At 42.8% G+C, this 288,358-nt stretch overlaps 3 protein-coding genes across 4 annotated transcripts; 1 reads left to right on the forward strand and 2 right to left on the reverse strand.

Annotated features, from left to right (window-relative positions):
* The first annotated feature begins 795 nt into the window (after window positions 1-795).
* Window positions 796-9,981, forward strand: AIFM2 (apoptosis inducing factor mitochondria associated 2). Its single transcript, XM_063133019.1, has 9 exons — window positions 796-970; window positions 1,337-1,551; window positions 1,944-2,059; window positions 2,218-2,337; window positions 4,353-4,445; window positions 5,655-5,763; window positions 7,068-7,220; window positions 8,622-8,822; window positions 9,415-9,981. Exons 2-9 carry the CDS (start codon window positions 1,377-1,379, stop codon window positions 9,567-9,569), a joined length of 1,122 nt encoding a protein of 373 aa, XP_062989089.1. The 5' UTR covers window positions 796-970; window positions 1,337-1,376; the 3' UTR covers window positions 9,570-9,981.
* Window positions 9,982-10,593: 612 nt separating this feature from the next.
* On the reverse strand, window positions 10,594-31,167 carry LOC134403009 (core histone macro-H2A.2). 2 transcript variants are annotated; one of them, XM_063133021.1, is made up of 9 exons: window positions 31,043-31,167; window positions 26,400-26,639; window positions 23,301-23,407; window positions 21,857-22,054; window positions 19,319-19,429; window positions 15,608-15,707; window positions 14,634-14,723; window positions 12,508-12,682; window positions 10,594-11,321 (listed from the first exon to the last, which is right to left on the reverse strand). In XM_063133021.1, exons 2-9 carry the CDS (start codon window positions 26,569-26,571, stop codon window positions 11,156-11,158), a joined length of 1,119 nt encoding a protein of 372 aa, XP_062989091.1. In that variant the 5' UTR covers window positions 26,572-26,639; window positions 31,043-31,167; the 3' UTR covers window positions 10,594-11,155. The 2 variants fall into 2 exon arrangements, with proteins under 2 accessions (XP_062989091.1, XP_062989090.1); XM_063133020.1 differs by having other exon boundaries at window positions 31,039-31,167.
* A 15,047-nt stretch (window positions 31,168-46,214) lies between these two features.
* COL13A1 (collagen type XIII alpha 1 chain) lies at window positions 46,215-167,733 on the reverse strand. Its single transcript, XM_063133018.1, has 36 exons — window positions 167,710-167,733; window positions 155,929-155,979; window positions 144,960-144,995; window positions 144,392-144,418; window positions 143,791-143,817; window positions 139,583-139,609; window positions 138,841-138,867; window positions 134,872-134,928; window positions 128,427-128,516; window positions 128,002-128,043; window positions 126,767-126,793; window positions 125,817-125,852; window positions 122,117-122,179; window positions 119,635-119,661; window positions 109,416-109,448; window positions 108,697-108,723; window positions 106,028-106,081; window positions 103,557-103,610; window positions 100,389-100,475; window positions 97,505-97,549; window positions 96,553-96,621; window positions 94,089-94,112; window positions 91,881-91,934; window positions 87,748-87,792; window positions 87,289-87,378; window positions 86,525-86,569; window positions 85,767-85,808; window positions 82,789-82,815; window positions 81,574-81,654; window positions 73,376-73,411; window positions 69,096-69,149; window positions 65,691-65,744; window positions 63,792-63,827; window positions 53,908-53,994; window positions 48,513-48,551; window positions 46,215-46,766 (listed from the first exon to the last, which is right to left on the reverse strand). Exons 1-36 carry the CDS (start codon window positions 167,728-167,730, stop codon window positions 46,764-46,766), a joined length of 1,644 nt encoding a protein of 547 aa, XP_062989088.1. The 5' UTR covers window positions 167,731-167,733; the 3' UTR covers window positions 46,215-46,763.
* Window positions 167,734-288,358: the final 120,625 nt, after the last annotated feature.

Genomic DNA, 288,358 nt, shown 5'->3' on the forward strand with positions numbered 1-288,358 from the left:
TACAATTCCCACAATGTCTGGCTGGGGAATGTTGGGAGTTGCATGAGTTTTTTCTCTGTTCCAACAGGCATAGGACTGCGCCCTCAATAAATTAGAGGGACTTACTTCCAAGTACACAGGCACGGGCTGAGTAGGGTGACCATATGAAAAGGAGGACAAGCCTCCTGTATCTTTAACAGTTGCATAGAAAAGGGAATTTCAGCAGGTGTCATTTGTATATATGGAGAACCTGGTGAAATTTCCTCTTCGTCACAACAGTTAAAGCTGCAGGTGCCCTGCCCTCTTTTAAATCTGGGCACTCTAGTATAGCTCCTGCAGCTTTCACTGTTGTGATGAAGAGGGAATTTCACCAGGTTCCCCATATATACAAATAACACCTGCTGAAATTCCCTTTTCTATGCAACTGTTAAAGATACAGGAGCCCTGTCCTCCTTTTCATATGGTCACCTAGGGCTGAGACGATAAGATTGCAGCCTTACAGTACGACACTAGACACACTTTATATGGGTGTAAATCCCATTAGAAATTACTTCTGAGTAAGCATGGAGAGCTAGCATTATTGCGCAATCAATTAAAAAGAAACGCAGTGGTCAGTGGTTTCTCCGCCTCCTTTAGGATGCCACGCAGCCCTTTTCAAAGGAAGGCTTTCCACTCAAGCCTTCTGCAATAACGTCCGGTTGCGGATTTCCCCCACGCCCAGCTAGGTGGCAGCGCAGCGCCCCAGCGACAAATCACTTAAAGCACCAGTCACCAATTAATCTGGTTCTAGCTCCTTCCGGGAGATAGTCCCCGAGGGTTTGGCGTGCCGAGTCCTGCCTTGGCACACGCACCATCAAAACTTGCGCAGGCTGCTTATCATCTGCCCCCATGGAAATAAATAAGGCTAAAAACTCCAGCCTTCCTTCGGCCATTTGCAGAAGCCGCATTTTGTAGCTGTTCCATCGCCGACCAATCGCCAGCGCCTTAGCAGGTAAAAGGGCCCGGGGGAGGGGGCGACTTCAGGGGTTTCTTTTGGGGCCGGTTCGTAAACTCCTTCTCTCCGCTTCCCCAGAGTTTCAGATTTTAGAAAAATCAGACTCTTTCGTAGCAAAGCGAAGCCTGGCTCGGATCGAGGCTGTGGCTGTTATTTTTATTTATTTCTGTGTTATTACAGAAGTATTATCGTCCTTCGGCATAGCGTCCAGCGCAGTTTCCCTCCACCCCCAAGAGAAAGTTAGCAACTAAAGAAGTCCTGCTCTTAATCCCATGCTATATATGTCCTGTGCCTAGTGAGGTAGGCGACAATGAAGAGTTTAAACAGTAATCGCATTGACACTACCCCCCACTCTCTCCTTAGTGTTCTCTGCCGAAGACGTTTTGGTTTGGCAAGCCGTGTGATGGGCTCCAGGCTCTCCGTGGATGATTCGGTGCGCGTGGTCATCGTCGGAGGGGGCTTCGGTGGGATTGAAGCCGCCCTCCAGCTCCGGCGTTGGGGGGTCCCCTTCGTTCTCGTGGACATGAGAGACGCTTTCCACCACAACGTGGCTGCCCTGCGCGCCTCCGTCCAGAGCGGTAACGTCGCCTTTGGGGTTTTCTTCATTTCTTCAGAACATCCTTCCCCAGCCTGCTGGCTGGAGTTGATGGGACCTGTAGTCCTAAAAGGTCTGGCGGCCGCCTCGTTGGGGAAGGGTGCTCTAGACTCTATCCAGCTGCCTGGTCTCTGTCTCTATTTGGTCAGCACGGAGGTTCTCCAACTTGGGGTGAAGAAGACGGACCTAAAGCGGTGGCGGACAAGCATTTTATCGCATGCTGGTTACTGGCCACTCACGGTTTTTTGGCGGGTTCTTTTGCTGCACAGATAGACCAGACCTTTGCATATATATTAAAATCTCTGCTTGTAACTTCCTGGATTCCTGCTCTCTAAGTGCCATTAATTGCTTAAATATTCTGTCTCTAATTTGCAGGCTTTGCCAAGAAAACCTTCATCTCCTTTGCCGTGACCTTTAAAGATAATTTCCGGCAGGGCAAGGTGGTTGGAATTGACTTGGAAAAACGGTGCGTCCTGTTGAACGATGAGGAAGTGAGTGAAACTAGATTAAAATCTGTGGCGGTTTGTAAGCTCTAATGGTGTGAGAGGCTAATCCTCTTTTTGTATTTCTGTACACCGCCCTGAGATCCTAGTGATATAGGGCAGGATACAAATGTTTTAATAAATAAATAAATAAATTTATTTTTTAGGAACTCTTCTTTTCTCACCTGATCATTGCCACAGGAAGTGACGGACCTTTCCCTGGGAAATTTAACAAACTCATTGACATGCAGGCTGCTATTCAGACCTATGAGGACATGGTTAAGGAGGTGAGGTTAAATTCCTTCCAGTGGGAAAGGGGTATTCTTTGGCTTGGCTGCCTTTTCATGTTGTATAGGTGGTTCTAGACTTCCTCAGCAATGGGCTGAGGAAGGCCACTTAATGGTGGTGGGATGATTCCAAGTTGATGTTCTGATGCCGTGTACAAGTTGTCATTTGGGAAAGCTCTGGTTCAAATCATGCTACAGCCATGACTTGAACTAGGTGGCCTTTGGCAAGCTGCTATTCTCTCAGGCATAGACCACTCACCATCCTATTTGCTATACGTGGGCAATAATTTTGGCCTGGTTTTTTTTTATTGTTACATTTAAATCTTGCCTTTTCCTCCAAGGATCCCAAGGCAGCATACATGATCTTCCTCCTCTCCATTTCATCCTCACAATAGCCATGTAAGGTAGGTTAGAATCATAGAATAGTGGAGTTGGAAGGGGCCCACAAGGCCATCGAGTCCAAAGCCCTGCTTATTGCAGGAATCTACCTTAAAGCATACCTGATAGATAGCTGTCCAGCTGCCTCTTGAATGGCAGTGTGGGAGAGGCCACGACCTCCCTTAGTAATCGGTCCCATTGTCATGCTGAGAGGTTAAGCTGATTGTCAGTGACTGGCCCAAAGTCACCCGGTGAAGTTCATAGCCAAATGGGGACTTGAACCCAGGTCTCCCCAAGTCCACTAACCACTACACCACACTGGCTCTGTTACAGAATGGTTGTAAGAATTGATGAGACACTATCACTATTAATTAAAAGAACTTATTTAACCTGCTGACCCCAGCACTCTGGTATTTGCCTATGTGTTTGCAAAATATTTGTGGTTACATGCCCCCCATAAAGCTCTCTTATACATCCTGTGAAAATGGCCTTTTTTTGGCATCCATAAAAGAAGGGAGTTGTATTTATTTTGATTTATAGCATGGATGATCTATCCATGCTATAAATTGGCTGTGGCTCTTAAACAGACCCACAGCCAACTAGGGGAAGAAAAGTGCTAAAAATAATGAATGTCATAATCTTGCTTGACCTCCAATAACAAAGGCTAGCAAAATTAACAGCATAATCCTATGCATGGTTTTTGGGAAATAAATTCCAATGACCTCACTGTTGTGGCTTATTTTGTAGTAGGAGTGTTCAGAGTTGCAGCATAAAGATGTTTGTGCTTACTACCAAAAATTGTCAGTGTGGTATGGTCCTTGGGGTGTTGGACTTAAATCCCCCCTCAGACATGAAAATGCACCAAGGCTGCAGTTCTATACTCTCTTGCATGGGAGTATACTGACCTCAGTGGGGCTTACTTCTGATAAGACATGTATAGTGTAAGATTGTGCTGTGAGTGACTTTGGGCTAGTTGCTTTCTTGTGACCTAATCTACCATACAGGGTTGGGGTTCTAAACAGAAAAAATGTGTTTGTGTGCAGAGGGGCATCATGTAGCCAGTGTATCCTAACAAAGCATAGAAGAGTTATGGGATCACCCAAACCACTTGGGATTTTCTCTCTCTGTACGCATAAATCCTCCTTTAAGATGATCAAGCACAATGCTTCTTGTATAGGGGAGATGGCTCCTGCCTGAATTGAAGAGAGGGATGTGAATACTAGGCTGATGGATGTTTCATTCTCTAGGACGGTCCCTTTTGAAACCACTGTGATGTATGATGGGATATCACCTAGGGGAGTAAAAAATAGCCAAAGGCAAGGGTGGAACCAAGTAATCTTCAACAATACTATTAGTAAAAGTTTTATTAAAGTGCCAGGTGCCTGCGCGTTTCGAACGTGGTTGCGTTCTTCTTCAGGGCTTTATAACATTCGTGCAGTTGTCTGCAGAAGCTGCTAGCCGTAGGCACTTGGCACTTTAATAAAACTTTTACTAATATTATTGTTGAAGATTACTTGGCTCCACCCTTGCCTTTGGCTATTTTTTACTCCCCTACGGGGTTTTCCTTGCTATCTCATGGGATATCACCTAGAACAACAACATGACTCACATCTTGATTCTCCTTTTGGTCTTGAAAGGTTCAAAAAGCTCCTCGCATAGTAATCGTGGGTGGTGGTTCTGCTGGTGTTGAAATGGCTGCAGAAGTTAAGACCAAGTATCCCAGCAAAGAGGTATGAGGCATAAGTGACACCATAGTTGGTTTGTCAGTTTACTGCTTTGTTGTTCAGTTTAAATTTTTGATGATTCTCCAGGGACTTTCCAGAACAGGCAAGGACTGCAATGAGTGAGAGCACCAAAATATTAAAGGGGCCACAAAAGGGAGGTCTAGCATGGCTGTGTTTGTGTCTTGTATTGGTTAGCCATCATGGCTTTCGCCCAAAGAATCCTGGGAATTGTAATTTGATAATGATGCCAAGAAACCGCCCAGAGAGCTTCGGCTATGGGGCAGTATATAAATGCAAAAAATATGTAAATAAATAAATTCTGTTAAGAGATTTTTTAGTCTACCTTGCAGAACTACAGTTGTCTGCAGAAAAGGAGTGTATGTTAAGCTAGGGTGACCATATGGAAAGGAGGACAGGGCTCCTGTATCTTTAACAGTTGTATAGACAAGGGAATTTCAGCAGATGTCATTTGTATATATGGAGAACCTGGTGAAATTCCTCTTTATCACAACAGTTAAAGTTGCATGCAGGAGCTATACTAGAGTGACAAGATTTAAAAGAGAGCAGGGCACCTGCAGGTTTAACTGTTGTGACGAAGAGGGAATTTCACCAGGTTCTCCATATATACAAATGACACCTGCTGAAATTCTTTTTTCAATACAACTGTTAAAGATACAGGAGCCCTGTCCTCCTTTTCATATGGTCACCCTAGTTAAGCTAACTTTATCTGTGGTGTAGATATACCCTTATATTCCCATCTCCACTTCTTTTCCATCTCCCATTACTTAACTGCTTTACTTAATCCTTTGCGTGTTTACTTGGGAGTAAGTTCCACAGTGTTCAATGGCACTTACTAACAGGCAAGAACACATAAGAAAGCAGCCTAAATCATAAAAAAATGAATGGTCTCATGTTACGCAGCAAATGATCATTTCCTGCACAACACGAGACCATTCTCTCAGGGAATACAGGGAATTCCAGTCTAGAGCATTTAGGGTGGAATACCATGCAAGTTTAGTCAGATTCTTCTTCTACTGTCTGTGGTCAATGGCATTTGCAGCTAGTGCAGCAAACATGTAATCTGGGAAGCTAATGACTTACAGGCTGTCAGTGTTGTAATAAACAGGTGGCTAAATTGATATTGCACTATGGTAATGTGCCTTGGTTGATAACTATCACTAGCTGAATGCACTGGTGTTTTGTGTGCTAATTTAGGTCACTCTAATTCACTCCAAAATTGCATTGGCAGACGTAGAACTCCTCCCCAGAGTTCGACAGGAGTTGAAGGAGACTCTGTTACAGGAAGGGGTGCATCTCTTGTTGGGTAGGTACATAGCTGAATTTGTTGCCTGTAAATAAAATCTCCCCCAGGAATCTTAGGGTCTCCTCTACGTAGGGAAGTAAAGAGAGCTGGTTCAAGTGACACTTATTTGTACTCAGTACACCTGAATTGTGTAGTTTCTTTAGCTGCTTGCCTTTTAAAAAACAAATGTCAGCGGTACTTGGGAAATGATCAAGCCCCTGCTTGTGTTTATTTACATGGGGCAAATAGTTAAAAGGATGTACGTGTCCTTCCAATTGAGGATCATACTTGGTCATATTTTTGTGAACCGCCCAAAGAGCTCCGGCTATTGGGCGGTATAGAAATGTAATAAATAAATAAAAAAATATATATTTGAGGATCATAGTTGATCATACTTTTAAAGTGGCCCTCGGGGAATAGATGTTATGGTGAACTTCCATTTATCCTCTCTTCTCTGTATTCTAGGTTACTCAGGCCGCAATGCTATGGTCCCTCGGAGAGCATCCCATAGGGGTAGAGCAGATCTCTTTCTCTAAGGAAAGGGAGGTCTGTGAGTGAAGGAGGCCCACCTTTGCAAGACTAGATATGTGAAGGCTTGGGGGGGCGGGGTAACTGAAAAAATTCCAGAAAAAAACAGGAAAAAACTGTTTCCCTTTCCTCAAATCCCTTGGAGAGAAAACAAAACCTACTGCTGTTTTGACTCCACCCCCGACCTCCATTTTCCTGTTTCTCCCCCAGCCTTCACATATCTAAAAAAGCCTCCCTATTGTGAGTGTGGAACTCTCCATTGCCTTTGGCGCTCCACCATTGGTTACAGCAAAAAAGGGCTATGCTAGGAGCAGATCTGGTTCTATCAGATCCAAAGCCCTCTCTCCCGTTCCACCAATGTGCTTCTGACAAGGGATGCCTTATTTCCTTCCAGCTGCTCACCCACCTTTTGCACTGTTGGCTATTGGGCCTTTAGATCTGGCAGTTCCTGTTTTTATTCTCCCACTCTTTCTCCCATAAGGATTGCCCTACCCGTGTTATTTTGACTGAAAGGTTTTTCGAGAGATGTGCAAAGCCTTCCTCTTGACCACAGAAACCAGACTGCAACTAAGTTGTTTCCTAGGTCCTAGCCAGATGTTGCTTAGTAGCACTTTCAAATCGTTTCCCGTAACCAGGAGGATTAGGAATGTACCTCTTCTAACAAAATAGAATTGGAGATTTAGAACTGGGAGTAGGTTTGAAAGGGGTATATCTCTAAAGAATTAAACTCAGCTGACATCAGAGGTTTAATGAGGTGTTTTTTTGCTTTGCTTTGCTTTTTTGGCTGCTGCTTACAGGTCAAAAAGTTGCTAACCTGCATATGCTGACTTTACACCGATTCAAAGAGAACATGACGGTGAAGACTGATAAAGGCACAGAGATTGTTACTGATATGGTGATTCTTTGCACTGGAATAAAAGTCAATTCATCAGCATATAGCAGTGCATTCAGTAAGTTATTCCCCCTCCTACTTTATTTACTCTGCCCTCCTTCATGAGGAAACAAACCTAATTCCTGCAGCTCCAGTGGCGGTATTTCAAATTCTATTTGGCATTATGTATCAACTTTGCAAAGAGGAAGGGCCCGGCTGAGTATATTTGCTCACTGGCTAATGTCGATGCCTTAGGGAGATTATGATGTTTGAAGGCTGCAAACCTATACACTAAATTCAACTTGTTCTCTTTGCTTAAATTAAGTTTAAGTTTAGCTGTGGTTAGGGAGGATAGATGATGTATCAGTCCTTGCCTCATGCTTTGTTTATCAAAATGCTGTAATTGGCACTTTTAATATATATCCATCTAACAGAGGGAACATCCAGGTCAGTCTTATAAATAGCCACTTGTCTTGTGGCTCATGGCGAATTGTAATTGTTTCCTTGTGATCAGGATATCTGTTGTTCAGGGTTGTACAATATTTTTGGCTACATGTGTTGGTTGGGAGGGGTGCACTTACGTATGAGTGTACGCTTACAAACAGGCACACACAGCTCGGACGACATGGTAACAAACTGTGGGTTAGTCAGTGGTTGGTTATTGTGTCGTCTGTCTAGACATTTTCACACCATGGTTATTCGGCTGAAATAACCAACACTGTGCAGAGTTGCTTATTTGAACAACCATTGGTTATTGTGTCGTATGTTGGGCACTGTGGACTATTTCGTCACACACAGTTGGTTATTTGCGGTGACTAGAGTCCCCTGGCAAGAGTGACCAAAGCGATGGCTGCTGCTCCAGTCCGGCCAGCAGAACTTGCAGTGGCTAATGGGATACCAGCAGGAGGACTGAGGTATGGGGACAGAGGGCAGGGGATGTGTCAAACATACTGTCAACTCGACACTGGCCTTAATCCATAACACGGTTGATTATAATCATGTCATGTGGGGAGTGCCCTTGATAAACAGCCTTTTCGTAAAAAAACCATTAACAGGCCCTCTTGAGTGCTGGTTTCTGTAGTGCTCTCCTGGTTCCTAGTGTGTCCTTGGCAGGGACAGCAGCAAATTCAGAGATAATTTAGGCTGTGGAGATTGGGAGGTGGGTAGGCACAAATAGTATCTTAGAAGGGTACATTTGGCCTGCAGGTTTACACCCCTGCATTAGTGAAACTTTGTTTTTAAATATTGCATGTCTGATTAAGTGCTCTGCATCTGAAGCTGGTGTTTGCAGAACTATTTTCTGTGTAGCTCTCATACCATCATTTGACCTTTATCAGGCATACAAATAATGACTATCCCCCTTACCATAAATGAAGTATAAAGGGCAGTATGGCATCACTGCTTTTTCTTTCATTTGATGTTCACTGAAGTTAGTTCATTGGCCTGCATACAGACTTAACTCCATTCTCTGCCATCTTAGGTGACAAGCTGGCAAGTAATGGTGCTTTGAAAGTGAATGAGCACCTTCAGGTTGAAGGATATGATAACGTTTATGCCATTGGTGACTGTGCTGATGTGAAGGAGCCAAAGATGGCATACCATGCTGGACTCCATGCAGAGGTTGCGGCGACCAACATAATCAACAGCCTGGCACAGAAGCCTCTGAAAAGCTACACGCCAGGTAAGGCCATTTACTAGGTCACTTCACAGATCTTTTACATGTCATCCATAAATGTGCATTTTAAAACTAAAGTACTTTATGAACAAGCATTGCAGGGTTAGGTTTCATAGCAACTTCCAGGTTTTGGAGCTGTTATTGCAGGGGATTACCTGTTTGTACTGCTGATTCATACAGAACTTTCTTGACAGTCCTGTGCCTGATAGTTCACGGTCATGACTTAACTGTGTGAACCAGCCCTAGGCTGGTCATTTAAGTGGGAAATATGAGCAGAGGGATTTTTCAGAAGGGGCTTTTATTGTGCAATCGTCCTGCCACATTCATGGAATTTTAGAGGGTCCAGACAAGATCACCTTCATTTGTTATTCTCCAATGTTATCCCATCATTACTTCTGCTTTTTTTTCTTACTGCAGAAAATCTGTGAAAGCGGGAAAGACAGAATTGATATGTTTCGATTGACAGTACTAGTTATCTGTCTGGAAGCACCTTTTATTATAAAACATGTTTTGGCCAATAGTTAGGAGCAGGTAGCGTTTATTCATCAAATAACGGTTCTAGGTGATTTTGTAAATAATCTTTGTGTCTTCCTTTCAGGATCACTGACCTTCCTGATTTCATTGGGAAGAAATGATGGAGTGGGTCAGATCAATGACTACTATGTGGGACATATCTTAGTGACTCTTGTCAAGAGCAAGGACCTTTTTCTCTCCAAAAGTTGGAAAAAGATGCATCAATGTATGCCTTGCTAGTCAGAAAAGAGGGAAGCTCACAAGAAAAGATACAGGTGTGACAGCACCAGTGCCAAAAAGAGCATACCTTTGAACTAATAGTACAATGGGCTATTTGTCTAAAAAATAAGCTTGTTATATGTTCATTAGACCTTTGTAGAAGGTGTATTTCATATTGGACCTAACATGGATTTTGTAAAACTAAATAAACACTTGTTGGATTAAAGGAAATAGCAAGCTATATGATCTATGGATATCAAATGCACTCTTGCTTTGTAAAAAGAAAAGGGGGGGGGCATGCAAGGCTGAAGTTAGCCCACTCTTACTCTAAGAACCTACCTTAAAATGCTACACCCACTTCCTTGAGTGGCTGAAATAAGATTAATTAAATTATCCATGTAAAACAGGGGTAGGCAACTTGTGGCTCTCCAGCTGTACTGGCCACAACAGAGATCCTAGTGATATAGGGCGGGATACAAATGTTTTAAATAAATAAATCTCCCATCAATTCTAGCCAGCATAGCCAACAGTGGGAGTTGGTGGGAGTCCTTGAGGGATGGTGGGAGTTGTAGGACATAAGTTGCCTATCCTTGATGTAGAAGAAAGGAAACTTATATTTACTTCAAAATAAATTACTACCGTAAATATTATTATTATTATATTTATTTGTATCCCGCCTTTTGCCCAATGCTCTCCACTTAAACACTTAAGTATGTGCTTAAACCTCTCAAGTTGAAATTAAGGGAACTAGATAACCATTAATCAAAAATTCTAACTACCATTGTGAATTTCATTTATTAGTGTATCCATATTCCATCTCTCGTAATTTATTATTAATACCCAGATTCTCTGGTGTCTAATACTTATGACCATAGATTTGCAAAACATCAAGAGTCAATTCTGCAAATCTGAATCTCTCCCAGTGGCAAACACCAATGTCACTATTGAATCATTGTGCTGTTCCAAAATACTTTTCTCCTCCCTAAAATGTACTTCTGAAGTTGCTTTCCCATTTTGGAAATAAGAATAAATGAAAAAGTGCAAGTTTAAAGTTTTAAAAAAGCATGATGCCCTTTTTTTATAAAAACAAATAAGATGAAATATTCTCAGCAATTACAGATCGTTCTGGGGTAAAACAGTAAAGCACCAAGTGAGTTTTCTTTGAAATTACTTTCTCCAACATGGAATGTAGACACAACGCAAAGTTTCTAACTATCAGTGGGAAAAGAAAGGGAAGCAAACAATCCACATTTTTTTTCCAATTTGTTTTGTGTGTTGAATTGTTTGCTACTCTAAAATGAGATTAATCTTTAAAGAGGTCTAAACTAAAATAACTTGAGACATTAAAATGTAGAGAGCTGGCAACGTAATCTCTTGGGGATGATACAAAATGGTGGAGGGGGGGTCTAAAGCATGGTATAATTGCAGATCAAACTCTCCCAAACAATTTCCCCTGTTTTCCATAACAAAAGCCCTCCACCCATCACAAAACTTCAAAGCTACTCACATACTCCGTCCTCACAATATTTTAAAAATAAAACCCACTTCTAATTCTCATTCCTACTCATATTCATGTTGAAAAATAAAATTTCATTTGGCTTCTGTTGCTACTTTGCATCTAGCTTTGCCATCTCTTGCACGTAGATGCCAATACTCTCGCTGTCAAAAAGCAGGAAGTAAATGTTCTTCAAGGAAGAAGGGCTGGAGTCATCGAAATGGGAAGAAATGGCTTTGAGAGTCACCTGGGCTGCAGTCTGTTTCGGGAAGCAATTTCTAGACGGGAAAAGAGAGCAAGGTTAAAGTTTGAAAATAAAGTGTTAGCTTAAAAAGTTCTGAGCTAAACTTTGGTGCCATTCAGAAGTCACCTTAAACCATGGCTTTAACCTTGGTGAATAAGGCTTTTTGCCTTATTCACAGTGGTTAAAGCCATGGTTTAAAGTGTCTTCTGAACAGGGCCACTGTATTTGATTATGCTTAGGCCACACATATTTTGTAACTGAAATGTCAATATGCTTTGCCAAAGCATTCGACAACCCCACATTGGGCCACGGTTTATTGAACCAGATGCTTTTGTTGCAGCACAGATAAGAGATTCTCTCCTGTAGCAAATTGAGGGCAAGGGCCATTGGCCCAGGAATAGGGACATCTGAAGGAAGGAGAACATACTTTGTCTGAGAAGCAAGGAAAGACTGGTACGAGACAAGGGTTCTTAGGGAGAGAGGGCAGTTGAATAATCCAGTGTATCAAAGCAGATATGAGGTGTGGGTGAATTGGTAACAGCAGTCCTGAAACATTAGAATTTGAGCTGACTAAGAGGCATGGAAACAAAGCGATGGCTCAAAGTCCATGCTAGGGCAGCTGGCTGGTACTGCTTTGGAAATGCACACTGACAGTCAAAGCAATGAGGCAAAGCTAGGAACATAGGAATCTGCCTTATACAGAGTCAGACCATTTGTCCGTCTAAGCCCAGTATTGTCAACACCGATTGAGGATTCGATCCAGGATCTGCCTGCCATTCACAAAATGGTTCTGCTCATGGTAGGTGTCTCTGCCTGATTTTGGAGAATGCTCCCCTACACCAAAGCTCAACACATGCAGCAGGGTTCCTTAGCCCTCTGTGTAGCATTTTCAGGGGTCTTGGGGTGCTATAGGGAGGGGAATTCTGTTTCTATTAGCCCAGTTGCAAGCACTTAAATCTGGATACAACCCAGGAAATTCAGCAGGTGATGCCATCAGAAAAGTTTCACCTGCTAAATTTCTCTATAACATACAGTTGTTAGAGGCACAAGAGTCCTATCAGAAAAAACAACAACCACGACGGTAACCCACAAGTAAATGTGTCCGAAAATGAATTTACTTACTACCCCTTTATGCATAAGATGTTGATACATTCATAATTTAAGTGTGAAGCTTGTCATGAATTACTTAAACAGCAGCATTTAACTGAGAACACACATACCTGCCACTGGGGAAAGGTGGGAAAGCCACAGACTTCAGCTTCTTGTCTTCTGCAGCAGTTAAACAGTTCTTTATAGTCTCCTCCAGTTGCTCTTCACACTTATCTGAGCCCCACTGTGGGATGTGACAGTGAATGACAAACTTTGCTGCCAGGCCAGTGGACTGGCTGAGAGCAGCTGAAGCAGGAAAAAAAATGGAAAAGAACAAAAGTTAGATTCTTGTTTTAAGCGAGGGCTTGCCATTTTTGCCTACCTTTGCTGCCCCCTCCCCCAAAAAGTGTCACCTGCCACTGCCCCCAGCAAGTTCCCAATGGATTTTCCCTAAGAAAGAACCAGTGGGGCAATAAGTGAGTTGGCTTGGATGTCTTTGCTTGAAGACACTAAGGGAGCCTTTAAAAGCAGTGGTGCAATTTCCATCCTATACCAGTCTTCCCTGCCCTGGATCAGAAAAGGGCAGTGTTTGCTGGTTTGGCCCAACCCCCGCCTATTCTCCCAACTTTGGAGTTACAAAGAGGGCAGGCACAGCCAAGATGATTCCCCATCCACTTAAAACTTTGAAGTAAAGCTAGTTGCTTGTCACTTTTGCCAAAAGGTGGCCCTGTACTCGCCATGATGAGTAGATTAGTTTAAGCCTGGTCTCCATATTTCCAAACCCAAAGAACTTTAGTTATAATCCTAATACAGCATTTACTTCTGTTGCACTGCAGTTACCTATCAGATAGAATATCACAGACATACAAATAACATCTCCAGTCCTATGCATGCCTACTTAGAAGTCAAACTGGGTTCAGTGAGACTTATCCCCAGGTAAGTATATGAGATTGCACATCTTATATTGGCATATAATGATAACAGTATTCCTTTAAGGTTATTTATGTATTTTATTTTATCTAAAGAACTTCTATTTCTACAATGTTTTCCTTCTTTGCCTATAATTTGATTAAACAATTTGATTAATGACAACACTCTTGTCAAAAGCGATCAACGAAGAGGAATTTCTATTTTTACATGCTATATCTCATTTATTCTTATGAGCCGAAAGGCTTGGAACCATAATTCCCTTTTGTTTTCATAATAAGACCATTTATAGAAAGACAATTACTTTTTCAGATTTGAAAAATGAAATTATTTAAAAAGGAATGGGCCTGTTCAGTCCACACGCCAAGTCATGGTTAGGCTGCTAACCCCTCTGCAGCAAATGGTTAGTGAGCATGTTTAAACTGTGGTTATGCAGCTACCATGGTTAAGAATGGTTCACACAATATGCTAAACCATGATACACACAACACGTTAAGCCATAATGGCCGTGTTCAGACAACATGCTAAACCATGGTGGTTAAGCACTTTGAGCTAAACATTATGGATTAGCGTGTTGTGTGAACCATTCCTAACCACGGTGGCTACATGTTTAAACACACTCACTAACCACTTGCTGCAAAAGGGTTGGTGGCATAACCATGGCTTAGTGTGTTGTCTGAACAGACCCAATAGTTTAGCTCAAAATGCTTAACCACTGTGGCGTAGCATGATGTCTATGTCATCAGGGAACACTGAATATAGATATTTTCCCAACTAGTCCTACAGTTTGAGTACAATGCCATATACATTTACCTGTGAGTAAGTCCCATGAAACTTAGTGGGCCTTATTTCTAAGTAGATCTGTATAGGATTGTACTGTTAATTTCCTAAGAAAGATACAACCTCTATGAATGAGATCAAACATTTCATTGTTTCTCACTTTTATAAAAAAATATTGGTGGAAATTTTTAAAAGCTACAATCCTATACATACACCTGGCAGCAATCATAACTGAATTCAATGGGATTTATTTCTGAGTAGTCATGTATAGGATTACACTGTTAATCAATAGAGCCTGATTTGTTAGATAAATCAAGTTTTGATCTATAGCAGTGTTTAAAACAAAAGATAACCCCTGCTTTGTCAGGCAGTGATAGCCACAGCAAAGAGAGCCTTAGAACCACTATTCCCTTTAGGTATTTTTAATCTTTATAATTCCAGTATAGAACATCAATTCAAGGACAAAGAATGGCAGGAGAGAAAGCTGAATATTTGAGAGGAGGACATATTGAGTGATGAATAATAATATTGTAATAAAAAAAGATGTTACCTTCTGTGACTTCCAGAGGTCCTTGTGATTTACGGAGTTCCTTTACTGTTTCTAAGAATTCTTTCCCTCCAGCCTTTTCCAGTGCTTTGCCTAAAAAAACCCATAAAAGCAAGGTCTGTCTTTATTATAATGTTGGATGGAGCTTTCACATAAAAGTACAGATGTCGGTTTGTACAGATGCAAATACAACTAGTTTTGAGCCTGGTCAGAGATTCCTTTACCACTGACAGAACAAAAGCACATTTTTATTCCCTGTGCCTCAAAATTTCCATTTAAAAGAAGACTATCTGAACTAATGTCTTAAAACACTGGTATTAGCCTAAGTCTAATGTGAGTGCACCTTGCTTTAGGATACTACATCAAAAGGCTTTAATAGCACTGCATTAACTTAGGCCTTAGCTAGACCTAAGGTTTATCCCGGAATCGTCCCGGGGTTGTCCCTGCCTGCTCCCAGGATCCCCTGTGTGTCATTTACATGAACAGGGATGATCCCCGGGACGATCCCGGGATAAACCTTAGGTCTAGCTAAGGCCATTGATTAGTTTTCTTAAAATTACATGGGCATCTGAAATATGAGAAAAAGTTAAAAAAGAAAGAAAATAATTGCTAATAATAAAGATGGAAAACGCTGTCCAAGGAAGGACTTTTATGCATGTTTATTCAGAAGGCCAACTGGTTTCAATGAGACTTTCTCCCTAGTAAGAGTGAATAGGATTACAGCCTTGACCTAAAACTGAACAAATCACCAAATCTACACAATTCTTATGTGACGAACCAGTCCTATGTTTACTACCATTACAAAACTCTTAGTTATCTGTAACATGTACAGCTTTCCAGAACAATTCAAAACCAGTTTTGATTTCTGATCTAAGACTTAAAAGTCTACTGGATTTGAACAGTGCTCTTGGGAAAGAGTTACTATTCAGATGTTCAAATATCTCCACCTACTTAAAAAAAAAAAGTCTTAGACTTACCTACTTCCTCCTTGAGGTCTATTTCACCAGTAGTTGGATGCACAATGCCTTCTACTTTCATAGAACCAATATGGCTGATGTCACTCTGTGTCAGAGACAGCTGCAATATGCCAATGCAGCAGGAGGAAAAATGTGTAAGAATATAAGGAGGGCCTGGCTGGATCAGACTAAGGGACCCTACGGTCCAGAATCCTGTTCCTAACAGAGGCCAGCCAGATGTCCCCAGAAAGCCTATTAACAGGGCATGAAGTCAACAGCCCTTCCTCTTCTGCATGTCCCTAGCATCTGGTATCCAGAGATAGACTGCTTTGAAAATGGTGATTCTGTTTAGCTGTCATGGTTAAAGCCTTTGAACTTGGCTAACTCTTTTGTTAGCTGAAGAGGAGGATAAAGATCTCTCAAATGAAATTTAGGATTATAGGAGAGGGAGAAAAATTTCCCTCCATACCATTCATAATTTTATAAAACTCTTAATCATCCCACCCATCCTCTTTTCCAAACGAAAAAGCATCAAACACTTTAATCTTTCCTTTCAGGGAAGGTGACCTATCCTCCAATAATTTCACTCTTTTCCACACCCTTTCCAGTGTCATGACATGTGAGATGTGGCAACCAGAACTATACAAAATAACCCACTATAGATTTATATAAAGGCATTCTAATATTAAGAACTGTATTTTCAGTCTCTTTCCTAACAATTCCCAACATGGAATTTGACTTCTTTTTTTTACTTCTGATGTTTGGTGCTTTCAATGAACTGTCAATCATGACCCCCAAATCACTTTCCTGTAAAGTCACAGCCAGATCCCATTAAAATATATACAAAGTTAAATATGTTTGCCCCGTTGCTCATTCTTGCTCACTAACATTGTGGAATTATCTTCATTCCAAACTAATAAAGTAGAGTGCAAGAAGATCTTCCTTTTTTTAGCTTTCAAGTTGCTATCGGGTTGCTAGAATCTCACATTCAAACTCAGAGTACCAGGAGCTCACTTTTCAAATAGAGCCTTTAAATACATGATGAGTACATGCTCCTTTTTCTCCTCAGGAATGCTGTCTCGTTTATTCTACGAAGTGGTAGCAGAATTAACTCTTTATAGCGGGCCAGACAACATCCAAAAAGTGCTACTATACACCAAAATGAACACAAGGATCTGTGCTACCAAACAATTGATAGCTGTGGAATTCTATCTTTGATGGGTAAAGTACTATAAGGGCTCAAATAACAACTCCCCAGAAATTATGGCAAAATCATGAGTTTGGACTGCTGTATCATTTTAACTAACACAGCTATTTCATATTTAGAAACCAACATGTTTCCTATAATTTGATAATGGAATGTTCAAATCAGATAGTTCCTTACAAAGTTATTAACAATTCAGGCCTCACCTACACCAAGCAGTATATTGCACTATGAAAGCTGTATATAAAAGGCAGGAGTCACACCAAGCAAGATAAAGTGGTATATGGTATGTGTCAATGGGGCCAAACAGTCGTCAGTGCACTTCAATACCGCTATAAAGCAGTAGTGTGGCTCCTGCCTCTTATATACCGCTTTCATACCACTTTCATAGTGGAATATCCTGCTTGGTGTAGATGAGGCCTCAAATACATTTCAAATTGGATAGTTATTTTCAAATAGGAGTCATGACCATACCCCTTAAAGCAGGGACAAGATGAAAAGTATTTGCTACACATTTCATATAGATACAAATGGACAAACGGGAGTATGGGTTGTGTACAATCATGTTCAACAATGTGAAGGTACAAGGTTTATACAATAAGTCAGCATGTAGTTATTGCTTGCATAAAGGGCATAAGAAAACAGGAATGGAACAGCTGACAGCCACACTCAGCACTCTTCAAATAATTTTTGAAATTTGCATCATATTGTGTTACATTTCATTTTACACCCACATGCCAATAGTTCCAGTCAGGCAGTGGACACAGGAGTAACCTTGTCTAGGCCACTGATAAAATATCAGACTCCCCCTTCCAGGCTAAGTGGACGGCTAAGAACGCCTCTAAGCATTTGATCTGCTTGTAGCCAGATCTTTGACTCATGATGAGCACGTGCAACTTTGCCATCAACCACAACTTTTGATGCAAGCAGCATGTGCAGCTCCCTCATGCCCTTGGCAAACAGATGTAGTTTGGCATGACAAATGGTTTGGTAGGACAGCTGCTTGATTTCATTTTGGTGTATAGCATCTCCAAAATGGTTCATTACTTTCAGAGCTGTGACAGATTCCCCAAAGGTAGCGTAATCCATGCTGTGCAGTGATATATAACCTTGAAAATGACCTTCAAGGTCATTTTTGAGGCTGGCATACATCCACACCTTCTTTGTCATCCTATTCTGGGATGGGTGCCTGCTTTTGACATGCCAACTCCTATTATGAGGAACCTGCTGTCTTCTAAAAGCCTATTTGTGTAATCAATAATCTATTAATCTGCCCCTGATCCCACTACTCATGTGCACAGTAATGGCTGGGGCTGTGTCTCCATAGACTGGCACTGGAAATAGCACTGATCTACCACTCAGGTGAAGGAGGAGGAAATGGGGTGGGTGGGGGAAACGAGATCTATTTCCCTACTGCCTCTTGAATGCAGAATATTAGAGCTATTGCCAATTTTCTGGTATACTTGTGCAGCCCCAACATCTGGAAAAGGAATTATGCAGCTATGGAAACATGTACAGAAGCTTGCTTCTGTACTCCTATGCCCCTAGCAAGATAAAGACTTGATTTTTATACATACTGTATACATATATCTATGGTTACACTTAAGATTCCATTGAAATAAATGGAACCTAAGGGCACATAGCTTTCTCTAAAATTCACCCATTGTTTCCAGCTTGCACAGGCAATATCTAATATTCTTGGATTTCAGCTCTACTAGCTTTGCATCTTCCTACAATGAAGTAGCAGCAAAATATTCAGAGATTATAAAATTTAATCTATGCTAATGCAGTCCCAGAACCTACACCTTATTTCATGAAGCACTTTTGTCACAGAGAACCTTTGTTCTTTTATAGACAAGAAAAATAGGCACCTGCGAAAGGGTTGAACCCAGTGGTTTTGGGAACAGAAGGCAGTGCAACAGTTCTTTCTTTTCCTCTCCTCCCCCTGCAGGCCACTATATGCCCTGAAACCCTTCTTCAAAGGGTCAGCCTGCCCCCTGCCTCCTGAACAGTAGAGTCTGTGTTGTTTGAGACTGCATTGGGGGGGGGGGGCATTACCTGAAATTGGTTGGAGGAATCTTGCACTGTTTGTACAACTATTGGATACAACCCTAAGCAGCTAAATTGGTTGCTAACAGGTTTACTGTCTAACAGTTGTAATAATACGTTGCTGGGGATGTGAGGAAGGGATGGAGGAGGCAATGAGGCTTATTACTTTTGCATCACATTTGAATAGTGTTCAAGTAATAAGAGATCAGGAGCACATCAATCATATTAATCAGGTTAGGAACGCATGGGGTAGAACATAGATTCACAGAACATGTAGCTTCTAAAGTTGATGACCTACAGAGAAGCCATTTCCTGAACAAATTAATTCTCGTAAGAAATAACTTCTATTTGCTAACATAAAAATATTTGAGTCTTGATGGAATCCTGACTAAAATACTTGGAAGGAGAGATCTGAGTTGAGCACCTTTTGCAGGATAGTACGGGCAATTTTTGAACCCCTTTCTGTTCTGACTCGGTACCTTCTGCCCTGGAACAAGGCTCTTAGAAGAGAGTATGGTGAACCCATCTCCAGGTCCATCATCGGATGCTGAATTTGATGCTCCTTCCTTTTCATTCTCCTTCTGTTTGTTCTATTGGGAAAGAATAGGAGCAGTCAGAAAAGAAAAGCTATTAGTAGTCTTTCAGTAGTCTTATATATTTTATAAGACTTTTAAAATGTACACACAAATAATGCATTACCATTGTACAGGTCTGGATGATCATATTTTCTAGAAGTTTTCTGTAAACATCCCAAGAGTACATTCAAGGCCAGTTCACATGTTTATTTTTAAGGTGGGAAGATTCTCATGCAGTGAGTTCACATCACCTAATTTTCATGTTAGGAAGCTGCTGTGTGAAAAATAGTCTTTGTGTAAAAAATGGAATTACCAATTCAGAGGGGAAAAACATCTTCACAGCTAGTATTTCCTCTGATATGTTTAACTTTTTAGTTTTCCACTTGAGGGATTTTTTTCACATAAAGGTCTTACTGTGTAAAAACAAGATAGCGAAATCAGTGTGTAAGGATTTGACCACACTGTAAGCAAATATGTAACTTGGCCAATTGAGGACACTGAATGCTAGTATTAAACACAAACACATTTCATCTTAAGTTTGGTTTACTTTATTCTTTTACTTTTCATTAAATTTGCAATCTTTGCCTTTTTTTAGATGTCTTTTGTTTGGAGTAGTGATTAATTATTGTAGGAATGCAAGTAGAGGATTCTTGTGGTCAGTGGAGAGAGTTCTAATGTCTTAGATATATTTGATATGTATGAAAATAAAATTCACTGTAGTTCTGAAATTAACTGGCAGAGCTGATATACATCTAATGACAAAGCATTTTAAATGTAAGAAAAGTGAGTCAGTACATTATGGTTATGACATATGTGGGCATTTAGAGAAAAAAATCTATAGAAGGTATGAATGTTTGTCCCTATGTGTGTTTATCTATTTTTGTAAAAAAAGAATTGCCCATATTTATTCTGGTTTATCTTGTAATATTGGTCCTGCAGGAGAAAATAGCTCTGCAAAACGCATCAGGCATTCACATCAAATAAAACATTTCTTTCTCCAGCACCAGAAACATGTTCTCCTTGTTCTTCTTTCTTACTTTAATCAATGCCACCCAGATTAGATAGATGAACTAGGAATTTATTTGTTTCAACTCAACAAAATATAGCTTTGGTGCTGTAATGTAATTATAACAAAGCATCACTGGAATTTGAAAAAGAAAGCATTTATCAACTGTATTTTTTTTTAAAGAATAGGCAGGCCACTATCATTACGTGCAGTGCAATCTTATAATAAATATATATGCCTACACAAACTCCATTGAATTTAATTGGACTTAATCTCATGTAAGAGTGTTTAGGATTGGAGTAGACAATTTAGTCTTTCACTACATCCTTTCCTCCCTCCCCACTAATTCCCACCCTTCATCTATCAATCATTTTCCGCACATGGAGAATTATGCTTTCATTGATGTGTGCACATTTTTGCAAACAGTATATGGAGTGAATCATTTATTTGCTCCTATGATGAAAATGGTGATTTGGGGCTGCTATTTCTGCTCTGAAAACATGAAAATAGCTACAGATTTTACATCTTTATAATGAGGGAATGGGTACATGAAGTCTAAGATATGTCTGCCCAGCTTTCAGGATCAACTCTGTTGTTAATATATCCCAGTGCTTGACCATTCTGGAAACAAATACATGTGGTCATTTCTGTCCTGTACTGAAACAGATCATGAACAATAGTATTTTACCAGTGTCTGTTTGCAACTCTGATATAAGTGTACTGAGTTGACAATACCCATATGTGACTATCTGGTATATTTTTACCCATTGTAATCATTTTCATCATGGAAATGACTGGTATGTTTCCTGTCTTTGGGTATACGTTGAAAGTGGAGACAAAAACTCAGATCTTTACATCTATGTTAAAATCTAAAAAGGCTAAGACTGTGATCCTAAGTGTAACTACTTGGAAATAAGCTCTGTTGAAGCCGGTGATTTGCATCCAAAGGCTCCCTTCCTCTGATGGAGACAGGGAACCTTTGGATGCAACCCAATGAGACTAATTTCCATATGAATGTGGGTTTGATGGGGTTTTTTATAATTGAAGTGTAAGACCCTGCCCACTTTTCCAAACAGGCTCCCCAGACTTTAATAGGGAAAATTTGCATTAGATGTAAGGTTTTTTTTCCTGGCTCATAAATTTTAATATTATACAGCAGAAGAATTCTTGAAAAGTTTGAGTTGTCCTCCTCTGAATCAACTTGCAAAGGAACACATCTCTTGCAAGGTCAGGTCTGCTCTTGAAGTGCCTATCTTTGGGCTATTACTAATGGACAACTTTATCCAGGAACCTTCAGTAAATAAATGAATATTTGACAACATCAGAGATGAACCTGACCATAAAGAAAGCATTCTCAGGAGAGAGTGAGATCAAACCTAAGAGGGACAGCCTATTTTCCTTAATACGTAGAGCCACTTGGTTCAGGTTCTGCTTACCTTTTTGGGTGTCCGGGCTTTGGCAGCCTTTGCTTTCTTTCCAGTTTTCTTGGTCCCCAAAGATTTCCTCCCTCTCTTCTCTGGAGAAGGTGAAAGGATAGTATCAGATTTACTTTTGGTGCCTCGTTTTTTGGCAAGAAGCTCTGGATGAATTCTGGGCAGAACACCTCCACTTGCAATGGTCACTCCTTTTAGCAACTGCAGAAAAGAGGCAATGTACAGAAACAGAACATATCTGAATACAAATTCTCCTGAGTTTGACTAGATGTGCTTGTTGCCTTTATAAACAATTCACTGTACAAAATGTTGTAACCTGATATATGCTGCCAAAAGCTCCTTGAAGGAAGGATGAACTAAGAATGTAGTTAAATAAGTAAAATAAAAACAAATACAGTGTTTTGTCCTTATATTGTAACTCTCAGAAAAATAATTTTAAAGTTCTTCAAAGTAATTTTAAAAAACAAACAATAGACTGTGAATTAGGCTTTTTCAGAGCAGAGCACAGATATATTAACAAGCAATTATATTCACAGTAACACCTGCCCCATCTAATACAGAACGAAACCACATTTTATGAATCAAATTACTTATTCTGAAGCCCTATGCACTTGTACCAGTGTACTTGCCATACACTATAGCAGGGATAGGGAATGTGTGGCCCTCGATTTGTTATTTATGTCCAACCTTCCCCCCCCCCACAAGGAACCAAAGACAGCATACATAGTCCCCCTCCTCTCCATTTTCTCCTAACAACAACAACAACACTGTGAGGTAGGTTGGGCTGAGAGTCCGTGACTGGCACAAAGTCACCCAGTAAGCTTCCATGGCCAAGTGGGGACTAGAACCCAGATCTCCTATCTCCCAGTCCAAACCTCTAGCCGCAACACCACACTGTGTTCACCTACAACTTCTATGATGCCTTAGCATTGGCTTTGCTGGCAAGGGCTGATGGGAGTTGTAACACAACAACATCTGGAGGGAAACACATTTGCTAGCACTGCACTACAGGGCAAATTAAAAAAATGCAAATAAACAGATATGCACTATTTTTTATTCATAGCAATGATCACTGATCCCATTTTACAGCTCAGGAATACTGAGGCACAGCAATAAGTGACCAGAGCCCAAGATCAATTAGTGTATTTATAGCCAGAATTCTTAAACAGAAGTAGCAGCAGTAGTATTTCCCATTCTGATTCAAGCCCCAGCACCTCTTTTTAGTAGTTAAGCATTGACACCACATCCATTGCCAGCAAACTGTTACCAGAGACATGAATGTCTGTAGGATTTCCCCCCTCCCCCCCGGTGGTGACAAGTATATACTAGTGTCAGAGAACAACCCTAGCATTTCTGGTAGGCTGGTGCCAGAGTGGGGGATTAAGCTACGGAAAGAAGAAGATAATCCAATAAAAACATCTTCTGGAAATCATCCGGGAAAGCATACCTGATTCAGCTCTTCATCATTGGCAACTGCCAGAAGGATGTGTCGTGGAGCAATTCTTCCCTTTTTGTTGTCCCTTGCAGCATTACCAGCTAATTCCAATATTTCTGCTACAAATACATTGGGATACACCTCAGTTACAAGAAATGCTATATATTTTTAGTACATGATTTCCTTTATGAGTTTTCCAACACGTCCCCCAAATTGATCAGAAATCTCATAATGCTATTCAGGCTATTAACAAAGATATTCCTGTCATATACTTTAGCTGGATGTTTAAGTTCAATTAGTTTAAATAGGGTGACCATATGAAAAGGAGGACAGGGCTCCTGTATCTTTAACAGTTGTATTGAAAAGGGGATTTTAGCAGGCGTCATTTGTAGGCATGCAGCACCTGGTGAAATTTCCTCTTTATCACAACAGTTCAAGCTGCAGGTGCCCTGCCCTCTTAAATCTGGTCACTCTAGTATAGCTCCTGCACCTTTAACTGTTGTGATGAAGAGGGAATTTCACCAGGTTCTCCATATATACACATGACACCTGCTGAAATTCCCTTTTCTATGCAACTGTTCAGGAGCCCTGTCCTCCTTTTCATATGGTCACCCTAGTTTAAAGGAACTATGTTAAAATGGTGATGTCCCTTTTCTTGAATAGATGTCTACCTTGTTTATTTATATTCATTTTGTTTTTCAAATTTATATTTCACTGTCCTGGCCCATTAAGGGCCCTCAATGCAGCTTACAATAAAATTCATTAAAAACGAAGTACAAACATAGAAACTGCCAGAGAGCCTAGGCTATGGGGCAGTATACAAATGTAAATCATCATCATCATCATCCCTAATTTAAAAAGTCAATAGTAAAATGTTATAGCAGCAATAAACAGTAGCAAACAGAAGAGATAAAAACAAGCAGACCAGGCAGTTACCCCAAACACCTTCTGAAAGCAAGCTTTCTAAAAACTATAAGCAAATGGACCTTGCAGGACGTCTTAATTTTTTTAAAAAAGAACCATGCTCAGAGCTAGTGCTAGCAGCAAAAGGGCCCTGCTTCTCATACTTGGAAGCAGCAGCCAGGCACCTCTCCACCGTGCCTGGGTCCAGCTCCAGCTGAGAGCCCCCTCCCTCCTGCTACCAACTGTCTCTGGAGAGGCCACCAGTGAGGGAGGAAGCAGCAGCCAGGCACCTCTCCACCGTGCCTGGGTCCAGCTCCAACTGAGAGCCCCCTCCCTCCTGCTGTCAACTGTAACTGCTGAACTTTGCAACTAAGATTGTAGTGCCTGAATTTGCTTTCCTTTCCCCCCTCCTCCCTCCCAATCCCCTTTCCTTTTGTGTCATGTCTTTTAGATTGTAAGCCTGTGGGCAGGGACTGTCAAGAAATACTTTTGTAAGCCGCCGTGAGAGCCTTTTTTGGCTGAATGGCAGCATAAAAATCCTTAAATAAATAAATAAATACTTGCCAGTCTTACTTTCAAAGATTGAGCATTCAGTGCAAGACCACATCTGCTCTGCTGACTTAAGCCTCACACAAAGGTAAAGATATAACTGGTTACAAGTTAAAATATGGGAATATATACTGCCGATTTTTTTTTTTTATTAATTTGGTTGCAGTCTATAGAAGGGACAGAGAATCCATTCTCTCCTGCTGCAGTCTGCTGCGTTTCTATGCTGGGCATGGAGGAAGAGGTTTATTTCCCCTTGGAGCCCACTTCTATGCTGGATGCAGAGGAGGGACGGAGCCACTCATTTGCTTACATGGAATTGTACACACTTGTCTTCATGCAATTCCTTGTCACCTATGGCTACGCAGGCTAGTGCTTCAAAACAAGGCTGGACTATGGAAAACAGAAGCACTGCTGACCACTGCAGTGTAGGCACAGATCAAAGTGAATTCCTCCCTCCCAATCCCCTTTCCTTTTGTGTCATGTCTTTTAGATTGTGAGCCTGTGGGCAGGGACTGTCAAGAAGTACTTTTGTAAGCCGCCGTGAGAGCCTTTTTTGGCTGAATGGCGGCATAAAAATCCATAAATAAATAAATAAATAAATTGGTTTGAGCTGGAAACAGGAGAGTAAAGAAATGCTACACATTTGGAAAAACCAAACTAGGAAAATATGTCAAGTTCTTAACCATCAATATTTCTTCCAGCCTTGTATTCAGCTGGAGAAATTTCCCATACTTCCAGCTGCCATCCATCAAATGATTAATCGCTGACAACCTGACATTGATATGGATGCAAAGCTATGTTTAAAAACAAGGAGAAATTTGGTTTAGAAGTAGATGTACAATTTACAGATTTTGGCAGTATTTTTCCCCACAAAATAATTAAAAGTGGAAAGTCATAATGTGGCTGATTTGAACTTTTTGTAAATTTGCTGGACATAAGCAACTTTGATCGAAAATAAAACTATATTACTTCCCCTTTTTAGGAGATACTTTGAGGCATATTAATTTATTCCTGAAATTTAGTATTAGCATTAATATGAGACTAATAATAGTGAAAGTTCATGTAAGTAAAATAGGCTTTTCAGTGACTTGCATACACTGTAGATTTTAAGCCAAAACAGATAGTTTATCCACATGTACATGTCCCAAAGAAAAGATAGATTGATTGTGTAAGTGGGATCTATTGTATAAGCATTTAGTGTATCCCTTGGTTTTTATTAAAGATTACATGCACTGCAGCGAGAGCACTAAGGCTCCATGCCTATGAATTGACATGTGAATAATTTACACATTTGGCCCAGGTGTGAACCAGCTCTATATATTTTCATTTCCTGTCATGATCCAAAAAGTTTGGGTCTTCCTTTGGGTGAAAAGGATAGAGGTGTTTTCAGTTAAAGCCCATCAACACCTTTGCCTGTATTTATTTAAGAGTTTATATCATGCCTTTCCATTATGTAGCACCCAAGGCAACTTACAAAAAAGAAAAGCCTTCCAAGATATAGCATACTGGATAGGATCTCCACTATTTGCACTGCTTTGCTAAAAACGTGAATTCAACAACATCCAGATTATTTTAGTGTACTGTTTACCAGGTTTTCAGAAGTGCTATGCAAGCATTTGGCCTTGTTGCTTCATCATTTTAATTAAAAGATGTTCTTACCTGCTAGGTATTCTATGACCGCTGCCATGTATACTGGAGCTCCTACTCCTATTCGAAACTTGTATGTTCCTTTCTTCAAGTACCGCATCATTCTCCCCACTGGGAAAATAACACCTGCTCTGCTGGAGCGTGACATCTTGGTCATTTTTTTCTTTCCTCCTCTGGCCGACATGTTGCCACGCTGTGTTTTTCAGTCTTCCAGCAGCAGATGATCTTTATTTGCTTACCCTAATAGAAAACCTACAGAGGGTGAAGACAGGGATTGATGTTGGGTGTAAAATATAACAAACAGAACTTAGGAATCAACTGGACAACAATGTGAATAATACATTTGAAAGACCTGGTTCCTATATCATGGCCAAGGAATGCGCAGGAGAGCTTATGTATTTCTAAAAATACGCTTTCAATTAACACCCTGGAATGCCCCATTTCTGGGTTGTTTCATGGCGTGCTAACCTGGAATCTCTGATTTGCTTAAGGGTTAAACAACCCAGAGTTAACCCAACAACAAACCATGGGTTAATTCTGGATTGTTTATCCTGTTCCTCGGTTCATTGAAAGCAGAAGCAGACAGGAATCAGCACACTCACTTGGTCATGCTCACGAACACACAGGGCTCATCTACACCAAGCAGGATATTCCACTATGAAAGTGGTATATAAAAGACAGGAGCCACACTACTGGTATATAGCACTATTTAACAGCATTTTAACAGCATTTAACGACATTAAGTTTGTTTTTTAATGGACCCCAGAATTGTTGTTTTTAAATGGATACTGTAGTTTTTATACTGTTTTTATGTTTTTTAAATTTTTGTATACTTTTAATGTTTACTATTTTTAATTGTTGTAAACCGCCCAGAGAGCTTCGGCTGTGGGGCGGTATATAAATGTAATAAATAAATAAATAAATAAATATTGTAGTGCACTGACAACTGTGGGGGCCCATGACACATACCATATAGCGCTTTCATACCATTTTCATAGTGTTATATCCTGCTCGGTGCAGATGTGTCATGGGCCCCAATAGTTGTCAGTATACTTCAATACAGCTATAAAGCTGTAGTGGGGCTCCTGCCTTTTATATTCTGCTTTCATACCACTTTCATAGTGGAATATCCTGCTTGGTGTAGATGAGCCCATAGTTAACAAATCATGGGTTTGATCATACAAACTGGCACCAATTTCAACAGCTAGTTTCCCTTGTAATCATTCCCTCTATTTCTGATGTTCAGGTGGGAGTGTCCACACTTATGTAGCCAAAACAACATGCTGGTAGACTCAAAGGGGAGGTATCAGCAGGCTTAAATCAAAGGTTTGCAGAAGTACAAAAAAAAAAAAAAAATCTCCAGGAAACCCACAAACAGACAAATGATGATCAGGCATGCTCAGTGGCCAGAAAGCTGACCATCTTTTGAGAGTGAAATGGAAAAACGTGTGTGTGAGAGAGAATGGAATGGAGTATCCTAGAGTAAGGCATGGCTGACTGGAAGAGTAAACAGGAGCAATTCATTCTACAATATTTTGTTGCAGGTCCTAATTGTATGATTCAATTTCTGTTCTTACAATCAATCGTAATCGTTGAATAGAATTTCATAGTTTTATAGGAAGTCTAAATATAAAATAGAGCAAAAGTTCTACATTCTTAAAAATGGTATAGAAATGAAAATATTAGCAGTTACAGCAAGTATGGCTAAAACTGCACCTGCTAAAAATATTTCTGTTATACAACTACTAAAAATACATAAGCTCTATCCTCCTTTGCATCTGATCAGCTTATATTTTCAGTTTATATTTTAGATCCATATAACATTTTATTTTTATTTTTTACTGATCCTGCTCTTGAGCCTTTAACAGTAGGCTGACACACAGAAATTCAGCAGGTGGAGCTTTTCCTGGCAAGGAAATATGTGGAACTCAGGGTTATAATCTAGCTAGTGGAATGTACCTGACTGACATACATTTGATGAAACAGCCGAAGTGCTAATAATCTAGTCTTCTTATCATTATTACGTATACAGCACCATCTCTGTGCATGGGCACTTTACAAAATATAAGAGGACAGGTTCCTGCCCCAAAGGGCTTACAAATTCACAAGGGAGACAACAGAGATATGTAGCCATGGGTAAGCAGAGGAAGCATTTGTGATTATTTCAATTACATTTATTTAGGTTTAGTTACAGTTAGGGTATCATAGCACAGTTATTGTGTTCTGTTGTGTCATTTTTGTGTAATTGGATAGATGAAAATAGTGGCCACTTTTACATAAAAAGGCTCTTCCTTTAAGATGAATTAACAAACTGAAATGCAGACAAGTGCAGCATTCCCGGAACAGACAGGCAGTGATGGAGAAAACTGCACCTATTGCATTTATTCTTGTCACACTTGCAGCTATTTGAGGTACAGAAGAACAGTTAGGGAAAAAGAGATTACAACCCTAGGGTTGTGCTATTGTCTGTGAATACTGTCTTGTTGCTAGAGTTGTATATTTGAACCTGTGAGGAAATCTGCACGTCTACTTGCATTTATGAGACTGGGTGACCTAATTCATGTTATCTGGGCGGTATAAGAACCATTCAAAAGTGCCCTCCACGTTCAGGGAACATGATGAAGATCATGTGCCACTGCCCCCACCCCCATAGTAATGTGCTTGCTGGCTCTTTACATCTGGCCTCCCTGCATTTAGTGGAGGGTCTGAATAGGGAACTGAGGTGTCCCATACAGCTGTATGGGTATAGGCTCCCTGTTCAGGCTTCCTGTTGAACGTGCAATGGTAGTCAGTATGACCAGCAGGAATATTGGTATTGCAGGTGAGACCATTGGCCATAGCCCCATTTCCTTCATGTTTCTTTCATGAACAGGGCATGGAGAGGTGGTACTTGGGCTGTACCACTTCTGAGGAGGGTGATTTAACATTATTGAATGTTCCCCCATACAAAAAAAGTATTTTTCTCATAGTAGACTAGAAATGTTCTAGAAAAGCTTCTAGCCTAGTTTTATCTCTGCCTAGCTGCAACTTTTGTATGTGCAGGGAATCATCCTCCATCTAGCCATAAGTCTTCACGTGCAGTTGGAAGTGGCACAGCTCAAGCTTGGCTTTACCACTTTAGTGGAAACCAGACCTAACTAGCAAAGGTCAGGAATGCAAGAAGGAATCACATGGGCTGTCCAGACTATGTGCTTACTTTATTATCTCCATTAGGTCCACTGGGATTTGATGCAGGAACGAATCTATACTTCATTTCTTTAAAACATTTATATCCCTAACAACAGGCAGGCCTACAAACTGGCTAACAAGAGAAAAAGGAGCAAACAATAAATAGCAGTGGTGACAGATAAAGGCGGTGGGTGGGACGATGCAAATTGTAAAAAAAAGGTGCATGATCATTTAATCGCTGATTGATTCAATGCAAACACTATAAAGAGGCATCAGAAACCGTGACACTGAGGAACGAAGTGCGCAGTTCGTCCCACACGGGACTGCGCATGCTTTGTGACTCTTTCCTCTTCCCTCCATAACATTCTCGCTGGAAAGAGGTGGTATTTCTAGCCCACATACAGGGAAACCTATCCCTTTAAAGGGGCCGGCCTTTAATTCAAGCAGGAATTCTTCATTTTTCAAATTCAAACCGCCAAAGCATTAAACTTATTTGCGTAACGGGCGAGATCTTGAAGCAAGAACACAGGCACCTAAGGGGGGGGGGAAGAGTGGGAAAAGACCCGCCCCCCGTTTTTCCGGAGGGGGGGCACGCGCCGAACGGTTGAAAAGCGCGCGCCGGCAGCTTTAAAAAAGGGGGTGGCTTGGGCGGCGGTTGGCTAGGTATGAAGGAAAGCAGATGCTGCTGCGCAAGCAAGTGACGCGCGCGGGGAATTGTGGGGGAGAACACCGTTCCTTTCCCGCGCAATTCCCATTCTCTTCTCTTTCGTCCTGTCTGAGGGAGAAAAGTGTCCCCCTGCCGGCTCCCGTGGCACGTTCTCCCTAGTCTCGCTCCACATCTAGTCCAAGAGCAGGGAGAGGGGAGTGGTTGAGGTAGTGCCGTTAACCGGTTCTAGCTGAGGCGCCCCGGAAAGGGAAGAGCCGGGGAAGTGACCTTTTCTCACCTCACTCCCCCTTGGGAGAGGTACACGGTGGGGAGGGATCACACCCCCGAGAGAGAAAGAAACGGTGAGGCGAGGAGCGCTTCCTTCAGCGGCATCTTTTTGACCTCTGCGGTGCTATGGAGGGGACCTCTGTCTCTCTTGCGACCCCCCACCGCGACCCTCCATGCTATTCTCAGCCGGTTGCGATTCCCGTCTCTCTGTGAGGCGCCGCCGCCACATCCCACTCCCACCTCAGCGGCCTCCTGTCTTTTTAAGGACTCTTTCTACCGCTTTTTCTTAACACTAATCACCACCCCCGTGCAAACCCAGCCCCCGTTTCTACGGAGCATGGCGCGCCTCTCCCCAAAACGTTGCGTGCAGCGGAACGGAGCGGCGGTTGAAGCTCGATTAGGGGGCCGCTCCCTCACTGCGGTCCGCCTCCGTCCCTTTTGGAGGGGGGGCGGTAACGGCGAAAGGCCTCCTCCACCAACACCCAACCCGCACCAGCCGGTTGTCTGTGTGGGGTGCATTAAACAAACCGCCTCCCCCCTCCCGGTCACCTGCCCGTCTGTTGCCGCCTCAGCTTCAGTGCCGCAGTGCCTGTGTCGCGCTCCCTCCTTCCCTTTCGTCGCTTGTATTGTATGGTTTCAATGGCGGCAGCTCTGGAGGCCGGTGGTAGGAAGCGGGGGGGGGGGGTGTTCCTTCTCCACATACCACCTCTAGGAGGAGTCACGGCAGCGCGGTCCTCCGAGCGCCCCCGCCGCCAGCCCTGGCGTAGACAAGCTCTCCTTGCAGAACCTTTCTCTGGGCAGGACCGAGAAGGAAGGCCAGGTTGCAGAAAACAGGCAAAGATGCTAGCAGCGAAAGAGCAGGCTTTATCTTGTCCTTCGTTTGAAATTGCTGCTGGGTAGCTTGCAACCATCACAAAATACCCACCGATACTTGTTCCTACCTCGTTTTAGAATTCTACCACATTCTGTTCCTGAATGCTTCGGGCATTCTTTAGTTGTTGCTTCACAGCAATTACTTTTTAAAAAGGTAGTAAGAATTAACTAAAAGAAAGCTCTACCACTGAATGCCTGGCCGAATTTTTAAAAAAGGGGGGCGGAGCTTTTATGCAATATTATGTAGGGTATTTTGGATCCACTGCCAGCAGGTTACAACATTCTCTTCACACACTGCTTCTGTATTAGGAGATGCCACCACATTGAATTCAAGAATGCATCATTTGCATTCATCTATTGCCAGAAGCCCTTCTCCATCACGGATATCCTAGAAAATCACATCCTTTATGTTAATCCAGAATCAATACTTCACGGGCTATGTGTTTACAGCTACCAATGGAGATTAGAATAACTGCTTCACCCATAATTATATAGTGAAAGGGTACCACTGTTCAACCACACTACTGAATATAACAGGGCAGCTAAGTGTTAAGGGGTAAAATATCTTCATTTCAGTCTGATACCGTGAAATGAAGCAAATTCTACTTTGTTCCACGAGGCTTTCAGTAAAATATATACACAAGATTCAATGATTAGAACAGTTCCACATTAGCATATAAAATATTTGGAAGATAAAAGTAATGAAATAACATTTCACCAACTAATAACGTCATCAGAAAATCTTTGTAAATTTTGCTGTTGCAAATGTAGCTACATTTCTCCCAACAAAAACATAATTGTGAGATAGAGGATTGTGTCTTTTGACTACACCTGAGCTGGTAGTGGTGGTCAGTCAGCCCAGATCACATATTGTCTTGCCTAACATTTAACTTTGAAAGAGTGCCTGATAGCACTCAATCAAATATAGCATGTGCCATTGGTTGTAAATAGATAAATAAGTAATGACCACTAAATCATTCTACATTTTTATAACCTAGATTTTGAAGTTTGGCAGCTCTTGATGTTTTTACAATAAATTAGCAGTTCCCCACTTTCCATGCTAATGATCTTTAATAAATTACTTTTAGTGAAAGTGAAGCTTCCCTAACCTGAGGTCTGAGCAATGGTCTAAAGGTTTTTGTAGGCACTCTTAACTGCTAATTTAATAAATCTGACCTGATTCAGAACAGCTCACTTTTACCACAGTTTTGGATACATGTTGATCTTGGCTTAGTTGATCTAATTTTGTAGTTAAATATTATAAACATATATATTATAGAAAGAGTGGAGAATGTGTGTTGGTCCTTCAGATGTTTTTGGACTTATCAGCCCCAGCCAGTATGGGCAATGGTCAAGAGCTGTAGTTACTCTGCTCCCACCATCTCATCGACAAAGTAGAGAACAGGAAATACAGGTATGCCCAACATTTATAAAGTAAAACTGTATGAAGAATGTTATATATGTTATATGCCAGTTAAGACCAATATGTTAAGCATTCCATTAATTCTTTAGTTATGTATATTGAAACAGCGCAGTAAGGGGTTACTTAGAGTTCCATCACACCAGCGATTTATTGCACTCTTCCCATGCCTGGAATGTGTTTTTGTAGCACAGTACTCACATGACATCATCCCTGTCCTGTGCTCATCTCGCTTCTTCCCCTCCCATTTCCATCTTATTTTGGAGCAGGGGAAGTGTCTCCCCCCCACCCCGTGCAATAAAGCTGCTCCTCCCTCCCATGTATTGCTGTCCTTGCACTATATCGTACCATGCTGTTTTTTGTTGGGGCATTTGTGTTGAAGTCCAAAGGTGACAAAAGCTGACAAAAGAGGGCGGGGCGGTTCTCGGCTCCACTGCTCAACCATGAAGGGAGAGGGAGAGGCTGCTGCTGCCTGTGCCCGAGATTTAGTCCCATTCAATTTTATGGTTCTTTTCTGACCAGAGGTACATCTTGACGGGAAAGCCCTGGGATGAATCCACAGTGGTGGCAGGTCATAATGGAGCTTCGTGTAAATAAATAAATAAATAAAAACAAAATGGATCACGGTGCAGCAGTAGAGAAAGGCAGCAGTAGAGAAACAGCCTTTCAGCTTTCTGCCTGTGGTGGTGGCAACAGCCACCACCTCTTTTTTCAATGAACCTCATTCTCTAGCCCCATCTATCACCCTGTGCAATGTTTGCCGTACTATTGTATTTGTGTTTGTGTGTCTGTATATATATAAATATATATATATATTGCAGGGGAAAGGAGAACGTAGTGGGTGGGGCAGGAGATTTCGCTGGCATAGTAGCAATATAGGTGAAAAGACAGATGAGAGCAACAACACACAGACGTAAAAGCAAATGGATGACCTTTATCAAGAGAGGGACAGGGGGAATGCAACCCTGTTAAATCTGCTCGATCTCTCATCAGCTTTTGATACCATAGACCATGGTATCTTCCTGGATCGACTACGTGGGATGGGCATCGGAGGCACTGTGTTACAGTGGTTCCGGTCCTACCTACGGGATCATTTTCAGAGAGTAGCGTTGGGTGACCACTCCTTCGCCCCTTGGCAATTGAGCTATGGAGTGCTGCAGGGCACCATCTTGTCCCCAATGTTATTTAACTTCTATATGAAGCCGTTGCGAATGGTCATTAGGGAATTTGGAGCTAAATGCCATCAATATGCTGATGACACACAGCTCTATCTATCTCCCTGTGGCAACTGAATCAGGTGAGGCTGTGCAGGTCCTACACCAGTGCCTAGACTCAGTAATGGGCTGGATGAGGGCCAATAAACTGAGACTGGGGGCCCTTCCACACGCTGTACTGAAGGCTCATGCATGCGCCCCAAGTACGACCCCAAAACGATAGTGTGGACTACAGCCAGAAGAGACGGAGGAGGAGGCGGTTGGGGAATCCGGGTGCGTCCTTGTCGCCTCCCCGCCGGCCTCCTGCTGCCTGGGTAAGAGCGACCCGGGTCGGAGAGCTCGGTGGAGGCGGAAGCCGAGCTCTCCGACCCGGGTCGCTCTTACCCAGGCAGCAGGAGGCCGGCGGGGAGGCGGTGGCGGCAAGGACGCGCCCGGATTCCCCAGCTGCTGCCTCCTCCGTCTCTTCTGGCTGTAGTCCACACTATCGTTTTGGGGTTGTACTTGGGGCGCATGCATGCGTCTTCAGTACGGCGTATGGAAGGGCCCTGAATCCTGGCAAGACAGAAGCCCTGTGGGTGAGTGGTTCCCGAGTCCGGGAGACAGGCTTATAGCCTGTTCTGGATGGGGTTGCACTGCCTCTGAAAGAACAGGTTTGTAGTTTGGGGGTACTCTTAGACCCATCTCTGTCGCTGGAGGCTCAAGTGGTCATGCTGGTTCACCAACTATGGCCTCTCCTGGACAGGGATAGCTTGGCCACGGTGGTACAGGCGTTGGTAACCTCAAGATTGGATTACTGCAACACGCTCTATGTGGGGCTGCCCTTGAAGCTGCTCCGGAAGCTGGAGCTAGTGCAGAATGCTGCAGCTCGGCTGTTGTCTGGAGCTGCCCCTTTCCAGCATGTAACTCCTCTGCTGAGGGAACTGCACTGGCTGCCTATTCGCTACCGGGCCAGGTTTAAGGTTCTTGCACTTGTGTACAAAGCCCTAAACAATTTGGACCAGGATACCTGAGAGAGCGCCTTCTCCCCTACCAACCTGCCTGGTCACTGAGGTCATGCTCCTGGTGGTCCCACATAGATCCATCCTCCAATTGGAGTCCACCAGTGGAAGAGCCTTCAGCGTGGTGGCTCCCCTCCTGTGGAATTCCCTGCTTCCGGAGGTCAGGCAGGCACCAACTTGTACTCCTTTCAGCGCCTCCTGAAAACATCATTATTTCAGGAAGCCTTTCCTTAATGTCCAGCCATGAGCCACTATATTTGCTTCTTTTAAAATCTGTTTTAAGTGCTTTATCATGTTTTTATTTTCATTTTATCTTGTACATTGCTCCAAAATTTTCAGTGGGGAGCGTTATATAAATATTGTAAATAAATAATAGCAAATACATAATAAAGTGCCCAGCGCCCAACTTCCTAAGGAGCCGAAGGAGGAAACCACAGATGCAAGGGGGCCCCCCCCGCCCACAAAAGTAGGTGTGATAGAGCCCTTATTTAGATGTGATAGAGCCTAAATAAGATCCTTTCTTTAAATGTACACACAGTTGTAATGATGGGGATCCGCACGTCGCTCCCAGAGCGCTTCTATGCGATCCCAGTGCACCCCGAAAACGATAGTCTGACTTCCCTGTTAAAGAAACGAGGAAGAGCCGTCCATGCCGACGCCGACGACGAGGAGAGCTCTCCGCTGGCGAGGAGAGCTCGGCAAAAGAAGGAGGGGTGGAGAGCTTCCGCTCTGGGAGTGATGTGCGGATCCCCCCAGTGTTTTGTGCTCTCCACTTCATATGGTAGGATGTTCTAAGCAGGTTTACAGGATCAATCTCCTCCGAAAGAGACAGTTTTGGGTTTTGCAATACTCCCTTCCCCCCTTTTTTTGAGCAGGTATTGCTAGTTTCAAAACAGTATCAGTGTTCCACTCCAAGAGCATACAAAGTCATCCAGAAACCCCTCAACAATCTTTATAGTCAGCTCTTTAAGTACAACCAATGTAGAAGTGACAAGTCCTCCTCCGTTTGCTTGGCTGGGACCATTTGGCTCCTCCTCTCTCAGAATTGTCTCCTGGTCATTATCTAACTCCATTATGTAAGTATATGAAAGAACTGCTTATTTTTCTCTTCCTAATTTTTTTCTCCCTTTTGTATCATCCCTCTTTGATTGTATACCATTACAACATATAAGTGGTCTTAGGTGCTGTAGCATCAAAGGCATTTATAAATGTGGTAAATAATTTTTTTAAAAAATGTACACCATTATCTAGTGGGCACTATAAAAACCTATGTGAAAAGGAAGGAGACATCAAAAAATGAAAAAAAGTTTTGAGCTGATACTGAATAGAAAGCAGACTCTGATAATGTGTGCAGGTTGTTGGTTGGGCTATATTAAAATAAGCAATTCTAAGTGCACTTATTTGAGTGTAACCCCTACTGAATTCATTTGGACTTACTTCCAACATGGAGGCTGGTGACTCCAATGTCAGTAGGGTGTAAATCTTTTCTGAGTTTCAGGCCATGGCTAGACCAGGCCTATATACCGGGATCATCCCTGTGCATCCAAATGACACACGGGATCCCAGGAGCAGGCAGGGACGACCCCTCCATTTGCCTGGGATAATCCTTAGGTCTAGCTAAGGCCTCAGTCAGAACTCTAAAGGAGCTATTGGAGTTGCTGAGTTATATCCCCAAAATAGGTTTAGCACCTTGGATAGCCTGGTTAGAGTTCTGGCTGGTTCTAACTGAAACCCAGAATGGTTTTATAGCCCCACTGAAATCAGAGTCACCAGCCTCCACTAACTGATAAGTAAATGTGCATAGGACAATTATTATTATTATTATTTATTTATATAGCGCCATCAATGTACATGGTGCTGTACATCTTCAGTATGTCCTTTCAAGAATAAACTCTATTTTTGTATCATTCCTTTTATATGCTGCAATCTCAAACAAAAATAAAATGAGTTTGATGGCACATCATGTTATTAGAAGTGGATGATATCAGTAGAGGGAACTTTGCTCTGGTTATATATGGTGTATGGATGCACCCTTTGTGTTTTCAGTAAGCTCTCTGAAGTTTGGACTGCAAATTATGTGTGTGTTATGTCTAACATTCAGTCCTTGCATAGAAGGCATTTGTGCTTGGTATTCCATGAAAACTAAAACACAGATAGTGAAAACGTTGTTAATGTGCAATTTAAAAACACACTGAAACACACTGTGCAATATGTTTATAAACACAAACAGATTTTGTAAGAGAATCCACACTTTATTTTAAATCAGCTGCATTTTAAATGACAGGAGAAATAAAAAAGTAAACATTTACCATTTTAAAAAGAGAAATATTTACATCATATACAATAACGACAAATAGTACAGAAATGCATATAAGATAGTCCAAACGCTGATCTCACTACAGAATGAACATTCGTCATTTCCTTGGAACAGAGCCAAATTGTAGCCTCATAGGTAATAATGTAGAGTGGGAAACTGGTCCATATTTATTATATTTGAGCACACAGTTCTAATTTTGCCATAAATCTACTTTGCCTAAGAAAGCAATTCTCATCCTTAAATTAGTGAACTACTGTATAAAAATTGAACAATACTTTTTGCTGCATTTTTAAGAGCTGTGCATTACCTCCTCTTTGCATTTTGCTATAGTGTAGTAGAGTGATGCATGCTTGATTCCACCCCCACCCCTTATCACCCACGGAAAAGTGTTTATGGGGATATCTATAGTTTGACTTCAAAAATTCAAATTTGTATTCAAGATATAGAGGGAAAGCATTTTTAAAGAGTGGATAGTAAACTTCGGCTGCAGTTCATTTTAAAATAGCAACTTATTCATATATAACACTTTAAATTGTACAGTCGGGATTATTTAGGTTAAAACTATTATATAACTTGCTGGTTGTACAATATGGTAAATAAAGACTAGATTGCCTGAAGAAGTAAGAAAACAACAACAACAACAACAGGATACCAGTAACTTTATGTGGAGAATCTGATTGAAATGGATAAATAACAACCTGCTCTTAGCAGAAAGAATTAATATTGCTTTCTCAAAAAGCTTATTGAAAATTCTAGAATATTTGCATGTCAAGCAATCATTTAACAAACTGAAAAGTTCAGCACAACATATGTACAAATACACAGATTTAAGTCTCAGATCAGTTGTGCAGTTGTGTCTATATAACAGAGTGTAGAAACAATGCCCCATCAACACTCATCCATAAACCACTTTAATAAAGTTGTTTAAGGATTTGTACATCAAATACCACCAAATAAAGAAGCAAACTATGTCTTGCAAGTCAACAAAATCAGAAACACAACAAATTGCTTCTATAAATCATCCTGCAGAAACTTTTCATAACTAATGTCTAATAACATATTTTTAAAAACCAAAATTATTAATATTTCAAAGGATTAGCTACTCATAATTTTTTAAAAAATGATTTATTGACTGACGTTTTAAATACCTAGAATGAAGTGTTGACCCTTTGAAGTAATGGCAAGCTGCCATTGATTAACGTGAGGTAGGATACCACGAAAAAGATTTTAAAATGCAAGGTTTTCTCTTTCTTGGTTTTAATATCTCTACCTATTATAACGATCATAGATTTTTTTCATTGACCTACCTTACTAGGCTTTTGTAATGATTCCTGTAGGATTAGCTTTAAATTAATGCTTTGAATTTATGACTCCTAGAATATTTTTGTGAGCAAATCCACATCAAAAGGGGCGGGGGAAATTGACAACAATTGGTATTCTTCCTTATATCATACATTAGATAAATCCATGAACCACTATTTGGGAGTCCAGCTTCAGCTCTCGATGTATGACACAGGGACTTCAAAAGATTTTCATGTGTCTTAAGCCAGAAGTATCATGCCAGGTGTTATTGTTTGCATGCAGGACATTCTTTAGAATAAATGTGTAGTTATGGGGCCACATCCAAAGAATGGTAAGGGGAAGGAAAATAATTGCTAGTGCTGTTCCAAAAATGCTTGTGCAAGAGTTCAGTGTGCTATTATAGGTAGGTTTTATAGCAATTTTCATGTTTGTGCAAAAACTTGCACAACTGAAAGAATATCTTAGGATTCAGTTCCGCCTTTCTTGCACAATTGCTCTACGCTTGTAGTACTAGCAATCAAAAGGCATTGTGCAGTTATTCCATCTTTTCCGCAACTTATTTTTTTGAGGAAATAAGAAAGTCAGAAGAAGCTGTGGGAAAATATGGGAGGGTTACAAGTTGAAAACAACATAGTCTGAAACCCCAGTAAAAATACGGTAGGGTGACTGCATGATAAAAAATTAATTTGGAAGCACCCACAGTGTGAGGTATAAATCAGTTCTTCCATGAGTGGAAGATGCTTTCTGTATGGGAAAGAGTAGTTTTGGATCCAATCTAATTTATATATTTTTGTAACTGCTTCGTGCCCGTGTGTTCACAGGAGCAACCACTTGCGCAACAGGACTTTCGTTCTTCTAAAACCCCAAAATTAGCAGAAATACCCATCTCTGGAATAGGTAAGATTAGCAGAGCTCACTGAAGGGAGCTCTACTGACCAGCCCTGATCCAGAAAGGAACATTTCTGGTAATTTTCAGGGATATTTTTAGAAGCGCAAAAGCCCTGTTGTGCAAGCAGTCATTTCTGCAAGCACAGCGAAAGCAGCAAAGGTGCCACAGCCACATTGGATTCTGTCCAAATAAGTAAATGTTGAACAAAGCCTAGAAAATCATGGTTACTTATAAGAGAACATTCAGTAGATAAATCTGAGTAGGAGATTAAATATATTTTGTTAAAAATATGTTTGTTACATCAGATATGCAACTCAGTTGCAAGAGTCACCCTAATATTAATGACACTTTCCTCAGAGGAATAGGAAAGATATGTTGAAGCAAAGTGTTGAGATGTATCTCTGAAAACAATGGAATTATCTCTAAATGGAATTCCATACTCTCCAGCATATCCTCTGCTAGGGACATTGTATTAATGGGGAAAACATAGTTATAGATGTACCCATCAGTCCCTTATACTTTCCATTACTATCTAAATTATAAAAACTCTCAAATACATAATCACGGGGGGCGGGGGAATAACAGCAACAATAAAACCTAGAGTAATACATGTAAAAGCTATAACTCTTTGTCCACTTCCAAATCATTTATAAAACTAAGATGGTCTTTAGTTATGTTGATTTTAAATACTGAAAGCTAACTTAAATATGCAAGCAACAAAAATGCCTCAAAGATTACATAGAAATCTTGGATGCATGTTTTTGTAGGAATAGTTTCAAGATTGCAAGATGAACTTAGCATGTGAATGGCTCTATTAGTTCATAATGAACAGCATGGGGAGTAGAGACACTTCGTCCAGCATTCTGTTTCTAACAGAGATCAGGCATCTATGTTCCCTCAGCATCTGTGTTCAGAGGTATACTGTCTCTGAACAAAGAGTTGTTTTCTTGAAACAATTTACACATTAAAAATCAAAACATTAAGGCTGCAATCCTTTTCACGCTTACCTGGGAGTAAGTCCCATTGAACTCAGTGGGAATTACTTCTGAATAGATACACTTAGGATTGCACAGGACAATGTTTTGTCAGATCAGGAAAAAATGGCAGTATGAAAGGTTTTTTCCCCTTTTCATTTTAACCACTTTAAAAGTTTCAGAGTTCGCATAAGACAGTTACTCTTTCAAGCAGAACTAACAGTAATGTCTAGGACCACTTTCTTTTAAAGAGACCACCTTTCATATATTTTCTTCTCCTGGTCCCTAAACATTTTTAGTTGTGTAAATTGCTACCACTATGTAGAGAGACCATTTTGATTCCCCAATCCAGCTCCAGTTGTACTCAATTATGCATGACTGGTAGTGTCAGAATGTAGATGGATCTACACAATTGGATGCACATTCAATTGAAAGTGACGCTGTGCAAATAGATAACATCTGCATTTGAATGTGCATCTACATTCTTTTATAGTCTATCTACACTGGATTACTTTTAGTGTGTATCTCTATTTACATCCTGATACTATCCAGACATAACTACGCATTTCTAGATAGGGTGACTACATATATGAAAAGGAGAATAGGGCTTCTGTATCTTTAACAGGTGTATTGAAAAGGGAATTTTGAGTATCATTTTAGGCATACAGCACCTGGTGAAATTCTCTGTTCATAGCAGTTAAAGCTGCAGGAGCCCTGCCTAGTGTTATCAGATACAAAAGAGGGCAGGGCTCCTGCAGCTTTAACTGTTGTGGTGAAGAGGTAATTTCACCAGATGCTGCATGCATACAATTGACACCTGCTAAATCCCCCTTTCTATACAACTGTTAAAGATACAGGAGGCCTGTCCTCCTGTTCATATGGTCACCCTACTGCTAGAACTTGATTGGGATCCATCTATTTAGGGAGTCCACAGTTGTTTGGTCCCCAGGATAGTCTGTGGAAAAAAAGTGAGCTGAACATCAGTCCATGAGCAAAAAAGCACCAGTTAGATACCCTGTTTGGGAGCCAAGAAAACAATATCCCTAAAAACAAGGGCCAGGAGCAATTACAATGTTCTTGTTTTCAAAAACCATACTTAATTACAGCAAAAGAAAATGTAACATTTTTTTTAAAAAAAGGAAATGTGATAGTAATATATATATATAGCTTTTCCATAATAAAAAAGGCACACTGCCCTGCAGTTCCGGTCACATTCTAATCCCCACAAAACAACAAAAAGAAAAGAACCCATGCAGCAAATCCAAAACGTAAAAATGTCAATCTCTGTTAATACCTACATTAAATAATCTAAATCTTGTATCAATTTTTTTTAAAAAATAAAATGTTGAATTTTCTTGCTCTTTCTTTGTGAGGTCTCTTTGATCCTAAAAAAAATCAGCCCAGTTCAACAGTCTGCACACATGGTTGAAAGCTTAGGAATACCCATAAAGCTCTCATAAATGCAAAGGACTTCTCCTTCATTGTAATGTCAGGAACAATTGTGTGTCTTTCTCCATTGCCCATATCGAACTACCTGTAACATTGCAATGAATTCTCACAGGGAATACTATGTAGATATCAGAATCCTGCAGTGTTTGGGATCAGGTTCATTATGAGAAAAATACTTTAAATCAACAGGGCCTCTATATTATGGCCATAGTGCAGCACAATTATCCATGCTTAAGCCCCATTGATTTCAATGACATTTAAGGTTTCATAAACTGCTCTGAGTTGTAGCTAATGTGTTTAGAAATGAAGTGTAATTTTAATATTATGGGTATACAGATATAAAGGACGTAAAGATAGGACTCATAAAAGGCTATGCTGCATCACTTCTGGCTTGGATATTTCTGGTTTTGCAATACCTAACGCTTCAGTAGAAAGCATTTAGTGATGAGGTGGTAACCAGTGGCAATGACATCCAGTAACCTGCCTATACTATGTTCTCTGTATTATGAAATTCTTTTATATAATTCAGGTTCTCCTTTGTACACAAAATATGATTTATAAGTAAGTGAACAGAACATGATACTAACGGTGCAATTCTATGCATGATTCAACAGGTAAAAGACCTATAATTACCAGCATTTTCCAGTCATCCATGCTGGCTGGGGAATTCTGGGAGGTACACTTTTTTGTCTAAGCATGCATAGGATTGCACCCTAAGTTACTCTTCCATTCACTTAAGATGAGGCAATTTCCATCTATGAGCACCCATACCATATCTCATGCCATTCCCGAGGACCTCCAACCCCCTTTTGAGGGTGGCAAGGGGGTACAGAGGAATGGGGGAGATAAGAAAGCCTTGTTCCATGAGCTCTTTTCCATTCACAGAAGGAAAGCTAGGATCCAAGGATCAAGTAAACATTTTTTTATTTTTTGTTAAGAATTTATTGGGTTTATAAAAAGTGTTTTAATGGCATTTGATCATTCTCAGCCAGAGCTTTGTGGGTGCTCTAATGTGCACATGGAACTAACTGTGCAAATCAGTACCCAGCAACTGCATGTGCAAGTACTGTAGATTCATTGAAACACTCTCGTATACAAGGAGCTGATAGACTGGAATTTAACTCTGCTAGAGCCCTTGATCTTATAAATAGCAAAGAAAGGAGCTTTCAGAGAAAACAGGGAAGTTGCAGCTAAATGAAATGAATTCTTGCCACATGTCTTCACAGCAAAAGACATTTGAGGGATACCTACACCTGAACCATGTTCAAAGATAATAATACTAACTACAGGAATCAGTGGAAGTTTTGACCTAATTGACAAATCTACTTAAATAGTATGTTATTGGGACTCCATTGCATCCATTTGAAATATCTTAAATAATTCAGATGATATTGCTGAACTATTAATAACAAAAATGTCCATCAACATTTTCAATAACAGGTGGCCAAATTACACACATTTTCCCCATTGTTGTATCTACCTGTGCAATCTATAAAAAGTAGCACTCCATTTGTAGGCATTTAGCAATGGGGTAGTTCTATTGAAAATGATCTATTAAATATTTTATCAGGACAAGATTTTTGAGGATAAACATATAGCAAAAATGCCGAAAAGTCTGTCTTTAAACACCAAACATTTATCAAATTTAAAATTATTTTCTACTGCACCAAAAATATAACTTCCTTTCTTGCAGAAAATAAATTGCAGCTTTTGAAGGAAAGCTATGAAAGGGGTTAAGGATGGAATCATCAAATGTGAATAAATGAATGTTCATTATCTGACAGCTAGGAGAGATGGTAAATAGTTTGCTATATCTCCACTGAGCTGCTTTCCAAAACTAATATTCAAGTTTATTTTTTTGAGAAAGATGAGAAAAGAACTTTTTTAAAAAAGCAACAACCACAGAACTGTTGTCTGTGTCCTCATGCTCTTCACACCAGCTGCTGGATAACGTGCCAATATCTTCACACAAAGGCTTCCATCATAACAGACTGAACGAAAAAGAAAAAGAATGAAACAGAAGCCAATTTCTTCCATGATTGGCACTGGTGTTAACCACTGGAAGGAGAGAGCAAAACCCACTGGTGTGTCCATCTTCTGTAGCCCCACCAGGCTCACTATTCAGGAACAAAACTCTGGCGTGCACGGCTCAAGAATACTTCCGTGCTCCTTGGAGGTAACTCATTCAATATCTTCAGTAAACCTTCAGGCAGGATCTTCTTCTGTCACCACTGTAGGCCTTCGACAAGTATCTCCACCCTCTTACTTGTTTCATTATTTGGCTATCAGCCAAGGAGTTTGACCCTTTAAGTGACAGATAAATTATTTCACATAGAAGTGTCCTTTTAGATGTTAATAAAAGCACTACTCCTGTTCACAAAATCTCAACTTGAATTGAGTCTTATCTGTGTTATCGTGGTATATTTTACAGTATGTGTCCACATTTTTCTAGATGTATCATAATTCTTGGATTACACCAGCAGCAAGTGCTTTTGACCTCGCTATTTCTCGTGTTGTACTTGTGCCATCCCTCTTCTGAAAATAATAGGATTAAATCCCATCCCACTGAATTTACATGAGTTGATTGTAGCCAGTGTGTTTATGGCTATCCCACAGTTGTTTGTTCCAATCAGAAAGGCAGCATGGCATAAGTATAGTCTAGCTCCATGCTGTGCCCAGGAAGTGAACCAAATCTAAGTCATGCTTGCTAACTACCCATTTGGGATGCATATTTGAAGATGCAATGCACATGCTAACTTCTGTAAAGCTGTCCGCTGCAAAGTTATTGTGGTAGTGGTGGGGAATTTGCAGGGTGCATGACCTGAATTACATGTTTTCAATACTAGTAAGTGCCCAAAGCATGTCTAGTATACACAACTTGCATTGCTTCAAAGACTAAAGAACTCTAGCATTGCTTCTAAGTCTAGAGAAATACACAGACATCACTGCTAAGGCCAAGCCTGTATTGTTACGTTCAATTCTAGGCACTACAGTTCAAGAAAATTGTGAGAAATTAGAAGAGAGGGAGTTGAGGGGGAGAAGAATTACAAGTCATTTGAGAAAATGTGAATATAATTAGAAATGTTTTGTTCATGACCCACCAAGCCAAAGCACATTCAACTTCAGCTTCTTGTCCTAACTTCAGTAGTCAAACAAAACAGCTCTAGGTTCCAGTTGAAACGGTCAGTATATCATCTCAATCTTCATTTCTTCAGGTTAAAATCTAGCATATGCTAACCACTCCAGTCATAAGAGAGGAAAAGCAAATAACTGTTCATTCTGACCACTGAGGGCACAATTAGATGAGAGATCATGATCATGGATCTACTGCATTTTTTAAAAAACAAAAGTTTGCCCCACCCTCAAAATGTGTCAGGGGTTCTGCTCTGAGGGAGTTAGGTTAACCCATTATCCTGTGCTATTTTTCCAAGTAAATCCTCCTGAAGCGGCTAATTAACCCATAGTGGAAAACATATAGGTACACATATGATACCTGCAAGTTTCCTCCTTTAGGACAAATAGCAGCTTTAGAAGTGGGATTTGAATCAGAGAAAATGGTGCAGATAAAAGAGTTACTGTTCTTCCAGTGCTGTAGGACAGACCTGATTCCTCCCCTCTTGCAGTTATGTTTATTCAAATCAAATAAACAAAAGAACACACAAGAGATCCTAATCATGGTTTTCCTGTGTGTATATAAATCTAAATAATAGCAGCCACCATTCATTATTATGATCTCCTGCATCACTTTTATCTTGGGACAATGGTCAGGACATGAAGGAATGTTTTTGTGTGTGTGATATATATTAAGTATTACTTTAAATTTCCTAAGTATCAAGGCAGTTCAGCCATGGAACAAATTGATCCAACTGTGCGATCTTCCTAGGGGCCTAACGGAAATGCTGAATAATTCTTGCAGCAGTAAATCTATTTAACGTTCCTTAGAATGAAACAACAGCAGTGCATGACTATGGAGTGAGATAAAAAGGCAGACAGGAGCCTTTTTCAGATGTTTGAGAACTCAGTACAACTAACAAGTGGAGGGGGTAGCATAACACCAGCATCACACCTACTGCCCCTGTCCTCCAGATGTTCATTGTATGTAGTTTCCAAATATTTGAAAAGGACAGTATGAATGCTAGATGTTTTCTTTGTTCTCTATTTGATCACAACTCCCATTAGATCTCTTTAGTTTTGCATTGGAAGCTTGCTGTTCCAATGCAAATGACTACTTCATGGAAGAGATTAAACTTTTTAAAAATTTTTAAGAGAACATGACTTATTTTATGTACATATTTTGTTGTTATTGCATCAGTGGTGCCCTCTGCTGGCGGTAAGGTTGAAGAAAGGCAATCACTGTTGTCTACCCTTGTTGACTTAAGTCTGACCATTAAAAAAATACCATTATATGATTTATTTACAAATGCTAAATTTCATTTCATTTTAATAATGAAAATCCAAAGTATTTTAAGCTGTTCTTGCATTCATTGTCAAATGGCTTTGATCTTCATATGTACATAGAGTGGTTATTTCTGGCACCTTAATGCAATAACTTATTAAGCTGTAACACTTACTGTGAGTGCACAAATATCATGCAAATATTGCAGCTGTATTCCACAATGCAAGAAGCATAGCATCAGTACACATATAATTATACATGTGATTGACAATCAGATAAAAAAGAAGAAATGTAGCATTTTCTGTACAAAAATATGCAGCTTTTAAAAATTTGCAAAATGCATATCTTTTGGCACTTTACAAAAAGAACACTGTATAAAAATAAATATTCTATGCACAAACACACATACACACACACACACGCCAGTCCATGGTTAGAATCTTCACTGCAAAAGAAAAATATGAAACAATGTTAGTATCACACATCAAGTTTTTCGAAGCGGATATTCTAGGAAGAAGTGCTGTGAAGTTGAACATGTTGCAAGTTATAGGGGAGGTACTATGATTTGGTATAGTTCAGCCCAAATGAAGTACCTTAAATTCCACTGATTAAATTGGGAGAGATTTGTGTAAATGTCTAAGTCTGATTGGAGTCAATGTGACTTAAAAATGCATAGTCTTGTCTATTTTCAGCAGTCATTTCTCTTAGGGATGTATTAAGTGCTGCTGAGCCCAACTTTTTTTACCTATTAACTCTTCATTTTGAAATTCCATTCTTCAGTAATAGACTAGAATGAATCAGCAAACCATTTAGCTCATCTTCTCTAAAATTACTACCTACAACAAGGAGAGTTTTTGTTTTGAGCTTTCCCCCTTCTTATGGAAAATTACTCCTGTTTTCATGAGTATGTTGAAATGCTTCCTCACTAGATTTCTCCCTTAACAGCACTTTGAAAGGAGGAATTACTTTTGGGTTGCTTCTACTTGGAGAAGCCCATTAAAAGCTGTGATAATGACCTAGTTTGCATGCAACTACTAACTATGAGTTAAACAATCCATGCAGGAGCAAGCGAACGTGCTGCCTCCTACCCACTCACCACCTCTGTTTCGCATCTGCTTTGTTCATTGTGATATGCAAACCCAAAACTCTAGATTGATGAGGGAGAAACAAGCCAGAGTTTTAACCCAACAACAAGCTTTGGATGTTTTCTCTCTCAACAACCCAGAGTTCTGGGTTTGCACAACATGATGAAAACAGATGCAAAGTGGAAGGGGCGAACAGCTGGGAGGCAGCATGCTCACTCACTTACTTCTGCGTGGCCCCGACTAACTGGGTTGTTAAACCCATAGTTAGTCATTAGGTGCAAACCAGGTCATTATCAGAATAGATCTCTCCTATCAAGGCTAACACAAGAAGGCTTGTGCATAGTCAAGCACAGCATGAATCTTATGGGCACTTTATAAAGATTGATGCACCTGGGCATAGTAATGTAAGACTCAGCCATATAGAACAGTTTGTAGGCATAAATGTTCTCAAATGTTTTTGCAGATCATCATAAATCAAACCTGAGAGAACCCACAAGATAGCTATGGAATCTTTGTGCAAATAACAAACCGGTACCAAGAGGTTTAAATTCTTATTAACAAGAAACCCATTTATTATTATACAAAAATTACAAAAAAAAAACCACATATGTGAACATATGTTTATGTACTGATGTATAGCCAAATGTGTTTAATAGACTAAAGTGTGTTAGTGTGTCTTTATTGGGCTATATTATAGACTTGCATTGTCTTATAGTAGGAATAGCATTCTAATTATTGGTTTATTGTATTATAGTACCCAACACCACTATTGTCTAATAACTATGGGATACATCAGCTTTTTTGTAATTTTTGTATAATAATAAATGGGTTTCTTGTTAATCATCCTTCTCCACTAGTGGTTCGAGTAGTTGTGTGTGTTCTGGCACCCTATATATGTTAGTCATTTAAAAACTACTGCCTTCTATTTGTTTGGGTAAATCTCATTTCCTTACATGTAGCATAATTGTATAATATGCAAATTCATGTTTACTAACGGGGAAAGGAATATGTCACTGCAAATCCTTCATGCTTATCTACCTTCTTTGTTATATTCACAACATGCAACAATGCATTTAACATAACTAGACCATATTTAAATATTTTACCTTATTCCAGCATCCCTGAATTGGCAAACCATCTTCCCCCTACAGTGGAGAATGATTCAAGGAGTTTAGATGTTGGGAGAGGGAGAGGGAAGACAGACTAACAGTGCAATCCTATACATGACTAGTCAGAAATAAGTCCCATTGAATTCAATGGATATTACACTTATGTGAGTATAGGATTGCAGCCTAAAATAATCCCGAGGGGAAATAAGTAACACAGCTACAGAAAACATTTCAAATTTCAAATCAGATGAGTTAAAATACCTTAATGCAATACACTTTGCTTATAATGTACATGGATTGCATATACATGTCATACATGTTTGTGTAAGTGGGCTTTCTATATGTTTGCAGAAAAACCAGATGATCCAAACCTCACCTATCAGAATTTTATGACCAAATTCACTTTAGGCCTTTCCTAAAGTTCAGGTTAATGTGCAGTAGGTGTGAACCATTTAAACCTATTGAAGTTTTGCCTCTGATTTCCATGTTGTGTAAATTATGCTTTAAATGTGCTATTGTTTTTCATGTGTTGAGGATCAAGATGTCTTTCCTCTTTTGTGGGGTTATTGCATTTTTCCTAGTCCACAAACAGCAATATCCTTTTGCTACGAAGATGCAATCCTCTTCTAGTTGCATGACCCATAGGGTAGTGCATATGATAGCACTAGTCACGAGCAACACTATTCTTCCATATTTATGCCATTCTGTGAACAATTTCAGAATTTTTGAAAATTCTTCAGAGGTAAAACATATTCCTGCTGTTCAAGTCAAATCTGGGAGCACTCACAATGCTTCTTAAAAACACTAGCAAGCCTAACGCCTCCTGCAGACATATCCTGCCATTTTGTGAACATCTTAAAATGTTTTTATTCAGTCCTTTCCAGGTTGTGTGTGCACTTGTCTCCCATGTTCTGCAGTGCACATCTATTATTGTGTTGGGTCCAGGATCTGCCCTCTATAGACGGTTGAGCTACACCCATGGAAGGTGCCTCCACTTAATTTTCGGGTAACCCCCTCCTCCCTGCATTACAGCTCACCCCATTCAGCAGGGTCCCAAACACCCTACTTAGCATGTTTAGGGGGTTCTTGTCGAGAGAAGGAAGCAGGGAAGTCTGCTTCTGTCAGCCTAGTTGTATTGGCTTAAATCTGGATCCAGCCCACCGAAAATAGCTGCAAACATAAGCAGAATGATTTCCTGAAGCAAAGCTAACCTCACTCATCCATGATAATCTGAAAGGAGCTTGTTTAATGTCTTGAAAGGCCTTTTGTGTCTCAGATACTCTTGAATCTGTAAACTGAACTTTTGTTCATCCAAATTTCTAATTGGATTACCTCTAAGTCATTCAAATAATTAAATGAATGGATTTATTTTTTAAACATGATACATTTTTTATTTGTATCAAATATGCTTAGACTGTTCTTATTTGACTAAGCCTATGGATCGATCTAATTTTAGGTAGAATTACATCTGGCCTGTTCATGAGGCAATCTAATGTATTTTCTTATTTCTAAATAGAGTAATCTAGAGATTTCTCATAAGAAAATAACACATTTTGATGATGCCTGTCTTGAAATACAACAGTAAGTAATATGGTAAATTAACAATTATTTGGCACCGACATAACTATATGCTTTCTAAACCCATTTTCCTTAATATTTACATACTCCTGACAATACAGCTTCCCACTGGTATACGCAGCTGTAAGAATTCAATAATGGAGGATCTATTAACAGGAAATGAAAATGTTCCCATTGGTACAATGGTCCCATTGACAGGAATGAATCATATAATGCATCACATGTAAAATGTAGTGTTAAGGATCGTGTGATAGGAATAGAAGTTACATCTGAGGGGTCAGCAGAAGGACATGGTCATAACAGCATGTTTGCAAAGGCAGGGAGGTGGGAACATACTCATTAGTAAGGAAGAGAAATTAGGTGTATATCACACCTGAAAAGCATGAACCCATATGCCTGTTTAGAATACAAAGCAGTGGAGAGCCAGGCAAAAGGTAAGCTTTTGGCATGCTTGAGTTAGAAAGTATATTATTTTCATTGTGCCAATGCAGGGTTGCTTTGTTGTAAGAAGAGAGTGGCATAGCTTGACAAATGCTTTTCATAAGAGTTGTGTGTGTGTTTGTGGCAGCAGTGCATCTATTTACATATGACGGTATGTGTAACTAACAGCAATGCATGTGGACAATTCTGTGTGGAATTTGTCAGAAAGTGACAACTAGAAGAGAATCCTGAGAATCTCAGATTTAGCTATCTTCAGTTGTGTTGAAGTTAGGTGTACCTAACTTTCTTTAGATTATATTTAATTTTAAAATAAAATGTACAAATTAAAAGACATGCAAAGTGAGCAAATTGGCACATATTAAGAGTCAATGTGGTATAGTGGCTTGAGTGGTGGACTGGGAATGGGAAGATCCAGGTTTTAGTCCCCACTCAGCCATGAAGCTCACTTGGTGACTTTGGGCCAGTCCTTGATTCTCAGCCTAACCTACTTCCCAGGGTTATTGTGAGGATAAAATGGAGAGGAGGAGAACCATTTAACTCACTTTGAATTCCTTGCAAGGGGGGAGAGGAAGCGGGATATAAATGTAATAAAATAAAAACTAAATAAAATTGAATAATTTATTTCTAGTACAGAATATGATTTGAGGGTGTTTAATGTAGAAATTGCCGTTTCCTTGGCAATATTCTCTAGTTAAACCACTTATGGTAGTGGAGATGCTGTGGACCCCAGCAGCTGTTTGAAAGATTCATAACACTTTTTAAAAACAAATCAAACCACTTCATACTTCATGTACTTCTCAACATTTATAGGGCCAGTTGTCCTGTAGTATTGCATTTCTGTTGTTTTTTCAATTTAAAAAACAAGCAGTAACATTTAACCTAATATTAAGAGCTCTGGCTATTGGGCGGTATAGAAATGTAATAAATAAAATAAATAAAAAAATAAAATAAATAATAAAGTACCAGGGCCAATTTAGCCTTATTGAAATAAATGTACCTATTAGGGTACATTAGATAATTTCCATTATTTACTATAAGCCCTAGGCATTCTGCGGTTTCTGTTTGCTTTCTGAATGAATTACATTGGTTGCCTATTTGCTTCCAAGTCAAATTCAAGGTGTGCTTATAGATAAAGTCCTAATTATCTTAGAACACAAATACCTTAAGGAGTAGCCCTTCCCATACTAATGTGCATTACAATAATCAGTTGACGCCAGTCTCTGAATGTCTTCGGTAAGAGAAGTGCATTATGAAGGCATGAAGGAGAGGGCGTTTTCTGTGGTAGTGCCCCACCTTTGGAATGTTTCCCAAAGTAGATTTCACTGTCTTGATTACTGTACTCTTTTAGGCACTAGGTTATTATGTTTTATACTAGGCATTTTGTTTTGTTCCAGCTTATTGTTGTCTGTATGGTTTTAGTTGTTTGATGAGTTGTTGTTTTATCCCTCTCAAAATTATGACTTGATGTTTGTAGTGTTTTATTATATTGTTGATGTTTATTTTATCTTTCTACACCATGCCTGGAGAGCCCACTTTTGTAAGTGAGGGACAGACTTTTAAAAATAAAGAAAGGCAATATCAAATGGAAAAACAGCCAGAGTTATGCACTTCCGGTGGAGGGTTTCTAAATAGCTTCCCTAAGCCACAGTTTTCATGTGTGAATCAAGTCATCTTTATGTGCAATCAGATATCTGAAGCATGTGTACAAGGGGTGTTATGAAAGAGAGGTTAAAGAAGAGCTAAATCAGTTATGAGCAAGCACCTTAACATTTTTTAATCCAGCTTTTTTAGGATCAGCCTCATATATTGCAGGAAAAATGGCAGCAGCAATCAGTCTCACTCCAAAAGCTGTTATGGGTGGTACTGTATATCAAGCATTTTGAAGAAAGGTTGAGAACAGGAAAGGAACTGCAGTAGCAAGGTTAGAAAAACAATCTGAAACATGCTGGAAAGGGAAGGTAACACCATACCAATGGGCAAGGGGCATCCAGCCCGTCCAGCCCTGGTAACCCCGGCTCACCCTTCTCGCCTTTAAAACCTCGGTGTCCCTGTTCATGAAATCAACCACTAGAATTACTTTAGTCAGTGCAATTCAACTCCATTTTATGGGTGTAGAAACTCAGTACGATGATGTACCCAAGGGCACTCAGGTTACATACCCAGTATATTTATATAGCATGGCAAACAATGATAGCCTTCTCTTTTTGTTTTCTGAAATAGAAAACTTATCTCTTAATTTGTCAAGATAAAAGGACTCTGTAAAGACAAAAGACTGGGAGTAAGATCATAATTTTGAGGGAAGTCATTTCAGATAATTTAATGTTTAAATTAAAAGCCATTTGGTGGCAGGTATGCATTAGTTAGATGGATGGCTTGCTACAGAGCACAATAGAGTTAAGGAATTAACTGAAATAGCCAGTAATACTTTGGACTCCTGGAACTTTTTTTTTATTAGCTTGACTGGGATTTAAAAAATCATATTGCTGTGTGTATGTCTTAAATTGATGTGCTTTCTAACAAAAAACAAAAAAATGCCCTGTTCTCTGACCAGTTAACACCACAGGGGTAAAGCATACCAAGTCAACAAATCTAGTCAGTTTACAAAAGCAGGACTAGCACCATTTGCGAAATACCTTCTTTCTAGACATAGAAGGTAAAGAATTCTAAAGCCTTCTACAGAGTTGCACATGTTTCAAATGATCTTTTAGGTATCTTTAAAAAGTGTTTTGGGGGCATTGTTAAAAAGACAATTGTAGATTTAAAATGTCAAGAACATTTTCTTTTTCTCTGTACCAGATCAGTTTATTTACCACTGGGTGTCATAACCTGGGTACCCTGCATCATTATCAGCAACAACTTATTTTTGAACACAACATTTGATCACCACTGAATGAGGGGGGGAAAGAAGGCACTTTTGATTCCACAGACATACCTGATGACTGCAGTATCAAGTGATGACTTGGTCTGTGGAAACGAACCACTACAGGCCAGACTGAACAGGGAGAGCTTTCATATTGCCTCATAACACTTCAAACCAATACCTTTCAGTTGAGATCGAGATTGTTAATACATTCAATGGCCAGTCATCAAGTGACTAATCAGGTAAAGTACATGCATGTATGACTTGACCTTAAGAAACTAAGGAAGAAGCTCTAATAGCAAATCTGGAAGTGTTAAGTCCTGGCCATTACATATCTTTTTTACTTTTCCACAGTCCAGTTACTTCCAGGGCTTAATTCTTTTCTGCTTCAATAAATGCAAAATCATCTTAACAATTCAATTAGTTATTATCATGTGGTGCTGTTGCCTTTTGTCCTTCTTTCTTCCCCAGTGCTTTAAGTTAAAACAATACATTTTATAAAACGCAACATACCAGTGGACAGGGTGCATCTAATCCAGGTGCTCCTTGGTCTCCCTTATCCCCTTTAGGCCCCCTAGAGCCTTTCTTGCCCCTTTCCCCCTGTGAATAATAGTTTATTAAAATACATACAACTTTAGGATCATCCATTTCACATCTGTGTCATTACTAAACAAAATATTTTAAAGGCTTTGGTTTTTCCATTCAAGGTTTTTCTTGAAGCAATTTTAGCTGTATTTTGCATTTTACACTTAAAAACCCAAATTAGAAGAATAACAAGATTCTGCTCTCCCACTTTTATTAATAACATGACAGCAATGCCAACATGTTTTAGAAGAGGTGGCACTGGGAACAACAGAACCTCAGCTTGTTCAGAAGTAATTCCCATTGAGCTCGATTGAAAATTCTGACCCAAGAGGACAACAGTTTACAGAGCATAAAATTACTGGTGGGAGTTGTTATTCTTTAAGAGTCACTAACTTTCCTGACCTTCAGTAATCATTGACATATTCACAGCAGCCCCTCCTTTTGGGAAAAGCCAGAAGAGTTTGTAATACTGGATTACTACAATGCATTATATGTGGGCCTGCTTTTGAAAATGGTCCGGGAACTTCAGCTGGTTCTTGCCTGGCGCCTATGTTGTACTCTTTTCAACCTTATTTCCCCAGGCATTTTAGTCTTAATGTTTCTGTTTTAAATCTGTTACTGTATTTTAAATCTTTGTATTGCTGCTAGGTTTTATTTTGGCTTTTATTTTTATTTTATGTTGTGGATTAAAACCTTTATAGTGCATATTATGTTATATTTTATGGTTTTAATTGGGTGGTATAGAAATGTAATTAATAAATAAATACATTCATCCTGGAAGAAATAATTTCCAAGTGTTCTATCATTACGTAAGTCCTTACTTCCTCACTGTGTTCTGCACAATGTCTGCAGGCACCATGGGGAACACTGGATCTCCTTATGAGATGCACCCAGTCTGTGAAGCGGCAGGCTAGAGCACTTACTCATGAGCTGATCTACTGGTGGGGAAGGATCCAACCTCTTCTTGAAATTCTTCTCTTAATCTGTTCGTATTTTGAATCAGCAGGAGATCTGGCTGCCGTAGGAAGGGCTTGAAGCAAGAAGCAGGGTGGATCCCTCCTCACCGTGACAAAGCGCCCCAGATAGCCCCTTCATAGAGGGGCAGAGAAGCTCACTACACAAATAATTTTGTTGCAAAGTGTGGCAGAGGACCAAAGACAAATATCATATTCCTCTTCAGTTCCTCTAGAAAAGAACTAGATGGTGCAAACATGACTTAAGAAATGTTTAGAAGCTTTCACAACTTTGCTGGTGCCGTCATACACAACTAACCTGTTTATTCTCTTACAGTGATTAGCAGTTAGTTATTAGTAATATAACTATGTAAAAGCCATAGGGTTGAATCCAGACTTGGCCCTCCTGCCATTTAAAGAGAGGTTTAGGTAGGAGTCCCACCGAACTCCTCTGCATGCTCTGGGTGTGGCACCTGCCTGCTTCTACGTTTCTTTTCATCTGTTGCAGCAACTAGAATCGTTTGGAACATTCTCTCTTCTCATGGCAAAATCTCAAGAAAATTCTACTGCCACTCCTGGGACTTTGAACAGAGTTATCCTATCTTCTTTCTTTTCCTTTGCTATTTTTCTTCCTCCTTACCCTCTTGCCCCCTTCAGGGTGCTTGGCCTCCAAGGCCTTCTTCAAAAATTGTACGTACTGTGGCAGGAAGGTACCCTTGACAGACGGACACACCAACTATCTTCTCTAGGTTGGAGAGGCACATAGGGTGGACTCCTTTGTCTCCTTCTAGGCCTTTCTCCTGGCCCTCAATACCAACAGACCTCACCAGCTTCCTTGGGAGGTTTTCTTCATCATCACTACAATATGCTCTTGGAGAACCATAGATGCCCCAGCTTCTCCTCCCCATTATGAAGACCATCCACCACCAAGACAGCACCATTATGAGTTCAGGGATAGAGTCTCTCTGCATCACAATTCCCATTGCCAACATTAGGGTGACCATATGAAAAGGAGGACAGGGCTCTTGTATCTTTAACAGTTGCACAGAAAAGGAAATTTCAGCAGGTGTCATTTGTATATATGGAGAACCTGATGAAATTCTGTCTTCATCACAACAGTTAAAGCTGCAGGAGCTATACTAGAGTGACCAGATTTAAAAGAGGGCAGGGCACCTGCAGCTTTAACTGTTGTGATGAAGAGGAAATTTCACCAGGTTCCCCATATATACAAATGACACCTGCTGAAATTTCCTTTTCAATACAACTGTTAAAGGTACAGGATCCCTGTCTTCCTTTTCATATGGTCACCCTAGCCAACGTTTTCATTCCACTCACTTTCTAGGATGTCCTAAGGCAACTTCTAACCATGTAACACCTTCTCATACAGTATCTAAACCACCTGATGTTCATTTACCAGAAGCTACCACGTTACCTAGCTTCATCAGGTTACTGCTTGCTCTCCACCCACCTACCCTTTCTGGCTAACTTCTTTCAAGTCATGATTCTGAAAATACTCTCAGAACCATCGGCTGCTACAAGTTACTGCTGACAATGCAACTTACCCAGTTGTCATTGGCCCCTAACACGGAGATGACGTATACACCAGTCCCAGAAATTGAGAGGAAGAAATTGAGAGTAAGCCATAGAAATGGAAGAGATTTCATCCCACCTAACACAGAGACATTGGTTAGTGACCCTTCTTTGGTGCAGGACAACTATTGTTCAGATTTATCCTTCACTTCGTCCACCTGAGCTTCAGCCTCCTCCCTGGATGGATCAAAACCCACTCTCCCCATTGGATGACTTAAGGTCATATGATGAACAAATCCTCAGAACAAATCCCCAGTCATGATCACGGATCCAGTCATTAAAAGAGTACAATCAGATTTTGCTCCACCAGCTACTATCCGAATGCTTCTAACAGTACTGCATGTACTTCTTCATGGTCTCTGTGCATGAAACATATGAGCTCAGCACCTGCGCAGAGTCTCAGTTGAGGAAACCTCTTTAACCTCTATAACTTTAAGCAGGAACCCTTACCCTTACCATTACAGTGTGCATGTCCCCAGCAGGTTCCCACTTACTCCCTCAGTTCTCTTTCCACGACCATTGTGGCAGCCTCATGAGGGAATTTCTGCGTTCAGTTCATTCAGAAAGCATTTCAAAAGCTGAGGTTTTATTTCTCTCTCCTTCCTATCTATCTTTTCTATCTATTCTTCATTGTTTTTATTTGTATTTGTTTTCATGATCTCATAATCACTTTCAGGAGTGTCAGGCCCTTAAGGTACTGTTTAGGAAGTGTGTCTGTTGTGGGGACAAGTTACTGCTGACTAACAGACCTTCTCTCTGCCTCTTTTGCCCAGGAGAAGGCCCAGTTATTAGGGCTTATCCTCATTGCCAGGCTTTCTCAAAACAGAGAAGGTGAAATTGCTCTGACTGGCTGAAAGCCACTCTTTGGAAATTAGTGTTGGAAGCAGCGGTAGAGCCAAAAGGCATGTCTACACCATAGGGTGTAGAGGGAGGGAGGAGGATCGCAGACTTACAGGCTTCTGTGATACTTCCCCAGTGCCTTGACAGCCGCATGATGTCCCGGAAGGATGTTGTGGCTGCCATTTTTTCCCCAAAAGAGGGAGGAGCTCAACGCGCTCCTCCGCAAAAAGGTAAAAAAGCAAAAAAATTAACCCACTCCCCACCCCCGATGGGCATGGACTGCCCCGTGCATCTCCGTACCCATTTTATGGTCCCAGCTACATGTGGGGATGACAGAAGGACCCATGAGCAGTGACCACATGGCCCACACTCCGTGGGATGGTCCCAGGACCGCAGGAAAGTCAGATTTTCCACAGTTCCCTATATCTCAGGGAAAGTCCTTGGTAGTCCCAGGTTGCCCCTGGGATCCCCTGTGCATCATTTGGATGCACAGGGATGATCCAAGGACTACCCCGGGACATAGGGCTGGTGTAGACATGCCCAAGGAGTAAGGCTGAGAAGCCAACTTCCCCACCAGAAAATTTGCCTGCTGTGGGGATGTCTACCCCTCAGTGTTGAACTCCTCCGAGTACACAAGATCTGCCCACTCCAGGCCGACTTTTAATGTTTTTACTGGCTAAGAAGCTGACCAAAAAGGCTAATTTTTCAAAACAGAAGAGTCTGTCTTCTTTGGAATTAAAAAAGAAGAAAAAGACTTCTAAAAGTTAGATTACTTTACTCAGGATTGAGCACATCCTTCCATTCCTACTTCTCTCCCCAATCTTGCTCGGGCATCTCAGGATTAACAGTGACTTCCTGTACTGGCTGCGTCCCCCAGCACCCTAACTCAGGATCGAGTGTGTTCTCCATTTCCCACTACTCCTGATTCAGCTTTAGCATTTCGGGATCGACAGTGACCTCCAGTACCAGGCATGTCTCCCATTGCTCCACCAATGCTTTGGGATAGAACATGGTCACCTGTAACACTAACTATACCTCCTATTCCACCAGTGTTATTCTCACTGACTCGTATGGCAATTCCAGCTCCTGTGATGGACCCAATTCTGATCATATTGACCTCAGATGGTGAGATATGGGAGCCAATCCCTATGAATTCACCCACTCTACCACCTCATATCCTCAAGGGTATGAAACATTCCGAGATCATTGTTCGGGGTCTCCAGATTCACTTTGATAGCTTGCTTTAACAGAGGTCATCCTCCCAGTTTTTATGAGTGAAGCCGTGATTGAGACAGGTCCAGATCACCATTCTCTGAGCAGGACTGAAATTTGGCTTGGGATTTTTATTTATTCATTTATTACATTTTTATACCGATGTCTAATACAGGAGACCCCATGATTGGGTTGAAGGCTGTGATGATACTTACAGTTCCTACTACCCTCTCACTATTATGACTCTCCCTACTGGGAAGCGAATCAATGCCATTGGCGCCCGTTGGATATGGTATCAAGATCTCTGGATCTGTGAGACTTTTTTTGCACACACCCTGTTTGCAACTCCTGTTCTACGGCAGCGAAAAACAACTCAATTACAGGCCATTCTGCTTCCTGAACAATCACTGGCCACACTACAGCCGATATCACAAATCAGTGCTGGTGAAGTTTTGTTACTTCCTCACAAGCTTTGCCACAGTCTCCAGCAGGATAATCCCCACTCTCCAGTATGGAAGGCTGTCAATCTGACAACATGACTCAGTCTTCCTGCCCTTTGTCCATTTCTTTGCCTGATGCTGTTACTGGGCTGAATGTTGCTATTCACTGTCAGAGGATCTTGGGACAATTTTCTAATCAGGTTCCGAGGACAGCACAATCCTTGGGCTTGAAAACCCAGCAAGTGACCCAGTGCAGGATCAAGTTTTTGATGGGGTGAATGCAGAGAATCCTTGTTGCTGCTTGTAAGCCCTCCCTGCAGTGCCAAATGCAAGAAAATGAACTGTTTGTCCTCCTTTGCTGGAATGCAAGGTATTCACCCCTTCGGGTGCTCTTTGCACCACATTCTACTGTTTCTTCTGTCCCTTTCTGAGAAAGGAACTGTCATCTTTAAAAGGTTACCTATTCATTCTCCTGTTGAGGGATTTTCAGTCGTCTTGCATCCAACAGCAAAGAGATTTCTGAAAGGGATCATGAATTTGGCACCACCCATTCGTTCCCTGGTACTGACTTGAGCCTGTTGGTAGTGTAAAAAGCACTATCAGCTACGTCTTGAGCCACTAGCTATTACTGACTTGCACTTACTTTCTTGGAAAATGGCATTCTTGGTGGCTGTGAGCTCTGCATGCCCTGCCAATGATCTGTGTGCATTTCAAGTAGAAAATTATGCCACTTTTCATCGAGATAAAGTGGTCTTCAGGCCTGACCCCACCTTTCTGCCAAAAGTGGTGTTGGACTTTCACTTAAACCAGGACATTATTCTGCCTGCTTTCTTTGCTTCCCTGTCTACACCTTTGAAGTTGACATTACACACACTCAATGTGCTCCACACTTTGAATTTCTACAAGTTGAGGCCTATGCAGTTCAGACTTTTGCCTTGCCACTTTTGTCTGTTATGGTGGAAAGCAAAAAGGCCACCCTTTATCAACACACTCTTTCACTTCCTGGGTTGTCAAAACCATCGAGCTATTTATGAGCTGGCTGTCCTCGAATTCTCTGCCCCAGTTTAAGCTCACTCTACTCGTGTAGTAGTGATGTCGGTCCCATTCAACAGAGGGGCTGCCATCCCTGAACTGTGTCATGCTGCAACCTGGTCGACACTGTCTACCTTTGTTAGGCATTATAGACTGGATGTTCGAGCTAGAGCCAACTGTACTTTTGCTCTTGTTGTCCTTTATTCTTCTCTATAAACAGAGTGGGATGAGATTTCTTCTACTTCTTTGTCTTACTCAATTTCTGGGACTGGTGTGTACATCACCATACTGTCCCCATTGCCATCTACCTCACAGGAATATCTAACATTCTTGTGGACTCGCTCAGCAGGTCAGCAACTACTCCCCAACAGTCATATTCAAACTCTTCAACATGTGGGACATCTGACTATTGAGCTCCAGGGTACAGCACTAAACACAACCTGCAGTCCTTCTGCAGCAGAGATGATCATAACCCAGATTCTCTGGGACACACTTCTCTTCGTGACACTTTCCTTCATCACTGGCGAGGTACCCTAACTTATGCGTGTCCTCCTTTCCCTCTCATCACACAGGTGAGAACAAGACACAGGACGATGGGGCTCATTGCATCTTAATAACCCCATGGTGGCTGAAACAAGCGTGGTTTGCAACACTTCTATCCAGTAACACCTTTCTCCGTCTCCCTCACTTAGTGACTTTACTTCTCATTACATGAAGGTGGGCCAAGTTCACCAGTTTTCCAATGAGGTCTGGGAAGTAATGACTGCTTCCCTCAAACCTTCCAGCTGGGCCTCATATGCCACCAAATGGAAGGCCTTTCTAAAATTTCTTGTCACAAAGGGATAGAACCCCAAATCCTACAGTCTCCCATGTATCTTGGGGAATCAGAGAAAATTACTACCTCTTCATCTAGGGTCAGTGAAACTGCTGGACACAAGTCTGGATCTAGCCCATAGCCCTTTTACTGATTTTGTGAAATCCAGTGAATTACAATCCAATTTCTAGAAAATCAGAGTTTATGGGATCATTGCAGAGTTAGCAATGATCATGCAACATTGCTATTACAAGCTATTTTTAGATGTTACTTTGTGGCATGAGCAGAACATAGAACACACATACATTTTGCTCTATTAGTTTTTGTAACACTTAGTCTAGAAGAAATTTAAAAGGCATATTTCATTTATTATTATAAAGCCTGGTTGCTTGAGTTAGTTTATTTCCTTGAGAGAGAAAAAATCAAACTAAATTCAGTGCTGTATTATTCTTAAATAAATAAATAAATCCTGGAAGGAATATTTCTGGTTTAAAATAAGCTCTATTAACTTAACTTTTAAAATAAGCTCTTTTAACTTTCAACTCGGCTTTGCCATGAATTTTATTTAATAGGAGAAGTAAAATTGGCAAAGCAGTGTAAAGCTGCTCTGTCCTACTTAGGTTCTTAAAATAGAACTTCAAAAAGATAAAAATGGAGACTGTAGGCCTCATGCTACCTCCCTGCTGTAGCAAGTTAAAAAGTCACCTTGAATATCCCATTGAGGTCAACTCTGTTTTCAATAAAGTCAACATCAACCTAACAACCAATATTCAATATGAAAACAAAAATGATCAAACCTTTCTGAACCAATTTAGAAAAGTCAGCAACATACAAAGAGGGAAACGTTTTAATAAGTGCTTGTGGATCTAAAATGTAAGTGGGATTGCTGGAGAGGGAATTTCATTTAGTAATTGCTAAAAGGATTAGATAACATAAAAATCAGGCAGAGTAGGTTTCTTTTTTTCTTTTTTTAGGGAAATAAATTGGTTTATTTTAATTTTTTTAAAAAACAAAAACATTAGGCTGGCAGGAAAAACAGATGGGAGAGGATAGGTCACCCAGGCTCAAACGCTGGCATAGAGGAAGGATAATCCAGGAGAAAATGCAGAGTGGGTTGCTGCAGGAAGAGGAGGAAGGACCCAGGAAAAAAGGCAGAAGAGCAGGAAGGGATAAGGGGGACAAAGGTAGACCTGTGGAGGCAAGGAACACACACACGCGCAAACACACACAGAGAGGAGAAGAAAAAAACAGCAGTTGAAATAACGAGTTCCACTTGAATGCAAAGATTAAGCATTGACACTTTTTCAGTTGGTTTCCTCAAAAGAACAATATTCCCATTAACTATTGTAATATGTACCATTTTTTCTGGACTATATTGGCTTTATATCTCTGCAGTGACACAAGAATCAATAAGATTGATCAGCAGAAGGAAGGGCCAAACTAATTTGGGAAGACAGTTTCTGCAAAAGACAGCAGAGAACATAACACTGCCAAATCATGCTGAAAATTAAACAGGCTGTTCAACATGTAAGGTGCTCTCCTTAACTATGAGCTCCATCAGACGAGAGTTTTATTGCACGCTCATTACTGGGCACTCAGGCTTTTCGCAGGTCCCTCTCACAACGACGTCTGCCTCCCACGCGCCTCCCAGCCCTTCTAGACTTCTTCGCATGACAAAAAACCACCCCAGTAAGTCCAACTTATTCTTAAACACGGAAGTTGCTGCTATTTCCTGCTGTGTGCAGGAGAAGCAGCAGGATAAAAATGGCCCACTGAAGGGGTCATGTGCACATTGTTTATTTCCTCTTTCAAAAGAGGAAGTAATGAGGGACAAATGCGTGGGTGGAGAAGTGACAGTAAGCAAACGCAATTTCCCCCTGTGTGACACTGTATGTCTTGCATTCAGAGCACCATAATACATAAACACATGACTAAAACCCCCCACCCTTTCCAAAACAACTATCAGTCATGCAGTGAAGCACCAATCAATTGGCCGCTAATGATCAGTGAAAAGGACTGGAAAAGCCATATTTAGTTAATGGCAAAAAGGATAACTTTGCAGGATTATTCTGTGTGCTGTAGTTGCTCACTCTAATTTATTTTGACTCATTCTTTGTTTCAAAATATTAGTTGTCATTCTGTAAAAAGCAAACAACGCCTCAGCCCTAAAAATTAACTCCTGCAATGCCCTTTGGAACTTTATTCTCATTATGTGCTTCTGGTATTATGAGCAGCACTGAGATATATCTGACTTTTCCCAGTGCTTTATTACAACTAACTCACAAAGTCGTCTCTTCCTGGTATCACCATCCACTGGACAGCAGGTTATCTCATTCCTCAATAGTTCTGTCTACTAACTTGTTGGGACAAAATTCCAGCCAATGCTGTTTCCTGCTGTTGTCGACAAAGGCATTTTTCTTCTTCAAAACTTTACCTAAATTTAAAACCAACTGAAAAAGAATCAGGATCTTGCTAGGTCACTCATTATGATCTGAATAATAGCTAAGACTTTGCTTTTATCAAGAAGAGGTTATGAAGCAAAACCAGAGGTAGAATGATTAACAATGAGACATTAACCTTGGAGCAATCATGAATGGATAGGTAACAGTCATCATGTTTGATCAGCAGTGGAGACTTATCATATTACTTCAGCAAGTATTATATCACAAGTTTATTTCAAAATTTATGAAACTGTGAAAATTATTCCAAACCCTGGATCTACCATTGCTACCAGCTAATATTGCTGCCAGCAATAATAAAGTGACTCGTACAGGCTTCTGTTCTTGAGCTAAAACCTGCTCATAAGTCTTTGTATTATATCATTTGTTAGGCAGTAGGATTTTATCATATTTTCTATGTCATCAAGAAATTAATCATTCCACCATTTCTGTAAAGCTGTTTGTAGCTAAAGAGGTTTAATTTAAGACTTACCCGGTTTCCTTTTTCACCTGATGAGCCTTGTAAACCCTATAACATTTATGCAAGTTTTATAAACTTATATACCTTAGCCACGTCTGCACCAGAAACTACAAGTGACATCTTAAAGACCAATATTTTATTATGCTGCCATTTTATTATGTTGCTATAATAAAATTTCCTTGCAGAGAAATTAGAGCAGGCTTTCCGAACTTAGTGTCCTCCAGAAGTGTTGGCTGGGGGGTGATGGGAATTGTAGTCTAACATATTTGGAGGGCATCAGGTTGGGGAAAGGTGGATTAGCTTCATAAAGAGAAAGTAGTCCTTAAAAAAAGAAAACCAAACTAAAAGCTAAAATCTTAAGTAGCAAAAGAAGTATTATTCCTGGCCTTCCCAGGGCATGTCTACACAAAGGGTTTGCCCTGGGGTGGCTTCGCAGTGGCAGCACGTCATCTAGATGAAGCAGCTGCCATTGCGAAGCCTTCCAGGTGCAAACCTGGAAACTCTGCTCCAAAAAAGTTGGGCACTTACCCCAACTTTTTTGGCAGCAGAGGCTTGTTACAGCCCATGGCGCCCCGTGATTGGTTGCCATAAGCTGGACAGGGAAGAGGGCGGCCCTGCGCCTCTGTAAAAGTAAAAAACAACAACAGAGGAGAGGAACGCGGTGTTCCTCCCACCTTTTATTTATTTTTTATTATCTTTAGCTGCGCAGATACAGATAATACAAATAAAAAGAAATCGGGGTGGGGGGAGGAACGGGCAGCCAGAGGGAGGAGATGGGTTCGCCTGGAGTCCCTTCTCCACATGTCCTCCTCTAGCTGCCTCATTCCTTCCTCACCCCGATTTTTTTTAAAAAATATTATCTGTATCTTCGCAGCTGCACAGATAGAGACAATAAAATAAAAGGGGGGGAGGAATGACCCTGTTCCTCCCCGCCTTTTAATTTTTTTTACTTTTACAAAGCAGAAAAGTTCACACTTGTTTTACTTCCCATGCAGATGCTGGGAAGGAATGAAAGTGCAGGAGCAAGGTGCCTCACGTCACAGGAGCTCCAAGTGGAATTTTATTCTCATAGCACCTCTTTGTGGCAGTTTAGGCAAATGTGACTTACTACCTATGGTGAGCTTCAGGGCTGAATGGGCAACTGAGTTGGAAACACCCCCACCCCCCCACCCCCACGGGGCTAACTGTCATCTTCACCCTGTGAGGGAGACTGGAGCAGGCAGAGACCATCGGAGCCTGCTTCAGTTGGACCTCCCATCCCCCACAGGGCTAACTGTCATCTTTACCCTGTGGGAAAGAAGAAGGAGCTGTTGATCTGCCCTTCCATTAGGAGATGAGAGGACGGAGCAGGTCCTTCCCACCAGCCTGAACAGTCTCCTTAATTTCTTTTTATTTTCTCCCTCTCCATCCCCTTTTCCTTGTGTGTCATGTCTTTTTTAGAATGTAAGCCTGAGGGCAGGGACTGTCTTCTTAATGATCAATTGTAAGCCGCTCTGAGAGCCTTTTTGGCTGAGCTGCGGGATAAAAATACTCTAAATAAATAAATTGACCTTAAGTTTTCACATCTAAACCCAAGATTTTAGCTACCCTACCACATTGGCTATAATCAAAGAATTGTTTTCATTTTACCATACTGGGGACCTGGGTCTGTATGACCATTTCCCCCATTGCCTGGCTCAAGCACGGCGAGATTTGCGTGTTTATGCTTGTACAAGGTTTGCCCATGAGCTTTGCAATATTTCACCAGACAATACACGGGAAGAGAATAATATTGTTAAAGTCTTTAGCTTTCCTCAAAGAAGTAATGGCAGCAGACAGCCTGTATTCTGTTTTGCTATGTTGCTAGATAGAATTTTGTGGGGAAAGGTGGGGTGGGGATGTATAATTTTAAAAATGTATAACTTTACTTACAGGAAGCCCTGCTGGCCCTATTGGTCCTGCACTTCCAGGGTCTCCTTTATTGCCCTAAAATGGAAGTAGAAAGACAGAACTATTTCCTGATTTTGGAAGAGTACAACAAAGATAGGTCAAGAAGTATTGTATCTTTGATTGTAGCTGATTATGCAAAAAACGAAGCAGCACATTTTCAGGTTGTTTGTTTAAAATATTTGTACCCCACTTATCCTCATATCGTTCAAGACAGTTTATAAAAACTGTAAAATACAACATAATAAAAATAGCAATAAAAGAAATAAATGACATTTAACCATAAAACAACTTAAAAACAGCTGCCGTCCAAAGCATCATGAAACAATATATAAGCCAAAAATGGAAAACCATAATAAAAATAATGATTATATATAATTATAGTAGACACCGATTAAAAAAAACAGCCACTGAAGCCTATAGGCCTTCCTAAATAGAAAGGTCTTAAGAGTTGCAATGGAAGGCCATCAAGGAGGGGACAAGATAAACTTCTGTAGATAGGAAATTCCAAAGTCTGGGTGTGGCTACAGAGAAGTCCCTCTTTCTTATTCCAACCAAACATGGGTTTGGAACTGACAAGAGGGATTGTCTCAATAAGTGAGAAGGTTCACTTATTGCCCATCAGATACCATTGTTCTAAACCATGTGAGGGTGCTTCCAGATGGAGGGCTCTTAGTGCTACCTATGAGAAGGCATTGCATAGCTATTTCATCTTTCCTTTTTAAACAAATTTTCTGCAGCAAGAGAGAAGTCAGAAGAAGCAGTGGGAAAACATGATAGGGTAACAAGCTGAAGGCATTGTCATTTAAAGGTTTTAACCAGAACTGTGAATTCTGCCTCGAAATCAGCATGAATCCAGTGCCCAGTGAGGTGACATGCTCCCAATATGCAGCTCCAATTAATAACCTGGCTGCTGCATTTTGAATAAGCTAAAGCTTCTGGGCACTTTTCAAAGGCAGTTCCATGTAGAGTGCCTTTCAGTTATCTAGTCCTGATGCAACCGTTCTAGCTATTGGTATAACCTGTTCATCCAAGGTCAAATCTGGGTCACTCCCAAACTACAAACCTATGCTTTTCAGAGGGAGCGCTACCCCACCCAAAATAAGTTGAACCTCCAATTTCTAGGCTGGCTATTCCGCTGATCAAAAGTACCTCTGTCGTGTCTGTATTAAGTTGCAATTTGTTAGCCCTCATTCAGCCCATTACTGACTCCATACACAGGTTGAGAACTTGCACAGCTTCTTTTGTATGTAATAGAAAGGAGAGACAGCTGGGTGTTATCCACACATTAGTGGGACTGAACTCCAAATCTCTGTAGTTTAACATAGCTTCACATAACCTTTCCTTAAGGTAACATGATATTGGAGAAAACACATTTTCATCCTTTCCCTGCAAAAGACTCCCCAAAGTGTAGGATAAGTTGTAATTTGTTAAGGGGCAACAGAATTATCTTTATGTCCTTTAGTCTGGTTACCTCTGAAAAGGTACCTGACTATAAAGAATCATACATAAAAAATTATTAGAAATGAAAAAGAGACAAAGTGCTGGAAATATGTATCAGGAAGAATTAGACCAGGGGTAGGCAACCTTTTTGGGCCGATGGATATATTTGGCAAATTGAGAAACTGCCTTGGGCACCATCGCACATTTGGCAATTTGAGAAAATGTCCTGGGCAACACCACAAAATGGCTGCCACAGGAGGTATGGCTACTCACAAAGGACAAGTAAAATGTCCCCAAAACTGAGTACAAGGCAGAGGTGGGGACTGAGCCCCAATACACTAAGGATGTCATCAGAAGAGCGTTTTATCGCCTGCTTGCTACTGCCCACTTATGGATGTTCACACATCCTTTAGACAACGATGTCCGCCATTCGCGTGCCTCCTGCTCCTTCCACTCGTTTTTCCATCGCAAAATAGACCCCTTTTGATCCGACTTTTTTTTTAAAAATGGAATGTTCCGTGATCTCCTGCTGCATGCAGGAAAAGCGACACGATTTTTTTTAAAAAAACTGAATGGGCCACGTGGACTTTGTTTACTTCCTCTTTCCTCTCTGGGATGAAAGAGGAGGTAACAAAGGACAGAAGCAGGGGTGGATAAGCGATGGTAAGGAAATGTGATTTCCCCCCGTGTGATGATACTCTAAATATCTCCTTTGAACATGAAGAACTCCATCACATCTACTTCCCCCCCCCCCCCCCGGTTTTCCTCTGCGATTTCCAGCTCTGTTCCATTAGCACATCAAGCTAATGGCCCCTTTCACATGGGTTTGTGGTATCACGCTATACCGATGAGACTTCTCTTTTGCTTGTTCGCTCTTCCACTCTGCCCCACCCTGCCTCTTCTCCTTCTGCCTGCTGTTCATTGGTTGTAACATTGTGATGGGCGTAGGCTCCTTCACCCCCTCGCTCTGGCTTTGTTGTCTAGTGATTTGCCAACATGGTGCTGGAGAAGGAGAACCACCCCGCCTTCCCTTCTCCCCTCTGCAACTATATAAAAAACCACACTCACTCTTTTTCAAGATCCCTCCAAAATCCCCACCCTTTTCTCTCCCTCTCCCTTTCTCACACATACGCAACCCCCATCCTTGCAGACATATAAGCATGCAACACTCCACCAAACCCTCAGGTTGCTCTCAGCTGGCTTCCTGTAGATCTCCCACCCTGGTAGTTTCCCTACCCACCCACCCCACGTGGGGTATCATTGCCATTCCAAGCTTCCCCCTGTTCTCCCTAGCCCCATGCTGCTTCCTTTACCTCCTCCCTCCACCCCCATCCAGCTAACCAAACCCTCTCTTTCCCTCCTTTTTCTTCTCTGGGAGTGCAGAAGAGGAGAGCACCTACCTGTAGCCACCTGCCTTCTTCATTTCCTCAGAATGCCACTGCGCTCCACATGTTGCCCAGAGGTAATGGTAAACAAAGATGGCAGGATCTGGAGGCCCTCACTTTGCTTGAGGCAATTCCAGCTGCCAGGAAGAAAATTTGCTCCTTTTTTAAAAAATGGGATCTTGAAAAAGAGGCACCTTGGTGGGCAGCAAGGTGTCTGAGGGTGCACCATGTTGCCTACCCCTGCATTAGGTTATATAGCAAAAACAAAAAAAACTTGCTGCATTTATTAATATTTTTATTTATTACATTTGCATACCGCCCCATAGCTGAGGCTCTCTGGGTGGTTTACATAGATTTAGGCCACAGCTAGACCTAAGGTTTATCCCGGGATCATCCAGGGTTCTCCCCTGCCTGAGCACTGGATCCCCGGTGTGTCACCTAGATGAACAGGTTTGACCCCTGGACGATCCAGGGATAAACCTCAGGTCTAGCTATGGCCTTAAACTATAGTAGCAATTGTAGATGGGCTGCAGGTTGCTTGTTTGTCAAACATTGCACTTACCCTCTCTCCTTTTGGTCCTGCTGGTCCTGGAACTCCAATTGGTCCTGGAGTACCCTATAATTTTAGGGGAAAATAAATTTATGAAATCATTTACTCAACCATATTTCAAACTGCACAAGAGCATATTCCTCATGAGAAAAAGAAGAAATGAGAATATTTTTTTGGGTTATTCATGGTATTTATTTAAAATGCTAAAGCTTTTAGAGTTGATGAAGATAATGGTTATATATAAGAGTAAGACTTTGAGCAGATGAAGTTGGTATGATGGTTTAAAAAAAGGCTTTTCCTGGTGCATTAGATGAAACATTTTGTTCTCATGAATTTCCATCACCAACAAAGCTAAAAGCTGTAGCAAAATGAAGACAATGCACGATCATACCTTTAAGCCTTTAAAAAGGGGTTGGATAGAGATAAGTAAAGTTTGCATTGCTCTTTATATAAGCTCATCATGCAGTTTGACAGATAACCATGCAGTTTGACAGATAACCAGGCAATAATGCAAATGTATAGTAACACAAGAAAAAAGCATGAGAAGGACTCTTTCATTTTCAAGTCCCCTGCTCACCCATTTATTATATACCACTTAACTAGGGCAGGGAAACAGGAAATGAGTGCACTCTTTTTATGTCTCTGAAACATTCCTGCGGTCTTCACAGTGCCGAGTTGGTGCTGCCACCAAACCCTGCAGTATCACAGGTGAGGGGTGGCGGCAAATAATCCCCACTGGGGAAGGTAGTGTGGGTTTTCCAGCGGCCACTAGGTTCACCAGGCCCTCCCCTTCCCCTGGTTTCCGGTGACCAATGGGAAGTCACCTTCTGCCTGGGAATGCCCCCAGAGCAATGCTGGAGTGAGGAGAGATAGTGGAAGAGCCACAATGACCTTGATTTGGGAAGGAAAAGTCACAGTAAGACCCTGACTTTTCCACTGTGCATCTTCAGCTCTTTGTCCCAGGGTGGCTCCAAGTCAGCGGCAGTGGCATCATATAACTGATGCAGAGTGAAATCAGAGTCAGCCCGGGGCTTTCAGGGCTTATAGACAGACCCTCTTTTTATATTCAAGTCCTACCAAAATAAATGCAGATCTTGCCATATTAATTAATTAAACAAATAAGGACATGATCCAGTTTCTGGAACAGTTTATAAAATCAGAATAGTCAAGCTTTTCTTGGACTGTATCACTTAAGGCTGCAGCTGAGGATATTAAATACTGAATGCTCCCCCATGAAATGACATTCTAAGCACATATGAAAACACAACGTTGAGAAGAAAAGTTCAGTCTAGGCTTTCCCCTGAAATGCTACTTTAGAATAAATAAATGAACATGTAGGGTATTTTTTTTTTATTTCTGAGAAGCAATCAAACATGCAAGCCTTCAAATTAAATGCTACCAACCTACCAAATGAAATAGTACAATTCAGGATCCTGCTAACTGTAAAATTGGCCCCTTTTAAGCACTGCTTGGATCCACTGATTTCAATGTTGGATGTTAAGCATTGACTTAAAACTCTCTCACTGAAATAAATGGGACTTAAGTTTTGCCAAATAATATTAATGAGTGAGCAACAGGTGTTCTGGCAAGGAAAGGAATCTTTTGAAAAGGAGTTTATTTCGAACTCCAGTACAATCTGTCACATGCTGAGTCTGCAGTCACATTTATGGTCCATCTCAGGGGTGGGAGATGTGTGGTGCTCCAGATGTTGTTGGAATGCAACTCCCATCAGTCCTAGCTAGCATAGCCAATGATGAAGGACCACACATTCCCCATCCCTGCTGTTTCTGAAGCACTACTCTCAAATGCTCTGTGTTGTGGCATGCTCTTCTCCACATGCTTTGCAGTCTGAATTCTTTAAAATTAGCAAGACTAACAAAGCTACTTCCACATAAGACACAGCTCGATGCTTTGGGATTTTACCTAGTTGCTCTGTAGGCTTCAGCCAGACTGGTGGTTCAGGACACTATCGTCTCTAAGTTCACTGGGGGGCTGTCTTGGCACCATGAGCCCTCAAATTCCCACGTTCACGAAGGAGACAATGCGAAGGAGGGAGGTGGGGGTTTGTATCAATGGGAGGGGGGGAGCTACTCTGCTGTGTCTTCTTGAGCCAGCAGGGAGCTCTGGGGCAACCAACCAGGGCAAGATCTGCCTGTACTGCAGGAAAAGAGGGATCAGTGAAACCTTTTCTGATGGGTGCTCTTTCCCACTCCTGCCAGTGGCACCCTCAAGGCCTGCACACTGGGAACGAGCGGAACATCTCCACCGGGCAAGGGATGGACCTTCAGCCAATCGGAGAGCAATCAAACAGGGCTCCGCCAGCCCTGTTTGTTCATTGTTGCAGCCATGGGGCATGGAGGTGTTCCATAGGCTGTTCAGCCGGCCCCTCCTCCCTGTCCCAGTCAATGATGACCAACCAGAGGTCGCCATTGGCTGGGACACGCCTCAGCTGTAAAATGGAGTAAGGCGACAGATGGCAAACGTGCGATAGCACTGCTTACAGCAAAAAGTTGGGGTAAGTCTCTGACTTTTTAAAATCAGAGCTTCGGAGGAATGCCCTGGGATGGCTCTGCAATGGCTGCTACGTCATATAAATGACATAGCACCACTGTGGATCCGTCCCGGGTCTTTCCCCTTGTCAAGACAAGCCCTGAATGGAACTAGAATTTGAGGTCTGCATATTTGGCCTAGATTAGCAATTCACTGATAACCCCCCCTATAATCTATACAAGAGTTTGAGGAAGGAAATGCAATTCCTTACCCCTTTAGGGGTGCACAATTGTAAGCTTAACATAATATCACCACCCAATAAGAATCCGCAAATCAAAGTATAAACGAACAACTCCATGCTTTTAAAAGAAGAATAAAAAAATACAACTTGCTACAAGAACATAGAAATGGAAGTTCTATTGCAATTTCACAGATACTGAAGTTAGGGGTAATGTATGACACAATATGAAGACCTTAATAGAAATAATTGTCCATGTTTCTTCCAAGAAGTTTGAAATGCTTTGTAAAATGGGTTATTATTATTTATTGTATCTTTTAGAATGAGAACTTGATTAACATAATTCAAAGGCTGTTAACTCAAGATTATTGTTCTTAAATCGTACCCCCTCTGAACATAGACATTGCCTAGAATTCCTCAAGAGTCATGTGAACTTCATCAACTTCTGCATAACTGAGTTAACAACCATGATAGTGCTTTCATTATAATTTCACTCACAAAGGTGAAAGAAAGTTAAGCCAAAGAGTCCCCTATTTTTACCAGGTGCTGTTGGCTGTCATTCAATAAACAACACGTTCAGATTACATGAATGTAAGTAACAGAACCCAGGAGCCCTGTAAACCATTAGCCAGTAGTTCCTTATAGGATTAACAGAGTGAAACTCAAAATCTTCCCCCATTTTAGTAAGTGGAACAATGGAACTGAGAAGATCATTTACATCTGGCAAATGATGCTTAGAAGACAGCACCAGGTTTTATTTCCAGGTCTCCTGTTTGTGAAGAGCATCCCAGGCTATAGTGCAGGGGTAGGCAACATTTATTCTGTCAAATGTCACATTCCAACATGCATAATCTGTTAGGGGAGGGGTGGGCCAAAAACAGGTGGGTCAGCCCTCTTCTCTTTCTCCCACACCCTTTTCTCTTTCCGCCAACCCCTTTACTCTCTGCCCCCCTCCTTCCCCTGCAGTGGGGTGCCAGGGAAGGGACAGATTGATATTTTGTTTAGAGGTGTGAACTGATTGCATTCAGAGGGCTTTTAAAATTAGGCTGAGGGCCACATGAAATTAGGCCTAGGGCTGCAGGTTGCCCACCTCTGCTGTAGTGAGATCAGGACAAGGAATTGGCTGCAATACGTTGCTTGATAGTGCTTGAAATAAAAATGCAATAGAGTGCCTTTTGCTCATATAACAAACACTTAGAGCATTACTATGGTTGAGACAAGTAGGAAGAAATGCTTTAAGCAAACGTTTTATGGGGAGAATAAAAGAAGACAGTGGACAGCTGACAATATGAAGACAGAGGAATATAACATTAACAATGACAACATGCAAATGTTTCACAGATCATAATTTACAAAATATTACAAATAAAGAGGCAGATTATCTTTGATCCATGTGACTAATGAACAACGTTATGGTTGTTCAGCATCAAAATATAATGGCTTCACTTGTCCTGGCCTACCATTTTGGAAAGACAGTGATACAGATATGGTTATGGCAAGACAAAGACAACAAATCACAGCATTAGGGGATAGGAATGTAGGGTAATGGAGAACTGGAACTCACCGGTGGGCCAGGCCTGCCGTCTAAACCTGAAGCACCCTGGACAGACAAGGAAGGGTTAACAAAACAAAAGGCAAGGAGGAAGGGGGGTGAGGAGAGGAAAGGAGAGGTGAGTGAAGCAGTGACTGGAGACAAACATGTGCTAACAATAAAAAAACAAACCTCGAATCTCAAGGACAGGTGATGGCACTTACAAGGAAACCAACAAAAAACAGACACTGAATGTAACATAGGCTGGTTGCTTTAGTATGCTTGTGAGAATGCAGCAGTCAAACTTACCCTATCTTTTGGAGAGCATTGTGGCTGAGCTTGTGATAGCAACAGCAGAGATAAAAAACATTATTGTGATGGCAAGTGAATTGACCACCAAAGGGAGTGATACTAAATGTATTTTTTTTGGAAGTAATAATGGTTGCTTTGAATTCCAGTAGGTTTGCTGCTGGCTCTGAGGAGCCATATCAAATCCAGAAACTTCTCATATGTAACAATCAATTGAAAGAGAACAATTTACCTTTTCTTCAAACATTATGTCTACTAACATTATAGTAATGCTCCAGGAGTTAGTGGTTAATTAAAGTAATGGGAAATGGTTAAAACAGATGATGTTTTCAACCTTTAAAGCCTTTTGGCACAATCTAGCAAAAGTTACAGAGCAATCCTATAAATATCTACTCATACATAAGTCCCACTGGGTTCAGTCGGCCTTAGTCCCAGAGAAGCGGGTACCAGATTGCAGCATTGGTCAAGTCTCTCACTGAAAACATAGAATGAGATTTAGGGATGGTGATTGCATGGGGCTCCCAGTTGTATGATCATGTCCCCCCACTATTGCCTGTATTGGGGAGCATGGTTGGAGCAATTTGCATGATTGTGGCAACCTTTTTTTGCACCATTACAATTGTACAATTGATAGCCCCCACATGGATGCAACACTTGGTGCCTGCCTCCATGCAATCTTTGTCAAAAGTTGTTGGTGGACCAACATGCTCTCATTAACACGAGAGCTGCTGAGTATGTGAACTGGATCTTAGTTTTGACAAACTTCAATCCCTCCCCATTGATTTCAGTGGAACTTAGCCATGACTAACTTCTTGTTGGATTGTGCCTTTAATGCCTTTGTGCCTTTAGCGGGTATGTGGCAGGGAAACATTTAGCAAACATGGCATTGCAACTGAGAACTTCTGCTTTCCCCTGCCTTATGCTTTTTCCTGCCATGTAACTACCAAAGGCCTATGTATGCACTTAGGGCATGTCTACACGAGGGGAGGGGAGGATCTCGCAATATGCTGATCGTGAGATCCTCCCCTCAGTCCACATAGGCCATGCAACATCCTGGGCATCGCGCCCGTCACAGCAGCCATTTTTTTTAAAAAAAAAAACAACCAAGAAGTGCTGGAGCTCATGAGTGCTCCAGTGAAAATTAAAAGGTAAAAAAGCACACCACCCAACCCTGCTCCCCTCCCCACCCTCAGTGGGCACAGCGAGCCCGAAGAGCTCCGTGCCTTATGCCTGGTTCCCAGCTCCTTGCGTTTACTTGCGAGGAGCTGGGACAAAACCGGGACAGTCCCGACACCGTGGGAAAAACCAGGTTAAAAGCCGTCTGATTATCCCAGGGAAATGGAGGGATCATCCCTCTCTGCCCCCGGGATCCCCTGTGCGTCATGTGGATGCGCAGGGATGATCCTGGGGCGATCCCCGGAATAAGGCATCATCTAGACATGCCCTTAGAATCAGCAATCCAAGTTGAAATCAAATGTGCAATAGAAAGTTAACCTTAACCTCTACTCCTATGGAGTAACGAATTCTGAGTTTGAACAATACCAGTTGCTCTCTTCTTTGATCCATTGAAGCACAGCTTTTATTTGTTAAATGCTAAAATGCTTTGATAGAATGTTCAATTACAAGGATGATAGAAATGCTTTACAAACCTTCACTTGGTTATAGACCAAAATGGTATTTTGGTAATTAGAAATTCAGGAAATGGACATGACAAAGATTAGAGAACAGTATTTTAAATGTTGGATCTCCTTCATCTGTCTTGTCATGGGAAATTTAACATTTACATATATTTAAATAGAGATTTTCATATGTACCAGAAAGCAGGCCACTTTCATCCAGCCAGTTCAGTGAAAATTGTGATGTGCATCCTCATTGAGTATGTGATTGTATTGGCTATTCTTCATTGTATTCATTGGGTTTGTGCTACTAACAGAAACAGAATGTAAGGGGTCTTTCCTAATGAACTTACTAATAATTGAAAATGTAATTACATAAATATTTCAAGCCGCATTTATAATCTAATCTTAAAATGCGTCATAGGCAAAACACTGTTGAAATTAATGGGGCTTGAAAAGGAATTTTTAGACTATGACCATAGGTTTATACATTTGGAATAATTGTAGCTATGGGAGCGTAGTATTTTAACGGACCATAAATTAATTTGGATTAAAGATTGGGTTTTGCATAGGATGCTCAGGAGCATTGCTCATTCTTTCAATTAATATTTGTTAACTGATGTAGCTCAATAATCTTGCATTACATGATTCTTACTTACTGGAGAGACTATAGTTAAGTGATCAAGCATCAATGGTTGTTTGGAGAAATGGGACTGACCTGATACTGACCAGGTCTGAAAACCAGGACAAAAGATAGATCCATCCTTGGTGCAAAGTGGCTCTGGGTTAATATAAGAGTGATCAAGCTTTGTATAAATAAATGGTCAGGGACAGTTTTTCACATTGAGAAAGACTGCCCTAGATGTTTTAGTAACAATCATATCCAGATTAAGAATATCATGTGCATGCCTTCTAATGTGGTTTGTATGTGCACATCTGTTACATAAAGAATTTTATGTCCCCTGGTGTAATTTTCTCCTTTGGCCATGGGTGCTTCCAAACAAGGCTTTTATTGTGTAACTGTTCATGGATTTTCATGGAGGGTGCAGACAGTGTCATAATCCATTTTTTAATCAGCATTTTCCAACCACCACGTCCCTATTTTTCTAATTGCAAAAAAATCCAGTGAGGGAATCAGCAGAACAGGAGTGCAATTTTTGGGGCACAGTCTGGATAAAGATAATGTGCAACTGAAGCAGGATGGGAGGAGTTGCCCTGGATAAAGGTGGATGATATGTTCAGGATGGCCCTCCTTTCACCATCACTTTTGTTTGGTTGTGGAGCCATTTCAGGACCTGCAAAGCAAGTCCTTTTCCTTCTCCCCAAGATTCTCTGAGTTTACAAAGCAGGGAGAGATGCCATTGAACACAACAGAATTTACTTCTGAGTACACATAAGAAGGAACTAACTGTAAGACTGCAGATCCTTTACTGGTGATGGATTTCTTTTCTTTCTTTTTTTTAAAAAATGAAAGATCATTCTGCTGTAAAATCGTTCACGACTGAGATGCTTTTCTTTTCTAAAGGAGACAAGCCCCCCACCCCCTGGAGGTGCCATGAGGCACCTTGCACCCGCGTTCCTTCCCGGCATCTTCCCGCGCCTCTGGAAAGGTAAAAAAAAATTAAAACAGGCGGAGGAGAGGAATGGGGCCGTTCCTCCCCCCCCTTTTAAAAATTGTTATAATCTCTATCTGTGGAGCTCCACAGATACAAATAATAAAAATAAAAACCGGGGGGAAGGAACAAGGCAGCCAGAGGAGGATGCGAGAGGGACTGGGCAAACCACATCTCCTCCCTCTGGCTGTCCGTTCCTCCCCACCTACCCCTATTTCTTTTTCTTTTTATTATCTGTGAGGGAATCTACACGTCGTACTGAAGGCGCATGCATGCGCCCCCAGTACGCCCCCAAAACGATGGTGTAGATTCTGCCTACCTGCAGCCCAGAAGAGACGGAGGAGGCGGCGGCTGGGGAATCTGGCCGCGTCCTTGCCGCCACCTCCCCGCCGGCCTCCTGCTGCCAGCAAAAGAGCCACCCGGGTTGGAGAGCTCGGCGGAAGTGGAAGCCGAGCTCTCCGACCCGGGTCGCTCTTACCCCAGCAGCAGGAGGCCGGCGGGGAGGCGGTGGCAAGGACGCAGACGGATTCCCCAGCCGCCGCCACCTCCTCCATCTCTTCTGGGCTGCAGGTAGGCAGAATCTACACCATCGTTTTGGGGCTGGGGTCACATGCATGCGCCTTCAGTACGACATGTAGATTCCCTCTGTGTCTGCGGAGCTCCACAGTTATCTATATATATAAAAGCTCAGACTGCTCCTCCAAGCCAGTTATAGTTTTGCCCTCTGGCACCATCTAGGGACGTTCCTCGGAACTGCAGCCTTCTATGGAAGTTCCAAGTTCCGAAGAAAGATAACTGCCATTTGCTTCCCGCCTAGCAGAGGGGCCCAAACCCACTAACCTCCTCACCAGACTGCTCCTCTACACCTGTCGTATGAGACGGGCTTTTTTGCTAGTAGATAATAAATGTTTATAAAAGGGGGGGAGGAATGGCCCGTTCCTCTCCTCTCCCCAGAGGTGCGGGGCCGCCCATGGTGACCAATCAGGAGGTGTCATGGGCTCCGCTGCCAAAAATGTCAGGTGGAGTTTTCAGGGTTTGCCCCTGGATGGCTTTGCAATGGCGGCTGTGTCATGTAGATGACCTGCCACTACTGCGAATCCACCCCGGGGCAAGCCCTTCATGTAGATGTCCCCAGGGAGGCCAGACTGATCCATAGCTTGTCAATTTCAACTGCTGCTGCCTTCCCTTCTCTCTTTGAAGAAGCAGAGTTTGTACAGAATGAGAGGTGGCTTTTCAAATGTTGGGAGAAGTGTGTGGGGTTAGGATAACAAAATCCCACACTTTTCTAGCTTGGTTATGAAACTAATCAGAAAATCAAGGAGTGAGTTTAAAAATGACTAGCAAAAGGAACCCAGAGTTTGCTAGTCCCACTGCATACTTATGATTACTTAGAAGTCAGGCTGCCATCCAATTGTCCTGTGCAGCAGGTACCCTTAAAAAAAGCAAATGCACACACACGCACACACAGAAAATAGGGTGCTAAAATTGTGCAGAGAAGGAGAGAGATGTAGTAATCAAAATGATAGGAGGGAGGTGTGGTGACCATGAGGAATTGGAAAAGGGGAGGGGATAACCCTGCCCTCTTGGTTATGTTATGCCCACTTTTTGGATAGAACATAGTAAGAGGCACACACCAAAAACCCACTAGAAACACACCCACCCCACCGAAGTGTGGACAATTGGTGGGAATTCTGCTTTTAGCCTACAGCGGAAGAGCAATGATCAGTAGCACTAGCTCTCAGTCTGGAAGCACCCCATGAGCATGGAAATAGGGCTGCCCTGCAGGAACTGTACCCTTTCCTCTTCTACGTTAACCAGAGCAGGCGTAGACAACCTGGTGACCTCCACTATTTTGGACTACAACTCCCATAATCCCTGATCAACATGGCCAATCAATGATAAGGGATTATGGGAGTTGAAGTAGAAAGTTGAGCACCACGTTGATTATGGGAGATGAGCATCAGTGTACATTTCAAATCCAATTCCTTGGGTAAGTTTTTTTTTCATTGTCACTCAGACATTAGTCCTCATGGACAACATGTTAATATGCAAGTAGGTGTGCATTTAAATGCCTGTCCGACTTATGCCTGTGGTTCTTAATACAGCAAGGGAAATATATATGCATACATTTGTTTATATATGCAGATCTTAGCTGGAATGGAGAAATGGGCTTTATCCAGTGACAGCTTTGTGTTAGTAGAAAGCACAAGGTACTGCACCTGATTTTTGCCAAACTCCCCTACCCAATGCAGACCTGGCACCCCAACCCTCCAAAGAGCAACTCCTAAGGGTTGAGGAACTCTCTGGAACTCTGTTAGATATATAGCGTGAAGGACTGCAGCAGGTAGTAGAGATTAGCAAAAATGAAGTATCCCATCCCACTAGCACAAAACCAGTGTTCGAGTCAACATACTGATGAGCTAGCAGAGATAGTTTACCAAATGCATGTAGCAAAATGGAGGCCAGAAACAATGAAAAAAATAATAGCACAGATGGATAAGATGCAGCGACAAGCTGCAAATGGTGTAGCTTGTCAGTTATCTGCTTTGAAGATGGTTCATGTGAAGTTTTGAATAACCAGACCTCTTCCTTCCTATCCATTTTGTTTTGAAGTCTAGCATTCCTAATGCCATGGAAATCCACTACAATGGGGTTGTTGAACATATAGCCAATAGTCCAGATATGGATAGAAGAGCTCTTCATGTCGTTCCTGTATCATCCAAGCCCGTATTTATCATATCGAGTTTCCATCCCCCTTTCACTACTCTGCTGTCACCAAACATTTCATCATTAGTCCAGGTGGTAGCGAAGTCAGGGCGCACGCAATTCCAGTGAGTATCAGTGAGGTTGCAGGAAGCAGGACAACTGCATAGTGATATATGGTCAGGGTTCAGCTCTACAGCAAACACACGTTCTGCCACAGGCAGTGGAAATTGCCAAGTTGGGGATTTTGAGCCTGATTTCCACTTGCCATGCAATATCCTTTGTGGAGCCCATGGTGATGTTGATTTCATCAGTATGGTATAGTGCAGGGATTTGAAGCCTCGGTCCCACAGGCCTAATTCAGCTTGTACAGGTTCCACATCTGGCCACGGAGCCTCTTGGGTTCCTCCAAGGGGCAGGGCTTGGAGGCCAAGCCTCATCCCATGCAGGAATCCTCTCTAAATGTGAGTAGTGGGAGACTCAGCTGTTGCAGGGAGCAACAGCTGCTCCTTCCAGCACTGGCCAGAGATGACCCTCCTCCCAGTGCCAGCCAAATTCTTTTGCATGGTGCACACCGCCTGAAGCCAAAGACTTAAAACTGGTGTGTGTGTGTGTGATGACATCAGTGAGAATGGCTATGTCTACTGATGTCAACCAACCCACAGAGGGCTACTTCAGCCCCTACCCCTGGAACATTTTGGCACCCCTGGCATAGTGTAATATCTAAGCATGTGAGCTAAGCGAGGAGGTCCCCAATTCAAATCTCATTTTGGTTATGAATATATTAGATGGCTTTAGATAAGTCATTATCTCTCAGCCCCCAACCCCCTATAATCAAAATTATAATGCTAACCTGCCCTCTTGGCTTGTTATAAGGATTACTGAGAGAGTGTTTATGAGATACTTCATATTTCGTCCAAAGAGTGCTTCTTCAGTGGTTGTACACTGAAGGTAACAGATATGGCCCATTGGCAGCTGGTGAGATAGTAGACAGTAGTAAGAGGCTACTGCCACTGAATGGCGAACAAGTGAGAGTGGACCCCATGCCCGTAGCATTGGTGACTGCTTGGTGGTAGCAGTGGCAGGGAGCAGCTAGAGCTAGTATTGCAGCCATCCCTATGTTGCTCTAGCTTCACCTTGCTTCTGCTGCCACTAAACAACAACCTCCTCTGGGGCATGAAGTGGGCCCTCCGTCCCCTTAGTTACCACTCAGATAGAGGTCTTCCTACTCTCTATCTTCCCTTGCTAGTTGCCACTCATGTGGCCTCATCACTATAAAGCAGTGGGCATCCCTGATCTAAGTGTGATAATGTTCCCTTGATCACCACAGTAGAATGTTCTGCACAAATTTCCTGAGTAGCCTGAGCAATGGGACGCCCAGTTGCATCTGGCTTGTGATGAAATCCACAGTGAACCCATTTCACCACGAGCAAACTGTAATCCAGGGAGACAAAAAAGGGTATATGGGAGATGAGCTCAGTGAAACTTGTGATTTAATCCATATTTTAGGCAGGAAATGGGCTATCTGGGTGGGAATGGTATAACCTAGAAAGGGGATACCAAAAATACAGTAATGGAGATTGATGGCTTTATTTGGGAAGAGGACTGCCAGACCTTCTCCCCCATCCCCACCCCATGCTTGTAGATGGAGAAAAAGTTCTATGCGCTGTTTCCCTTTTTTCTTGCACATCTTGGCATTTGAACTGGCATTTGAACATTATGATTAAAGAAAGAAACACATATGTTAAAAGCTCAGAAATAAATGACCTCTTGTCAATATTTCCAAAGCAATCTAAGGAGAAGGCGCTCTAGTGACCCGAATGGTCAAATTCAAGACATTTTTTTCAGCTCTGCAAGCTTCTCTGTATGGTTACTGAAAGTTTCCTATATTGTGTGCAATGCTGCCACATTTTGTTTCTTGTTTTGAGATTTTGTTTCGACTTGGATTAAGAATGGCCTCTGAAGTTCCCCTTGCTTTCTGGGTACTTACGGGCAATCCCAGAGGACCTCGGTCTCCTTTTTCTCCCCGGGCACCCTTTTCGCCTTGCTTTCCATCAATACCTGCTTCCCCCTAAAGGAAAGATGCATCAGAGAAAGCCCAACACTCCCCTGGAATGTTTCTAAACAAACAGGAATTACATAGCAAAGGCACCCAGTAGCATGAGATAACATAGCAATGACCAAATGACATTTTGCAGCCAATTTCACTCTCACACTAGACAAAGCCAAGCTGCTCTACAAGTTTCATTGAGGAGATTTATAGTGTACCACAGTGAAAATGGTAGGAGAATTAGATAGGAGAATTAATCTCTGTGGTAGATACCAGATTTGATGGCAATGGAGAAATCCTGAGCTCCTGTAGATGAAGATTAAGAATTTTTCAGGTAACCTGATTTTTAGATGCTAGGTGCTAACTGTGGATAAGCAACTTCAAGGCACCACATTCAACTTCATTGACTAGGAGGGGATCTACACTACTGCTTTAAAGCGCTTTATAACAGTTTTGACAACTGTTGGGGCCCAGGACACACTGCATATACAGCTTTCAAAACATTTTCAAAGCGCTTTAAAAGCAGTAGTGTAGATCCCCCCTGATTCTCACATAATGACAACCCATTGGTTTGGAAACTGATAGGTTGTCGTGCGCAAGCAGGTGTGCTGCCTATTGTGCGTCCACCTCTTCCACTTTACCGCACAAACCACGTTCAGCTACTTCGTAGGTGGTGAAGTGTGACATGTGACTCTGAACTGCTGGTTTGTTTAGAGGCTAAACAAACAGCAATTAAACAAACAGCAAACCATGGGTTTTTAAACCAAAGCGTTGTTATATGTGAACATGGGCAAACATATCTGTTAGAGATGTAATTCTACATTGAAAAAGAAAAGAAAAACAGCTTCGTAGAGGCCCATTCTGAACTGAGAAGGGGTGACGAGGGAGAACATAACCCTTTTCATCCGTGCTGTTCCCCTATTCCAAATTGTCGACTTAAAGAGCAGCAACAACGTTTGGGTTCTAATACATGTATTGGTAGATAATTGGTATAAGAAACATAGGGTTTTATTTCAACTGCTTCATATCCTAACTACTTCAAAATGGGGATTTAGGGTACATTACTGCAGAACCATCAAAGCCAGTAGAGTAGCATCCTACAAAATTGCTCTAAAATGCCAAATTTGATCCATTGTAATTGCTCTTCATTCTTACCTTAGGTCCTGGAAGGCCTTGAAGACCCTATATTTGAAAGTACAAAACAGAGAAAAGGTGACAAACCATTCTTGTGACTTAAATTTCTGGATCCCAGCACTCTTATATTACTGTCATTCACCACTTACTAGCTAACAGATTGGATTATAATAACTAGGGAAGTTATAGCAAATGTCATTATGCTGTTTGCTTGTTTTCCCATCTTTTGCTGTCCACAGAAAAGAGTGCACCAGTAGTAATGTACAAAGTTGATAGACACTGCTCATAAGATCCTTTTAGCATGCTTTAAGTCTTCTCTAAATGAGCTGTTTATAACACCCTCATTTCTGGCCACTCATGGAAGTTTCTGGGTCAAATAAATGATGCTGTAAACAAACAGGACATCTCCCATGGTTTTTCCTCTTGTTCTGTTTTAAAATAGATCAGAAAAAAGCCGGAACAAACCCTTAATAATGTCAAATTGGAGTGTGTAAAGCTGGCATCCCACTATGAAGTTGCCGAGGAAGGACTTTAAATGGAGGGAGAAGAGGGTAAAATGCTTCCTTGCAACAAAGGGAAGCAGATCTGATTCCCATGTGTCTACTCAGAAGTAAGTCCCAATGTGTTCAGTGGGGCTTACTGCCAAGAAAATGCACCAAGGGTTGCAAACTTACAGCACAATCTTACTTATTATTTTATTTATTTATTTATTACATTTTTATACCGCCCAATAGCCGAAGCTCTCTGGGCAGTTCACAAAAATTAAAATCATGAAGAGCATAAAAACAACCAACAATCTAAAAACACAAATACAAAATCCAATATAAAAAGCACAACCAGGATAAAACCACACAGCAAAAATTGATATAAGTTAAAATATGGAATTAAAACAGCAAAGTTTAAATGTAAGTTAAATTAGGTGTTAAAATACTGAGAAAATAAAAAGGTCTTCAGCTGGCATAAGTAAGTCCTGGCTTTCCTGGGGGCTGTGAGGAAACAGACAAGCACAAGACACACACACCCGCTGCTCCTTTGCACATATGTCAGAGAAGGAGGGAGGCGCTACCTCAGTTCATCGGTATCTGCCATATAGAAGAGCCCCAGGAAGCAGCAGGATCTTCCGCCTTGACGCCTCCTCCTCCTGTGTAATTCAACTCATATCAATCACGTCAAAGAACCAGGAGCACAATAGTGCAGGGTAAACAATGGGATTTCCCTTAATGCAGAGATGCTCTCGGTCACCTGCATTTATAAAATAAAATGGGGATTTTATATAGGCATGTTAATCAAAACTTTTTAGAAGGATAGTATTGATTGGTACAGCAGTGTTGACCTTTGTGTTGTTGATTGCCAACCTTTTGCCCTTGGCGGGGCTTTTTTCCTTAAATGAAAAGCTCTTGTCTATATATGTGGGGAAACTCCTTTTCAGGAGGTACAGTTTGGAGCATCTCCATTCCTCTACTCTGCTCAAAACTGTAGCAGACATAGCGCATCTCTACATTAAGGGGAATCGCGTTGCTTACCCAGGGTTGTTGTGCTTCCTGGTTCTTGGCACGATTGATATGAGCTGAGTACACTGGAGGAGAGGGGTGACAAGGCACAAGATCCTGCTGTTTCCTGGGGCATCTTTAAAGGTTTGAATCAAGGGAGTGACTCCCTCCCTCCCTGGTATGTGTGCAAAGGAGGGGAGGGGAAGTCTTGTTTTCCTAGGTTAACTTGTGCTGTACTGCTTCCTCGCAGCCCCCAGGAAAGCCAGGACTTGCTTCTGAGTAGATGTAAGACTGTGCTTTAAGTCTGCAACCCTAGGCACACTTATTGGGAGTAAGCCCCATTGAACACAACAGGACTTACTTCTGAGTAGATGTAAGATCGCATTATAAGTCTGTAGTCCTCAGCACACTTACTTGGGAGTAAGTCCCAGTGAAGTTAAAGGAGTTGGGGTGATCATTTTACCTTCTTCTCCCTCGATTGATTGCAGACACAGGAAAGTCCTTCCTCAGCAAGTTCACAGTGCAACCCCAGCTTTACACACAGCTCAATTTGCACCATTAGAGTTTATTCCAGCTTTTCTCTGATCTATTTTAAAATGGAATAAGGGGGTGGGGGGCAAACTGCAGGAGACGTCCTGGCTGATGTCAACGTCATCAAAAGAATGTGCGAACTTCCGGGAGTGAGCAGTCATAAGCAAGGTTTATTTTACTCATGTGAAGAAACCCATAGACTTCTTTTTGCTAGGAAGTATTAGCATATGTAGAGTATTAGCATATGTATATTCCAAATTTGTCTGTCAACCACCTCCAACTATGGGAGAGACAGGATAAAAATGTATTAAATAACTATAATACATTTAAATTACTAGCTCATAGTGAAGACAGGAGTGTCCTGGGGTAAAATTCACTTGGTTTCCTGAGATTTTCTGCACTCGTACTTGTGCTCTACCATTAGCACAGACAGTTGCCACCCCTACATGAGTGGAGATGCACACGATGCTCCATTGAAATAATGCCATATAAATATCAAATTCTGTAGATTCTTATTTATTTATCCCATGTATTTCTCAGCTGGCTTGCAATAATAACACAAACATACATTTTCCAATATAATATATTGGTAAAACCACAAATTAGCATTAATAAACAACTAACTGAAAAAAAGCCACCTACAGCCCAGAAAACTCAAAACTATCAGCAGTAGCAGCGTATCAAATAAACAACTTTTCAATTTAAAGCCAGATAAAACAAGTTTTAAAAGCCATGACAGATGGGGCCAGCTGTATGTTTCTTGGAAAGGAATTCCATAGGGTAGGGGCCACCACTAAGAAGGCCCTATCTCGTGTGCTGCACAGATGGGCCAATGAGCAGGGCCTGCAAAGATCTGTAAGGGGTGGGTGGGTGTGCATGTGCACATAGAGGATTTCTTCAAGATAAGGAGATAGGATAGGGGGAAACTCAAGGCAGTAGCTTAACTTTATAATGCATTATATTACAAATAGGACTTACTGATGTCCCTGGTGGGCCTTGGGGCCCTGGTGGCCCAGTTACCTGAAACCCAAAATAGAAAAAACAAATGTCATTGCCATAGTAAATAACTTTAATAAAAGCATATTATGTAATCTTCAAAAAGGCAGATGTATGAAAAATGTGAATAACTATTCTGTAAACAAATGCACCAGCCTGATTCCAAGAATGTTGTTCAGACATAAATGCCACTGAGTTCCATGTGATGTGCAATATAATCCTATGCATGTTTATTTGCTATTTAATGTGCTTGGGATTACAGCTCCTATGTGTATTTCTGAAACCACTGACTTTGGGATACTCCAGATGTGATGTCAGCACATCTGTATGTTTAAGTACTGATTTGTTTCTGACACATCGAAAGAGGCGATGGGGTACATTTTTAACCACAAAAGGGCTTTGGGGATGAGTGTCTCTTAGCTTTTGAACTAAACAAAAGCTAAGAGTGTAGGTAGCCAGGAGAGAAGTGCTTCGGGTAGAGAAAGGTTCTGCACTCCTCAGCTACACACCATTCCTGTAGTTAAAAATGGACCCTTCCCGGGCAGATTTATGCCTACGCAGCAGGTCTGGTGCAATCACAACTAGGCTGGGCTACTTTAGTAGAACTACCAAGGAGTAGGCAGTTTGATGTTCACAACCCATGAAACCCTGGGGGGGATGCTTTCAGCTATGCCATTGATAGATAGTGTGATGCCCTCTTGGTTATTTTTAAAATGATAAATTGTGGCAAGGTAACTTACTGAGTCTCCAGTGTCTCCTTTTTCTCCAAGTTCTCCCTTTTCTCCCTAAAAATGCAACAATGATCATTATAATATAAATCCCAGCACTAGTACAATAACTCTTTCTTGAGCTTGACAACATTAGCAATTTTCACACTGCTGAAAGTTCAGATGAAAACATCCATTAAGGAGTAAACAAAACTGCCGTCATGCTTACAGTCCCTAAAAAAAATACCACCGGCTGCCTAGATTTGCAATACCAGCTGTCTTTGAATACTTGACCACTATGCTACCAAATTTAGGCAATGCCATAAATCTATAAACAGCTTACAGAAAGGAATCACAGTATTTGAACTCTTAAGAAACATATTCCCAGAAAGTCTGCATCTCTGGCTCACACAACTGATTGGAACCCACTTTATTCCAGAGATAAGCTTGCCTACACACATCCAATTTTTCTCCACCTAGAGTAATTTTCTGCATTCTTAGTTTAAAAATAATCAAGAATTTGAAGGGTGATAAGTGGTGACTATTGTGAGAACTGTGGTACTGGCAGTTCCTGGTTCAAACCTCACCTCAACCACAAACTCACTAACAATGCAATCCTATCCCATGTCTACTCAGTGATAAGCCCTACTGAGTTCAATACGGCTTATTCCCAGGTAACTGTGTAGACTGCAGCCTAAACTTCAGTTGAGAAAAAGCTCAAGTAGTTTCCAATGGGATGCAACGCTTTGCAGTACTTGATCTTCTCTGAGGTGGTGGATGTTTTTTGGATTGCTTACTGTAAAACCTGGAAGTCCAATTGGGCCTATTAGGCCTGGAGGTCCTGGCATCCCTTGTTCACCCTTTTCTCCAGTCAGGCCATCAAGACCCTGTATGGGAAGAAATATTTATTTATTTATTTTTAAATACGCAACCATTCTATGGGAAATATGTGATAATTGCTTGCTTTATCAGATTGGACCAATATTGCCATCCAAGCACTTAGGAATCTGACTAGTATTGGCAAGGGGCCCAAGACGACACCCTTTGCAGCCTTTCTCTGCAGAAGTTAATTTATCTTCCACAGTTTTCTCTCCAACACGTTACTTGACATAATCCATAGCTAAAAAGCACATTCAATACAAGTCAAGCAAGCACTTTCGCCCTACTTCAAAGGGCCTAGTAATGTTCATCACTTTTTATTCCCTATTGGCCATCCGAATTGACACATCGCACGTCTCCCATTTCCCATTCCTTACCCTTTCTCCATCATGTCCAGGAGGACCTGGCAGGCCAACTTCACCCTAAGGTGCAGAAACCAATGTTGGGGGCGGGGAGAGAGAGAGAGAGAGAGAGAGAGAGAGAGAGAGAGAGATGTAAAGAGCCATTTTACTTATTTGTATAGAAAGCTTAAGAGTTGACAAAAAATATGGAGATAGAAGGAACATTCTATTGCAGGCTTCCCCAACTTGGTGCCCTCCAGATGTTTTGGATTTTAACTCTTATTAGTTATTATTATTTATTTATTTATTTATTTATTTATTTATATAGCACCATCAATGTACATGGTGCTGTACAGAGTAAAACAGTAAATAGCAAGACCCTGCCGCATAGGCTTACATTCTAATAAAATCATAATAAAACAATAAGGAGGAGAAGAGAATGCAAACAGGCCAGCATGGCCAATAGTCAGGAATGCTGTGAGTTGTAGTCCAAATCATCTGGAGGGCACCAGGTTAGGGAAGGCTGGTTAGGGATGGCACTTGAAGTTTGGTGGGATAAAGAAAAGATTGAGATTATATACCGTATTTCTTCGATTCTAAGACGCCATCGATTGTAAGACGCACACTAATTTCTGTACCATCAACAGAAAAAAGGCTTTGATTCTAAGAAATAATAAACGCACCCACGATTCTAAGACGCACCCCGTTTTTAGAGATGTTTATGTGGGGAAAAAGTGCATCTTAGAATCGAAGAAATACAGTATTAATTGAGTGCTTCATTGGTTAATACATGGCTCTAAGTAACCCTAGTATATTCAGGTGATAAGTTATGGAACAACTGAAAAGCATTTCCCCCATACTTGTGCCTTCCCCCCCCCCCCCCGGGGAGCCCCGTCATGCCAGCATACTGTATTGGCATTGCACTAGAGGTCGCTTACACTAGTGCTACATCAATGGTGTAAGCGAAGCAGAAACATTGGATAATGCCCATTGTTCCTATTAGCTAATTTACTTGAGTGGTTGTCAGGTTGCTACCTTGAAATCCAGACTATAAATTCCCTGATGCAGAGGGAGATGAGGTAGCCATGGCTATACCGGCTCGTTCTGCCCCTTTCCCCCATCTGTTCTGCAGCATAACTGGAGTCTGCTTGTTACAGCAAGTGGAGGAGAGAATAGATGGATAACAAGACCAAAAGGAAATCATGTCGCTGGACTTGTCTCTTGCTCTTCTGTGGAATCTCTAGGTAGCAATCTGGCATTCTTATTTGCATCACAATAATGGTGCTGTAGGACTCCCATTTCATCATACATTTCACAGAGGGATTACATTCAAGGGCATCAAAATTTTGGGTTAACTTTTCATGAAGAAATGCAGCCTATTCCTCCAGCTGCGTTTTAGTGTCCACCATACTCATCCAGTGTTAATGGTATGTACTTAAAGGGGGGCAATTAAAGTTCAGCACTCAGTTTTGTGGTGTGCTTCCTTTGTGTCCCCTGGGGATAAACTAGTTGCTCATAATGGTGCAATCATCAGACATAAAACCATGACGTAAAATTAATCTTAGTGGAAGACTTTTGCATATGTTATGTTTTTAAAGTCATTTTCCTAAGGTAAATTAATTTTATAACCAGGTGTAACTGCCATCTCTCCCTGTACTTAGGGGTCCTTCAGACAGGCGATTTTTTGTGTGATCATCATAGTTTGGTCACAGTTTTTCCTGCATGCTTTACACAGTGCTGTTGCCATGCAGTCCTTGTCCCACCTCTTCCCCCACTTTTCATGTGTTATTTTGCTACGAAGAAAATGCAGTACTTTTTGGCAGTCATGCGATGAAACCGCCATCGACTCCCTGTGTAATCCTCCCATTGCATTATGTCCAGCTTGGGTGGGCGGGTGTTGGGCGGTGCAGTGTTAACATCAGTACTGACGAGGATCAGTTGTGTCTCTTCCCGCCCCTCCTGCTCAGCTCCATATTTCAGGAATGCCTAAGCAGTTGGACAACGGGGAGGAGGATGTGAACCCAACCTGTTTCCATTTAATCCCCTCTCCCAGTATGCACTCAAACGAGAAAAGTTACTGGTTGCTTTTACAGGGACAATATTGACTTGCACGTGGGGGGTGGGGAGGTGGGCTTCCAAAGACACAGACCTCTGAATTTGTGAAGAATCAGCGCTTAACAATGGGAAATGCCCGTAAAACTTTTAGCCCTTTCTATTTACTCTCCATAGAAGAGAAGATGTGTTCCATTTCACGCTGAGAGAAGGAAAGGACAACGTCAGAGGCGTGGATGTCCAATAACATCTTGTCAGCTTCACCCATCCGTGAAAATGGCATATAGTGTTATGCATAAAAAGAAGAACCGGCCATATAAAGACCCCATTTAAATCCCGAAAAGAATCCAGAACAGGAAGAAGCGGTAAACTATGCGAGAAAAGCTCTGTCTGAAGATGCCCTTAATGTGCGTTTACCTCAGGTATTGCAGGCAGGGGTAAAAAAATGTAACATGCACAAACAAAAGCTTTCAGGATGCAGCTGACTGAAACAAGGATGGGTGAGAGGCTTCTTGTTTCAGCCACTCTCTAAGCATATTTTTAATTTATTGCTTATCAAATATTTTTTGCCATTAACAGCATACACAATACTTAATCTAGGAAGGAACAAGAATAGCACATCACACCCTTGTCCCAAGAGAGTAGAAACTAATAAAAGGTAGAATGGTAGACAAGAAAGACATTATTATATATAATAACATATATTATATGTGATCTGGAAACCATCCTGTTGTCATGGTCAACCACTTCCTCGTGAAATTTGGTCTCCTGGTGCCAGTCCCTCACTGGAGAGGTGGGGGACTCATTAAGATTTGGGGATCTAAGACAGAGTGCTCGAGATAGTGGTGATGTCTTAGCTGTAGATGTTTTTGAATGAAACTGATTATCTGGTTCCATTTTAGTCTGGGTTCAGGCCTGATTTGGAATAGAGTTGGCCTTGGTCACTCTGATGGATGACCTCCTTCAGGACAGGGACAGGGAGAGTGCAACCCTATTACTTCTTCTTAATCTCTCAGCAGCTTTTGATATTGTTGCCCACAGTATCCTTCTGGATCACTTCTGTGAGTTGGGAGTCGGAGGCACTGTTCTACAGTGATTTTGCTCTTACTTGTGGGGTAAGTTCCAGAGAATAACACTGAGTGACTGCACCTTGGCAGTTGAATTGTGGGGTGCCACAGGGCACCATCTTGTCCCAATGCTATTTATTATAATGTGAAGCTGTTGGGAGTGGTCATTAGGAGATTTGAGGCAAGTGTCACCAATATGCTGATGATACCCAGTTGTATTTCTCTATGACATCTGAATTGGTAGAGACTGTGCATGTTCTGAACTGGTGCCTAGATGCAGTTACGGGTCAGATGAAGGCTAATAAACTGAAGCTCTGTCTTATAAGACAGACACTCTATGGGTGAGCACTTCCCAAGTCTGGGAATTGGGATGTTTGCCTGTCCTAGGTGCAGTTGCACTCCCCTGAAAGAACAGGCTTGTAGTTTGGGGGTGCTCCTGGATCCACCATCTCTGTCACTGGAAGTGACCTTGGAGCACCCATTACCAACTTTGGTTGATGTGCCAACTATGCCCGTTTCTTCATAGGGACCACATAGACATGCACTGGTAGAAACCTCCACCCACCCACATACAGTTCAGAAGTTAGAAAATATGGCATGTTTCAAATGCCTCTGAAAACGCACTTGTTCACCTAGGCTTTCTCTGGCTTGTATTTAACAGAAATTAACTATATGCTGTTCCATCTTATTGCTCCTTGTATTGTTATTGTTATTGGAATTGTGTTTAATAGTGTATTTTAAATGTGATTTTGTTAACCACTTAGGAATTTTATTATATCTAGTGGTATATAAATATTACAAATGAATAAATAACTAATAAATAACTATTCATTAAGGAATGAAGAAAATATACAGTGCGTGTAACTCTACTAGTCATGTAGCATGCGAATGTCCCGATTTTAAGTAGACTTGGAGCAGAATCCAATTGGACTTTAAAAAAAATCTTATTAAAGATGCCTGAATCTTTTGGATTGAAATCTATGGGACCAAAAGTGCTTTCACTTTGATGGATATGGCCCATGTTTATGAATCACCATGGTCAACTGTTACCTTCTGTCCAGGTGGTCCTGATGGCCCTGCAACACCTGGCAGTCCGGGAGGTCCCTAATGCAAGAAAAAAATCCATAGTTCAAATAATATGAAAACAAAACAACCTGTTTACCTTTTTTAAAAAAAATCAATTTTTTTAAATTTAGAATAGGTAAGGATAGGGATGGAGGAATCCATCCAGAGGGTGAAGCTGTGGAACTTCCATCATCTTGGCCCCTCAGACTTTGGCTTGCTTCCCTGTGACCTGGTCCAACTCTATGCAGATCAAGTTGGCCCAACTCGTGGATTTTTGAGATTTTTTTTCTTGTATCAGCACATGGATTTGGGCAGCAGTTTGCTTAATTTTTGTCCATAATATGCTTAATTTGTGCAAATTGTGGCCATAACTTGCACAAATCACAGCTGCAATTTGTACAAATTATGGAAATTGCAGGTGCAATTTGCGTAAATATCAATTTAAGAAAACTAAAAGTTAAAAGAGTTTCTGGATTTTGTGAAAAAGCTCGCATCTCAGCTTTGCAAATGTAAACTGAGCCAGGAAAGCCCAAAAAAGAGCTGGATTCCCTCACAGCCAGCCAGCCCTAGGTAATAAAGGTCTTTAAAAACAGGACATATGTGAAAAATATATATTTCTAAAGAGGGAAAAGGAGAATATCAGATACAAGGAAACATACTGCAATTTTGTGGATTTGTTTTTAAACTATCTTTGCATCCTTCAAAACTGTGGGATCCATTGTCCAATGTCAAGTAAGCAGAGGTACCATAATAATTCATTTGATAGTGCAGGTTAAATGCCAAATACATAAAATAATAATAGAATGCCAGCACGGTATAGTGCCTAGAGCAGCCTTCTCCAGCCTGGTGCCCTCCAGATGTACTGGACCAACTCTCTCATTCCCCGCCAGGGAATACATGTGGAAAGCACCAGGTTGGGGGAAGGTGGGCTAGAGTGTGGGACTTAAATCAGGAAGATGCAGGTTCAAACGCCTAGTTTCCTATGAAGGCTCAGTCATTCTTTCTCAGCCTAACCTACTTCACAGGGTTGTTGAGTGGATAAAATGTGTACATCACTCTGATCTCCTTGGAGGAATTCTGTGATTAAAAAATGAAATAAAATAAAAATATCCATTCAATCCATTTCCTTTCTTTCCTGAGACTAATACTGACATGAGATTTTTTTTCCTATTGATACTATAAGTCCTCTCTCAGCAAACCATGGTGCTAGATTCAGACAAGAGTGTTGTAACAACACTCATGTGGTCTCTAGGAGATTCCCACTGCCAGATCTGGTGGTGTTGCCTCAAGCAGTGTATTTCTTTCACACTGCTGGACAAACTATACATCTCTTTAAAAAACAAACAAACCCCTATTTAAAATGTTTTTCTTTAAAAAATGACAATGTGAGACGAGGGATCTGTTTTGCTTACAGCAGAGTCTTGGCAAGGGTTTTCCAAGTTAACATAAAATACAAGACCCTGGGTAGGTTTCAGGGGCAGGTCCTCCCAGGGTGCTTCTGGTGGTGCTGGGCCTGATGTGTAGCGCAGTGCCGGAGAAGAAGAACAATGAGAACGTACACCTCTGTGTTCTCTGTGTTCATAATGCAAAGGCGACTTCTGCATGTGTGATCTTTGGCTTAGTGTGACACACAGGGCATGTCTACACCTAAGGGTGTAGAGGGAGGGAGGGGGAGGATCGTGGACTTACCTGCTTCCATGATTCTCCCCCAGCATCTAGATGGCCACATAACATCCCAGAAAGGAAGAGGGACTTCATGGACACCTTTTTTTTTTTCAGAAGAGGAGCCGCGCGAATCGAAAAGATATAATTTTAAAAAAACAACCCATGCCCACCATACCCATGCCATCCCTGGGGTGGCGAAATTGCTGGCCTCTGACACCCAAAGGACACGTGCCCCCCCCAAAAAAACAGCTCGGTGCTTCAGCCCTGCTACTCGCAGGGATGGTTCCAGGACTGTGGCAAAAATCAGGACCCCATGAAAATGGAGGGGTCATCCCTGCTTGCCCCCAGGATTCCCTGTGCGTCATTTGGATGCACAGGGATGATCTAGGAATGACCCTGGGAAAAAGGGCTGGTGTAGACATGCCCACAGTCTATTAAAATAAACCTGCCAGTCTAGTTGATTCTGCCCCTTTTATATAACTGATCTGATAATAAACCAAACTACATACAGGGAAAATGTTGACTCACCATAAGGGCCAAGGTTCGGATCTCCTGGAGAAAAGAAATAATGTCCGTGTGTTTTAGAGGCAATATATTTCTTTTCCTTTCCAAAGAAAACTCATGTTTATGTAATTAATCAAAATCATAATGAAATATTAGGTAGTATTTCGCTATTAGAACTGCAAAATAACTTTTACAGCATACATTTTCTTTGGAAAAGTGGGCCTTGCAGCCTTATAGTTTATAAGATTTTATCAATATCTATCTATCTATCGATCGATCGATCTCCCTCCCTGCCTCCTTACCTACCTATTCATTTAGAAATTTACAGGTTGAGCAGCCATTATTACTTATTATCATTTATATATTGTATTTTTTGTTAAGCCATCAAGGTGCTGCACAACAATTAATAAAAGCATAAAGCCACAGGCCATCAAAAACACTAAAAAGTCCATTACACAGGCCATTAAAAACATTATACATGCATAGAAGCAAGTATTCAGGCAGACAGTGCTAATCAAAAGCAATATCGCTCCAGCATCTTGACATCCAAACCCATCTCCCCCAGCTAAATCCAGAAGCAATTGCCATACAACGTTTCTTGTACACATACTCCAGACTCAGGCCCTGCAAGTTGATATGACTCAAAGTACACGTCAATCGGGCTTCAGATAGTCAAATTGTTGATTAGTGTATATGATGTTACATGTCTGTTCATACTGAGTTTATATTTGTAACCATGTATTCTTCTTATGCGTGGTTTGGTAAATATCTCTAGGGTGAGAATGGTGGATTTGTAGATGTGAGCTGATTGGCTGAGAGAGATGGAGGGGGTGAAGTGTGTATTTGTGCTATATAAACTAGGTGCTGTGCCTGTGGGAGGGGAGACAGGGATGAAAGAAGATGAGAGATGGGGATTTGAGATAAGATTGGGTTTAGAACAGAGTTAGGATTTTTGGATTGAGAATGAGTGAGTTAAGGATTCAATGATGATTTGTGGTGATTGTGCCAGGATTGTTTGAGAGTGATTTTGTGAGTATTATGTTTGAGGAAACCTATATTAATAGAGCCATTTAACAGTTACTTGTTTATTGTTCAAGTAAAGTCTGTGTATCCTCGAAGATAGAGAACAGAGTAAATAGTTGGGCCTGAGCCTTAAAATTCCTGGTAGCAGCATCATCACACTGGAGAAATTTCTTTACCGTTGCTTCCCTGCCTCCGCTTCTGTCCCTCATTACTTCCTCTTTCTTCGCGGAGGGGAAAGAGGAAGTAAACAAAGACCACGTGGCCCATTTAGGGGCTGTTTTGATCGTGCCACTTTTCCTGCACAGAGCAGGAGATCACGCCACATTCCATTAAAAAAAAGTGGATTTTTTGGGGTCTACTTTGCGATAGAAAAACAAACGGAAGGAGCAGGAGGCGCGCAGGAGGTGAACAAGGTCGTATAAAAGATGTGCGCATATCTGTAAGTGGGCAATAGCGAGCATGTGATAAAACGCTCGTCTGATGAACCTCCAGGTGTGTGAGAGAAAAGGTGGTTCTTGCTTGGGGTGAGAAAAGCAAGTGCATTTTCCTAACAAAGCTCACACATTCCCAAACTTGTGCTGGTTCAAAAAAATGTGTATGTTGGAAAAATGCACATTTTTATGTTTAAGTCAATTTTGGCACACACTTTAAAAAAAAATGCACACCCAAGTGTGTGCTTTTCCTGTTTGACGAACAACAAAAAGCAGTGTGCAATCAGGAAATGACGTGGACCAAGCTTGGAGGTGGAACTTGGAGAAACTCAATAAGTTGAGCTTTGTTGATTCTCCCATCCATAACTGTGATTGATTGTAATATTTATTTATTTAGAATATTTATATACTGCTCCCCATTGAAATTTTTTGGAGCAGTTAAAACAATATTTAAAAAGAAACAAAAACAGAAATCCAAGGCTGCATGTTAAAGAAAGGCTTCTTGGAATAAAGATGTTTTCAGGAGGCACCGAAAGGAGTACAAGGTTGGAGCCTGTCTGACCTCCAGAGGCAGGGAATTCCACAGGAGGGGTGCCACCACGCTGAAGGCTCTTCCCCTGGTGGAGTCCAATCGGAGGATGGATCTAGGTGGAACTACCAGGAGCAGGCCCTTGGATGACCTCAGTGACCGGGCAGGTTGGTAAGGGAGAAGGCGCTCTCAGGTATCCTGGTCCCAAGTTGTTTAGGGCTTTGTACACAAGTACAAGAACCTTAAACCTGGCCCGGTAGCGAATAGGTAGCCAGTGCAGTTCCCTCATCAGAAGAGGTACACATAGAAAGGGTGCCTAATTCTCTATATATGTGCATATGTCTCTATATATGTTAACTGTGTTTGTTGATCACTTGCTCTAACACAAACAGCAAGAAACAGCCAGTTACTCTTCACAGAATATCATCTGGAAACAATAAGCAAAAAGGTAATTGGAGCGTCATGATTACACATGGTTCTGGTCTTGTATATGTCACTTTCTTACCTGTAAAGCTTCATTGATATTGCCATTGTAATCTACCATTTCATTCTTTCCTGGTTCACCCTTGAAACCCTGTACAAAAATCAACCATGTATGTGGTTAAAAACTGGAGTTTCCATCTAGATTCGATATGTCTGGAGCACTACTGATTTCTAATAAAAGCCTGTTAAATTGCAGGATTTAAAAAGCGCATTGGGATAATATTCAGATTTTTGCTAGCAGTCCAGGATGACGCTTAACACATTGTTTTTTACACATACAGTGTTCACACAGATCAATAGCAAAGCTGTATGTATCTATTTTTAGAGACGGGCATTTAAACACATTTATGATGGCCAATTTAATCCATATGCTTTGAGCCATTTTTTGCAGTACAAACCAGAAATACATCTGTTGTAACTGAGGAGGAAAACTGAGATCCCAGTGATAATAGGGAAGGATACAAATGTTTTAATAAATAAATAAATAGGTTGAAGCAGCACAGGGTACCGACTGTTGACAATAATGCTGAGGTTCTCTAAATGAGTGATTTACAGCATGCTTGTGATTGGCCACTCATGGAAGTTTGCGGGTTCATTTCACAATGTTGTCAGCATCCAGGGCTCCTCTCACCCTGGAATATCTGGATTTTTTTGCGGTTTTAAAAAACCCAGAGATAATGTTCGGGAATTCTCCCAGCGTGTAATCTTGAAGTTGCGCTATAATAATGCTACCCTATGGCACTGTCTCAGTATAGTCAATTGAGCACATGGATTAGGAAATACTCAATTTAAAACCACATGGTCACTTGTGTAATGCTGCCAATCACATCCAAGAAATAAAGCAAATGCAGATATTCACGGGAAGGCAGTGCATTTTTTAAAAAAAAAAATGTAGAGAAACCCACTGTTTCCTCATCTAAGGACTATTCATTAATATACTGTAGACCCTGACGGAAGAGTAAAAAAATACTTACCCTTGGGCCAAAAGGCCCCTGTTCCCCAGGAGCTCCAGCTTCTCCCTGTAATATGGAGACCATTGAGTTAGTGAACTGCTACAATCTTATTTATCCAAATGGCCTTACATAATTATGTTGACTGAGGATTCATGGGAGACAGAGTGACTTTTGATAACCAAGGATGGATTCACATGATCCATGTTTTTCACATGGCGTTTACAATATACATGCAATCACCTGTGCATTTTAAACCTCTGCCATGGGCTGGATATGCTGACTGGAACAGGTTTTTCAACACAATGTATGGATCCTCTAGAATTTAGGATAAAGCAAAGTCCATGCTGGGTGTTTCTGCTGCGCCTGTTTGAAATCTTGTGTACCTTTATAAGGTTAGACTGTATAGTTGCAGCAAAGGTGAAGCATAGAGCAGTGGCACCACAAGGGTGACCAATGCAATGCTTTTCGTGATAATGACAAGGTGACCAGAATCAAAGGAGAAAAGGTCCCTTCTGCCTTTAAGAGCTAGGTACAACCATTTCAGCAGGCGTTGCTTCCCCACCCATACATGACAAGCTGCCACAATTCCCTGTTCTAACCTGCCACAATTCCCTGTTCTATACAACCCTTAAAGGTGATTCTCCTTTGCATCTGGCCACCTTAATAACCGTGACAGGCACTTCAGTTCTTTGCCCTTGTCAAAACAATATTTTCAGAGAGGGCAACAGTAGAGTTAGACCCTTGCCTCGTACTGAAATCCATATTAGGATGAATAATAGTTCGAGGAGAAAGAGATAGCATCGTTCAAGCAGCAATCGAACACTCAAAAGATTGGTGGCTTACCAGTTACTAATGGTAGTTAAAGTAGTAATACTTCAATCTTGATATGAATAAAATGAATATTAGTTGTGATAATAGTAATACTGCTATCATCACAACTAATATCATTCACTGAGTACCAACAGTATGCTAGGCACTGTAGAGAAGACACAAGCAATCCTTGCTCATGGGGTTTACAAGGCTTTTTCCTGCTGAAAACATCTCTGCATTCTAGATCCATAGAGTAGAACTTATGAAATCCTTTTCAGAGGAAAGTATTAATTTATGCTACAGTACACAGTTTGTCCTTCATTGTAGAAGAACTATCAAGTTTTTAACTGGCGGGAAAAAAAAACTTTGCAAGACTTCTAACTCTTTAACTACTAAGCAATACTTGCTTTTTAAAACTTGAAGTAATGTATTTATTCTCATTTCGAATGTCTGACTCTATATTACGGTCTTTGGGCTGTCTATACGTGCTCAAAGCCCCACAGTGGCTGTGAATATGTGCTGTGTTAGTTATATGATGCAGCTGCAGATTTGCAGGGTTGTGGGGTAAAGAAATCAGGCCTTATCCTGAGTTTTGGTGGGAGCGAGGACACTGCAGCTCTTCTGCCATCTGACCTGACTCCATGGCCAATCCAGGGGGTGGTCCTGGCAGGTGGCGACCAGCAAAAGCCAGGAAGAGGGCGGGGGCCGGCTCCAGCACCTGGATGACTGCCAGAAGGCCCATTCTGCCATGCCCGGCAAAGCCTGGGCATGGGGAGGGTTTTGTGGGCGGGGCAAGGAGCAGACGTGTCTATCCTGCATTGGCAGGATTTCCCGCCACTGGGGCTGGGAGGGGTCAGGTCCTTAAAGGTAGGTGCCTGACCCCTCCAAGTGCTCTTGCTTCTGCGGCTCCCTCCCTCCCTCCCTCTAGACAGTGTGTACTATGGGTCGCCACTAGGGGGCCGAGTAGGAATTTTTTGCTCACGCTCTGAATTGGGAGTGAGTTGTTTCGCCTACTCCACACTGTAAGACATCGGGGGAGCATAACTAGGTCAATTTGGCTGCGAGTTAATCTGGTCACCTAATTCTGGCAGGTAGAGAAGGGGCATCCAGAGGGAATATAATGGCGAGCTTCCAAGGCACTGTTTCAGTGATAGGTGGCTCCCGAGGGCTCCCAGTGTTGAGCCTTGTGGCCAGGCTGGGGGATAAGGACCGCCTTTGAGGCCGACCTCCCTCACCCACCTTGAACCTGTGGGGCATGGGTTGGGGGTGACAAGGGAAGGTCTCCCTACCCCACGTAGGGGATGGACAGCAGGGTGGCGAAACTGAGCGCCACCCCCTGGGCCAGGAAAGCTCGCCCCTTCACTTAGGAAGGCCTGAACGGAGGCCTGGCTGGATGCCCGATGGGAACTCCCCTTTGCAGATCTTGAATAAAAGTGGCCCAGTTTAAATCCCAGCACTTGTGTCGTCTCTTATTTCTTGCGTCCGTCCCACAAATCCCATGTTCCCTCCTTGACGTAGGGATTAACTGATGCCACCCTGGGTAAGTGAAACCACAGGGTTTAGCGGCAATGCAGCACCAGCTCGGTGCCATGGAGACAGCTCCCCTTTCTAGATATAAAACTATGTCAGTATAAACTGGAAGTTACCCTGTCCCAGATAACAGTGTATTTTTCTTTTCTTAAAAAAAAATACTGACTCTGTGTTTCACAGTAGCTATAGTGGGGATATTTATTTATTGAGTTTCCATGAAAAAGAGATTGCCTGAAAATTCTAGAGACCTGGTACACGCATCATCCTTATCCACTTGTCTACATGAAGACAGGGAACTTTGATCACATCCTCTTTAAAGAAAATAAAGAGCAGGTTTTATTCCCCTGTTGCTATTTGCTGGTCTTCAGCACTTGAAATAAGTAAAATGCCCTAAATTATTATTATTATTATTATTATTATTATTATTATTATTATTAATTTATATAGCACCATCAATGTACATGGTGAAGAGGGTATTCCTCACATGAAAACTAGAGAAAAGCAAATTCTAACCCATTCTGGAATATTCTTCATTAGGCCCATGTGTATATAAAAATGTACTCACCTTTGGTCCTGGAGGCCCAGGTAATCCCGGTGGCCCAGGTTCTCCTTTGCCTCCTCCAATTGCATTGCCAGAATCTCCTTTTTCTCCCTAGATATACCAAAGGGTGAACAAGGGTTAAATGATTATTATGTGTTGTATTTTTCTATACCGTTCTGCTCTGTAGCTACAATTATGCTGTAGGCTTTTAGTAATGTTTTATTGCTGGTGTCTGTTGTTTTATGAATATTTGCTGCTTAGTATTGTATCAGGTTTTTTTGTTATATGAATGTGAATGTTGTAGGGATGTGCTCCGCTCCGATTAGGAGCATAGAAGCAGTAGCGGATTGGCCTGCTCCGCCTTACCCAGAGGCGGAGTAGGAGCGGACCGTGGACCCCCTAGAAGCAAGGCGAAGAGAAGCGACCATTTTTCGGAGCTCCGAGTTCAGGCGGAGCGCTCCGGTCGCCATCTTGAAAACATTTCGCCATAGGATTGCATTGCGGCAAATAATCGCGCATAACTACGTTGTTTTTGAAGCTATCGCTCTGGAAATTCTTGTGCTCAGAGAGTCGTGGATGGGGGTCATTTTGAGACCACTCTCACCTCTCTGCGTTGTCCGTGTCACGTGCTATATTTTTGTGAAAATCGGGTCAACCGCGCGGCTCAAACTGCGTTTCAGCTTTTCGCCCATAGGATTGCATTGAGGGAAAGAATCGGGGATAACTGGGGGGGGGGTTAAGCTATCGTTCTGAAAATTCTTGTGCACAGAGAGTCGTGGATGGGGGTCATTTTGAGACTACTCTCAACTTTCTGCGTGCTGTGGTTCACGTGCAATGTTTTTGTGAAAATCGGGTCAACCGCGCGGCTCAAACTGCGTTTTCGGCTTTTCGCCCATAGGATTGCATTGAGGGAAAGAATCGGGGATAACTGGGGGGGGTTTAAGCTATCGTTCTGAAAATTCTTGTGCACAGAGAGTCGTGGATGGGGGTCATTTTGAGACCACTCTCAACTTTCTGCATCGTACGGGTCGCGGGCTAGAAGTTTTTAAAAAATCGGCGGGAAAAATACCTTTTTCAAAGGGCTGAGGGGCAGAGTCAGCTCCCGGTCATGATGATCCCAAAGTTGGAGGAGGGCATAGGCAAAACAGGTAACTTGGGATTCTGGGAAACTTCTCTTTCTTCATCTGAACGGGCTTTTCCCCGTGTTTTTTAACACAGTAGCCCCACCAAATGCACAAACACAACCTGAAATCATATGCTAAGCCAAGAATAAGAGATAGAAACACAGCACTGCTCCCCACCCTAACCTTGGTGAACAACTGAATCGATGTGGTGCAAGGGGATGAGCTCCCCTAGGGCATCTCATCGTGGACGTGCCCCCACTCTCTCCTGCACTGGAAGGCCATAGAGCCTTCCAAAGAGAGTAAAACGGTGGAGCAATGCCTATCATGAGTTGAAGTGAATGGTCACTTTTCAGTGGTGGAGCAATGCCTGTTCTGAGTCGAAGTGAGCGTTTTACTTCTTCTTGGAGCTGTGGCTGTCAGTGTCTTGAACTGGCAGCTACTTCCCCCTCCCCCGGGCACGTCCCCCTATTGCTGGTAAAAGACAGATATAGCCTTTTAAAAAAAGTTCTTCTTGTTGTTTATTGAGCAACACTGCTGCTTTTAATTCCACCCCTCCTTTGTTTATTGATTGATTTATTCCATTTTATATGCATTACTGGCTTATCCTTGGCTCACTTCCTTATGCCCCCAGAAATGCCAGCTGCATGCCTGCCTGCCTTCCCTCCCTCCTCCCCTGCCCACCTCGCAGGGATGTTGTGTGTGGGTGCCCGATTTTCAAAAATTTGCCAAAAATCAGGGGATGATGGGATTGCTTTGAAACTTGGCATGCGTGTGTATATCCCCATGAGGTGTCATGGTGCCAAACATGAGGTTTCTAACTTGAACAGAAAAAAAGTTGTATAATTTTTTAGCTTTCAATGCAAGCCTATGGGGGGGGGGAAACGGAGCTCCGGATCCGGATCCGGAGCTCCGGGCGGAGCGGAGCGGAAGTGGGCGGAGCGGGGGCGGGGCGGAGCGGCCCGATCCGGAAAATGGCGGATCTGCAAGTGAAGCGGAGCGGGGGGTCCGTGCACACCCCTAGAATGTTGTAAGCCACCTTGGGAGGCCTTCTGCCCTGAAAGGTGGCATAGCGATATTTTAAACAAACAGGCCTTCTGTGTGGGAGAGAGGTGGGGGAGAGAGAAAGCTGCCTTGAGAAGGTTTTTCTGATAATACCCCTTAGTCAGTTGCCTGATAACATCATAGATAGTGAACTTAGTTCTCTGAATGTCAGTCCCTATGTAGTCAAACAGCATCATCCCGGCACAAGACGAAAGTATCATCAGCTCAAGGGATCCCTAAGGTTTACAGATGTACAAAAAGATCATTAGGAAAAAAAATAAGGGGGACCTCAAAAACAGCTTATGGAGTAGGACTGAGCATGCTTAGTGGGCACAGAATGCTGATTGATTTGTGTGTGGAGGAGAGGAGGATGGGAATGGAATGGAGTAGCCTGGAAAGGGCCATGACTGGCTGGAATCTTGAGCAGGAGTCCAACACACTGCGAGTGGCAGGTCCTGCATCCTCCAGATGCTCTTGGACTCCAGCTCCTAATAGCCCCAGCCAGCAAGACTAGTGGTCAGGGATTATTATTATTATTATTATTATTATTATTATTATTATTATTATTATTATTATTATTTGTATACCACCCTATAGCTGAATCTCTTTGGGCAGTTCACATAAGATAAAAATGCTTTAAAACAATATACAAAAATTAAAAACCACAAAAACATTACATACTGCTAAATGCCTGGGAAAAGAGAAAAGTCTTGATCTGGCGCCGAAAAGATGACAATGTTGGCGCCAGGTGGGCCTTGTTTGGGATATTGTTCCACAGTTGGGGGGGGGGCACAGAAAAGGCCCTTTCTTTTGTTGCCACTTTCTGAGCTTTCCTTGGAGTAGGCACTCAGAGGAGGACCTTAGATTATGAGAACTGGAGGGCCAGAGGTCCCTCAGCCCAATTTAGGAGGGGCCCATTCTGATTCCTAGTATAGGAGGAGGACCACAAACATGTTTCTGTGCTATTAATGAAAGGAAATACAGCTGTGACCACTTTCCCTTACCCCACTTAGGGAACCAAACAAACCTTTTCTCCCAAGGTTCCAGGAGGTCCTGGCTCACCAGGTTTTCCTCTCTCACCCTGTTGGTAAAATAAAGACATGGTTGGATACTGGTTGCAATAATTTATTTACCTTGTGGTAGGATTGGCTGAATGGAAGTGAATCTGTCCATATGTACGATGTAATAAACCTCTCCACAGTTTTCTTTTTCCTTCCTTTCTAAGGAAGATCAACCTGATGATGATGGTTTTATAAATGTAAACCAGATTTTTTAAAATTGTAATTTAAAAATTTGGCTGTAAAAAGTTCCTCTAACTTAGGAAAGGTTCCTTTTCTTTCTTATGAAAGAACCCTGGGGAAGACATCTTTGCGGCACAGGAACTAGCAGCAAGTCATTACAAGGGCTAAAACTGAAGTGCTGCCATCCTGTATATGTCCAGGATCATCCACTGAGCCCATATGGATGGTTTTGGACTCCTGTTTTAGGCAAAACGTCCTGAACTCTCCAATATTGCGAAGTTCTGAAAATTAGGGCCAGCCAAACAGCATAAACATTCACTTTTCATTTCATGAACTTTTTGTTCAGCAATGATCATTCCTCGTTTCTGGAAAGTTCTGGACACTTGCTACAACCGAAACAAGTGATTTTGTTAAGTATCTTTGCAGGTGTATCTGCCTTGTCTGTAAGAAGATATAATGTTATAGCACAAAAGATATACGGTCTGCATAGCCAAATGTTTTATGCCTTTGGGTTCAATAGATGCTGTATTAGATGAAAACAAATATTTAGTTATTTATTTAGGAAACATTATAAGCCACCTTCAGCATATGATCCCAGGTTAGCATACAATTAGAAAAACAAAACATTTTTAAAAATCAACAATAAAACGACATAAAACACAGCAACAGCAACATCCATCCAACAAACCAGGCGGAACCATAAAACAACCATTAAAACCAACTATTAATAGCACAGAAATATGCATCAGAAGGTTTTTGTTTTGTTTGAGTCTTTGCCTGGCAGGAAAGAGACATCAGAGCGGGTGCCATGCAAGCTTCTTTGGGGAAGGCATTCTGAATGCAAGGCATCATGACTAAGAAGGCTCTCTCCGGACACCACCCACCTAACCTCAGATGGTGGTGGGAACTGGAGGGTGGCTCCAAATGAAGATCATAAGGTACAGGCAGGCTCACGTGGAATAGAGTGGCTATGTGTCCTGCTTTACAGAAGACAGCCTTTTGTCTGAATGTGTCCTTGGACCATAAGAAGGCAGAGCAGCAGAGGCCCTGAAGTTGTCCATCAGCAGTTAGCACATGGACAGCCGACTCAGCTGGCACCCAGATTTCCTGGTCACAGTCTTCCCTATTATGGTGAGATGTATTGTTTTTCTCTTCAAATGATAGCACTAATTTCTAAAATTACATCTATACATATATGCTAGCATATGCAAATATTATGCAAATCTGTGTCCTTTTTCTCCTCTTTTTTGTTGAGGCATTTGTCTTTTTGGGCAGGGTGTAAATAGCTACCCTAATGTGGAAGAAATCACGTTAGCTTCAGCGAAGCTATTTAGGACTTTATAGGTAATTACTAGCACTTTGAATGGTTGTGCCCTGGAATGGCCCAGCAACTAGTGTGTAACTGTTTTAAGAATTGGTGAGATGAGGTCTCCAAAGCTGGTCTCCGTTAGTAACCTAGCAGCTTCATTTTGTACGGACTGAAGTTTCCAAGATTGTCTGCGAAGGCAGACAATATAGGGCATTTCAGCACTCCAATCTAGAAATTACCATGGCATGAACAACTGTGGCCAGGTTGTCTCTATTCAACAGGGGTTGCAGTTGGCACACCAGCTGATGGAAGACAGTGTGACAGGAGTACCTCTTTGGGCCTCCAGTGACAGCACCCCCAGAGAGTGCAACCCCATCTTTAGGGTGAGTGCAGCTCCAGTATCTTCTAATTATTAGAACAACTCATTGGAAAGCACGCTCACCAAGGAAACATGTACATTTCCAAGTGGGAAAATTGATTCAAATCAATGATTTAAACTGGTCTTTTTTCTTGGTAATTTCAATCATGGTTTAAATAATTGACTTAAATTGTCTTGAATTTGCATGCCCTGATCTAAGTTAGCAGCAGGTGTGTTAAAGGCTACCCTAAGGCTGCAGTCTCAAAAAAAAACCTGTCCTTCTATCATGCCCATCCTGTTTGGTATTCCAAGAGGAAAGACAGACATAATATAAAAATGCCACTTTCTTAGGGTTACTGATGTTCTGTAGCCCAAGCATCTCCCATTTATTTTATGCCTTTCAAAAAAAGTTCTTTTTTGGCCTTGTCATTTGGTTAAGTTTTGGCCATGCACAACACTCATGTAAGTAGTGGGATAAAACATTCTTCCCCAAGCATGGAAGTGCAGCTCAAGGCAATCCAATCAGGGATGGGGTTGTTGGAAAGGGCACCACAGATCAGATCAAGCCCAAGCGTTTTACAAGGTCCTACCCTCTGCCCCCTTTTCCCTGGGAGGCCCATCTTCCCTGCAACTCCACGGTCTCCCTTTTATTTTGGTGAATAAAGACAGAGAGTAATTTGTTACACATGACTGATAGCCTCCAATCACAACATAACCAAAGCCTGAAACATGATCCCCAACGTGGAAAAATCCCCACCTCCCATCCCCCAACAGGAGACACTTGGGGGCAGTCGCATGGAAAGTTCCAGGGTGGGTGTGTGGTGACACTGCATTGATTATAGGATGCAGCAGCCACCGCAGAACCACCCTTGGGCAGAGGGCTGGTCTGGCAAGCCTAATGGCCACCAGAAAGCCCACACTACCTCCCTTCATCTGGATTACTCGCTGCCACTCCGCACCACTGATACTGCGGAGTTTGGGGCCACAGCAGTGCCAACTTGGTGCTGTGAAGACAGCCCCCTAATCTTCAAACATGCAAAAGTAGAGAACACGAAGCAAGTTGATAGCTGGGTGGGCAGCTACATTTACTCAGGCAAAAATATTGTGAGCTTCCTGATGTCTTTGGATGGTTTTAATGTCGGTTGTGCCTTAAAGTGATGCCTCATTAGAGACCTAGAATTAACAAAAATGTGTCTTAATGTTTCTTAATGGGTATGGGTGGTGCCATGAATGGGAACTTCACTTGCAGAGTTGGGTCTGAGAGAAGAGTCCTTGACAGATCAGGTATGAGAAATGTGTGAGAGGTCAGTAATGATGAAGACACAAAGACAGAGTGAAAAAGCTCACTCAGAGTTTTTAACGAGCTAGCTGAAGTTAGTGCACTTAGAAAGCACAATAAAGGTAGATTAGGCTGAAAGAGAGAGTTCTCCCCACACCAGCCATTTGAATTATTCCCTGTGCTGCAGCGCGGGTTGGTGTTTCATCCCAACGTAGTGCGCGGTGCGGCAAAGGTGGCTTCATACCCACCCTACAACCTCTATTGCATGTTGTGGCTTTTAAGGTGAGTAGAAAGCCACCCCTGCCACTCGGTGTACTGGATTTGGACAACACACAAGGAATGAATAATGCAAATGGTGTGCGTGCGCAGGGGAGAGTGGGAAGCCATAATAGCTTCTTCCCCCACCGCGATCATCCAAACCCAGTCAGAGAGACTAGCCCCAGTTTACCCAGTGAGCTTTATGGTTGAGTGGGGATTTGAACCCGAGACTCCACCCAACTCTCTGGCCATAACATTGCACTGACAATAATAACAGCGGCAGCAACGCTATGACTATTATTATTACTAATAATCATAACTATAGGCTGACCATATGAAAACGAGGACAGGCCTCCTGTATCTTTAACAGCTGTGAAGAAAAGGGAATTTCAGCAGGTCTCATTTGTATGCATCCAGCACCTGGTGAAATTCCCTCTTCATCACAACATTTAAAGCTGCAGGAGCACTACCCTCTTTTGTATCTGGTCACTCTAGTATAGCTCCTGCATCTTTAACTGTTGTGATGAAGAAGGAATTCCACCAGGTGCTGGATGCAAACAAATGACTCCTGCTAAAATTCCCTTTTAGAGAATGAAATCCTTGGGCAATTATTCTGATGCAAGCAAAACAGCAACCTCGATCGCTTCAACCCACTGCTTGACTTGCCCAAACAATTGTGCAGCCCAACATCCAGTGTAACTATTATGCTGAACTCAGGCTATAAGCCAGTGAACAAAGCCATGTGGGTCTTGCATAATTTTGAGATCTAATTATGGTTGCTTCCATACTAGGTATTTCCTCTGTAATGAAGATAATTTGTTCACTTGGTTATTACGGTAAATCCTGATGATGTCTTTGTTATATAGCCTGAGTCCAGCATAATAGTCACATTGGAGGTTGAGCCACACAATCCTTTGAGCAAGTCAATAAGTTTGTTGCAGTGTTTTCTCTATCTCCCCATCTTTTAAAAGATTTGCTGCATTTTCCCCCTTGTTCCTTAAAATGCACTTGAGGCATTTCAGAGCTACTGCCTCTTTAATTAGTAGTTTTCTTCTTGCCCCTTTCTTTTATAGTGGTTTTTCCCCCCTCTCTCCTCTAATTAGTAGTTTCTTTTCACTGGGTGTAGACCTACTATTCTAGAACTGGAACTTCATTACTCAGTTCCTGTTCCTACATTAAGGCAGAGGGCTTTAATTGCTGCTTTCTTCCTCTTATCCAGAGCAATTGCTTGTTACTATTTTTATTTTATTCTTTTTATGATGGTAATTGCATAACTTCTGCATAAACATGTACTAGAATTTTGCCCACAGTGGTTAACATTGCCAGATGTTTTATGTGGAATATAGTACAACATTACATGTTGTATAGAATCACCATTCTAATTCTGCTGCTAGCTGACTGGGGAAAATGCAATGCCTCAGCAGTGCTAAAGGCATTTAAGGCGGAAGCAAGCAAGTTTGAATTGTGAGCAAGGGTGTAATGAAGAAAATAATTAGCTGGGAAATCTCTCTCTCTCTCTCTCTGTCTCTCTCTCTGGAGCAAATAGGGCATAACTGATGAAGAAAGGAGGAAATAAGGAAAGGAAAATATATGTTGCTAATATCCAACACCTTTAATGACAAATTATTCACATACGGGTCATAATACCAGACCTCCTTAAGAGACTGAAAATAAAACACAGACAAAGCAGTTTTAGGATAGAAATTTCCTTAAGTGCAATACCTTTGCTCCTGGAATCCCTGGCTCACCCTGCATTAGGAAAAGATGGAAAAATAAACTGAGAGAAAGAAAGAAGAGAGGGTGACTTTTTTTACATCCAGTGCTAACAGGCAGAGTAGTTGACCATTCCTTGACGAATGAAGGCTTCATGCCAATAAAGCACTGCTCCAGCAGCTTGATTTGAAGTTGCATTTACATCTGCTTAAATTTCAAACCCCGTTGGGTCTCACGTGGTTGTGATGGGTGGGAAATTCACTAATGACAAAATTCTATCCAGCTTTAATGGGACCAGCCATCTTTTAGGACAGAGAAGAAAACGGAATATGTGGAAATAGAATTACAGACAGGCAAGAATAGTGGGGAAGCAGGGCCATCCCTATCAGCTCTGCTGAGAAATTAGCTGCCTTTGGCTCTCCCTTCGTTTCTGTCTCAGGTTACCATTGTAAGAATGTTGTCGCTTTAAACATTGGTGCCTGAGTTTGTTTGTTTCCTCCTCCCTCCTTCCATTTTTTCCTTTTGTTTCCTGGCTTTTAGACTGAAGGCAGGGAGTGTCTTAAATTGTTATTGGTCTGTAAACCTCTCTGACAACCTTTCACCACAGCTGAAGAGCGGAGTAACAATGCCTTAAATAAATATTAAACACATTTCTGTTTCTATTTCCCATCATGGCTGTAAGCCTCCCACCCCCTCTCTAAGAGGTGGCCCTTGAGTCAAAAACTAACCTTCGTCCCTGCCACTGCAATTCCAGGAACTCCCTGGCAGAGAGAAAGGAAAGATAGGAACACTTTGACTGAAGAGAAAACGAGTGGTCATTGAGAGAGAAAGTTTCAAAGAATATAATACCCTTTTGCCAAAGCACACATAAGACAGGTAAAACAGAAGCCAGCATCCTTGGAAACATATCAGATTTAAACTAGATGTTGCACCAGCAGATTGTCTCAATCATGCATAGCACATGGGGTGGATGGATGGTCTGACTTTTAGAGCAAAGTGGGAGTGTGGGTGAGGGGAGCTTAATCCTCCCCAAGCTTGCTGTTTACATAGAACCGGCCCTAACATTAGGCAGAGTGAAGCAGTCACCTCAGGCGGCAGATGCACGGAGGCAGCAGCAAGACGTTGGAGGAGAGACTTACGTGCCAAGTGGCCTACTCTGCACCCCCTGTTAGCCTGCTACTTTCAGGAGGATGCTGTCCCTTCATCCATGTTGATGACAGATTTGCCTGCTTTTTTTACTTGGGAGGGGCTGCCATCTTGCCTTAGGCAGCAAAACATCTTGGGCCAACCCTGTGTTTACCTCTCTCCCCTCACATGTTTTTCTCCCAGCGTTGCTCACTTCAGATATCAGAATTCCTTACTCTCTACCTGTGAGCCTCATTTGCTCAAAAAATCCGATCCCATCCCTGCTTCAGATGTGATTGAGGCAGACCCAGCTTTTAAAACACACACACAACAGGCCTGCTGGTGTCACGTCTAGTTTGGCCTTTAGGTGTTCCTCTGAAGGAGATCAGTAATGATGGACGAGCTTCCCTGAAACACAGCTTGCCTTTCATTAGCTGACCTTCCCCTGCCACATTAGGGGGGGGGGAGTATTGGATATGCTGTGGGGCACATTCTCAGGTTCTGAGAGGCAACTGAAAGGCCAAACAGATTTCCCTGGGGCACTGTGTGAACTGAAAGCATTCTACCGATGCAGGAGCTCAAGAGACACACACGGGTTCCTCAGTAGATAAACCAATGTGGAAAGAAATTGCTGAGGGAGGGAACCATTGGGTCGGAGAGAAATGTGTCACTGCCCCCCTTCCCAGCCATTGTCCTCTCCCTCCCTTTTTATTATTACAGTGTTCTTTCTCTTATTTTTTTAAAATAATTTATACTGTTGTACCTGAGCATCCATTTACTTGTACATTTTATCTGCTAACTTCTTTTAGCACTAGTCAAAAACCCTGGCTGCTTTACAAACTCAAGTTCTCTGCCCCCACTTCCTTTTCACCATCAACTTTATGGAAGAGTTTATGCTGTCATGATTGCATGGTTCATAATTATGCATATTCAGCATTATTTTATGACCGGAGGAAAAATGTGAAGGTTAGTAGTGGGACATTAAGGGGAAAATGAAATGGAACTGAACTGAAATGCTGGACAACCATGGGACTTGTCATGAGATTTGCATAGCAGAAAAAATAAACAACTCCTCTTTGGCTTATCTGCACAGCATAGTAAAATGTGAAAAATTAAAAGTTTATCTTCATGAAAAGCTGAAACTTTAAGCTTAATTTTTATGGTTTCCCCCCTAGATTCTCATATTTTATTCTCTGGGACACAAAAGTGAGAGAAAAACAGCCGATGGTAACTCGAACGTGAACACTTTGGCTGTCACATCTGAATAAAGTAAAATAGTGTTCCAGAGGTAGCTTCTGAAAGTTTTGGTCTCATCTCTCTACCAATTATGTATCACTTTCCTTTGCAGTTGGACAGTTAAAGTAAATTCAGGCAAACTACTGAGACAGTGAAGCCTCCACACCCAGGGTGTTTTGTCTTTGGGGATTTTTTTTTTTTTAACACATGGCTTAATATGGCGGTAACATGAAAAATTACTTTAATAACTTTTCTGCTTCAGCTATTCATCTGATTCAACTTTTGGTGATTCTTGGTGAGGGCTGAAGTGCAGGCTATGGTTGTCATAGGGATATTACAGAAAATGGCCTTCCTCTGATAATTGATCCAAGGCTGAATTCACACATGACACTAAATAATGATTTAACTGTGTTATTTGGATGAGCCATAGCATCCTAAGGCTCAGATGCACTCCTTTCCACTCCCTGTCTCTGACGTGGCCATGAGGAGATCAGAACCTTCTGCTACAGTTTTTGATTAACCGTAGTTTACCATTACATCCAAACCCTAAACTGTGGCTGGTCTTAACTATGGTTTACTAAAGAATCCTGCCACTTAAACTATGGTTTGTCTTGCTTTGTCTGGGTTTGGACATCACAACAAGCTGCAGCTGGAAAGCTTCTGAATTGCTCCTCATGGGTGCACCAGCGAAGAAGCAAAAGGATGAACGTCAAGCTCACTGCAGTTCATCCTCAGAATGCCAAACCAAGGTTTAGTGTTATATGCGAATACAGCCAATGTTTGGAAGTATGCAATGCAAGTAATTGGGACCATCATGTTGTAAGTCTCCACACATCCTTCCTAAAGCCTGGAAAGAGGCTATGGAGATCCTGAGTATGATGGCTCAATCGATTGGAAAGGTATGTTACAGCAAGGGGGTGGGTAAGTCACCATGAACAAACCATTTTCACCAGCATCTCCATAGTAACCATCTTGTCCACTCTAGGCAGTCATATTTGACCACTCCCTGTTGATGCTTATCGCTAATGCTGGGGAGAAAGAAGTTCAGTAGATCCAACCATCATGCAGAATGTAATTTCTGCCCAGTGCAAGAAAGATACATAAAGCCTCTAGGAAAGATACAAAATAGTAAGAATTTCCTAGGCAAAACATGTAATATGCAAATGAGCCTTGAGATGTGTGCTTATTGGCTTTACATGGGAGGTGGGAGGCAGCCCTGTGAATAAATAGGCTAAAGAGCTGCACCTTCTACATGTTAGTAACTAATTTAGTATCTGTTAGGCTCTTCAGTGAGAACATCTGATTACAAAGAGCAAGTCCTAGGGAAAGAATTGAGAACAGATGGAACAATTTGTTGTTAGAAGTAGACTAACACGGGTTTTGAAAGTTTAGTGCAATAGATGAGCAACAGACTGTTTGGAGATACAAATCAGATCATAACGAAGAAGGGCTCGCAAACAACTTCAAACAAGGAGAGGTGTGAAGCAGATGAGGATGGAAGAAGAGGGAGAAGGATCATACCTCTCAACTTTCTGAAACAGAAATCAGGGACAAAGCTAAAAAACACAAGGGACAGAAGATGGAAATCAGGGATTCTATGTAATAACAGGTGAAAGAAACATTCAGAAATGCATCCGATGTAAGTAATGTTTAGTAACTATGGGCTAGAGACATGAAGAGGATTTTATGCAGATAAATATATATTGGAGGGTAGATTTCATTGAAAAGATGGCATGCCTGTCTTTTATTGTGTAAATGGATTTAATTCTTGAGTCATTTGAGAGTTTATAATGTCCTAAAATGTGCACATCCGTAAGTGCAAGATGTGCACGAGTTTAAAATTAAGCACAGCCATGAATTTAAATGTAAGCATGCACTTCAGTGCAATTCCTCTCCATTTCAGAGACAGCCGCATCCCCACAAAATGCTATGGTAGACTTGCTGAGAACTCTGGCTTACCAGTAATGAGCTCAGGGATGTGCAAAGCTGGTAATAGGCTCGGGCCAGATGGGAAATGCAGGCCCCATTTCAAACTGCTCATTATGTATTTTTTAATCAGTTCTAAATACATATGAACTAGAATGATTTATAAAAATGGTAATGGCAAGCACTTTTATTCAAGATGCATATAAGACATCACTTCTTCACATTCAGAAATGCACATTCTACCAGGGGGACTCGGAGTAGCCCCCCTCAAAATCGTAGGCCCATGTCAACTGGCCCCACTGCCCCCCCCCCTCTGCTCAGCCCTGCCCCAGCTTAGCTCCTCCTGCAAGTGGGAGTGGCTAAAGTATCCAGAAACTTACCAGGTTGGAAAGGCTTAATATTACGACTGAACCCAGATGTTTGGCTTTTCTCTTCTCTAGCAAGCTAGAGTTTGAAGCCAGGTCTTGAAGGATTGACATCCTAGAGGAATGACAAATCATAGTCTGGGTTCAGATGTAATATGAAGCTTTTCTGCTCTAATTAGTTTCTGGTTTCTTCAGCTGCTTCCCACTAGCAGAAGGACCTATAGTGGAAGAAATCGAGCAGTGTGTACGAGCAGGCTTATTTGTTATTCGTAAGCCAGAATTCTCAGCAAACACTTTGTGCAAATGCTTTGAACCTTGATCTAATGACAAATAGATTCTCTAGTTAAATAGATTCTGTTTACCCACCCAATGAAGCATGGATGGCTTTCATGTGTCACACCATAATTTCAATGGGTATCTTAAGGGTATGAATTTTCCTTCCCACAGTGGGGAAACAATTCAGGAGCAGGCATGCCATTTGTTCAGCAAAACATTTCTTCCTGGTCCTTCTTCCTTTGCTGCACTGGGCTTTGTGGTTTTGTTTGTTAAAAGCAGGAGATACATGGAAAGAATGTGAAAGGAAATCTTAAAGAGACACCAAACTGGTATTATCTCTGAAATCAGAGAGCGACAGTTGAGAGGTATGGGTGTGGGTGGCTGGATAAGTCAGACTCCATTCCTTGCAGAATACCTGAACTCCTTGTTTTCCTGGTAGCCCTGGCATGCCCCTTTCCCCCTGGAAGAGGAAAACAAAATAAAGAAGATGAAGAAGAAGGAGTGGGGGGCAAAGGTAAATCCCCTCATATGACCTTGGCAGGTGAACCTTGAAACAGGAGAAAACTATATTCTGTAAGATCTCAAGACGCTCTGTAGAAGTCAGCCTCCCTGGTGTGAACTTTTAAGATAAAAAAAAAAATCCTACAGTATAATTCATAAACCTTGATGGTACTAGCAAACAATTGACATGATAAAGCCACCATGATGGCAACGTAACTTTCGCCATCTTTTGGGTAGGGAACCTTTCTCTTGAATGACACAGATTAATGTCAGAATCTGACTACAGACTGGCTGTGCCAGCAAATAAGCACCACAGATTGTGGTATGAGTAGTGGTGCAGAGCCATTATGCTAATGCTCTATAGGGGTGGGGATCAACTGGTGTCTTTTCAGATGTTACTCAACTGGCTGATGTTAGCCACCTGCTCAATAAACACAGAGCCTCACTGGGCTGAATTTACGACATCTGAAGACAACTGAACTGCAGGGTAGAGGAAACGCAGATTATTTGACTCGTTGTACATGAATAGTGTTAAAACATTTACCAGCATAGTTTCCCAGGAATAAACTAATTGCTTTCAGATTTATCAATGAGCAGGTTAGTGACTAGCTCAGGTTGGTTTTTGTGGTATTTGAATGAGCACTGCTCACAAAGATGGAAGATAAACAATTGATGCTTAGTAAAATTATTGTGCATTAATCCAATTTTATTTTTTTTTACAAAAAAATTGTTACTGAGATGTTACTCTGAAAGGGTAATACATATAACCAGGCCTTGCATTAATTGAGAGTATAGCAGAAGTCTCTAATATTTTAATCATAAATTTTCTGGGACACAGAGAAATTATTTTAGTGTTGTTTTCCAGGTTACTTTTCTTTTGCAGGTGTCTTTGGCTGAAAAGAAAATTACCCCAAATGTGATGTGAGTGTCTCAACACAAACAGCTTGCTATGTGATAACAGATACCATGTGGAGGGATTTAACCCACACAGGGATTTTAAAAAAAGGATCAATTGGAGACTTCATTGGAGTTTATGCTTATATAAAGATGCATGTTCTTTTACTCTGCTTGCAGTATGCTTTAGATTTCCATGTTTGAGAGGTTTGTATTATCACACCATTGTAGTGAGAGTTTGCATCTGCCACTTAAAACAACATGAGATTTGAGTTGCTGCATATGTTTTGTCAGCCATTCCAAATTAACTCCAATGGGATGGACAGTCCCTTTGTCCCCTAGTATCACATCAGGAAACCAACAGCCTAAAAAGAAGAGGCAAAATTGTATTCCACTTTTTCTGATGTAGTCTAAATTTGCTCAGAAAACTCATATCTGAAAAAGACTGTTATCAGTATCAACGATTCCCAATACTTTCAAATGGGCAGTACAATAAATACTTTCCCCATTCTATGGATGCTTCCAGATGAATGATTTTGTGAGTCGTTTGCGACCGATTCACTGAGATTCAGGGCACCTGATAGCAACAAAGCTTGTATGGACCTCTGTGCTGATTGCTACTAGTCCAAATGGAGTCCGTTGACTAGCCATGTTGCAGCAGGAGCCATAGCACCTGCAGTGTAACTCCTTGCACTACCTCTTACTTGCTAAACATCCCATCACTCTCACACTGTGAGCTTTACCTTCATGGCTATTTTTATGCACAGGAAATTAAATGTTTCTCATGACAGGGACTTGCAAGGCAATGTGGGTGAAAATAAAACTTTAATTTTGAGGTAAACTAGTCAAAGTTAATGGTTTTGAAATCAGTCATGCTAACTTCAATATTTGTTTTAAAATTGGCTTCTTTGACACAGGCAAATTAACTATCCCCAAACAAACAATCCCCACCCTTTATCAATAAATACACATTTGTTTCAATGCTGTTCAGGGGGGATCTACACTACTGCTTTAAAGTGCTTTAAAACGCTTTATAACAGTTTTGACAACTGTTGGGGCCCAGGACACACTGCATATACAGTTTTCAAAACGTTTTCAAAGTGCTTTAAAGCGCTTTAAAAGCAGTAGTGTAGATCCCCCCCCCAGTACCCTTTTATGCACCAGGCTTATTTTCAGCAATTTTCTTCATTGTCTTTGCCCTCACTTTTACTTGCTCTCACTGCTGTTTATTTGGATTGGCTGTGGCAACCCAAATGATTTTGTTTACATCCTGTGACATCTTCATTGCACAAATAATGCTGTATTGTCATCAACAAAATGAATGGGATTCAATGTCAATGAGGGGAAATAAGGCTAAGGGCAGTGAGGGTAAAGAATATGAAAAAAAAATGTCACTGGCTAGGAACACCAGCTAGGGGAACAGGGGTGGGTGGGGTTGTGAATAGCACAGAAACAAAGCAAATATATTTGCAACAAGTGTCAAAAATCACCAAAAAGGAGAGGACATTTTCAATGCTCACTTTAGCAGACATGGAAACCAAGTAAGCAGTTTCAGCATATTGAAATATAAAAATGGTTATGTGAATCAGACTTCTTCCATCATGCCACCAGAGGGTAGTCCAGGACTTCATTTCAAAGCTTCAGAAAAGAAGACAATAAATGCTGCTCAGTTCTGCCCACCATGAAAGTTTCCTGCTGGTATCCTCTTTAGACTACACGTTTTATGGAACTTTCATTTTTCTTAACTATGACATTTGACACTTCCTCCTGATCACTGGCCAACTGGAAGACCCTGGATTAAGAAGCTAAATATCTCTAGAGTTTAACAAGCTGGCTGTGCTCACAGACAGGGTGTGAAACTTTTGATGAATAATCACTTCCACCTTTTGATAGATAACTTATATGTGGTGTTTTTTGTTCATTTGCATGGAACCGATGTGGAAAACAGGAGGCAACATCTCGGTGGGTGTGGAGAGATGTAACATATGTTGTATGGTGGGTCTTTGGAAGCAACCTCATGGCACCATCAGCAGTAGACATCTCTAATGATTGGTGCTTAATTTTTCTGCCTCCTGTTGCTTATCCTCTGCACCCTCTTCCACTCACCAGCTACTTTTCACCACAAGGTGACAAATACATCTAGAACCCTGGCTGGGGGAAACTCGGATAGGAGAAGATGGTTGGAGACAGGAATGGAAAAGTAAGAGAGGATTAAGCACTGTCCTTCTGCCTGTGGCTTCTCCATTGCAAATCATACCTTTCCGCTGCCCTTGGCCTCAGCTCATGATCTGCCAATGATTAAGCACCTATGAATTAATTCAAATTAGGATCTGGCATGGGTTAGTGTGTATGAGTGTGATTCTGGCCTGGAAAAAGTGTGAACTAAAGAAACTTACACAATTCAAGGAAACAGGCAGTCCCTAAAGACAGGGGAATAATTTTCTTTCCATCCACATTACAGTTCCTAACTGCTCATCTGCAATTTTGGTTTCCACGTACGTGTGTAAATGACACCAAGTGATGTAAAATAGTCAAGTTACACACTCTATATTCACCTTTTCCCTAACAAAACACCCTACCAAGCAGAAATGAATTGTGCTCAAAATAAGTAAATTTAATTTGATGAAAGGACAAGTATCCAAAGCCCTCCCAGTCTAAACAAACAACATCTTACTGGTTGTTATGGGCAAATAAGAAGAAAAAAAAGAAGAGGTTCTTTCCCAATGTTATAAAGCCATGAAGATCAAAATGTGCAGCAATGTTCCCAAATAGGCACAGCAAATTCAACAGGGGTTATTAAGTTCCTCTCTTGACACTAGGTATGCCATGATTGGGAGAGGAAATGAAACCTAGTGTTTTTCTGAAGCTTTTTGCTTCCTTTTCAACAAGGATGTATGTAGGGGTTGATCCGATGAACAATAACTTGGGCTTTCAAAAACTTTGACAAAGCTCTATAGTACACCAAAGGCTCTGAAGGAAACAAAGCAACCATGGGGTAGGAGCACAGATCCTGTAATCCGGCTGCGGTGGGAGCTTATATCATTTAAATCAAGAACCTGTGGCATGGGCAACCTGTTACCTATACCACTCTGATACCATGCAGACATGGGCAGAGCAGTCACATCAAGAACTAATCTGTGGCCCAGGTACAGCAGACCCGTGGCATACGGTAGTATACACATAATGTAAAACCACTCCATAGGTTCAGATTCCAATTTTAGAATGCAGGCAGTTATACAGCTTTTTTTCTTTTCTTTTTCTTTTCATTAGTAGGTTTGGAATAGGGAGTCCAGGGAGGGATCTACACTACTGCTTTTAAAGCGCTTTAAAGCACTTTGAAAACGTTTTGAAAGCTGTATATGCAGTGTGTCCAGGTCCCAAACAGTTGTCAAAACTGTTATAAAGCGCTTTAAAGCAGTAGTGTAGATCCCCCCTTGGAATCAAATTGAAACTGGAATTGCAACCTTAATACTAAGCCATTCGAGGCAACAGTTTTAAGGGGCTGCACTTTTTGCATTGCAAATGAAGTTTTTCTTTCTGATGAATACCTTTGTCCTAAAGCAGGGGTGGGCAGAAGGTAGATTTCTAGATGTTTTAGACTTTACTTCCCAGAAGCCTCAGCCAGCATGACCACTCGTCAGGAATGCTGGGAGTTGAAGCCCAAAACATCTGGAGATTGACTTTCTGCCCACCCCTGTTCTAAAGAATAAAGGGAGGATGTACTGGAATTAAAAAGTCAGATTAAAAGGGGTCTATTTTGTGATAGAAAGAAGGCAAGAAGGAACGGGAGGTGCATGGGAAGTGGACAGCTGCATCTAAAGGCCATGCGATAAACGGTGAGTAGGCAGTAGTGAGCATGCCATAAAAAGCTCATCTGATGAACCCCTATGCTGGCTGGGAAATTATGGGAGTTGTAGTCCAACACAACTGGGGGGTGCCGGGTTGGGGAAGGCTGGTCTAAGTAAATTATTTTCTTCACATTGTTCACGAGAAGTAAATACATTTTCATAGTGATTTTACATTATTATACACACACTCACATTTAAGTAATATGAAAATCAGCCCGTAGGACATTTCAACTTATGGCTTGATAAAGTTTGCTTTGTCTTTTGTGGATCTTGTAATATGCAGTAATATATTTAAAATTTATAGGTTCAATATACATTTTAATCAAATAGATAATATATGGCCATGAAATCATGTTAGCCTCCCCAAAGGACCCGGAGTAGCATAAGAGAGGAGGGAGCTTGCCAAACCTTAACATCAGGATCTGCCAACTTTGAGTGGACTAGATGCATCAGCTAACCAGACATTGCGAAGAAATCCCAGCCCGTCTCGCAACATGTAGAAGGGCAAGAAATCCTCAGCCAGTTTGGGGAGTCGAAGAAACAGCTTTGCTAACAGTCAAATTCCAACAAGCTCATAAAGACTGATTTCACCATGTACATCTTTGCACAGTGGAGTTGGGACCAGGAGTGTCTGCTTGTGGTTAATCACATCGCAACACAGATGTATATGCCATTAAATAGGCCAGAGGTCTGTCTCGGACAGAGGTGGTTTTTTTAAAAAAAAAATAAAAAAAATTTCCTATGCCAAATTGACAGAAAAGTATTCCCATGCCTACCTTCATGCTAGAGTCCCCTTTTTCACCCTGTGCAAGGGAGAGAGAGAAATAAGCAGAAACAGAGAGGAAATACAGGTAGAAATAAGAGCTTAGAAACATTATAATCTGAGCTGACATGCAAATGGCTGAAAAGTGAAAGAGGTGCACTCTTGATAAATACATAGACTAGGGTCAGAACCTTCTTTAAAAAAGTAAAGTTGAAGTTGGCATGAAAGCCACACTGCACACATTCTTTTCTTTTGCTCCTGTATTGCAGCCTACCCCAACCTGGTGCCCTCCGGATGTGTTGGATTGCAACTCCCATCATCCAACATGGCCATCCTGATGGGAGTTGCAGTCCAACACATCGAGAATATCAGGTTGACTGCTCTATTGTCTCTGGTCAAACAGAGAATGATAAAACCTTACAAAAAGTTGCTTGAGCAGAAACAAAAGCACAGGGCATAATTCGTGCCAGGACTTAGCCCCGGCATCTGTTTTCAATGCCAGGATTCAGTCCTATAACATAAGCACCCCTAAATAACAACGAAATACATTTCCCTCTCCACTAAATGAAAGAAAGCCTTCACACAACTGGAGTTAGAGAGAAGAAATTCCAGATCAAAGAATGACATTTCTACTAGGACACTTCTAGACATTAAACATTGTGATAGTAAGACAGAACAAAATAGAGGGTTGGATCCACATTTAGTCATACCTAAGAGTAGAACCACTGAAATCAATGGGACTGGCATTAATCAGGCCTAACTCAAGTACCTTTTTTTCCAACTCGTCCACTCTAGTGTGGCTAAATTTGGATCTAAACCAGTATAAACAATGTTGGCTCTTATCATACTACCTTCAAGTCAACTTTGAAAAACAAATGATTTGTCTAAAGCCATGTATGTAGAGAGAATTAACTTTGCAATAATAGATCCTTATAAAAGACATTTTGGAATTCTGATACTGCATACAAACTAATGATAAGAGCACGGTCAAATTCTCATCCTATACTGCTATATACATAGAGATTTTGTCAAGATTAGGGAGATCTTACTCCATCTCCTTGAAAAACAGAACATAAATGGGATGGGTGGGAAAGAGTGTTTTTTTCTGTGTGTTTGTGTGTGTGTGTGCGTGTGCATGTGTACATGCACATCTTTTTCCAAAGAGGCGATATTGGAGGCAGGAGATAAAGGCTATTCTCCTCCCCACCTTCCCCATAGCTTCAGGCAACTTACAATGCAGCATATGGCATTCAAAACATGGGTGAGTGTGCTTAAACATTACGAGGAGAGTGGGTAGAACTGCAGTTTTGGTGGGCAGTCTCATGTTCTGTATCACATCTTGATCTTCCCCTAGTATGGCTGCTGCATTATGGGCACTGAGGAAAGGTGTGCAGCAGCTTTTCAGCTTTTCATATTGCACTGGAAACCAACCAACTTCACATTGGAGACAACCCCCAGGGGAATCTCTCAACTAGCCTTCAACCTGGCACCCTCCAGATGCTTTGGCCATCAACTCTCACCACCCCTCATGATTGTCCATGCTGGTTGGGGCTGATAGGAGATGTAGTTCAAAACACCTGGAGGGCAACACATTAAAGAAGGTGGCTCTAAACAATAGGCCTTTTGTCTATCCTCAATCAAGAGAAACCAGAGTTTAAATTAAACATGCTCCAAAGGAATAGCTCCTCTGAGCCCACAACCACGGTTTAAACACTCTCACTAACCATTTGCTAGCAGACTAACCATGGCTTAGTGTGTTGTCTGAACAGGCCCATTAGGTGGCAGATTAGTGGAAAGCAAGGTCTTTGCAGCGAGTGTCACCAGATGTAAAAGAAAGGCCGGTTTCTGTACTTGGAATAGATATGTATGAGGAGTAACTAACTTCAGCTAGAGCAGCTTTTCTCATTGCTGCATTTTTTTTTCAAGGTACAAGAGCCCAGTACTCTTTTGTACCCGGTCACCCTACTATTGGCTCAAAAGCCTCTTTCAGTTGCCATTCTTAACTTAGTATCTATATCACACCTAATGGAGACTTGTATATAAATAGGGCTGCTCAGAGGAACAACCCTCACATGTCGATGTGGGAGCAGAGTTACACCCGCCAGCCACACTGGTCACTGGACATATCTCCACCATTGATGTGCACACTGGCCATATACCCTGATGGCTGGCAACTGCACATGTGGCCAGTGTGGCAAGCGGTTCTAGGTGTATGCTGGCCTAGATATCTAGAGCACCTCAAAAGGCAATCCTGACTGGGCCAAGAGCCCTCCCTTGCATGGAGGTGGTCTACGCATGTAGGGCCACTTCACATGCTGGCTGAACAGGTGTCTGGTGTGCGGATCTGTAGTGGGGTGCATGGCTGCCAGGTGAGAGCCCATGCTTCACATTAATGTGTGAGATGTGTCTGTATGAACACCCCTGTTGTAACATGCTGAAGTAGTAATCAGAAGGACTGAGAATATGGGAAGTTTTTAGTGCAATGTAAAAGTTACCTTTGGGCCAGTAGGACCAGGAAGGCCAGGGGCACCCGGTAAGCCAGTCTCACCCACCTCACCCTGAGGAAAAGAAGCAAGGAAATGGAAGCAGCAGCAGAAATAGAGAGGAACCTTTTTTTTCTTTTCTTTTTTTTTTGCAAAGTCTTTCTGGATAAGAAGAAATATTATTAAGGATGTGATGGACAGAAATTCCGTAACATGCTTGCTAACCAGCCTGGGTGAGTGCAGCTAAGTAGTAGAAAAAAGAAAGGAAAAATTGGCAAGGCATAGGAGAAAGGAGACCCGCAAGTACTCTCTCATTCACAAAAATGTATCTTTATCAATATTGTGTCCTATCATTTCATCATTTATGGGTTCTTCATTTTCATGACAAACCCAAATACTGTCAGGTTGTTTTTCCTGTCAGTCTTGCCCAGTATTTCAAACAAGTTCCACAGGGCCTCATTGTTTTAACATATTGGAGGCTTTAAATCAGCTGAGAGCCACGCTCTTCCACTTTGTGTGAGCACTGCTAACCCATAACGCAAAGGAGGAAAGCAGCACCTACAATTTGAAGGTAAATTCTGGTCAAGTAAGGTTTTACAGGCTCCTTATAAACTCCACTCTGGGGCAAGAACCACTTTAAGCTTCATGTGTGAAGAATGGCTTTAGGACAACATCTGTAACAGAATGCTAGAAAAAAAGGTTTCCCATATTTTGAATCCAGGTATTTGATAATTGAAGGCACAGAAGTTTATCCATTCCCAAGATGCCTTTGCCTGCTTAGTAAAAACTTCCCTCTCAGTTTGACTTCCACCCCAGCCTTCCAACCCATTTCCCCAATCAATGGATAGTACCCATTCTTGGACTACCTTCTTATGGAGTATTTCCCCCCATCAATAACCCCCCACCCAAATAATCAGGCAGATGAATCACCCTCTGTAGGAAAAATATAATAACCCTTTAGTTGGTGCACACCCACCCACAGCTAATAAAGAAACCATCATTTTCACTGGAAAAGGTGGCCATAAATTGTGCATACATATATGAACGGAAGAATGGGCTTGAGGCCACAGGGAGGATATTTTCACTTCCTCACACAAGACAAACCTCTGACAAACCTATGCAGATCTAATGAGAGGTCTGCCTGATCTTGCAATTTCAACCAGAGTGCATACAAACCACGTACAAGTTACTGTTACACAATAGGCATCGGCCCCTGGCTGCTGAGAATACAAATTTCTGTTTATTCTATTTTCTTTTGCTGTTCTCTCTACCGAATTCTTTGTTGGCATTCTGTCTCTCCACGTTGCCCTCTTTCCTTCATCCTTGCGCTCATTTAAATGCTCTTGACTTGAGTCACCATAGATAGCGTGAGGTACTTATATGCATCAAAACCATTCAATGAGATCAACCTTCTCCGCCCAACAACCCCCATACAATAATGTTTCAGAGCAACATTAAAACTGAACGGTGACAACATATTATAAAGCATTAAAAGCCCAACGGAACAGCACAGTCTTTATGCTACTGTAATTGGCCCCTGCCAATCTGGATGGCTTTAAAAGGGGATTAGATAAATTCTTAGAGGAGAAGGCTAAATGGCTACTAGACTGACAGCTAAATATTACCTCCAGTATCAGCTGCAGGGTGCCTCTGTACTGGTTGCTGGGGAACATGAGCGGGATAGTGCTAATGCACTTAAGTCCTACTTGTTGGCCTCCCCCTGGTATCTGGTTGGCCTCTGTGCGAACAGAACACTGAACTAGATAGGCCTTTGGTCTGATCCAACAGGGCTCTTCTTATGACTTTCTGAGGTCAAATAAGGAAGGGGAGTCTCACTTCCCTTTGGAGGGAGTTCCATGGTCAGGGTGCTGCTACCAAAAAGGCCCTATCTTGAGTATCCACCAATCTGTCCCCTCTACATGGTGAGGGCCTTCAACAATGATCATAAATTCCAGGCAGATTCATATGGAACATAACTAGGGGAGAGAGACAGATATGTTTTGATTAAGGAGCACTTTTAAAGTATTTTAATACAGTCCCATGTGAATACTTTAATAAGCTGTTAAATGGCACTTGTAAAACTCTGTTATAGCAGTGCTCTATAACTATTCTATGCTTATACCTAATTTTTAATATCTAAAATGCTTTACTATCATTATTGATTGCCCCTGCCCCAAAGCCCATAGATCCAGGGCATTATTATTATTCTCATTTTGCAGATGGAAAACTGATGCTGATATAGTGACTTGCCCAAACCACAAAATTAGTCCAAGTTAGAGACTGAGCTTGAAACCTAAGTGTCCAAGATCCAGAGCCAACACTCCATCGGATTGCATAGATAAGGGAAGCATTCATTAGATAATCATGTATATTGAGTGGCTGAACTCTAGTGGATCCGGTTTAAATCAGCAATTTGAAGCATTTTCTATAGGCAATTCCAAACATTGTACATACAGAAACCCAACATTCAGCAAGACAATCACAGTATCCTGAGAGTTTATCTGCAGAGAGCATATTTGTTTGCAAGCATATTTGTTGTAATCATACTAAGCATTGTAAAAAGAATGTGCTGCTTCCTATAGAGAAAATTGTCACTGGGGAGCTGAGCTTGTATCTATGGAGGGCCATGGAATCAGAGTTGGAGGGTGACCTAGAGGTCATCTAGTCCAACCTCCTGCTCAATGCAGGCTCTTTAATGCAGGATATGATTACAGCATCCCTGAGAGATGGCTGTCTGCTTTCTGCTTAAAAGCCTCAAGCCAGTAGAGGCTGGTGGCTCCGATTAGGTGGGGATATGACATCATCCTGGTTGAACTATCCAAGGTGCCGAACCTATTCTGGGGATATGATTAAGCACCTTGGATAGCTCCTTTAAACATCTGGCTGGTTCTGACTAAAATCCAGAATGGATTCACAGCCCCACTGAAATCAGAGCCACCAACCTCGACTGCCTCCAGCAAAAGAGAACTGGCCACTTCCCATTAGGAAGTTTCTCCTAATGTTTAGCCAAAATGCCCCTCCCTGTAATTTCCACCTATTGGCTACATGTAACACTCTCTGTATGAAGGGTTAGACTTTACGAAACATTTTAGCAATATTTCTTTATTCTGCATCGCCATGGGTATCTTGTAGGCAGAGGGAGAGATTGACAAATCTAATAAATAAATGTTAGCTATGTGAAGGGAGGTTTTTGAAATAGGTCTTATTCTGGGTCAGTGGGCAGTGGAGTTGCTCAGGAGTACCATGGGCTGCTACATTTCGCACGTGAGCGGGAATGCAAAATAATTTTATTTTTTTAACCCAGAAACTGTAAAAGCCTCAAGCCTTTCCAGCCTTTCCGTACCCAGACGTTCCTGGCAAAAACTGCCCTAAGCAACTAAGAAAGCCTAGCTGTGCTTGAGAAATTGGAAACATCTCCAGCTCCACCCTCTTATAACAGATTCCACCCCTGAGAAATGACAGAGGTTGTGTGATGGCTCAAGAGGAAGTCACACTTACTTCAATCCCAGACACTCCCAGCCGAAGCTGCTCAAGGTAGGAAATGACGGAAGTGCTATGGCTAGGATATGCTTGAGTATCTGTGCATGAGGAAGGCAAGGATGGTGTATCTTTGCCAACACATTCCCAGATGGCTTCAGTCCGCTTTAATGCATTATATGTCTGCACATCTTTTATTTTCTAGTTCTGTGCTTCTCAAATGATTTGTTCATACCTTTCTTCCATGGTACCCCTGAACTCCAGCGTCTCCCTGTAAATGTCAATGAAAAGAAAAACAAAAAGCAGGTTTGCACTAGGCTGTGCTGAGATGAAAAGCCCTTTCCCTTTTGGAATAGGAACACAAATCAAGATGTCTAATGGTGGTCCTACTTGGAGCAGAACCATCGAAACATTGGGGCTTAAGTTAGACTAACATAAGGTACAACCCTTAATATTGGACAATTCGAGCTGTTAGGGATCCACATGTAGCCACCTCCTGGGAATAGCTGTGCATCTTTTGGAGGAGTGGAAAAAGCAGTGCCACACAGTAGAAAGGAAACATGAATGGAAGTCAAGATATTGAGGTTTTGATAGCCAAATTCCTCTCTGTTCCAGCAAGCGCAGTTTCCTAGCAAGTGCCTGGAACGCTTCCAATCACTTCTGAGTGGACCTCTGTCCACCATTCCAAATCACCCAAGGGCCAATCCTGACTTTTAAAACTGGTTTGATGTGGAGGAAGGGTTACGTATGAGCCCCACATGTGACCTCCACACATAAACAAGTATCACAGTAATGAACACACTCCACCAAGGAAATAGATGTAGATTCAGCACCCACATGACAAAGTCCCCAAACAACTAGACCCTTCAAAGGTACATGTAGGGTTATTCAGAATCTGTGTCTTTGCTATAAACTTAGATTTGTGGTTTTGAGATACATCAACATGATGGCTCAGCGTCAGGGCTCAATTAATCCTCACTACTTTATTGCAGTCGTCTTCCTTGGTCACTTGCAAAGCACAACTGACCTCTTCCCTTAGAATTAGAACATTTGACCTCATCTTGAGAACCCAGTTTATAACTCTATTCTGGATTTCACTGGATTTCACATTTTCTCTCATAAAGCACTTGAAATTTTAGAGGGAAGTTATATTATCTGATATTTATTCAGAGTTGCTTTACTAACCTTTGGTCCAGGAGGTCCTGGCAAGCCCTGAAGATAAAAGCATATGACATCATGTAGTAGTAAAAACCTGAAAATCCTCATAGCATTAGGCAGTGAGCTAAGGTCTGTACTTCATTTATTTCTACTTATACCCCACTATAATTTACCATTTGGTAGAGTCAAATCTGCAGTTTTTACTCTCAAAAGTAAGTAAGGGCATTCTAAGACCCATATCAAATATGTACTGTCAACAATAGATGTTCAATGTAACAGTAGTACAATTAAGCAATCATGTTGTATGGTTTCTTATATTTAGTAAATATCACAATCATTCTTCCATATACTCAAAACATTCCTCAAACTCACTGGGATGGAAAAAAGACTCCAGAATGTGACATTTTCTAATCATTGTTCTATGGCCACTAGTATTGCCACTTTTCCACCTGTGCTTTTCAAATTCTGACGTTTTGTCCAATTTCAAATGTATACAAACATTATTTCAGCTCTAGTTCAGAGCTAACTAAGATGGTTGAGATAACAACTCCTGTGCAAGCAAAGAATTCCAAGGCAATAGAATTATTCACACACTCCTTGCTAAGGTTTATTTATTTATTTATTTATTTATTTATTGCAGTTTACAGGTGAGTGACTCTGTAATCTTGCTAAATTTTCTAAAAAAAATAAATCCTGCCGAATCCTGCCATGGCATTTATGATCACTTAACCTAGAATTAAAGTAAAATGGGTTAAGTAAGAACCCTTGATCTAGATGGATCTCTTTCTACTCCCTTCCCCCATCCCCTGGACCATGCAAACAAATCGGAAGACTGAAAGGAGTTCAGAGGTTTTTTATCCTAGGGCAGCCTACCCCAATCTGGCACCCTCCAGATGTGTTTGGACTACACCGTCATGACCCCCTAATGAGCGTGGTAATTGGGTGGGCTGAGGATGATGGGATTTGTAGTCCAAACACATCTGGAGGATGCCAGATTGGGGGAAGGCTATCCTAGTGCATCTGATTGAGCAATTGGGCCTTTAGTTGACAACACTCAAACGAAGCAGAAAGAACATGGCCCCCTGAAGCAGAAAGAACACACTTCGCAGCTTATTCATCCCTTCATTAATCCATACAACCATACACAACTGTTGAACAAGCCTGCCTTATGCAATGCTCTTACCAGGCACTGAAAAGTGAATCATTTTCATGCAAGCAGATGCCATGTGTGCATAAGGGGGGGGGGGGGATTAAATACATACCTTTCCATCCTTGCCTGGTTTCCCTGGTTCTCCTGCTTTGCCCTAGGACAACAAAGAAATGTGTTTTTCTGAGATACCCGGCATTGTGGTCCTTATTTTAATGGCCTGTGATTTCTACCTTTTGAAGATGCTGCTTATTGTTACCTGGGAATGGCATTGTGAGCAGAACATCAAAGGGGCTTTTATAACATGGGCTTCTGTTGAGAGTGACATGATTGCAGCCAGAGTGTGACTTCCTGAACCTGGTGCTTTGTATATGCTGGGGTGGAGGAAATGGCATTCTCATGCAACTCTGTCACAGACAGATGAGAGAAAGTAATACAGTCTTTGATGCAACACCATCATTGGATAGCCATGAAGGTAAAAGGCAACCCCGAGAAAAGAGGTAAAACAGGAGAGAGACAAGCAATCAAGAAGAAACTTACAGCTGGTCCGGTTGGGCCTGGTTGTCCTGGAGTCCCGGGGAGGCCTGGTGGCCCAGGTGGCCCTTGGATTCCTGCCTGTCCTTGTTCACCCTGAAGATATTTTTTTTTTGAAAGCAGTGTTACCATCCATGTAGCACAGTGACATTGGAGTGTGATATACAGCAAGCAGAGTCTGAGCAAAGGGAGAAGAGCCAAGCCAAGCAAGTTGCAGTTAGTAAGCACCTGAAGGGGGTTTCCAAAACTCAGGCAAAGGACAACGGTAGATGGGCATCTGTGCAGATTCCTGAATGACTTTGTCTGAAAGCTCCCATTGAGGGGAATGAAAATTGCAATCAGATATTAGGATGGGAAAGGGGGTGCAAATATTAAACCCAATCCAATAAACCCTTACAATCTTTCATTGGGCCAAGCTACACATTATACACAAATGTGTGACACTGTAACCTAACAATCCTTTTTGAAGAGAAGAGAATTATTCCAGAGGATCAGGAGAAGAGAAATGGGCATGCTTGCTGGGGATGATGGGGATTGTAGTCCAACCTAACTAGAGGGCACCAAGTTGGGAAAGGGTGCTATAGACTGTAAGCTTTCGGGGCCTAGGGCCATGCACAATCCAGAGACAGTTCACCATGCTTAGGTCCCACTGAAATGAATGGGTCTGCAGTTACTCACCGCTAACTCATCTCACTGATTTCAATAGGATTTAAGCATGACTGAGGGTGTTTCCAGATGGAGGGCTCCTAGCCCTATGAATCAAGACATTGCATAGCTATTCCATCCTTAATGGATGTTTTTTTTTTTTCGTGGTAAGAAAAAAGATGGAAGAAGCAATGGGAAAACACAGTAAGGTTACAAATTGAAAACATTGTTATCTGGACCCTCTACAAAATTCCATGAATGAGGTAGGGTGATTGCATAACAAAGGCCTTCTCTAGAAGCACCATTAAGTTCTCTGGATTGGGGCTTTGTTTTTGTTTCTCTAATTATAAAGTACTTGCTTATTATTGTAGTTATTCTTTTTAGCTGTTGAATATCGTCCCTTACTAGCAGAACTCTAAGTGCATCTAATTCTTCTACATACACACACACAGTTTCTGCTGTGTCCTTTGGAATTGCAACAGTCAACATTGCTTCTTTCCATGCAGCTTTTTTACACTGTGTCAAAGTGGTTGTCTGAAATTGCCTTTAGTGACCCCTAGCAAAACATTCAATCCCCACACTATGAAGCCACTTGGTGCTAAGTGAAACAGAGAGAAGAAGCTCCAATTAAGGGTTAAAAATAGCACAAAGTGTGGCGTTTGATCTCTGACTTGCTCCCCTTTGTCCAGTTACATTCCAGATGACTCCTAGAGGGCCATTCCAGGCTAAAAGTATTCATAAGCTTATCATAATGCCACTGTAACAGAGGCTTTGAGTGGGTTGGCATTTCAATATAGGAGTACTCTGGCTGAACCATCTGCACTCATCTACAGAAACACACATAATACTGTCCCTAAACAAAGGGCATTGAATGGAATGCATGAGTGGTTGTATCCTCCGAAGGATGCTGTAGGCAGCTGAGCCGGTACTTGCCAAATGCCCACTTATAAATCTCGGCAGATATACAAATTAATTCATGCCAGTGCCTGAATCCAAACTGCCACAGCTACCTCTAGAGGAGAGGAGAGCTTGTCAACAGAGGCCCTATTACTGCTATTGGTGTAATCTGTCTGGAAAGTCAATGTATGTTCCAATGGAGGAGGTCAAGATTAGGCTTTTTATTTGATGTAGCATTTCTGTGGTTTACCATGACTACGTTATCCCAGAAGAACCAACATTTTGCACAATACACATGTGAAGGTTGCAATCTTATATACTCTTACCTGGGAGTAAATCCCATTGAACTCAAAGGGGTTACATCTGTGTAAAGATTTATAGGATTGCACTGTGAAGCAAGTCCCACTGAATGCACTGGAACCAACTTCTGATTAGGGATGTTACAGGATTGCACGGTTAGTGTGATGAGCAGATGCACATCCCTAAACATGTAGTGGACACCTGTTGGGAAGCCATGGCCAATCGGGTCTCTCTGTCGTGTGTCTCTATTTAGAGAATACTTCATCAGGGCTGCAAAACATGTTTGCCTAGCAAGTGAAAAACACCTTCCAGCCCATTTGTTCGTTTGTCTGTTCTAGCCAGTTTGTTGAGCCTCTGGGCCACCATACACGGCTAATCAATGGTTTTCTATTTGATGGGTCAAGGTAGGCAAATGCTATTGCAATATAATGTGCAGAGAAGCTCTGAGATATTGTTCTCTGTTCTCCTGCAGATATTCAACAGGACTGCAAGCAAGCCATTTGCTCTCTCTCCCAAAAAGAAAAGAAGAAGAGACCCTTTCCTCAAATACATTCTGTGACAATCAAGTCCTTCCTCCATAACGCTCTTTCTTATAGCATCTTGTGTGGCCATGGAATAAATCCTTCAGGAAAAGCAGCCCAAATATTTCTGTTCATGCTTAGCCTCTAAAGTGAGAGTGGAAGCATATGAGTGAACTACAACCAGGTTGTGGTGGTGTTTTCGATGTAGAGGCATGTCAGATGGGGCTATGATTGAATCTTCAGAGAGATCCCTGTTTCTCCTAGTTTTAATGAAACCCTCTCTAAGGAAGGAAGGAAGCCGATTAATCACCAGTTTCGGAAACGAAAACAGCTTAAACCAGGAAAAGAAGAAGGATACCTGGAAGGTGCGTCTCTTTATGACTGGGGGTGGAGCCAGCCGCACTGAATTGAGAAGAGGCAACAGCTGAAGAAGACCGAAGCAGAAGGCCACAGGGCAAGGTCACAAGGCAAAGGAGGTCAATAGGACATCAAAAGTCATACAGAACAGCCAATGAAGAAAACGGAAAGAGGGGGAAAAGGAAACAATGAAAGGATGTAATGAAAGGAAGTTGCAGTTCAGAGACAAGAATGAAGGGCATCGGAAAAGGCATTTGTCACTGGGTACCTCTTGGCAAACCTCTGAGCTCTTCTACGTCCCATTGCATCAATCACATCAAGAATGCTAATATGGGGGGGGGGGTATCTGGAGCACCTATAGTTGGCTTTGGTTTTGCTCTTCAGGATTTAGATCACTCAAGTTTTAAATTACCTTTTGGTGATACAACCTGGGTAAAACTTACCCATTGAATCTGCTACGTCTCATTGCAACGAAGTATAGTTACTTCCTCCCTTCCCAACTGCTGCACTCAGTCTGCTTCTTCGCTATTTTTTCTATTTTTCCTATTTCCTACTTTCCTATTTTTCTACTATTCTTCTGTTTGTTTGTTTTCGCCCTTCTTCTTCACTGATAATGTTTGTATTTTCTTTATAGACCCATAGAGTTTATTCCTCTTTTTCTTAGTAGGTGACTCTGCCCTTGTTATTCTTGTTATTACAACAGAGACTCACAATTAATCCTTTTTCATGGCCTAGATAGGTCCTACTCTTTATCACTGATCCTATTTTACTCCCTGTTAGATTCAGGCCTTCGCTAAACCAACCTGTTATTGTGTGATGGAGGGGTGAAGATCTTACGATGTTTTTATCGTGAGATCCCCCCTCTGTTTACACGCAGCGCATGACGACCTCAGAGGGAGAGGCATCACACCTGCCATTTTCTATTTTTAAAGAGACCGAAGCGCATGATCGCTCATGCGCAGAAGGTAAGTATTTTTTTTAAAAAAAATAATAATTCCCCGCTCCCCCCACCCCACCCTGATGGGCGCAGAGCTCCTGAGGATACTGGTTGCCATCTGCCCAGACAGTGGGGAGGGGGCAGGCCAGCAAACTGAATGGCCACTGCCCTGCCTCTATGCTTCTCAGGTGCTGGAAGAAGCCAAAAAAAAGTTTTAAAAAATGAAGGCCTGTGCCTCCTCTAAAGCAAACAAAACAAAAAACAAAAAAGGGGATGTGAGGAGGCATGGGTGCCCATGCACAGGCGCTCGTCCTTGCTTGCAAAGCCCCACACTCGCACTCCTTCACATGTGGAAGATGTGGGGTTTCTGGGGGCAAATGGGGGGTTCTGGGGGCTCACACATGTTCCATACCAAAGGAATCTGTTTCATTTTACAAACATGGCTCTTAAAAAACAAACACATCTTTGGAGTTGGATGAGCAACCTACAGGATATTCCCTGTCTCAACCACTGCATGTGATCATCCTCACTAAGAGATATTTCTGCAACTATAGTCACTCCTGATTTTCACCAGTGTAAAATGCAAAGAACAATCAGGTCTTGCTAATGCTCAAAAACATAGGTGCCCATAATATTGCATTTTTGGGGCTGAGAGGTATGCCTGCAGGTCTCCCATGACAGTGGCTGTGTACACTTCCTCCCCTTATTTATGGCTGCTTGCTCTTTAGTGCAAGCCAAGTTCCAGTCTTGTTGCAAAGTGAAATGTCACCACAATATTGCAGCATTGCAACCCAGTCATTCTGGGCTGTTGGTTAAAAATAGAGAACACATTATGATGGTGAATTAGAAGCGTAAGGCTTGGATTAAGAAGGCCACAATTAACAGCAGATCCAAAGACCACAAAGGGGCACGGTCAGTGAACCACAGAAAAAAGCCACTGTGGTCCTTGTAGTTCTTAAAATGAGGTGATGAAGCCAGATGGATGATTGAAAAGTTGTGTGTTACATGTGTTCTGGTTAAGATACTAAATCTGAGCACACGTGGCAGTGAGGAGATTTTGGAATGCCATTCCGTCTCATAGAGGCAGCCTGGACCAAGAGCTTCCAACCATCATTCCATATCCTGCTGTTTTCTCCTAATGTCACAGTATCCCTAATAAGAAGCATAGGATCAACCAAGGGACACTTGCACATATCATACAATCCGCTCCAGCATGGTTCAACACAAAGGACTCCTCATGGGGCAAGAACTAAAAACACAGTGGAAACTGGGTGGTAGAGAGAAGATATATTTACTTGTTATGCCCTTCCAATAAAACACCTAAGCAAAAAGTGCACGATAAAGTTTAATTTAAAGTAAATTGCCTTTCTTTTTCAAAAGTTGGAAAGCTGAAAAAGGTGGGTTGGAATTTAATGGAATGCATGCATGTGTTCTCTCTCTTTCTCTCTCTCAGTCCCCCACTCCCAAACTCTGATGGTGCCAATCTCTATGAATTTATTAAAATGAACTGCCACAACTAGACTGCAGAGAGAGCTACTGATCATTTATTTTAAATTTGTGTCTGTTTGCATGTGTGTATGTCTGGCCTGACCCTACCATTAGGCAAAATGAAGCAACAGCCTGAGGCAGCAGATTATGAGGGGCAGGGAGTAGTGGTGAGGTGCTAGAGGACAGAGCTCTATGGGCACCACATAGCCTGCCCTGCACCCCATGGCCTGTGTCAAAGGTAGGTAGACATGGGTGGGTCCTTGCTGAGGGTCTTCATCTCAGCAGGGGCCCACTGACCACGGCCACTGAAAAATTGCTCCTTCTCTTCATCCCTGCAATGTCCTTGTTCACCTGCCTCCACGCCCTGACTCAAACACTGGTGGGGGCCAGGAGGAGGAGCAGTAGACGCCACCGCTTGCTTGCTCACTGGCTCTCTGCCTGTCAACCAAGTAATGATGAGAAAAAGGGTGAGGAGAAATAACTCCTCACCCTCTTCATGAGGTAGACTCATGAAGAAGAGGGCTCACTGAGAGGTCCCTGTCAGCAGTCCCTCAAAAACACGGAGATTGCACTGCCTCCACCCCCTTAGCTCGCCTGCTGCCCTCATGTGTGGTAGGTAGAGGCATCCAGCCTTGAAGCAAGATTCAACTGCTGGTCTGGTTTGTTACTTAACATAGAATGGGGGTGATAGCGTGGCGCCATTTTGTTTTTCAGCTCAGGCAGCAAAACCTCCTGGTGTGTGTGTGTGTGTGTGTGTGTGTGTAAGAGAGAGTACAAGTCATGTGAAAATTCTTAACGCAACCGTAAGACCTATTTGCACCTGGTTTACAGACCTCTCGCCCTGTGAAGGGAGTGAGCACAAAAGATCCTGTCCCAAGGGTCACTTTCAAATATTTTAAAGGGACACGAGCTGAGTTTTATGCATGTGCTTCTGTAACACTTAATGAAATGCTCGTCGGTTTTGACCTGAATTCATAATGTAAAAAGAATAATCAACCCTAAATAAACATTCTTGAGATTCCTCTCATTTCCCACGATCAGAAACTGAACTGAGAATGGTTGAGCTGGCATGATTATGACCGTGCTAATTTGCCTTCCCTTCTACTGAAAATCCAAAACATAGTAGCCTGTGAGGTATGTATTTCAACTCTGTTCCTCTGGTATGGCTTCTCCAGTGTCCCACTGACATGTTATTATAGTTTTAGGGGGTGGTGGTGTCATTGTTGAGAACTTGCAATATTGGATCTATCTCCACGTTCTTTTGCAACAGGACTGGCTGCAGTGAAACCATTTCCCCCCCACAAACCTTCAGTGTAAGGATCTGATTAGAACGCAGAGCTGCAAGTGTGGTACTTAGGTATTCCTAGTGGGGACAGTGAAGACACAGTGACACAGAGCTGGGTCAATTTGATTCATTATAGCATCAACAGCAAAACAAAATTTACTCTCCCAACTCTAGTCGGACTTCAACTTGCAACTGTTGCCTTTTTTACCTGTTTTGGTTACCTCATCTGTCCTCAAGGCTTGTATTGTATAACACATGAATAACCTCTTGATGTGTTCATTTCCTCCATTGAGAGAACAGTATCAACTTTCCTAACGTGTTGCCCAACGGAGGGGCTGTGGATACTATATAACAGAAGGGTTGGATTTTCAGTCCTGACTTTGCTGGCAGTAGAGAGGAAGGGTAACCCAGGCCATAGATCTGTTCATATACCATCTAAAACTGTGTCACAAACATTGCAGTCAGAAGAAACCCTAAGCAAGCTAAAATGAAGTTATCTATGTTACTTCTTTCTCTTTTTGAAAGCAAGGGATTTGGTTATTCTGGAGCAAAGAAATGAAATCCATTCATCTTGATGCTCCACAAAGAAAACTCAACATGTTGGCCACGGATAATTTGAAAATTATTGTTCACTTGAAGAGCAACAGTTATGAGGTTGGAAATTGTGACTAGTGTCCTTAGTCCATCCAAAAATTCCGGCTAGCACAAAAAGACAAGATTTCTTGACTTATGTCTCTAAGAGTCCAAAAATCATGAATCTTCATGACATTCAATTAAAATAAAAGTTTTTTTTTAAAGGTCTAAGAAGTATTGTGGTTTTGAAGCCTTTAAGGCGTTCTTTTTGGCACCACCTTGAAATCAATTTAGCAACGTTTTAAAGAGCAAAAAACGTTTACCGTTCCTATGATCAGAATCATAAGTTAAGAACTTTAGCCATCCTAGTTCGTACTAGGCTTTGGGTTCCTCCCCTCCAGAAACAAGGAGCAGGCTATAGCTTAGTACATAACATAGGAGAGAAGGGCTCACACTGTGCTCCCCTTGCAAAGCATTGCCAGAGCCTCTCCACTTTAATCTGTTGTGAATCCCCAAGGGATGAGAGCACCCTGTGAGATGGGAAAGTTGAATGTCTTAAATAATAATAACGCCAGGATCCAAGAGTGACCATAAGCAGAAACTGCCACACTGTTTTCTCTTTGTGGTCCTCTGGTATGTTTAAATCCCCACCGCTTCTCTTACATTGTGGTCAGTTTCTTCATCTCTTCTTCTTTTCACTTTTGAGCAATATGGGGTGAGCGTGAAGCCAAGGAGAGTAACTAAACCCAGAAAAATGCTCAGGCATAGCTTTTTTTTTAATGGGCCTTTTATGAGGTTGGAAACGGTGACTAGCGTCCTTTAGAAAAGAAGAAAAGACCATAGCAACCCACTGGCATGGCTTTTCTCAATAAATACACTTGGCCTCCCATTTTTGTAAGTAAACAGGCCAGACGACACAGCCAGGCAGTGTCTTCCCCACCCTCTCTTAGTTGCTCCTAAAAGGTTTGTTATCTCTGTGCTGTTGCCTTCCAAAACCCTGGACCAACTTTCGCTCCATGCAAATGAGTCTGGGATGAGGACCAGATCTTTTTTATTTGGGAAAGCCACCAGAAGTGTTTGTGTCTGTTTTTACCAGGTTAGACCTCTCAGTTTAGCCCTCTGAATCTCATACCATATACACTTTTCTCTCTGGTAGTAGTGCCTGCTGTATATGGCAGGATAAGAAAACAAATTATTTTCGGGGCGCGGTCAATTGATTTGCAGAACAAACGCAAAATTATTTGCAAAAATTTGCAGGCAGAAGACAACGTCTTCTCCCTAGAGGTCTTGCAGCCAGGGAGGGCGAACAGCCTCTGGCATTAATGAAACAATGAGATGTTGCATTGCAATGGTCCCAGTGAATGACAGTCAGATTACTTGAATCTTGTGAAAGATTGCCCTACTTTTTTCTCTTCACAAATGCATGGAGTCGAAGGGTTTTAACCATAAGTACTTAAGTTCTTGTGTGTGTGTTTGTGGGTGTCTAGCACTTTTTATCTCTCTCATTGTCATGCTGTTGACTCCGGGCATTGCAAGATTCCATCCTGAAGCACACAGAGGTTCTTCAGGTGCATCTGTTAAACTAGGACACACAAGAAGGATTGGCCCTACCATTACGCAGAGTGAGACAGATGCCTTAGGCAGCTGATTTTGGGTGTTATGAAAGTGTAGCAAACGGATAGTTGTCTGATTTTCTACTGTGTTTTTTATTTATCAGATGTTTGGTGGGTTTTCTGCCTCAGGTGCCAGCTTTGCCTACTGTGTACCTTGACCTGGAGGGTGCCATTCACTGTTGTCCCTTAAGCAGCAAAATGTCTTGGACCAACCCTGAATGCCTCTTCCCCTGGCATTATAACATGTCAGGCAATAGGATATGGCCATATTTTGCAAGGGGAGGATGTACTTTCGACATACCTTAGGAGTTCTGACTGAGTTAATCCTCTACACTTCTAAAAAAATATATAAAAAATCTTCTAACTAGGAGCCTTTCTACATGAGGCTTTTATTGTGCTCCCATGCTTGCTCACTCATAGTAGTTTATAGCTCCTTTACAGAATGTAGTCATCCTCCAGGGCTTCTCCTGCTCTTTGCAACCATTTCCCCACCTTTTTTTAGATCAAGGTGTGGTATTATTTAGAAATGGTGGAATGAGACTCTCATGTAATTTCAATTTCACTATACCACAGTGCCATCTAGTCTTTGTGTGATGAAACATATAGAAAGGCAGAGAAAGGAAAACCCCAGAAAAACATGTGTAAAGGAGCCGATCTTAATCCTGCATAGAATCTGGATGCAGAAGCCTTAATAAAAAATGCAGGTTTAAAGCCTCATGTAGAAAAGACCTAGATAAGGATTCAAATTTAGTCATAGTTATTAAAAGAAGAAATGTGTTTGAGAACTACTTGAAAATTATTCTAATTTGATGTTCAAATATGAATTTCTATTAAGGATTACTGTATACTGTACAGGCGTAACCCATTCACTTTTTCTTCAACTCAAAGTCTTCTGAACTGAACATATGAATAGAAAAACAATACTGAATGGCTAACACCTTATCTGAACTGCCACACTATCATCAAGTAGCTATGGACCTGGATTACATGTAACAACCAACCATGGGTTATTTAACCCTTGCATGGTTGGGGCCATGTGGGAATAAGTGAGCCATTTCAGTTTTTTGTCCAGTACAGCATGACGTGCAAGCCTGGAACATTGGGGATTGAGGGAGAAACCACCCAGAGTTTTAACCCGACAACAAACCATGCCTTAAAACTCTGGGTTTTTTAATCCCTCAAAAAAAGCAGAATTCTGGGATTGCACGTCACACTGAAAACACAGGAATGAGGCATTCCTGGGTTGTTCTGTAAACTGTATACAATGCAGAAGCGGCAAACCGGACAGTGCACTCACTCATTCCCATGCATGTCCAAACTGGACCATTGTCTTGTTAAAATGAGAATTTTCGCCATGTTGGGGGTCATTTAGTCTTCCAATCTCTTAGATGTGCAGTGTTGCCTTTTAATGTTATTTTAATAAAAACCCTCAGATTTATAAAACAACAATGGGAGGAGGGGGATTCAATACCACAGAAGGTGCTAATATGGTAGGAGATTTCATGGAGTACGACGTGGCCAAGATCCAAGAGAGGGAGGTTATGTGTATTTTATACCCCTTCCCCACCAAAACCATAGGGAGGTTAAACTGGGAGTGAAATCCTTCCTAGAAAAGTCTGTACTCTCTTTGCCAATGAGCCAAGCCAGGCAATACACAATACTTATGGGATGGGGAAGGAAGAGGACCGCAGGAGTTGGTGATGGGCCTTCTTAGTCGACACATTCTACATCTCCATAAAAGCCATTCAAATAAACGGGATAATATACAGAGGTCACTTTAAAATAACAAGATGAGTCTGCTTACCCTGTGTGGGTAGTCTTCACATTGACCCTGCAAAGGAGGGGATTAAAAAGAAAATAGTTTAAATCGCGAACAATGGAAACCAAAATAGATTCAAGGAGACAGGTTCATAGCAGGTGCATGCTTGGCACGAATGCATCCGTTTCAGTGGAGATAATGCTGGGTTTATACATCATGAGAATTGGCCTGCTCTCTGCTAGAACAGCCTGTACGATTCCTATTGTACTCTTTAAAGCAGCCTTCCCCAACCTGGTGCCCTTTAGATGTGTTGGGCTGGAATGATGGGTGTTACAGTCCAACACATCTGGAGGGCAACAGGTTGGAGAAAGCTGTTATATGGTTTCCTTCAAAACGATTATCCTGATTCTTATTTAACGTTTAGAGTAGTTGATCACGTATTTGATGTAATATACGGACTCACATGTTGCTGTACCAGTAACTCCAGACCTGCTCACATAACCCGTAACTCTTCATTTCTCTCTCATCAGAATTTTCTTGACTTTTGCAGGGAAGGATTTCATTTGAAACTTTCCCAGTTCTCAAGCATATGTACGATTTTGACTTTAGATTCAAATGTATGATGATTGCCCCCCTCGCCTCCCCGAGATGTTGACAATAATGCATTGATGGATATTAAGACTCTTCATTCTACCTACATTAACAGGGAGTTCCAGATTGGTTTGGGTCCTACTTTCTGGAAATATTTGTGTTCAAATCCTCTTCTACAGTCTGAGGTTAATCTTACCTTTTCTCCTTTTTGTCCAGGGACTCCCTACAGAAAACAAACAAGACAATTAATGAGCAATGTTGCATACAGAACAGTGATGGGGGAAGGCCAAAAGAAGCATGAGAAAAAAAATAAGTGTTAGTAGAATTACTTACTGGCTGCCCTTTGGGACCAGCTGGCCCCTTTGAGGGGGGAAAAACCCAAGCAAAGGTTTCATTTAGTGAGAAGCAAAATGAACAATATGACAAACATGGCAGCACACGATATACAGTCTGGGACAAAATTTTGGTATTACAGACAGGAAAGAGAAGTAAGCTTCATCCTCTTGTGAGACTATTCTCATCTATGAGCACGTCTAGATGGGGCAATATCCTGGGGATTGTCCCTGTGCGTCCACATGATGCACAGGGGATCCCGGGAGCAGGGAGGGAAGATCCCTGCATTTCCCTGGCATATTGCTCTACACTTTTGTCTTGGTTTTTCCTGTGGTCCCGGGATGATCCCGAGACCGTGGGATGTGTGGGCGGCTGTCCTGGTTTGTCCCTGCTCCTTGCGAGTAACTGCGAGGAGCCGGGAACCAGGCATGGAGCTCCTCAGAGCACTTATCCTTTATGGACCAGGAATCAAGGCCATGATCCCAGACACCTGCTTATTTTTATTTTGTTTGAAAAAGTATTTAACATTTTTAAAAAAGAGAGAATATAGAGCTGGCCTGATAATTTCCTCTGGGGAAGGGACTTTCATAAAAAAAATACAATGACAACAGGGCATGGTATACCTAGGGAAGGATGAACCTGTTAATTTAGATTTCTCTCACTTTCTCATTTTCCCAACCTTATGTTTGTTTCATCCTGAACACTGAGATTTTTTTAAAGTTCACATGAAAATGCATGCACATTTTTGTATGCATTTCTCCTAACATGTATTTGTGTGCAATTATGTCTAATATACACATTTTAGTAATCAATTTCTCTAAATAGCTTGCATTTCAAATGTTAGCTTCACGAATATTTGCATTGTTATATCTACTTTTCTGTAACATAAGCATTTTTGCATGCTTTTTTGGGATTGGACAACTCCACTGCAAAACTAGAAGATGTGTGAGTTTCAAAGGAGAACTGAATTTTGGTTTGTATATTGGCTCGAAACTGTGGAATCAAGTAAATGAATTTCTAAATGAATTTCTCCCCCATCCCTGGGTACACATTTGATGCCTATTAGGAAAAGAGCGCTCTGAGAAATGCATTGGAGAAGTCCATGGGAATGTCTTACAACTGGCTTAACCCTATTTAAAAACTTTCTTGCTTGGCCTCTTTCTGATATTCGGAAGACATTTGAACACGCGCTTGATCCAGACATGGCCTGCTTGTGACCTACCAAGCTGAACCCAGCCCACCAGAGACTCAATAAACCTGTCCTTGGCACCTGCCTGGGGCTGCAAAAACATTTGGGATTGTCAAGCACCGGGCAGGCCCAGAACACATGGCTGACAGCCTATGTTTGCCTTAGAGGGTCACAGGTTGTGCAATGCCTGGCCCCATGTTTAGATTAAAAGATAAACTCCTCCCTAATCTGTTCATCAGTTACAGAAAACACGGCACTTCAGAAAACCAGCACCTGCCTGGACCCAATAATAGTGGCAAGGTATTCCATTAACAGAGTAAGAGGAAGCAGGGTGACAATTAATTTGAACAGTGGAGTTAAATTAGAAGGCTGTAGGCTTTGGGCCAAGTCAAGCAGAAGCTTGCCAGACCACAGGCCAGTAGTATTTGATAGATTGGAGGGTGGGATTATTTTATTAATTCAGAGAGGAAGAGAAGTACACACTATATCCTGTGGTTCACTCTGTTTTAGACACAGGGTAAAACTCTGGCTTCGTTGAAAGCAAAGACATTACTCTGCCAGAACCAGGAATTCAACCATACTTTGAAATGAGATACTTTCCTAGAAAAGGCCAAGACACACAGGGTGGCAGCAAAATTAACAAAGTGGAGAGGATTTATGGACCAGGAATCAAGTATGGGAAAGTGTGTCCAATTACAAGCAAGATAGGCTAAATGGCATGTATTACTAACTGTGTTTTCCAAGTTACTGACTTGAATAATAATTGACTTGAAAAATAATTGACTTGACTAATTTTGTGAACAGTTGATTTTCAAAACCTTGTGGGTTTCCTGGCAAGTACTGCTGGTTAAACAAGAAATAAATAGGAGAATGAAAATAAGATATTCTAACACAACTTCTCATTGCTTCTCCCCATTTGTCTGAAATATCAATATATTTTCCCCACACCTATTCTTTTTGAGATGTGTGTTGAAAAGACACATTCATAGTTTTCTATTAAGCACACGCTAATGCTCTAAGAGCAAGTCAAAATCCATTGAATACACTTAGGGCGCAATCCTATGCATGTTTAGACAGGAAAAAGTCCTACAACTCCCAGCATGCCCCAGCCAGCTAGGGGAGCTGTATGACTTTTTTCCCTTTCTAAATATGCATAGGATTGCACCTTTAAAGATTTGCCCATGAATATTTGCTTCCTAGCCCAATCATAAAACCAACTGTCTAGCACCCGAGTCCATTTCCCGGGAAGTTCAGGGTGAATTCACACCACTCTTGTAATGTAGCGATTGAGGTGTGGTTTACAGGACAAGAATTGAGCAGTAAATCTAAGGCAAAGCTACCATCATTATCCAGACTGTAGCTCCCTCGGACACAGCAGACCTTTCCAAGAGAGAGGGGTGGAGAGGTACTGAAGGATTCTTCAGATTAAAGGCAAAACATGTTTGCTTACCAGTGCTTTGGTTCCTGATTCTCTTCCACAATTGTAATGAGCTGAATTACATGGGAGGAGAGGGGCAATCATGTGATCTGAAATCTTCTCAGTTCATATACTTGAATGGGACCGTGCCCTCTACTGGGTGATTTTGTAATGTAGCTTTGGCTGCACACAGTAAGAAATCCTGAGATATTTCAGAAGAATCAGGATATCCAAGCTTTTTTAAAAATGGAATAACTGGGAGAAGGAGCGGAAGACGTGAAGGAGGTTAACGTCATCGTCAAAGTGACCCACAAACCTCCGTGAGTGGCCAGTCATGAACGTGCTATAAATAGCTCTTTTAAAGAAGCCCTCAACTACCATTCGATGGTCAACTAATTCACTGCGGATTTCATACTTGCCTTTCACCTAGCAACTCACAATCCTTACCTAGCAGTGAATCCCACTGAAATTTAAGAGAGCACTATCACATTGCATTGAAGTAATTGGCAAAACACCCATTGTTTCTACTGGATCTAGATTTCCCAGTTGAATTTAATCCCAAGAGTGCTTAACGAAGTAGCAATAAGAAGAAATAGCAAGTGCAAAAAAACAGCCAATGCAAATCCAAGCTCCATAAGTCATGAAGCTAACTAAATTCATGGTGACAGACTAGCATCACTGACATTAATGTGATTATATGCAGGTCCGGGGAAGGCAAAGGCAAACCACCCCGCTATAAGGCCTGCCAAGAAAACGTCAGCGAAAGCTGGCGTCCCTCCAAGAGTCAGTAATGACTCAGTGCTTGCATGAGAGGTTCCTTTCCTTTTCCTTCCAGTCACCAAATACAAAAAACACAAGTTGGTTCACATGTGCACGTTCATCACTTGATGACTGCAACAAGAAGCAATCACATGAATGTGTGAATGAGTGATCTCGAATCCAATAGCAAAGATAGAAATTTCAGGCCACTTCACATCCAACACAGGCAAGTAGCAAAATGAGTTGGGGGATGAGGTGGTAGAGCCTTGAAGTGGTAGAATGGACTGTGTGTCACTTCAAATTGCTGGTGAAAGATAACTTTTGTGGGGAGGAATTTACTGCTGTTTGCTGGCAACAACAAGAAACTTATTTCCAAATTTGCCAGCAGAGATCATTGGCCTACTGCCCTTCCAATCTGCTAGGCCTGGGGTAGAACACCTAGTGCCCTCTAGATATTTTGGACTACGAACTCCATCATACCCAACTAGCATGGCCAAGGGCCAAGGATTCTGGAAATTGTAGTTCAAAAAAATCTATAGTGCACCAGGTTGCCTATCCCTGTGCTAGGCAAAGAAAGGAGATTGAGGGAATATATTCCAAGCAAATGCTTGTATCCTTGAAATGTGGAACCCAGAAACCCTCCCTGTCATCACGAGATTGAAAGCCTCCAAATTCAACCCAACATCTCATAGATACAAAGTCTTACCACTTCCCCCTTCTGTCCAGGGTGCCCCTGCAATAGAAAAGAAGAGTGTTCCAGGTATAGACATTTTTAACTACTAGGATCCATTTTGGGCACCCAAATTTCTGCGACGTCTTTATTTGCAACAACATTTACAACTTTTTAGACATTACACTGTCTTTAGTGATTACACTCTTCTTTTGCATTCTCATAGCGCCATTTCCTGGAGTCCAGAAAAAAATATCTGGCACATTCCAACCCTCCCCACCACACTACCCCCACATGCAGAGTTGGGAACGCTGCAGAAATCCGTCATGCTTAAATAGAATGGATTTTCCAATGATGGACATCCCTAGTTCCAACTTAGTCCCACCCAACCCCAAACACCTCCCCTTGTTTTATTTGTATTGTGTAAAAAGAGAAAATCTAATAAAAATACTAACAAAAATATTGCTGTTAAGTCTGATTTCTAATCATTACCACTTCATATATGGATCTGCACAAAGTTACTTAAACAATCATTTAGAAATAAATAATCATATGGGCAGAAAAACATTGGATCGAAAGGCCAAGAGTAAAGACCAAAAAAAGAAAGAAAGAAAGAAAATGTGTTTCTCCCACTTACTGGTTTGCCATCTAAACCAATTGGGCCCTGAAAAGAAAAAAAGAAGAAGTGAGGAACTGATTTATAAATAGGCAAGTATTTAGAGCATAGGCAGAACATACTATATCTATATCTAACTATATATCTATAAAAGAGGAGGAAATAATATTTACAACCTTTTGGAGATTATCTTTATCCACTAAACACAAGAAAAGGGTTAATACCGACATAGAAAGAGTTATGGTACTTATCCTTTACCATACACACACACACACACACATAATTTTCATGGACAGATCTGAAAATTAATTAAAATGCCTGTGCAATTTTGTAGTTTGAAGCTGTAGCATTAATTTTGTTGAATTATTTGTGGAGGGAAATTCCAAGAATGAGATTGCCATAGTTTTTACTTTTTACAAATTGCATTTAAAAAAGAAGATCTTAATAATAAGAAATAGCAAACTCTTTTAAGTGACATAACACCAAGCCAGCCATTTTAGAACAGATGCATTCAGGAATGTTTAGCTGTAGTGATGCCATAGTTAGAAATATGTCATTAGTACATACCAGTATGTAAGGTGCCACTTACCGGAAACCCAGGAAAACCTCTTGTTCCAGGCTGTCCCTGAATAGAATGAAGCGGAAAAAGAGATTAGAAGAAACAGATGAGGCAGCAGCATGTGTGACTAAATCACTCCATTAGGCCTTATAGTTGTCTACCTTCCCCCATTTGCCAGATGAAAATAGGTACACTTGATTTACACGACCTGAGAGATTAGCTCATGACTACAGAAAACAAACAGTACAAGATAAAGCTACTTCTACGATGTCTGGAAAGTTGAAACAAGCACATTTCATGGAAGAATATTGAAACACGTAATTTCAACGGGCACATTTCACTACCACCCAAGGCAGTGGTTATTTTTAAGCTCAGGCACCTCAAATTTCTATACTTGAATATATTTTCTGGTGATAATTACAGTATAGTCCCCCAATATCACAGTATTTTTTCCCCAAAATTACAGACAACACCCTCCACCTTTATACATATTGTTCCTGACGTGTCTGGTGCCACCTCTGCAATTGCTCCCACGCTGTTCTGGGTACACTACAAGACTTCCACCCATGTGGTTACAAGCCAGGGAAATGAGAGGCTTCCTAAGAGTATTGCTTTTGTGGCTTGTAAACATGCCGTAAGCCCAAAGCATGTGGACAGAAGTCTTCCCTGATCAGTGTAGGAGCAACTGCATAAGCTATAGCAACCACACCAGGAATGGAATATGTCAATAGGGTCTTAGGTCCAACTAAAGCAAGCAGACACCAGCCACTTGAAATACAAGCCACATGAAGGTGACCCTATATAGCAAGGCATAAATTTCCTTTTCACATGGAATTGCCACTTAGAGCTTCTCCACAGGAGTGATTTATTGCATGCTCGTGATTGGTCATCCACAGAAGATTGTGGGTCCTTTTCATGACATTGTTAACCTTTGAAACCTCTCCCGCCATTTTCAAGTAGGAATCCACCATTTTATTAAACTCCCAAAATGCAGTAATCAACGGAAAGCACGCAATAAAGCAGCGCCATCTGCTGGCTTTAAAATTGGAATATATGGGAAGAAACCAGCCAAAACAAAGTGGGGTGGGGGGAGCATGTGTGGTCCTTCAACTCACAAACATTCCAGAAGTGCAGGATTTTTTTGCTAAGTATGGAGAAGCCCTTCGTATACAATTTCTACCACACCACTACAAACAACCAAACACAGTAGCTTTTGTTTTACTGTTTGGTTTTATTGTATTTTATCATGATTTTATATTGTAAAAGGCTTTGGGATGATGATGATGATGATGATGATGATGATGATGATGATGATGATGATGATGAAAAGCAATATGGAAATCTCTCAAAATAAATAAAATACATAATCAATGGTATAAGTTATATGGGGGGAGAGAGAGAGAGCAATTCAGAAGCAGAGACGTCTATAAAAGTAATAGCAGATATTTATTATTCCTTCTAATACCAAACATGGTGGCCCGGGGCCCATCAGCTGAACAACAACAACAACAACAACAACAACAACAACAGTGCCACTGACAACAACGTAAGGGGCTTGCTTCTTAGTGGCCCTATTTGGGCTCTAAGCCTGTCAGCACTCACCAACTGAGCTCACTTCTAGAAGGAGCGATGTTGTGAAACCTGGTACAAGGTCTTTGCAAGGAAAATGATGTTCTATTCCCAAACAGACACAGTTAAATTCTTAGGGTACACATCTAGCTAGGGTGGCCACGTGTCCTGCTTTACAACGGGCGTCCTCTGTTTGAAGGGTTTTTAGAGATCAGTCTTCTATTTGAATGTGTCCTCCGTCCAAGTCTGGTTTAGAGTCCAAGGGAGAGTCGCTTGGACCTTGAAGTGGCTCATCAACAGCACCTCACCTGGATGGCAGACTGAGCAGGAACACAGCTCACCTGGTCAGTCTTCCCCACTATGGAGAGATGTTTTGTATTTCTATTTAAATTATAGTAACTATGGCCTTTTCTACACCTGCCTTCCCTCCCCCCACCCCGGGATTATCCCGGGATCATCCCTGTGCACCCAAATGACACATGGGGGATCCCGGGAGCAGGCAGGGACGATCCCTCCGTTTGCCTGGGATAATCCTTAGGTGTAAAAAGGGCCTATATCTAAATATAAATTAGCATATGCACATTTTATACAAATCTCTGTCCTCTTTTTTGATGATGCGTAAATGGCCATCCAAAATCTAATGCTCATGCATAACTGGTGTTGAGGAAACCAAAAAAGAAAGCCATTCTGTGGAGGAGGGTATGTAATTTCCAATTTCCCTTCCACTGTTCTTCTACTACAATTGCCCAGTCTTGTTTCGCCTAACTGATGGGAAATGGAAGAGGCATTGCAGAAGGGTTCATTTTGAATCCCAGACAGCTTGTCTGAAGTTTCTGAATCAATGACATGTGTGCGTTACAACTTCAACCTCACTCGCCAGTCCTTTTGGTGCAGTTTGCAGTGCCTGGGATCACTTTATAGGCATTCTTTACATAACCGCATCACAGTGCCATAAAACGAGGCAGTTAATGCTGGTCAATCAACTGTGCCGTGTATATACAGAGCCTCAGAAAGGATGGTGGTCTTGCTCACTCAGACCCTTTTGTTTGGCTTTCATTTCTCTTCATTCATTTACCTCATACGGAAAACGCGGAAGCAGAGATGGTGGCCAGCACAGACCTGGTATATAATGCCCAGGTATTTTGCCCAGCACAAAAGCTCACCTAAGGTATTTTGTTGTCCTGTTGAAATCTCTTGTCCTGAGGTAAAGGACAAGATAGCACTCCCCACCCACCATTCCATGTAGAAAATCTGACTGGACTGGCAGTTGAATTTTACTTCCACAGTGGTGACAGGAGAGTGTCCTCCACTTTACCTGAGGGCAGTGGGTTAGCTTCGTGGGTGGAGTGCAGGCTATGTGGAACACACAGCCCTACCCTCCAATGCCTCGTCCCTGGCATTTGCCCCCTGAGGTGGCTGCCTCATTCTGCCTAATGGTAGGGTTGACCCTGAAAATGTGAATAGACTAGCAGAACAATAAATCTATACTTCTTGTGCCTGCTCCCAAATGTCTCCCAAATGTCTCCAAAATATCTAGTTTACTTCCAAGTGTGTACTGAATTTGCAGCTAGTGTTAAGGTTTACCTATCAAGTGTACCTGGACAACTTGAATAATGCTGCCTGTTTTCCTTAGGAAAACACACCTCACAACTTTGCAAGCATGTGTTGAATTTTGAAAATTTCTGGAAAATTTCAACCTGCCAAAAATGTATGTTTCTGACACACACATGTAAAACAATATATGCTTTCTGGATTGTCGCGAGCTAATATTTGAATTATATTTTCTTAGGGTAGGTCACCATATTGGATAAGCGGCTCATTCATTTGGCTTGCTCATCCTATTGTAAGCATAACCTTTGCAAAGTAGTCCATTCTCTTTTGGTTTTGTACAGCTTAGCATTTGATGGTGTGCAGTAACATCCTGATGAAAAAGTCCTGTGATGGCCTTTAGTTCAAGCTAATGGCATTTCTGTTGTGAACAGATGTTTCATGCACTTACTTGCTGCTTTATTGTTTTAATTGATGTTATTGACTCTGTGTGTTTTTATGGCCGGGTTTGAATGTAACACTAAACCCTGATTTACCGTTATCTGCACAAGGCACTCCCTCCTTTCCTCTCCTTGTCTGGCATGACTGTGAAGAGATTGGAAGCATCCACGTGCACTTTTAAACTAACTAGAGCTCCTTGTTACATCCAAACTTGGTTTGTTAACAAGCAAGGATCATAAACCACAGTTTGATCCTTGTTTGTTTGAACTAACCATTTTTAGGTGACCGAAACAGCATTTCTCTGAGTTTCGATGCAACAGATAAGTCCGAATTGTTTAAAAGTGGAAGTAGGAGCTTCCAATCTCCTCCCTGCGGCCTTGCCAGGAGAGGAGAGGGGAGAAGCCAGAGCACAAGCCCAAGGCTCATGCGCATAATGCTAAACCAATCTCCCCCAATATCAAGTCTGCAGATGTTGTTTTGACTACAACTCCCCTCATCCCCAGCCAGAATAGCTGATGATCAGAGGTGATACTATGCTAAATCATAGTTTGTCATTGCATCCTAAAAGGCCCATTATGCTGTGAGCCACTATGTTCGTGAGCCCACTTTGAGAATGCAGGATACAAATTTAAACACAAATAAACAAATGAACTTCTCATCTGCTCAATCAGTGCATTTACGCAACATATACAGATATTCTCTAAAAAGCAGCATCCACACATGGAAACTATCCTTACATGGAAACGGCAAAACTGCCACTGGAATCAGTCAGAAAAATAAAACTCCCTTGTTTATATAATGGGCAAAATGTGTCACTGAGTTGGTCCCTGGATCTGCCTTCCCTAGACAGAAGAGCTCTGGAAGATTCCTCCGCCCAATTTGCGGGGGAGGGATCACCCTCCCCCCACTCCCTAACATTTTCAGGGGCACAGAGGGGCTGCTGTGGGGAGGAGGGGGTGGGAAGTCCACTTCTGCCAGCCCACTTGCACATGCCTAAATCTGACTCCAACCCATTATGTTGTTTCGAGATCTGTTCCAAAAAGACTGCAGAAGCCCGACTACTTCTTAGTCACAAACGTTCTCATGTGAGTTTTGGGCAAGTTGCTTATATTTACTTTTAAAACAAAAAAAACCTGGGGAAGATTATAATTTCTTGTATCATACTAAGGACTGAGAAGTGATCAAATGGGATTGGTGAAAGTCCCATGCCCACCACTTTTGTTAGCACAATCTAAAGCAGGCGTGAGCAGATCTAATTTGCAGGATCTATTTTGTGGTTTTATTAGCATCCTGAGGTCCATCAACTAAAGCCATATGCAAAATAGTGGCAGGGGGCAGAGCCAGATGCAAAATTATTATTATTATTATTATTATTATTATTATTATTATTATTATTATTATTACTATTACTATTACTATTATTAATTTATTGCATTTGTATTCCACCCCATAGCCGAAGCTTTCTGGGCGGTTTACATAAAATGGTGGCACATGGGGTGGAGCCAATTACTTATCACATCTGCAGAGACATATGCTTGGATAATCTGGATAGACAAGTAAACAGCTGCATCTGAGTTATAACAAACTAGGGGGGAAGTGTGTCTGGGGGGGGGGCAGCCTTTTTGTTGTTTCTAAATGTTTAGAAAACAGAAACCCTAAGATACAATAACAAACCATGGCAAAGGAGCCGATTCGTCACAGCCATTTTAGTGGGAAAACAGCCTCAAGGTCTTTTTGCTGTTGTATACTCTCTTAGGCAATTGTTTTCAAGCTTTCTATCTTCATAACTACAGTTTCCACATTGATGTGTCTGGCATGAAACCCCTGCACATTAGCAGAGGATTCTGGGGCATTTTGTAGAACAGCCATTCTGTTCACACAGGGCCCTAGGGTGACCATATGAAAAGGAGGACAGGGCTCATGCATCTTTAACAATTGCATAGGGAAGGGAATTTCAGCAGGTGCCATTTGTATGCATGTAGCACCTGATGAAATTCCCTCTTCATCACAACAGTTAAAGCTGCAGGAGCCTTGCCCTCTTTTGTATCTGGTCAAGAGGATAGGGCTCTTGCAACTTAACTGTTGTGATGAAGAGGGAATTTCACCAGGTGCTGCATGCATACAAATAAGACCTGCCGAAATTACCTTTTCTATGCAACCGTTAAAGATATAGGATCCCTGTCCTCCTTTTCATATGGTCACCCTAATAGGGTCTCATTGTTGACCCATTTTAGTAGAGAATAGAACTTCTACATCTCTCCTGTGGCTGCACATTGTAGGGAAAGACTGGGAGGGGGGGCAATCTACATGGAGACACTTTCTAACATGATTCAGTTTAAAACTGCAATTTCATAAGATCAGTTTTGCTCCTCTGAATTGGTAGCACACACAGCAAATTAAAGTGACTTAGACATGGGGGGAGGCTTTCACATGGCAGACTGGATGGGCATATGTGGGTGGAGTCTCGTGATATCAACAAGCTTCCCCCTCCTCCTCTTATTTTTTTTAAGTCATTAAATTTACGTGCAGGTCCATTGCAGCAGATAAGCAAAGATTTAAAAAAACAGGCTAAGCAATCCCCAATTCCTCACACCTCTCTTCCCTCCTGTGCTGTGTAAGTGCAATTGAAGACAATGTGATTTACTTCTGAATAGATTTTTTAAAAATCTGGGCTCTTATCAGCTAGTAGTTCCTTGAGGCTTTTAATCTGATGCGAATATGCATTTTTAAAAAGAAAAGTCATCCTAAAAGCAACATGCTGACTTTCTTGGGAGTAAAGCTCATTTGGGGAAAAACAAGCCACAACCAGCAGAGGGTGAAGCCAACTCCTCTCCGAGGGTCCACACTTTCCTGACACAGCTTTTCCTTCTTCTTCACAGAGCTTCTCCCCCCAGCCACCACCAAAGACAGTGTCATGAGTTGAGGTCACACAGAGCTTTATCACACCAGCGTTATACTGTGCAATCACTGCGAATTGCGTGCAAAGGACTCCGAAGTTTTCCATTTTGTAATCTGCTTTTACTGTGAAGTACTCTGAAGTTTTCCATCTTATAATCTGCTTTGACTGGGAAGTACTCCCATGCATTCTGCTTTAATTGTGCTATAAAGCCAAAAGACCCGACCTTTTTTTGCTACTAGTTTTGGAGCGAATCATTTGTTGTTTTCCGAGCGGCCACTGGGGGCACAGGAGCAGGATTTGATACTCTTAATCTTCAAATTAAACAAATGCTTACATCTGTGTACGTTTCAAAGATAAAGACATCAAAATTGGTACAGTAATAGATATTAAGGAGAGCTTTAAGCACACCAAATTTGAATTGGATCGGGTCATCCGTTGATTTTTTAATGATTTTTTAACATTTCCCCCCTTAAATCATTTTCCTGGTATGCAAAGGATCTTAGGAGTGCTGCCGCCCAGGGTGTGATTTAGCTAGCAACAACAACAACAATGACAGCTTATTGCTTTAGGGGATAATTCGAGGGAAACAGGTACATGGGATGAAGCTAATAGACTCCCAAACCGCACTGACACCAGATTAACAGAAAAATCTGTCACAAAACAACTTTGCAAAAACGCAGTTTTTACAGCATGAAAACCTGGGATTGATGCAGATTGGGGGTAATGTCAAGCGGCATACCCGTGTGTGAGGCACAGTTACACCACAGTAAATCCCCTGTGCACCTTCAGAATTGTGGGGAGCTTTCTTTGGGTGAAGCTGGTCTACCATGATTGAAAGTTTATGGAGAACCTATGATAATCTTCCAAGGAACCCTAGAATTACCCTGTGCACAGAATCCTTGCTCTAAGGAACATACTTCCCCACTTCATATTGCTAGAGAGCTTTTACAAGCCAGAGAATGAAGACCAAAATCTCCCTAAAATTCCTCGGAGAAAGATAGTGGCTATAAAATGTCTCAAATTGGCCCAAACGGCCTTTTAAAAGGCTGAATGCTGATGTGCCTGCAGTAGTTTTCCTTTAAAAAAAAAAAGCTTAGAGATGTTGCATTTGGCCATATTTGCTTTGGCGGCATATATAAAACCACCTGGATCTGTTGGCTCAGGACCAAGGAGAGCTGATCTGCTATAAATTCAGTGGCCTGTCCATTTCATAGCTTTCCAAAAGGGCAATGAAGGAGAGGATATCACTAATAAATCTCTAGTCATTGCTGCTTCTTTTTTATCGTTCCTACGGACAAGTCAAGGCTGAGAGAAGAATAGGAGAGGTAACCCGGAAAGGGTGCAACTTGGCCTCCGATACCTTCCATGTAAATGGCTAAAGCAGCTCCTTTTGGCTCTTTTGGCTGGAGACAATAAAAGGCCAGAGCAAAAGTTCAACCACTAGAGATTCCAAGAAGCACTGAGCTTTCTCTTCCTCAAATGTTGTTTGTATCAAGTTCTCAAGAATAGAACTCTGGGAACTGCCAAATTGCGGAGCGCGTCTGTTTCTGCCATGCTCAGCACGATGCTTTGCTCAAGCCAGCAAACCAAGAATAATGCTAAGCAGCTGAAAAGCTCTGGATGTGCAAATGCTCACATCATCTTGCCTCCAAAAGACAGTCTGGAAACTATTTGTCATCTCACATCTGCCCAAAGCATGCTATTCTTCCAGCATTCCCCTGCGTTTCTTTTGCTATCAAGGTGCTCCTTAACGCTTATCACCAGATCGCCATTAAACTAAATGATTTTTGCAATTGATTTGGAGATGGGGAAAAAGCATCTTTTCTTCCCAGTACTGATGATTATGGCAGGCAGCAATTCATTGCAAGCCTAATAGGTGCCTTATTATAGCTACAGCCCTGAAATGATTTGCTCGCAACCTAGAGTTCCACTCTGATAAAGCTTAGGAAAATGTTCCCTGGTGAGTGATTGCAAGGTAAAATCAATGTGTCCTTTCATTTTATAAATCTGGCTCTAAAAGAACGGGCCAGAAAAGACCGGTCACAAGAGTCGGGCAGATTGCCAAGTTATCAGCAAGTGGGTGTTGTGGGCCATATGATTTCATTTCCCAGACAGGGTTTAAACTCGCTTGATTCATCACATCACTGCTGTGTAACTGCACATTTTACATCACTTTTGCCTGCCCCAAAACATTTAGCTCCCAATTCTTGTATGGATTAAATTTTCTTTCCTGCCCCCCCTTATCCTGAAATGCAAAGAATGGCAGGAAAAATGTTTACCTTCAAAACACTGTGCACGAAGGGCAGGATGACCAAGCACTGATTCTATTCTATTCTGTTCTATAGTTCCAGCTGCAAAGATTCAGGTGAGTCTTTGCTGAAGCATGATGTGGGTTGACTGAAGAGGTTGCAAATTAGTGCAGGGTTTCTGGAGGGATGTTAATATGATATGTGATGGAGAGCAGGGCCCTGCTGAAAGACCACTTGATTTTATTCCTCTAGGATTGGGTCTTGCATTTGGGACCTATTGCTCTGAGAATAGTTTGACTATCAATTATAGTAAGTCGAAAGTTTTGGTGTTCTCTAAAGCTCGGAAGCAATACAAATGGACTTTCAATGGTAACACCATAAAGCAAGTTGCCCAAATAAAATATCTACACATACAAATGCAGAGCACTGGAGCTTTGTCTAAACAAAAAAGGCAGGCAATTGATTCAGCAAATTCTAGTCAGCAGCTGATCCTAAGATTCTTTTTTATGCAAGGTGGTCAATTCATCCCTTCTGCACTTCAAATTTACAAAGCTAAGACTCTGGCCGCCATTTTGAATTTATGTTTTAAACAAGAAGGAGCGCACGAGCGCTCGTGAGAAAACCATTAAAAAAAAAACCCTCGCCCTCTTCCCACCCCACCCCTGATGGGCACAGAGCTCCTCTGTGCCCCGTGCCAGGCTCCATGCAATTATTCACGAGGAGCCAGGACAACCCCTCACGTTCTGCAGTCTTGGGATCAGCCTGGGACTGCGGAAAAAACAGGCAAGAAGGGTAGGGCAAAATCCCAGGGAAATGGAGGGATCATCCCTCCCTGCTCCTGGGATGCCCTGTGCATCATGTGAAAGCACAGGGATGATCCCAGGGTGATCCCCAGGATATTGCCCTGTCTAGCTATGGCCTTAGACTAGGCTTCTCTGTGGAAGCCATGGGCAACTATGGGCTTCAGAAGGCCCAACCTCTTGTTGTTCAAAGATTAAAAGATCTAGATTCTAGATCTACAGCATTTAAGAACTGCTGCTAACAAATCTTGCTCTCCATTGCTCTATAATAATTTCAATAACTGCAGCTTCATATCTGCATATGTTAACCATTCCGAAGTATAGGAGAGCATTTACCCTTGCTTGCTTTAATGTGTTGCCATCAGCACTACTTGAAGGATGATTTAGTAAAATCCCAGTTAATGAACGGACATGTCCCTGTGGCACTGCAGCAATAGAATCTGTCAAACATGTTGTTTTGCATTGTAACATGTATAAAGAATGCAGAAAGAAGCTAATCTTTCCATTATTAACAGCCTTTTCTGGATGTAACCCCACAACTTCGGTGTTAATTTGTTTAAGGGATGTGCCCTCCCATGTTACTGAAAGGGTCGCTCAGTTTCTTATGACCTCAATGCAAATTAGAAAAAAATGTTGCAATCCTCCTGAGAGAAGGAACTCCACAAAGCTGTATTTTGTTTTCATGTCACTTTTTATCTATCTTTTGTATGTTTTATATTGATTTTGCTGGTCTGCGACCGTAATAAACCATTGATTGATTGATTTTATTCCTCTTCCCTCCTCATCCCTTTTTTCCTCTTGTATTGTGTCTCTTTAGATTAGCTTGGGGCAGGGGGTGCCTTGTTTTTATTGATTGTATGCAAATCATTCTAGGAGGCCTTTTGGCTAGGAATAAACAAGACATATATATATATATATATATATATATATATATATATATATATATGCATTTGGAGTTGACCTGAAGCTCCTGCTGTGAAGCAAACATTCTCTGTGTCCCTCAACCTTGCTAAGAGCCTTGTTCTTTACAAAGTTAATTTGAAGAAAAGAAAACTTTTTTCTGGAAGGTGACAACTCTGAATTTTTTTCTACTGTGCTATACTTGAAATCCATGGCTGGCAGGCATTACCTGATGGCACTACAATTATTCTTATTATTGGCCTGCTTAAAAACAAAGATGTATAATATCCCATGCTTTCCTGTTTAGACCAGGAAATATTTCCTTTCCTTTTAAACATAGGAGGGGAAACCACTGGTACAGCCTATTGGATATTTTGTGCCATGACTGGTACGTGCTTTCTAACCAATATATGCTGTAATTTCAGCACGAAAACAAACCTGGCCACTGGTGCAAAACCACATCATATAGAGTTACAGACCTTTGGGAACTGACCTTACTGGCATCTTGAAATGCCCTGATCTTTTTTGGTAACTCATCCACACCCTTTAAAATTTAAACATTATGGGAAGAAGAAGACAAGCGGGATACTTACCGGAGGGCCACGGGGACCAATGATGGACATGCCAGCTTCTCCTGGGGCTCCCTGAAGTGAGAAAGAGGCAGAACATGTGCGTGAAAATGCAAGATTGACGTCAGACTGGGAAATGGGTCAGAGTTGAAGAAAGAGACCAAGGGAAGCAAGACTTGTGAATGCACGTGATAAAGCCAAAGTGAATATTTAAAGTAAAAGAATCAAGTGAACAACAATAGAGGGCTGAAAGGGAAGTGTGGCCAAGGACATAATGAAGGGGGGAAGGAAAGTTTATAAAGGGGATTAAAATGAACAATACATACACAGACTCCTGAGAGATAATGATTAAACACATGCTTCTTCCAATTGAAACAGCAGGTCCCTGGCCCTTTCCAACCAAGACAGGGAGCCATTTTGATTCTACTCTGAAATCAGATCAAAGCCCCAGTTTGGGCTCCTTGAGAATGGAAAGTATAATCTCACCATGTGGTTAAAAATACTATTATCTGATGCCAGATTTGTCTCATGCCCAGTTATCCTCCTCCTCCACTGGAAACCTCCTCCGCCAATCTGGGGAAATTTAGTATAATTAGGAGTTAAGCTACTACATGCTGTAAGGGGCTGTGGGAGAAGTACAAGAAAGCCAAGCTGTGCCCCTATGTCTGTATCTATAAACACATGCACACATTTCTGTTGGTTTGGGGATAAGATGCTGGACAGGGTCTCTTGATTCTGACAGCATGAACGATGCTACAATTATTTTTGTTGTTGCAGTAACTGAAAGGATGGCTCTGGTATCAAATGCAGTTAATTACATTCTGTGTGTAGTGAATTTGAGAGTAAACTTGGGTTAACAAATGGGTTCTAGCTGTTAGTTATGTAACGCCTAGCTCAGGATTTGTAGGCCCTGTAATTAATGAATTACCCAAGGACTAATCCATGTTTTGCCACAGTTGCTCTACACCCCTTGAACTGCATTGAAACTGGCCTCGTCAGCCATGGGATGCTTCCAGACGAGGCTTTTATTGCACCATTACCTTGGCCGTAGCTAGACCTAAGGTTTATCCCTGGATCGTCCAGGGGTCAAACCTGTTCATCTAGGTGACACACAGGGGATCCAGTGCTCAGGCAGGGGCGAACCCTGGATGATCCCAGGATAAACCTTAGGTCTAGCTGTGGCCCTTGTCTCACTTATTGAACTTAAAGTGGGGGCGGTTTGCGTCCAGACAATGTTGTCTGCCACTTGTAGCCCTCCCATGTTATCCCACCACTTCTGTCTTTTTTCTTACTGTGGTAAATCTGTTAAGGACAAAGGAGGACAAAAGTGCAGCATAATGCCTTCTGATCAGTAATGCTAAGAGCCTTCCGTTTGGAAGCACCGCTGATTTCTTCCAAAGAAACCTGAGAACTGGAGCATCCCAAGACTTATGAGGCGTCTTTGTAAGAAATCCAGAGCTTTTTCCACAGGTCTGCAGTTCCCCCATAACTCCTTACTTGGGATCCCTGGCAGTTAAATGCATTTGAAACTGAATTACATTTGTTGAGTGGACGGTTGGCCCTTTCTAACTGCCTAGATCTTAAGGTCATCTTCAGAGGCCTTTCTCCGGGTCACCCTTCCAGATGAAATGAGGGGGGGGGTTACTAAGGGGAAGGCCTTTTCACTGGTGGCACCCTGCTTGCGGAATGGTCTCCCCAGGCCTGGTGCCTGTATTGTAGTCTTTTCAGAGCCAGGTGAAGACCGTATTTTTGGAGGCTTTTTAGTCTTTCAGGTTGGTTAGTTGGTTGGTTTAAAAACATGTTACCGTGTTTTAAGATCCTTGCTGTCTTTTACTTTGGTTTTTACTTGAATTCTATTCTTTTTAAAACTTTTTCATATTTTTAGATGACGTTCTATTGTGCTATTGTATTTTATAGTTTTAAGTCTTGTTCTGTGAACCGCCCAGAGAGCTCCAGCTATTGGACAGTATAGAAATGCCATAAAAATGAAAATAAAGAGAACAGGATCTCTGCAATGTGGGAACTAGTACAGCAGCACATCCCCCTCCCATTTCAGAAGTGGAAGAGCCCATGCTGCAGCTCCTCCAAAGGCAATTTGAGAACAGGTCCAGTTTCTTTCTAAGTGGGGACAAACAACATCATTTTTGGGTGACCACACTAAGTGCTCTATAAAGCTTCAGCAGAAAGCAGTACTCAATGCAATAGCCAACTGGCTTGCTTTGCTAGGATTATCAGGTTACTGGCCCATTTCCTGACTCCGCTTCATGTTTTCCAGTTCGCCTCAAATTCCTGATACCCAGCAAAGAGCCTCTTGTGGACTCCATCCTTCCCAGTGCCTTCCTAAATGTCTTTCATAATGTTTATTGATGAGAACTCTCTTTACATCTGCTCCTCCACCTGGGCTACACATCCCATAAGCCAGGGGTGGAGAATGTGTGGCTCACCAGAGGTTATGGGACTGTAATTCCCATTATCCCCAGTCATCATGGACAATGGTGAAGATGATGGGAGTTATAGTCCAATACCATTTGGAGGGCCTGTCATAAACACTTTTATTCTTGCATGCCTTACTTACACACTTCAAAGTTCACAATAAAAGCTTCATCTGGAAGCACCCTGGGATGCTGCCTGAATATTACACAGATACAAATATTCAGGGTGGATAGAATTACATGGTTCCACTTTGGGGGGGGGGGAACTCTGGCAGACCAGGAATTTTCCATTTGAATGAACTGCTGCTGACCATTTTGGAATCTGTTCTCAATTCTGAAAATTTCTATTTCATTGGTGAACTTCCTGGATTCTGGTGGGCTCTGGTTGCTTCAGGAGGCAAAGGGACTTCTGGGCAGATGTGACAAGATCTAATGCTTCATTGAAACCTTCTGGACCTACAGTAGATCTTGCAGAATTCTGGTACGTTCATTGCCCTATAGACAGAACTGCAGAATCTGCCACACATGACCCCTGGATTTGGCAGCAAACCTAATAGTATTTTAATATATTTAGAGGGGTGTAGTCCATTACTTGTTGTTTATTGCTTTTGATGCCTTTGCCAACGTAATTAGTTCAACTGAGATTTACCTTGCAAATTCTGAAATGTAACTTAAACTTATGTACATTTAGGAAATGGCCAGATGGCACAATATCAGAACAAGAGCAACTCTCATAAAGTGTCCAAAAATGATACATTGCACATGACTCCAGACACTGAGGGTCTAATTTCTGAAAGAAGCCTTAATCTCCTTACTATTTTCTGTATAACTTTGAAGATACCAGATACTTCCATGAACAATTTTCATATGCTATCACATGAATAATGCATGAATAGCAGAAGAATTGAACAAAAACCTTGATAATTCAAACCACATGTTGCTATTGTTTTTGATCAAGAATTCATTCTGTAGTAGCATGGCCCTAACATTTAAATGTTAGCCTTTAGCATAAGACCATTTAAATGTTAGCCTTTAGTGTAAGACCACATTTAAGCAGGCTGTCTGATACATGATCAAACGTAATCATGGCAACTGACATAAAAGAGGCTGTAATGACTTGTTGGCAGTTTTCATTAAGTGTCAGGGCAGAGTTTGCCATTACTGCCTGCACTTTGCAGAAGGCCTCATTTTTGATGCAAAAATGGTTGAGCGGAATTTCTTCCTAGCATCACCTCAGTTCATGGTGTTGAGCCATGTTTTCCTATGATGAAGAGCCTTCCTCATCTCTGCGTGGTTGGTTCACTCACAATGGACTCTGATGGGCCACTTGCTCTTCCGAATACTTGAAATGTGATTCATGCCTGTCTGCCCAGCTGGGGCTGGAAAATCAGTTTGGTTTTTCTTTGAACGAGAGACGTAGAACGCTTCTGGAGACAAGGATGTTTTTTAAGGATTCTACGGTGCGTATGGCGCTGTTAATCTCAGATTGCCTGTATTCTTAGTTCAATGTCCCTTACATGTCTCCTCAATTTGTACATTTGTAAACAAACAGATTATTATGACAAAAAACACCAGAAATCTCCAGTGCTCTCTCATCCAAAGAAAACAAACACTTTAAAGACTAACCTAGACTTCCCACTGCTTAGGGGGATGTGAATCATTGTATTTCTGTCACTTATTAATAACAGGGAATGACCTAACATTGGAGAACTTCATGCTACTGGAGTGCAAAGAAGAATCTATGAAAGGAGGATGGACAAAACGTCCAATGCATTTCGAGTTCTCACATCTGAACCGGAAGAATCACATAGTCCAGTCATTAGTTGCATCAACCAAGTAATGGGAATCGCACGTAAGAACGATACCCTGGAAGAGCAGGATAGATGAAAAGGGTCCAATATCATGCTCAGTAACATGGGGTAGGGTGTGAGGGTGGGAAGAGGTAAGATACAACATTCCCTCCAATAGCAAACTAAGGTGGTTGAGCGGCAAGAGGATTGGAGCCAAAATGGAGCCACTGAGGAAACAAGAGGGGAGGTATCAGCATGCTCAGGTGAACACTGAGGTATGTAGAAGTATAATATAAAGCAAAGGGAGCAACAACAAAAAGCCCAATGAAGACAGGGCATACTCAGTAGCTTCTAGGAGCTACACAATGTTGAGTTTAGTTGGAAAAGTATAATGGAAAATTAGGCCAGGATGTGAGGAGAGAAAAGTAAAGTATGTTTGAGGAGGGCATGACTGACTGGAAGGAATCCTGAGGTCCTGCTATTATGGGGTGAGGAAACACTGAAACATTGTGTTGCAGGTACCCCTGGTTTTAATACATTTCTTCAAAAAGTCAAAAGACTTAGGGTAGTCTCTAACAGTATCACTGTACTTGTGCAATGTATTAGCAAGGGCAGTTGAACCTGTTGAATAGTTGAACCCAAGGGCTGAATTCCATTTTGGAGAAGCTCTCAAAGGCTGGATTCCAATAGTGGGTGGGGCTGAGAACAAAAGGGGGTCTGCTTTTCTTGATAGCAGCCATAGAAAACACCACCCCAGATTAAAGTTCATGTTTAAGGGTCGCCTCTCTCACCTGCTTTCCTCAGGTTTTTTTTTTTTTTAATGAGGCTTTCCCCCTTAGAAAATAGATAAGGCTGAACCGAAGTTTGCAATCAGGAAATGGTGGAGCAGGCCCAACGCACTGCATCTGGATAGGGCTGTCTAGGGCCACAGCTAGACCTAAGGTTTAACCTGGGATCATCCCGGGTTCGCCCCTGCCTGAGCACTGGATCCCCTGTGTGTCACCTAGATGAACAGGTTTGGCCCCTGGACGATCCAGGGATAAACCTTAGGTCTAGCTACGGCCTAGGATACAGCTGGTGAAGCAGCTAACCACATTTCCATGTGTATCTTTCCTGGATTCACCCAGCACAGCTGTCAGCAATGAAACAGAAAATGGTTCCAAAAAAATACCAGAAAAGGCCAGCTGCAAATGTTGAGTTTGCCTGACCACCCCTATAAATAAGCTCTTGCAATGTTAGTATGAATTATAGTAAACAAATCAAAATTTTTGCAGTCTTAGAACATGTGTGGGCTCTTTCTGCAGATGGGGGGGGGGAATTCACCCATCTAAAATGTATTGATTTGTTTAAAGTATGTACTTCTAAAAATAACTTTTGATTCATGTAAATGATTTCCTTTTCTTTCCTTCCTTCCTTCCTTCCTTCTTCCAGAATCGGGGGACTAGTCTCAATTCAACCAAAAGGTAAACCTCTTTTTCAAAGCACAATCTCACACTAAGCTTTATCACACCAGCATTATATTATGCAATCACTGCGAATTGCGTGCAAAGGACTCCGAAGTTTTCTAGCTTATAATCTGCTTTTATTGTGGAGTACTCTGAAGTTTTCCAGTTTATAATCTGCTTTGACTGTGAAGTACTCCCATGCATCCTGCTTTAATTGTTCTATAAAGGGAAAAGAATCGAGGTATTTTGCTAGTAGTTTTTAAGCGAAACATTTGTTGTTTTCCGAGCGGCCACTGGGGGCGCAGGAGCAGGATTTGATATGTTTAAAGAAAATTTAAACAAATGCTTACATCTGTGTAAGCTTTAAAGATAAAGACATCAAAATTGGCACAGTAATAAATATTAAGGAGAGCTTAAAGTACACGAAATTTAGATCGGATTGGGTCATCCGTTGATTTTTTATGATTTTTTTACATTTCCCCCCTTAAACCCTTTGCATAGGATCTTAGGAGCGCTGCAGCCTAGGGTGTGATTTAACAACAACAACAACGATGCCAGCTTAGCGCTGTAGGGGATAATTCGAGGGAAACAGGTACATGGGATGAAGCTAACTGAATGAAGTGTGCCACTCACTACACAGCACTTTAATCAATAATGAGAAGATTTCTAACAGAGTTGGGCAGTAGCTAATGACAATCCCGGTACGAAGTGATGAGCTGGAAAGAGCTGACTCACCTTCTCTCCAGATTGCCCTTTTAGTCCCTGGGCCACCATTTACATCAGTCGTAGCCACATGCAAGAGGGTGAAGAGGGAGAGAAAGAGAGACACAAACACAGGAGTCAGTGTAAAGGCACACTAAGCCCCCAAACAACACAAATGCACATACAGGCACGAAAATGCCAGGCGACAAAGACTGAAACATGCGTTATTTAATGCTCACGCACAAGCACAGTGAATGTAGACCTTTGCTTCTGAAACCTTCCCATTTAAGCCCTCCTTTTAAGAACTCCAGCTCTTTGTCTCAGAAAAGGGGATTTCACAGGCTCTTTAGATAAACAGCTCATCATATAGAATGGGAATAGCTAACATGCGGCCTGAGGATGACTTGCACACAGCCCCAGCTTTTTTCTGCAGCCCACCACCACTACTGAATTTGCCGCCAAAATTAGGCACCATGGCAACAACAACAACAAAAAGCACAATTTTTCCTTTTTAAAAAAGAAAACAGATTGTGGTTTGCCGCCTAAATTCAGTTGCGCAGCGCACAAAAAAGGCGATTTTAAGAAAAGGCTCCCCCCCCCTCTTTTTTTAATGCATACCTCTGAAACATTCCTCTTTAGACTACAGGTGGACAATTGTGTGACTGAATATTGTGTGATTTGATATGTATTACACAATTCCTGCACATAGAAAAATTAGCATGCCTAGAAGAAGAGTTCTAACATCATTCTTTTCCCTGACATGTTACTGTTTATGTTTAGGAATTCTGTATTTATTTATTTGTGTGTGTGAGAGAGAGAGAGACAAAGAGAGAGAATGAGAGAGAGAGCCACTCAATCATCTCCTTGCAGTCTGAAGTGGTACAGTTCAGGAACTCTTTTGCCTCATGATCAGCTATTTGTCCAAAGACCCCTAGTGAAGATGAAAGAGGCAGCAGTTGCAGAGCAGTTGAAGTGAGGAACTGTCTCGGGTTCAAAAAATGACAAAACAAAAGCTATTGCATTAGTGCTCAGCTCAAAGGGTTAGCTAGGCTGGCCTAACTTGGAGCTCTGAAATCAGCAATGGAGAAGCAGCAATAGACCTGACAAAGATCCTTAGACCCACTGTTATCAGCAAAGATTTAGTATTTGGAATATCAATTCTGAGGGCCTTGCTTAACAAGGAAGTTTCCATGATAATGAAAATAATGGCATTCCTTTGAGGTACTGACAAGGGAATGCAATGAATATAGAATAATCTGTTAATATACAAGAAACCACTTAAGTTTGAGCATTTAACCAACTTGGTTTCCTTAATGTCACTGGCTCAAGCAGGCTTATGTGAAAGGATAGCATTTTTGAGAGGCTTGTGGAAAATAACATGGATTGTTACGGAACATCTAAGCAAAATTGTGACTTGGCACCCACCACTGGCACTATCTGGTCACTAATTTTGGGGTTTCTGATGCCTGTGTAATACTGGAAGCCCTGTCACATTTACTTCAAAATGATTTGGGGGAAGGGGGGGGGCTCCTGCCAAAGAGAAACTTCTAAAGAATTTCAGGAGAAGCCAAAACGCTGTTAAGATCTGACTACATTTCTTAGGGAAGGGATTCACCCTATGCCTAAGTTGCCACCACAAAAGTTGAAGTGAATTTGGAGATTTCTCCTCAGACACATCTGTGGAATTTTGATGGAAGCCAAAAGAGTCCCTGTATAATTTCTCAGGAAGGCTTCATACATCTCTGTTATTAACAAAACATTGGAATCTGCTAGCAGAACATCTCATGTTATCTAGATAAGTTTTATGTCCCTATTATGCCCTCTTATTAGATGCTAAATAGGTATCAACAGCTTCTTCCCCCTGTTGTGGGCCAATTTCACATCCCCCAATAAGTCCAGCTTTATGTAAAGCATAAAGTTTACCTCTGCCTATGGAACTTTCAGTGTGTGTGTGTGTGTGTGTGTGTGTGTGTGTGTGTGTGTTTAAGGAGGAAATCAGATGGTGATAAGTGGTACAGTCCAGGCCTAGAATAATGAGCTTCATTGCATTGATAGTAGTATCTACATTTATAATGGGATGGTCTCAGGATTTATTTCTTTTTAAAGGCTGTGCTTTGACTATGTATTAACCTCATATGCCTATAGCCTCAATCACTATGGAGGAAAACTATGGAGGAAAACACAACCCCTTGATGAAGATACACAAATTGGCTTGGGAACTCCACAATAAGTAACTGATGTTGGTACATCATATTGTGTTTGAGCCTTAGAGCATACATGCAAAATTAGCCCCAGCTCTGCCCATTGAGAATTCAGATGAATCCTTCACTTTCAGGCAGAAAAAGGTGGAAGTCATTGTAGTGAAACATACAAGGATTTAGAAGCCCCTCGCCACCTATTTTTCAATGTTTACCTCTACTTAGTGGTTAATTTCCTCTACAACTCTCCTTCCCAGCTTCTAGGGGAAATTTAGATAGAGATGTGTAGATAAATAATAAACAAAGAAAGCCAGCCAGTGCACTTCCATATTTATTTATTTCATTTCATATCTATACCACCCAGTACCCAAAGCTCTCTGGGTGATTTACAACAATGCATTTATCTTAACAGAAAGGCTTAGTTGTGTCTACGGCTGGGGTCTCCAACGTGGAGCCTGTGGGCACCAATGTGCTCACAGATACCTCTTTTGCTGCCTGCCAGGCTCCCAGACCCTCCTGATTTTTATTTTATTTCTTTCAAAAAAAAATTTAAAAAATTATTTTTAACTGAGAGACTGGCATGCTACAGGGCAAAGTGCTGCCCTCTAGCACCATCCTTATTTAGGTTCAAAAGAGTGCTTTTGTGTTTGGGGCCTTAGACCCAGAACCCTCCCTGCCTTGCAAATAGGTGTTTTCTTTTAGTCTTACCAGTTTGCTTTCTGGGAAATGAGTGTTTTATGAGTGGACATGCCCTCTATGGTGGCCATTTTATGGATGGACCAAGTCCAAAAGTAGCATCTTCCTAGGGTGACCATATGAAAAGGAGGACAGGGCTCCTGTATCTTTAACAGTTGCACAGAAAAGGGAATTTCAGCAGGTGTCATTTGTATATATGGAGAACCTGATGAAATTCTGTCTTCATCACAACAGTTAAAGCTGCAGGAGCTATACTAGAGTGACCAGATTTAAAAGAGGGCAGGGCACCCGCAGCTTTAACTGTTGTGATGAAGAGGAAATTTCACCAGGTTCCCCATATATACAAATGACACCTGCTGAAATTTCCTTTTCAATACAACTGTTAAAGGTACAGGATCCCTGTCCTCCTTTTCATATGGTCACCCTACATCTTCCAGAAGAAAAATGGCTGGCAGAAACAGATTTTTAGGGGGAAGCACAAGCAGAGAAAGCATTCTGCACTCCTCTCCAGTCATTCTTGTCTATACTTTAATTTACCTTTGTCATACTGTTCTATCTATGATGCCTTGACCTGAAAAAGTGAGAGTTCTGATGCTGCCATTACCATCCCACTGCCACCACCAGATGATTTTTTCTTCTGTTACCTTGCACCCTCAAAAATACCAGGGCAACTATGCTGCTGCTGTATAAACTGCCAGCTCCAATTCACATGGATTTTGATTTCTACTAAGTCACACAGGATAAATAATAATGGGTAAAATCCCTTCTTAGAGTAGGCCTATTAAAATGAATGGGTCTTAAGTTACGTAGGTTTACCCACCTTGAAATAAACTTGCATGGAAGTTTATACAACCAACATCCATTAGAAATTTTCACCTGCCAACACACATTCCAAGGGTACTTTCCTATGTTCCATCACAAGGACCATCTGTTCTTCTGTGACTACTCAGACATCACATGTACCATCCTTTGGGGGAACTTTCCAGGGGATGGAAGAACTTTATTGTAGTTTATCTTTGCTAGTCCATTGACTGATTTGAGAAGTTTCTTGTCTTTGGGGCCTTTATAGAGTATTATTATTATTATTATTATTATTATTATTATTATTATTATTATTATATAGCACCATCAATGTACATTTTTAAATGCTCTGGTATTGTGTTTACCATTTGATTATGTACATTAACTTGATTTTACTTCTAATTTGGCATATATTTGGTGTATTTTGACTACATCAAACTATGAGGCAGGCCAGGGGGAGCCTGAATATACCTTGATTGAGCCACGAATGAAACGGTTAACTATTGTATTTATTTTCAGTTCTGTTGACCAAAGGGGGCATTATCAATCTATTATTTCCCCAATGCCCAATCCCTTTTATTATGGCTCCATAAAGTGTCCCAATGCCCAATCCCTCTTCCTTTTCACTGCTTGCATAGAGCTATTCTGACTGTTGCGCATTGATATCTCTGTTTCTTGTATATTTGGGAAGGTTTGATCAGTTTCCTTCTTGATTTGGGGGAAGACCAAAAAGTCAATATTTGAGATTAAAACTCAAGAAATCGAAGAAACTGTTTTTTTCTTAGACCTGTTGTCATCTACAATGCACCCAGTAGCATGCACAAGCAGTCCATTTCAAAGAGTGTGAAGAGAGATACAAGGCTACTCAAAAGCAGAGGTGGGGCTATTTCCCCTTAATTTTCTTTTTCTATACATGTGACTGGAGGTGAGGCCCCCACTGTACATGCCCTGCCACATTACGATCTTTGAGAGACCCATGTTTGCAATATGGAAGAAAGGGCTAAAGAGCAGGTTGCAGAGGCTTCTTTGGGAGGTGATGTGTCAACTGCTAGTCTAAATGAGCAATATGTTCCACCTTTATGGATACTTCTCTTCGGTCCCATTCAAACAATGCTCATTCCTAGGCAAAATGTTTCTTTTTCTTTTCTTTTTTTTAAAAAAGTGTGATCTATGCATTTCTCATGCACACTTTCTCGCCTCTTGGGAAAAACCTAAATTTTAGAATACAATTTATAAACAATATTCTCTTGCCCCATCATTCTTGTACTAATTGAAAAGCTGGTGCTATAGGCAATCCTCCAATCAGATGGAAGTCTGCTTCTGACTGCCCGTCATCAATTTGGGCTCATTGAGTCTCCATATAAAACATTTCCGATTAGATCTGTTCCTGAATTGCGTTTTTGTGCAAGAGAAATATTTGACTGCTGCAATCCTATACACACTTACTTGGGAGTACGTCCCATTGAACACCTTGAGGCTTATTTCTGAGGAGACATGTAGAAGATTGCAGCCTAAATTTCTTCTTTCTCTTAAGTAAAACTTAGCATTTAATTTCCCCCCGTTTGTTTTCCTTTAAAAATAGCTGCTTTCCTTTTTTTCACAGCCAAACTAGTTCCTAGAAATGGGACTGGAGTAATTATTGCCCCCAAGATAAAGAATGCATCACCCCGCAAAGGGGCCCTAGGTAGCAGAGGGCTTGGAAGCAGGTGGGTCAGACAGCTGCAAAAAGTTTAAGACTCACCGGTAGTCCACGGATCCCCATGGCGCCTTTGTCTCCCTAACAATTAATGCAAAATTAGAGGGCAGTTGGAAACTGGCCGTATATGATGATGCTGTAAAGTGACACAAACGAACTTTCCCTGGAGGCTTTATGCAGGTGCATTGATTAGTGTTATAAATTTCATGTATGACTACATGGAGTGTGCAGACGTTTGGTGCATTTTATGGAATTCTTTTAAGTTAAAGCAATGTACCTTGAGTGCAATATAGAACATCTGCTTGTAGGGTGTCATGGACTGGCGGTGGCCTTTTCCATGAATGGAAAGGGAAGCAGATAAAATAGTGTGTACTTTTTGCCTCCACACCTTCCTGTTGCCTTTTCTGATGGCACCAGGTGGAAATCTTTCTGTATGTTTGTTTTTCTCTTGCTACCTCCACCAAACCACCTTAAAACTCTCTGGGTCTCAGATATCTACTTTAGGTAGATATTAGATGTGGGGTGGGCAGCCCCAAAAGAAAAGAGGCCACAAAGTTGCAAATAACGTTTACATGTTTTCTGATGAAAAATGTTAACAAGATTTTGTAAAAAATGTGTATTTATACACACAACAACAACAACATATGAGCAATAGAGTAATGAAATAATCAGGGATAAGTGCATCTAAGTAACCTAACTAGACTGTGTCCCTATTTTATCCAAGTCCTTTATTCAAGCAATATCTTACTGCCATTCATTCTCTAGTCCCAGTGGCTCTGACTTTTTCTGTCCCCTAGGTCTCTGGCCTTCTTCCCCTCTCTGCTTCTCTATGCCTTTCCTATAGTCTTTTATCTCTTAAAATATTTCTCTCTCTCTCCCCAACTCCGACCAGTCAAGAAAGTAGTTTCTTTTTCATTTCTGCAAACAACGTTTCCATTTTCTGACTTGAAACTTTTTTCCCTCCTCCTCTGACCTTCTGTGGAATCACCTGCTCCTCTGAGAACAACTTCCCGACTTCTGCATTCTAACTAAACCTTTAACCTGTAAACTATTGACTTTTTGACTGAAACTGGCTAGAACACACACACACACACACACACACACACACACACACAAAATTTAACCACATAATATCCTACAACGAAACTAAATACAAAAAAGGACAGTTCTGTTTCTTCACACATGATCTCTTTCATATCTATCTATCCAGCCATTCATCTATCTGAGTGTTTTTGTGATAATTTTTAACACATGTATAGCCATGTAAATATAGTTGTGTAGGAAATCTATGAATAAGCTCCTGTCATAATTACATAGGAACATTTTATAGTTGTACCATTTGTAACATTACATTACAAAGAAAACTTGTTGCTTTCAATAGTCCTGTGACATATTGTTTTGCTAGTTATACATTTTCTTATTCATGCACTAGTCCAGTGGTTTTTAAACTGTGTATATTTTGGACCCCTTTTCTGGCTTGCTTGTTTATGAACTATCACATTTTCTTAGCTTACACAACTGTCCAGGAAGGTGCTTGAAACGCTACTGAATTACAAACCAACTGTTGCGCTTTTCCTCTATGGCTATGATCTAACAAAGCAATATGTATGTGTGTTGGAGCACCCTGCACACAGCAGGACATTTATTTGAAATTTACCCTACTAAAGAGACAAGCAGCTTTTCAGTGGGTTGCTTCTTCAGCATGTGGGGGAAATAGCAAAGAAATCTATCATTCTTTAGCATTCTCCCTTATTATTTTCCTTGTGGCCTCAAGAGATCCCCTGAAAAGAGGTTGCTGATAGTACTTGGATCACAATTTAAAAGTCCTTTTACTAATTAGTTTGGGGAAACCATCTCTATTGTTCCGTTTCATATTTTGGCTCAAAGTATCACTAAGTGATGTAAAAGTCACTTAATTTAAGGATTTGTGTTGTACACTAAAGAAAAATCCATTGCTGAGCTTTAAGAGCTTAATAGTACAATCCTATGTATGTAAGTAAGTCCCACTGAGTTCATTGGGAATTATTCCCAGCTATGTGTGCATATGATTGCAGCATCATTTCCTGGTTTTATTAATGTATTGTTTAGTTATGGAATCTCCTTTCTGAAGAATATGCCATGCATTATGTCACAAGCAATCTGGAAACAGTTTGAGAAATCCTTAATGGATTTGGATTGGTGACACAAAGGCTTGAGTTGTATTGATACTTGAATATCTAAAGAACTGCCAGTACTTTTTTGTCAAGCTGCCTTCCCCCCACTTTTTTTTTTTTGCGCCATGGAAGTAATGCCAGAAATTGTGTGATGAGGGGTTGGTGGATGCCAAAGGGAGCCATCACAAGCCAGTGCCAAACAGCAATAACCTAAATACAAGTGGTCTATTATTTATTTTATTTAAATAATGCTAAAAAAAAAAAGAAAAAATATATTAATAGCATTAAAACATAAGTGTCAAAGAACTTGTCGGTCATCTCAGTATCTTTGCACTCATTGGCCATGACACTGGAAGATGAGATAAAAATGCTTCTTACTAAGCAACTGGGGCCTTAGCTAGACCTATCTGTTATTGCACAACGGAGGGGTGAAGATTTTGCGATGTTTTTATTGCAAGATCCCCCCTCTGTTTATACACGGCACGTGACGACCACAGAGGGAGAGGCATCGCGCCTGCCATTTTTGATTTTTTTTAAAAGGGGAAGATGCGTACGAGCGCTCGTGTGCAAAAGGTAAGTTGTTGGTGTTTTAAAAAAACTTATTTTCCCCACTCCCCCCACCCCACCCCGATGTGCGCAGTGGTTCTGAGGAGCTCTGCACCCCGTGCGCGGGTCCCAGCTCCTTGTGAATAACTGCGACGCCTGGCCACGAAAAGACCAGGCTCAAAGGGTAGGGCGATTTCCCGGGGCAAGGGAGGGATCATCCCTCCCTGATCGAGGGATCCCCTGTGCATCATGTGGATGCACAGGGACAGTTCCAGGGATCGCCCCAGGATTTCGCTCCATCTAGCTATGGCCAGGATAGACATCTGCCTTCATGTTTATGCTCACACAATAGTACTAGAAAGGTTAGAGACTTACTTCTGTTCTTTTTGTAAAAGTTAAATATTTAGGGAGGAGTTTGGGTATATTTCTAAGGGGAACACACACATTCAAGCATATCTTTTTAATCATAAGGGTTAGAAACATGGCATGCTCAATTTTTTGGAACTGAAGGCTAAGATTATTAAGGAGTTGAATTCCGTAGCTAACGGTGTATTCTGTGCTCCATTAGAATTACACAGTACTGCCTATGGTGTTACGAATAAATGATGGATGCTTCTGAGACAAGCATACCTATAATGTAATGCCAAGATATACACTCGCTTGTGAGTAATGCTTACGCCCCTCGCAGTGCATTGGCACCATCTTCAGAGCTTAAGAAGCTAGTGTTGCTTGCTTGGCTGGCTGCTTGCCTACCATGTTTCTAATTTATCACCAAAAAAGACAAACATCACACAATGGCATGCAAAAGGAGTGTCTATATTTTGATTTCCTCCCTTGAGGTTTCTGGATTCAGGGTCCTATGTTGTTTGTTTGTTTGTTTGCATTTGTAAGGCGCAACAGAGGGATATTTTGCTTTGGATCTGAACTAACATTATCTTTAGCTCAGTCTGATCCTTGACCGATCTTTTCCAGAAGGAAATGTCCAAATTGGCTTTCTGAAGCTGAAAGCATTCTGCTCCTGGGTCTAAAGAAATTAATGCTAAATCTCTCCAGTTATTGAAATGGATCTCCCTATGGGCTAGGTAGATCCCAGAGCAAATGGGGTAATATCAAATGAAACCAAGAAATAAATAGTAGGATAGCTTCTCACTTGAGGTATAGATACTCAAGTCCAAGATGCATACAAACACACACACTCACAATAATTTGTACATGCCTGCATAAATAGCCAGGTTTCCCTAATCGTTATCTCATTTCCATTTCCATATATTTTGAAGGAAATGTCAATCTTTCCACTGGAGGCACAATCACACACACACACACACACACACACACACACACACACACACACACACACATCTTTCACAATGGATGGATGGACATATACTTTGAATGTGGGTATTTACACCTGAAATCAAAACAGTGAGGGCAGAGCAAGATGTTGGGCTTTTTCACAGGACTACCAGCCAAAAGAGTAATGTTGAGTTCTCCCATTCCTCCCTGTAGAGTTTAGGCACACATCCCAGGATCATGACATCATCATGTTCCCCACCCCGGCTCCACATTATTGGCTGCTGCTGTTAGGGGCAATGAAACACCATGGGTGCTTCTAAACATTTTGGGGGAGAGAGAACTTAACATGGGGCTATAGCTTTTTGTGCCAGTTCAATGTTGAACCTACAGGATGCAGAACCTCCATTGGCCTGGGGCCTGAATTCTATGTGGAGAAGCTTTAGAGGGCCATGGGCTGGACCAAAGGCAAAAGGGATGGAACCAAAATACCCCAAATACCAGCACATTGTAGCTTAAAGCTCTTACTGCCAGTAACTAAGCCTTAGGAGAGGCATTTCAACCTTTTAGAATGGGTGTGTGTGTATGCGCGCGCGCACACACACACACACACACAAAAGTCAGGAAACTACCAAAGTGTGGTTAGAGGGAAAGGAGTTGGGCCAGCACAAGGGGGTGGGCAGAGACATCTAGATTAAGAACATAAGAAGAACCATGCTGGATCAGACCAGGGTCCATCTTGTCCAGCACTCTGTTCACACAGTGACTGACCAGCTGTCAACCAAGCACCCACAAGTAGGACATGGTACAACAGTACCCTCACACCCATGTTCCCCAGCAACCTGTGTAAATAGGATTGCCCTCCCCCAGGAGGGCTGGATTTGGCCCCTGAGCCTGAGCTTCTGCACCCTTGTCCTAATGCCTATTTCTGCCCAGAGAAATGTCTCTTTGATTAAAAGGGCACTGGCATCCAATGTTTCAAATCCTTAATTGCACTTTAAAACAGTGGTGTATTTTTTGCTCATCTAGAAGGGCTCTTTTGACTTCCCCTGAGTTAAGTGCAAATGAGCTTCTGGTGTCAATAACTTAATAATTAAAGAAAATCCTGGAGTATAAAGTTCCTCTGGTATATTCTTCATGACCCATCATGCCCACCGACTTCCACTAAAGCCTGGTTTTCATATGGATTAGCATTGGGTATGTGTTTACAAATCCTGTAAAAAGTGACCGGCACCACATTGGTTTAGTTTTTAATCTATGATAATAACACTGTTCATGTAAACAAGCTTAGAGGGAAAAGAAAAACATAGACTGTCACAAGACGGAGAGAGAGGATTTGCATTCTTCGTTGTCCCCATCAAGGGGTACTACAAATAGGAATGGGTCGGTCACCCTTTAAGAAGAGATTTCATGAGCCAGTCTGGTTCTTTCTTAGCAAATGCAGATGGGCAAAGAAATCGATTATGGTCTCAGATCTTATGCCAGCTGTGAATCAGGAGAGCAAGGGGGTAGTATTGCAAATGTTCCCAGGGCACTCCATCTACACCTTCCACTCCTGCAGTTGCACCTAGTAAGTGGCAGGAAATGGTAAATTATCATTATTGCTGAGCAACGCTTGGGAGATGTGTGCCTGTACTCTTACAGCGATCTGTTAGAAGTAGCCGAAGCAGTGCAGCTGGTGAATGGCCAATAAGGCCCCATGTGGGTATAGATGGACCAATTACATCCTTGGCCCAAACTCACCAGCATATGCCTATGAGCTCTTGCCTAGGGTAGTTCCAATAGATTCTGGCTGGTGAGGCCAAGGAGTTCCTCTCCTATTTGATTGTTGCTTAACGGTGGCATCCATGTTTCAGTTAAATCTATTTAAAATAACACGTTTCCTCTACTCCATCTTAAGATTCTGACCATGCAGTCTTCATGACTTCAACATTGTTAGTCCTCCCCTCCATATGTTCCCCCCTCCACCGCTGCTTTTTGCAACCTCTTGGTTGATGAAGAGATCTGGAGATCTTAAAAACTTGCCACAGTTGGGGCATATTTGTTTGGTCTTAATAAAGGCATTTTCTGACTGTGGATTTTAGCTCCACCCCCCCCTTATGGACGTGCCTGATTTACTGTGGGGGAGTCTACACCAGCTGTTTATTACAGGACTGTATTGTAGTCGTCACTAACAGGCCACATGGCATTCACCTGCTCCCGCGGTGATCTCCACTCCACCCCTCAGTTTTACCGAAATATCTCTGACTGCTTTTGTCGCAGTTTTTCCAGCTCTTGCTTCCATTCTGAAGAACGTTTGTAGTGTGCCCCCCCCCCACTTTTGCAAGGTCACTGCTGTTTGCCATGAGTTCCAGGCTCAGCAAACAGCCAATCAGCTGTGAGGGCAGTATGCATGAGTATCGAGATGTTTCACCGCCAAGTTTTTTTGGTTTTTTTAAACAAGTGTATCTCTGTGCAGGAGCACATATTCGTCATATCACCCCATGTGTTGTTGTGTATCTGTCCTAGTGCACATCCCTCAGGAGTAATTAAAAAAAACCCTGTGCCCTGTAGCCATCTGCCTAGCCCCGCCCACTTCTATGGATACACATGCGGAACCGCCATAATGAGGCACACATGCTCCAACAATGGTGGGAAACTTCACTTGCGTGTGCCCTGTGAGTGCCGATCGTAGAAGTGGGAAAAGTCGCAATCACCCCTCCTCCGTTGCGAAAGGGCTGTAGGTGTAGATTAGGCCTTTGTTCATTTGTGCTTGAAAATCACTTCCATTATTAAAATGATAGAGGAAAAAATTGGATCTGCTCACAAATCTACCCGGGATCTGTTCAGAATCTGGAAACTTCTTGGAGTACTGGTGGTGTCTGATTTCCAGGTAGAATCAGACACACAACCTTCCCATTCTATCCCAGGGGTGGCTTGCAGAAGCAACTTCATGAATAAAAACTGTTATGTGGGAAGACAAAACCCCAAAAGTTCTCTGAAAGGAATTGTGTGATCCCTAATGCAAAGGGGATGTGGAGCTTTCTAGATTTAGGGCCCATGTTCTGATATTGGGCCAACTTGTACAGGTCACTGAAATCCAGATCCCTTTATTTCTTTACTGATGGGCAACCAATTACCTCTTCCTCAGTACTCATAGTTTTTAGGGCCTGCATTCTGGACTGCAGCTAGCAAGAAAGAAAGATGAAAGGGTGGAAAAACACACAAAATGGGGTGGGGGGGAATATTTACCGGAAGCCCAGGTCTTCCTGTAGGACCCTGAAAAGAAACACAGCAAAGGAGATGTTGGCACAAAAGATATGGGGGATTGGATTGGCACAGAGAAACTATCAAAATATATGGTAGTTGAATTTTGGATGTGGAAGATGGCACTCTCCAGTCGCAGCAAAGCATGTACTATGCACATATAAGTTCCTACAGCCAATCCTTGATACCTCTAATTAAACAATCATAGAACACAAAGCTGGGAGTTTCCAGACACTCTGGTGAGCTTCCCCAGTTAATGCAGACGATACTGGGGTAAAGGAGGCTGCCCTCCCTCCTTATAGTTCTTTCACTATAAACAGATTTGGACTGGGCATGTCTTAAAAGAGAGGACACTTTCAACAGAAGACTGTCCTCTGGGTCTCCAAAATAGTGGACTGTCCTATGTAAAGTGGGAAACCTTTAATCCCAGGGTTAAAACGGGGTAAGTAGCCCACTGAGTCACCATCATAGATCACACCCACTGCTCTGTTCTCAAAAAGTGCAACCCTATACTGGCATTTATATTCCATTGTGACATTTTAGGGGTCCCCTACAAGGCTCTGGTCCCTAGAGGTCATTTGATAAGTCACTCAGCCTGTTCACTGAGTCCTGATGTCCCCTAATATTCTCCCAAATAACCTGTGGTCACCACCAACTGATTTACAGAGAGCAGCGAGACTCTTGCTTTTCTCTACTTGGCTGTGTAATTCAAAACTAGCACGTGGGGTGAGAAATGTTCTTCCTAGAAACCACCCAGACCAGAACACATTCCTGAACTCACATCTGCAAGTCTATTCACTGATGGAAAATAACAGGCAGAACAAAGTAATTTGATAGAGAATAAGAAAGAATAGTTCTAATATCCTAACCTAACCTAGCTCCCCTCTTTTAATAGCTATCCCAACCACCAGATTTTAGCTTATCCCCCCCCCTCTCTCAACTCCTCTTTCTTCTAACTCTCCTCTAATTGCTCTGTCTTTGTGCTAAACTACATGCTAGGTTAAATGTGTAGTGTGTACTTGATCATAACATTTTTATTTGCTGTTATTTTCGTGTGTGCAGTAGTCCTAATCCAGTTCCGCCAAACCCCCTACACTAGAGCAAATAAAAATGTTAGGAACACCTACTTGCTATGCATTTAATGTAGTGTGTAGTTTAGCTCCTTTACTCCCTCTTCTAACCGACTTTCTCAACTGGCTCTCCAGCACCACATCCTTCATGCTAAAAGCTCCATCACACAGGGGGTTAACACGTTCCCTACCTTCGCTTCTCAGCCGGTGTTTTCGTTCCTCAGTTACTTCCTCTTTTCAAAAGAGGACGTACAGAACGAGCACGAGGCCCATTGAGTCCGCTGCTCTAATGGCGATGCTTCTCCTGCACACAGCAGGAGAGAGCAGCAATTCTGAGTTTAAAAAAACTTCGGACTTAAAGAGGTGTTTTTTTTGTTGCACAAGGAAGGCCAGGAGGCAGACAACGTCATGTGAGGAACCTGAGCAAACTCCGTGAGTGCCCAGTAACGAGCACGCAATAAAACGCTCGTCAGATAGAGCTTTAACTTAACTCACCATTCCATCACATTCCCCTGCTGTCAATAATTCCTCCATCATTTTTCAGTTACATCCATGTAGGTTCATTCTTGTATAGAGGGGTTCTGCGTAGTGGTCATTAGCAAGCACATACTTAATCAGTGACAGATGAGTCACTAAAGTGCCAGTTGTTCAAATATGTTGCAAGCCTGGTGGTTGTTCAGGCATGAGCCATCCAATGACAAGTTACAACAAAATAGGGAGCTAGAAAGATCCTTTCTCTCTCTTTCCATCTCTATGGAAGTGTATGCATCTGTGTGCACTGCACACACAATATAGATGATGATAGGAGAACCATATTGCACTAGCATTATAATAGGACAGGGCTGGAAACAACTTGTGTGAAAAAGTGGAATGCAAAACAGTTAAGTACATCAACAGTTCAATTATACTTACTATACTGCTGAGCCAAAATGCCCTACAACTTCATCTCCAAGGGAGCAAATGGGAGGGGGGCAATTTTGATTATTTCACAGAGGCACAAAATGATGGGAAATGTTTGTCCCACTTACTGTCAATAGAATTTACACTCCCTGGGCGGATCCGCACGTCGGCCCCAGAGCGCATTTATGCGACCCCAGGGCACACCGAAAACGATAGTCTGTACTTGCCTGTAAAAAGAAACGAGGAAGAGACGCCGCCGACGCCGACGCCACCCAGCTTCCTGCTCCCGGGCCGGGACGGAGAGCTGGGTGGAGAGCGGAAAAAGCTCTCTACCCCGCCTTCTTCAAAAAGAGCTCTCCGAGCCGGCTGGGGAGCAGGAAGCTGGGTGGCGTCGGCGTCGGCGGCATCATCGTCGGCGTCTCTTCCTCGTTTCTTTTTACAGGCAAGTACAGACTATCGTTTTCGGGGTGCCCCGGGGTCGCATAAATGCGCTCTGGGGCCGACGTGCGGATCCGCCCGCTGTTGCTGCCTGACACTGTTTTCTCAATGCTCCCTTTCCAGAAGATGCCAGAGTGAAAACATTGCTTCCTGTCTCTGTTCTCACTCTGAACTGGCTTTATAACAATGCTATGTACCATCACCAACACCACCAGAACTATGGGAGTGTGAAATGATGGGGTGAAATTTCCTGCCTTCCTTTATAGTGCCATTTCTGAGCCCCAAAATTATACAAAAGAACTTCAGGTTCTTCTCTAAATTTACACAGGGGTAAGTCCCACCGAGTACAATGCAACCCCCTTCCATGTATTATAGCAGATACAGTGTTGTACTTGGATGAGGTAAACCTGGCTTCAAAATCCCTAGTCAGCTATGGAACTTACTAGGTGTCCTTGGACAAGTCATGCTCTCTCAGCCAACTAACTTACATGATAGGATTGTTGTCAGAATAAAATGGAATAAACCCATTTTAGGGATGCCCGTCACTGGAAAACCAGGCCTTTTTGGCCTCACTGGATTTCCACGGCACCCCCAATTTGGCTTACATTTGTGACCTGAGCCGAGAGTTTCTTCCCAAAATCTGGGAACTTTTGCAGTTTTTTTAAAAATGTAAATAGTAATTTGTGCAAATTGTGGCTTCAAATTGTGTAATTTGTGCAAATTGTGGCTTCAAATTGTGTAATTTGCGCAAACTGTTGCCATAAATTAGATAAATTGTTCAAATTGCAGCCATAATTTGAACACCTTGCAGCTACAATTTACACAAATTATGCAAATTAATGGCCACAATTTGTGCAAATTGCTACTCACGTTTGAACTGAACTGGCATGACTTGATGCAGATTGAGTTGGGCCAGTTTGTGGGGTGGTGAACTGATGAAAGTTTGGCGAGCTCCACCCCCCAGATGTATTCCTCCAAGATTCCTACCCCATTTATACAGCCCTGAGGAAAGGCAGGATATGGATGTGATGGATAAATAAATGCACACACATAGGGTTGCAGTCCCAAAACATCCCTCTTTGCAAACTAGGCAAGATAGGTTCATTCTTAGCTGGGCCATATTTATAACAATAAAGACAAACAGTTTGAACAAAAAAAAGAGTTTCAGTTATGGTTTGGGCCTAGACAATTTTGTTGTGCAACAGCTGGACTAAATTAATGAGGGCACCCCTTCTGACTATATTTCTGCCAATTAGCATTGTTAAAACAGAACCCAGTCCATCAAATTTAGAATGTAGGTGCCAAAATGCTTCTGACGGTGGGAAGCAAACTGGCTTTAGTTATCAGGTATGTATTTTGACCATCTGCCTGGCCATTAAAGTTAATGGACTGAGAGACTTTCAGCATGTTTGGGATCCTGAAACATCTCAGAAGTCTAGACAGTCCAGGTCCATTGCCAGAAATTTTGCATGGAGGTGGGGGGCATTGTAAGTCAACATGAATTGGAAACTTGCCTAATACAAGTATTGTAATATATCTAAAATTATTTAATGTATTAAGTGGTGAATAAAATAAAACACAATAGTATAAAATAGACTCCAGACACACAGAAATTTGTTCCAAATTCACACCAAGTTGTTCACAAGCCAAGAAAATAAGTGCCCTGTGCCTGCCAATTTGGTCTCAAGCCAGGAAAATCAATGCCTGATCTAACCTACCAGCCAAAATAATAATGCAGTCATGGCCAACTGACAGTAGCAAAACAACTGCTATAATTCACAATGCAAACATCAAGCACTTTGCTTAGTATCAGATAATGAGGTTATGTGCATTGTTTTAAGCTCCTATCACATACAGTGGGTGAGTATATCACACAGCATTCTCCATGCATATAATTCCAGAGTCTGTGTACACTAGAATCATTGAACCTCCAGCCCATGGGCCCTATCTGGACCTCCTGGGGTCCCAATCTGGCCCTTCTTTGTCCCCAGGTGGCCACATCCCCTTTCTCCCAACCATTGATCACTTGGTGTTCACCAGCTTTTGGGTCCCCCCCCCCTATAAAAGGTTGGAATGACTCTCCCAAGGCTTAGTTTCTGGCAATAAAATAATTAAGCTAAAATATCCTGAAATTTTGGCTCTGCCCATTTCACTTACCACTGGAAAGTGGCCCCTGTGAGTTTTTCCAATATTGCATTCGGCCCTTGAGCTGAACAAGGTTTGACACCCCAGGTGCACACAGAAACCAGATACATTGAATGTGTGTTTCTATCTTCCTAATTTCCTCTTGATGTTTCACCAGAGTCATAGCATGTATTTGTATGGAGAAGGTTCTGGGTTCAGTCTCTGGCATCTCTAGATAACAAAATCTCAGGTAACAAGGTTGGGAAATTGCTCAGAAGCTGCTATCAGTTGAAGTAGACAACAACTGGATAGATGGACCTATCGCTTGACTCAAGTGTGGTGATGGCAGCGGGATTGAGACCACCACCAGCTATTTCCCATGCAAGCCAGCACTATTGCTGTTGGCATTGGTTTGAAGGAGCCATATGTAGGCAAAGATGTAAGTGTGCTGGGCTACTGCAATTTTCAACAGTAGTGCACCTGGGTTCAGTAAACAATACATAGTCGGTAGTCAGTTTGCTGCATCACCTTCTCAAGGACACAGGAGTAGGGGTGGCCATGTATGCATCACCCCAAAAAAAGGGGGGGGGAAAGGAGGAAAAGCATCATCAAAAAAGAGGTCAAAAGAAGGCTGTATAGGTACAGATGCAAGTTTACAAAAAAATACTATGGTATAAATAGAAATGCAATACATCTCACCATAGTGGGGAAGACTGTGACCAAGTGATCTGTATGCCTGCTCAGTCTGCTGTCCAGGTGCTAACTAGGGATGGAGAATTTCAAGGCCTTGCTGCTCTCTCTCCTTATGGTTCTATAACGTGGAATAGGACAGCCTTTCAGCTAAGGATGCTCTGAGGTATAGGACTGGCCTTTGACAGATTGTCGAAATAGAGGACTGCCTCCTGTAAATTCGTAGAGGAACAGGCTATCAATAACTACTAGTCCTGATGGTTATATGCTTCCTCCAGTATCAGAGCCAGTATGCCTGTGTACTGGGGAACATGGGTGGGAAGGTGCTGTTGCACTCATGTCCTGCTTGTGGGTCCCTGGTCGACAGCTGTTTGGCCACTGTGTGACCAGGGTGCTGGACTAGATGGACCCTTGGTCTGATCCAGCATGGCTATTCTTATGTTCTTCAAGTAGGACATATGGCCATCTTAGTTACAGGGGTGAGTTAGGCCCAAAGAAACAAACTGAGATGTGTGTTTTGTTGCTTTGATTGTCTTAAGTTATTGCCCTGGATCTTCCAGAGTCTTTTGTAATAAATAAATAGAGCTTAGGTAAGCTTGGGAGTTCCTCAACTGTTCCCACAATAGAAAACACAAGTACCAAATACACAAGAGCAGCAGATATCAGTTGATCTTTTGGTGAATCTGAGCAGTTTATCAATTACGCTCTTTCGTTATCAATTGAGACGTTTCGGAACTGCTTCCTCCCTCTCCCCCAGTAGCTCTGTCACTTTACCATCAGCTGCATCCTTCACACCATACACAGACATGGACTTTTGTACTTACAGGGGGGCCTGAAAGAAAAGAGAAAGAAAAAAGATCGTGAATATGACAGTATTCATTAATGCTATTACACTCTGCAAACCAAGCTTCAATGTTATAAGTACCTCCTCAATCAACCACACGTTTTGTAGTTTAGGGTGGCATTTATTTTATTTCATTTGTAATCTGTCTTTCTGCCAAAAAAATGGTGCTCAAGGAGGCTTACAGAAACAAAATCGATTAAAACAGTAAAACAATACATTAAAATACAATAATAACGTAACAATTACAGGGGGGAATTATTACTAAAAACAGCACCCAACTTCGACAGACCCACTTAGAGAACAACGGCCTTCTTGAATAGAATGGTCTTTGCCTGCCAACGGGAGTGACCCTAGCCTTCCTTTGAAAGGGAGTTCCACAGCCTGGGGGTGGCCACTGAAAAGGCCCTCTCTTGGGTCACCACCAAACATGTCTCTCATAGTGGTGGTCTCAAAAGAAGGGCCTCCCCACAACACCTTAAGGCCCAGGCAGGCTTGTATGGGAGAAAGTGGTCTTTCAGGTAACCTGATCTCAAGCATATAAGGCTTTATACGTCATATTCAACACTTTGAATTCTGCCTGGAAACAAATCAGTAGCCAGTGATGCTACTGTCACGTGCCCCCTGTAACCGGCCCCTGTTAACAATCTGGGTCAGCTGAAATTTCTGAAGTTTTCAAGGGCAGCCCCACATAGAGCATGCTCCAGTAGTCCAAATGGTATTGAATTGGTGTCCCTCTTTCCATCACTGGCACGGGTAGGGAGGCGATTTTCAGTCATTCCCTCTCCCCTGCAGCTGCCCCAAAACTGCACTGGAGGGATGAGGGCCCTTTGTCGACCTGCTGGGAGGTGGCTTGGTAACCTGCAGAGGGGAAATCATCACACTGCTCCCTGTTCCTCTGATGTATGTCTTGTCAGCAGAGGGACACCAATTGGATACCCCGCCCATAGTGACCAACAGCATCAAACTGGCAAGTTAATGGCTCAAAATCTCACCTGAGCCATGGACTTAACAAGATACTGCAAGATGGGGAAATAATAATACTGGCCTATATTACAATGCTTGTTTGTAGGGGTTACTGGATAATGTTTGCAAAGTGCTTTAAACACTCAAAAATGCCATACAAAGACTATGTTGTTGTATCAGTCTACAACGGTGGCCATTAGCTTGACGCTGCAGTAGAGAAAGACAGGGCAATAACTGAGCAGTCTGTAATGTACAGCAGGGGAGTTCAACTTTCCACTCCCCAAAGGACCTTCCCCTCAGCAGGGGTGTTAATCCTGACTGGGGTCCCAGGGGTCTCAGATGGCCATGCCCTTTCCCTTGGCTGCCCATTTATTTATTTATTTATTTATTTATTTATTTATTTATTTATTTATTTATTTATAACATTTGTATCCCACCCTATATCACTAGGATCTCAGGGCAGCATACAGATAAAATCATACAATATAAAACAATAAATATACACAGCTAAAAACAAATCAAACCATTAATCAAGTTAAAACCAGTAAATAATTTAAAAGCAGTAAAAACAATTAAAACAGTTTTAAAAATGTGCAAGCCAGGTGAATTTAACCATTAAAGGCTTTATTAAAGAGCCATGTTTTTACTTGGCACCGGAATACAGTCAGCGTTGGAGCCAGTCGGGCCTCTGAGGCGAGGGCATTCCACAGTCGGGGTGCCACAACAGAGAAGGCCCTCTCCCATGTCCCACCATACCATATGTGTTGCCCTGGTGGGGTACGGAGTAGGGCTCCTCTAACACATCTCAAGTCTCGGGCAGGCATATATAAGGAGAGGCACTCCTTCAAGTATCAAGGTCCCAAGCTGTTTAGGGCTTTAAACATCATTACCAACACCTTGAATTCCAACCGGAATTCCTTCCCCACAACTACTGATTGCTTGGTGGTTTCCCGGCTTTTGTGCTGTTCTTTCCCCATTCACAAAGGTTGAAATGGCTCTCCTAAGGCTTAGTTACTGGCAGTAAGAGCCTTAGGTTAAAATATGCTATTTTCGGCTCCACCCCATTTGCCTTCAGTGCTGCCCACTGAGAGTTTCTCCAAAATTTAATTCTGCTCTTGTGCTGAAAGAGTTTTGACACCCCTGCACTAAAGCGATCAAGCCACATTGATCCACCTGCTCCGTGTATTCCAGAAGATTTTGGACAGCAACCTGGGTCCATGCTGAGCAGTGAGGATCCCAATGGCCCTAGCCATCAATCACAGTGGGCTGAGAATACAGCTTAGAACACACCCGACATTTCCCTGCACATGTATAAGGCCGGTGAAAATCTACAATGGCAGACAAACCAATCTGGGGCCACCTTTTTTGTTTGTTGTGATTTTGCCATTATGGATCTTCTCAACACTCCAACTCACAAGCTTTCATGTAACTGAGGGCTTCTTTGGCAAATGATTTGAAAGACATTGGTTTAGAGCAGACTTTCCCAACCTAGTGCCCTTGTGATGTGTTGGACTACAACTTCCATTATCCCCAGCCATCATGGCTAAACACATCTGGAGGGAACAAGGGTAGAGGGCAATAACTGAGCAAATTGCACTACACTTGACAGAGGGGAACTCAACAAGGCTGCCATTTTTGGTAGCAGCTGGAACATACTGGGACATGTAGTCCAACACATTTGGAGGGCGCCATGTTGGGGAAGGCTGTTATATGGTGTAGCTTTTCCCTGATACTCTACATAAAGGCATGCTTAGGTTTACTCTCCAATCTGGTTTCTCCTTCACTTCTAAAGATATAGTCACATCCTTAATTTTTTCCTTCTCATCATCAAATCCAGAAACAATCCTGTGCACAGCTACTCTGATTCCAAGCAGATGTTGGCTATTTTGAAAGGATTTTACACCTCCAGTGGAAAGATTTTCTTTCCTTGTTGTTAAAACAAAGCAATATCATATACCGTGATGTCATGATCCATTACAGTAGCTGCTAAATGACATCATATATGGGAATTTGGGGCTGCCATTCAGAAACTTCATCTCCTCAGGGGCTGCCCAACACCTTGGAAGTTGATGTGATCATGTTGCAGCAAACGCATGCCAGACCTCTGTCATCAGCTGAAGCAGCAACACGATCTATCAGCCAGTAAACTGCGTTTCACCTCCAGCTTGCACAATGCAGCTTCATCTCACCTTGCCGGGATGTGCAGATCTCGCAATCAAAACACATCGTCTTTCTCTCTCCAGCTATGTGTACATAACATTGGAAGCCACAAGTTGCGTACTGTCTCAGACAGCATATACAATTCATCTTACAATCCTGTCCCCTTCCAAAGATACTTAAGTTGATGGTGAAGGCAACCTAGTAGAGTAAGTTGAACCAGTCAATAGTTGGATCAGGGAGGCTTGTGTTCCACTGACCAGGTTTATATTAGCAAATTAGGAGATTAATTTTAGTTGGTGCACCAGGTTTAAAAAAAAAAGTCAATTCAATCCAAATTCTGAGTATTACTCCCTCCAGATTCTGAGTTGGAGGGAATGGAACCCTCAGTGTAAAGTCCCTCATCAGGTGGTAGAAACTCTTTCTCATCAACCAATGCATATTTACTAGCCTACTTTGCCATCAACATCACTTTATGTAGTTCCTAAACTCCACCTCAGAAACCCCAAAAAACCCTACCTCCCCCTCAAAAAACCCCAAAACACCACAGCAAGGGAGATCTGCAGCCAATACAGTACAATGATTATCCAGTTCCTACTGAACTTAATGGATGTACCTGAAACAAATGAGGGTAGTGGAGCAGAATTCCATCCATTTCAGATCACCTGTTGCATGCCAGGGTGTCATTAGAGCTGGATTGGGGCATTTGTCTGTATTCCCACTTAGGGTTCCTCTCCATTTCTTAGGCAATAGCTAGATGACGGCTTTTCCAGGGGATCATCCCTGTGTGTCCAGATGATGCACAGGGGATCCCAGGGGCAGGGAGGGATGATCCCTCCATTTCCCCAGGATTTTGCCCTACCCTTCTAGCCTGGTTTTTCCATGGTCCAAGGCTGATCCCATGACTGCAGAACATGTGGCCAGGCATCACGGTTTGTCCCGGCTCCTCACAAGTAATTGTGAGAAGCTGGGAGCCACACACAGGGCACAGAGCTCCTCAGGAGCTCTGTGCCTATTGCGGGTGCGGTGGGGGAAGCGGGATTTTTTAAAACAACAACAACAACAGTTACCTTCTGCGCACGAGTGCTTGTGCGCTCCGTGTCCTTTAAAAGAAAAAATGGCAGCTGCGATGTTGCGCGCCGCATGCAAACCAGGGCGACGATCTCGCGACCATAAAATCACGAGATCGCCTCTCTCCAACCCTCCACATCTAGCTGAGGCCTTAGTCTACTTCAGTACCCTCTTCACCCTATACCAGGGGTGGGTGATTTGTGGCCCTCCAGATGTCCCAGGACTGCAACTCCAAGAAACCTTAGTCAGCACAGCTAATGTTGATGGGCGATGGGAGTTGCAGTCCAACAACATCTGACTCGGGGGAGGGGGCATACGTTTCCCCACCCTGCCCAATCCTGTGCATCCAACTAGAATGGAATGGATGAGTTAGGCATAATTCTTCCAACCTGTGAAAACATTTTCTGTGGATATGCTAGCATGATTCATAGTTAGCCTTGCACATGGCATCCGGTTTAATAGCAGACAGCCTCAGGGATGCTGATCCAGCAAGGGAGACTCACATGCAGCAGTGGGCTTCCATGCATGCGGCAGATGTGGATCCACATCCCCATAACAACAATCTTCTGATGTGCAAAGGGATTCACATCTGTATCTGGTCCTACTAGCCAACGTACAGCAGCTAGCACACACCCCGATTAAAACATGCAGTTAGCGACATAAAAAGGTTAACAGAAACCTAAAGACTTTAGCAATTCGCACATTAATAACCGCGATCATTCTTATTGGTAATAGTGTGCATGCCCTGGAGTGAGTCCTCTAGCAGCAGATAACTGCCGGCAGGAGGAGGGAGCCATATTTGAAGGTTGAAGACTATCTCTGGATTTTTGCACACAGTTCCTCTAATCAGAGGTAGATGACATGTGTCCATGAGAAAGGGCGACTGTGAGGGTTGAAAATGGGCAATGTAATTAGTGCTACCTAATGAGGTGGATGACTTTGTGTGTAACTATAACATTGGTGTTACATGGAGACACTTGAAGCCCTGTTTTGTGTACAGTCTCTGCAACCTCTGCACAGTCCCCGAGTGTCAGGTATAGGTACAAGGCTGGCCTTATACCTAGTGGGTAATTTATTAGGAAATGGTTTGAGAATGTCAGGTGTCTTTGCAAGCTTATCTCTGTAAGAAGTTCCAATGGGAGTAGCTTGTTCACTCTTTGACTCAGCCTTGACATTCTCAATCCATTTCCTAATAAATCTACCCACTAGTTACAAGGCCAGCCTTGTACCTATACCTGACACCTAATGCTGACTTGGAAATGGTCAAGCTTGCACATCCAAAAACAACTTTCAAGTCACCCTTTAACCTGGTTTCTCAAAGAAGGGTGGTCTGGAGTGTCATAAAGAAACTGCTAGCAGTTACAAGTGGCTGGTTTTTTAAATTTTTTGTTTTGTTTTGTTTTAATGTGGTCAGGGCTGGTATCAAGGGTAGGGATGGTTGGGCACCTGCTGAGGGACCACACCCCGGCTGCAGCCCCCTGACAAGAGCCCCCTGGAATTGCTCTTCATCTTCACCATTGCAACCTGCTTGTTTACCTGCCTCCCACTCTGGCCCAGACAATGGTGGTGGTGAGAAGGAGGAGCAGGACATGCCAGTATACTCCACTCCAGATTTCCAGCTGACATTCAACATTCCATGGCTATTGAGCATGCTCAGTTCTCACTGTGCTCTGTGTGTGTGTGTGTTTCCACTTAGGTTTTGATTATTATTATTTTTGTACCTCTGCAAACCTTGTGTTTCCCCTCCCCCACCAGCATAGTGATACCTCTGTTTCTCTGTAGCCCAATTTTGACTTCAAAGCTATCAGCACTCATCACTTGCGTTCACTATTAGAGGGAGTGATAGGACTGCAGACTTTGTGACCTCACTGGTACTTGTGTGTTGCTCCTACATTTCCATATTTTGCTTAAATTTGTCCACTGTCTTCCATGTTGGTGGTTGGACAGTTGAGCAAATGACATTCCAGGAATGACATTCACCAACTGATGACCTCCAAGCAGCCAAGTGCAAATGCTCCATATATGCCCACAAAGTCCTTTGTCCAGGGGTCCCCATCCTTTCTGGGCTGAAGTTGAGACAGTGTTGTAAGCACTCTCACAAAATGGCTGCCACGGTGAGCATCACCAGTCACAAAACACTGATTTCCCAGAAGACAAAGGGGTGAAGCTAAAAGAAAAGTAACTTGCCCAAGAACTTTACAAATCTGGAAAGGCAGGGAACCTGGTGGGCACTAAGGAAAGTGTCCGCAGGTACCATGTTGGGCACCCCATCCTTAGGCAATGCCAACTTTAATAGGGAATTTGACAACCTATGAGGGGTTTGAAATGTTCTGACCTTTAGATTATCTTGAAAATTAAAAAAAATTGCCTATCCCTGAACTAAACAAGAAAACAACCAAATCAAGCCATGGGACTTAATCTTCCTGAAAAGTGATTTGCAATATAATTTGAGCCTTAGGAATTGCTGGATAGGCAAAGCGTCATATGTTTGGCCTGTGATGTTGGCAGGGAAGAAAGCAGGATGTATATTTTTTCCCTTGAGGGTGTAGGGAGGAGGTCTGATTATGTGATAGCTACAGAGAGGGATTAATTCGCTCGGGCCAGGGGTTCAAATACACCGGAGAGATACATCTGCTTGGCTGCGTCTGGTGGAAACACATCCCTCGTGCTATCAAATCCATGGAACAGCTTTTCATTTTACTATGACAAAATTCCTGAGAGCTAGCTGTGCTAGTCTGTTGCAGCAAAAGCCAGAAAGAGTGCCAACTCTTCTGGCACCAAAAAGGCTGAATCCATATATTGTGGCAACACTCGTGGTTGGTTTTATTTCACTGTGTGCTAATTGTCTCTTCTTTTCTTCTTCTCTCTGACCCCAGAAGAGCAGTCAATCCTCTCTGAAGATGTTTGATGTTTCCATTATACTTCCAATGGCCATTTGAACATGGCCACTGTGTACAACTGACAAGCGCATGTACTGAAATGTTTGATTAACTGTGCAAAAATATCTGGGGCTCAAGTCGACAGGCTCGTTTCATCAGGTTTCTGCACTTTCCTCAAAATGTCGACGGATATTGCTTGTAGAAAGCGGATTTGAATACCTCTCTGTGGTTTCCTTTCAAGAAGGGGAAATGGGATACTCAATACAACTGTCAAAGTTGTAAGTGCCTTGCATATATTCTAGACTCTTTATTAAAGGCATGAGGCCACAAATTAGATTCACTAGCATAAGGCAAGAGCTAACCAAAAACTTGCCTGCTAAGCTAAATGTGACAGCAAATGCGGCAAAACTGAAACAAATATTTGCCAGTGTATGACACTGGCTGATTTTTAATTGGCTGGGTACTGTTTATTTCTTTTATTGTTGAGTTTTCAATTGTGTTTGTAATTCATTTGTTTTTAATGTTATGTTTTAATTTAGACTTTGTTTTTAATCTGTATTTTTGTTAGCCACCTTGAGCCCTATTCTTTGATGGAAAGGTGGGCTAAAAATCCATTCAGGTCACAATTTTATGCATGTTTAAACAGAAAACAGTCCTACAACTCCCAGCATGCCCCGGCTAGTAAAGGCAGCAAGACAGTGATGAAGACCAGTCAGGAATCCATCTGCATTCATCAGTCTCCGAGGGCGGATCAGCCCTCGGAGTCCTTCACTGCTACAGAGGTTAGGGGTCTCCATAACCCTAAATGCCACCTTATAAATCTGTCCAAGATCACCTTCATCCTACCCAACAAAGAACAATTCAGTGTGCACTCTGCTATTGGAATGGGACCAGATATCAATTGAAACAGGCCCCTGATTGTCATGGAGGCCATGAAGTCCTGGGCTGCTGCAGAGGAGGGGGCTTCAGTATTAATGTTTTCCCCTGGGGTAAATTGCAGGGGTGAAGCTAGCACCACTCCCAAGACCATGTCCACCAGCACAGGAAGACTGTTGGGCACAGGGATTTAGGTTGCTCCTCCTGGTTCCACATGAACCTATGGCCTGATTGGAGTCTACCTGGAGAAGAGCCTTCAGTGTCGTGGCTCCCTATCTTTGGAACTCCCTGACCCTGGAAGCCAGGCAGGTGCCAACATTGTGCTGCTTCTGGCACCTCCTGAAAACACCTCTGTTCCAGGAAGGCTGGTGCTGTTGTGCTCATGTCCTGTTTGTGAACATCCCATAGACATCTGGGTGGCCTTTATGGAAACAGAATGCTGGAGTTTGGGCTGATCCAGCATGGTTATTCCTATGTTCTTATGTTCTCAGGAGCCACAGCTGGACTCAAGACCATCTGACTGCCCTGTATATTATGGCCAAATTGTTGTATTTTCTTCCCCTCATGTGGTGGAACCAGAGTTCTTTGGGACTGGTGAGGTATGCCAGTCCTGTAATGCTCTATCAGTGGCAGCAAATAGTTGCATTGGCTGTCGACGTGATAAAAGATGGAACGATTCTTCCAATTTCTAAAATTAAACTTATGTCCTCTTGTTGACCTCAGTTAAAGTGTCAAATTGATTTTTATGATTTTTAAATCTTCCTTAGACCATAAATGAACCACTTCTCCAAAACTCATGAATGCAAGTTCAGGGGACTGCTTAACTACAAGAGTCTGATTCAAAAGACTGATGAATTTAGGATGACCTATGGTGGAAAGGTCAAAGATCAGGTTACTTTTCCTCTCTCCTACATTTGATGGACCATGGCAAATACATTCACCAGACTTCAATTTTCTATCTCAATGGAGAAATGGAAATTAATTGCATCCGTCAGTCATTCACCTCCTAACAACATCTGTATTGCATTATAGCTTTTAGAAGTGGAGGTGAACCACAATCAGAGAGCTTTAAATCAGAAACCTCTGGAATTGGCAGAAAGACTGGATCAGATTCACATTCATGTGTTTAAGCTTACTTGCGTGATTTTCTCAGTTGTTAGGGAGAGAGAGAAAGAGAAAGAAAGTGTGTGTGTGAGAGAGAACACCTAATTTTCTTATTGTCGATTGAATGCAGATGAAATATTATGAGAACAACTATTCTTTTGATGATTTGGCTCCCAATGATGGAAAAATGTAAATGATGAATCATCCTCACTAAATGTCCAATATCTTTGGCTAACGTTGAATCAGGGGATGCTACATGATTTTGGCACCTTTCAATTTGAACCTGACTGTAAGCTACAAGAAGATTCCAGCTCATTCCACCAATACTATGGAGAAACTCTTTAGCATGTATCAAGAAATGGCATACACATCTCTGAAATCACTGCACAGGAAAGTAAAAACACACACCAAAGAACCCACACTTAACCAGTGGACTTCTACATTATGGACTGGTTCACATACGTGTGCTTATCATTGGATGACTGCGACATCAAGGAAACAGCATGCATGTGTGAATGGGATCAGGACAGGTATGACACCACAGACAAAAGTTTGATATCACCTCATCTCAAACACAATGCTTTTCCATGGAGTCTGTTAACACATTGGGACTACCACTGCACGCTACAAACAAAGCGTGGCTGCTGCCTAATCTACATTTCCTCAATGTTTCATTAAAGAAGACACATGACATGATGTCACCTCATTCAGAGTTTCAATGCTCCCACTAAACTTCATTCGATACCATTTTCAAAGGGCAGGGAAACCCTGGGGGGGACCGTGTTTCTCCAGAGTAACTGCATATTATTTTTAAATACAGCCTGTTTTCTCTTATATTGGATGTGTTGACATGAAGTCATTTTGATCGGCATAAGAGGTAAAAACATTTTTGGAGGGCGTGGGGAGTCTGGATGTCTTCTTTGTGGCCCAGTGGGATGGGAAGAATTTCCTTACATGTAACCTTGATGCTCCTCATCCTTTCTATGAGGCCATTAGGGACTTCCACAGAGATAGGATACTGAGTTCCAACTAGAAGAAAGAAGGAGGAGGAGGACAACGACGACAACATAACCAAAATAAATAAATAAAATAGTGAGGGTGCAAAAATTGATAGACAATTGGTTTGTTGGGGCTGGTAAATTCCACTTTTTTCTTCTTTTAAAATGGATGTATGAGTACTTATATGACATTGCAAGTAAATGTTCATTCTTATAGCAGGGTTGTTGAAGCTCTTTCAGCCCAGGCACCAAATTCAATTTTGGAGAAAGCTCTCAGGGGACGCATTCCAGTAGTTGGTAGGGCCGAAGCTGGGTCAAAAATACCTGGAATATCCAAAATGCCAGCATGTTTTAGTTTAAAAACCTTAGTGCCAGTTTTTAAGCTTTAGGAAAGGCATTTTATTTTTTTAGAATGAGGAAAAACCTGGGTAAAAGGCTGGGAAAACACCAAATTTGGCAGCTGGGGAAGAAGGGTGTGGTCAGGGGAAGGGGTGGGGCCAAAGGAAGGGGGTGGGTCCACATGGGGAACCCTGTAAGGCAGCATTAGGATTAAAAATATGTAAATTGCTCATATATGGGGAGGGACAGTGTCAGCCAAAAAACAAGCTACGCACATATTTGACTAAAGTTTTCAAGGAAGGGAAATTTCATATTTGACCAGCTTTAAGAGCTGCAGTCATGAATGCAACCTGGAGGCAAGAAAGCAGCATCTGCTGCAGCCAAAGAATTACAAATGCCCTTCATAATCCCCCTAAAATGATACATGGCGTTATCATCTTCAGCAACTTAACTAGCAATGCTGCAGCATCCTGAGCTACACAGCAAATCCAGTAATGCCATGGGGCTTGGTACTCATTATGATGCTCAGATCAAAGGCATCGCTGACATTCATCTTCTTTATATCGCCCTCTATGAGATTAAGAGCTTTTCTATATGAGGCATTTATTGTGCATTCTTCATTCCCTACTCAGCATTGTTTACAAGTTCTTTAGGTAACATTGTGGCCTTTCAGTTTCATTTCTATTTTTAAACAGCTCTTTCAATGCGTGTTTTTTTTTAGAGCAGGAAAAATGCGGCATTATTATTGAAAGTGAAAGAAAATGCTTTTTCCATTTGTGCATTTGTTTATTCTGCTATACCACAGTGCCACCTAGAGGTTATGTAGCAGAAAAGCAGGAAAAATGCTCTTCTTGTAGTGCTCAGATCTCAAATTTCAGATTTTGGAACCAAAAACAGATACAGCACATTAACAGTCTCATATAAAATAAAAACCTCCAAAGATAATAGGCAATTAAGCATAGTGGTCATTTAATACAAGGCAACTGAGACTGACAAGCAAAGCAACAGAATATATTTTTACTTGCAATGATGTTACCTATTATGACGATTGAGGGCTGGGCTTTGCATGCAGGGCATTAAATGTACATTTAAAAAACACAAATATGAGCACAACTGCTGGTGTAGAATAATATTCTAACCTCACCCCAAATACACATGAACACTCACACTCTTTTCCCATCACCAATACTCATTCTTTATTTACAGTCAACAGACCAATATAAAACAATACTCACACATCCTAATGTACATGTGGAGCCCTTACCTTCCATTTTCAGGGAAGTTGTGGATATTATGTAATAAGCCTGCACAATTTCAAACATATCTCCACAACCATAAGTGCTAGAAACTTGATTTTTTTAAGGTAAGTTGGCCAGTAAGGTTCATGCTGGGTCACTCCTTTAGAAATGTGTGTAGCATAGACAGCAGGAAGGGATAAATTTGCAATGCATGACTAGAATGCCCATCAAATTCAAACCCTGTTCTGGGTTTGCATTGTTAAAGAAGTCATCTGGTAACTTTCTCCCCCGTATGATGTCTATTTTGTGTGCAAATATTTATGGAGCATTAGGATGCTTCTAGGCCGGTCCACCCATTAGGCAGAGTGAAGCAGCTGCTTCAGGCAGTAGGTGCTGGCGTGTGTAGAGAGCGGCAGCAAAAGCCACACAGTTATTCCTCCTGAACACTCTCTGTTCTCTCCCATGCGCCACGTGGCCAGACCTGCACTCCCTACAGCAGCGTTTTGGTAAATTTTGAAGTCCAGGAGCTCATCATGACTGTTCCCCCCCCTCAACACGCCCCCCCAAGGAGAGTCCAAAAATTCAGGCACTTGTGTTGTCCTGTATCAACAAGCCAGTTCTAGCAGTTTTATCTTCACCAGCAGCACATCTTTTGTAAAGTGAATGGGTCTTCATGAGAGCTGTATGGATTTTGCAAAACACATTCCATCAGGGTTTGGCAGAGTATCAGGTGCCGTTTGTTCTGTTGTCTGATAACTGGCAGATTCGTATTTTTTCCAATTTCCCTAATTTGCACAAATTTGCATTCACGCAAATTCACCCTTGTGGAAACGGTGCATATCCCCCCAAATGTGCATTTTCATGCTTTGGTTTATGAAGGAAACACAATTTTTTTAGCTGATTTTTTTTAAAAAAATTACATTTTTTTTGTACAACTAAATGTGCATAAAATTTCAGAAAATTTTAAAAAAAACAGTACCCAAGTCTGCGGAACCCATGCAACTTGGCATAAGCTGGTCTACTGCTGGATCTTAGGGCCAGATTCATAGAAATCCAAACCAATTTGATTCCATTGAGGGTTTTCCCAACATCCTTAGTCTTAATTGTCCATCCAAGACTGAGCCTTCCCCCCCACCCCCACCCCACAAATACCTTGCATTACAAAGGACAATATGCTGTTGCTGGGGAAATTCATCCTGCCCCCGTCCAGCTCCTGTGAAGGTTGCAGCAAAGCTCAGAGGGAACAGGGAAGCCTGAGGAGCGGTGGCAGCAGATGATGCCAGCATCCCTGGTAATAAAAAAAGTGCCAGCAATACATCCCTGTGAGACTTGCATCCACTACACCACTGCTCCCTAAACTAGCCTACTGCCCTCAGGTGTGGGGATGGATACTGTTCCATTGCCAGTGTTGAAATAAGGTCCAGCTGTCAGTCTGGTTAGCTGACATGAAGGACAATTATTATTATTATTATTATTTATTTATATAGCACCATCAAGGTGCTATATAAATAAATAATGCTCTTGTCCTTTGCCTCAGGCAGCAAGGTACCTTGGGCCGCACCTGGGCTACTTCAGGGTGAGGCTTTGGGCACGTCTAGACCTAGGGTGGGGAGGGGGAGGATCTCACAATATGGTGATCATGAGATCCTCCCCCTCAGTCCACACGCGGTGTGTGACATTCCAGGAGAAAGTGGACGTTGCGCCCGCCATTTTTTTTAATGAAAAACTTGCGAGGAGCCAGGATGAATCCGGGACAGCTGCCCACACATCCCACGGTCTTGGGATGATCCTGAGACCATGGGAAAAGTTGGGGTTAAAGCCGTCCTGGTTATCTCAGGGAAAGGGAGGGATCATCCCTCCCAGCCCCCGGGATCCCCCGTAAGACATCTGGATGCACAGGGATGATCCCAGGGCAATTCCCAGGATAAGCCCTCATCTAGACATGACCTTTGATGAAACCACTGTGCTTCATTCATGGGATTTTGCTGGGGGTCCACATCATTGTCTTCCATTTACAACCTTCCCTTGTTTTCCCACTCGTTCTCCGCTTTTCTTTCTTTCCACACAAAAATCTCTTAAGGTAGAAGACACAGAATAGCTGCACAACGCCTTCTGACCGGTAGTGCTCAGAGCCCCTATCCGGAAGCACCCTTAGTCAGTGAGCAATTACAACATTTCTCTCCCTTTCGGGCCTGCACCAAAGCTCGCTATTAGCAGATGATTAAAAAACCATCTTCAATGTGCTCTGTTATATGAGAGAAATACATGCCGCAACTCCCAACTTGCCTTGCAATGGTGTGGGGTGGTAAAGAAAACAAAACCCTCTATTGCCATTCCTTGCGCTCACCAGCTCATGCGAGGAGCAAATGTCTAACAGCAACAACCCCTGTGGGGAAATCCAGATCCTTTGCAGACTTTTCAAAGCCATGGGAGGCCAGGGTGATACGATTACTTCCAGAAATTCAGGGCTATTGATAACAAGATAGCAATGGCAAGCCAATGCGTTATGAAATGTGCTTATTAAAATGTCAACGACCCTACAGCTGACCTTTACCCAGTAGCAGCAGCGTAGAGACATTCCTTCTTTCAGGCTTGGTGCACTTTTAGATTTGAGTCAGGTTTGCAAATGTTTCATAGGGCATGGCTAGACGAGGGAGGTTGAGGGGGATGATCTCACGATTTTATGATCGCGAGATCGTCCCCCACGTCTACACATGGTGCGTGACAGCACAGCCACCATTTTGGATTTTGTTTTAAAGGAAATGGAGCACACGAGCACTCAAATGGAAGCTCCTCGCAGCTCCTCGCAGCCATCATCCTGAGACCACAGGAAAAAGCGGGATGGAAGGGTAGGGCAATATCCTGGGGAAAGGTAGGAATCATCGCTCCCTGCTCCCAGGATGCCTTGTGCGTCATGTGGACACACAGGGACGATCCCAGGGTGATCCCCGGGATATCACCCCGTCTAGCCATGCCCATAGTGTCTGAATATTGATTATTGGTATCCTTACTGCTATTGTTTGTTTACATTATGAGTGGTGCTGGAAATGACATTCATAATTTGATTCGTATCCCACCCATCTTCCAATGAATTCAAAGGGGTTTACGAAAGGCCTATCCATGTTGCCCCTGCAACAACCCTGTGGGGTAAGTTAGATTCAGAGATGTCGGTTGTCCAAAGCTCACCCAGTATCCGAGCTGAAATGGCAATCTGAACACAGTTTTCCATGATCAAAGTCAGAATTTCTTAACGACACTACACTGGCTATTTGTAGAATTTGTTGGTGTCAATGAATGAATCTATGAAGACTAGGGATGCCTGTCACTGGGAAATTTGGTACTTTTTTGACTCGCTGGAGTTCTGTGGTGTGTATGACTCACTTCACAATTACAAGCTGAGCTGTGGATTTCCCCCCAAACTCTGGGGATTTTATGCATTTTTTCACAGGTTTGGCAATTTACACAAATTTCTAACAATTTGCACACATTTCTGAGCCATTTGTGTAAATTATGGCCGAATTTGTGCTTTCCTTTGCTTCACTTTCATTTGGGCTCTATAGATTTGTCTACTCCTCTTTTAAAGACATCTAAGCCACTGCCCGTCACCACAAATTGTGGCAGTGAATTCCACATGCTAGTTATATCTTTGGGAATGTTCATGAGGTTTAAAGGATGGGCTGTACATCTTCTACCAAAATATTGGTCCCTTTATAATGAAACCAAATTGATGTAGTGCCTAGCCAGTGTGATGTAGTGGTCAGAATGTTGGGCTGGGCCTCAGGAGATCTGGGTTCTAATCCCCACATGGCCAGGAAGCACACTGGGTGACTTTGGGCCGTCACTGACTTTCAGCCTAACCTACCTCACAGGGTCATTGTCAGGATAAAATGGAGAGGAGGAGAACCATGTCAGCCAATTTGGGTTCCTTGCAAGAGGAAAAAATGTGGGATATAAATGTAACAATAAAAATAAAATAAAACCTCAAATACATCCTCCAATTCAAAGATGCACTGTCTTTATCTTAAATAACTAGTATAAAGCCCACATCACCATTGGTGCTAGCAGTCCTGCTCCTTTCCCGCTTTTTTTGCCCCTCAGTCCCCTCACAACAGAGGGGCTTGTGAATAATGCAAATGTGGCTCATTTTATATAAGAATACAGTAGTGAAAGGCTTATTACTTGAGATCTATCAGACCGATTTTGCTCATGTTTCATACCGAAGCTTGAGCAGTGTAGACTTGCAGAAATTTTTGAAAGTTTGCAAAAGTTCAGAGCTTGAGCTTTAATGGCAATTAATTTTCTTCATGCCAAGCAGACAGGGGGTGATGGACAGTCCTGCTCAGCCAATCAGTGTGGTGTGAAGGCAGACCCCAGGCACAGCCATGTGGTTAGGCTGTCGCCACCAATGGGAAGGCGGGAGGGGACAGAGGCAGGCAATCAGGATGGAGAGGGTGGGGCATGCTTGATGAATCCTCCTCCCAAAATTTGCATGAACCATATTTGCATTTCTCCATCTGATATATGAGCCACAACCCCCTCCTAAATTTGCATGCGGCATGGACCTGCCCTCTTCCTTCTGATTGGCTGCCTCTGTCTCCTGCCCCCTTCCTGTTGGCAGTGACAACCTACCCATGCCACTGTGCCTGGGCCCCGCCTTCATGTAACTCTGATTGGCCACACAGGGCTGACCATCATCCTGCTGGCAGAGGGGCTGCCCTGCTTGTTTGGCATGGAGGAAATCAATTTCTATTAAAGCTTGATCTTTGAACTTTTACCAACTTTCAAAATTTTCTGCATGTCTACTCTGGCCAAGCTTCAGTTCAAAACAAAATGAACAAAATCGGGCTGACAGACCTTGAGTAATAAGCCTTATAACAGGATTCTTATATAAAATACGTTGGGATTCCTTTTCCTTTCTAAATTTAATCTGGGATGAAACAGTTGTTCCTGTGGATTTAAAAAAAATTTTTTTATAGAAGTCTCTATTCCACGTAATTGCCTCTCCCTGGTCCTATTTAACATATTTGTTAGGTATTTAAACATATGGGAGGGCCTTTCTTCTAACCAATATAACTTCCTCTCCACCCAAGATGACTTATATCTCCCATAACCACTAATCGGCATAAACTGATTTTAGCACAGCCATAACTCTATCCCTCAAATAGCCACTTTACTGTCTCCTGGAGCCTGCAATTCTCCACCTAAAAGGAAAATGAAAATGGCTACCACTGTCTTCCAAACCTCCATAATTAGTGGAAGGATAAATTTGTTCCTTGCATATTTGTTTGTGCCAAAGAATTCCTATCCAAACACCCAGAGCAGAGCAGAGCCATGCCATTATCTCATTAAGACAACCACAAGCTTCTCATCACTTGATCAGTATGTCCCAGTTAATACACTTACCAGGTTGGTAGTTCTCAACATGTAACAGAAGAGTGAGCATATGTACATCTCATATCACAAACACATAAATTAATGTAACGTGGGAAGTGTGTTACATTAATCAGCTTTAAGAACTGATTTTAATACCCGACGCATTCAAGGACAAGGCATCGAAGTGCCTCAGGATCCTAGCTCTGCAGCAGTTGAAAGGACATTTAGATGTAGAGCTGTTCATACATGGCCTCTTGAAATTCTCCACCCTATTTGTGGGAAGAGAAATGGGGGTGGGGGCGGGGGACCACTTCCACCGAATTTCTCTAGGGACAGGAGAAATTTTCAACAGTTTCTCACAGGTAGTGTTCACCATTGGCAGAGGTTGTAGCACAGCTTCCTTCTTTTATTGTAATAGTTTTTGGGGGTGGGCTGTGCAGCCACTACAAGTGACAACAGTGGCAACTGTATTGGCCTCCATTTTGCATCCATCTTAATGTAGGTGTGAGGGGGCCAGTGTTGTGTCTCTAGTTCTAGGGGGTGGGGAGCATGGAGCTAGTGCTGTGTCAAAATCTGTCCTTCCATTCCACTAAAGTTTTTTCTCCATGAAAGAGGCTTCTGTTTATCTGCTTCTTTCTCAGGGTGCTTTATAATTTATTTTGCTGGTTTTATCTAATACCTGTAAGATGGCTTAGGATGCTGTGTTTGTTTGTTTGTTTGTTTCTATTACATATTTCTCTATTGTTTTGCAACCTCCCACGCTGCCTGGGCTTCCTGATTTGAAAAGCTCTCTGGGAGGGATTACCTCACGATGGCCTTGTTCAGAAGACACCTTAAACCATGGCTTTAACCACGGTGAATAAGGCTTTTTGCCTTAATCACCATGGTTAAAGCCGTGGTTTAAGGTGTCTTCTGAACAGGGCCAATGTCTTTCCCTAGGCTTTAACTGAAGTGTGGGAAACTGAGGAGGCTATAGGCTGCTGGAGAGATGATTGAACATGCACAAAAAGGAAAACACTTGTGCACATTCCTCAGCCATCTCCTATGTAAGGTAAGCACAAGAAACCCAAACCATGAAAATTTCTCCAAAATTTTCTACACTGCTGAATTTCTTTTTGATGACGATTTCTTTTCAATCAAATTGAATGAGAATGGTGGGGAAAATGTGGGAGAAATTTTCAGCTCAGCACTATTTAGATGAGGTGTTATCAGAATGGTATTCTTATAGGCAGTAGCTCTTAAATTTTCTCTTCTTATTGTTTGATAGGTCTTTGTGGAACACCACAGTTTCTCACCACGAGAAAGGGTGCTTGAAAAGCTGAATTTGTCCTCTTTGGTTGCAATCCAACAAAGCTATACAATGGAGTCTTATTCATAGCTGGGAGGGGAGGGGTGTTTTCTGATATTTCCAATACAGTGGCTTGTATTGCTGAAGAGGCAAGCTGCTTAAAATTTAAAATGGAAATGTGGCTTGCTTCTTCAGCCCATGGTGGAAATTTCATAGAAGCACGTAGGTCTTCAGAATTTTCTTTGGTCATTTTCACTGTTATCTTGAAGACCATCTGAAAATGTACTATGGCCTGCTGCTTAGTCCCCGGAGCAAAAGTCAAGAATAACAAATTATAGTAATCTTTGTATAGTAGCTGCACCTTGTGTATATTGTTTAAAGCACTTAATATTTAAGACAAAATCAGGACTTTCCCTCAATTTGATCGGGTGGGTCCACCACATGGTTGCAATTCTCATCAGCAGCTACTATGGCCAGATCTACATCTGGCATCAAACCATTATGGATGTGGAATAAATAGCAGGATATAATGTATGAAAGTGATATATGGAATGTGGATTGTGCCGCAACAGTTATCAGTGCATTTCAATACCGCAATAAATCAATAGTGTAGAACTAGCCTAAGACCAAACTAGCCTAAGAACTAGCCTAAGACCATTCAAAAACCAAACACACATACACACACACACACATATACTTGGGAACACACCCTGGTTGTCCATCAGCTTCACTGTATGAGAGACCACATCACACAACCCATATGGCTTCTAACTTCTTCCATATATTGTCCTGGTCTCCCACTGTATCCCTAGCTGGCCCTTCCTGACCCATGCAGCTGTGATACTTAGGAAATTGGGGAGGGGGATTGAAGTTTGTGCCTCCTTAGAGGAAATTTGCTGGGTGGTCCCTTCTGTACTACACATGTTGCCTGGAGCAATATCAAATCATAATAAACAAGTCCCCCACACACCACCCCTGTCAGTTCAGAATTCCGCTTAGGCTGACATAATCTTCATTTTCACTTTGAAAAGTGCAAAGGGGGTGAGTGGGAAGGGGACAAAAAAACAGACATCCTTTCAGGGAGGGAGGGAGGGAGGTGAGGCACACAATGTATTGCTTAATATTCCTGTTGGCAAAGTGACTTACAAAGTGTGTGTATAAAAATCTGTGATTGATCAGACTCAGCTTCCTTCCCATGATGCACGCCCCCCGCCCCTCAACCCATCACAATTCCTAAGGGGAAATACATTGATTTAATTACACTGCCCTGACTGAGCAAGCCAGGCTGGTGTTGTAGCAGCTCCACAATGACATCATTATTATTTTTTTGAAAAAAAGAGGGAGAAGGCAACTTTTCAGACTTATTAGAAAAAGAAAATTAAAACCAACCCTTTCTGAACCAGAAGAAATTGTCCTGATTGATGTAACTCTCCCCTCCTCCACCACACACACACACACACACACACACACACACACACACACAAATCTTTAGGAAGGAAGAAAGAGCGAGCACATATGGAAAGAACATGCTGGCCCAAAGACATAACATGTGCCATGAATTTTGCACAACACATATGCAAGAAAGATTTGCGGACCGTGCATGACTCCGGAGCCTGCTTTCCCCCACAAAGAGCCCCAGAAGTGCCATAGACTGAGTGTGGTAGCGATGAATTGGCCTGTGGTCAGGAGGCCAGTGGCAAGTGCAACAGAATGGCTCTCTTTGACGGTATGCCCAGTGTTCAAGCCAGCCTCAAATATGTGAAAGCACCCAACCCAGTGAAACGTACAGTGGACGTGGACAGAGAGGGGAAAGCCAAATGCAGTCTATAACTAGCGAGGAAGAGAGCCCAGTGGTTTCGAAATGTTTTCTAAAAAGAACCCACGAAGACTGCAGTTTTATTGCGTTTAGGACCTTTCACTCAGATTCACTCCTCCACCTACTGATCCTGAGTTGTATTCAATTAGGTGTAGAGCAGGCATGTCCCACCCCAGCTATTCTGGTTTGCCGGATTCTTGACTACCATCCCACTTTTCTTCTTCTTCTTGCAGCTATGACAGGATTCACAATATGAAAATGATATGGTGACAAATGTTGGAGGGTTCCACCCTAAATGTACAGCCACGGCTCCCTTGCTGAACAAGTTGCGTCCAACTGACGAAGATACTTCGAAACAGGACATGTACCGGACAACTGTTTTATTAGATGACTTATTATGTATTTATTAGATGCTTTATTATGAATGTTTAATAGATGCTTTATTTATTAGACACTTCATTATGAATGTTTAATAGACACCTTATGAATGTCATCTAGACACCTGACATTGTGCATGTGTGGAGTGATATACTTCTGAACTATTATTATCTAAAAGTTTTGCTCTTTGGCAGTTTTGTAAAAACGTAAAATGCTACTGTGAACTTCAGTGCTGGTGACATTGGACATTTTTTGTTTGTTTCTGTTTTTCTTTCTTTCTTGTTATTGTGGAGGTTTTTCACTGTTGGATTTGTTTAAAGGGATTTAAGAACATGTACCAGCTAGGAGAAGTTGTTCTGTAGATTGATTACAAACTGTATATATGTTGTATATATCACTTTTATCTCTAATATATTGCGTCTATTTTACACCTCTAAGTGAATGTTTGTGGTTGAGTGTTATCACCCTTATTGTGCTTTGTTAAATTCAACCACAGCCTTAATTAATCTACTTTATTAAGGCACAATCCTACACATATTTAGACAAAAAAAATAGTCTTACAGCTCCCAGCATTCCCATGATTTTTAATAGGTTAATCTTAATAGGTTAATCTAGCCCTAACTGCAGGCCACTATTATAATAATCCCCAATTTATGAGTAAAGAACTGTTACTTTGAGCAGCTTTAGATTTTCTGAGAAGCATTGAACCATAAAACGTTACTCACCACATCCTACTTTTCCGCCTCTTTTCTAATGTTCCTAACAGGAGCATCTTCTTTGTGAAGAATTGTGTGTGTCGATGACCTAGGGCTCATTCTATGCATATTCAGACAGAAAAAAATCCCCACAATTCCCAGAATTCCCCAACCTAGGGTGACCATATTTGGGAAACCAAAAAAGAGGACACCTAGTGTGTGTGTGTGGAAGCAGCTTTCTGAGTCCTGCAGAAAGTATGTTATTCCCCCGCCACCTTAAAGAACCCGATTGGAGTGGAGGAGGGGAAAGGATTTCATTCCGCACCACCACCATCCACTCCAATTGGGGCCTTTTCTATAGTGTCCACGAATGACCCCCTTTAAGACCTCAATTGGAGCTCGGGGTGGGGGAATGATGTGCCTCAAGAAAGCATGTCATTCCCTCCTGCCATACTAATGGCAGCCTTAAAGGGGAAGGTGTGTCATTCCAGGACATTATTGAAAATTATAGAAAATCCCCCCTGACACTATGGAAAGAACAAAAACCAGGACAAATCCGGGGAAATCCTGACAGTTGGTCACCCTACCCCAACCAGATCAGGAGGAGAGGCCCTTTTAAAGACAGCCTTGCTTGAGAGGCCTGGTTATCAGGCACATGGGAAAGGGCTTTCTCCTGCATTGCTCCCAGACTGTAAAACACGCTCCCTGGGGAGATGTGGCTGGTCCCCAATTGTTTGTATAGTTTTAAAAGTTGTTTTTTCCCCAATGTTTTCCAATGTTTTTACTTGGTTATGGTGCTTAATTTTTGAATTTCTTTGTAAACCGTCTTGGTTGGATTCAGGAAAGTGGCATTGAAATACAATAAATAAATAAACAAGTTGTTTTCACGTGCAATAAAATAAAATAAAAAAGGTTTCAGCCCCCCCTGAAGGGTCTGGCATGTGACGTAAGAGAATTGGGTTTGATTTCTTATAAAAAAAGGTGAGATAATTTCATGGGAGTGTAAACTTCCAGGCTCAAAGACATTATACCTCTAAATACCAGATACTGGGGACAGACATTGGGGGAGAGCTGGTGTTTTCATGAGTTAAGGGTTTTTTGAAGGCATCTGGCTGACCACTGTTGGAAACAGGATGCTAGGAATATAGATGGAACTTTGGTCTGACTAAGGAGGGATGGATCAGTGTGTTTCTCATCTGTGTCATTTTTGCCAGTGTTCATTCATAAGTTGTATTTTATCCTGTTTCCACATCAATCTGCAGTTGTTGTTTTTAAAAAAACGCACAAAGGTTTGCGTTGTTATATATTTTTACAATACACATTTTTATAAGCATTTAACCCCTAAAATACACATTTCTGTACAAATCTTATCCTAAAATATATTTTTTGTATGCATTTTAACTTAAAATATGTACTTTTATATGCATTTTGGGGTACATCTTGATGAGGGTTTTGCCCCAAGGTGGCGGGAGGTCAGTTATATGACGCAGCCACCATCGTGGAGTCTTCCCAGGGCATTCCCCTCATGCTCTGATTTTAAGAAGTTGTGTATTTATCGTGACTTTTCCCAGTTGGAGTGAGGTGACGATGGTATCTGCCATCTGTCGCCTTGCTTCGGAGCTGCGGCAGAGGCGTTCCTCAGCTGATGGCGACCCCTGATTTGTCACCATTGGCTGGACAGGTGAGGGACACAAGCAGACATTTCCCCCTCCTTCAGTTCCCTTTTTGCTGCTCTCTCAGTGTTTTTTTTTTAATGGAAAGAAATAGTGGGACATTTGGTAATGCGAGATGCTGGGAGGCAGGGAAAAGAGATGAGAGTGGGGTCTGGCACGATGCGAGCCGCCCATAGAATAACGCCTTCGCACCTCTCTGGCATGGCAGAAGGACACCACGCCAGAGAGGTGCACAGACGCCCCAAAAGAAAAAAAAAACCTTTAAAAACTGGGGGAGGCACAGATGTGCCCCAGTGCCCATGCAATGACGGGCAGATGTGGGTACATGGGCAAGGCGGCAGAAGCTCCTCCCCACAAACCCCACACTTACACTTCTTCCTGTGAGGATAGTGGGAAGGAACACAAATGCGGGGATCGTGAGCCTGCAGCACCGATGCGGTGCAGTCAAGACACAACCATGGTGTCCGTCTTGAGCCAAGAACTGTACTGCAAAATTCGGAGACGTGCGAAAACCAAAGGATGTCAGTGTTCTGATTCACTTCTGAATCTGGGCAGTGCGAATCAGGTCACTTTGCTTGAAAGTAAAATCCTCAAGCATTCTTAGGTCTGACCCTTCCAACTCTTAAGTTGTACAGGCTACCCCCAGACCTTCCTGTTGCTGATCCCCATTCTAATGGGATTGCTTGAACTTTTATGTATTGAGATGCTGCAGAGCTAGTAGTTTTGTATACAGAGTTGATGTTTAACTGAAACAGACACCGAGACAGTACTGAGGGGTCAGGTCATCTCCTAGCAAACAGGCATGGCTAGTTCTGGTTCTCTTCATTTGTTTTTCATATGACTGGACAGACTGGGAATGGCCACAGTTTGCCTGTTATTCCTTCAGCTTCCGTCTTCAGCTTCCTTGCACCAAAGTTCTATTCATATGAATTAAATTTAAAACTCAGTGAATGGGTACAGATGTCCGTTTTATCACATTGTCTGCATTTGCTGTGTGATCAATTTGCCTCATTTATTTACTTGCTTTATATCCCGCCTTCCCACCAAAAAATGGTGCTGAAGGTAGCTAACAATAATAAAACCAAGATTAAGGGGTTCTCCACATGGCCAACTTTTCCCAGCACAGTAGCATTGTTGCTGGTTACTGTACCAGCAAGGGCTTATTATACAGTACTTCTGCTTTAATTCCATTCTCAGACAACCAGCTAGGTAACCATTTTATGACACATTCAGCCTCATATTTTACCACACCTGACTAGGGACTATGGATGGGAGAGAAATTAGTTTGGTTTGCAATGTAATGTGAACTTATGTAACCAAAACTCAGTTATCCTTCAAAATGTATGCTTCTCCGAAGTTTGCAGTGGAGTTATCCAATCAAAAATGCATACAAAAATGTGTCCACAAACGTGTGTACAAAAATGCATGTATTCGAAAAAATGTGCACAAAAAGTTATACAATTTTTCATGTGATTTTTTTTAAAAAATGAGACGAATTGAACTTTAGACTGGAAAAAAAAATGAGAAACTGAGAGAAACCAAAACAGACCAGTTTGTCCGTCACTATACCTGACATATAAAAACCCTCCTTACCAATTGGTAGGATGATACAGATGACCAAGCTTCTTCACCACTTTAGCTTGATCCTCTGTACAGCCTCTTGATGAGAACTGAGGATGAGTTAAGTGTATACTAATGGTTTCTTAACATAAGGCACCTATCGGTGCAAAAGTAGGTAGAACATGCTATTTGAATGACAGGTGATTCTCAGAATGGAAGCCCACTTCTTCCCGAAATGCACGGTCCACGATTGTGCAAAAGATGTACTAAAATCAATTTTTTGGACCACTGCTTCTGAGGGGTGATGGAAGTGAGTGCTTTCTTTTATGCTTAACGTTATGTGCCAACTCAAGAAGAAGAGAACTTTGGTTTACTTCAGGATGGATGCAAGAGCTTAATCATTAATAGCTGCTAGTTTTAAATGTCAAACCCAAACCCAGGCTCAGAAGTATTGCCTGGTCTTTGGTGATTCTTGGTGATGGGAAACTCATCGGAGCACATCTTTGGAGGGGAAGAAGGTTAAGATGATTAACTGGTGCTAACAAGTTTAGGATGTGGAAGAAGTATTTTCTTGGACGTCCATCAAAGAGAGGATTGAATGTTCCTAAGCACAGTGGTGGTGGTGCGGGGAGGAGGGAGGGACGGAGGAGGCTGGGGGTGTTATATGTTTACCAGATAATGTTTCTGAACCATCTCTGCCTTCTTTGCTGTCCTTCCCAGCAGGCACAGGAACATTCTCCCCTCTCTGTTCCTTCCCCCCCCCCCCCGCCCCAGTCCAGACCCAACATAGAGAGAGCCCCGTTTAAAGAAGTGTCCTGGCAGCTGGGCTGAAAAATGATCCAGGAGGAAGAGGGCAACGTCACTGCGCTTCCTGTTGATCAGTGCATTAAGGACACCCTTTAGATACCGGTCCCAGCAGATCCTCAAGCCTCTCTGTCTCCAAAGACTGCATTAAAAAGACGGGCCACAGACTGATCTGAGCAGCTGAAAATAAATCTGTCTTAATCCAGCAACTAAATGCTTCCTAGTGAAATAACTACCAATCCTTGTCAGAGACAGGAGCTCTGCTGCATTTCTTTCCAATTGTAGGTAGGAAGGACAGGAGGTAAATTTGGGCAGGGTGGGGGGACGGCAAAGTCTGCATTTACCCCAAATGACAACAAGTCAGTGGTGGTAGTACTGTGGCAGGTTCGTAAACACTATACAAAGTCAGCTTTGGGGGTTAATACCATAGACCAGTCTTCGCCAACATGGTGCCCTACAGATAGTATGGCCAATGGTGAGGGATGATGGGAATTGCAGTCCAAAACATCTGAGGACACCAGATTGGCGAAGCCTGCTGGAGAATTTTGCTAAGTCCTTTATCTTAACTGGATTTGCCAGGCACTGCGAGGCAAACAGGAACTCGGTGGTGATTTGGATCATTTGCACTTTCCAATGCTTGTGGAGCAGCAGGTTCCAAGGTAGCTTTTACAGGGCCGATTTCCTTTGGAGGAGAAAGAAAACTGGATACCTCAAGGGTGCTTTGTAGTGCTGTGCCAAAATACTCTCCCATTTTGAACTATTCCCCCAAAACTCTTTGCGCAAATATTGACATTTTTACAGCTGCGAGTGCTACTGTGGTGTCATTTCTTTTGCCTGACTATTGCTTCTTCTCCCCGGATTAATCAAATGAGTGAACCCAGCCAAGCAATAAGTGGGATGATATCGCTACATGATGTAACCAACCAGATATGGCTATGTGGTGATATCACTGAAGGCAAATTGAGTTGAGGGAAGAGCGGGCAATGTAAACAAACAGGTGTACATTTTCGCAAGCAGTGTAAAAAACATAAACAATGTAGGGGAAGGGGTAAGCCCCTGGAAGATGGTAAGCAAGGCCTTTGCTAGACCTACCTTAAAAATCACGACGGAGGAGGGGAGAGCCCGCGATGCAACTATTGTGGGCTGTCGCGCTAGTCTATACATCAGGCGTGCCGAGCTCACGAAGAGAGCCATCGTGCCCACCAATTTTTTTGTTCTTCAAAGGCCGGATGCACACGAATGCTCGTGCACTCAGGTAAGTTTTTTTTTTTAATTGTTTTCCCCGCTCCCCCCACCCTGCTCCTGGGGAGCGCTGCGCCCTGTGCGCGGCTCCCGGCTACACACGCCGAGGTCAAGCCGCGAAAACGGGCCACACGCTCCGTGGTCCCAGGCTCAGCTCGAGACCGTGAAAATACCAGGCCCAAAGGGGTAGGCTATATCCCGGGGCCAGGGAGGGTTGATCCCTCCCTGAGCCAGGGATCCCCTGTGCGTCATCTGGACGCACAGGGGCAATCTTGGGTATCAGCCTGGGATATAGCCTGGTCTAGCAAAGGCCTAAGTCACTTTGGTGCAGCCGTAGCATTTGTAGTATTTATTTACAGGTTGAGCAGGTAGGCAGCAAGCAGGCACATAGAAGGCAACAGTACTTCAGAGTAGAACATTCAGAACCCCAACCTCTTAGCAACTTTTCCCTGCCAATGCCAGAGGTCAAACTATTTTCCCCCTCTGGTTAAACTCTTCAAATTGTGTCTTTAAGCCAGAGGTGTTGAATGTCTGGTTCTCCTGGGGTCTCAACTCAGCCCTCTGGAATTCTCCAGAGGACCACGCCCCCTTCTCCTGGTCTTGCCCCCCTTTCTCCCAACTGCTGATAGGTTAGTGGTTCCTCAGATTTTGCATGGTTTTTCTCCTCTATTCTAAAAAGCTGAGACCCCTCTCCTAAAACCTAGTCACTAGCACTAAGATTTTAAAGCTAAAATATGCTCGTTGTTTGGTGTATTTCGACTCTGTCCCTTTTGCCGTTAGTCACTCCCATCACTGGAATGTGCTCCCCACCCCCCACCCCCGAGCTTCTTTGAAATTGAATTAGGCCTTCCGGCTGAAAGAGCTTCAACAGCCCTGCTGTAATCCTTTTATTGGGGAACCCAATGTGGGGCTACCATTGAAAATGGTCCAGAAACTTCAGCTGGTCCAAAACGAGATTGTTAACAGGTACTGGCCAACGTGATCACATTATGCCAATACTTTTTTATCTGCACTGGTTGCCAGTCTATGTCAAGGCCTGATTCAAAGTGCTGGTGTTAACATTGAAAGCCCTAAACGGCTTAGGGGCAGGTTACCTGAATTATCGTGTTCCGTCATATATACCTGCCCTAAGATCAGCTTCAGCTGTCCTTCTCCTGGAGTCCCTACCAAAGGAAGTGAGGTGGGTAGCTACTAAGAAGAGGGCCCTTTCTGCTGTGGCACCCTGGCTGTGGAATGAACTTCCCAGAGAAGCTTTCCTGGCACTGACATCATGATTTTTTGGGGCCAGGTGAAGACTTTCTTATTTTCCCAGGCATTTTAGTCTTTCAGTTCCTATTTTAAATCTGTTACTGTAATTTAAAACTTTGTTTTGGTGCTAGGTTTTATTCTGGCTTCTACTTCTAGTTTATACTGTGGTTTTAAACTTCTAAACTTTTATAATGCATCTTATGTTCTATTTAATGGTTTTAATTGTTATGAACTACCCAAAGAGCTTTAGCTATTGGGCGGTATAGAAATGTAATAAATTAATTAATAAGCCCTCTGGATAAACTTCTAAGGAACACTGTATTTCTCATGAAACAGTATTGCTATTCAGGCCATCTGAACTGGGACCCCAGGCAGGCTTGAGCATCAACATGCCGAGATCAGAGACACTTCCCCTGAAAGACAGCTTGCTCATTACAATTTATATAATGATGGGAAACTGGGTTTGGCCATTACTTGAAGACCTCTGCTGGCTTCAAATGCAGGACTGAAAGTACTGCTCTATACTTTTAAAGCCCCACGTGGCCCTAGGAGGGATACTTGAAGGTATGACGTCTCCCATATCAACTGACCCATAGAAGTAAGACCTTCCTCACAGACTCTCTCCTCTGTGTGCACCACTCACATCTGTCAGGAGGCAGGTGGCTACAGGGAAGAGGGCCTTTTCATCTGAATCACCTCGCTTCCGGACTTTTCTTTCAAGGGAGATTTGCTTGGCACCGACACTAATGTCTTTTAGACAGAAGGCAAAGACCCAGGCTTTTAAGCCCTGGTATATTCCAACCCACCCCTGAGGCTTTTAATTGTGTTTTAGTAGTTATAAAAATGGGAATTTTGAACTGAAGGGCAGTATTGGAAATGTCTTAAATAAGAAATAAATTCACAAAGAGCCACTCCGACCCGGGTGGCTCTTTCGCCGGCAGCAGGAGGCCAGCGGGGAGGTGGGCGGTGGCGGCAAGGACGCTCTAGGCACCAACGGTGTCACTCACTCGGAGCCGTTCCTCCTCGCATCTGACAGGAACCCTGGGAACTTTTCGCCCCGTCCCCGCGAGGGGCGATGCGGGGCCGCCGCCGCCACCTCCTCCTCCGCCTCTTCTGGCCAGGTAGGCAGGATCTACACAAGGAGTTTCGGGGCGCACTGGAGGTGCACGCAAGCGCCTTCAGGACGCTGTGTAGATCCCCTCCTGCTCTCCCTTCTTAATCGTGTTCTATATTTTTAAACCAGACTTGGCCTGGGCAGCCCTTTCTCTTCTCCCAGGCATTTTAACAGCATTTAACAACGTTAAGTTTGTTTTTAATGGACCCCAGAATTGTTGCTTTTAAATAGATACTGTTGTTTTTATACTGTTTTTATGTTTTAAATTTTTTGTATACTTTTAATGTTTACTATTTTTAATTGTTGTAAACCGCCCAGATAGCTTCGGCTGTGGGGCGGTATATAAATGTAATTAAATAAATAAATAAATAAATAAATAAATAAATAAATAAAAAGAGGCTGCCTTCAAATAGAGGAATGTCCTTGTAAAATAATGGTCACATGGTCAACCTAGCTTGAACGGAGTATGCACCCTTGAATATGGCCCAGAATGTTCTTGCTTAGCAGGTGAACAGGTGTTTCTGCTGGACAAGTCAACGTGAAAATATTCCCCCAATGGTTGAAAATTGGAAATCCCCTAGTGTACATGAACCTGCCTGCTTGCTTTTTTCAGGCAGAGGAGATGCAGGACCCCAGACTTTGATCTAATGCTCTGTGAAAGTGAGCTCTTGTTAAGCATGTTAACAGTGCTGATGTACACTGGCATTGCTACTAAAACTCTCCATCCATATGAGAAACATCAGGCATACATACCCAAAAGCAATTCTTTGCAAATATGTTTGCTACGTTCCACATTATGAGACATCTTTTGTCCATGCCAGGTTATCAGAAGAGCTGTATGAATTCTGTTCAATAGCACATCCCATTTTAATGAATTTCTCCAGTTCTCTGGCTACTGTTGAGACACTGTTGTTTGGACAAGGCATTGATGTGTATGTGTGTGCGCGCGCGTGCGTGCTATGGTGGATTTTGTAACCCCTGAAGAGGCATGCACTAGTGTAAACACTTTTGGTAACTATCACTACAGAAATATACAGATGCACCCAGAGCAGTTGTGGAGGGAAGCTAATCAATCACCTCTAAGATGTCAGCAGGGAGGTATAACAAGTCTTTGCTGTCAAGGAATTTCTCTACAGGGCATTAATCTGGGGTAAAGCTAGAGTGCAGTTTGCTTAAATCATGGGTCCAAAATTGGTTTGAACCCATGGGCACATTTGGGAATTTGAGATACTACTGTTGGCACCACCACAAAATGCCTAATCAATCGCTTTGGCGTCTACGTTTTGCGTCTATGGGTTTTAGGCTGCGTCAGCAAAAATGTTTGCTTTTCTCTATTGGACACCACAATGTCTCTTTAATAAGGGATTGTCTAATTCAGCTAATTGCTGGCAGTGCAATATAGCTAATGCTTCTCTTAGGCCGTAGCTAGACCTAAAGTTTATCCCAGGATCATCTGGGGTTCGTCCCTGCCTGAGCACTGGATGCTCTGTGTGGCACTTAGGTGAACAGGTTTGACCCCAGGACAATCCTGGGATAAACCTTAGGTCTAGCTACGGCCTTAGACATGCTTTGGCAATGCCCAGTAGCTGCTTCTTTTTGGGGGTAGGTTATTACATAGTCTTTCATATTCACTCATGTATGTGATCTTGTAGATCATTTTACCTGCTTCATGGAAATTAACAAATAATCAGCATAAATGGATTCTCTGCACCGTTTTGACAGCTAAGACACTGATATTACAATTAGGCATGTGCTCCGCTCCTATTAGAAGCGCAGAAGCAGGAGCGAATTGGCCTGCTCCGCCTTGCCCAGAGGCAGAGTAGAAGTGGACCGCGGACCCCTAGAAGCAAGGCGAAGAGAAGCGACCATTTTCGGAGTGCTTCTCTTTCTGCGGAGCGCTCCGATCGCCATCTTGAAACATTTCGCCCATAGATAACTGGGTTGTTTTTGAAGCTATCATTCTGAAAATTCTTGTGCTTAGACAGTCGTGGATGGGGGTCATTTTGAGACTACTCTCAGCTCTCTGCGTCATGCGGGTCGCGTGCTATATTTTTTAAAAAATCGGGTCAACAAACAGGGACAGCGTGGGTCAAACGGCGGTTTCCGCCCATAGGAATGCATTGCGGAAAAGAATCGGGGATAACTGGGTTGATTTTTAAGCTATTGTTCTGAAAATTCTTGTGCTTAGACAGTCGTGGATGGGGGTCATTTTGAGACTACTCTCACCTCTCTGCGTGGTGCGGGTCGCGCGCTAGAATTTTTTAAAAAGTAGGGTAAAGGCGGGAAAAAGATTACCTTTTCGATTGCTGAGGGGCAGAGTCAACTCCCGGTCATGATCACATGATCCCAAAGTTGGAGGAGGGGATAGGCAAAACGGGTAACTTGGGATTCTGGGAAACTTCTCTTTCTTAGTTTGAACGGACTTTTCCCAGTGTTTTTTAAAACAGTAGCCCCACCAAATGCACAAACACAACCTGTGAAATCATATACTAAGCCAATAATAAGAGATAGAAACACAGCACTGCTCCCCACCCTAACTTTGGGGAACAACTGAAAAGATGTGGTGCAAGGGGATGAGCTCCCCTAGGGCATCTCATTGTGGACATGCCCCCACTCTCTCCTGTACTTGGAAGGCCATCAGAGCCTTCCAAAGAGAGTAACCTGGTGGAGCAATGCCTATCATGAGTTGAAGTGATAGTTCTACTTCTCTTAGTGGTGGAGCGATGCCTATCATGAGTTGAAGTGAGCGTTTTACTTCTTAGTGGTGGAGCAATGTCTTTCATGAGTTGAACTGACAGCGTTGCTTCTTAAAAGACTGGTCACTACTAGGACCAGTCAAATTGGCAGCTGCTTCCCCCTCCCCTGGGCACGTCCCCCTATTGCTGGTAAAAGACAGATATAACCTTTTTAAAAAAGTTCTTCTTGTTGTTTATTCAGCAACACTGCTGCTTTTAATTCCACCCCTCCTTCGTTTATTTATTTATTTATTTATTTATTCCATTTTATATGCATTACTGGCTTATCCTTGGCTCACTTCCTTATGCCCCCAGAAATGTCTGCTGCCTGCCTGCCTGCCTTCCCTCTCTCCTCCCCTGCCCGCCTTGCAGGGATGTTGTGTGTGTCTGGCTTTGACTCAGGGGAGAAGTCCTTCCTGGGCTCACTTGGAGTTTTGGAAGTTCCAAATCCATTTTTCAAGTGTGGAAGAAGATTCATAGGTTTATCTCTACTCCCCAATTCATGGCATGTTGGGATTTCCTTTGAAATGGCCCCATTGAGAGGTCTGCAGGTTTAAGCCCCGCCAAAAAACAGGGGATGATGGGACTGCCTTGAGTCTCGGCGTGCGTATGTATCCCTGGATAAGCTTTCATGGTGGCGAGTTTGAGGTTTCTAATGTGCAAATTGACGGAGCTATCGAAAGGGGTGTGAATAGGGTGCCCGATTTTCAAAAATTCCCCCAAAATCAGGGGATGATGGGATTGCCTTGAAACTTGGCGTCCATGTGGACATGTGGATAAGCTATCATGGTGCCGAGTTTGAGGTTTCTAACATGCAAATTGACGGAGCTATCGAAGGGGTGTGACTTAGGGTTATGGGTGGTGCGTTAGAGGTTAGAGCCGCGCCAAAAATCAGGGGATGATGGGACCACCTTGAGTCTGGGCGTCTACGTGGACACATGGATAAGCTGTCATGGTGGCGAGTTTGAGGTTTCTAACGTGCAAATTGACGGAGCTATCCCAAGGGGACTGAATGGAGTGCCCGATTTTCATAAATTCCCCAAAAATCAGGGGATGATGGGATTGCCTTGACACTTGGCGTGCGTGTGTATACGTCCATGAGGTGTCATGGTGCCAAATGTGAGGTTTCTAACTTGAACAGAAAAAAAGTTGTTTACTTTTTTAGCTTTCAATGCAACCCTATGGGGGGGGAAAACGGAGCTCCGATCCGGATCCGGAGCTCCGAGCGGAGCGGAGCGGAAATGGGCGGAGTGGGGGCGGGGTGAAGCGGCCCGATCCGAAAATCACGGATCTGCAAGTGAAGCGGAGCGGGGGGTCCATGCACACCCCTAATTACAATATCAGAAGGAAAAACACTCACCTCCTATAATGCAATGGATTGGTGGACCTTACAACATTTTCAGTACTTGAACGAGTGGTATATAGTCATCACCTTCAAATGGATACTTATTTGGATATTTGGCCCACTTTTGTTGCAGCCCATGTAAAATTGCTAGAAAATTGTATGCATTTCATACAAATCCATGCATGTATATATTAAAAATAATAAATAAATAATATATTTTGGATGCTTGCAAGCACCACATTAAGGACCCATTTATGGGCACCATTGGAGGTGCCCATGGGCTCCATGGCACCCATGGGTGTTGCATTGGGAACCCCTGGTTTAACCTGTATTCTAATTTCATTCATTCTACTTAATCTAAGCATAGAACAAAGAGCACTGAAAGGATATCTACTCAACTCGACTCAACCTCTACTCAAAAAGACAATTCACACAACTAGTGTTGAAGTGAACGTGAGCTGGCATTTGCAGTGAATTTGCACTTGTTGAATTGATGCTATGAATAGTTTGAGATGTGTCCAGAGTCATATAGCCTTTTTTTTAAAAAAAGTATATATCTTTGAAGGAGGTTTTGAGTTGCAGTCTAGGTACATGCTCATCCACAAAACATATGTAATATGCACAAACCCACTAAAAAATGTGATTTATGTTGATTTGTGACATTAAAGGAACAGATTGTGAATCAGCCCAAAGACAGCTACTAATAATGGCCACCTGTTATACCAGATAAAATGAATATGTCGTACACCAGTCCTGCTGTTGTGTAGGAAGGAGATTAGCAACAGAGAACTCATGTGACTAAATGGCATGCCGAGAATGTTGGCTGAGTTGCAAATAAGGCACATTTTGACAAAGCTGTGCAAGTTCTTCCTTATGAGCAGAAGATCATACGAATGAACACGATCTAGATTTCAAGTGAAAGCAGAGAAACTTGGGCAAGATTGAAATATGTTCACCCAGCCTGAAGATGCTGTTCATGGCGTAGAGGCATGCACCCTTCTAACATGCTCACTATAATGCAAGGATGGGGAACCTCCAGCCGGCAGGCCAAGTTCAGTACATCCCACTGAAGTCTCTGCTGAGGCCCCGCCCTAAACTCCCCAACCCCTCCAAGAAGAGAGGGGGGAAGCCTGATGAACCTTGAAGAGGCTGTACCCAAGCCTTGACTGATCCGCCACTTCAAGGCACTCCTGGTGACTTGGAGCAGTGGTTCAGCTGGCTTCACTTGGCCCACAACTTTCCTATTGCCAGTGGTGCCCATAAATGGGTCTCTTCCTTGCTCTAGACCCATCCTGACTTCTGTGCATTCATCCAAGCTTCTGGAAAAATGCAGGATCCTATGTATAGTGCCTTGACACACATATGGAGGTTAGATGAACATGTGGATGCCATGCTGACACACATCTGCACACACCCTTTGACTAAAGATTTAATGGACTGAATAGGGTTCCTATTCACCCAAAGAGACAAAAGATGAAATCACCAAAATGCTCTCCCCCTTTGCGTCAGCACCTGCTTTCTGCAGTGTCCCTGGAATCCATTGCATGCATTCATATGCTGAAAACAGATGGACGCAATGGCATTTCTGAAACAAGCTAGCCCCAGTCTTGAAGACTGTTCTGCCAGCACCCCATTGCTTAGGAACAATCCCATGGATCCTTGTGTTTACAGAAACAGTAGGAGGGAAAAACATTTACAAAAGCAGCAGTTCTCAATTCAGAAGAAGAAGAAGAAGAAGAGGAGGAGGAGGAGGTCTAAGTTTATAAATATAAAGGGGGATTTATCTTGTGACAATTACCAGATGTGCCACTCTCTGAAGGAGTACTAGCCCATTTATTAATTAGCTTTATTTTCAGAATAATTTGTTTGGGAGAAATGCATTAAAAGAAGACACTGGGAGTGTTGGCAGCTTCTTCGTTCTGATTCTGTTTCTGTCACATATTCAGGGCCTAGTTCTTCACTGAGTTGGTAAGCCTACGTCTAGGCGATACTGCTCCTGACTGCTGCATGTGGATTGATTTAGCGCGGATTGGCATTTCGCCCCCAACTGTAACTGCTCAGTCCATCACAGAGCATCTGTATGTCAGCAAACGATGATTAAACCATGACAGCCACAGGCTGAAAAGGTTTATATTTGTGCTGTGCCAAAATCAGTCCTCCAATTTCCTGAAAGCTTTCTTCCCCTGCGAAAGCGGTTTCTGTTTCTTTCTGCCTCATTCTCAGGGTACTTGAGAGTTTCTTTTGAATTTCTTTTGGTGGAGTTTTTGAGCATACTTTATTACTGAGAGGTGGCCACGGGCGTTGTGTGTGTTTTTCTTCCTTTCTATTACACATCTTTCCATCGCTTTGCAGACTTCCAGCTGCTCTTGCTTCCTGATCATATGAGAAGTTACAACATAACATCTTCCCTTGGGCTTCGATTGCTGCATGGGCAGTCAGGAAGGCCGCAGACCATTGGAGAGATGATTGGACAATGAAAAACACTGGTGGAAGGGCAGGGTATGAATGACTGAATGAATATATTGAGCAGGGGGTTGTACTAGATGGCCTACAAGCCACCACCACCCCATCAAGTCTATGATTCTGTCATTGGAATGTATCACCACTTCAAAACATTAGATGTTTCAGAAGAAGCAGAAGATTAATGGATGTTTCACACATATTTCCCCCTCAGTCAGGATACCCCTAATGTAGGCGGGTAGCTGTCTTAGGCCATTTCTACACCTGCGTTTTTTCCTGGGATCGTCCCGGGATCATCCCTGTGCATCCAAATGACACACAGGGGATCCCGGGAGCACGCAGGGATGATCCCTCCATTTTCCTGGGATAATCCTTAGGGATAGAAAGGGACTTAGGCCATGGCTAAACGAGGGAGGTTGACAGTGACATCCAGGAAGGAAAAGGATGCCGCACCCGCCATTTCGTGTGTTTTTTAATCAAGAAAGAGCGCATGAGCGCTCGTGCGCGGAAGGTAAGTTTTTTTAAAACACACACACACCTGTTCCTGCTCCCCCACCCCACCCCCTTATTTCTTTCAGTGTTCCCAAATCCAAATAGGTTGGATCCAGACTAAGACTTTGTCCCACTGTTTTCAATAGGGCTAAAGAGCTCCTTTAGAATTCTGACTGGTTTTGGCTGAAACTCGGAGCAGATTCACTGCCCACTGCTTCCGGTGGATCCAACCCGTTATATAGCATGTTATATGTACTAGTTAACAAGAATCTGGAAAAGAGGCTGTGGATGCAATGCATACTGTAATACATAGGGTGGTCATGTGTCCTCTCCTGTCCAATTCTGGTTTAATGAGCCACAAGAACTGTTGCCCATCAGCAGTTAGCACCTGAAAAAGCAGACTAAACAGGCAGGCCTACAAGTCACCTGGTCACAGTCTTCCATACTGTGATGAGATGTACTGTCTTTCTATTTAAATTGTAATTATATCTACATTTGCATCTAAATTAGCATATTTAAATTTTATGCAAATTGATGTCCTCTTCTTCTTTTTTAGCGTGGCATTTCTTCTTTTTTGGGCCATTCATAAGTGGCCAGCCGTGCAGGGATAGGCAACATGGTGCCCTCCAGTTGTGGTTGGACTACAACTCCCACAATGATTTCTCATTGGCCATGCTGGCTAGGGCTGACATGGGTTGTAATCCAAAACATCTGGAGGGCACCATGTTACCTACCCCGGTCCTAGAGTGTGAAGTGGAATATACATTCCTGGGAACTCAGATAAGAATGTCGCCCAGTGAATGGAAAGGAGGCTGGTGTAGAGGGCTGCGTGTCACTTAAACACAACCCCTCTTTCCTCTTCATTTCCGTCCGTATTTGTCCAGAGAGCTTTTATGCCTGATAAGCAGGCATGGCTGTGGCGGCAGCAGGGGGACAGGGAGTCTGGTTACAAACCCTGCTTAGCTCTTGCGGTGGCCCAAAGCCAGACAAACTGACAAATCACACTTCCTCTCAACACAGTCTCTGCCCTGAAATAGTCAGACGACTCCAGCTTGGAGCCCCCCCCCCCACCTCCAAGAATGCAAAGCATCCCTATGGAGCACAAGCCAAAGCCAAGGGCTAAGCTGGTGCCCAGCCTTTAATCTTAACAGGCAGGTGAGGAGCCCCAGTGTCTGTCATGTTGTGTCTTATGTCAGAGCCAAATGAGGCCCCCAAAGAGGACGCAAAAGGACCAAACAATAATGTTAAAACAAAGCAAAGAAGGATGGATACGGACCGTCTCATTTCCCATTAAGCCATGACTTTGCCGTCTGAAATTGTGCTCCTTTTAACAATAATTAAAATGCAGTCCAGTTATGGATTCTGAGCTATGCAAATTATATAGCAGTGGGTGTGCTCAGAGTCACATTTCGTACAGCTGGGATAGTTACATGGCAAATTTCAGACGAAGTCTGCAAGAACACAAAAATCACCTTGCTAGATTAGACCATATTCTAAGTTCTAGACCAGCCTTCCTGAGCTTGGTGCCCTCCAGAAGTCTTGGACTACAACTCCCAGCATTTCTGACCATTAGCCATGCTGGCTGGGGCAGATGGGAGTTGAAGTCAAACCCATCTGGAGGGCACCAGGTTGGGAAAGGGTTCCTATGAGAGACACCATTCCGATATTATGAAAGAGGAAGAAAAACGTTCCCTTAACCCACGTTGTTCATACCATTCATAATTTTACAACCCCCCACCATTATCTCCTCTTAGGATGCAATCCCATATACAAGCACCTGGGAATAACTCCCATTGAACTCAGCGGGACTTACTTCTGAGTTGATGTGCCTAGGATTGCACTGCTAGTCATCTTTTTTCTTAAAAAAAAGCCCCATTTATGTTAACCTTTTTCTTCTGCAGAAGGTGCTCCACCCCCTTCATCATTTTGATTGCCATTTCTCTTCCATACACCTAGCTACTGATGCTCAGCCTGATTTAGCTCCTATTGATGGATTTGTTCTTTGTTTTAGGCTGGTGAGAAGCAGCCCCATTGTTGCCATGTCTAAGGGCGTTACTAGACGAGGCTCTAGCGCGCGTTACCTTCCGCAGTCACGTCGAGGCTTCCAGATGACGTTCACGAGGATCCGCCGTTATCCCGCGGTGAAGCCTCTTTCTCCCGACTTTAAAAAAGTGAGTTTTAGGACGCCTTTTCCTGCTGTCCCGCGGTAATTCGGAGTACGTGTGGGAGGATGTGAGGTCACTGCGGTCCGCACTGGGCAGGAAAAGGCGTGCTAAGGGGGAGTGGTCAGCGGCTTCGGTCAAGCCGCCTCCGCCATTTGTGCGCAGTCCGCCAGCTGGGGCAGCGCGGCGGAGCGGCTTTTTTTTATTATTTCCCCAGTGACAGTTTGCGCAGGAACGGAGGACCGGAAAAGTGGCTGGTGACTCCTTGCGGTGGGCAGCTACCGTGGCCGCATAATGGCGGTGCTGTACGCTGCCTGTTAGTGTGGGTACCAGGCTGGCAGAGGGCAGAGCTGTTTGTGGGCTGCTGCCATGGCTACGGCCAGATGTGGGTTGGCTCCTTGGGATGGGGCACAGGGCACAGAGGCGGTCATCGCCGCCGACACCTCAGAGGCATGATGGGAGATGTAGGCACAGAGTGGCCATGCAGACGATTGACCTCGGGTCATATGACACCCGCCACGACCCCCATCAGGAAGTGAGCGCATCAATGTTGACCCTCAACAGCACCAGCAGCACTTCGGCTGGCACTGGCACTGCCGCCGCTGCCGCCGCCAGGGCCGGCGGCGGCATCGCTGACGGCTGCGCAAGTTTGCGGTCTTTCGGACGTGCGCAAACCGTGCAGCGAGCGAAAAAAAAAGCCGCGGCAATCAGGCCGGTGTGGCTGCGCAACCGTTCTCGCGGCGGCAGCAGCACAACCGGCGCAAACTTCCGCCACAAATCGAAGGCAGGTGTGGATGATGAGGCGTCACGGCTGAACGGGAAAAGCCGCTTTCACCGCTCCTCAACGACGGAACACCCGGTACGTCTAGCAACGCCCTAAGTTCATAAGGAGCGTCATCACACAGGGGGAAATCGTGTTTGCTTACCGACGCTTCTCTGCCTGTGTGTTTGACTCTCATTACTTCCTCTTTTGAAAGAGGAAGTAAACAACTTACGCGTGGCCCATTCAGTGGGCTGTTTTGATCCAGCCGCTTCTCCCCCCCACAGCAGCAGATAGTGGCAACTTGCATCTACTGGGATTTTTTTTTGTCATGTGAAGAAAGCTAGAAGGGGTGGGAGGCACATGGGAGGCAGACAACATTGTGAGAGGGACCCACGAAAATCCGTGACTGCCAGTAACGAGTGTGCAATAAAACGCTAATCTGATGGAGTTCAAGGTCACCTCTTGCGGCTCTGCATTTTCAGCTATGCAGATTGACATACAAAGACTGCTTACCAAACAAGGGCCTCCATCTGTGAAGAAGTACTGCCACACAATTTATTGTTGTATTTAGTCTTGTGTACATAGAGCCCTTCTGGCCCTTATCGTCGACAATGTTTCCAAGATATAAAATGGGCTTCCTATTGCAAATGGCCCTTCACACCTGAGACTTCAAAGTGTTTTTGATTAAATAGGGCAATATCCCATGGGGTGTTCATGCCTTGCTGATTCTTTTCCATTGTGCAAGCAGTGGGTCCTACCGACTGTATTGCACAATGCTTATGCAAGGGAGATTTAGTACTGCCTAGGGGAAGCCACAAAATGAGCAGAAATGCTAGTTTCTCGAAGGAGCCAGGTCAGTGGAGTTCCCTTATGTGAGCTCCGCCAACCTGCCTCCTTCCAGAAACAAGCGTTTCTGCTCATTTCAGGTTACCCTGAAGTGCTAAAGTGTCGGAGGCCACTTGAGCAAAGCAATCAGCAGAACAAGATATAATCAGCAGAGGCAGAAGCACTCCACTGGATTCTTCCCATAAGTTTGTAATGGGAATGTAAAACTTGCCTTGATCGGAATACTCATTCCCATTATTAATCCCTTTCTTTTTCTCTTCTACATTAACAACAATCACGCATCCACATGAAAAGTGCAAAGGACTCTCATAAACCCCAGCCAGCATGATCAATGGTCAGGGATGATGGGAATTGTTCTCCGAAATATTGCCTGCTCTAAATTATACACTATCACTACAACTGCTCCTATTGTTCCCTATTTTACCTTTGGGCTAGATTTAGGGGCGTATGTGTTTGTGCGTGTATTTAAACTGTTAGTTGCTAGAGTTTCCATTTTTCAGAAATCTTCAGTTATAAAATGGTGAAATGTGAACCACGGACTTCCTGACTCACACTCTCGACCACCATGGTACATCCCCAGCTCCTGCTATGTAATAATCCATTAGGAAATTTAGGGGACAATCCTATGCATGTTTAGAGGGGGGAGTCCTAAAACTCCCAGCATTTAGCCAGTCAACACATAGAATTGCAGCTTTAATTTTCTTATGTGATGGTTCTGAACTCATTTTTAGCAACCCTAAAGTGAAGAAAACAGGACTCCTGGCTTCTGTGTGGGATTTTAGCAGGGCTTAGCCCTGTCTCCTCCCTCAGCCATGGAGAAACATTCTGGGAACTATAAAGGGCAATGCAAAGACAAATCCTGTCCTCTGATATATTTAACTCCCACTCTAACTTAGATCAATGTGTTATAAAAATTAGCGTAGACAAGGCCAACAGACCTCTTTACTCCCTTTCATTTTAAGTTTGTTTTGGGAGGGGGGGTTCCTCCTCATTTCCGGATTCCCAAAAGTTTGTACTCTGGACTAGGCTGTAAAAGTCACTCACATCTTGGCTATTGGGATGATACACAGTAAGGATTTTGGAGAATCAGTAACAGATTCAAATGACTTTGGATTTCTATGAATCTAACCTATGGATTCCACAGTGGGCCAGCTTTTTCTAAGTCATGTGGATTCTGTAGCTTTTGAACCAGTTTTTCATTTGGCAGGGGAGGAATTTGCGCTAATTCACATTACAAAGGATGCCTGACGAACATGAAACGCAGATGTAGTGTTTTTAACAAAATCCCTACATTCCTACTATGTAGTAGTATTGTGTAGTAAGGTGCATGAAGGACATGATTTCTGTTTACACAGAAAGGAGCAAAGAATATTCATACATACTTTTGCCAAGTGGGCATATGTAGACCACAGGCCTAAACTGGTTTAATAATAATTCCTTTTCCCCAGGGCACCGTAAGAATGTTACTTCTGTACCCTTTTGCCAGCTAGTTCCCAAGATTCTTTGGGAGTAGCCATGACAAAAAAATGTACTTACAAATTAGACTTTAATCACATCAGGAGAGACTCTAACTACCCCCACCCAGTACACACCACATAGAACTATATGTGGAAGATTTATTGTACATCTGAAAGGGATGCTATGCATTCATAGGAAGCTGCTTTACATTGAATTTGACCATTGGTCCATTTACCGTATTTCTTCGATGCTAAGACACCATCGATTCTAAGACGCACCCCGTTTTTAGAGATGTTTATATTGGGGGGAAAGTGCGTCTTAGAATCGAAGAAATACGGTAGCTCAATATTGTCATCACTGACTGGCAATGGCTCTCCACGGTTTCAGGTAGGAGTTCTTCCAACCTGGCATAGAGATGCCAGGAATTGAACCTGGGACCTTCTGCGAGCAAAGCATGTGCTCTACTGCTGATCTGTGGCTCCACCCTCTTCTTAATTAGGCTGTAGATGGAACTGTCAGAAGGGACTATTCCTCCTTTAGTTAGCAGAGAGAATCTGTAGAACAGTAACGCATTAACTATTTTATTGGGTTGTGCTCTGTGTTCTACGCTGTCTTCTGCCGAGCCATACACACATTAGCAGCCCCATGGTGCAGATGGGGTTGGGGACTTGAAGCTGAGAGAGAATGGTAGTGAGTTCATGGCCAAGGCAAATTTGAACCAGGAACTCCCAGGCTTACCGTTTACCCACAGTTCATCACTGCACCACATCAATTCTGCTTACTGCATGTCCATGATCACACTTGGTTGCTGTAAGCTGCTTGCAGTAAGTAACGCTCATCTCGCCAGCATCCCATCTGACTCAGAATCTGGAGGGACCTCTTTAGAAGAAGTGGGTTGGAATTCCACTAAAAAACCCATTCCCATGAAAGACCTGCAAGAACGTGCAGCAGACCAAAGGCAACCTGAGGATGTCTCACCATCACTGCCCCCCCATAACCCCTCTGGCCCTAACCCATGCCATGCTCCAATCCCTGTCTCTCCTCCCTTGTCCCCCAGGTCTTTAATAGACCCAGTAGGAAACTCAGAATTGCCAGAGGAATGCCCTTCTGTCTGCCAAAAGTCTCAGGCCTTAGCTAGACCTAAGGTTTATCCCGGGATCATCCTGGGGTCGTCCCTGCCTGCTCCCTGGATCCCCTGTGTGTCATTTACCTGAACAGTTATGACCCTGGGACGAACCCGGGATAAACCTTAGGTCTAGCTAAGGCCTTAATCACCAAGGGTCTACTTGGGAGAAAAGAGGTACTTGGAAGAAAGAGTCTATTTAGGAGGAGGTAATGGTCCCAGCTGAGAGCAATGGACCACCAGAGGACCAGGAAGAGGAAGAACTGGCAGTATATATATAAAGACACAACATATTAACCTGCCTTTTAAACTTCTTTTAATGGTTTGTAAATGTGTTTAAAATGTTTTACTATATTGTCTTTCTCTAATATTTTTTAAACTGCTTTGGTTGGCCTCAGACGGATAGTACATCATCATCATCATCATCATCATCATCATCATCATCATACTCCAGTACACATTGGATCGTTGCTGCATTAATAGCACACTTTGAGCCCACTATCTCTGCCTGGCTCCAGCTTCCACATGAGGTGTGGGTCATGGATGACAGCAAGTGGCAGGATTCTCCATAACAGCCTTCCCTAACCTGGTGCCCTCCAAAAGTTTTGGGCTACAACTCCCATCAGTCCCAGCCAGCATGACCAATAGTAAGTTCAAAATATTTGGAGGGCCCCAGGCTGGGGAAGGCTGCTCCAAACTTCTCCAACCCCCATACCAGACCTTCTATGGACCCGATGAAATGTCCCTATTTTCATCAGTCGATGTCCAGAGGACATGTGTTCCTGCACAAAGCAAGATCTGAATGTTACAGCCGTGTTATTTGCTTTCCATATGTCTCAAGGCAATGCAAAACAAACCCAAAAAAAAATGTCCAGAGAAAATAAGGAAGCCATTAGCGCAAGAGATTTCCAAGAACGCCTCTAAAACGGACCTGAAGTTGTTCCGCAGCAGAACCTTTTTTCGCCTAACAGATGGTAGAATCATTTCGACAGGCTGTGCCAACACCCGGCTCATGTAACAGGCAACGGGGTGGGGTCAGGTTGCTGCACTTTGGATGCTGATTATGCAACGCTTCTTGCATCTTGGCGTGAGAAGATGTGTGCAATTTCTCTGGGAGCACACAGCTTACCACATTGCCACAAGCCTAGACTTTCCAGAATGATGGATCATCTCCTCCTCACACAACCAAACATGCCATATCCACACCACACTTATTTACTGATCAATAACTGCTGCTATTGACTTTTAAAAAATCTATGGCCGTGATCTTATTCTTTCCATCTCAAATCTGCGTGTGTGTGTTTTTAGTTGACCATTTGCCCGTATTCGGATGCTAACTTTGCTTCCAAATGAGCATTTTATTATGAAATTGCCCTGACTCATTTGTGGAATTTTAGTTGGGGGAGCAGGGCTCATGACAGTGTTGTCTTCAGCTTGTAATCCTCCCACGTGTTCCCACCACTTCTTCCATCTTTTTTTCACCCCATAAAATCTGCTAAGGAAGGAAAGATGGACTAGCTTCCCAATGTCTTTTGATGGTTGACACTAGAAGCCTTAAGTCTAGAAGACCCTATGTGAGCTCCAGGGGTCTGGATTTTCCCTTAGTTCAAAAGTGCAGAAAATCAGGCCTGTGGGCCAAATCCAGTCTGCCTGAGCTCCAAATCTGGCCTTCTGGGGTTCCCCAGATGACCTTGCTCTTTCACCTGGCCCCACTTTCTCCCATGATCGCTAATCATTTCCTGGTGTCCTGGCTCTTGCATGTCTCCCCCCCCCCACCTCTCTAAAAGGTTGGAATGCTTCTGCTAAGGCTTAGGGCATGTCTACACTGGAGAGGGAAGAGGGAGGATCTCGCGATACACTGATCGTGAGATCCTCTCTTTTGTCCACACACGGCGCATGACGTCCAGGGAGGAAGGAGGATGTCGAGGCCGCCATTTTTTAAATTGAAGATGAGCACACAAGCGCTCCAACGATAAGGTTAGTTTTTTAAAAATGATCCCGCTTCCTCCACCCCCGATGGGCATGGAGCGCCTGAAGAGCTCCGTACCCCATGCCCGGTTCCTGGTTCCTCGTGTTTATTCACGAGGTGCTGGGACGAAACCAGGATGGTCACCCACACCTCCCTTGGTCTAAAAGCTGTCCCAGTTATCCCGGGGAAATGGACATGCCTTTAATTACTGGCAGTAAGAGCTTTAAGCTAAAATATATTAGTATTGGGAGTATTCTGGGTCTTGCCCATCACTGGAATGTGGCCCCAAGAGCTTCTCCAAAACAAAATTCAGCCTTCAGAATGAAAGAAGCTCAACGGCTTTACTTACTATGCATATGCTGAGTGAGTCTAGCATACAAAGGTCTTGAACCTGCCTGCACTAGCCTCTAGGTGCTACTACAAGTTGCAGAAATAATTTTGTTCTACTCAGGCAGATGGAAAACTCATTTTCCTTTTGTCTTGAACCCACTCGGAGCTTCAAAATTTAGACTCAAACTCCATCAAAGACTAAAAGTAGCAATGAGGAGATAAAAGGGGGAGAAACTGCTAGAAAAGTGTGCTGTAAATTGAAGCTGACTTGTGGCAGCATGAAGAAAGCCAACGCAACGCAGAGCAACAATGGCAATTAGAGATGTTAAAAAGCAAACTCCTAGAGCAAAGACTGATAGGCAGGTGGGCAGGCATGTATGTTTTTGCCAGCCTTCTCCTGGAAAATTATTTTGATTGTTTCTGATATTGAGGGGGTGTTTTCATGGCCCTGCTTCAACCCTGCGTTCCCTTAAAAAACTACAGCATCGCAACTGTGGGGTGGGGACAGTTAACCCCCATGGCAGGAGGGAGCGTGAGCTTTTTGGCAGCCATTTGGCTTGTCAGGCCCGCACTCTGCCCAGCCTTCCTGCTCTTTCGACAACCTATCAGTGGTCGCGATCAGCTCCTAGAACGCCCCCAGCCCGAAGCCAAAGCAAGGTCGCCACCAGCAGATGGTAGAAAGACAGTGGTGACCTCGCAGCAAAGCAAAAAGTTGCAGCAAGTCCCCAACTTTTAAAATCCATGGCTTTGGGGGAAATCCCAGGATGGATTAACAGGTCCACTGAAATCGAAGCCACCAGCCTCCACTGGTGTACTGTACATCTGAAAGGGATTCTGCGCATTTGTCGGAACATGTAAAGCTGTCTTATCCAAAGTCAGATGATCCAAAGTTTTAGAAAAGGGAAAGAACTGCACAAAAGCCAGGAAGCCAACAAATAATATTATAATGCTTACTTAATGCGATGTTGTTAACAGTTTTGCGTTCACTTCCTCCTTTGTATAGTCAGTGGTTTAAAGTTGGGGGGATTTTATTACAGGGTGAGGGGCTTTTTGTTTGTTTGTTTGTTTTAAAGTTTTTTTTAAATAAACACATGAATTTGTACACATCCATAGCAATGAATACATATGAAATGCGTATATATGAAAAAATGAACTTTTTTTTTACAAGTATTCATGAACTTTAGGCAGTTGTGCAAGCCCTGTGGCAATCCCCCCCTCCAAATAATAAAAATGCTTCACCTCAACTTCATCTGATAAAGTGAGCTCTAACCCATGAGAGCTTATGCGCAATAAATGTGTCAGTCTTTAAGGAGCCTCTTATTTAACTGGATGGATTAGCTTCCCTTTTTTCCCCCTAATCAGTGATGAAAGTACCTGAAAAACTATCATTTCGGCAACAAGGTCATCATGTCACATGGCAAGCTGCATCCCTTATCCTCATGGAGATGGGTGAGCGACAGGATTTGACAAGGTTCACAGCAATATTTATTGGGTCCAAAGACACTGGGTAGCAACAGCCAAGACCACTGCTGTGAATAATCCTGATCCTAGCACAGAGACTTCCTGTACAGTCTGATGGTGACCTTTAAACATTTGGTGACCCTATAGAAAAACTCTGTTCACAGCGGGTAGCCGCACCTATCCCAGAGCATGACAGATTAGAAGTGTCAGCTTCCCTAGGCTGAGGAAACATAGATTTCCTCATCGTGTCTATAAATAACATTAAAACACTGTGTTTTGATTCCTGCTTAAATTGTTCTTATCTACAGTGTCAAGATAAACTGAGACACATAAACACACACATTTGCACACTTAAGTGTCCTTGTTGCTGCTTCACAGTTCTCAGCATTCTGCTGGGCTAAAAGTACAAAATACACCGCCTGCACTTTGGACCACGTACAACTCCAAGGTAGAAGTGATCTTTTCCTGCTTGCCTCAAGGCGTTCACATCCTGCTTTCAGAAAGTCTGAAGATGAACTTCAGTTCTTTTTGCCGTTCTGTGTACCAGGCAGGGCTTGAAATCAGGCGTGGGGAGGAGGGGGGAATCTATGAGACATGTGGTGCAATGTCACTTACAATAAACATTTATTTTCAGTGAGGAACATGAAGTCTGCTTGTTTACAGACAGTAGGGAGGGCTGCCTTGAGAAAGAAGCCTCTGAAACAAAATGTTGATTCTCCTAACAGCTTGAGAAAGCTGCCCGGGAGGGCCATGCTGTCTAGGAGGACTCCAGAGTCCATCTAGGCCACAAACATCTCAGGCATGAAGACAAAAATGTCAAGGATGAAACGGCTTCCAAGGTCGTCTCCTGGAAGCACATTTGAACTGCTCAAAGACACTCACTAGAACAGGCTACATTCCACCCATTGAATCTAGGAGAGCGGCTGAGATGAGCGAGAGTGGGAATTTCATAGATGGCATCTGTGTGTCCTTGGAATGTTTGGGAATGAGAATACAACAGGTGTTTGCCTAGAGGCACAAAGGAAGTTGCACATTCATGCGCTCATGCTGCCAAATGCCTCTTTAACTATGGAGTCATCCATTCATATAAGACAAGGTGGGCAACTTAAAGCCCTCCAGATATTTTGGCCTACAACTCCCATCATCCTCACCATTGGCTATGTTGGCTAGGGCTGTTGGGAGTTGGAGGCCAAAACCACAGGTAGGGCACATGTTATAAGACAAGGTTGTCATTATAGGCAAGAGGGAGACCTTCACAGAACGATTGTCCTGCAAGTCCTAACAAAAAGCTTCCTGATGCTGGTGACACCACTTAATAAAGCCTCACTCAGGAATTATCCACTCAGAGCAAGAATCACAAAGTGAAATTCCACGATTTATGGATGTTTAGAGGCCAGGGTTGCATTCCAAGTGACACAAAGGGTGGTTATTACTTGTAAAGCCTTGAAAGGCCTAGGCCCAACTTACTTGTGGAAGACCTTCCACCAAAAGCTTTAAGAAGATCTGGAAATTATATCCTGTCAGTGGGGCAGCAAATCCGCTCCGGGTTTCAAAGCTTCATCCCACCTACACCTTTATTCTGGTTCTCCCTCGAATTATCCCGTACCGTTGTTGTTGCTGTCATTGAGCTCCATCACATCAGCCTCCGCCCTGCACCAGCACATGCCCCAGGAGGGCTGGGCCGGGCTCCACGGCGCTCCACTTGGGGGCTGCCAAGGGAGGCCCTGCTCCTTGTCTTCTTGCTCCCATGCACGCTGCGGCTCTCGGGGCTGCTGAGGGAGGCGGCTCTGCTCCTCCTCATCCCTCTACACTTCCAATGGCCGCTCAGAACTCAAGAAGAACCGTTCTTACCGTGCTGCAAAATACGTCGCCAAAAGGGGGGGAAGGTCTGTGATCACAACTGGACATGCTGCACGTCATCGGAGTCCTTCGCCCCGAAAGCAGACTCTAACATAGATGTCAAGTGAGTCCTTTGCATGCAATGCGCCATGATGAACTACTTGGTCTGCCTGCATGTCAGCACTATTAATTCTCTCCTTATGCTATGTTGAAATTTGTTTCACTTCATATGTCACCAGAATTTACCCAGTTCGCACCTCCTGTAACCTAACACAGACCCAAACACAATCTACACTTGAAGTCCGTACATTTCTAAGTTTGCCATGCAGTTCACTTTTCTAAAAAAAAAAGTGTTCGAAAAATGTGTACATTTGAAAAATGCACATGAAAAGTATGCTTGCAAAAATACACAAAAACATTCAAGTAAAAAGAAAAATAATGAAGTTTGCAAGCTGATATGGTCACAAGTTGAAACAAACCATGAGGTGGAATTCGGAGAAGGTTAATGAATTTGAGTGTGATTCGCACATCCCTAATGTTTCAGCCCAAATTTCCAGATGACCCCCTCCCAGTGGTTTCATATTAAACAGCATGGAGGCATCATATGTACCAAAGGCCATAGAGTGGATCAATGGTTCCAGTACCCCACATTCTGGGGATGCCTTTCCAGGAAGGAACACAGACACTGTAACACAGGCAAGCAGGATAGTGCACCATGAAAGTAGTATGAAAGCAGTATATAAAAGGCAGGAGCCACACCAAGCAGGATATAGCGGTATGAAAGCGGTATATGGTACGTGTTAATGGGCCCCAACAGTCGTCAGTGCACTTCAATACCATTATAAAGCAATAGTGTGGCTCCTGCCTTTTATATACTGCTTTCATATACGGCTTTTATATTGGAATATCCTGGTTGGTGTAGATGTGCCTTAGTGCCCTCAAGCCCTACTCCAGCAAGGAGATCCAGAAGGATACCATGGTCAATAGTATTGAACGCCACTGAGAGAACAAGGAACATCACCAGCAGGGTTGCACTCCCTTTGTCTATCTCCCAGTGCAGCTCATCCACCAGGACAACCAAGGCTGATTTTGTCTCCAAACCTGGCTGGAAACCAGACTGAAGTGGCTTTGGATAATCGGTATCATCACAAACAGCCTGGAGTTGAGATGAGAGAAGCTGAGAATACGCACATTCTGAGTCATAACTTCTTGAGCTGCAGTAAACAGTTTCCAAAACATGGCTCAATTCAACAATAGCCTAGGATGTTAAACTGGCGTCACAGAAATTACATCTGAAGAGTCATGGACATCCAGCTTTTGACAATGTATGGAAGTCGTGCTGCCCTGATTTATTTATTTTTGCAAGGTTGGATTGCTTGCATGGAAGTTGGCAACTTCAAACAATAAGAAAAGCTTTTTGCGCCAAGCAATGCACAGTGTGCTACCACAATCTTTTGTTAAATAGCTTGACGAGAGATTGGGGTGGATGTGGGTCCTCCTTCGGATCCCATCCTTTAGAGTGGAAAGTGCCACTTAAAAGGAGGCAAACATTTTCACCCCATCCAAGCTTGTCCTGCCCTAAATAATTGCTGAAATGGGCAACCTCTTTTCACAGACAACGTTTTCTTGAAATAATCCCCGCACACACACCTGCATGATTTTGGCTCAGCATTATGCAGAAGTGTATGATTCAACAACCCTGTAAAATGCAGAGTGATTTTTCGTGGAGAGATTTGGCATAAATAGCTGCTCCACACAGATGAGCGATGTCCCCAGAGTATTTTTGCAGCCGGCGAGATCCTTTTGATTACGGCCAGTGCAAAAGAAGGCAACAACAGGCGTCAGGGGATATAATAATTTTACAAAATGCCTCCGTTTGCTTGTAAGAGGTATTACAAACGTCATGCTGTCACTGACCCAGTGGTATGTAGACAGACAGCACATCATCCTTCTTGCTGCCTGTTCTTGCTCATGCTGTTTATGTTCTCAAGAGTTTGTTTCATACACATCCTTCAGAACAATTATGCAACTAAATGTCTCAACCTCCATGTGCGGTGTTTGCAGTTTCACAGTCCATACGCCACACACGTGCGCTCTCTCAGGTATATGCATTGTATCGATGAGATATTGCAGTGCTTTAAGAAAGTTGTCAAGAATGCAGGATAGAATAAATAAACTCTCCCAGGACATATGGAGGTTCCAGTGCAGCTGTTACAAAGATGCTATCTGGTTATGGAAAGGAAGAGGGGCAACTGGAATCTTCTCCGCCGGGAGTTTCATCAGACCCTAACTTTGTTTTGTTTTGAATGGGGTCTAAAGATGTATTTCTTCAACCCAGCCTTTCCTAACTGATTTCTTTTAGGCTGGTTTTATATTGCCGATGTTCACTGGGTGTTTAGTTTTCAGTTTATTTATTTATTTATTTATTTATTACATTTATATACCGGCCCATAGCCGAAGCTCTCTGGGCAGTTTACAAAAGTTAAGGGCGGTTTACAAAAGTTAATATCTTGTATTTTTATTGTACTGGTTTTACCATTGGTGCTGTGAAAGGACATTTTCCTGAGAGGGCAGGCATATTTAATTATTCGGTTTGCAGAAGAAAACCCTAAAACCAAAGCTTTAAACTTAAATAATAAAACAGCAAAAAGTTTAAATATAATTTAACTTTAAAAATAAAACAGAATCGAAGTAAAAATCATGGTAAAAGCTAGCAGCAATGCAAAGATCTAAAAGCACATTAAACTGCAAGACAAAAAAGCACGGGAAATTAAAAGGTCTTCACCTGGTACTGAACAGGCCACAACATAAGCACCAGGTGAACCTCTCGGCGGGGGTGGGGGTGGGCGTGGGGGTGGGGGTGGGCGTGGGGTATTCCACAACCAGAGTGCCACCATTGAAAAGACCCTCTTTTTAGTAGCTGCCTGTTTCACCTCAGTCAGAAGGGAACACACAGTTTCGTATATTTAAAGCAAGCAAGCAAGCAAGCAAGCAAGCACATAAATCAATAAAATTGCCCCAGCATCAGCGTATAACACAAGATTAAATTAGGATTGCCACAATATTGATATACTGGTATAGATCTACATGTAAGTAAAGAAATACAAAGATGCTTACATCGATCCATACAGCCACATAATGGCCTCATACAAACTCACTGACTGGGAGACTCTGTTCAGACAACACGCTAAGTCACGTCAGTTAAGCATTTTGAGCTAAACATTATGGCTTAGCGTGTCATGTGAACCATTCCTAACCATGGTGGCTACATAACCATGGTTTAAACACACTCACTAACCATTTGCTGCAAAAGGGTTAGGGGTCTAACCATGGCTTAGTGTGTTGTCTGAACAGGCCCATACATAAGTATGTGTGAAATTCCCCTGAGAAATGTTGCTAGTCTTATTAAAACTTGTCTGGCTTTTCTTAAAATTCCTCAGGTATTTCCCCTCAAGAGGGACCATCGAAGTTGCTTTGAATTTTGCTTAGGCAAAAGTTTGATGGCAACATTACGAACTACTGCTCAGATTCACTTGTGTCATTCCATAACTGTGCACATTCAAGAGGGGTTGCATTTGTCAATAGCCCTTCATGATTGTTGACAGTCTCCACATTTTGGACACTTACTATGCAACTTTATGTATTTTAAACTCTCTAAATACCTTTTTTAGCATCAAATGTGGTGGTCAGGCAGAGAATGAAAACGTACAGTGAATTAGGTGGGTTCAGCAGCAGATCTTTCCTGCCTTGCAGCCCTGACATCATTTTTATATCACTATCAAAAGCAGGAATATCCAAAAGATGCCAATCTCTGTGTACCTCAAACCTGAATCATTCTGAAACACATGTGGGCAACCTGCAGCTGAAAACTTAGAATCACTGAATAAAGATTACTACATGAAAATCACACTGACCACAGAGGCTCTAGCCATCAGATGATATAGTAGCAGCTGCGCTCAGATGGTTGACCATAGAGAACACAGCTGCTAAAGTATCTAGCACCAGAAGGCAAGCATCCCCCCATCTAGTTGGTGCTTTGAAGCATGTGGGGGGGTGTCTCTCTCATGGGAGTAGCAGGGGGAGAAGGAAGGCTTAAACCTCCACACAACCACAATGAAAATCTCTCTCTCTCTCTCTCTCTCTCTCTCACACACACACACACACACACGGAAACTTTGTGGGGGGGATCTCATTTGCATGAATGGGAATTTTTTTTACTAAGCTTCCTAGCAGGGGCAGAGGAGGTATTTTCATGGGTGTTGTGGTGGGATAGGAAGGGAGCACCCTGTGTGGCTCAGTGTGTGTGTGTGAGAGAGAAGGGGGGAAGTTGGGGGGTGCATCTCTGTCTGTGTATGGGGGGGGTGATGCATGTCTGTGTGAGGAGCAGGGCCAGCTCTACCATTAGGCAGAGTGAGGTAGTTGACTCAGGCAGTGCAGCAGGTGCTGGGAGGAGGCAGCAAGGAGCTATAGGAGAGCACTGTAGCCCACGTTGCTTGCAACATACCCCTAAGCTATCCCACTGCCTTCAGGTGCAGTGGGGAATGCTGTCCCATTGTCAATGCCAAAAACAAAAAACCAACAACAACTGCCTGTCCAGTTCGCAAGGGGGCACCATCCTGTTCTTTGCTTCAGGGCCATCCTGGTTAGAAGGGAAGGATATGTATGTGAAGGGTGTGTGTCTATATCGTCATGGTGGAGTGTGTGTGTGTGTGTGTGTGTGAAGGAGGAGGGTGTTTTGTGACCAACCCCACCCACTGCTAGCCCCATTCACCAATGTGCTCTTCAAAGGATTCCCAAGCCACCAATGTGGCCCTCCACCCCAAAAAAGGTTGCCCACTCCTGTTTTATAACTATGTTTAATCCTAAAGGCATACATTACTTTGATTCAGAGCTGACTCTATTCCCTGACTTGGTAATCTTACTTATCATAATATTATTTATTAAAATATCCATGTTATAAGAAGCAAGTCTCCTCTATGGCCTAATCTACACCAAGCAGGATATTGCACGATGAAAGTGGTATATAAAAGACAGGAGCCATACTACTGCTTTATAGCAGTATGGGCCTATTGACACATACCATTATATCCTGCTTGGTGTGGCTCCTGCCTTTTATATACCACTTTCGTACCACTTTCATAGAGCAATATCTTGCTTGGTGTAGATTAGGCCTATGAGCATGGTAGCACTCAGCAGCTTGGTCCAAGACTACCCAGCCTCTCTTTGACATCAAAACAGCTTTGACATCCAAATGCAAATCAGAGTAGCTGTGTGACATCTCTGCTTTCCCAAGTGATTATGACTTTACACCAGATCAATCAACGGCATCAAGAGAGGCTGGTTGTGAAGAGAGTTAGAGAACATTGCAAGGATGAAAAGAACCAAATTGTTGGTTTTAATTCTTAGCTGCTGGAAGCCCTTTTAGAGTTGAGGAACGACATACAAATATGTGTAAAGAAATGTATAAATCAAAGGGCAGGGGAAAAAAACCATACAATGGTAAGGAGAGCTTCAATTATATTCAGAGTCACTCATAGAAAATAATCTCACAATGAACATTCCTAGGGGCCAAAACAGACATTACTTTAAATGTGTATCTAGCAGCTATGGTTTTTTGTTTGTTTGTCTTTTCATTTTTACTCTGGAATATTTATTTATACATTTCTATACCACCCAATAGCCAAAGCTCTCTGGGCAGTTCACAACAATTAAAACCATAACATACAACACAAGTAAGACAATATAAACATTTAATAGTTTAAAACTATAGTATAAAATAAAAGTAAAAACCAAAATAAATAGGGCAGGGGTAGGGGGCAGGGGTGGGTCTTAAAAAACCCCACCTAACCCACCATAGCAGGGTCCCAATACAAATCAGGGGTATGTACTCTAGAGTAAAAATAAAAAAATGTAACTACCACACATGAATTTGTTTTGGCCCTAAGAGCAACAAATGCTGATTTTCACGTAACTGGACCTATTATAGAGTGAGTAAATAAATAAATAAATAAAATGTAGCTTCTAGGCACAGATTTGTTTTGGCCCTAAGAACAACAAATTTTCAAATAACTCTCAGTGATAAAGATTCTCTTTCCCTTGCTGACCTGTCCCCTAAAGCAGAAGTGAGCAACCTGGTGCCATCCAGATAATTTGGACAACAAGTCCCATCAGCCTCAGACAGAACGGCCAATGATCATGGATCAGAACAGTATGACAATGGAACCTGTTACCTATGGAGGTTGTGGACTCTCCCACACTAGAGGCATTCAAGAGGCAGCTGGACAACCATGTGTCAGGGATGCTTTAAGGTGGATTCCTGCATTGAGCAGGGGGTTGGACTCAATGGCCTTATAGGCCCCTTCCAACTCTAATATTCTATGATTCTCTGGTTCTATGATTATGGGTGGCATAGTCAAAAACATCTGAAGGGCCCTGGGTTGTCTGCCCCCGCTCTGAAATCCCAGTGTTTATCTGTATAGTGCTATCAACATCATAATCGCCTGTGTTTCTTACCTGCTGGGCAGTTGCATCGCGGATGGATGTCTCTAGATTCTCGATGTCTTGGCGAGCTGAACTGTAACCTCTACAAAAAGAGTGGGGTGAGGGGAGAAAGCTGCATTAATAATAATGACACTGAAGACCTGAGCATGTTTGAAAACAGCTTTTGAAAGGAAGTCAGCTCTGAAGTACAGTAAAGAAGAGACATCTGGTCCTGGGTCAAAGACAGACAACTTTGCCTTCAACATTAATCTTGTCATCTTCTTGATTGAAAGCAGGCAGAGCAAATTTGAGAGAATTCCTAATGTGATCCCTTGTGCGGGGACTGAGAAAGCAAGCGTCTGCTGTTGCCGTACAAAAGAGCTATTTCCCTATTACAGCCTTCCCAAACTCATGCCTTCCAGATATGTTGGACTGCAATTCCCATCATTCCCTAGGAATCATGGGAGTTGCACCCCAACACATATGGAGGGCACCAGCTTGGGGAAGGATGCCGTATGAGAAGATTTAATGTAGCAGGTAAAATTATGACGGTTTTGAAGCACACCTTGCCTTTCTAAATATAATGGCCACCATAAGGACATCACCATAAAAAGGCCTCCCTGTATCAAGACAGCTTGGCCCTGAGTGTACTCTAAAGTTTACACGTACCCACCACATCACTCCCCATAACGCATAATGTCATGAAATTCTATAGCCCTCTACCTCCTTCTGACCACCAATAATGAAGAATGCAGGTGGGGAAAATCAAAATGAGATGGTGGTATTGGTGAGGAAGTCATCTGATGAACACCTGGAAATAGTATGGGCTCATTGGATACCATTAATTTTCAGTGGCACCGCTTCGTAGGGTGGCTGCACTTATGCATCACCAAAACGGAGGACAAAAGAAGACAAGTTTTGGCATATGCTGATTTAGATGCTGACATGCAAATTTGGAAATATTTACTTTAATTTAGAGATAAACACAATGCATCTCATCATAATGTGGAAGAATGTGATCAGGTGACCTGTGCTGTCCAATTGCTGTGGATGGATAACGTTGAGGACCCTACTTCTCTTCCTTCATATGTTTCTTAATCTTAAACCAGACTAGAGGACAGTCAAAGAGAGGACTATACATACTCATTTATGATCCAGCCCTCAGTGGTAAATCTCTAGATCAGCGGTTCTCAACCTGTGGGTCGCGACCCCTTTGGGGGTCGAATGACCCTTTCACAGGGGTCGCCTAAGACCATCAGAAAACACATATTTCCGATGGTCTTAGGAACCGAGACACCACTCCTCTATCCGTCTCCAGGAGGGCCCGCCCACATGCAGATACGCCCACATACGAGTGCCCGGCGTGATGACATCATCGCGCCAACCCTAGATATTTACATTACGATTCATAACAGTAGCAAAATTACAGTTATGAAGTAGCAACGAAAATAATTTTATGGTTGGGGGTCACCACAACATGAGGAACTGCATTAAAGGGTCGCGGCATTAGGAAGGTTGAGAACCACTGCTCTAGATGATCACCCCACTCCCCCACCCTCAGAACTCCTGCTACATGATGCTTTGCTAGTATTCCACTCCACTCACTTCTCACTTTTACCATTAACACCAACAAAAGAAACTCCTAACGGTGGCAGAAAAACAGGAATCATGTGAAGCCTCCCTGAACTTCACAGGACCTGACCATGAAATGGAAATCATAATAATCAAACTCACAAGAGTGTTATAAGAATGAACGTGGTAAAGATGACAGAACGTCTTGCATAGGATCGATCCAGGATCTGCCTCCTGTGGACAAAAGGGCTCCCCTCACAAGAGTTGCCTCTGCACCACAGGGCCTCCCAACCCTCTGTGTAATGTTTTCAAGGGACAGAATATCCTGTCATGGGGAGGGCGGAGCAGAAAGCCTGTTTTCACCAGCTCAGTCGCACACTGAGCTGGTGTCGCACACTAAATCTGGATCCAACCGTATGGTGTAGTTTTAATACCAAAAGTAATATATATATATATATCCACAGAAATTATGTTTGGAATGTGGTTATCTAGGTTTTCAGTGTAGGAAGGAAATGCTATGGGTTAGGTGGTGCACATTTTTGCCTAGCAAATCTGACTTCCGGGTGGTCAGGGGCCAAATCAAAGGAGGCCCGAACTATTTTGCTGTGCAAGTTCTGCCAGCAACCACGACTCAATGTTTTAAGGCATGAAATTCATTTACCACGGACAATGGAGTGTTTTGAGCACACTTTTGCCACTTAGTAAGGAGCTTAGCTCTAAATCCATCATGTATCATATTCACCTTCTCTTATCCACATACCTGATAAGAGGAGCCAAGATAGTCAGAAATAGGAAGCTATTTTTAGCCTCCTCGATCTGTTTTTAAGACCCAATTCATGTGACCTGAATTTCATAAGTAGTGAGAAGTCCAACAACCTCCCTTCCCAAAACACTCACACACACACACCCAGACTCAGGAGAACTGCTAAATTATCAGATTATGTATAGAAGATACTAGCACTATAGACTTATCTCCAAGAGAACATCTTCACATCATGGGACTTACTTCTAAGTGAAAATGATTTTGGGATTAGGATCTTATATATTAAAAGTTTGTCTTAGAATGTTAAACATGTCACTGGAGTCTTTCTCCCTTGACCTTCACAAATCTGTATTCAGATAGCTATATCTTACATATTATCAGGGCAGGGCAGTGCTGTGAGATACCCAATCTAGGATGTATACTCCAGCCCAGGTCCCTGAAGTCAGTTCCTAGGCTGGACCCTGAAGTGCAGGATGTCACTGCTTTGTTGACTAGGCAAGGAAAAACAGCTAGGCTCCTAGTATTTATACTGGGCCTGGCCAATCCAGAGGCGTCATACTTCCTGCCAATCACAGGGGCTGATGCTACACCTCCTGGTTCCTTTCTATGCCTTGAGGCTCTGAAGATGGAGTATAAATCATCCAAGGTAACTTGCTAGGCTAGATCCCAGCCTCAGGCTGTGAAGTTCTCTGGTTAAAACACTACAGCCTCTGATGCAATTGTGTGTGTGCATGTATTTCAACAAAACTGTTAGATGCAACTTCACCTCTGTTCTGGGAATGTTCCGGTTTTCATCCTTCTCTGAATGTTTACCTCAAGAACATTGGCAACGAGAGATTCTAATTCTGTATCTTGGATCTTCTCAATCCTGTGTATAATATTTCAGCCAGAGCCATAAATAGGATGTGTGTATTCTTCAATTTGATCTGTAACCTGGTCTTTGACGACCTAATTGCCTCCTTTTATACTCCCAAGTGTAAATTTAAACATCTTACCACAGGAGCTTGCCATCTCAGTAAGGGTGCTCTATTAGGAACCTGCCGGGTACAATATGTCATTTCTTCTGGTGAGTTCAGGGATGAGGCCATGCAGCATGATTTGCATGGTCAGAAGGCCTCTGTGACAACACATCCCCTCACAAGTGAAAGCTAATGCCCTGTGCTCAGAACTCAGCTCTTTGATGTACTGTTTATAGCACTGGAATATGGCAAATGCAAATAGAGCAAGGTTGGAGAGGATGGCAGGCAAGACAGGAAAAGGTGCCATTGTTTTCAGTAAGTGTTCCTAATTCTCCACAAAAGACTCCAGAGAGGAAGATGATTTTAATAAACTCAGAACTATGATAAGTAAGGTCCCATGGCAAGCGGCCCTAATGAGAAAAAGAGTCCAAGACGGGTGGGAGTTTTTAAAAAAGGAAATTTTAAAGGCACAATTCCAAACAATTCCAATTAGGAAAAAAAAGTTTTAAGATGTTTTTAAATGTTTTTAGGATGTTTTTAACAATGTAAATTATGTTTTAATTGAGTATTATGCATTTTATTGTTTGTTGTTGTTCCCTGCCTCGATCAGGGTGGAGAGGCGGGTAAGAAATATTATTATTATTATTATTATTATTATTATTATTATTATTATTATTATTTAGAAGACAACAGAAGAAACCAATGTGGCTCCACAAAAAACTTAGAGATGACCTGAAAACAAAAAAGGACACACATAGGAAGTGGAAGGAAGGCCAGGCTACATAAGAAGAGTACAGACAGGTAGCATAGAAGTGCAGGAATGGCATCAGAAAGGCTAAAGCTGAGAATGAGCTGAGGCTAGCGAGGAATGCTAAAAGCAACCAAAACCCCCCACTTTTTTTCAGGTACGTGCATAGTAAAAGACAGAGGAAAGAAATGGTGGTTCAACTGCTTAATGAGTTTGGCAAATTGATAACAAATGACAAAGAAAAGGCCAAAGTGCTCAATTCCTACTTCGTCTCAGTCTTCCCCCAAAAGTGGGTCTATGCCCCCCCCCCCCCGGAAAAAAGTAAAGTACAAGCTGAAGGGGAAGGATTGTGGTTTGAGATTGATAAACAAATGGTAAAGGAACACCTAATTTCTTTGAAGGAGTTCAGATCTCCAGGGCCCGATGAACTGCATCCTAGAGTAATAAAGGAGCTGGCAGAAGAACTCTCAGAACCACTGTCCATTATCTTTGCAAAATCATGGAAGACGGGTGAAGTGCTAGACAACTGGAGGAGACGTAATGTTGTCCCTATGTTCAAAAAGGGCAAAAAAGAGGAACCTGGGAACTACAGAACAGTTAGTCCGACATAAATCCCTGGGAAATTTTTTGGAGCAGATTATAAAGAAATCAATCTGTAAGCACCTTGAAAGCAATGCAATGATTACTAGAAGCCAGCATGGATTTGTCAAGAACAAATCCTGCCAGACTAATCTGATCTCATTCTTTGATCAGATAACCTCCCTTGTGGACTGTGGGAATTCTGTGGACGTCATATATCTTGACTTCAGCAAAGCTTTTGACAAAGTACCACATGACATTCTGATCAGCAAACTAGCTAAAAGTGGGCTAGATGGAACAACTATTAGGTGGATCCACAGTTGGCTACAGAATCGAACTCAAAGTGTGCTTATCAATGGTACCTTCTCAAACTGAGGAGAGGTAACAAACGGGATACCGCAGGGCTCAGGGCTCTTCAACATTTTCACTAATGATTTGGATGAGGAGGTACAGGGAACGCTTATCAAATTTGCAGATGACACAGAATTGGGTGGGATAGCTAATACCCTGGAGCGCTGGGCTGAAAACAACAGAATGAAATTTAAGTTTTTATTTATTTATTTATTTATTTATTTATTTATTTATTTATTTATTTTATTACATTTATATACCGCCCCACAGCCGAAGCTCTCTGGGCAGTTTACAATAGGGAGAAATGTCAAGTTCTACACCTAGGAAAAAGAAACCAAATGCACAGTTACAAGATGGGGAGAATATTTGGCTCAATAATACTACAAATGAGAAGGACCTTGGAATTGTTGTAGATAAGAAGCTAAATATGAGTCAATAGTGTGATGTGGCTGCAAAAAAAGCAAATGCTATTTGGGGCTGCATTAATAGAAGTATAGCTTCCAAATCAGGTTAGGTATTGGTTCCCCTCTATTCAACACCAATTAGGCCTCATCTTGAGTACTGTGTCCAGTTCTGGCACCCCACTCCAAGAAGGATGCAGACAAGGTGGAGGGCAACGAGGATGATCAGGGCTCTGGAAACAAAGCCCTATGAGGAAAGACTGAAAGAACTGGGCATGTTTAGCCTTTAGAAGAGAAGACTGAGGGGAGTCATGATAGCACTCTTCAAATACTTGAAACGTTGTCACACAGAGGAGGGCCAGGATCTCTTCTCGGTCATCCCAGAATGCAGGACACTGAATAATGGGCTCAAGTTACAGGAAGCCAGATTCTGGCTGGACATCAGGAAAAACGTCCTGACTGTTAGAGCAGTGTGACAATGGAACGAATTACCTAGGGAGGCCGTGGGTTCTCCCACACTAGAGGCATTCAAGAGGCAGCTGAACAGCCATCTGTCAGGTATGCTTTAAGGTGGATTCCTGCATTGAGCAGGGGGTTGGACTCGATGGCCTTATAGGCCCCTTCCTGATTTATTATTCTATGAAGTGAGAGGGTCATTTGGGCTCTCAAGACAGAAATGCAGCTACTGTAGGTCCTTATGTTATCAGAACAGAAGGTTTGCCACTTTCCATGCTATTCCAGTACATTATGAAATGTGAACCTTCTGACCTCATTAGCTAAAGACACTTGCAGAATTGTTGATATACATTTAAGAAGTGTACAGAGCTGGCTTAGTACCTCACAAAACATAATGGGAGACATGGAAAGGTTATTCATACCAATCCCCACTGTTCAGACTCCTTCATACATCCGAAATCAGGGATATATTGGGACATAAGAGTGGAAAGTTAAGCCCATGGACGCTGAAGGTGAGGAGTGAGGGTAACCACTCATAAATGGAGAAAAAGAGGACATCTATTTGCATACAATATGCATATGCTAATTTCTATGTGTACATGCAAATTTAGAAACAGTTTTTAATAGAAATATAGTGCATTTCACTAAAGTGTGGAAGACTATGCTGAGTCTGCGGTCCAGGTGCTGGTGATGGGCAACTCCAAGGCCCAGCTCTCCCTTCTGATGTTTCTTTATCTTTCAACTGGACTTGGACTGGACAGCCCTTAAAACAGAGTACTAAAACAAAGGACTGTCCTCTGTAAAAGAGGACTCATGGCCACCCTACGTGTTGGATCTCAGTGCGGAGAGGAAACCAGGGCCAGATCTACACTATTGCTTTAAAGCGCTTTATAACAGTTTTATAGTGCTTTAAAGCAGTTAAAGCGCTTTATAACTGTTATAAAGCGCTTTAAAGCAGTAGTGTAGATCCGGCCCAGGTTAGGGATTTAGTATTCATAACCACAATAAACAACATATTGGTGGTGGAAAGGGGAGAGATACAGACTATTTAATCACTCAAGGACCCAAGTGCTCTGTGGAGATGGCTGACTTTTGTATTCTGCAAGGTAATGAATTTTATATCCAAAACACATCTTTAATGGTATGGAACAGGTTTCCCTGGAAAACAAAGTCAGGTCTCTGTTCATCATCAAAAGCAATGTACCATTGTCCCTCAACCTCTCCAACAATGCTAAAAATAACAAACGGATTTTGAGATGCTTGACACACACACAAGCTGCCTTTGTCCAAACATGCACAGATGTTAAGTGATAATAAAGTCAACTTTTAGAGGCCTTCTTTTTGCTTGGGTCACAGTAGGAAGCCATAGCTAATAGTCATGTGCTATGGGAGACCGTTGCCCTTTCCCTTTGAAAGCTTTGCCTATGGCTTCAGTGCCAAGCACTTGGTTTATTTCTTTTGCAAATGTCCCATAAATGTTGAGGAATTTTGCCCTGCAGCCAGGGTTCTCTCAGTACCTTCTACATCATCCTTAGTCAGCAAACCCATTTGTCAGGGAAACATTCTGCACGCATTCCTGGTTGCCAGAAAACACCAGCCCGCCATTGCGAACTATCACTGTCAAGGAGGGAACTTAAGGAACAGGCCCTTTGGGGCCTGGAGGGGGTATTGATGGCAGTTGCCCCAGGCTTCTTCATATGCAAGGCCCGGGGGCCATATCGAAGTGAAGCAGAAAATACAGCAGTAAGAAAACATGGGAGGGGTCAGAAGTAGAAGAAGACACCATCTGGACCCCCTGCAAGCATCCAGGAATGAGGCAGGGCAATGACCCCATAAAAGCTTCATTTGGAAGCACCCCTACACTTAAGGGAAAGGGAGAACAAAATGATATTCATCCACCACTTTTATACCGGTAGGAAAACACTATGGCCATAGCTAGACCTAAGGTTTATCCCTGGATCGTCAGGGGTCAAACCTGTTCATCTAGGTGACACACAGGGGATCCAGTGCTCAGGCAGGGGCGAACCCTGGATGATCCCAGGATAAACCTTAGGTCTAGCTGTGGCCCCAGACAATATTTTATACTGCTGCATTAAACTCTAGTAGTGATAGTGGGACCAATGACCAACCTCCCTCAGTCTGAGGGCCAAATTTCATTTTGGAGAGGCTCTTGGGGGCCACATTCCAATGGTGGATGGGGATGAGGGGGAAAGGGACAGGGCCCCAAATGCCAAATACCAAATCCGCTGGCATACTTCAGCTTGGAGCTCTCACTACCAGTAACGAAGCCTTCGGAGAGGCGCTTCGACCTTTCAGAATTGGGGGGTGGGGAGAACTGTGCAAAAGCCAGGAAACCACAAGGAAAGGAGCATCATTCTATGGGAACCCCGGAGGGTCGGATTTTGCCCCCTGGCCTGAGGTTCTGCACCCTGCCATATTTACACATGGTGCATACACACCAGAAGAGGCACAGAACTGGACATGTGGACTGGACAGAATAAAATGTCCTTTGCATTCATTAATATGGGGGCCTAACGCAGCTCATCCTTCCTTCACTTGCTGCCCACCCGATGTTTTGGACTACAATTCCCATGAGTCCCAGGGAGTATGGCCAATGAACAGGGATGGTGGGAGGCATAGATCAAAACATCTGGAGGGCACCAGTTTACCCTAAGATAAACTGGTTACCTAGGTTTCAATGGGAGACTGTTAAGCACATGCTTAACTTCGCCACTGAGGTCAATGGACCTCAAGCGGGCTTCACTTTGCGTAGGATTTCTATAACGTCCTGGGTTTCCAGAGCATTACAGAAAGAAAGAAAAAGAGCAAAAGCTGAACTGCTTCATTACTTTGATGCATTTGCTTCCCTTTCTCCCCCCCCCTTTTAAAAACCACATTGTGTTTTATTCTGTGTTGTTGTTGAATGATGTGAACTTTGCAGCTGCAAAACTCATTAGGGTTAGAATATCAGGAGCCCCTTGTAGCTTGTTCATGAGAATGTGGTGGTAGAAGTAATGACAACCTGGAAGGGAGAAGGGACTTAATACTCTGCTTGGGGGGTGAGTCATTCTATACAGCTCCCTTTCCTGGTTCCATTCTGTTATCCATCTCTCTTGTCATCCTAGATGATTGTCTCCTATCCTTGATTTCTCCGTTCCTCTCCCCGTCTCTTTCCAGATTAGCCTGTATTTCTTTCCCTCTTTATCATACCTCAGCATCTCCCCCATGCCTCATACTTCCAGTTGACTTGTCAACCTTTCCTTTGGCACTCGTGGAGAACAATGTACAAAGGGCCCATTGCTATGTATCATTCTCCTCTCACCTACTCTGGTAACTCCAGTGAAGCAACTGCAGTTGCATCTCAATCAATCTAATAAAACAGACTGTTTCCATTAATCTGGGACAATGGTTTTCAACCGAGTGCCAAGGAACCCTGGTGTTCCTTGGAAGCTTATCATAAGACTCTCACTGAGAAGGCCATAGGGTGCTTCCAGATCAAGGCAGAAGGCCTCTGCTGACTTCCGGCCCTTCCACTGCCAACATGTGGCCCCCAACAGATCACCCATGACGGAATGTAGCCCTCAGCAGAAAAAAATATTTCCCAATTTTGGGGCTTCTTTTGATTAAAGGGAAATCACATTTCCTTACCAGGGCTTTGCTTCCTGCTTCTCTTGCGCAATTGTACTGGGGCTGCATTACGCAGCCGGAGATGGGCGACCATGTGGTCTATAATGGAAAACTTCTCCTCTCGCTGCTGATAGCCCTGAATGGGGCAGCGCCCTCTAGTGGGTGATATGTAGCACAACTTCAGCAGAATTGGGATATCACAGGGTGTTTTTGTTAAAACAGAGTTAAAAGGATAGGAGACATGCAGGAGGTTGCCAACATCGTCGAAAGGACCTGCGAACTTCCATGAGTGGTGAGTCACGAGCGCACCTTATTTCATTCAGGTGAAGAAGCCCTTTGAATTAGAATGTCATCTCATTTCTGCCTCCACGATCATAATCAGCAACAACATTCATATAGCACATTTGGCATTCCAGTTTCTCAAACACCGAATATTCAGTGTTCATCAGAATTATGAAATGCCCATCTTCATGATGGATGGAGAGTAGGGGATGATGGGGAAAGGAGGTAAATATCTTGCAGAGAACCCTGACTGTTCTATATTTGGTTCCTGAGCCTTTTGCCAGTGTGACCATGTACTGGAGTTAAGTATGGTTCCCAAAACCAGCACTTGGCTAAAATCTGCCAGGTAGCCCCCGTTCCATCCCTATGGCACCAGCGGCAGGTAGAGTAGGCACTTCTGAATTGCCAAAAAAGAGGAAATGTATCACCCCAAAAGTGGGCATCAATCAGCATGAATATTGCATATGCTAATTTATATGTAGAAATGCAAATTTAGAAATCATTACTATAAATTTAAATAGAATTATCCTACATCTCACCATACTGAGGACGATGATCTTGGACAGGACAGCCAGTCTTGGACAGGACAGCCTTCAAAACTGGGGACAGTCCTCTGGCAGTTCTTCAAAGAGAGGACTGTAAAGCGGTCACATGGCCACCCTAGCACATCTTAACTCCTTTGGCATTAAGCCACCCTTCCCCCTTTTCCTTTTCTATCTACCAAGTTGTGACAGTTATGAACTGCATCATTTTATGTACATGCCCCCAGGGAAGGTGAAAAACATGTCCATCCTTGGCCAATCTGAACAGCAAAAAAAAAAACAACTTTCCCAGCCCACAAATGGAAGACCAGCTAATGCTGGCCCTGGCCTAGCCAACTCAGGCCAAGCCACATGTGGTGATGAGGCCTTATATTGGCCTTGCCAAGTACCCTCATGTCTCATGAGATTTATCTGACCACCATGAGACTTCCTCCCTCAGAAGTCCAGGGAAGGCACGACCTCTGCCCGCTGCACAGGCCTGGTGGTTCGGGGCACTGGTAAATGGGGGCAAAAGTGTAAAATCTTCTCTGGTGTAAACCCCTGCCCCCCCCCAATAAAACTAACACAGCTTGGTTCTTCTAACCCAGCTTGTTCTGCTAATTTTTTATCTATACAGAGGGTTAAAAGCAGCAGCAACAACAATGTGGCATTCAAAAATGGCACACCCACCCACCTCCTGTCTAAAATGGTAGGCTCCATTGTATCACCTCAGAACTCGTCCACCTCCTTCTGCCACATATGTAGGCCGGGTCTCAGACACCCCTCCCAGTGAACTATGTCCACATGTTGGAGCACAGTCGCTCACAGCTCCTGCCTCCTCTCTCTGTCTTTCTTCCCACTTCTCTCCTCCGTATACTTTTCAAACTCTGTCATCTGTTTGTTCTTCCTTAAGGACATGAAATTAATTAAGGAAGAACATCGGTGTTTTTAGAGAACAGGAAATCATGCTAATTAGTTCAGAGGCAATATTTCATTGCCTTTATTGTTTTGTGGGTGTTGAGATACAGGTATCGAGGGCAGAGATGGACTTTGAATGTACCAAGAGAGGAGGGGGGCAACTGTTGCCCCCCTTCCTTCGTAGCACAGATCTCATGCCCTCTTATCCCTGCATGAGGTCAAGCCACCCCACATTGAGTCATGATAGAACGGTGAGTTATTCATTCTGCAAAATGTAGGAAATGGATGGAATTCATTAAGTATAGAATGTGGGAATTGTCAGAAACTTAGATGGCATTTTAAAAGGATTAAGGGACAATCCTATGCGTGTTTAGACAGAAAAAAAGTTCATAACTCCCAGTGTGCCCCAGCCAGCCATGGGAACTGAAGGATTTTTTTTTGTCTGTCTAAACATGCAAAGGATAGTGACCTTAGAGTTAGACAAATTGATCTATCATTGGGTGTTAACTGTGGTAACTAAATAGACCCTCCATGTAAAGAAGCAGCCATAGAATCATAGAACTGGAGAGGGGCTTGTAGGTTGAACACCCTGCCTGATGCAGGAAATCCAGAGATAGAATATCCCCAAAACAGGCTTCCTCCCCTCTGCTAGGGAGAGCCCTGCTACCTCCCTAGGGAAATGGTCAACTGGGGGGAATCCGCACGTCGTACCGAGACCGCTTCTAAGCGACCCCAGTGCGACGTGAAAGCAATCGTGTAACTTGCCTTTAGAAGAGCTGAGGAAGAGACGTCTTTGCCGCCGCCGCCACCCACAGACCTCCTCACCGACCGGCGAGGAGAGCTCGGCTGAAGAAGGCGGGGTGGAGAGCGGAAGAACATTCCTTGTTGTTGTTGTTTTTAAAAATCAGATTAAAGGGCATCTATCTTTCTACGGAAAAATGAGCGGAGGGAGTGGGAGGCGTGCAGGAGGCAGACGTTGTCATATAAAGGATGCACGCACATCCATATGTGGGCAGTAGCGAGTGTGCGATAAATGTTCATCTGATGAACTTCTTAAAGTGCAGCCCCCAGAACTAGACGCAAAACTCCAAATGAAAGCCTAATCTACACCAAGCAGGATATTGCACGATGAAAGTGGTATGAAAGCAGTTTACGGTATGTGTCAATGGGCCCCAACAGTTGTCCGTGCACTTCAATACCACCATAAAGTATAGTGCAGCTCCTGCCCTTTATATACCGCTTTTATAGTGCTTTCATAGTGCAATATCCTGCTCGGTGTAGATTAGGCTGAGGTCTGGGTAGTGAGGAATAAGGTGGAACTATTACTTCTTGTGATTTGAAAACTATGGTTCTATTAAGGCAGTCTGGTATCACATTGGCCTTTTTTGCAGCTGCATCACACTGCAGACTCATATTCAGCTTGTCATACACTGCAATCCCGAGGTCTTTTTCACATGTACCACAGCCAAGCTAGGAATCCCCAGATATGTTCCTCAACTCCAGATGCTGAGGATGAACAAATTGGAAGGCTATCAGCTTCATTCCCTATTTGTGAGCACCCAGAGGCATCTCACTGGCAAGTGTTGGACTCAGAATGCTGGTCAGACTAGATGGACCTGATTCTGTCCCATATTTGCTCATGTTATTGCGTAGGTAGTTCCTTCCAGGAACCCTCCAACATAGCACACTTGAAAAATATTGTTCCATTCTAAATGATAAATCTCTACACTGGGAAATTTCATTTGCTTCTTACAACCCATGTATAATAAGTGGGTTCACTTCAAATTTGGGGAAAGGCTGTAGCTCAGTGGCAGACCGCATGCTTTCCATGCAAAATGTCCCAGGCTCAATGCCTGGCATCTCCAGGTATATCTGGGAAAGGCTGAAACCATAGAGCTCCATATTTGGTGGAAACCAGGTTGGCGAAGGTTGCCCTAGGAAGTGTGGCCAGGCAGCATATAGATCAGGGAGGGGCAATATGGAGCCCGTGGGCCACATGAGTGCCCCCTGGCCTTTGGCGCAGACCCCCGGCTGCCAAATTTGCATTTCAACAGCACGGCAGTGGCTGAAAAATGCCAATTGAGCTTTAAAACAAAGCAAACGCTCCAGGTATGCCATGTTGTAAAGCTAAATTGGCTCTTGAGGGGCACCGCTGTGCTGCCAAAATTTGGCAGCAAACCCCTGATTTTGGGGGGTGGCATGGAAGCTGGGAGGCAGGGTCAGGTTCTGGTGGGCGGGGGGGGGGAGGCTGTTTGGTCCCCAGACTCTTGGAAGTTACTACCCCTGATATAGAAACTACTGAGCCAGATGGACCAATGGTCTGACTTGGTTAAAAAAACAGCTTCTCATATTCCTAAACTGTGGCAGGAAGTTAATTGACCTACTTGTCTGGCACAGAGCAGCCCTGAGCACTGTGCCAACCCTATTTGATGCTAAGATTTGGATTCTAAACAAAATGGTCTGTGATTTGCTTCATGGAAGTTTATCCCCATGATTTATGCAATGCAGGATGAGTTCCAGAAAGATGTGTGTCAAGATTATCTTTCTCAGAAGCAGCATGTGCTGCTGGAAGTCATATCCTTCTTACTAAAATTGGCACGTAATTACCAGATATCAGCGAGAGCATCCCATAATCTAGAGTGTAACCATTCCATTTAATCTGATATTTCTTAGTAGTCTAATCCAGCTTTACAACTCCCATCAGCCCCAGCCAGCTTGAACTGGCTGGGGATGCTGGGATTTGTAGTCCATCACTGCTGGAGGTCACCTGGTTGGGAAAGGCTGCTCTAAGTTGTTCTAAAGGGTTCTCGGTGGCTGCACACAATTGATAACATACTTGTGCAGCCTTTGCTGGGACTTATAGGTGTTAAACATTCGAGCCAACAAACCCACCTGTGATGCTGCATGGCTGCATGGCCAATATAACCTCACATTTCCTGGGCTTGTGTCTGTGGGGGGATCTACACTACTGCTTTAAAGTGCTTTATAACAGTTTTGACAACTGTTGGGGCCCAGGACACACTGCATATACAGGTTTCAAAACGTTTTCAAAGTGCTGTAAAGCGCTTTAAAAGCAGTAGTGTAGATCCTGAGTACCCTGGCCAATTTCATGCTGTTGCAGCAGCTCCTCAGATCACGCTGAAATAGTCACTAAAATAGTCATTTTTAAGAAAAGGAAGAAAATTCAACTGGTCATCTGGCTTTCTATTGCTATAATCTATTATTTGATTAGATTATCAGTGTGAGCTGCAGCAAACAAATCTGTTACTTCTGTCAGGATGGACCTTTCCTAATTTTACTTTCCTACAAGGTGAATGAACAAAACTAGGAATCAGTTAGCTTCAGGAAACAGACACCAGGGACTATAACATGGAGTACACAGAGGATCTTGACATGGGACCAGAGAATGTCAATTTTGAGCATGAATGCCAATGAAACTAATGCTGCAGTCCTGGGTTCACTTACTCAGGAGTAAGCCCCAATTGAATTCAATAGCGCTAATCGCCAAGTATACAAGTACACAAATGTGTTTAGCTTGCTCTTATCATACAAGCAAACATCAAGATAATATTTGGGATCTGCATGAAACAGGATTGAGACACATGGGCGATTGACTGGACAAGGCATTACATTGAGGTTCTGGGGAGTTACCTTCCATTCCTAACCCCTATAAAGCTTTGAATACAGCTTGGGCTAGGTTTATTTATTTATTTCATTTCTATCCTGCCTTTTTTCCTCTTTAAGGAACCCAAGACAACATAATCCTCCTCCTCTCCATTTTATCCTCACAACAACAACCCTGTGAGGTAGGTTGGGTTTACAGTCTGTGACTGGTTCAAAGTCACCCAGTGAGCTTCCATGGCCGAGTGTGGACTAGAACCCAGGTCTCCCGACTCCCAGTCCAACACTCTAGCCACTACACCACACTGGCTCTTGCAGTGAGAAATCTATACCACTGCTTTATATCAGTATTGAAGTGCACTGCTAACTGTTGGGCACATTACACTTTCCATATACTGCTTTCAAAGTGTTATTTCCTGCTTTTTATTCCACATCATCCAAAATACCACAACAAATGGAATTGTGTATCCTATGAGGTATAAATGCGCAAGAGGAATATAGTGATATAATGAGGAGATCGTAATGATTTGACACCTTGGGCTCGTCTACACCTAGCATTTCCACTATGAAAGCAGTATATTAAAGGCAGGAGCCACATTACTGCTTTATAGCAGTACTGAAGTGCACTGATAACTGTTGGGGCCCATTGACACATACCATATACCGCTTTCATACCACTTTCATAGTGTTATATCCTGCTTGGTGTAGATGTGTCATGGGCCCCAACAGTTGTCAGTACACTTCAGTATCACTATAAAGCAGTAGTGTAGATCCTGCAGTGCACTTCAATGCTGCTATAAAGCAATAGTGTGGCTCCTGCCTTTTATATACTGCGTTCATACCAATTTCATAGTGGAATATCCTGCTTGGTGTAGATGAGCCCAAGGTGTCAAACCCATGTGCCTCACTGCACTCTCTGTAAAATGGGAGAAATACTCATGGACTGTTTGTGAGACAAAAATATGGATGAGATGCTAATACTTATCGAACTCCATCAGACGAGCGTTTTATTGCACACTCGTTACTAGGCACTCAGAGATTTTCGCAGGTCACTCTCATGATGTTGTCTGCCTCCTGCGTGCCTTCTGCCCCTTCTAACCTTCTTCGTGTGACAAAAAAACACCCCAGAAAGTCCAAATTATGTTTTAAAGATGGAAGTTGCCGTTATCTCCCGCTGTGTGCAGGAGAAGCAGCAGGATCAAAACAACCCACTGACTTGGCCACGTGCACATTGTTTACTTCCTCTTTCAAAAGAGGATGCAATGAGGGACAAACATGCAGGCAGAGAAGTGATGGTAAGCAATTGCGATTTCCCCCTGTGTGATGATGCTCACTATGGGTAGCAGAGGGAGCAGTTGTAGCTCAAGGTAGAAGGTCCTAGATCCAAACCATGGCGTCTCCAGTTAAAATAGTCTCAACTGGGCTTGGAAAGACCTCCTGCCTCTAGCCTGACCCCAACAAAGCACCTCTAGTTGGAGCGGAGAATGCCAGCCTGGATAATAAACCAATGGACCGACTAAGTATAAGGCAGCTTCAAAAGTTCATGTGATTGACGCAGTTCAAATGATGCTACGTAATCATCTGCGACACCTGGCAGAAAGAGTGACGGGTGACAGAGATGGGCACACAGGAATGGAGTTGTGGGAATTCTCATGCGATTGGACTGCAGTGGTCTGCCTCTGAGCTTTAAGATCTTATTTCTCTCTGTGTGTGGTCTTGCCAGCTCCTCGTAACTGCACTTATTTATGCAGTGACCCCTCCCCAAAGAGCCTGTAAACAGATCCTCTCTAATTTCATTGTTATTCCCCCCCCCCACCTACGAGGTTCTCAGCAGCACGGGCTTCTCTTCTTAGCAGTGCTTTGCCAGTACATTGCGTTTGTGGTGTGGATTTTTTTTTTTTTTTTTTTTTTGCCATCGTATTCCCCCCCCCCCAAAAAAAACCCCAACATCTGCAAAAAAAGGAAATTTGGGTTGAAATGCAGAGCGATGTCTTCTAAAAGCTATCCAGCCACAATGAGGAATCAAGATGCCCTGTAGCCTTTGCCTGCTCTGCTTTCCCATTTACCTGACATTCTGTCAAGTCTGCTTTTTCTTTGGCTACCAGCAATCCTCTCGCTAGCTATCATTCTCTTCTAATTACCACCCCATGCACACATACAGCACACACAAACACACACAAACACACACACACACACACACACACGTGCTGCTTCCGATTGTCTTTAACTTTGTCATATCACTCCCCAAGCTTCAGATCACCAGATGCAATGCTGCAATGCTATGTATGCTTATTACATGGAAATAAGTTTGACTGAATCCTGTAGGACGTACTTTTAAGGAAAGATGCACAGGGTCTGGCCATAACAGCTGTGTTCCTATGCACATTCACTTGGGTAAAAATCCCATTCAGCTTGCCTCCCTGTAGACAAGCATAGGCACAAGCAGGTAGATTTAAAAACCAAGCAAAAACAATGCCCATTGTAACTTATTGGTCTAGTCTACTTGTCAACCCACTTACCCATCTACTTCTGCCAGGGAGAAAAAAAAGAAAAGAAATGCTGATCTAATTTAAAGCTGCCAAGGAAAGCTCAGAGAACTCGTGGACTGTCAAACAGAAGTGAAATTCCAAACCCCAGAGAAAGGAAGGATCAGGGGAATTTCATAGCATTTGGCAGCCACAGATGCTATGTTGGGTATATCATTTGCCCAAAGAATTCTACAGGGAACTTTGATTTTTGTTGGAAGAAGACAAAGAAGAAAACAAGAAGGGGAAGGACACGGAGGGTTTATATGTATATGTGAAAATGAAAGAGCACAGACCTCAGCAAGCAGTTGGTCAACTCTTCCCAAAATAGCTGTCTCCATTTGGTCTGCGGAGAGGCAGGCGGGGAGCGGAGTGGATCTGTCCGCCTCCAAATGTGAAACCCTGGATTGCAGATCTGATGTCCTGAAGTACAGCAGGAGGCTCAGCACCAAAGAAAGTAAAGACACTCCAGGAAGCCCAGAGCCCAGCAGAAGCGGTACTTTGCAGCATCTTTCTCCATCCCCTGTCCTGGGGGAGGTGAGGCAGCCACCCTCCAAGGCTTCATGAGCATCTCCCTTCCAGCCCTTCTCCTGCACCGCCACCATTCCTCCCTTGGCCCGAGAGGCAATAAATAAATAAATACAGAATAAATAAAGCACCGATTTTCCTCTCAGCAGCACAATCCAGAATGCAGAAAAGAGCAGCACCGCCGTCCAAGGGGATCCCAATGCCACGGAAGGAAGGAGGGCAGGTAACAAAACAAAAACGTATATATGGAACAAAATGTGGGGGAAAGGTAGGAACTTTGCCCCCCAAAGTGGGGTGGAAAAAGCAGACTTCAGAAAAGTTTTTGGGGAAAACAATCTGCTCAGAGTTGCTGGTTTTGGGGGGTTTTTTTGTCCTTCAGTCTCGTTTGAAGTTTCTGTCTTTCCTCCCTCCCTCTTTGTTTGTTAAGGTTTCAGTTCCATAGCAGAGTAGGTAACAGATTGTACATGAAGGTCCCCATTAGAGAGAGGTAATTCTCCACTGATTGGGAGTTGCACTGTGGCTGATCTTGACTCCTCTGTAACATGACACACATACACTCTCTCTCTCTCTCTCTCACTCACTCACTCTGTCTCAGATGAGCTGGCTGCACGGCTTCCCAAAGCAACCTTCCCCTGCTCTCTCCCCTCTCGCTCTGCAATGATTTATTTATTTATGCAAAACTGCTGGGTGGGATCGGATTCTAGGCTCCCACCCTCTCCAAAGTCCCACAGGTCCCTCAAATGCCTTTCATCAGCTCCTCTTTGAAGTGACACTCACCACAGTCATTTATAGCGGCAGGAAAGCAACTGTAAAGCAAAGGAGGCAGGACTCATGCTTACTCCCCCACCCCACCCCACAATCTCACATCAGGGTGGTTAAGTCTGTGGTTTTGTTTTGATTTTCATTACCTCCGTGGAGGACTTTACGAGACACGCAGCATCCTTCTGGCCCATTATTTCCAGACAGGTCTGCTGTTTTTCAGACCGACTTGGATCTAAAGAATTTTGGAGAGTTTGTCCTGTTTTCAGCCAGTTGATTTGTCCGGAATCTTTTTGCTGGCTCCCTTTCTTTGTGGAATTGCTGCATTGTGGATATATCCAGATTCCTTTGGCGCTGGTACTTTGCACACCTGAAGCGTGTTGTTCATGTACGCAAGAACGCAAACCGTTACAATTTAGGAGTGTAATATCTACAGGAGATCTAACTTCATAACGCACTGACTCAAAGCTGGGGGTGGGTAAACCTGTCCATTTTGCTTTCTCCTGCATTTGAATTTCTTAAACCTCAAATTCTTTCTTTCCCAAATACGAACGTTGCAAATTTTGGTAAATTCTTATCAGAATGGATTGAAATAAAGTTCTCATCCATCTGCACCAAATTCAATAGGTGCAGCTGTTTCCAGCACGGAGAGGACCATGTTGTACCTCCTACCTGTCATACCACTGTTAAAGGTGAGAAGCCTGTCAGAAAAAAAGAAGTCCCCCCCCCCCAATTTAGCAACAGCATGGTTGAATACACAGCAATTCATATCCAGACTTCTAAGAGCAAAGCACTCAAAGCCCTGGCCCTGGGTGAATGAATCTGGTGGTTTCTGTTTCTCCCACATTGGATTCCATATGTATGTGTGTGTGTATATATATATATATGTGTGTGTGTGTGTGTGTGTGTGTGTGTGTGTGTGTGTGTGTTTCTTTTGCCCCAAATATGGAGAACTTCACAAAATTTGCCAAGTTGTTATCGAAACTGAATTGAAATGAAATACTCATCCACCCCTACTCAAATCTTTTCAGCTGAATTTGCTGGAATGTAGGTTTCATAGGCATCTTTGGTTCTCAACAGTAAGGTCATGGGGATGGATTAACAGGTATGCTAAGTATGCTATGGAGAAACTAATTAGGAGCCCCCTAGTGAGCAGGGGATACATAATCCTGGTCCTTCCATTTCAGAGACCAGAAGATGGCATCGGTGACTGCTAATTTCACGGAGGGGCAGTGATTCTGCTCCCGGATACAGGGAAGGCTGACTTTTCAGTAGCCTTCCAAGCACAAAGAGTAGAATGGCCATGATATCCATACAGCACTAGATTTCAGGTGCAGCTTATATGGGTGGGAGCCAGCCTGTGTGAAGGCACTGGCAGAGAAGAGATATGTGTGGCCTCAAGCCATGGGATAATACAGGACTCCGGCATCCTTTAGTCTAGCCTGTTAAGGACCAGGACCTTGGTCTTAAGGCAAGGGAAGCAAAACAATGGGGCCTCAGTTGGCCTCCAGTATTCCTGTGACTTTTTAGATCTTAAAAATCCTGGTGAGATGCCTACCAAGTAGCGGAAATGCTTTGTGGAAGTAGGGCAGAAAGATTTCATGCAACAGAATAAGGCCGTAGCTAGACGGGGTGATATCCTGGGGATCGTCCCAGGATCATCCCTGTGTGTCCACATGACAAACAGGGAATACCGGAAGCAATGAGGGATGATCCCTCCCTTTCCCTAGGATATCAGCCTACCCATTTTTCACAGTTTTCTGCACTCAGGACTATCCCGAGACTGTGGAAAGTGTGGCCCGCCATCGCGGTTTGTCCCGGCTCCTCGCGAGTAACTGCAAAGAGCCGGGAACTGGACACAGAGCTCCTCAGGATCTCGGTGCCCATCAGGGGTGGGATGGGGGAGCAGGGAAATTATGTTTAAACCCCCCCCCCCGTTTTCTGCACAGGCGCTCATCCGCTCCATCCCCTTTTTAAAAAATGGTGTGCGCGATGTCCTGTTGCTCCTAGGTCATTGTGCGCCATGTGTAGACAGAGGGGAGATCTCATGATAACGACATCGTGAGATCCTCACCCCTCCGTTGCGCTAGACAAGGTAGGTCTAGCCATGGCTTTGGTGGAAAGTGCCCCTGCTTCCTTTCACTGCTCCCACCTTGGTTTGCTCTAAACTTACCACCCCTCTACCATCGGAATGAAGATGTAAGGAAAATCTTTGGGTGAAAAGGTCACAGCTTTCTTGAACCACACCAAGGATGTACGGCAGGAATAAACCTAGGACAAGTGCAGACACCCTTTAGTGCAGGGGTGCAAAACGGGCCCAGGGGCCAAATCCAGCCCTCTGCACTTCCCCAGATGGCCCCAGCATGTTTTCTTGGCCCTGACCATTGATCGTTTGGTGGTTTCCCTGATTTTGTGCGTTTTCCCTCCCTGCATTCTAAAAGGTTGACATGCTTCGCCTAAGACTTCTCCACCAGCCATTTATTCCAGAATAATATCGAGGTCATCCCTACCGGGCCACATGATGCACAGCTCCTCCCGCGGTGCTCTCGGGTCCACCCATCAGAAGCTGTTGCTGTTTGGTGTGAGTTCCTGGCTCAGCGAACAGCCAACCCGCTGTCAGGGACGTCTGCAGGTGTTTCGGAGGTGTGTGGGAGTGGACACAGTCGCCATGTTCGCCACATGTTTTGGATGTGTATTGGTGTGTTGTGACAGTGAGAGTGTGTATTTTTTTAAAACACAAACATATCTCTGCACAGCATTGCACATTCAACTGACTCCCTATCCACCCCATGTGCATCTGTGCATTTGCATTCATGCGCATCTCTCATAGCCACTTAATCCACCTATCCCTGCCCACTTCTCCCGATCCCTATGTGGAAACTCCGTCATGGGGCACACATCGTCCTGCAACAGCACTCCTGAAAAAGCGGGAAAACTCACAACCACCCCTCCTCCCTTGTGAAAGGGTTGTAGGTGTAGATTAGGTTTTATTTACTGGCGCTAAGAGCTTTAAGCTAAAATAGTCTGGTATTTAGGGTTGGGTGGGTACTTTGGCCCCACCCATTTTGCCTTTGGCCCCGCCCACCACTGGAATGCACCCCCCAAGGGCTCCTCTGAAATGGAATTTGGTTCAACACCTCTGTCTTAGTACATCTGGAATTGGGGGGAACCCACCCTGGCTCAAAGCACAAGTTCCATTTTTTATTTGTTATTTTGGGCTTTTATTAGTGTAAATCATCCTGACAGCATTTGTCAGTTGGGTAGGACGAAACCAACAAACAAAAGGCTGCATTTGATAATAACAGCAAAAAAAGAACGCCAAGTTGCATACAACTGTGTGTAATAATTTGCTTGTCAAGAACATAACATAAATGAATATAGTTTATCAACAATTTGAAAATTTTAAACAAGTCTAAAGCTCCAAATCAAGTTAAAGTAATATCTTCATCCTTCATAAACAGTTACATTCAGGGTATTGTCTAACAGACAATTGTTTCCACAGACAATGTTGTGTCCTATAGAATAAGTTATTACAACAAACTACATTGTTTAATTTATAAGTCTGCCAGACAAAGTTGTTACAACAGGTTAAGTTGTTATCATGAACAGTTACATTCAGGGAATTGTGTCTAACAGACGAAGTTATTTCCATAGGCAACGTTGTGTCCAACAGAATAGGTTATTGCAACAAGCTATTGTGTTTAATTTGTAAGATTGCCAGACAAAGTTGATACAACTTTGTTTTGTTTACAGGAATCCGGTATATGTCCTGTTTCGTCCTAGTTATAGACTTCATCAGATGTACAGTCTCTAAAGTCTGTAAATAAAAAAAAAAACATTACTTGAATGAACAAAACTTACAGGGTAAACATGCTCAGACCCATTCATCCTTTTCTTTTTGGCTGGCATTGTAACACAGATCTACCAATTAAAAAAAACCATTTCAATTAAATGTTGGTATTTAGTGCCTTATTTTTCCATTGGTCCTCCCTTTCCTTTTACTTTTTCTGGAAACAGTTCTCTTTCCCCATCATTACTCCAAAAAGCCAGTATCATTCTCCATCATTAAAAATAAGAGGGGGGAAATCTTTAATTACTCTTTTAATTTATTCTAATTTGATTTGATTTGCATTCCATTCCACCCCCTTTTTCATTCCTCTCCTCCAGCAGATACACTTACTTTGTGCTCCCTTTGAGCTTTCGCAGCTCCTGTTAGTCACACTACCAAGAGAAGCAGCAAACAGCCGCAGCAGCAGCTTGTACCTCCGGATGACACCGAGAGCAGACATAAGCTGCCCTTTAAGAACAGTTGCCAGAGCAGCTACTGGCAGACACTCCGACTTCTGCCCTCTGAGAGTGGTTGCTGGAGTGTCTGCCTCAAGACACCCTCAGAGGAATTGGGCAGGAGCAATAGGGGCAGCTGCAGCGGGTAGGCAAAGGGGGGAAGTAGTGAAAAGGTGGTCCTAGCTGCAGTACTGGCAGCCAAGGGCACACCTCTTGTTAATGGGGCAAGAGGAGGCAGAGGCAGGAAAGGCAGCAGTGGCTGCACCACTGGTGGGAAAGTTTGCATTTCTTAGCAATGGAGGGAGTAGGCCAAAGTGGTGACCCCCCAAGGGCAGCAGCTCTTGTCAGTGGGGGAGGAGGAGACAAAGGGGGCCACCAAAGTAATGGTGGCAAAAGTCACAAGTCTTGTATATGCATGGGGGGGGGGGAGAAAGAGGTAGAATTCAATGGCATAATGACAGGGGACATTGGTCTTCAGACCCCCCCAGAAGTTGCCCACCCCTGGCCTAGAAAATGGGTGAGCCCACGCAAGTACAGCCCACACAGTGGCATACATGATCGTACAAGGGGGCAGTGCCAAACCATGGAATATAATATAAAAAAGAATTCTGCTCAAAGCAAGAAGGAATCCTGGGAAGCAAACCACTGGAAGAAAAGAAGAGTTGTTTCAGTATTGAGAACCCCTGAACATTCTCCCTGATATCAACGGCAGGTAAGCAAATGGAAAAGGATCTCTTTGGTGGGATATATAATTCCCTTAGAAGCCACTGGGAGGGTCCTGATAAGGTGCACATCTTCCTCCAAGCCAAACTAGAGGGGGGGGACCCACAGGAACTGATTTGGTGTGACTGCCCAGGAGCCAGAAACAGAAACAGTTCCAGCATCATGTTCAAAACCTAGGCAAGTGCTGTGGGAGGATTCCTAGGGAGCAATCATAGGTGGAAAATGCTGAATCAGAATTGGAAACCCAAGTGAATCTGTCAGGAGTTTGGCTAACAGGCAGGAGCACAGCAAGCTCTGGTCTACAGGCAAGTGGCCAGGTTGAGTCAATGGAGTCTTATAACTTTAATCAGCTTGAACGCAAGGCAAGATATGTGGTCATAAAGACAAAATCACAGGTTATTATCTGGGAGACAGAGTTCCCTGTGTGGGTGAAGTAAGGTGACAAGAATCAAGAGGTTGGTGGAAAAGAACAATCAAAGAGGAAAGAGCTCTAATCACAGGTTACCATGAGAATATTAAGAACTGGAAATAAGGAGGCAGTCAAGGACTGGAAGAACCCAGATGAAAAGAAGGAAAGGAGAAAGGAAGGTGAGGCTAACATGTTCTAAGTTAAAGCAACAAAGAGTCTTGGGGAACATTAAAAGACAAACACATTTGATATGCATTCCATGTTGGTTGAAAATCCTATGCTTGGGCCCGAAAGATGTGAGTTCTGATCCCATTGGCACTGAAGGGGCTTCACATATGTCTTCCACATGTATTCCTACATGGAAATTATTCCAAAGCACTCACATGAAGAAAAACATAATGCAGGAATCAGCCCCCCAGTTGCCACTATTTCCTGCTCCAACGCAAAAGGAAGTTTAAAAAAAAGAAGAAAAAGCCCCGCCCCTGCTCCCCCTCCCCACCCCTGATGGACACGGAGCACTTGAAGAGCTCCGTGCCCCATTCCCGGTTCCTGGCTACTTGCTTTTACTCACAAGGAGCCGGGACGAAACCGGGGCAGCCGCCCACACCTCCAGCACTCTTGGGACAATCCAGAGACCGCAAGGAAAATCGGGATTAAAGCCATCCTGGTTATCCCGGGGAAATGCAGGGATAATCCCTTCCTGCCCTGGAATCCCCTGTGCGTCATGTGGATGCACAGGGATGATCCCGGGGCGATCCCCGGGATAAGGCTTCATCTAGACATGCCCCCAATTTGCACCACCTGGAACTGAATGTGGACCCAAACTGAATCCATTCCTTACTGAGTTTGTAATGCAATTTGTGGAACAAACAAAGAAAATGCGTTTGAAAAATACGTACGGTTGAAAATGTGCATTAAAAATGTGTACTTTTGACAAAACACGCTTTAAGGAATGGGAGAAAAATGCACTTAATCAATGCATATTTTGGGGGAAATGCACACACAAAAATATCCACGAGTTTTCATGTGGAAAAAAAAAACAGTGCTCACAATCTGATATGGACATGAGTCAGAACAAACTTGGAGGTGGAATTTGGAGAACCCTAACAAGTTCAAGTTTTGCTGATTTGCACTTCCATAGTCAACATTGGGCCCTGCTTGGGTGTTGGGACCCTGGCAGCTGTCCAAGGATACTGTGCACTGATGCTCAGCCTGCAGTGATAGACCAGGCAAGCATCCTGCATGAACTGGTTGTGCACCCTAGCACATGGCCTAAGTTCCTTTGCCAACGTGTCATGATTTGTTTGCAGAGATGATGTGGAAAAGGCTCCCTTTGGGTAGAAAGTGTAAAACAATCTAACTGTTTTAGACTGAGGAAGACCCTTCTTCTGAAATGCACTCATTCCACAGAACCACAATGGATGTGCCTCTTTTCTAAAGGTCTCACTAGACAAGATGGCTTTGGGTCAGTCTGTGGCATATAGACACGTTGAAAGGAAGCAGCCTGAGGCTACTGTGAAACGTGCTTACTAAAACACATGCTGAAAATTGGCCTCTCCAATGGCGCTCCCCTTGGACTCCTTACCTGTCATTTACACGGTTTAAATGAACATTTTGCGTGCAGTCTGTGCTGGAAATTGCTGGCAAAGGAAACTCATATTTGTCTCCGGCCTGAGCTCAGTTTCAAGAGTGTTTTGAAGAAATGGACCTTTTGGGACCCAGTTGAAGCGAGCAAGCAAGAGAAAGAGAGATCTGTTACCCTTCAGTCAAATAAACCTTTGAAGGACCCAGGAGCACATGGCGTTTATTCTTTGAACAGCCATATCCCTTTCGCAAGCCACTTGTTTTCTAAAATGAGATTTTAGTGTCTGCTTGACAGGAAATCCTTTCTTAATTTCTTCTAATGGGTTCCTTGTCATTTAACAGCTCAAATGAATGTTGTGCCTTTGGTGTGCTTAGCAAACACGCTCCTATTAACAGATATCTTCTTTCAGCAGCTTTTCATTCATATATATATGAGCCAACCAACTACATAATGAGGTGCAGAGGAAAAGTGTATTAATTTTAGAAGAATGTTCTGTGGACATCTATTGAGCTTCTTGGTGCTTTCTTTGATTTTTTTTTTTTTAAAAAAGCTGCTATGTGATCTGACTCCTGTTTAAATAACCCTGTTGTTGTATGGTATTGTCATCATAGTTTATTATATTTATACCTCGCTTTTTAGCCAAGATTGGCTTCTAAAGTGGCTTATGATTACGGTCCACAGAAAGGTACAATATTTTAGGGGTACCTGGTGATGCAAAAGTCACCACAGTAGGGCTTTCTCCCTCCCGCTTGCTATCTATGGACATAGAAAATGCCAAATCGAGAGTTAAACAGAGATTACTGGACATAGACTACCAGATGCTCCAGGGAGCTGCAAGGGGACCATGTTCCCCTCAATCATTGGGTCTACTAGGCCATCCCTGCAAAGACGGAATGCCATACCTGGGATGGCTAACTATCCCTAAATATAGGAAGGCATTCTCCTTAGCAAGGTTCAATGTTCTCCCCTCCAAGCTATTAGAGGGCAGTTTCAAGAAAATCCCAAAGAATATTAGATGCTGCCCCTGTAATGACATCAAGGTGGAGTCCATCTTGCATGTACTATTTTACTGCAGTTACTATCAAGAGGCCAGGAAAGACCTAATATGTCCTATTATACCGTGTTTCCCGGGTCGCTCTCCTGTGTCTCTTATGATTATTGTACTCCAGGGTACCAATAAGCCTATTACTGAGCAAGTGGCCAAATTTTTGAATCTGGCTATTCTCATTAGAACACTCATGGATGTCTGACCATTATGATGACTGATTAGCATTTTTACAGATTTTGTATCCTTTCTTTTCACCAACATGTATTTTTTTATTAATGTCTGTGTACTTAAATGCTATAATAATGGTCTGTTGACTGTAAATAAAGATTGATTGATTGATTGATATTATTGCAATCTGTTCTGGACCCTAGCTGTTCATTTCATAGTTCTGGTCCCAGGCTCCTCCTACAGGATGAAAAGACAGAAGGAGCTGAAGATGATCTCAGGGACAGGCTGATGCTAAGAAGGTGCAAGTCTCTGATTATCCTGATGTGCCTTTGGTGTAGTGAATTAGGGGTCTGTAACAAACCATGAATGAGAATAATCCTGTGAATCGCTACAGTGTTGCAAGAAATAAATCCATTGAATAATGAAGGGTCCTCAGAGGCTGCTCTCTCCATGAACTGTCTGTATGGTCATACCCGGAACAGTCACTTATGCAGATGGGCTCCTCCGAAGTATGCCTCTGATTCGGCTGAATCCGAATCCAGTGCTGAGTCGGATTGATCTGGAAAGATTCGGAAGACATGCAATTCAAAGTGGTGCTCCTCTGAAGCAGACTCAATCCGGATCGGAACCTTCTGAAGCTTCATTCATGATTCAGAGGGACACAGAGACACAGGCAGTGTGTTTGCAAACAATGAGGGGAGAGAAAGAAAGGTATGGTTTTGTGACAAGTAGTTCTAGCTTCTAATCACATTGAATGGCTTCACTAGGGCTCTCCAACCACAGTGCTTTGGGGAAGGGATGTTGCAGTGATATATCGCAAGACTGACCCAGTGTTCAATGCACTTTGCAAGTTCTCTCTCCCAGGAGCAAGAAAGTTAAAAGAGGTGTGGTGGAGTGTGCAGGAACTGGGAGGGTATAGCATTGAGTGCTTGCTTAGGAAAAGCTGGATGTCCAAGTCCTTCTGCCTCTGTCACTATATGCTCCACATCCATCATCTTCCCCTGTCCTATTGCATTTTTGTGACTTTGATGCCAACTGAGTACTTTAAACAGTTTTTCATTCATTGTAGCTCTCTAGTCAGGGCAGCTAACCTGAAAATTGCAGGTTTCTTCCCTAAAGGCACTTCCAATGTATTCCATTTTCATACAAATTGCCAAAAAATACCATGATGGGGAGGTGGGTGGGGATGAAGTATAAAGATTCCCCCTCCAAAAAACCCCACCACCTCTACACCCATCCTTCTGAAATTTTGCAGGTTTCTTAGCTAGGCCCACCTTTATACCATTTTCATAATGATTGCCCACAAAGAACATAGGGGCATTAATGCATTCTTTGAGCCAAACTCAAGCTCCTCAAGGCCCTCCAAATTCCACCTCAAAACTTGCTCTGACCCATATCAGATTGTGGGCTTTGTTTTTCCCCGCACATGAAAATTAGTACAAATTTCCATGTGTGTTTTTTCCCATTGATTAATGCATGTTTGTGTGCATTTTTCAAATGTACAAAAAAAAAATTCATGCACATTTTTTAAATGTACACATTTCTAAACACATTTGTTTTCATTCCACGAATTGCATTGCAAGCCTGGAAATATATGGACTTCAAATGCTTTCTGGGAGGCATCTGCAAACTGGATACATTCTGGTCAAAAGCAAATTGAAATGAGCTTCTCATACATCCTGTAGGGTCGGTGATGAATCACTTAAACCACGAATTAGAGAGGGCAAGAGGTTATACAGTGTAAACTGTGAGGGTATTGATTGTACCTGCTGGTGAAGATCTTGGGGCCCAGTACATTAACTGAAATTCCCTGTTATGAACTGAGAGGATGCTGGTGGCACATCAGTTGCAACTCCCTCATGAGGCTCAAAGAGAAGCCCTTTTGGGAACCTACATTTGAGACCTCAGAGTCCAGCCATTTATCAGTAAGAAAAAAAGAAAAGTTTAGCCTTGCTGTACACAGAGAGAAAGATCATTGCCGAACAACCTGAAGAAAATAGATAGTCTCTCTGTCCCATGGAGCTTACAATATAGGGTATGTCTACACCACAAGAGTGTAGGGGGAGGATCATGGACTTACCGGCTTCCGCGATCCTCCCTGGGTGTCCAGATGGCCACGTAACATCCTGGAAGGACGGTGCGGCTGCCATTTTAAAAAAAATACCAGGAGAGGAGCACACAGGCGCTCCTCCACCAAAGGTAAGGGGGGAAAACACAACACGCAATTCCAATCACCCCACCCCACCCCCAATGGGCACAGAGCGCCTGAAGAGCTCCATGCCCCATTCCTGGTTCCTGGCTTCTTGCGTTCACTTGTGAGGAGCCAGGACGAAACCGGGATGGCCGCCCACACCTCCCACGACCTCGGGACAATCCTGAGACTGCGGGAAAAACTAAGCTAAAAGCCATCCCGGTTATCCCGGGGAAATGGAGGGATCTTCCCTCCCTGCCCCCGGGATTCCTTGTGCATCATGTGGATGCACAGGGATGATCCCCAGGATAAGGCATGGTGTAGACATGCCCATAGACTTCAATAATAGGGGAGAAAATAAAAAGAAGGGAGGAGAGATCCAAAGACGGCCTAGATGGAAGAGAGGCTGGTGGCCATAATTTCTATGGGGGATCTGTACTAATTTACAACAGCATGGACACATTAAAATGAATGTTACCTTGGGGCACTTGGTTTGGCTTTCCAAATTCTCCTTGGGTAGCCTAATCCCAGTTCAGAGTAGCTGCTGCACTTAGATATTAAGCTCCGGAGAGAAAATTTCTGCCTTCGCCTGAACAGATTACCCTGCCAATATCTCCTGTTAACTGAAGCTCTATTCACATGTGGTATACATTAGACCTGATTCAGACAGTACTAAGTGGAAGTTGGCTTACATAGCTGGCATTTGTTCTATTGTGTCCACCCTGCTCCAAGTGCAATATAAGTAAATGTTGTTGCGGGGGTTTTTTATGGGAACCATGGCCTGAAAACATATCACACGCTCAAAGGAAAGCTTTGTATTAGCGGTATTGTGATAGACTCCCATTGACGAAATACATGTGTGTGACTGGTTACTAGTGTGGAACTTCAGATTTTTAATTGGAAGGAACTTGAAAGAAACAATAGTTTTAAAGATATTTGGAAGTGCTATGACATAGGCATTCCTCCTTGTGGTGTATACGCTGCCATCTTTGGTCAAACAAAGGCCTCATCTACACCAAGCAGGATATTCCACTATGAAAGCGGTATATAAAAGGCAGGAGCTACACTACTGCTTTGTAGCGGTATTCAAGTGCACTAACAACTGTTGGGGCCCATTGTCACATACCATATACTGCTTTCATACTACTTTCATAGTGTTATATCCTGTTTCGTGTAGATGCGTCATGGGCTCCAACAGTTGTCAGTGCACTTCAGTACCACTATAAAGCAGTGGAGTTAGGGCATGGCTAGACGACGGGATTTGAGGGCGACGATCTCGCGATTTTAAGATCGCGAGATCGTCGCCCTCATCTACATGCAGCACGCAACTTCCAGGAAGGAAGAGGACGTCACAGCTGCCATTTTGTTTTAAATTTTTTAATCAGAAAAGAGTGCAGGAGTGCTCCTACGAAAAAAGGTACGTTTAAAAAACAAAAACAAAAAACCTCCCACTCCCCCCACCCCACAGGAGCTCTGTGCCCCGTGCCTGTGCAGGACAAAACCGCGATGCCAGGCCACACATTTCGTGGTCTCGGGATCATCCTGAGACCACGGAAAAATCAGGAAAAACAGGTAGGGCGATATCCTGGGGGAAATGGAGGGATCATCCCTCCCTGCTCCTGGGATCCCCTGTGCGAACCCCGGGATAAGCCCTCATCTAGCCATGCCCTAAATCCTGCAGTGCAGTTCAATACCGCTATAAAGCAGTAGTGTGGTTCCTGCCTTTTATATACTGCTTTCATAGTGGAATATCCTCCTTGGTGTAGATGAGCCCAAGGTTTGCAGGCTTTTGAAATGCTATAGAAACCTACAAACCTGTGAACAGGGACAATAATGGCCTGACTGTATAGACCATTGCCAACAATGTGTCCATCATATCACCTTCCCATCTCTCAGGGTGACAGTAGTGGTGGTGGTGGGAATAATGTGCCCTTAGCCTGAGAGATGCATGGTTGGGTTACAAAGAAAGAATGCAGAGATAAAAACTGCAGCACACAGCAAGAACCGTGCTGGATCAGACTAAGGGCACATCTAAACTAGCACCCTTTTTTGACTAGAAACCAGCCAGGTGTTTCCAAGATATACACAGGTAGGTCATTAAACTCTCCCCTGTTGTTTGTTCACCAGCAACCAGTATTCAGAGGTGCACCATCTCTTAACAGTGAGGTTCCATTTAGCTATCACAATTAGCCATCGATTGGCCTTTCCTTCATGAATAATCTTCTTTTACAGCACCTAAGCCTGTGTCTGTCATCACATCTTGTGGTAGTGCTATTGTGTCGATATTGTGCATGATGCATTCTGTGTGCCAATCATTTTCATTGGGTGACCTCAAGTATTATGAGGGGAGGGGGAAAATATTTCTCAACTTTGTCCACACTGTTATTCATAATTTTACATACTATGATCATGTTCTCTCTCCATAATCTTTTTTTCCAACCCTAGAAAGCCCCAAAGGCCTTTCATCATATGGAAGTGCTTCGAGCCACTAATCCTGTTGGTTGCCATTTTTTGCACCTTTTCCAACTCTATAATATCCTTTGAGATGGGGCGACCAGAACTGTACACAGCATTTGTTCATGCTATGGATTACTTATATAGGTATTATGGCATTGCTTTTTTTTTTTTTTTTTACTTTCAGTTACTCTCCCAATAATCCCCTACATGGAATGCAGTTTTGGGTTTCATTGGTGTTTTATTAGTGCAGCACCCCAATATTGTCCATCATGGCCCTATGATCTCTTTGCTGCTTAGTCCAAGGCAGTAAAGATTCCATCAGTGTATATGTGAAGTTAAAATTAGTTACATTTTGCGTCATAGGAACATAAGAAGAGCCATGCTGGATCAGACCAAGGTTCCATCAATTCCAGGATTCTGTTTATACAGTGGCCAACCAACTGCCCAGGAGAAACCTACAAGCTAGACTTACCTACATGGAATCTCATTTGCCTCTTTGTTGCCCATTCTCCCTGTTTGGAGAGCTCCTTCACAATCTGCTTCAGTTATCTCCATCTAGGAATAATTTGGTATCATCCGGAAGCTGCTCAACCCTGACTTTAGCTCATTTATTAATAAGACAAATAGCATAATTCCTAATCCATGTCCTTGAGGGAACCCAGTACTAGTTATTTCTCCTTCTTGTGAGAACTATCTCTTTATTCCTATTCAGCTTCCTGTTGTTCACCCAGCTACCAATCCATAAGAGGTCCTGTCCTCTCTGACAGTTAAATGTACTTAAGACCCTTGGGTGAGGGGTTTTGTCAAAATCTATAGGAAATCCAAGTATATAACGTCTATCAGATTACTCTTAGCATGTTTGTTGACAGCCTCAGAGAACTGTAAAAAAAAAACTTACAAGGCTAGACTCCCCTTTATAGAACCCTGTCAGATGCCTCAGCAAAGCATGCATTTCTGTATGCTTAATGGTTCTAGCTTTAATAATATTTTCCATCAATTTATATGGTTCACATATGATGCTACTGAGCCTCTAACTTAAGGGTTCTCCCTGGATCACTTAAAAATACAAGTGATATATTGACTACCTTTTAATCTTTCAATAAAGAGGCCAATGCTAGTGATATGTTGCATGGTTTTCTTAGAATATCAACAATTTCACACTTGAAAATCCTGGGCAGAGCCATCTTATGGCCTTTAGACAGCATCCAGGGTGCCATAGGATGCTGTTAATCTCCTCCGCCGGGCCTGTCGGCAAAGCTACAAGCACAGAGGAGGAGATCTGATCATAGATCTCTCTCCCTCCCCAACCCTGCCCCTCTGAACTGTCACAGAAAGCTCTGCAGCAGCTCCTCTTTGAAAAAGGTGAGAGGAGAGGCCTGGATCCATTAGATCCTGGAGCCTTCTCATTACCTGTCCCACCAACCAAGAGGGGCCCATCTATCTGTAAATGTTCTTTAAGGTGGCACAGGAACCATTTTTGCCTCCCTCATTCCACCCACCCAGCCACCCACACACCCACACCTCACTTTTGCCAGCAGGGTTTTGGATGAGAACTGCGCCCCCTGTCTAAAGAACAGCAAGTGCATAGGATTGCACTCTAAGAACTTTTGGGTGCGTGCCGTCTGGACGAAGAGACTTGTTAATTTTTAATCTGATTATAAAGAGAAGACTCTTTGACTATAAAGGGAGGAGCAGGGAGGAGTAATATGTGGCTCTCCAGATGTTTTGGCCTATAACTCACCATTAGCTATTCTGTCTAGGGATGATGGGAACTGTAGGCCAAAACATCTAAAGGGCCACAAGTTGCTTATCCCTGCTTTAGACCTTCATCTTTTGATAGTTCAGTTTGACTTAGTTCTTCAGGTATAATCCCCAGAAAAAGAGATAATACAGCATCTTCTGCATTGAAGGTTAAAATAATTAATCAGTTCCTCCATCAGTTCGTTTTTTACCGTTCTCACTATCCTCCTTCAATAACAGAGATAAGCCTACAAGTTGCCTAGTTCCTGCCACTAGAGGGAACAGAAGCTGATATCCAAACTGGAACTGATCTAGATATTAGTACATGAAATGTTGCCTTCAAATATGGAACACAGAACTGAAAAATGAATTTCTAAACAACGCAGCATACAAAGTCTGCCCTTGCAGTTCACAACAATCTATTCCAAGCTCTTCCACTTCAGATTCTACTGACAAGTCTGTATACCTAACCAGAATTGCATAGCATCTTGATTAGTTTTATTTCAGTAAATGGTTCTGTACACTGGTGTCATGTACTACGGATTATTTTATGCATTTCTTACAGCATGTAGCCTGCCCTATTCTGGAAGGTAAACAGCATTTTTTACAAAACTATTTTCAATAGTAAATAGACAATTACCAAACATGCTGAAACATACTAAAAAATGTTCATCTAAACTAATTGTGTCCCTTTCTACACCTAAAGATTATCCCAGGAAAATGGAGGGATCGTCCCTGCCTGTTCCCGGGATCCCCTGTGTGGCATTTGGATGCACAGGGATGATCCCGGCATGATCCCAGGAAAAAAAAGGCAGGTGTCTTGTCTAACCCAGACCATTAAACACCAACTCCAGTAAAAGGTTCCACTTTGCAAAGAGGTGATGCTTCAGTGGTGGACAGCCCCGCATGTTAGAAAAGCTGCACAAGTAACGTACTTCTGTGTGGGAAGTTACTTGCAGCCTAAATATGACGCTTGCCGTAATGCATGTGTATATGTGCTGGAAAGTAGTGCTCTAGCAAGGTCTGTTCCACAAATACCATGGAGGTCTTTTTCAATGTGAGCCTCCAAGCAATACGCCAGTAGCAAAATAAAACTGTTACTTAAACTAAGCTCTGTCTTATCACTGGGTGAGTAAAGATAGATTGTGCATCAATTCCATCTTTTCTTCCTTAAGGCACAATCCTGTGCATGTTGAGCTTTTATATTGTATTTTATATTATGGTTTTATACTGTTGTTTTATACTTTGAATGTTTTTAATTTTTGTGAACCGCCCAGAGAACTCCGGCTATTGGGTGGTTTAGAAATGTAATAAATAAATAAAATAAATAAATGTTTAGACAGAAAAAAGTCCTACAGCTCTCAGCATTCCCTAGCCAGCATGGCTGGCTGGAGAATGCCAGGAGTTGTAGGACTTTTTCTCTCCCTAAACATGCACAGGATTGTGCCCTTAATGGGTTTTTAAAGGAAAGAAAAAAGATGGAAGGAAAAAGATGATATCGTCTGGAGCCCCCATAAAATTCCATGAATGCAGCAATGTGATTGCACAATAAAATCTTCTTCTAGAAGAACTTGTTATGGAAAGAAGGTCAGCGGAGAGAGGCAAGAAGCCCTCGCAAAAGAATGAGATGTTCAACTGGCTCCCATTGTCATTGACCAATATAGACACATTTTCATTCCATTCCATTCATTTCAATACTGCCCAATAGCCAAAGTTCTCTGAGCAGTTTACTAAGATGAAAAACCATTAAAATATAATATTGTACATAATATAAAAATCATTTATATACATACACATAAACAAACAATACATGCCACACACACACACACACACACACACACACACATTTAAAATAATCAACAATAAGAAATCCCAGGAGTCACAGAGACATTTATATTGACCCTGTTCAGACAACACACTAAGAGCCTTGCTAGACGAGGCCTTAGCGAGCTTTGTGGGCCGGTTTCCCTGCTGTGCGTCCAGATGACGCACAGGGGAATCTGGCACCAGGCCACGCTGAGGCCTCCTCTAACGCGCCATAAGCGAAGTCGCTTATGGTGCGCCTTTTTCACAGCCCCGGCCTCAGGCCGGGGCTGAGAAACGTCTAGGAAGGTCCGTGGCTTTTTGCGGCTACTCGCGAGTAGCCGCGAAAAGCCATGGACCTGGCACAGCGCTCATACGAGCGCTGTGCCCATCGTGCCAGGGGGGGTGATCCGGGGGGGGAGATGGGGGAGGGAAGGCCAGAACGGCAGGAGAGGGGATGGCGGAGGGCGACGAACAGGAGATGGCAAGGGAGGGAGGGGGGCGACGAACAGGAGATGGTGAGGGGGGACGGAGGGCGACGAACAGGAGATGGCTAGGGAGGATGGATGGGGGGGTTAACTAAAAAAAACCCTTACCTTCTCTGGAGTCTTCGGGCCGCACGTGGCCCCTTTAAACTAAAAAAAAAAAAAAAATGGCGGATGCTGCAGGGCTTGTGTCGTCCCTGTGCATCCAGCGTCTGGAAGCTGAGGCAGCGCGCGCTAACGTTAGCGCGCCTTGGCCCCGCCTCCCTGCCGGCTTATCCCGGCAGGTCTAGCAAAGCCCTAAGTTACAGTAGTAAAGCATTTTGAGCTAAATATTATGGCTTAGCATGTCGTTTAAATGATTCCAAACCATGGTGGTTACATAACCATGGTTTAAACACACTCACTAACCATTTGCTGCAAAAGGGTTAGCTAGGGTGACCATATGGAAAGGAGGACAGGGCTCCTGTATCTTTAACAGTTGTATTGAAAGGGGTATTTCAGCAGGTGTTATTTGTATGCATGCAGCACCTGTTGAAATTCCCTCTTCATCCCAACAGTTAAAGCTGCAGGAGCCTTGCCCTCCTTTGTATCTGGTCACGCTAGGTTTTTTTCTTTTCTTCCAAGCATCTTAGGAATTATTTTTAGTGCTTTAAGAGCACTGCACTATTATTGCTGCTGGTTTTATTTTGTTTTCAGGTGGGATAGTGTTTTTCCTCTTTGCTGCCAGTTTTAGCTTGGTTTTATTATGTACAAGGCTTATTCATTGTTTTATTGTTTGTATTTTATGTTTTTAATGTATTGTACACCATCCAGAAAAACTGGTTATTGGGCAGTTTGAAAGCATTACAAATAAATAATTTTTCACTGGCAGTGGAGCGCCATTCGGATTTTCTGCCTCACGCAAGAACACGTCTTGGGCTTTCTTTACCCACAAGACTACAGATGAGCTCCAGGTCACCTGCTGGAGTATACCAGTCACTGACCTTTATCTTTCTACCTATATTACAATGAGGGCTGAAGTTGAAACCTGCATTTGGATGGCTTTAAAAGGGGGTTGGATAAATTCCTGGAGGCAAAGGCTATCAATGGCTACTAGCCCTAATAGTTGCATGCTATCTCCAGTATTCGAGGCAATAAGCCTGTGTGCACCAGTTGCTGGGGAACATGGGTGGGAGGGTGCTGTTGCACCATGTCCTGCTTGTTCATCCCTGGCCGATGGCTGGTTGGCCACTGTGTGAACCGAGTGCTGGACTAGATGGACCCTTGGTCTGATCCAGGATGACACTTCTTATGTTCTTATCTATCTAAGGGAAAAAATAGCTAGCATATTCATATTCTTCTTATCTCAGAGCTAACCAGGGGGGTGTTCTCCATAATTCACTCATTGATTTGTGATACAGGCATTGTGGCCAAGACTCCTGAGCTGGGTGAGGCCCTTTCTACACCTGAGGATTATCCCAGGAAAATGGAGGGATCGTCCCTGCCTGCTCCCAGGATCCCGTGTGTGTCATTTGCATGCACAGGGATGTTCCCGGGATGATCCCGGGGAAAAGAGCAGGTGTAGAAATAGCCTGAGTCATTTTATAACTACCTTTTCCTGCCTCCCAGCCAAGTCCACCCTCTCCTCCTTTTGCTGGCTACGTCATGCCATTTCTGTGGGCTTGGGGAGCTGCATGTCAGTGTAGTTTAGGTCGGATGAGACGTTTTGGCTGCGGATGCGCTGGAAGGGTAATTTCTTTATCCATGAGGCATTAAGGAGTCTTATAATCCTGTGCCAATGTAAACAGACTAATTTAGCTACAGACCGCATCCAACTTTGAATTAGTAGAGCTGCTCTGTTTTAATAAAGTAACTCCAGAGACACCACCCTCCCACCCCAGCATTTGGAACCTCTTTTGGAAGCTTTGATAGGTGAACAGAACCATGTTGTGGTTCTTCGTCAAACCCTGAAGTGCAGGGCAGGAGTGTTTGTCCCTGACCTTGAAATGGAACTGGGATAGGTTTTGTCTGAAAACTGGGAAATGGTAAAAAGCTGGCTAAATGCTATCAAACAATTTTTACTAGTTTTTTTTTAAAAAAAACTGCTGGCGAAATTCTCCAGTATGGATGGGCTACCATTATGATCTAAATAAGCCTTCCCCAAACTGGTACACTACAGATGTATTGGACTGCAAATCCCATAATTCCCAGCCAACATGGCCTACGGTTCTGCTGGCTGGGAATTATGGGAGTAATTCCCAACACATCTGGAGGGCACCAACTTGGTGAAGGCAAATTTAAACCTTGTTTATTTGAAATAGAAGTTACGTCTGTATAAAAATAGCAGAGTGGCTTGTCAGCAAACAACCAATGACGTTGCACATGACAATCCCACATGGCTCCCACTGTGGGGAGTGTGGGCCAAAGTGGAGGAGGAGGAGGGATGTGACACAGGACTGATGTTACAGATAAAATGCACATTCAAATGTGTGTATAGTTATTTAGAAATATCCTATTAATTATCCAAATGCCAGGAGCGCATCTCTCCAGGTAACATGTCAATATGCCCTTACATACATTACCAAGGAGAAAGAATGGAAGAATGATCCCACTGGCTGTTTATCACCCGGCTGGTCTGTGGGGCCAGGCTATAAGTATCTGTGATCAAACCATGGTTTGCAATCCTACATCACATGATAGAGTAAACCAGGACGTTCTATTAAACCAAGTACATGAGGGGAGCAGAGAATAATGTGCAAACAGCTCATTCCCAATCCTCCATGAAAACATGATATCTCTGAATGCAGCCAGAGAATAGCTTCTCCAATCTCCACTCAGCCATTATCCTTCATAATAGCTAGTGGATGGGGTTTGTAGTGTTGGATCTAGACAGGAGAAACCTAGGCCATTGCTGTGTGAGGCCCGGTCTTCCTCCTGTGCATCCTGATGATGCACAGGGGATTCCGGGGTCAGGCCGGGCTAAGACCTCCCTTAACCCGGGATAAGCGGATTTGCTTATGGCCCAGCTTTTCCGCAGCCCCAGCCTGAGGCCGGGGCTGCAGAAGGTCTAGCAGGGTCCGTGGCTTTTCCAGGCTGCTCGCTTACTCGCAAGTAGCCGGGAGAAGCCACAGAATGGGCACCGCGCTCATAGGAGTGCTGTGCCCATCAGGCCTGGGGGGGAGATAGGGGCCGGAGGAAAGGCCGGACCCGGCAGGAGGGGGGGGAAGAAGGACGGGCACAGGCACAGGCATGGCGGACGGGGGATGAGGGGTGGGGGAAGAAGGACGGGCATGGCGGACGGGGGATGGGGGGCGGGGGAAGAAGGATGGGGACAGGGCATCGGGGAGGGGGGAAGAAGGATGGGAGACAGGGCGTCGGGGAGGGGGGAAAGAAGGATGGGGACAGGGCATCGGGGAGGGGGGAAAGAAGGATGGGAACAGGGCATTGGGGGGGAAAGAAGGATGGGGGACAAGGCATGGCGAACGGGGAGGATGGGCGAGCGAGCGGGCAGGGGGGGCATCAGGCATTGTGGGGGGGAATCAGGGGCAGGGGGAGCGGGGAACCCTTTATTTTTTTTAAAAAAAGGACTTACCTTTCCGTTGGTGCGCTCCTGCGCACATGGCCCTTTAAGATCTGAAGAAAATGGAGGACGCAACAGGGCTTCCCCTTACCCCGTCATGTGTTACGTCTAGAAAAGGGTGACGGCGCACGCTAGCTGCAGCGCGCCGTCGCCCCGACTCCTGACCGGATTATCCGGTAGGTCTAGCAAGGCCCCTAGATTCAAATGCCGCTCAGCCTGAAGATCACTTGGTGGCATTAGGCAAATCATTATTTCTTGGTTTAACCTGCTTGACAGGGTTGCTGTGAGGATAGGAATGCATACTATTGTTTTTATGCTTTTTATGTTTTTAAACTTTGTATATTTGTTTTTCATGTTTACTGTTTTTAACTTTTGTAAACCACCCAGAGAGCTCTGACTATGGGGCAGTATATAAATGCAATAAATAAATAAATAAATAAATAAATAAATAAATAACTCCATGTTTACAGATCTATGCTTCTTGGAGAAATGAGCGGATACATCAGTGACAGAAACATAGGAAGCTGCCTTAAAATGACCCTGTTCAGATGACACATTTACTGTATGGTTAGGCCACTAAGCCTTTTTTCAGCAAATGGTTAATGAGCATGTTTAAACCATGGCTATTTAGCCACCATAGTTAGGAATAGTTTACATGACATGCTAAGTCATGGTTCACAAGACACGCTAAACCATAATGTTTAGCTTGAAATACTTAACCACAGTGGCTTAGTGTGTTGTCTGAACAGGGCCATTGAATCAGACCACAGTCCATTGAGCCTAATATTGTCGACAATGGCTCTCCAGGATTCAGGCAGGATTATTTTCTAGCCCTACTTGGAGAAGCCAGGGGTTGAACCTGTCTGGGACCTTCTGTATGCAAAGGATGTGCTCTACCACTGAGCCACGGCCCCCAAACAAATGTGATTTAGCCCCTGATAAATAATCTCTGCTGCCTGTTTCCTGAACCCCCAGATTCAGTTTCTAGCTTTAGTCCTTTATATTCCAGAATGGGATGAACGATATCCTAAACTTCACCACCATGTTCTATGTATGGGCCAATCTGGCAGAAGCTGTTCTGAGAGGATGTGTGCATGTCCTTTGGTTGACTGCTCTATGTATTATCTCTTAACAAACATCACTTCACTGCCAACAACTATGAGACTAATCTGACTGTTTTACTAACCACATGGAGCCATGCTTTTGTCACAAAAAGCCATCTCTAAGTGGAAATAATACCCTTGTTTCCTGTAGTTTGGTAAGGAAATGAGAGATCTCGGTTTGTTTGGCTGATCCATTGCTGTCAATAACTACCAGCCAACATCTCAAGCTATTATAAATATGTTAACTCAAGACTTGCTTTGTGTTTGCTAAACTCAAAAACGACATCTGGAAGCAGATGTTGTGTGATGTAGTGTAGGGAAGAACAGAAGAGGCACACACTGGGGTGGAAAGGTGAAAAGCAACAATAATGGGATCTGTCAGTGATTAGTCACTGCTGATCGGAAGAGGCAAGCATAACAGGAAGTAGTAATAAACCACTGTTCGCAAATTGAGTATGCAATAAAGGGAAGACCTGAAGCAGCTGACATTTTGCTGTGTGGAAGAGGGCTGGCTGCTCAGCTTATGCCTGAGCAACTTTCAGAGTGAGAGCCCAGGCCAGAGTCAGAAGCTTTAAAGGACCATGTGGAATTCTATTGGACTCTTGTGTCATATGACAACTGCTGAACTAGGAGCTGCACATCAGGGTTGAGCATCAATGTGTCCTCCCTTTTGCTATCCCATTCATAGGTGGTGAAATGGAGGGTATTTGAGTGATTTTTGAAGGGTCAGACAACTCTTTTTGGGTGTGTGTGTGAACTTACCCACTGGCATTAGCAGAACTCCTCTTAGTGGCCAATAGTGGGCAGCTGCCACTTCTCCTCCCCAAAATGCTCCTCCACGTGATCCTATATCATGTAAAATCACTTAGCGGAACATTCGAGGGGGAGGAATGCTGGCCCCCACTGGTGACCACCAGCGTATCCTCAGAATGCCCCTACCCATAATACTAGTTTGAATCAATCACTTGCTTTTGAGTCAAAGTTGGGGTTGTCAACTTTTGGTTCAAAAAATATTGGTCCTCTGAACAGAGCCAAGGGATGGACTGAGGACAGGCAGAGCCAGGATGGAATCTAGTAGAAAAGAAATGGAACCTGGTTGGTGTCATATCTCCCAACCCCTGGCCTTTTCAGGGTTACAGGGGAAGACTCTGATGAAGATGAGGATCAGACTGCTCTTCGAGGGGTAACACATTCAGTCCCGTATTCATTTCCATCGGCCAAAAGACATGGCCTTGCCATCATCCCCTGAGTCAAGGGAGGAGCCCACAGCAGAACCTCCATCTCACCAGCCTTACGGGAGTCGGAAATTATAGAACCAGGCAAAGGCTCTAACTGTCCAGCCAGCTCCTCTAGTGGGCAGGGGACAACTAACCACACTATGGATTGTGGCTCCCTACACAAGGCTTTGGTTGGCTCTAGCTTGCTGCTAAGACAACACTCTCCTACGTTTCTAGTAGGAGAGAACTCCTGCCAGAAAAGATCATGTTGTGCTCATTTGTTGCATTTGGCCTTTAACCAAGAGGGCTTATGCCTTTACCAAGTTTGCTGTGTCTGGTGCATGTACCTCACATTTCATGAGCTGTGTGTTTGATCTCGTTGCTCTGGTCTGGCCCTCAGATGACATTAGCTTCCCCTGTGAGCCTCAGGTAACCACAGAGGTGCAGAAGCAGGATATAACCTGGAGGATAACGGAAAGAGCTGTGCAAAAACTGGAGTTTTCTAGCTTTTCATTCAGTCCCTAATACTAGCTATCTGACAGATAAGACATAAATTTACCAGGTGGATTAGTAAATACTGAATGGCTGACAATTCTAGTCAAAGTGGGAGAAGTGCCCCGAACAAAGCCTTCCTCTGGTTATCATTTTAGAGCAGGGTTGGGCAACTTATGACCCTCCAGATACTTTGGACTACAACTCCCATCATCCCTTACAATTGCGTATGCTGGCTAGGGCTGTTGGGCGCTGAAAACTAGAACATCTGGAGGAGCACTAATTGCCCAACCCTGCTATAGTGGAAGATGATCCCAAATCCAGAGCTTTTCAGATCTGCATCTGAGGAAAAGTTCCATGTTTCACAGGCACCAATCTTGCAATTATTTTTCTTCTGGCGGTGTCTGGGTTTGATTTCACCCATACCGTACCTTTCTGCAAATAGAGGTCATAGAGATGGCCATCTTCCCCAGCTGGAGCAACGCAATGATCTCACTTCCTGTTCATCCTGGGTGGTGAGATTTTTAAAAGGCAAAGTAGCTCAAATGAATAAAATATTTCTTCACTGAGAAAATGCTAAAGGAGAACATCAAAGCACCCACCAATCTGTTCAGAAAAGATATCAAAGCACACTCTCAAACACCAGTACTATATATAGATACTTGAGTATGTATGCACGCACATACATACATGAATTCATTTTATATTCGCGCTCCTTGTAGGATAGAAAGTAGAAATCATATTAAGCAGCGTTATAGCTAAAGGATAATCATAATTAAAACAAAAAATATTTAATATGCAAACTCTTGTGGTTAAGCAATTTTATTTAATCAGAATAACTTCTCAGAATGAAGCAAAAGCACAAGAAGGAAGGAAGATGAAATAAAAGGATCAGGAGGGAGGTGGGAGAGCAAAAGAAATTAGAGAAGAAGGAAGCTGAGATAAAGGGAAAATGGTGGAAAGATAAGGAAAGGAAAATGGTAGTAATGAACAGAGATACATGTGTAAAGCAAATCTCTGTGCTGTTTTTTTTCAGATATTTCAGGTAATATAGCATAGAGAAACAAAGGACTTGTAAAAATAAACAAACCCAGCTGCCCCCACCCCAAAACAACCTGTTACTTGGCACAGCATGAGCTAGACTAGAGGAGTTGGCTGTTGGCATCATTGATGCTCTATGATTCTATTCTGTCAGGGATGCTTTAGGGTGGATTCCTGCATTGAGCAGGGGGTTGGACTCGATGGCCTTGTACGTCCCTTCCGACTCTGCTATTCTGTGATTCTATGAGCACCTGTCGAGGGCCCACACCGCAGCAGGAGGCCCTAGTGACCAGAGCCCCCTGGACCTGTTCCTCCTCTTTCTCTGGCCCAGCAATGGTAGTGCTATGAGGGCAGGGCAGGAGATGCCATGGCCCATTTCCTCATTGGCTCTTTGCCTGGCAAGCAGGCCAACAGTAACGAGGAAGAGGAAGGGGAACAGGTAGGACAACAGCTGGTGACAAAGTGCATAAGTAGGTCCACCACTGAGGGTGCCTAGCCCAAGGGCCCTAGAAAACCTGAAGTCAGCACTGCTCACCGGATGCCTGACTCTCTGTGCAGGGTCTGGCTGCCTAATGGCTAATCTACACCTGCAGGCATTTCGGCACATTAGAGGGATGCTGCAATCAGCACTCATGGCACACATGGGACTGAAGTTTACTGCAATTTTAGGAGTGTCGTTGCGGGAACACATGTGCCCCGTTACGCCAGTTGCACATGTGGATCAGCATAAGTGGGTGGTGTTAGGCAGATGACGTGGCTACAGGGCAGAGGCTTTTTTAATGACTCATGAGGCCTGCACATGAGCTCAGACGCGCAGCAACACATGGGGGTATAGGAACTCTGTGAAATATGCGCTCCCGTGCAGAGATGTTTGTATTTTTTAAAAAAAACCACACACTCGGTGGTAAAACACGCCCATACCCATCCAAAACATGTGGCAATGGCAGACAAGTCCACTCTCCAACACTTCTGATACCCATGCACACGCCCCTCACAGCTGATTGGTTGTTCGCTGAGCCCGGAACTCGTGGTGAACAGCAACGGCCTCACAACGGGTGGGCGCACTGCAAAAGTTCTTTGGAATGGAAGCAAGAGAGCCAGAAAAACCATGACAAAAGCAGTCAGGGATATTCCAGGGAAAATGAGAGGTGGAGCCCAGATGACAGGTGAATGTCATGTGCCTCGTTCATGATGACTGCGATACAATCCTGCAATAAATGGCTGGTGGAGACTTCCCCTTAGAGAGCACCCCCTCCTTAGAAGCACCCATTATGAGCCCCCACCCCGGGGGAAAGGATCAGATAAATGACCAGGACCAGAGGGCAGGGCTGCTCCAGACACACAATTTTTTCCTCAGGGCCAAACAAAATGTTTGGCTAATCAGGCATAGCGTTATTATGTGTGATATTGTTGTTTACCTTTGTGTAGGCATGTGTAGCCCCGATTCAAATTCAATGGAGTCTTTTTAGCCCCAGATTGTGTGTGGAGTTTCAAGGGGAAAACAGGCGTAGTGAAAGTTCAGCATATCTCCCCTCCCCATGGTCCCAAAGCAAATCTTGGCTGTACGTACTTACACAAAGGTAAATAAAACCCTCACCCATAGCTACATTATGCATGATTACCCTTAGTTTGGCCCTTGGACGGCTGACTTGATGGCACTTGAAATCTTCACAGGAGGGGGCTTGAAGGAGTAGTCCTCCTCACTCACCATTATTACTTTCTGTTTCCCTCCCCGGATGTCCCCCAGCCCCGATCAAATCTGGAACCAGTATCCAGACCAGGAAAGCAGAACCACTCCTGACAAAATGGCCCCTGTTTCTTTGTCATCAACACAGAGATAGACAATTAGCCTATCAGGCCCCTACCATAGCCCCTATCTCTGGGTGCACCTCTTTCTCTCATGAACATGAAGGCCAGCATTTTACTCCGGTGGCAGAAAGGAAACTCACATCACTTGGGGGGCACTGTTGTTGTGGGGATAAAATCTACCCTCTCCAAACTTCTTCCACTGAGAAGGAGCTCTTTTGTGGGCACTAGTATCTCTTGTCAACAGAAGAGAAGGTGAGAGAATAAAATTTGCCGTCACACGCAGACGGCGTAAGAGCAAAGTGGGGAAGGACACCTCACTCAGGAAATTGAAAACAACTTTTAGTAAAAACTTCCTCTACCTCAGAACACTTAGTCTTTTATCAAACTCCCTTCTCCTTCTGACAGCAAAGTGTAGGGTTTTGGCAGAGAACAGCTGTACTTTGGGATAATGCAAAAGACAGGCGTGGTGGCTGCGAGGTTCACAGCTAATGGACCAGCGTCGTTTTCAATTACTCTCAGCGTTGTTTTGCAAAGAAAAGCCGGGGACAACGAATGCTGCTAATGTCATTTCGGAGCTGCATCATTTCCAACATTCCCGGACGCAGTCTTAAAATCCATTCACCGCACCTTCAAAGATCATCCTGGGTGTTATAAGCCAAGAGGGAGCGCTTGTTCCTCTTCCTTCTTCGGTACTGATTTTAGGCTTGCTTCTGTGCACAATAACACCTGGGCCCTCCCTGTAGTGCTAAAGTAAAAGAGGGGCCCTGAACGTTTTAACATTGTGCGCTTTATGTACATTTTCAGCAGTGACATTATTTGCATGATTACAAAACCAGTGTGGTTCTAGCCGGATGGAAATTGGTTTATGGCATGGGGGCTCTATCCTCCTACGCTGTCGCTATCACATATGACAGCTCTGAATTTTCAGAAATAGGCAGCCCGGAGAGGTGAAGAAACACGATGCGTGCTGCACGAGGAGTGGGAAACCATATATTCGGCCAGGAAGGCACGACAGGTGGGCAAAGGGTTATGGGTGGAAATCAGATCGGGGCCAGTGAAGGATTGGAAAGACAGAAGAAGCGTAATCCAAATATGCAACAAGAATCACATGGCATCAACAAGAGATGCAAATGGACGGTGTGGGCACATGGGAGTGGTCATATTATATTGGGCACTCATAACATAGCATATAAGGTTTGACAAGGCTTTGAAATGAGTTTGTTGACTCCTGGGCCATTTCCGGCCAACGCAGGCATGGGTGAGGTGCGATCCTGATCGGAACTGCAGTGTGGGTCAAAGGCCTAAAGAAGGGGCAGGCACCTTTCAGTCCTCTAGATTTTGTCGGCCTACAACTCCCATCAGCCTTAGCCAGCATAGCCAATGGGGGGGGTGATGGGAGTTGTAGACCAAAAAAATCTGGAGGGCCACAAATTGCCGACTCCTGGGTTAACGCTTTCCCAGCCCATCAATCTACACTGGTGATTTAGTGCGGAGGGAGAGCACTTCACGGTCATTTACAACACATGATGATGTTGTGGCCAATCAGCCACCTCCCATTATAATTCAGAGGCTCCTTCATTTCTAAATATAGCACATGTAAAATCCCAGTATCATTGAAAGGCTCCTTCATGCATAAGTAAACTATAGTCTAAAATCATGATTGCACGAATGCGTGTTTGCGCAATCCCAGTATCATTCAGAGGTGCCTTCTTTCAGAAGTGAACTGCATCTAAAATCTCAATTGCATGAATGTGTGATCCTGCTGTCATTTGGAGGTTCCTTCATTTGTAAGAGGCTCTTTCATTCATAAGTGTAAAGTGTTCTAGAGACTGTTTGAATGCTCAGAAAGTCCCAGGGTGGGGGCGTGGTGTTGATTATACGATGCAGGTGCAATTGCGCACCCACGATGTCACTGTCTGCCAAAGCCTCGGAGAAAAAAAGTTGGGGATTTACCCCAACCTTTTTCTCCAGAGTGAGGTGAGGATGTGCAAGATGGCGTTAGGACAGACCCAAAACTTCTCTCCAGAGTCACGGGCGGTACCTGGTAGAAGGGGACCTCAGATTGTTTACCTTCCACCAGGAAGAGGGCGGGAGTGGCTCCAGTCCCCAGATGGCCGCCCAGAAACCCTACATTCCCTCCTCAGCATCAGGATTACCCAACACCACCACAAGAGGAGGGACAGTACAGAGTTTTTGAGGGACGCATACCAACCCAGTGCCGTGAAGACACCCCACCAGAACACAGTCAACAGGCCTGTGTGGCAACATATGGCAAAGGAGGACCAGCAGTGGCAAGCAAGCTGCCTTTCAGTGCTTGTTCTCAATGAGGAGCCCCAGATAAAATGCCAAATTCCCCAAGAAAATACTTTGCAAACCACTGGTATAACGTATTTCACAACATTTAATGGCTGATGTGCAGTCCTATTTACTATTAGATAGCTTTCAGTCATTGACATGCACAGTGTTTCTTAACATAGCATTTAAAACATAACATGAAGTGCTCTTTGGTGCATGGCAGCAGACTGCTTGTAAGATTACATATTTGAAGCCTGATAAAATCAATACCACCTCTTGATGCCACCAAATCTAAATAATTAACATTTGGGGTTGTTTTTGTTTTTAAAAAATCACTATCAAATGAGCCAAGGTAGCTGTGTTAACCGTAAGAAAAAAATTCAAAATCTATGTTGCTGTAACACCTGCATTAGGCCAATTAAAAGATTCAATAATAGTAACAACAACAATAATAATGGTGCTACAGCAACATCGATTTTGGAAACATTCAAAACACAAATCTGGATTTTGCTTTGAAATGTCCCGTTCAGGAATTATTGGCAAGGTTGGGCAATTCGGTGAGTTTCAGATATTTGTGGCTCTTCATTCCAGCTCTAATTCCATCCAAATCATGAGAGTCCAGCCCTTCTCCATCTCCCTAGGCTCTGGCCGCATATCTCCCCTTTAGTGGTTGGGTCAGTCGCTGCTGAAAACGTCTGCCTGGAGATGGGCAGCACAGCTTTCCAGCAAGAGATTTCTGCTGTCTGCATGGAGACGTCCACTGAAGTCATTCCAGCTTACAGCTGCTAGCGGCAGATCAGGTGGCAGCTGCTGCTGCTTAGATGGCTCATGTTAAACACACAGATCTTATTGTATCAGGCTTCTCTGCATCTTTCTGTCGGCAACGGATGGAAATCTTTCAGCAGCAAGGGTTAACCTGACTTATTAAAGTCAACGAGAGAGAGAGAGAGAGAGAGAATTAGTTCAGCCATCTGTGAGACCTCTTCCAACATGTTGCTCCTTATAGTTAATGGGATGAATTTAGCATTTTGGCAGAAAGATAAAAGCAATATATCAGGGGTGCAGAACCTCAGACACAGGGTTCCAATCTGGCCCTCTGGGGATACCCAGAAGACCATGCCCCTTCCCCTGGCCCCGCCCCTTTCCCCCATCCACCAATTGCTTCCTGGCTTTGGTGCAGTTTCTCCTCCATTTTAGGAGAATGCCTCTCTTAAGGCTTAGTTACTGGCTGTAAGAGCTTTACACTGAAATTTGCTGGTATTTTGTGTGTGTGTGCCTTACCTAGGGTGACCATATGAAAAGGAGGACAGGGCTCCTGTATCTTTAACAGTTGTATTGAAAAGGGAATTTCAGCAGGTGTCATTTGTATGTATGGGGAGCCTGGTGAAATTTCCTTTTCATCACAACAGTTAAAGTTGCACGTGCCCTGCCCTCTTTTAAATCTGGTCACTCCAGTATAGCTCCTGCACTTTAACTGTTGTGATGAAGAGGAAATTTCACCAGGTTCCCCATATATACAAATGACACCTGCTAAAATTCTCTTTTCTATGCAACTGTTAAAGATTCAGGAGCCCTGTCCTCCTTTTCATATGGTCAGCCTACCCCACCCACCACTGGAAACTACCCCCAAGAGGCTCTTTGAAATGGAATTCATCCCTGGAGCCAAGAGTTTCTGCAATATATAGATCTTTTATTTGACTCCAGGTTCGTCTGTTCACCTTCACTCAATTAGTATGTTGCTTCTTAACTAGTTCTACTACTAATTAGTACTGCTGCTACTACTAATCACTACCACAATATTTACATCCTGCACCTTCACCAAGAACTCAGGATCAGAAAGGCAGGGATTCCTCCATGTTATCCTCACTACAACCTTATAAAGTAGATTACACTTAGGTGTAGTGGCTAAAGTGTTGGACTGGGAGTCAGGAGATCCGGGTTCTAGTCTCCACTTGGCCATGGAAGCCCACTGGGTGACTTTGGGCCAGTCACAGACTCTCAGCCCAACCTACCTTGTCTATTTTTGTTTGTATTTTATGCTTTTTATGTTTTTAAATATTGTATATTTCTTTTTAATGTTCACTTTTTAAAACTTTTGTAAACTTCCCAGAGAGCTTCAGCTATGGGGCGGTATATAAATGTAAATAATAATAATAATAATAATAATAATAATAATAATAATAATAATAATGTCTCACAGGGTTGTTGTGGTTGTGAGTATAAAAACGGAGAGGAGGAGAATTATGAACACCACCTTGGGTTCCTTGGAGGAAAAAAGGTGGGATACAAATGCAATAAATAAATAAAGGCCCTGTTCAGACAACACGCTAAACCATGATGGCTAAGTGTTTTGAGCTAAACATTATGGCTTAGCATGTCATGTGAATCACTCCTAACCATGGTGACTACACAACCACGGTTTAAACATGCTCACTAACTATTTGCTGCAAAAGGGTTAGGGGTCTAACCATGGCTAGACGTGTTGTTTGAACAGGCTCAATGACTTGCCCAAAGCTGAATAGGGATTCTCCAACTTTTCCCGATTACATAATATGTTTGCGGCTGACTTGCAGCATAGAACATGGGGACTATGCCAGTGGAGCAGAGCAAGACAGGGCTTGGCAGCCCAGCTGTTTGGGTAACGGGAGACATGTTCCCCCTCCAATTCAGAGTGAAGGCAATAGATGGCTTGCCATTTTGAGAAGAGGCAAGAGAGAGTTCCATTGATTGCTTATTTTGTACTCAAAACAGCATTGCCATAATGTAAAGCAGCAACAGAGCTGCAAAGACGAGTCCCCCAGCATGGCAATCACCTTCTGTATGCCTTAAGGGCAATGGCACTATGGGCTCTATGATTTCACCAGTACAGTGGTGATACCACAAACACACGTGAAAGGGAACATTAGCTTGACACACTAATAAAATGGAGGTGGAAATCGTGGAGGCAAACCAGGGAAAAAAGTAGGTGTGATGGAGCCCTATATCATGACATACCATCAGTTCTTGTTGGAGATGGCCATGCTACCAGGCTGCTGTTTGCAGCTGAACCACTGACTGCTTGAAGGGCAGCAACATCTGGAGTAAAATAAATCAACAAAACTTTCCGCCATCTCTTTTCAAAATGGTAAGCACCTGCCCCCCAACCAAGAATGCCCCCCTCCCCACACACACACATACACTTTTGCAGGGGGTGAATGGTCTCATGAAAGTGCAGGGAGGAGATATTCATCCTAGCTTAAGTTTTTGTTAGAGAGAGACAAGAACATTCTTGTTTAACTTCCTGAATGGGGAGTCCTCAAACTTTCCATGAGACTATTATACCAACTAGGGCAAGTTTACAAGTTGAAACATCTAGGGTAAAATCCAACATGTTCTATTCAGAGAAGACCCATTGAAATAAATGGGAGTTAAGTTAGTCATGACTAACATAAGCCCCATTGATTTCAATGGGTCTACTCTAAGTAGAACTTATATTTGATTTTGCCCCTAAAGATTAGAAGACATTTTCTGGATTTATTTACACTACAATCCTGTGTATGTCCACTCAGACATAAGCCTCATTGAGTTCAGTCAAGTTTGCTCCCAGTCCCAGGTAAGCGTGTATAAGATTCCAGCCTTAATCGATGACAATACAACTAGGAATGTAGCAGATTTTTGTTTGTGCTTGCAAAACAGTCTAGCGTGCCCTGTTTGCAACCCCGAATTTGAGAGCAAGCAAGAGGCTGTGTTCTCTGAAAATGTTTGCATAGTTTCAAATATATATTTGCATTTGGAAATAGCGCATTTTAAAAAGCTGCCCAATTTAGTCTATGGTGGAAAGTTGCACAACTTTGAAAAAATATTCAATTCTTTGTGCAATTTTTCCATTTATTTGCTCAATATTCCCATTTGCGTAAATCAAACAGTGATCAAAAGCAGTCATGGAAATCCAAGGAGAGACGAGCATGAAGTTGATGCTCAGAGAATATGGGTGAACATGAACATCGGTTATTCACCTATCCCAACATACAATATCCTGTATATCATGTTAATAAATCGTAACATTTGGTTAAAATGCAACTGATGTGTTCTGAACCTGAACAACCTCCTTTATTTCTCACACACCCGATCACTATTTGGGGCTGCGATGGGAAGTGAAATAAGGCAGGTTGTTAGAATCCTTCCCAGCCAATCTACAGTAAAAGTGGGTGCTGCTGACCCTCCAGGTGTAATTTTACATGTGCATGCAAAGATTGGGAGCTGGCAGAGTAGTAGCTCAGTTTCCTTGCGAGAGTCCTCCCACCCATAGAATATTAGGATCCTACTGCTCTACTAATTCAGTAGGCGGCGGCAGCTGATAATTTGTTGGGCCATTTTATTTTGTGTTTAGTCCCAATGAGCACGTAGATGCCCATTTAATTTGTCTTACCTAGTGATTTCTCCAAGGATGCCAGGGTAGATAACCAGGATAAAGAGATGGGTCAAGACTCTCTATTGGCAGAAAGTGGATCTCCAGATGTTTTAAATTTCAACTCACAAGATTTCTGATCATTGGCCATGCTGGCAAGGATCTCCAAAGTACCTGGAGATGTGCTTTCTCCACAACCCTGGTCTAAAGCAGCCCAGTGTACATCATGAACCCTTCAGGAGTTTGTTTCATTTTTAAAACAAAAAACAAATGCCGTATTCCCTCAGCTTAATCTACCTCACAGGGTTGTTCTGAGGATAAATGGAAATCATCTTTGAGATCCTTGGAGAAAAGTTTGGGTACAAATTTGGCACATATGAAAGAATGTTGTGGCTAGATAGTGACACCACAAAACACAGCTTTGCCATTATATTGTGACTTTTCATATGCCTAGGGACAAGGACACACACACACCCCTAAATGCTAAGGAATGTCTATAGTTATATCAGTTTCACGCTTTCTTTCTTAACTTAACAGAGTGGACAATTGTGAGTCCCTGTGTAAGCACAAGTGTCCTGAAATATTTGGAGTGCATGGGATGGAGGGGAATGAAATCTCATGCCTTTCAGCAGGGCCATATGGAGAGAAAATAGCAAAGGATCTGATAGCAGGTTCCTTTCAAGATGTACAGGAATAGCAGCACACATCTCCATGGGATCATATGGATGAAATTCCTGGTGCCTTGAAACCTGTTGAGAGTCTTCACATTCTTCAGCATGCAGGAAGGATTTGTTTGTTTGCTTGCTTGCTTACTGGACCTCTACAGAGTGGGGAATGTCTTTAGAATTGAAATCCTCTGAAAAACTGTCACACACAACTCATCCACTTTTGGCTGCACAGCAGTTTTAGTTTTCCAGTGGGTTGGTAAAAGGAGATAACATGGAACAGCCAATTAACATAAAGCCAATAAACTAAACTAATTTCCCAAGAGTCTCTTCTCCATGCTGTGATCCTGTGGTTGTATTTTGGATTAATTCTTCCCAGACAAGTTCTGAAATATCCCAGTTGTTACAACCACAAGGCCTTTGGATGCCACTCATAATAAAATATTTATGGCTTAAAAAAACACACCATATAAATATTAAAGAGAACCAGGATTTTGGAGAAATATTAGAGCTATCCAGTGTGTTGAAACATATATATATATATATATATATATATATATATATATATATATATATATCAGTATTCCTACTCTTTTTTTGTTTTTTTTAATGTCTGGACATGCAGGAAGCACAATAGAAACTGTTAGAGCAACGGTATTTGACACCAATCAAGTCAAATTTTAAAAAAGTGATTTTTATTAATAAGTGGTAGTGCTGTGCATTTGCTAAAAAACACAGAATAGCCATGAAACCAAACAGAGAGCTGCTAGCTAGGAGACCAGTTAAGGCTCAATTATGGTTAAGTATACAGGTTTCTAATGACCATGACCTAATCTACACCTACAGCTCTTACGCAAGGGAAGAGGGATAATTGTGAGGTTTCCCACTTCCGTGATCATAGCTCACGGGGCACATGCAAGGGAAGTTTCCTGCAAGTAAAGGAGAGCCATTGCGGGAGGATGCGTGCCCTGTGACGGTGGTTCCAAATGTGTATTGGGAGAAGTGGGCAGGACTGGAGAGATGGGTAAGGGAAATGGAATTTT

The sequence above is a fragment of the Elgaria multicarinata genome, chromosome 8, assembly GCF_023053635.1.
Source record: "Elgaria multicarinata webbii isolate HBS135686 ecotype San Diego chromosome 8, rElgMul1.1.pri, whole genome shotgun sequence".
NCBI classification, from domain to species: domain Eukaryota; kingdom Metazoa; phylum Chordata; class Lepidosauria; order Squamata; family Anguidae; genus Elgaria; species Elgaria multicarinata.

Coding starts and splice junctions, on each gene's coding strand:
- AIFM2 (XM_063133019.1), top strand. CDS start 1,377: ATGGGCTCCAGGCTCTCCGTGGATGATTCGGTGCGCGTGGTCATCGTC. Junction 7,221..8,621: donor AGCATATAGCAGTGCATTCA/GTAAGTTATTCC, acceptor CTGCCATCTTAG/GTGACAAGCTGGCAAGTAAT. Junction 8,823..9,414: donor TCTGAAAAGCTACACGCCAG/GTAAGGCCATTT, acceptor TCTTCCTTTCAG/GATCACTGACCTTCCTGATT.
- LOC134403009 (XM_063133021.1), bottom strand. CDS start 26,571: ATGTCGGCCAGAGGAGGAAAGAAAAAAATGACCAAGATGTCACGCTCC. Junction 23,408..26,399: donor GGTCATAGAATACCTAGCAG/GTAAGAACATCT, acceptor ATGTATTTGTAG/CAGAAATATTGGAATTAGCT. Junction 11,322..12,507: donor CCACCTTTCCCCAGTGGCAG/GTATGTGTGTTC, acceptor TTTCCCGTCTAG/AAATTGCTTCCCGAAACAGA.
- COL13A1 (XM_063133018.1), bottom strand. CDS start 167,730: ATGGGGATCCGTGGACTACCG. Junction 134,929..138,840: donor GTGAAGACTACCCACACAGG/GTAAGCAGACTC, acceptor TGTCCCCACTAG/GAATACCTAAGTACCACACT. Junction 122,180..125,816: donor AGGGGTACCATGGAAGAAAG/GTATGAACAAAT, acceptor TCTTTTCCTCAG/GGTGAGGTGGGTGAGACTGG.